Below are 288358 nucleotides of genomic sequence, written 5' to 3' on the forward strand. Positions count from 1 at the left end.
AAGAAATGGAAAAACATTCCATGCTCATGGATTCGAAGAATAAATATTGTTAAAACGTTAATACTACCCAAAACAATCTACACATTCAATGCAATTCCAATCAAAACTGCACTGGCATTCTTCTCAAAACTAGAACAAACAATTCTAAAATTTGTATGGAACCACAAAAGACCCCAAATAGCCAAGGTAATACTGAAGAAAACCAAAGTGGGAGGCATCACAATCCCAGACTTTTAGCCTCTACTACAAAGCTATAATCATCAAGACAGCATGGTATTGGCACAAAAACAGACACATAGACCAATGGAATAGAAAAGAGACTCCAGAATTGGACCCACAAAAGTATGGCCAACTCATCTTTGACAAAGCAGGAAAGAATATCCAATGGAAAAAAGACAGTCTCTTTAACAAATGGTGCTGGGAGAACTGGACAGCAACATGCAGAAGGAGAATAAAACTAGACCACTTTCTTACACCATTCACAAAAATAAACTCAAAATGGATGAAGGACCTGAATGTGAGACAGGAAACCATCAAACCCTAGAGGAGAAAGCAGGAAAAAACCTCTCTGACCTCAGCCACAGCAATTTCTTACTCGATACATCTCCAAAGGCAAGGGAATTAAAAGCAAACATGAACTATTGGGACTTCATCAAGATAAAAAGCTTCTGCAATGCAAAGGAAACAATCAACAAAACTAAAAGGCAACTGACAGAATGGGAAAAGATATTTGCAAATGGCATATCGGATAAAGGGCTAGTATCCAAAATCTATGAAGAACTCACCAAACTTCACACCCGAAAAACAAATAATCTAGTGAAGAAATGGGCAGAAGACAAGAATAGACATTTTTCTAAAGAAGACATCCAGACGGCCAACAGGCACATGAAAAGATGCTCAATGTTATTCCTCATCAGGGAAATACAAATCAAAACCACACTGAGATACCACCTCGTGCCTGTCAGAGTGACTAAAATGAACAAATCAGGAGACTATTGATGCTGGAGAGGATGTGGGGAAATGGGAACCTTCTTGCACTGTTGGTGGGAATGCAAACTAATGCAGCCGCTCTGGAAGACAGTGTGAAAGTTCCTCAAAAAATTAAAAATAGATCTACCCTATGACCAGCAATAGCACTGCTAGGAATTTACCCAAGGGATACAGGAGTGGTGATGCGTAGGGGCCCTTGTACTGCAATGTTTATAGCAGCACTTTCAACAGTAGCCAAATTATGGAAAGAGCCTAAATGTCCATCAACTGATGAATGGATAAAGAAATTGTGGTTTATGTATACAATGGAATACTACTTGGCAATGACAAAGAATGAAATCTGGCCATTTGTAGCAACGGGGATGGAACTGGAGAGTATTATGGTAAGTGAAGTAAGTCAGGCAGAGAAAGAAAGGTATCGTATGTTTTCACTCCTACGTGGATCCTGAGAAACTTAACAGAAGTCCATGGGGGAGGTCAAGGGGGGAAAAACGTTACAGAGAGGGAAGGAGGCAAACCATAATAGACTCTTACATACTGAGAACAAACTGAGGGTTGATGGGGGTTGGGGGAGAGGGGAAATGGGTGATGGGCATTGAGGAGGGCACCTGTTGGGATGAGCGCTGGATGTTGTATGGAAACCAATTTCACAATAAATTATATTTAATATAAAAAATAAAAAAAATTCTCCCTGTTCATGTTCAAAATAAAAAAAATAGTAAGTATAAGGAATACTTACTTAGTCATGGAAGGTCTTGGAACAGAGAAATGAATAAAGTGAGGAATAAGCCATATGGGTATCTCGGAGTAGAGTCTTCCAGGCAAAGGGAACACATACAAAGGCCCTTAGCAGATAGCACAGAGGGCAAAGTAGCTTGAAAGGAGTAATCAAGAGAGCAAGGGGTAGGCATGTCCAGGACGAAATTATGTAGAGTCTTGTAAACTATGGTAAAGGCTTAGGGTTTTCTCTTGAAGACAGAAAGTTTAGAGGATTTGGAGCAGAGTAATGAGATGATTTATTATTTTAAGGGGCTACTAGGTAGAAATTGGACTATATAAAAAATCTGGCTTCTTTCTGGAGAGGGAGGCAACAGAGGAAGCAGGGAGACCATTAGTGTACATATATAATACAAGAAATTATAGTGCTCTGGACCACTAAGCAGTGATTGGATAGTGAGAAGTGGCCAAATTCAGGACAGCAGAATCAAGAGGATTTCCTCAAGGTTTGGATGTGGTGTATAAGAGAAAAACAAGAGTCTCAAGTAAATCTAAAAATTTTTAACCTAAGTATTTGGGGAAATGGTATTACTATGTACTAATATTAAAAAAAAACAGAGAAGTTTTGGGGGGGAACAAATCATATTAAATCTAAAATTCCTATTAGATCTCAATGAAGAAGTCATACAGACAACTGAATATGTGAGTGTGGGATTCAGGAGAATGTTCTGGACTGGAGACATGTATTTGGGAACTATCAGCAGAGAAATGGAATTTAAAGCTATAGCACTGGATATAGAGTCTTGTAAGTGTGAATAGATACTAGAGAGTCAGTTTCTAGGACTGATTTGGGGGAATTCCAACATTACGGGTTGTGACAAGAGGAAGCAGCAAAGGGGAATGAGAAAAATGGCCAGTGAGATAATAGAAAATCAAGAGTGAAATATCCTGAATTAAAAAAAAAAAAAAAAGTGATACATTTTAAGAAGGATGTTTTGATTCACTGTGTTAAACCTTTGTAAGCAATGTAACAGTAAGAAATAATAACCATTGGGCTTGGTGATAAGGAGATTACTGGTGAGTCTAAAAAGGACAACTTTAATGGAGGGGTGATTATAAATGTCCAAAGTGGAACATATTTAAGAGGGAATGAGAAGAAATGAAAACTGTGAATACATATAACTCTTTCAAGGTGTTTTGCAGTTAAGTAGAAACAAACAAAAATTGGATGGTAGATGAAATGGGATAGGGAGTAAAAGGAAGGTGGGCTTAGTTTTGTTTTTTGTTTTTTTTTTTAAATGCAGGCTCTGCCCCTCCCCTGCTTGTGCTCTCTCTCTCAAAATAGATAAATAAACTTAAAAAAAAAATGGGGCACCTGGGTGGCTCAGTCAATTAAGCATCCTTTGGTCTCAGCTCAGGTCATGATCCTATGGTTTGTGGGTTCAAGCCCCATGCCGGGGTTGGCACTGACAGTGAGGACCCTGTTTGGGATTCTTTCTCTACCCCTTCCCTGCTTGTGCTCTCTTTCTCTCTTAAAATAAACTTAAAAAAATAAAATAAAATGCAAGCCACGTTTCCACACGTTTCTATGCTAATGGAATGATCCAAAAGAGAGGAAACAAGGGGATAATGAGAGGGACAAAATCTTTTAGGTGGTAAGAGGAAATGAACTGGCCTTGAAAAGGGAGCACAAGGGGCGCCTGGGTGGCTCAGTCAGTTGAGCGTCTGAATTTGGCTCAGGTCATGACCTCATGGTTCCTGAGTTCAAGCCCTGCATCAGGCTCTGTGCTGACAGTTCAAAGCCTGGAGCCTGTTTCAGATTCTGTGTCTTCCTCTCTCTCTGTTCTTCCCCTGCTTGTACTCTCTCTCTCTCTTAAAAATAAATCAGCATTAAAAAAAATTAAAAAATAAAAGAAATGGGAGCACAAATTGTTCATATAACAGAAGGGAAAGCAGAATATGTAGATGAAGCAGTAAGTAGATTGGCAGATTTAATAATGGGAATATAAGGCTCTCAATAAGTTGAGAATGAGGAGGAGAGAGATTTGGCGATCTTAAGAGAGAAAGAGCATGAAATATTATTCTATGAAAGTCAGAGTGTAGGGTGGATTGACAAGTGAAGTGTAGCAGGACTGATATGCAATATTGAGAGTCCACTTGAGGTTTGTTGTCAAATTTAAAATGAGACCAGTCAGTATGGTTGTGCATTTTGTTCCAGCTGCTGCTTCTTAGATATAGGTATATAGCAAAAGAAGAGATAATTTTAACTAAGGTCACAACTTTGTTAAAAGGGGACAGAAAGAAAAGCAATAGAGAACTAAAAGTTAAATCAAAAGAATGGTTATAATAATAAGGCCATGGAATTTGTGTCAGGTAAAGAGGGAAATGAGGACGAGAGAGTTGATGGACTAAAGATTGCCTTAGGTAGAGTATTGATAGTGGGGGAAGAAGAGTGGTAGGGGTAGAATTGTCTAGAAAGATAGGAGTTGGTGAGAGCAGGATGCTTGAAACTGAAAATCTGGTGCAGGTACTGGCAAAGACAAGGTATGATGTGACTAGAATAGTGGATAAGGGAAAGGTCGCTTAAGATCAAGAATTTAAGGGGGCCGGGGGCACCTGGGTGGCTCAGTCAATTGGGTGTCCAACTCTTGGCTTCAGCTCAGGTCATGATTTCACAGTTCATGAGTTCGAGCCCTGTGTCAGGCTCCACGCTGACAGGGCAGGGCCTGCTTAGAATTCTCTCTCTCCCCCTCTCTGCCCCTCTCCTGTTCACTCTATCCATATAAATAAACTTTAAAAATATAAAAAAAAATAATAATAATTCAAGGAGGCTGGATGGATTATCAATATGGATGTTGGTGTCACCAGAGTTGATGACAGAAGTAGTAACAGAGGAAAAAGTAACAGGTATTAAACACTTCAATAGTCATGCAACATGACTATATTGTATTTTATGTGACCACAAAAAGAGGAACAGGATCAATAAAGTTTTACAGCACATACATCAAAGAAGCTGGGGCAGGGGAGGGTTTCTGTTAAAGACAAAGAAGGAAAATGGCCTGAAACCGTAATGAGGAACAAAAGAGGCATATTATATCATCTCTAGGTCCGACAATGTGGGATATGGGAGAAAAAAGAACCACCATTTAAGAAGTCATATTCTGGTTATAGCAAAGTTAAGAAAAGTTCACAGAAGACTGAGAATATAAGATTTTGCTAATGACATACCTTGAGTTCAAGAGGGTACAATGTAATGTTTGGATAACTGGAGATGAGTGAGAGATAGTGTCAGAATTAGGGGATGTATAGAACTGTATAGAGATAAGAGTCTTGGGAGGCTTAGTCTTCTCGTAGTAAGATCAACAGCACTGTAGCAATGATAGTATTTGTGCTGTGGGATCTCCCATTACAGTTGTCCTCAAACTTTTTTGCTCAACCCATCTCACATGTTTTTAAAGCAAAATCTAAAAATTTTCATTGTAAGTCTAAATATTTGTGAATAATGCAACTTCTAAGAATACACTGAAATATAAAACTATGTTACATCACACTTTCAATTTAGATAGGATTTATTTTTTTTTAAGATTTTATTTTATTTTATTTATTTATTTTTTAAAGATTTTATTTTAAAGTAATCTCTAAGGGGCCAAGATGGTAGAACAGCACAGAAGTTTTTTTGCATCTCTCATCCCTGAAATGCAGCCAGATCAACACTAAACCATCTTGTACACGTAGGAAACTGATTTGAGGATTAACACAACAATTGTACAACCTAAACCACAGAACTCGGCAAGCACACTGCAGCATGGAGAGGTGATCTCGGGGAGAGAGAAGCCGCAGAGGTCAGGGAGCTGTTTTTGCTTGTGGAGAAAAGACGGAGACAGGGGAGAGTACAGGAAAAGCACCCCCCACCCTGAAAGCACCTGGAGAGTAACTGGAAGAGTGAAACAGCCACAAGGGACTGAACAAAAAAAGGAAGAAAGCAGAAAGAAGAAGGTTTAAATTCCATTAAGACTCTATAAACAGGGGGAGCACAGAGTCTGAACTCTGCAGCTCAATACCTGGCAGTGGTCTGGTGGGAAGGGCAAATCCCCAGGAACAGAGAGCAAGGTCCAAGGGCTCCTCGGGCCACATAAAGAGTGGCAGTTCCCCTCTGGGAGAACATCTGGTAGATGCTGTAGGCAAAGGTCCCAGGGGACCCTGGAGAACAAGCACATCTGCTGGTGTTGGAAGAAGGATGTTAAGGGGGAAGTCCGGTACCAAATGTATGTTGTGATTTGCCATAATCCCTGAAACGCTGCTGCTACATAATCACATGAACTTTTTCTGGGGCAAGCTGGCACCCAGCCACAGTCTCTGGGCATTGGCAGCAGCATAATCTCACGAATGAAACTCGGGGCAGGCCTGCACCCAGTCATTGCTCAGTAAGACCCTCCCCCAGGGGGTCTGAGAGGGAGGTCAAAGCTGCAGTCCCTCAGAAGTGAGGGGGGGTTGAGAAATACAGCCCCACTTATGATAAAACTTAGGAGGAGGTGCCTCCTGGCAGCCTGATGGCATGGTCACGGACACTGTAGAAGCGAGGAATGTATGGAAACTGGAGGCAAAGGAAGGATGCTTGATTACCGGTAGGGGAGAGCACAGAGTTCTGATACTAGAGACTGGGTAGCTGGGTGATGCCATTTTCAGCCCTCCCATGCATGCACATACATGCCTACATCTTCCATAACAATCCACCCCAGTAAGCTAAGCAGCACCATCTGGTAGAGAACAGAGCCATTACACTAAGTCCCGCCCAACTAGGCCAACCTCGTTCTTGAAGAACACAAGTCTCTCCTTCTGCTTAGTTTACAGACTATTAAGTGCTTCATAGTTTGACTTCTAGGGGAAACAGGATGTAATTTCAATCGTATTTCATTATATTTATGGTCCATCTATTCAATTTTTTTTCTTTTTTTCTTATTCTTTAACACAGAAAGAGAAAAAATTTACTTTTAATTTCCGTTTTTATTTAAAAGATTTTTCTTAAATTTTTTCTACTATATTTTTTATTTTTTTGTAAATTTTTTACATTCTATTTTACTTTCATCACTTCATTTTATTCTAGTTTACTGTTTTCCTTTTTTAAAATTTTCAAACATTTTCCATTTTCCTTTTCTTTCCCTTTTTTCTCTGTCAAGCTTCTTTCACAACCAGACCAAATCACACCTAGGATCTAGCATCATTTATTTGATTTTTTTGTGCTGTTTTTTATTAATTTTTTTTTTACTTTATTAATTCCTTTTTTCCCTTCAAAATGACAAAATGAAGGAATTCACCCCAAAAGGAAGAACAGAAAGAAATGACAGCCAGGGACTAAATCAACACAGATACAAGCAAGATGTCTGAACCAGAATTTAGAATCATGATAATAAGAATACTAGCTGGTGTTGAAAATAGCATAGAATCCCATTCTGTGGAGTTAAAACAAGTCAAAGTCAGGATGAAATAAAAATGCTATAACTGAGCTGCATTTTTAAATTTTTTTTTAACGTTTATTTATTTTTGAGACAGAGAGAGACAGAGCATGAGCGGGGGAGGGTCAGAGAGAGAGGGAGACACAGAATCGGAAGCAGGCTCCAGGCTCTGAGCTGTCAGCACAGAGCCCGATGCGGGGCTCGAACTCACGGACTGTGAGATCGTGACCTGAGCTGAAGTTGGACGCTTAACCGACCAAGCCACCCAGGCGCCCCAGAGCTGCATTTTTAAATGGATGCCATGGTGGCAAGGATGGAGGAAGTAGAGGAGCAAGTCAGTGATATAGAGGACAAACTTATAGAGAATAATGAACAGAACAAAGGAGGGAGACTAAGGCAAAATAGCATGATATAAGAATTAGAGAACTCAGTGACTCATTAAAAAGGAGTAACGTCAAAATCACAGGGGTTCCAGAAGATGGAGAGAGAGAGAGAAAGGGGTAAAAGGGTTATGTGAGCACATGATAGCAGAAAATTTTCCTAACCTGGGGAAACACAAGACATTAAAATCCAGGAAGCAAAGAGAATTCCCATTAGATCCAACAAAAACTGACCATCAACAAGGCATATCATAGTCAAATTCACAAAATACTCAGGCAAGGAAAGAATAATGAAAGCAGCAAGGGAAACAAAGTCCTTAACCTACAAGGAAGACAGATCAGGTTCAGAGCAGACCTATCCACAGAACCTTAGCAGGCAGAAAGGAGTGGCAGGATATATTCAATGCGCTGATTCGGAAAAAATATGCAGCCAAGAATTCTTTACCCACTAAGGCTGTCATTCAGAATAGAAGGAGAGATTAAAAGTTTCCCAGACCAAAAACAAAGGAGTTCATGACCACTAAACCAGCCCTGCAAGAAATTTTAAGGGGGACTCTCTGAGGGGAGAAGAGATGAAACAAAACAAAACAAAAAAACCAAAAGCCCAAAAGCAACAAAAACTAGAAAGACCAGAGAACACCACCAGAAACTCCCAACTCTACAGACAACATAATGGTAATGAATTCATATCTTTTAGTCCCCACTCTAAACGTCAATGGACTAAATGCTCCAATCAAAAGACACAGGGTAACAGAATGGATAAGAAAACAAGATCCATCTATATGCTGTTTACAAAAGACCCACTTTAGACCTAAAGACACCTTCAGATTGAAAGTAAGGAGATGGAAAACCACCTATCATGCTAATGGTCATCAAAAGAAAGCTGGAGTAGCCATACTTATATCAGACAATCTACATTTTAAAATAGACTGTAACAGAGAGATGAAGAAAGGCATTATATCACAATTAAGGGGTCTATCCACCAAGAAGGTCTAACAATTGTAAACATTTATGCTCCAAACATGAAAGCACCCAAATATATAAATAAATTAATTACAAACATAAAGAAACTCATTGATAGTAATACCATAATAGTAGGGAACTTTAACACCTTACTTACAGCAATGGACAGATCATCTAAACAGAAAATCAATAAGGAAACAATGGCTTTGAATGACATACTGCACTGGATGGACTTAACAGATACATTCAGAACATTTCATCCTAAAGCAGCAGAATACACATCTTCTTGAGTTCACATGGAACATTCTCCAGAATAGATGACATACTGGGTCACAAATCAGCTCTCAACAAATACAAAAATTTCAAGATCATACTGTGCTTATTTTCAGACCACAACACTACAAAACTCAAAATCGAAAATCGACCACAAGAAAAAATTTGGAAAGATAACAAATACTTGGACACTAAAGAACATCCTACTAAAGAATGAAGGGCTAACCAAGAAGTTAAAGAGGAAATTAAAAAGTACATGGAAGCCAATGAAAATGATAACACCACAGCCTAAAAACTCTGGGACGCAGCAAAGGCGGTCATAAGAGGAAAGTATATAGCAATCCATGCCTTCCTAAAGAAGAAAGAAAGGTCTCAGATACACAACCTAAACTTACACTTTAAGGAGGTATAAGAACAGCAAATAAAACCCAAAACCAGCAGCGGACAGGAAATAGTAAAGATTACAGCAGAAATCAATGCTATTCAAACAAACAAAAAACCCAGTACAACAGATCAGTGAAACCAGGAACTAGTTCTTTGAAAGAATTAACAAAATTGATAAACCCCTAGCCAGTCTGATCAAAAGAAAAAAGAAAGGACCCAAATAAATAAAATCAAGAATGAAAGAAGAGAGATCATAACCAACACAGCAGAAATACAAACAATATTAAGAGAATATTATGAGCAATTATATGCCAATATTTTGGGTAATCTGGAAGAAATGGACAAATTCCTGGAAACATATAAACTCCCAAAACTGAAACAGGAAGAAATAGAAAATTTGAACAGACCCATAACCAGTAAAGAAGTCAAATTAGTAATAAAAAATCTCCCAAAAAACAAGAGTCCAGGGCCAGATGGCTTTCCAGGGGAATTCTACCAAACATTTAAAGGAGAGTTGGCATCTATTCTCTTGAAGCTGTTCCACAAAGAAATGGAAGGAAAATTTCCAAACTCTTTCTAGGAAGCCAGCATTACCTTGATTCCAAAACAAGACAAAGACCCCACTAAAAAAGAGAACAATAGACCAATTTCCCTGATTAACATGGATGCAAAAATCCTCAACCAGATAGTAGCCAACAGGATCCAACAATACATTAAAAGAATTATTCACCACGATTAATGGGTTTATACCTGAGATGCAGGGCTGGTTCAATATCCATAAAACAATCAATTTGATACATCACATCAATAGAAGAAAGGACAAGAACCACATGATCCTCTCAATAGATGCAGAGAAAGCATTTGAGAAAATACAGCACCCTTTCTTGATAAAAATCCTCAAGAAAGTAGGTATAGGATCATACCTTAAGATCATAAAAGCCATATATGAAAGACCCACCTCTAATATCATCCTCAATGGGGAAAAACTGAGAGCTTTCCCCCTAAGGTCAGGAACATGACAGGGATGTCCACTATCACCACTGTTATTCAACGTAGTACTTGAAGTCTTAGCCTCGGCAATCAGACAACACAAAGGAATAAAAGGTATCCAAATCAGCCAGGAGGAAGTCAAACTTTTCACTCTTCACAGATGACATGATACTCTATATGGAAAACCCAAAAGATTCCACCAAAACCCTGCTAGATTGATCCATGAATTCAGGAAAGTTGCAGGATATAAAATCAATACACAGAAATCGGTTGCATTCCTACACACCAACAATGAAGCAACAATGAAGAAAGAGAAATCAAGGAATCGATCCCATTTACAATTGTACCAAAAACCATAAAATACCTAGGAATAAACTTAACCAAAGAGGTGAAAAATTTATACTAAAAACTATAGAAAGTTTATGAAAGAAACTGAAGACACAAAAGAATGGAAAAATATTCCACGCTCCTGGATAAGAAGAACAAACATTGTTAAAATGTTGATACTACCAAAAGCAATCTACATATTCAACATGATCCCTATGAAAGTAATACGAACATTCTTCACAGAGCTAAAACAAACAATCCTGAAATTTGTATGGAACCAGAAAACACCCCGAATAGCCAAAGAAATCTTGAAAAAGAAAACCAAAGCAGGAGGCATCACAATCCCGTACTTCAAGTGATGTTACAAAGCTGTAATCATCATGACAGTATGGTACTGGCACAAAAACAGACACTCAGATCAATGGAACAGAATCCAGAATCTAGAAATAGAACCACAAATGTACACTGAATCTTTCTCCTTGAACTTGGATTTCCATTCCACTTCATTCAGAGAATTTATCCTAATATAACATAGTGTGATGGCCTAAAGTGTTTTAATGATCATTCTATATTACTTTACAACAGGAAAAATTCTCAAATATTCAGATGCTATAATTCTTTTCTTTAAAAAAAAAATTAATGTTTATTTTTTTGAAGGCGAGAGAGACAGAGTGTGAGGCAGGGAAGGGCAGACACAGATTCTGAAATGGGCTCCAGGCATGGGGCTTGAACTCACAAACCGCAAGATCATGACCTGAGCCAAAGTTGGACACTTAACCAACTAAGCCACCCAGGCACCTCTAATACCTTTCTCTTTTAATAGCTGTTAATAGTACCCAAGAATCAGGAAAACAACAACAACAAATAAACAAAAAAATAAGAAATGAACTCAGTGTTCATCCCCAAAGGGAATAAGTAAACCGTTGAAGATGATACAACTGATAATAGAGCAAAGTTAAAACTTAACACTTGGATTCTCTTACTTTCAACCCACTGCACTTTTCACTAGAGCACCCTGCCTCTACACTAAATAATAATGAAACATGAAACTGTTAATGAGAGAGCTTAGGAGCTCAAGCTCTTGAAGAATGAGGGTAAAAACACAAATGTACATTGGCCTTCAGTTTTCCTACCTTAATTTCTTTAACTTCATTTGAAAGAGTTTGAGGTGTACTTGGAAGAGAACGATTTGAAGCATTTCTTTTTGATTTCTGAGGTATTGTTATATGAAATCTTGGAGTTGCAAGCACGATTTTACATGTATCATTCATGGAACCCAGAAGATCGGTCTCTCTGGGCACTGAGTTCTCATTTCCTTCCTTAATTTCCTGTTGTGAAGTCCTTTTTGTTGCCACTTTACTATCAGAAACCATTAACTGATCATCATTTTTAACAGGAACACAGTTAGTATTTAGAGTCTCAACAGTAGTATTTTGGGATTTTTCAATGATAGAATCAACACCTTCTAAAACAAAGGTGTCCTTTTTAGACTTAGTGGTTACAAATGTATTCTCCTTTGAGTGAAGAATTTGTTTATCCAACTGAGTTCTAGGTAATGTCTTGTTTGAGAATCCTGCAGCTGAAACATTTTCATGTTCTTGGTTCAGAAATGGAATCTCTGCAAAAAAAATACAAAGCCAAACAAAATTTAGAGAAGAATCAAATGAAATTAAAAGAGAGAAATAGAATAATATAAAACCATTTATATATGAAAGAAGTCTTCAGGTTAGGAATGCTCCACCCTTCTGCCCAGTGTTTCTTTGAAATGGATTGCCTACGCCGGAGAATAATTATCCAGAACATTTAACTATACATTGAACAAAACAAAAAGCACTTTACCATAAGTTAAATTATGCAGAGGTGCTTTCTTTTCCTGCTGACATTGAATCTTTTGCTTTATCGGAAGGAAAGTACTATTTGATGATTCTAGAGGAACTTCTTGCACTGAGGTTGAGTTTTTTTTTTTTAAAGAAAGAGGAAATTGAATTATATTAGTCATTGAGAAGAAAAAAAGCCTTCTTAAAGTCTTAAAGAGTTACATTCAATAATGATCAGATCAATATAGTACACTTCTGTAACATAGGAGTTCCATTTCTCATTCTGTTTTTTCATGCCTTCATCACATTCTATCTACATTACACCAAGAAAGAACTTTTTCTAAACTCTACATGTTATAACTTGCCAGCTCTAGACAAAAGTATATTACTGGACTTAGAAGCTTAGAGATCTGGAATACAATTCTGGTGCTGCAACAAATCAGATAGGTATATCTTAAGATTATATATGAAGTACCATCCAGTCTTGAATATTCTGATTCTGCTTCTGGTTGCTGTAAATTTCTCAAATGTTGAAAGAACGGCCGAAGAGTTGTGGCTTATATGTTAAAAGTTGAAATGTTGTGACTCAATAGCAGACACAACCATAATTTATACCCCTCTGACATCTCTTTAGTAAGCCTTCAAAGGCAAAAATCTGGTAGGCTTATCAACTAGACAAGTACGGACTAATTGTATTGCTTACATTTTATTCTACTTTGCATCCTAGATGGTTTAAGTTTTATTTCTTGATGGTTGAGTTTCTTTTACATAAAGAGGAGAAGGTAACAGACTTAAAACTGGAGGAAAAAATCAATTATTTTATTTTATATGTTTAATTTCAAATATTATGATTGAAAAAAATTGGTGGTGACTTTGCTTAAGTATGTAGCTTTAGTCTTAGAAATCTTAATATGAAGACTTTTATCATAATGATGTGTGTCATAAAAGGATAAGTTTCTATTTCTTTAGCTCATTCTATTAGAAATGGCAAGGCAATGTAGTAAAGACAAACAGGTAATTCAATCAGATATAACAGGCTATAGAATCTGGGTCATTTATTTTAGAGTACAAAGTTCATGTAGACTATTTAAAAAGTCTCTGAAATTACATACGAAATTTGTGTTTGTATATACGTGCATTTTCTGGGGAAAGAGTCATCAGATTCTCAAAGCAATGAGTTGTTTCTTCCTCTCTAGTTCCACTTGACAAATAAAATATGTTTTAATGTGCATTATTTCATTTGCTACTCCCTTTTCTCCAAGACTGTATGAATCAGATTTTGTGTATTCCCCTACCTCTATCTTAAGCTCCCTTAGAAAACTCTTTTTGTGTTAAAATATAACACTGTCTTTGAAATACAACAGTATATCCACAATCTATTGTGCAGTAAAGAGCATGGGCTTTCAAATACACACCTGTATTAATTCTTAGCCCATCGCTTATCATATGTCATACACAGAGCAGACATAACCTTTTTGTAAGCCCCATTTCCTAGACTATTAAATGAGCATCTACCCATAGTGTCTGCTGAAAGGATTATGAGATAAATCCATATAAAACATATTTATCAATTACTGTAACTCATTAAAAATCTCAACTTCAAATGTCTCAGATTCTGACCACTTCCTATCTTCCCAGATTATTCTCTCAAATCCAACGACTATCCTAACAACACCCTACACTTCTTTATACTTCCTCATTTCCTTCAGGTCCTCTTTATATAACTAACTTAAATTTCATGGTGCCCTTACATACCACCTTTGTCCTCTTCATCCTATCTGATAAAATTACAATCCTGATAAAATCCAACTCTCTGCCTGCTCCTGAGCAGCATCTGTGCAGCTAAATAGGGCTGGAGGAAAACTCATAACCATATTTATTGCTCTCATTTAAATTCATGCTCACAAGTTTCAAGCAGGTCCTTAATGTTACCCAAGAAATCAAATTTAGGCCTAGACTCTTCCATTCTCCTGCATTATTCAAACCTCCACCTCCTCAAACTTTAATGCCTGCTTCCCATGCTTACTCTCAGCTGATGACTTTACTGTGTACTTCAGATTATTTCTCCATACAACACTGCCTATCTTCTTGTTTGATTTATGGTCTGTTTATGTTTCTTGCTAAGGCCAAAATCTCCACTTTTAGATTCAGTTCCCTTTCAACTACTCAAGGGTATCATACTACCAATTTTAGTTTTTCCTTCCCTACTGGATCATTTCCAATAGCATACAAAAATGTTCTTTCATCATACATTAAAAACAATATTTTAAAACCATATTGCCCATATTTCTCTGCTGTCTTCTAAGAGTTATCTATATTCACCACTGTCAATTTCTCTCCCTCACATTCTCTCTTGAACCCTCTTGAATCATGTTTTTGCTCCTATCACTTCACCAAACTCCCCTTATTAAAGCCACCAATGACCCTCATGTTGCTAAATCCAGCATTCAAATCTCAGCCTTTATCTTACTTCACTCATTAGCAGCATTAGATACAGCCAAAGACTCCTTCCTTCAAGCATTTTGTTCCTTTGGCTTCCAAAGTATCACTCTTGGTTTTTCTTCTTCCTCATCTTCTTCTCGTGGTCTTCACTACTATCTTTTATTTGAAATTCCAAATTTTGGGGTGCTCCAGGATTCATCACTGAATGTTTCTCTTTTTACACTTACTCCTTGATGATCTCCTTTAATCTCTTTAAATACCATTTAGGTGCTAATAATTCCCAAGTGTATTTTTCTCACCTGAACCACTTCTCTAAATTCCAACGAATTTTTTCAGAAGTGTTAATTCACATCTACACTTCAATTTTTAATAGATATAGCAAAATTAACATACCAAAAATGTAATTACAGAGCCCCCTGCCCTGTCTATTCCATTTCAGTTAAACCACTCTATCCTTCCAGTTACTCGGGCAAAAAACAAACAAACAAACAAAAAAACAAAAAGCCAAAAAACCAAAAAACAACCCAGAACCAACCAAACAACATAAAACACCCTACAGCCACCCTTTATATCTTTTATGTTCCACATCCTATGAGCTCTTCCTTCAAAATACACCCAGAATCCAAGCACGTATTATTTTCACTGCTACCACCTAAACCAAACTAACACCATCTCTCACCTAGATTACTACAGTAACTATTTCAAATCGACAGTGAGTGATATTTTTAAAATGAATCAGATCTTGTCACTTATCAGCTTGGAACCCTCCACTGATTTCTTACTTTGCTCACCTAATAGCCCAAACTCTTACATTCATCTATAACACTTTACATTATCTGACCCTTAATTAGCCCCCCTTCCCCACCTCTATGCACTCACTCTATGATTTACTAATCTCATAACTGGTCCTTGAATTTGAGGAATGCTCCTATTTCAGGGCATTTGTACCAGCTGTTACTTTGTCTGGATCATCCTTCCCAATTCCTCCAAGATATCCATCTGTATCTATCTATCACCTACTTCAATGTTTTGGTTCAAATGTCATCTTCTCATTGAACCATACCCTGATCACCACATGGAAAATTACAACCTACTCCAACTGTCCCCATCATCCTTGCTCTGCTTTTCTTTCCATAGCACTTCTCTTCTATTGTACCATAAAAACTACTAATTTAAATTTGTCTCTCCCACAACCTGAATGTGAATGTGTTAGGGCTGGGATTTTTGTCCACTTTGTTCACTCTTATATCTTGAGTACCCACAACAGTATAAGACATAATAAAAATAACACATTATAGCTTTTCAACCAACACATAATAAAACTAACCTCTTGGTGAAATGTTATCTGATTGGAGTGATATGTTGTTTTCCTTTTCTTCACAGACGCAGGTATTCTGCAATACTCTTTTCTCATCTCCTTTGGGAGTGAAAATTTTCTTTTCACTTTTCACTGGTTCCAACAAACTACTGTTGCCTGACGCTTGTTCTTGCTTGTCACGCAGTACTTTTTCTTTCATTCTTTGAAATATTTTTCCTGGTGATTCATAGTTTGCTTTATTTTTTAATCTATCCTTGTTGGGCTTTATAACACTGATATCAAGAGAGCTGTTAGAGGAGGTAGTCTCTGCTAGCATGGTAGAATGAAATATTTTTTTATTATTAAAATTTGTCATTTCTAGGAAATGAGTTTTTTCATGGTCATTCAATTTTAAAGAGGGGTTCTGATATTTTGCCAAATCTTTTACAGGAGTAAGTGTGCCTGCAGGAATGCTGTCAAAAAAGACTGCATGCATAGGCATATTTCTTCTTTGAGAAGATGTCTCTGAAGACAAATGAATTCCTGGATGTTTCAAAGGTGTTGCAATCATCTTGATAAACAGTAGCAATAAGTTTTCTCTAACAGATAATTCACTTAACCACAGTTTTCAGGATAGGAGACTTTCAGCAGGGGCCCAGAGGAACCTGTAGTTCAATGTGAAATCAACCTTTATCATGCTTTGATGCAAAAAAGATTATTTGCTTTCCATAATTATATTATACTAAGGCTTAAGTGGTTCATAACAACACTGGATAATCTATAGCTCACAAATCTAAGGTTTTATATTTTTGTTAAAGACTCATTTTATTATTATTTTAGATGAGCAGTTTGGTCTTTAAATTTACTTCTCTAAAAAAAGCAGCATTCATCAAATCATCTACTTAAGAACACTAAGAACTGAATATTGAGTACCTGGTTTTTAAAGATACTTGAACCTCAAGTCCTGGAGATTCCAATCTAATATTTACATCAAAAAGCATTAAATTACATCTGCATATGGTACTATATTAGACTATAAAGGATTAAATTTCACAAACATAACTTTTCCCTTTAGGCACTTAAATTTAAGGCAGCAACTATGATGATATGTCTTAATGAAAGCTGAAAAATTCATTCAATTTTTTAGTTAAATCATCCCGTCTTGATTTTGTTATGCTGCAGAACATTTTAACTATGAGGTTTTAGTTGAAATACCCTCAAATCAAAAGTAAATTATACTCATTATTTTTAAAAGTTAATTCTATTTACAATTTTTAGAGGCAATCATGTACTTGAGCATACATGGTCTTAGACTTGTTTTAGCTTGCTTTTATAAACACATTTTATTTCCCACACCTAGAAATTAAGATTCTAGGTGATGAACCATACACTTGCATTCTGTAATACTTAGTAAATAAAACATTTCCACGCAAGGTGCTTGGAACTTACTAATTTCACCTTACTGCATCTCCTATTGCTGAATTTACAACTATTCTAACCAGTCTTTGACATCATATAAACATAAAAAGCCTACCACAGAAAATATTAATGTAGTCATATCAAAGACTCAAATATCTTTACTTAAGTAACTTCTGTGAGAAATATGCAAGATAAAAATTCATATACAAATAGCATTTTATCCAATAGTTTTTAAGAGAAAAAAGAAATAATCCTCAATAACAAGAACTGACAAAGCAGGCTATCTTGGGTCTAGCCCTGTCACACAAAAATCACTGAACTCTTTCACAAAATGTTAATCCAGTAAATATGTACTAATGCATAGATTTATGTGTTTGGCAATGTGTGAGTGATAAGAATCCTGTTCTGGGAGTTAAAATACTCACTAGCAGTTCACTTTAAACTCTCAAAATCGAAAGTGCATAAATTGAGCCAAGTGCACAAAAAAAAAAAAAAAAAGGCAAAGTATGTGCAGGTTTATAAAATCTCAATTCTTCACAACCTAAGGAAATGCTCAACAGAATTACAAAATACAAATAAATTAGTGGAACTGAAAATAGGACCAATCTGTAGTAGACGTACACATTAGTTTTTTCATCTAAAGGCAGATAACTACGGTCCTACTGAAAGGCTTAAAGAACCAGCATATAACTCCTCTTGCATGTTGCCCAACCTCTTCCCTCCCAATTCAAGCATGTTATAGCATGGAGATGAGCAGTCAAGATTCTGAAAAACCTCAAATTCCACCCCCGTCTCCAAAAAAGACACAGAAGATTCCTAGGAGCCCCTATTTCCCATTATGTTATAAACAGCAACTCAGCAGAAGTCCAAAGAGTTGGCAACAGTTGTCTGTGGTTTCAGTGTGGCTGGTAAAAGAGAGGATGTGGAGGGAAAAAAATTACCTAGAATTTTCTGACCTATAGCTTTGCAGAACAGATACAGAAGAAAACAAGAAATCACTTGTTAGAGGCCAAACACTCAAAGCCCCATTCTCCTCCTGGTTAAAAAAGAGCAAAACAGAGAAAACAGATTATGATGCTCAGACTCTGATAGAAGAGACACATGCTAGAGGATGCGGATTCAAGTGACAGGCATTCCTAGGTTGAGGAAAACAGTATCCTGAAGGCCAAACATACTTGACCTAACAAAAGATTGCTAGCAAGAAACTGTTAGTTCCTTTTTGGACTAGAGAAGGGAAGGTGAACTCTAAAACGTTATGCTTGTGCTTCACTAAGTGCTTAAAACTATTTGAAAAATCTGATCTTTGTCATTTACTCTGAATGTTGGCAAATGCTGATGTACGAATTAAAATTTGTTATTTATTAAAATAAAGACAAGCATGGAAAATCATTAAATGAAAAATCTAGCTATGAGCACTTACAGCATATGTAAATATATAAGTAAGGCTAAACAACTGTTATTATCATGGATATGAATGATTCTGAATGTAACTGTTACTCTTTTTCCCAAAATTACATGAAAAGCTTTTCTAGGAATTTACTGTCATGGTAGCAGCAGTAATTGAATTATTACTATAATGGAAAGAGTCAAAAATCCCAAAGAACACCAACCAAAACTGGGAGGTGGAGGTGGGAAAAATGAAACTAATTTTAAGTTAACTGGCAAATGATAACACTTGGGGTGGAGGTGGGGGGACCCAGCACTTGACATATAATATAAATAACATTCAAAGAGACCAATGAATCAATTTTAAAAATGATCAACACAGAAAATGGCCAAAAGGCACGAAAGGCAATTACTAAAGAATACAAAAGGCCACCTAGGGAGTCAAATGACACTTCATTTCACTAATAAGTGAAACTAAACAAACTAAACAGTGGAAGTTCTTAAGTTTAGCAGATTGGTAAAGATTAATTTCAAAATACAGGTGTGCATGCTGTTGTTCAAGAAATTGCACTTCTAAATTTTTTCCTTACAGAAACTACTACATAAGAATTCAAATATATGTAAGTAGCAATAACAGTGGATATTTACTGCATATATGTCAGACACTACATAACCTTACAGCAAATAATCTTAAGAGTTCTGAAGATGAGGAAACTAAGGCACAGGTGCCCAAGGTTCCACTGACAACGATTCAGAGCAGGACCTAAGTCTGACTGCCAAGCCCAAGTTCTTAAACAAGCACTATACAGGGATATTCACTGACTTACCGGAGAAATTATAAATAATCTAGATCTTCACCACTATGGGATGAAATTCTGCTACATCCATACAACCGAATTCTGTATATTCAATAAAAAGATATATGCCTGTATATGTACTGACAAAGAATATAGTTAGGATATATTAAAAAGGAAGCAGAACAGGACGTACAATTGCATTTCAGTAAACACACACGAGCAAAAAGCATAGGGGGAAATATCTGGAATCATACCAAATTGTAAACAGTGTTTAACTTTGAAGAGGAGGATGAAGGGCCCTCCATTTTCTAAATAATTTTATTAATATCCACATGTGTTTGCAACCAATGTGAAATTTAACCAGAAAAAAACATGAGCTCGATGGATCAACGGTTTCTATAGCACTGTGGATCTTGGGGTCCCAGGGCAGTGACGCACACAAATCATTCTAACGTAAAGCTTTTTTTCTTGCTAGAAGTGATTTTAGAACAAAGGCCTACAGCGTTCACTTACAAAACGAATCTGAACGAATAGTGGTCTACTCTCTTGATAACTGCAGTAGACACGCAACAAATATGTACACAACGGATGAGTGAGTAGTCGTGAAACTCCTACCAAAGCTAAAAACTTACAGAAGTCTACGCGGACCGAGAATGTTGATGGGCTGGGACCCTCAGCGCCAGAGGCGGACCGATGGCAGGGGGCGAGGGAAGCAGAGCAAGGAGTTCATACCTTGGGTGAAGAGCCTGATAGAGCTAGAAGGCGGCAGTCCGGGCTTGGCTTCGCACGGGGGTGGGCCGGGCGCCCCAGGGCTCGCGCCTCTGGCCCAAGTCGGCTCCAGCCCCCCGTAGCCCGGCCACAGGTGACCCTCACTTCCTCAGCGAGGCTCTCTGACACAAGTTTCGGAATTCAAATTTGAAGAGCCCGCCCTCCAGCCAGCCCTGATTGGCGCGCTCCGGAATGGCGTCACCGTGCGACTCAAGAAAACTGGCGGGGGGAGGGGGGGCGGCCCGTACCGCGTGCGCAGTGCTGTTTCCACAACAGGTGGGTAACCCCAAGCTGCCACGAGAACCGAGACCACCGCTCTAGTCTTCCGCAGAATTCTTTTCGTTTACAGAGGGCGCGCGCCACCAGCGCGTTCCGCCGCTCCTCCCGTTATGCTCTGCGACAGGAAGGCTTACGTCAGACGTCGGCTGCGTTCTTCGGCGCTACTGCGGTTTTTTAAGTTTGGCCTTTCTCGGCCACTCTTCTACCCTACTGGTTTGGTAGCCCGTGGTGTATCGTCGCTGTTGCTTACCTGTGTGAAGGAGCAGCTTGCCGAGTTCGTCGGAGAGCTTTTAGCCCTCCCTGGCTGCCAGATATTTGAGAACGAGAAAGAACGTTTTGTTCTTGAGAGGATAATATACTGAATGCAAAGTTAAACTTGCCATGGGATGTTTAGTCTGAACTATTTCCCCAAGAAGTGTGATGTTTTTTGAACCTCATCTTATCGAATCCTAAAAGTTTTAATCTTGACGACTGAGGTTGCAAAGCAGTTTGTGACAGTGTCACTTAGACTGAGCCTGCCTTAGATTGATTGCACCCAGTGATTCTGTACTCTTAACGACCGCGGAGTGTTGTGCATCTTCCGCCTCAGCGCCCTGGCGAGAAGCATTCGCTGGCTGGAAGCATCGTACGGGGCTCCTTGTTTCAGTGTTGGGGGCGGAGAAGTAGGAGCCAGAGGAGTGACGAATGTTTTCAGTCCTAAACCCCTTCCAGCTCCGATTCTGCATCTTCTCTCCATTAACTCCGCCCGCTCCCCAACAAGTCAGAACGGGACAGGAGAGTTTATGCCTCATCCAAGAAAATTCCTTAGCGTCCTAGAACCATATATCGCATTTCTCCGTTAACACGGGACTGAAATGGTTATAAAGGATTGATTTTTTAAAGTGACTTTCGCAATCCCTTCGTCTGAATCTTGTAACCACTAAGTCTTGTACACACAATATTCAGAATACGAAATAAAAATTTAAAACGTGCAAATGAATGCAAGTAAGGAGAAGAAACCAGTTTCGGCGAGGAGAGGAAAGCAAATCTACATAGATAAAATGAAGTTTCTGTCTGTGCAGCATAATGAGAAAATGGCTGGACATGAATTTGTACCAGATTTCTGGGAAAAGCTACACTTAAGATACCTGTTAAATGACATGTATGAAAGTGTATGAAATGCATTTTGTGTGACAGAGAGACTTTGAGGGGATAGGCATTCATATTCCAAAGCATCAGAAATAGAAGTATAAAAGGTTTTTATGCCTGATATGGAGATGGCCATGTCTCACACATTCAGCCAGAATAGGAACCTTGAAATATTAAGAGTAGACTCTCAGAAATATACACTTTCATTTTTTTAATTAGTCATTTTTCTTTTGAGGAGTAGCTAGTGCCTACCAGACTCCAGGGTGAACAGCAACAGGGATTTATGTAAGCATGACTAATGATTTTACAAACAAAACTGGAGAAAACAGTTTGTGGATAACAAAGTGTGATGACAAGGCATACAGGCCAAGGGACAATGTTCATCTGTCCACTGGGACATCAACATACTGCCCTGGTTGGGCCCTCCTTAAGTTTCTGTCAAGAGGGGAGAGCTTCTCCAAGTCACAGCCAGCCACCTGGGACAATCTGTCCAGGCTTAAGTCTGTTATTCATGGAAACAAATGCAGACCCACTTAGGGTCCAAGGGACAGACACAGGAGGAAGGGAATCAAAACCACACACTGTGTGGGAGCTGCTGCCAAAACATCTGGGTCTGCTTAGCCTGAAAGAATATTCCCAGGACCATGGTAAGTTCCAGCAGGGAACAATCAGTACAATTAACCATATGGCATTTTGGGGATAATTAGAAAAAAGATGCTCTTTCTTTAAGGCTGAATATTCTCAACCAGGGGTGATTTTGCATACCCCCGAGGTGGGGGGGGGGGGGACATTTGGCAATGTCTGGAGACATGTAAATCATAAATGTCACAACTGAGAGGAGTGCTACTGGCATCTAGTGAGTAGAGGACAGGAATGCTACTAAACATCCTACGATGTGCAGGACAGCCCCTCCACTACAAAGAATTATCTAGTTTAAAATGTTGATAGTGCCAAGGGTTGAGAAATCCTATACTTGTAAGATATAGCCCTATCCTACACTTGTAAGAAGTTTAGACTCTTCTCACTCGCTCAGCTGTGTTCCCTTTTGTAAGGTGCAACTGTAGAATCACTACTGCTATGTCGGGGCCTGGAGGAGAGATGAGGATGCAGTCAAAAGAGAGGTTATCCAGGCTGTGCGAGGGGAGGACCCTTCAGTGGAAAAAACTTCCAGAGATTGCTATGTGATAGAGTCAATATTACAAACATATCATTAAAAAATTGTAATAAGTGCTGTCGAGATATATCAGGACAGATCCTGCAAGAAGCTGATGGTACGATGGATTTAGGAATACATGAGATTTATTGGGAGATAATACCTGTGAAGGTTTAAGGGAGAGGGAGAAGGATTGGGCCTGATAAATCTTCAGACTTTGATGCAGATGTGACATTTGTGAAAGAAAAAGGGAGAAGGAAGCAGAATTGGACAGAGGGAGCCTAAGCTTGCGATGCATATTTGACAAAGTATTGGCTAACCCAATAGGGAGACTTGGGGTAACCCATCAGAGGTGTCTTGAAATGGGCAGATCCTGGAATCCATTATTGTGGAGGCTGCCTGGGAAAAAGATGGCCTTGACTCAAAGGCTTAATAATCATTTTTTTAGGGGTACCTGGCTGGCTCAGTTGGTAAAGCTTGCCACTCTTGAGCTCAGGGTTGTGAATGCAAGCCACTTTGGGTGTAGTGATTACTCTAAAATCTTAAAAAAAAATTTGATTAATTTTTTTGGATTGAGATATAATTGATATATAGCATTATATTAGTGTCAGATGTACAACATAATGATTTGATATATGTATATATTGCAAAATGATCACAATATGTCTGGTTAACATCCATCAGTACACAGTTGCATTTTTTTCTTGTCATGAGAAATTTTAAGATCTACTCTATTACCAACTTTCAAATATAGAATAAGTATTATTAACTACAGTCACCATGATGTACATTCCATCCTTAGGACTTATTTATCTTATAACTGGAAGTTTGTACCTTTTGACCACCTTTGCCCATTTTACACATCCCCACCCCTGCCTCTGGTAACTACCAATCTGTTCTCCATACCTATGAGTTTGTTTTTATTTTGTTTTGTTTTTAAATTTCATGTTAAAATAAAATCATATAGTTTTTGTGTTTCTTTGCCTGGCTTATTTTACTTAGCATAATGCCCTCAAGGTCCATCCATGTTGCTGCAAATGACAGGATTTTCCTCTTTTCATTTGGTTAATTGTCCAACTTCAGGTCATATACCTACCACATCTTCTTATTTTGTTTTGTTTTTAAATTTCATATTAAAATAAAATCATAAAGTTTTTGTCTTTCTCTGCCTGGCCATTTTTACTTACCATAATGCCCTCAAGGTCCATCCATGTTGTTGCAAATGGCAGGATTTTCTTCTTTTATGGCTGAATATTATCATATATATTATTTATATATTATATATATATTATTTATATATAATATAACATATATGTGTATATATATTACATATATATGCCACATCTTTTATCCATTCATTCGTCAGTGGACACTTAGGTTGTTACCATCTTGGCTATTGTTAATAATGCTGCAGTGAACATGGGAGTGCATATATCTTTTTGAGATAGTGATTTCATTTCCTTCAGATATATACCCAGTGGTACAATTGCTGGATCATATAGTAGTTCTATTTTAATTTTTGGAGCAATCTCTGTATTATTATTATTTTTTTTAGTGACTGCACCAGTTTACAATCTCAACAGCAGTACACAAATATTCCCCTTTCTTCACACCCTTGCCAACACTTGTTATCTCTTGTCTTTAAACAATTTTTTAAGTTTATTTGAGAGAGAGAGAGAGAGAGCGTGCGTGCGCACGCACAACTGGGGGAGAGGCAGAGAGAGAGAGGAGAGAGAGAATACCAAGCAGGCTCCGCACTGTCAATGCTGAGGCTGATGCAGGGCTCGAACTCACAAACCATGAGATCATGACTTGAACCAAGATCAAGAGTTGGATGCCTAACTGTCTGAACCACCCAGGTTCCCCTCTTGTCTTTTTGATGATAGCCATTCTGACAGGTGTGAGGTGATATCGCATTGTGGTTTTGATTTGCATTTCCTTGAGGATTAGTGATGTTAAATCTCTTTTCATGTACCTGTTGGCCATTTCTATGTCTTTTTGGAAAAAATGTCTATTCAGTCCCTTTGCCCATTTTTAAATCAGATTATGGGGTTTTGCTTTGCTTTTGAGTTGTGTGAATTCTTCATATATTTTGGATATTAATCCTTTATGAGGTTTATGATTCACAAATATTTTCTCCCGTTCTGTAGGTTGCTTTTTCGTTTCATGGATGGCTTTCTTTGCTGTGCAGAAGCTTTTTAGTTTGATGTAGTCTCACTTGTTTATTTTTGCTTTTGTTGCCTTTGCTTGTGGTGTCAAAGTTTCTAACTATTTCTTGAAATATTCTTTCTTCACCATTCTTTCTTCTCTCCTTCAGGGCCTCCCATAATGAATATGTGGATGTACTTGATGGTTCCTGTAGATATCTTAGGTTCTGTTTATTTTTCTTCATTCTTTTTTCTTTATGTTCTTCAAACTGGATACTTTCAATTGGCCTATGTTCAGATTCACCCATTCTTTCTTCTGCCTGCATAAATCTGCTATTGAAAACCTCTAGTGAATTTTTCATTTCAGTTGTTATGCTTTTCAACTTCACAACTTATTTTTGGTTCCTTTTCATAATTTCTGTCTCTTTACTGATATTTTCTGTTTGTCGAGAGGTTATTCTGCTGGTTTCCTTTCACTCTTTGTCTATGGTTTTCTTAAGCAATTTGAACAGTTGACTTAAAATTTTTGTCTAGTAAGTCCAATGTCTGTGTCTCCTCAGGGATAATTTCTGTTAATTTCTCTTGTGAATGGGCCATAATTTCTTGTTTCTTTACATGCTTTGTCATTTTTTTGTTAGAAACTCGACATTTGAATATTAAAATGTACTATCTCTGGGGGTGCCTAGGTGGCTCAGTTGGTTAATTTGTCCGACTTAGGCTCAGGTCATGATCTCACAGTTTGTAAGTTTGAGCCCTGAATCAGGCTCCATGCTGACAGTGTAAAGGCTGCTTTAGATTTTCTCTCTCTCCCTCTCTCTTTCTGCCCCTCCCTTGTGCATGCTCTCTCTCTCTCTCTAAATATAAATAAATAAACTTTAAAAAATGTGCTAACTCTGGTAACAGATTCTTTTCCCTCATCAGGATTTGTTTTTGTTTCTGTAGCTGTTTGCTTTGGGCTGTAGCCGTTTGCTTGAGATTTTTTTGGACACTATTTTTGTAAAGTTCATATTCTTTGTTATGTGTGATATCTGAAGTATCTGTTTCTTTAGCTTGTGTTTGTCTAGTGTTTGACAGAGATTTCCATGATCACCAGGAACTAGAATAGAATGAAAAATAAGTGTTAAATAAAATAAAATAAAATTTCATCAGAGGTGAAAGCTCAAGGTCTTCTCAGGTCATTTCTGCACATGCATTCTGCCCTAGGACTGTATGTGTCTTTCTAAATTACCCAGTATATGCAGGCATTTTTGAATGTTCCAATTTTCCAAAGAAACTCTTTTCCCAGCTTTTCCTTCCATTCTTTCAGTGCACCTACTATTTGCCTCAACAGTAATCTTTTGCTCCAGGCAATGGTATGTTGTTCATTTTTTCTGACAATTTTTTGAGGAATGTGTGGCCATTTTTCTGTGCTGACTGACTTCCAACTTAAGCAAATCAAAAGCAGGCCCCTTGCATCATTTTTTCAAGTAGCACCCAGACAGGTGGGAACAGACAAACACAATTCTTTGAGAATGAAGTCTGTTCTGCTCTCTCTGGAGCAAGAGACTGGGGTCCCATTCTTGGAATGTGGGATTCTGTCTTCAAGACTGCTACCTAGCCAGGAAGGAGAATTTAGGAATGGCAATTAAAAATGCTTCTCATAAAATTTTGGTACTACTTTTAAGTTGCCTCCTTTTTAATTTGACATTTTCTTGGTTGCTATAAACTTTTGACTATTTTCCAGAGTACTGACAAAGCTGATTCTAACAATTTGATTGTTTGATGTAAAAAAAAAAAAAAAAAAATGGACTCTTGGAATTACCTGTTTTGCCATTTTTGCTTGATCAGGCTTTTTGAGTAAAGAAAATTGTCTTCTAATAAAGATGAAGAATGTCTTCTTCTACCAGATCCATTTGTTCCTCACATTTTAAAGGAATGAAATACAGAGGCATCTGTTTCTGTTCCACATGATTTGTTTACCTTAGGGAGATAAAGTTTTTTCTTCTCTCAGGAGATGAGGGTGTAGCAGTGTTGCAGTTGTTATATAAGCTCTCAGATTCATAATTTCAGGGATATTAAGAACCCTGTTTGTATAGGTGCAGAAATAACCATCTGGCTGTTATCACATCACTTCATACAGGGAAAATGGATCTTGGGACACTAATGTGGTTATTGCTCTAAGTAGTAATAGTAAGTCCTAATCTAGAAATCTCACGTTTGCTATTAAGACAAGAAAATAAATACAGGATTAAAACCTTATATACCACTAAAATAATTTCATATCCCACAGCAGTAGAAAACCATACTGCAGGTCGTTTTATTATGTTAATGGATCAAGATAGCCTTCCATGAGGCAATATTATTTAAGCTGACACCTAAAGAATGTTAGGAGTTAACTAGGAGAAGGAGGGGAAAAATTCCTGGCAGAAGGATCATCTAGGATGATGACACTGAGACGGAAAGAATGTAATGGTTTGTTTAAAGACTTAAAGGATAAAAGCTCCAGAAGAGTGGTGGTGGATAAAGTTAAAGAGGGAGTTAAGAGTCTGATCATTTTTGGGGCGCCTGGGTGGCGCAGTCGGTTAAGCGTCCGACTTCAGCCAGGTCACGATCTCGCGGTCCGTGAGTTCGAGCCCCGCGTCAGGCTCTGGGCTGATGGCTCGGAGCCTGGAGCCTGTTTCCGATTCTGTGTCTCCCTCTCTCTCTGCCCCTCCCCCGTTCATGCTCTGTCTCTCTCTGTCCCAAAAATAAATAAAAAACGTTGAAAAAAAAATTAAAAAAAAAAAAAAAAAAAAAAAAAAGAGTCTGATCATTTTGAAGGAGCCTGTTAAGAACTCTAAGGGAAAAGTGAAGACACTGAATGTTTTTTTTTTTTTTTTCCAACGTTTTTTATTTATTTTTGGAACAGAGAGAGACAGGGCATGAACGGGGGAGGGGCAGAGAGAGAGGGAGACACAGAATCGGAAACAGGCTCCAGGCTCCGAGCCATCAGCACAGAGCCTGACGCGGGGCTCGAACTCACGGACCGCGAGATCGTGACCTGGCTGAAGTCGGACGCTTAACCGACTGCACCACCCAGGCGCCCCCTGAATGGTTTTAAGTAAGAGAATGACAAGGTCAGATTGTTTTAAAGAGATCCCCTTGGCTGCAATGTGAAGATGATCATTTTCTAATGCAGGAAATAAAAAACTAAACAAATATTGATGCAGATAGAAGAAGCATGACTCAATGAAGTCTTCTGGCAAATAACAGAAAAGAGATCAACTTTAAAAAGATAGGATGGCTCAGGTATATTCTGCCCATAAGTGGGGACAAATTAGATATTTTAATCACCTTATTTTCTTTTTCTACAACTTATTGAAACCTTAAACTGCTATTTTAGTTTACTGTTAGCTTTTCATTTAAAAGTAACTAGAGATTTATAGGACGTTGCAAAGGTAGCCAGAGAGTCCCTGAGTACCCTTTGTCTATTTTCCTCCAGTGGTTACATCTTATATAATTATAAGCATAGTACAATACCCAAATGGAAATTTGACAGTGATATAGATGCATATAGCTTTATGTCAATTTATCCTATCTGTAGATTTGTGTAACAACCACTACAATCAAGAAAAAACTGAAGGGGAACCAGGGTGACTCAGTTGGTTGAGCTTCTTCTGCCTTTTGATTTCAGCTCAGGTCATGATCTCACAGGTTGTGAGATCATGCCCCACATCAGGCTCTGCACTGTCAGCCTAGAGCCTGCCTGGGACTCTCTCTCTCTCCCTCTCTCTCTGCTCCTCCCCTACTGTTGTGCTTGCTCTACCTCTCCCTCTCTCTCTCTCTCTCTCTCAAAATAAATAAATAAACATTAAAAAAAAGAAAACTATTTCATTACCAGGAAGATCACCCTCATTCTAATCTGTATAGTTACACCCATACCTGCCCCCACCACCTCCCTGCCCAACAATTCCAAACCCTGACACCACTGATATGTTTTCTGTTTCAGTAATTTTGTCATTTCAAGAGTGTATATAAACAGACTCATTATAGAACATGTTCTGAGGTTTTGAGATCGACTCTTTTTTCCCACCCAACATAATGCCTTGAGATCTATTCAAGCTGTATCAATAGTTTGTTCATTTTTATTTTTATATATATACCTACAGTTTGTTTACCTATTCATATATTTATGGAGATTTTAGTTATTTCCAGTTTTTTGGCATTACAAAGAAACTGTTATAAACAATCATTTACATATTTTGAGGGATTTATTTTCATTTTTCTGGGACAAATCCCCACGAGTGTAATATCTAGATCATATGGTAAGTGTGAGTGTATGTTTAGTTTTTTTAAGAAACTGCAAATTATTTTCCAGAGTGGCTGTAGCATTTTACAGTTCCACCAGCAATGTATGAGTGATTGAGTTTCTAAACATTCTTACTAGCATTTGGATTTTAGAATGACACTTTGGCTCTATATGGAGAACTGATTAGAATGGTATGACATTGTAGAAGGGAAAAACCATTTCAGAAGATTTTGTAGCAGTCAAGGTAAGACATGATAAGAGCCTAAACCCAAACTTTGACAGTGAGGATGGACAGATAGAAGAGAGATTAAAGGAGTGCAGTTGACAGAATTAAATGGCCAGTTTTATGTGGGACCTGGGAGATGTAAAGTTTTGTTTTGTTTTATTTTATTTTATTTTATTTTATTTTATTTTATTTTATTTATTTTATTTTATTTTATTTTATTTTATTTTATTTTATTTTATTTTATTTTATTTTGAGAGACAGAGCATAAGCAGGGGAGGGGTGGAGAGACCGGGAGATACAGAATCCAAAGCGGGCTCCAGGCTCTGAGCTGTCAGCACAGTGCCCTATGCGGGGCTCAAACTCATGACCTGAGCCGAAGTCAGACGCTTAACTGACTGAGCCACCCAGGCACCCAAGGAGATGGAAAATTTTAAAACAAAACTTTCTTATTTCTGGTTTGGCAATTTGATGGATAATGGCACCATTTATAGAAGTAAATAGTATCAGAAAAAGTATTGGTCTCGGGCTCAAAAGATATGTTTGGTTTTGGACATAGTGATTTTGAAGTTCCTGTGTAGCATCCATGTGGGATTGGCCAGTAGGCAGCTCGTTATATACATCTGAAAATAGCATACTCATTAAGAGAATGGATTTTGGATTCAGAGAAACCTTGATAGCAATCCCAGTTCTTTCTTTTACTCTTTATTCATCCTCTGGCAAGTTACTTTACCTCCATTTTCTCATTTATGAGACATAATTGTTGTGACAATTAAATAGGGTAATATGTATAAAACAGATAGGGGCTGGCATATATTAAGTACTCAGTAAATGGTAGTTGCTATTATTATTATAGATTCACAATTTGAATAATGTTCTCTCTATTGTCAAATGCTGCCCCAAAGACAAATGTGATAAGGGCTAGCTAAAGTACAGTCTTTGGATTTAGCAACAACGAGCCCTTGGGGGACCACACGTCTTCAGTAGGGCAGAAACTCAGTTACAGTAGGTTAGGGAACATTTGGGTGGAAATGCATGGAGATAGTCACAGAGACTCCTTCCCTCTTCTGTACTCAAGAAATGTCTAAAGAAAGGAAAGAGAGAGCAAGAAGAACTTCTAGGGCTAAAGAAATGTTTTCCCCCCAAGGTTGGAAAGACTTGACTTTGACTTAAGTAGGATTTTTTTTCTTAGGGCAAATGCTGATGAATTATTAAGCTGATACAAATGGAGGGACATTTCTTTTAGAATAAGTAGCTGTAAGGAAGGATGGAGTGGTTGGTAGAGATGCATGAGGATTTTTAGGTAAGGAATAACCTTAAAGTTGAAATCTTCTCATGGTTTATATTTTTGGCTATGATATAAGAGAGAGATCATGTGTTAAGGGTGAGTTAGGAGTATTGAAATATTTAATCTTCACTATAATTCCTCTGTGAGAAGAGTGATTACATTTTGGAATAGCATTAATAGAAGACATGAAGGTTGACTTGGGAGAGAAACAGAATGATTGTTGGAGCATATTGAACATCAGGCTAAAGCTGGAATCAAGATTTGCTGTAGCACCAATTTGTAGGACTGGCAATTTTTGTTTCTGATAAATTTTATAAGAATAAAAGAAGCTACATAAAGCTACCTAGAAGCTGCACTGAAGCCAACCTGAAGTCAAAGATTTGAGATGGAGCCAGTTTACAAAAGAGTCTCAAATTATTAGGAAATAAACAGGAAATGGTTTGATTTTCCAAATCTCTGTTTCCAATTGTGGTCTGTCAAATACCTGTTTCTCTAAATAGTTACCACCCTGAAAATATCTTGACCTAATTCTGCCACCTGAAGATCCCTGTCACTCAAAAGCACAATATTCTCCTTCCCCTCCAGGAGGTGGGAATGCCTAAAATTTCACTGTAGTCCTGCTGCCTCCATCTCCTCCCTGTGCTGAGATGATTCCTAGGAACTAAGTTGGGAATGAAGGAATGAGATGCTAAGACAGATTTGGTTTCTTTTTTGCTAACTCATCTGAATCCACAGTGAGTGACCGCACTGCAGTGTTTGCAGTGGCATTTATTAAGGGCCAAGATGGCATGATGCCCAGATGTAATATTTAGCCTGGGGGTACCTGAGACTCTTCAAAGATCAACTGGAGTGAAGCCTGGAGTCCTGCTTGGTGATGCATAGACTGGTTATTGTCTTCATTCTTGTTTCTGACTGTTATGCCAATTGACCTAACTTCTTGACCAGCTTTTAAAACTTATAGTTCATCTTCAAGGCTCAGACCCACTATCTCATAGCCCCTAAGGTCCAATGTAAACAGACATCTGACTCTTGAGTCCCTTCAGTTGTCTGCTCATCACACACTATCTTCTTGGCTCCTAAACCATACTGGCACCTATATAATTTGTTTTAGAATGTTCTCAATGGTTGTTTTCAGCCATATTTGCCAGCAAGTAGCTCTTCTTTGCTAAAAAACAAAATCTACAGATGGCATAAGTGATGGCTTCGTTGCATTGGAGGAGGTTCTGACTAAGGCTCTCCTGTAGTTTAACTCTGACTCCACCTTGTGGTTAAATAGGTGACTGCACTGGGAACCTTTTATTCTGGTCTTGCCTACTGCCTACTGCTCTCTTAAATTGGTTAAAAGCAATTTAGCTTAGCTTTTTTTCTGTGGATCTAGATCTGGTTTACACTGACTAGATGAGTTCAGTGAGTTGAAGGAAAGCTCTTTCCCTGTGCCTCAAGGAAGATTTCACCTTGATTTCCCATAGGTATTCCAAATCAACATCTTCAGAATAGAACTTTGCATTATGCAGCCTACTGTCTCCCTTATACACCCCCTCCTTGCCCTCACCCCCTTCTCTTCAGTGAATGCCACTCTGAAACTCTCTTCTCCTCTGCTCTTTATCTCAGTGAAAGACAGTTCATCCACTGCTAAAAATTAGAGGCTTAAGAGCAATTCTGATTCTTTTTCTTTTCTCCCCTTCATTCCTTTATTCTGCCTCAAAATTCCAAATGACATCTCATTTTCAGTCTCTTTCCTCCGTTCTTCTGCTACTGTCCAAGTTATGACAAGTACTCTTTGAGTTGGCGTTTGGCTACTTCTGAGCCTCCTCTCCACTCTTCACCTCACACATCTAGTAACACTTATTGTTCCTGGAATACAGGGAGCTGTTCCCTTTTGTTTAGGAACAAACACCTGTAGATCTTTCTCTCCAGCTTGTTCCGGTTCCCTAGAGGCATGCTACAAAACTTCCACAAGTATGTATCTGTTTGGGCCTGAAGGAAGCAGTTGAATCACACTGAAGAGATAATGGAAGGGCACCTAGAGGAGAATTTAATGAGGGGAATATTTACAAACAGGGTCCTTCAAGGATGGTAAAATACCTAAAGACTAAAAACAGTTGGAAGCCTTTATCTCTTGTAGGCCTAAAGATGCAAGGGGAAAGGACTGTGTTACTGGAACCTGGAAAGATCTGTAACTGTATATGGGAGTACACTGAACAGTTACTGTGTTTGAAAGCAGAGGAACATAGCTACTGTCAAAAGTGTGTGGTGGTTGTTGGGGGCTGAGGTAGGATACAGAGTCCAACCCCCCTCTCCTTCTACCCTTTGTTATTCTGCTGGTGTCTCACTGGCTGATTTCAAATGATAGCAAAGGCAAAGGAATCCTGGGTGATGTAGTCCATGGAGGTATCCTCCCAGAGTAGGGCAGAGAATGGTGGAGAGCTAAACAAAGAACAGTCAGCACAGAACATAAACTTGTCTGCTAGTGTTCCATGAGGGGAACATGGGGAGAGGGCTGGGATGTCACCTTTCAGTATGAAGACTTTCAATTAGTCTGTTTTCAGATGGCAACTTAACCCTCAGCTTTAAATAGGTGTCCCCAAATCTAGGCTGAAGAAAAAGGTCATGGAAACTTTTTTTTCTTTTTAATGTAGACTCTCAACCATTTCTCCTATTTTCACCTCAGTTCCACACTCTGCCTTCAGATATACCTGGAGCATAATTACAATTCCTGAAATTTTCTGGCATTTGTGATATAAATCATCTTGTTTCTTGCTGGTTTCCTTACCCCTGCAGGTTAAGGTCTCTGATATATCTTGTCCACTGGGTCAGTTTTCACTGAAACATTTCACTAAAGACGTTAGCTTTACTATTTCTGGTATTTACTATTTCAGAAAGATCAGGAAAATACTAGAGAAATATCAATAGACTTCACAAGGTCATTTGATAAGGACTTCTTAAATTTTAGAACTTGGGATGATATATGTATTTCTGAAATGACTGGCTGAACGATGCCCACTAGTGGTTGCTTTGATGGTTCTATCTGCCCCAAACTGTGAGACTTAACATTAAAAAAAATTTCCCCAGTTTTATTGAGAAATAATTGGCATAACATCACTGTATAAATTTAATGTGTACAACATGATGATTTGATTTACATGTGTTGTAAAAATGATTACACGATAGGTTCAGCTAATATCCATCATCTCATATAGATACAGTAAAAAGAAAACAAAAAGAAAAAATTTTTTCCTTGTGATGAGAACTCTTAGAATTAACTCTCAGCAATTTTTCAACATATCATACAGCAATGTAAATATAGTCACTATGTTGTTCATTACATCCCTGATACTTACTTATTTTAGTTATTTATTAAAAAATTTTTTTAATGTTTATTTATTTTGGAGAGAGAGAGAGAGAGAGAGCGCGAGCATGTGGGGGAGGGGCAGAGAGAGAGGGAGACACAGAATCTGAAGCAGGATCCAGGCTCTGAGCTGTCAACACAGAGCCTGATGTGGGGCTTGAACCCATGAACTGCAAGATCATGACCTAAGCCAAAGTCAGATATTTAACTGACTGAGCCACCCAGGTGTCCCAACGTACTCATTTTATAACTGGAAGTTTGTACCTTTTGACCATCTTCCTCCAATTCCCTCTTCCCCCAACTCCACCTGTAGTAACCACAAGTCTGATCTCTTTTTTATGAGTTTAAGCGTTTCTTTGTTTTATATTCCACTTATTAGTAAGATTGTACAGTTTTGTCTTTCTCTGTCTGACTTATTTCACTTAGCGTAATACCTTCAAGGTTCATCCATATTGTTGCCAATGGTAGGATTTCAGTCATAAAAATGAGGAAATCCTACCATTGGCAACTATATATATATATATATATATATATATATATATATATATGTATATATATATATATCCCAACTTCATTATCCATTCATTATTCAACTGACACTTAAGTTTCCCCATGTCTTGGCTCTTGTAAATAATGCTGCTATGAACATGGGGGTGCAGATATCTTTCCAAGTTAGTGTTTTCATTTCTTTTGGATGTAGTCCCAACAGTGGAATTACTGGATCATGTAGTAGTTCTATTTTTAATTTTTTGAGGACCTTTCATACTGTTTTATATACTGGCTGTACCAATTTACAATCCTTGTAACAGTACACAAGTGTTCCCTTTTGTCCACATCCATGCCAGCATTTGTTATCTCTTGTCTTTTTGATGATGGCCGTGCTTACAGACACGAGGTGATATCTCATTATGGTTTAAATTTACACTTCCATAATGACTAGTGATGTTGAACATCTTTTCATGTACCTGTTAGCCTTTCATATACGTTTTTTGGAAAGTATCTATTTAGGTCCTTTGCCCATTTTTAATTGGGTTATTTGTGTTTTTTCTATTAAGTTGTATGAGTTTTTCTTAAAATATATTTTGCATATTAACCCCTTATCAGATGTATCATTGCAAATATTTTTTCCTGTTCTGTAGGTGGTCTTTTCACTTTGTTGAGGGTTTCTTTTGCTGTACAGAAAGAAGCTTTTTAGTTTGAGGTAGTCCCACTTGTTTATTTTGATTTGATTGCTTGTGTTTTAGGTCTCATATCCCCAAAATAATTACCAAAACATTTATCCAAAATATTTATCCAAAAAATAATTACCAAGACCCATGTCAAGGCTTTACTTCTTTGTTTTTTCTAGGAATTTTATGACTTAAGGTCTTCCATTTAAGTTTTTAATCCATTTGGAGTTAATTTTTGTGAGTGGTGTAAGATAGATGTCCAGTTTCATTCTTTTATGTCCAAATATCCAGTGAAACTAGCACAATTTATTGAAGAGATTGTCTTTTCTCCTTTGAGTATTCTTGGTTCCCTTGTCATAGTTGGCCAACATTTTAATTAAGGATTTTGATGAGGATGATAAAGAAAGGCAAATCAAATGTGCCACCATTGTAACTCTAGGGTAGAGAGCAAATGTATGGTAAAATCAGGATACAAAATATCTTCAAAAGGCTTGATGGGCTAAATAAACTCAATAGAATTTAATTGGGGAGTGAAAAAGGTCTTATTGGGGTGGAAATAAGTGGGTTCCTCAAAACCATAACCAACTACAGAAATGTAATGTAGAGAAGTGGCAAGGAAGTAACATGTGCATCCTAAATATTATGAAAATTTATAGCTTTATGGGGTTACCTTTTCTTTTAACAGTCAAGTACAATAAGTCCATACTCTTTCTTATGTAACTTTGGGAAATCCAAGGATTTAGGCATGGCAGGGAGATGGTGGTTGTGGAGTTTATGTTCTCTCAGTGTCTCTTGGAGAGACCATCTTCATGCTCTTAACTACTACTTTTCACTCATTTTTTTTTCCTAGTGAATTCTCAGTCTTTTCTGTTTCTTTTTCTCTCTTTCTCACTTTCAGGAGAGGGAAGGGATAAAAAATCCTGACTGAGATACCATGTTCTCTACATTCTTTCTGGTCTCTGACGTGGAGTAGCTGGTTAGTTTTGCTCATTGGACTGGTGACTACTGAGATAAGATTCATTCTATCTGCCTTTCAGGGTGCTAATGTATGCTGCTGGAGTGCATGGTCTTACATACTTTAAGGTGTCTTGAAGTATCCCCACACCATGGCCTCTCTTTTCTTCCCAAGGATCTCAGACTTGCATATCCCTTCACTGGAGGCATATGTGGGTCTAGTGCATAAAAGGACTACACATAGGGAACCAGGTTGCTGCCTCCATCTTATCCATCCACAGCTGCCTGAAGTTGCTACTGCTCTGTCCCTTTGCCATGTTGGAAGTGGTCACTGTGTGCAGAGCTTTTCCTTGGATATAGAGATAGAAATGTATCCCAATATAATTGTTTTGGGAATACAAGCATTTCATTTGATGAATGTTAAAACATTATTTTGATAAGGGATCCATAAGCCTCACCAGACTTCCAATGAGATATATTTGGAGATAGGACCGTTAAGGAAATAATTAAGGTTAGATGAGGTCATTAGAATGGGGCACTAATCCAAAAGAACTTGTGTCCATATAAGAAAGGGAAAAAACACCAGAGTCTTTTCTCTCCATGCACCGTAGAGGAACAACCATGTAAGGATGCAACAAGAAGGAGGCCATCTGCAAGCCAGGAAGACAGCTCTCCCCAGAAACCAAATTGGCCGGCATGTTGATCTAGGACATCTAGCCTCCAGAATTGTGAGAAAATTCTGTCATTTAAGTTACCCAGTCTGTGATATTTTGTTGTGGCAGCCTGAGCAGACTAAGGATTGGGAGGGAAGAGGAAGAGGAGAAACATTATAAAGGCGTGTGCAAAAAATGTGGGGGTGATGGATATATGTTTATTATTTTGATTCCATTCAATCTGTATACCAACTTGGGGAGAATTGCGTGTTAACAATATTGCTTCCAGTAGATGAACATCATGCATACCTACTTATTTAGATCCTCTTTAATTCTTAATTCTTTTTTTCAATATATGAAATTTATTGTCAAATTGGTTTCCATACAACACCCAGTGCTCATCCCAAAAGGAGCCCTCCTCAATACCCATCACCCACCCTCCCCTCCCTCCCACCCCCCATCAACCCTCAGTTTGTACTCAGTTTTTAAGAGTCTCTTATGCTTTGGCTCTCTCCCACTCTAACCTCTTTTTTTTTTTTTCCTTGCTGTTAAGTTTCTCAGGATCCATCTAAGAGTGAAAACATATAGTATCTGTCTTTCTCTGTATGGCTTATTTCACTTAGCATCACACTCTCCAGTTCCATCCACGTTGCTACAAAGGGCCAGATTTCATTCTTTCTTATTGCCACACAGTACTCCATTGTGTATATAAACCACAATTTCTTTATCCATTCATCAGTTGATGGACATTTAGGCTCTTTCCATAATTTGGCTATTGTTGAGAGTGCTGCTATAAACATTGGGGTACAAGTGCCCCTTAGCATCAGTACTCCTGTATCCCTTGGATAAATTCCTAGCAGTGCTATTGCTGTGTCATAGGGTAGGTCTATTTTTAATTTTTTGAGGAACCTTCACACTGTTTTCCAGAGCGGCTGCACCAGTTTGCATTCCCAGCAACAGTGCAAGAGGGTTCCCGTTTCTCCACATCCTCGCCAGCATCTATAGTCTCCTGATTTGTTCATTTTGGCCACTCTGACTGGCGTGAGGTGATATCTGAGTGTGGTTTTGATTTGTATTTCCCTGATGAGGAGCGATGTTGAACATCTTTTCATGTGCCTGTTGACCATCCAGATGTCTTCTTTAGAGAAGTGTCTATTCATGTTTTCTGCCCATTTCTTCACTGGGTTATTTGTTTTTCAGGTGTGGAGTTTGGTGAGCTCTTTATAGATTTTGGATACTAGCCCTTTGTCCGATATGTCATTTGCAAATATCTTTTCCCATTCCGTTGGTTGCCTTTTAGTTTTGTTGGTTGTTTCCTTTGCTGTGCAGAACCTTTGTATCTTCATAAGGTCCCAGTAGTTCATTTTTGCTTTTAATTCCCTTGCCTTTGAGGATGTGTCAAGTAAGAAATTGCTACGGCTGAGGTCAGAGAGGTCTTTTCCTGCTTTCTCCTCTAGGGTTTTGATGGTTTCGTGTCTCACATTCAGGTCCTTTATCCATTTTGGGTTTATTTTTGTGAATGGTGTGAGAAAGTGGTCTAGTTTCAATCTTCTGCATGTTGCTGTCCAGTTCTCCCAGCACCATTTGTTAAAGAGACTGTCTTTTTTCCATTGGATGTTCTTTCCTGCTTTGTCAAAGATGAGTTGGCCATACATTTGTGGGTCTAGTTCTGGGGTTTTTTTCTATTCCATTGGTCTATGTGTCTGTTTTTGTGCCAATACCATGCTGTCTTGATAATGACAGCTTTGTAGTAGAGGCTAAAGTCTGGGATTGTGATGCCTCCTGCTTTGGTCTTCTTCTTCAAAATTACTTTGGCCATTCGGGGCCTTTTGTGGTTCCATATGAATTTTAGGATTGCTTGTTCTAGTTTCTTTTTTTTTTTTTTTTTTTTTTTTTAATTTTTTTTCAACGTTTTTTTATTTATTTTTGGGACAGAGAGAGACAGAGCATGAACGGGGGAGGGGCAGAGAGAGAGGGAGACACAGAATCGGAAACAGGCTCCAGGCTCCGAGCTGTCAGCACAGAGCCTGACGCGGGGCTCGAACTCACGGACCGCGAGATCGTGACCTGGCTGAAGTCGGACGCTTAACCGACTGCGCCACCCAGGCGCCCCTGCTTGTTCTAGTTTCGAGAAGAATGCTGGTGCAATTTTGATTGGGATTGCATTGAATGTGTAGATAGCTCTGGGTAGTATTGACATTTTGACAATATTTATTCTTCCAATTCATGAGCAGGGAATGTCTTTCCATTTCTTTATATCTTCTTCAATTACCTTCATAAGCTTTCTATAGTTTTCAGCATACAGATCTTCTACATCTTTGGTTAGATTTATCGCTAGGTATTTTATGCTTCTTGGTGCAATTGTGAATGGGATCAGTTTCTTTATTTGTCTTTCTGTTGCTTCATTATTAGTGTATAAGAATGCAACTGATTTCTGTACATTGATTTTGTATCCTGCGACTTTGCTAAATTCATGTATGAGTTCTAGCAGACTTTTGGTGGAGTCTATCGGATTTTCCATGTATAATATCATGTCATCTGCAAAAAGCGAAAGCTTGACTTCATCTTTGCCAATTTTGATGCCTTTGATTTCCTTTTGTTGTCTGATTGCTGATGCTAGCACTTCCGACACTATGTTAAACAACAGCGGTGAGAGTGGACATCCCTGTCGTGTTCCTGATCTCAGGGAAAAAGCTCTCAGTTTTTCCCCATTGAGGATGATGTTAGCTGTGGGCTTTTCATAAATGGCTTTTATGATCTTTAAGTATGTTCCTTCTATCCCAACTTTCTCGAGGGTTTTTATTAAGAAAGGTTGTTGAATTTTGTCAAATGCCATTTCTGCATTGATTGACAGGATCATATGGTTCTTATCTTTTCTTTTATTAATGTGATGTGTCACATTGTTTGATTTGTGAATGTTGAACCAGCCCTGCATCCCAGGAATGAATCCCACTTGATCATGGTGAAGAATTTTTTTTATATGCTGTTGAATTCGATTTGCTAGTATCTTATTGAGAATTTTTGCATCCATATTCATCAGGGATATTGGCCTGTAGTTCTCTTTTTTTACTGGGTCTCTGTCTGGTTTAGGAATCAAAGTAATACTGGCTTCATAGAATGAGTCTGGAAGTTTTCCTTCCCTTTCTATTTTTTGGAATAGCTTGAGAAGGATAGGTATTATCTCTGCTTTAAACGTCTGGTAGAACTCCCCTGGGAAGCCATCTGGTCCTGGACTCTTATTTGTTGGGAGATTTTTGATGACTGATTCAATTTCTTCGCTGGTTACGGGCTTGTTCAAGCTTCTATTTCCTCCTGATTGAGTTTTCGAAGCATGTGGGTGTTTAGGAATTTGTCCATTTCTTCCAGGTTGTTCAGTTTGTTGGCATATAATTTTTCATAGTATTCCCTGATAATTGCTTGTATCTCTGAGGGATTGGTTGTAATAATTCCATTTTCATTCATGATTTTATCTATTTGGGTCATCTCCCTTTTCTTTTTGAGAAGCCTGGCTAGAGGTTTATCAATTTTGTTTATTTTTTCAAAAAACCAACTCTTGGTTTCGTTGGTCTGCCCTACAGTTTTTTTTAGATTCTATATTGTTTATTTCTGCTCTGATCTTTATTATTTCTCTTCTTCTGCTGGATTTAGGCTGTCTTTGCTGTTCTGCATCTATTTCCTTTAGGTGTGCTGTTAGATTTTGTATTTGGGATTTTTCTTGTTTCTTGAGATAAGCCTGGATTGCAATGTATTTTCCTCTCAGGACTGCCTTTGCTGCATCCCAAAACGTTTGGATTGTTGTATTTTCATTTTTGTTTGTTTCCATATATTTTTTAATTTCTTCTAATTGCCTGGTTGACCCACTCCTTCTTTAGTAGGGTGTTCTTTAACCTCCATGCTTTTGAGGTTTTCCAGACTTTTTCCTGTGGTTGATTTCAAGCTCCTTAGCATTGTGGTCTGAAAGTATGCATGGTATGATTTCACTTCTTGTACACATATGAAGGGCTGTTTTGTGATCCAGTATGTGATCTATCTTGGAGAATGTTCCATGTGCATTCGAGAAGAAAGTATATTCTGTTGCTTTGGGATGCAGAGTTCTAAATCTATCTGTCAAGTCCATCTGATCCAATGTGTCATTCAGGGCCCTTGTTTCTTTATTGACCATGTGTCTAGATGATCTATCCATTTCTGTAAGTGGAGTGTTAAAGTCCCCTGCAATTACCACATTCTTATCAATAAGGTTGCTTATGTTTGTGAGTAATTGTTTTATATATTTGGGGGCTCCTGTATTCGGCGCATAGACATTTATAATTGTTAGTTCTTCCTGAGGGATAGACCCTGTTATATAGACCCTATATATCCTGATGGATAGACCCTATTATATAATGCCCTTCTTCATCTCTTGTTACAGCCTTTAATTTAAAGTCTAGTTTGTCTGATATAAGTATGGCTACTCCAGCTTTCTTTTGACTTCCAGTGGCATGATAAATAGTTCTCCTTCCCCTCACTCTCAATCTAAAGGTGTCCTCAGGTCTAAAATGAGTCTCTTGTAGACAGCAAATAGATGGGTCTTGTTTTTTTATCCATTCTGATACCCTATGTCTTTTGGTTGGTGCATTTAGTCCATTTACATTCAGTGTTATTATAGAAAGATATGGGTTTAGAGTCATTATGATGTCCGTAGGTTTCATGCTTGTAGTGATGTCTCTGGTACTTTGTCTCACAGGATCCCCCTTAGGATCTCTTATAGGGCTGGTTCAGTGGTGTCGAATTCCTTCAGTTTTTGCTTGTTTGGGAAGACCTTTATCTCTCCTTCTATTCTAAATGACAGACTTGCTGGATAAAGGATTCTCAGGGAAAAATTTTTTCTGTTAATCACATTGAAGATCTCCTGCCATTCCTTTCTGGCCTGCCAAGTTTCAGTAGAGAGATCAGTCACGAGTCTTATAGGTCTCCCTTTATATGTTAGAGCATGTTTATCCCTAGCTGCTTTCAGAATTTTCTCTTTATCCTTGTATTTTGCCAGTTTCACTACAATATGTCGTGCAGAAGATTGATTCAAGTTATGTCTGAAGGAAGTTCTCTGTGCCTCTTGGATTTCAATGCCTTTTTCCTTCCCCAGATCAGGGAAGTTCTCAGCTATCATTTCTTCAAGTACACCTTCAGCACCTTTCCCTCTCTCTTCCTCCTCTGGAATACCAATTATGCGTAGATTATTTCTCTTTAGTGCATCACTTAGTTCTCTAATTTTCCCCTCATACTCCTGGATTTTTTTATCTCTCTTTTTCTCAGCTTCTTCTTTTTCCATAATTTTATCTTCTAGTTCACCTATTCTCTCCTCTGCCTCTTCAATCCGAGCCATAGTTGTCTCCATTTTATTTTGCAGATCATAAATATCATTTTTTAGCTCCTCCTGGCTGTTCCTTAGTCCCTTGATCTCTATAGCAATAGATTCTCTGCTGTCCTTTATACTGTTTTCAAGCCCAGCGATTAACTTTATGACTATTATTCTAAATTCACTTTCTGTTGTATTGTTTAAATCGTTTTTGATCAGTTGAGGGGAATTTTTCCATTTCGTAATTTTGGATAGTCCCTGTAGTTGTGCGGAACTGCGGGGCATTTCCCCTGTGCTGTCTTGAATAACTTGCATTGGTGGGTGGGGCCACAGTCAGACCTGATGTCTGCCCCCAGCCCACCGATGGGGCCACAGTCAGACTGGTGTGTGCCTTTTCTTCCCCTTCTCTTCCCACAGGGGCGGGATTCACTGTGGGTTGGCATGGCCTGTCTGGGCTACTTGCACACTGCCAGGCTTGTGGTGCTGGGGATATGGCGTATCAGCTGGGGTGGATCGGCAAGGTGCACAGGGGCGGGAGGGGCAGGCTCAGTTCGCTTTTCCTTCGGAGATCCGCTTCCGGAGGGGCCCTGCAGCACCGGGAGGGAGTCAGACCCGCTGGAGGGATGGATCCGCAGAAGCACAGCCTTCAGTGTTTGCACAGTGCAAGCAAGTTCCCTGGCAGGAACTGGTTCCCTTTGGGATTTTGGCTGGGGGATGGGTGAGGGAGATGGTGTTGGCAAGTGCCTTTGTTCCCCGCCAAGCTGAGCTCTGTCATCCGGGGCTCAGCAACTCTCCCTCCCATTGTCCTCCAGCCCTCCCGTTCTCTGAGCAGAGCTGTTAACTTATAACCTTCCAGATGTTAAGTCCCGCTTGCTGTCAGAACACACTCCGTACAGCCCCTCCACTTTTGCCAGCCAGACTCGGGGCCTCCTCTTGGCCGGCAGGCTGCCCCTCTGCCCCAGCTCCCTCCTGCCAGTCCGTGTAGCGTGCACCGCCTCTCCGCCCTTCCTACCCTCTTCCGTGGACCTCTCATCTATGCTTGCCTCCAATAATCCGTTCTGCTAGTCTTCTGGTGATTTTCTGGGTTATTTAGGCAGGTGTGGGTGGAATCTAAGTGATCCGCAGGACGCAGTGAGCTCACCGTCCTCCTATGCCGTCATCTTCCCAGAAGCCCCGCTTCTTTAATTCTTAATTCCTAATTAGGCCTGCGTGTCATTATATATGTGTTCTCTACTCCTACCAAAAGTAACCTGAAGAGAAGGTAGAAGATATAGTCTTCTTTCCAGAAAGAATCAGTGATCATGGACTTAATTTATTTGTGAAAAAGATATCAGGGTTTTGGTTGGCAGTTCATTTAGTTAATAATAAACGTGACTATCTGTAGGAGTTATTTGTTGATTGCCTCTCTAGCTTCCTTTCACCCTTCTTTTGGTAACAATATCTAGAATCTGGTCTTATTTCTAGAATTTAGTCTTTTCCCATTCTCAATACTATATAGTTCTAAATGGTACTTCACCTTTGGCCCTAGTGATAGAATAGGTGACCAAGGCTTTAATCAATCAGTATATTGTACTGCCTGATCAGTGTTTGGGTCAGGGTAGACAAATGATCTAGGTCACTCATAGTAAATCTTAGGAGATTTGTTACTAGGAATGTTACTGAATCCCAAGTTTGGCTGCCTGTTGATTGAAAAGACAAGACTCAAAAGGTGAGTGTTGATTGGAAAGGAATATGAGCTTTATTCAGGAGGCCAACCAACCACCTGAGGAGAAGATGTACTTTTGTTCAAAAGCCGACTCTGCAGTTTCTGTCTAGCCAAGAAGATTTTAAAAGGACTGGGGGTCATTAATCAGTGAGAGAGTGCAGTGGCCTATAACATTTCCTGATTCTGTGTAGATTTAGTGGTGCCTATTTACAGTTTTCAGTGCTTGAAGATTGTGGAAGAGGTCTAATTTCTGTTCTGTGATGTGTGAGGTCTTTCTATTCATCTTCTAGAAAGGAATGTAAGATTTATAGACATACAAGAAAGGTTAGCAAATCAATCATATGAACTTAAAGACACCTATTTAAGATCACCATGCTAGTTATGAAGATCAAGGTGGCCTCAGGAAAGTACAATTTCTTGTTTCTCATGGACTTAAATCAGAGATGATGTGAGCAGTTTCTGTGGTTATCTTGACACCATATGTGAAGAGTTTTGCCTGAGAAAAGAATAAATACAGAACAAGCAGAGCCAAGATATGGAGAGAGCAGAGCTAGGCTGTGGATCAAGGTACATTTCAACCCAGCAATAGCCCTTGGCGTCTTAATTACATGAACGAATTTTCCCTTTATTCCTTAAGCCAGTTTGAATCAACTTTTGTCACTTGTCTTAACTCATGTGTAACTAAAAAAGTGTATGTAATATATGACAGCATTACCATAAGTATTTGGAATAAATGCAGTGATTAATATTCCTGCCCTGTTCTGGACCCAATATATCAGTCCTGGAGTGTTATGTTTGTTACAGGATGTCATTCTCAAAGAAAGAGGTGGAGGAAGAAGAGGAGGAGGAAAAAAAGGAGAAGAGAAAGAAGTATAATTGTGAATGGCCAAAGTGAAAAGATGCTCAATCTTTCTTCTAGTTAGATATCCAAAAATAAAAACAGCAATGAGACAGCACATTTGACAACTATATTGGTAAAGATTAAACTGTGATTATACTCAGTCCTGGTGAGGGCACTTGCCCACACAGTTGCTAGAAATAGAAATGTTTACAACTTTCTAGATGGAAATTTGACAAAAGCTATCAAAGTTTTAAATGTATGTATTCTTTTAGCCAACAATTTTGCTTTTAGAAGTTTATTCAAAATAATTAACTGCATAAGTATCTGAAAATATATGTACAAGGATAAGTGAAATATTATTTATACGAATGAAATGAAAAATTATCTAAATATTTTCTATAGGTAATTGGTTAAATAAGAAATGGTACCTTAACTGAGGGCTCATGGAGGGTGGGAGGGAGGGGAGTGTGGGTGATGGGTATTGAAGAGGGCATCTTTTGGGATGAGCACTAGGTGTTGTATGGAAACCAATTTGACAATAAATTTCGTATATTTAAAAAAAAAGAGGGGCGCCTGGGTGGCTCAGTCGGTTAAGTGTCCGACTTCGGCTCAGGTCACGATCTTGCGGTCCGTGAGTTCGAGCCCTGCGTTGGGCTCTGGGCTGATGGCTCAGAGCCTGGAGCCTGCTTCCGATTCTGTGTCTCCCTCTCTCTCTGCCCCTCCCCTGTTCATGATCTGTCTCTCTCTCTGTCTCAAAAATAATAAAATAAACATTAAAAAAAAAAAAAGAAATGGTACCTTATACAAATTAATGCTTAAAACTTATGAGAGAGCCTTTAAAACTGATGAGAGATGTATAGGTTTTGCCACAGAAATGCCATGATTTTTTTTAAAAGATTTAAAAAATTTTTAGAGTAATCTCTACACTTGAATTGGGGCCTGAACTTACAACCCTGAGATCAAGAATTGCATGCTTCACCAACTGAGCCAGCCAGGTGCCCCTGCCATGATTAAAAAATATATTTATTTATTTATTTATTTATTTTGAGAGGGAGAGAGAGAGAGAGAGAGCACGCGCACAAGTGTGAGCAGGGGAGGCCAGAGAGAGGGAGAGAGAGAATCCTAAGAAGGCTCCATGCTCAGCATGGAGCCTGATGTGGGGCTAGATTTCAGGAACTGAGATCATGACCTGAGCTGAAATCAAGAGTCAGGTGTTTAACTGACTGAGCCACCCAGGCACCCCGCCATGATTATTTTTAAGTTAAGATGCAAAACAAGTTAAATAATAGTAATTACACTATAATCCCACTTATTTGAACATATTTTTGATGCATTTAAAAAATTTGAAAAGATATTCTTTGAATTAGCCAGTAACTCCTAGGGTTCCAAATTCAACTCAAATTAGTTTATACAGAAAAGGAGATTTGTTGAAGGGACTGAGTAGTTCACACTAAAAGAAATTACGTGGCACCTGGGTGGCTCAGTTAGTTAAGTGACTGACTCTTGATTTCAGCTCAGGCCATGGTCTCTTTGTTGTGGATCAAGCCTGGTGTAGGGCTCCTTACTGGTTATGGTACAGATACAGATACGCATTGTATAATTCTAAAACAAGAATGGGAGAAAAGATTTCTCTCTTTTAGCTTCCCAGTATGAAAATCTCAGGGCAGGATTTTGATTAGCCTTGTATTATATGCCCACATTTTTGACCAATTAGTGTTACAATGAGGGTTAGAGTCTACAATTTGCCAGCTTGTTGTCATGGTTGAGGACTGCTTCCATAAGCACGAATATGGCCCCTGAGGTATAGCTGTGGACTGGAAAAGCCATCCCAGCTGTGTCTATTTTATACATTAAAATATTAACTGTGGTTGTTTTGAAGAGGTGGGATTAGGAGTGAGGCTTTTACATTACATTTTATATACACCTCTATTAAAAATTATTTATAGTGAGAATATATTTCTTTCATGTGGAGTAAAACAAAGTTATTCCAATTTTGAAACAAAAAGATAAATGATAAGAACTTAGTATTGAACTCTAGTTTCAACTATAGTATTGAAAAGAAGACTCAGGGGAACATGATAGTTCTGTTTAAATATTTATTGGCTACCTTGTAAAAAAGTATTTGTATAGTCCCAAGGCTATGATGCATGGCCCTATGAGTTAGAAAGAGGGGATGGAGGCCATGAAGAGGTGTTGGCTACACATAAGAATTTTCAAAGTTAGAATTTTCTAAGAATGGATTGCATTGCCTCAAGAAATACTAAGTTCTAACATAGGTTCAAATATAGGCTAGATGATCACTTGGAAAAGGTAATACCATGGAGATAAATTATTAGAAGTGTATGTGAACCAAGTAACCTTGAGTTCCTTTTCTCAAGGGTAAATCTGTTTTTTAGGTTCATTTTGTTCATGCTCGATAAAAATAGTTTTGGCTTTTTTGGGCCATAAAATCTCCTTCACCTAAAATATACATGAAATTAAGAGAAAAACATTCTTGTTTTAAACTTAGTATTTTACTCTTCCTTTTTACATGTCTAAGCACCAAGTAAGGAGGAGATTTTAGAAGATGGCATAATAGGAGGACCCGAGGTTTGTCTTGTCCCTTGAACACAACTAGATAACTATCAAATCCTAATGAATATCCAAGAAATAGACGCGAGGACTGATAGAACAAACTGCGCAACCACAGGGAGAGAAGAGGCCACATTGAGGAAGGTAGGAGGCATGGAGACATGGTTTGGGGGAGAAATGGATTTTGGGTGCAGCAGAGGGGAGGAAACCCTGGTCTCAGAGAAAGGTGAGAGAGAGCAGAGTGCACAGAGATATGTGCAAGGAGAATACTCTCCCAAAGCCATTGGCTGGAAAAACAAGAGTGGCTGATTTTGTGAGTTTTTGTAACCAGCAGGGCTCGAACACTGGAGTTTTACATGTTTGTGGGTTTGGCTGTGATAGAGCCCTGAGGGTGCTGCCCTACTCCTAAAGAGAAGGCACACAAGCAACCCGGCATAGAATGCGTGACCTGAGGATCACCTAAGGCACAGTAGTAGAGACTGTTGGCTCTTCTTGGAGCACATCTGTGAGAGATGGTATTCACAGAGATGCTTCTCCAGGGACAAAAGAGCCACTGGGTTCCATTTCCCACTCCCCCCCCCCAACCCTTGGCATAGGTACAGAGACATCTGCTGAGGGTGGCTAACCTGGACACCATCTGTTTAGCCTGCTTGCTCCAGATACCACACCCCTGTACTCTGGTGCGACTGCCCTTGGTCAAACCTGCATCTGTCTCAGTGCAGTGAGACTTTCCCCCAGAAGACCAGAACAGGTCCCCACCATACCAGGTCCCTAAAGTTTGGAGTTTTAAAAGTCAGCAGGCTTGGCTGGAATAGAAGCCAATGTACACTGTGCTGCTCCAGGCAGGCAAGCAACCTTGAGACAGACAGCATGAAAACAGTGATCTGAAAATGTCTGGGATGCACAAGAGGAAATTATCTGCTCTTTTGGGAGTGCTTCTGAGAGTGGCAAGCACGGACCCCCCTCTCTGGGGACAAAGGAGCTGGCTAGTGCCATTTCCCTCCCCTGCCCCTAAGCATAAACCAACTTCAGTAAACAGCACAGTGCAAACACTGGCTGCTTAACCTGCTTCCCCAAGTCCCACCCTCCTGTGTTCTGCTGGTACTGGTTTTCTTGGGTAAGTGTGCCTAAGGACAAGCTCAGTGGGCCCCTTCCCCAGAAGACCAGCAGAACTCCCTGCACACACAGCATTTACTGACCAGAGAGTTCTGTAAGGCTTCAGTTCCAGTGGAAGTAGCATCAGGTCTCATTTAACAAGCAGACCAGAGCACACCTAATTAAAACTCATCACACTCTGGTCAAGGTCCAAACACTGCCCATTGCAGGCAAGGAGAGCCTCTACAGATAACTGACCTGAAGGATGAATCAGTCAAAACACAGCAGCAGAGTACATACAACACACACCAGAGACACTTCCTGAAACGCCATACCATGGACACTGTTATGACCTTTCCTTCATAAAGCCATTACTCTCAGGAGCAGGAAACAACAGGCTTTTCTAACACATGGAAGAAGACAGAGACTTAGGTAAAATGCCAAGACAGAGGAATTCATCCCAAAAGAAAGAACAAGAAAAGGTCACAGCCAGAGATCTAATTGAAATAGACATAAGTAATATGCCTGATGGAGAATTTAAAGTAATAATCATAAGGATACTTGCTGGACTTAAGAAAAGCATGGAAGACATCAGGGAGAACCTTACTGCAGAAATAAGAGTTAAAAACAACCTGTCAGAACTGAAGAATATAATAACTGAGATTTGAAACAGACTGGATGTAATGACCTTAAGGATGAAGGAACCAGAGTAATGAATAAATGATATAGAAGATAGAATAATGAAAAATAATGAAGCTGAACAAAAGAGAGAATTATGGGTCACAAGAATAGACTTAGGGAACTCAGAGACGCCATCAAATGTAATAACATTCACATCATAGGGAGTACCAGAAGATGAGAGAGAAAAAAGGGAAGAAGGTTTATTTGAGGATATAAAAGCTGAAAAATTCCCTAATCTGGGAAAGGAAACAGACATCCAAATCCAGGACACACAGAAAACTCCTATCAAAATCAACAAAGCAAGCCAACACCAAGACATATTGTAGTTAAATTTGCAAAATATAGTGATAAAGAAAAAATCCTAAAAGCAGTAGTACAAGAGAAGTCCCTAATTTACAAGGGAAGACCCATAAGGATAGCTACAGATCTCACCAGAGAAACTTGGCAGGCCAGAAGGGAGTGGCATGATATATTCAACGTGCTAAATGGGAAAAATCTGCAGCCAAGAATACTCTATCCAGCAAGGTTATCATTCAGAATAGAAAGAGAGATAAAGAATTTCCCAGACAAACAAAAACTAAGGGGGTTTGTGACCATTAAACCAGCCCTGCAAGAAATATTAAAGGGGACACTTTGAGTGGGAAAGAAAGACCAGAAAGGAACAAAGAAAGTGACAAAGACTAGAAAGGAACAGAAAAAATCTTCATAAACAATGACAAAACAAGTAATAAAATGGCACTAAACACATATCTATCAATGACTATTCTGAATGTAAATGGACTAAATGCTCCAATCAAAAGACATAGAGTGTCAGAATGCATAAAAAAAAAACAAGAGTCCTCTATATGCTGCCTACAAAATACTAATTTTAGACCTAAAGTCACCTTCAGATTGAAAGTAAGGGGATGGAGAAACATTTACCAGGCAAATGGAAGTCAAAAGGAAGCCAGAGTAGCAATACTTATATGAGACAAACTCAATTTTAAATCAAAGATTGTAATAAGGTATGGAAAAAGACATTATATCATCATAAAGGAGTCTATCCAACAAGATCTAACATTGGTTAATATTTATGTCCCCAAACATGGAAACACCCAAATATATGAAACAATTAATAACAAACATAAAGGAACTCATTGATAATAATACAATAATAGTAGGGGACTTTATTTTTATTTATTTATTTATTTTGAGAGGAGAGAGAGTGCATGTGCTTGCAAGTGGGTAAGGGGCAGAGAGAGAGAGAGAGAGAGAGAGAGAGAGAGAGAGAATCCCAAGCAGGCTCTGTGCTGTCAGAGGTGGTATATTATATATATGCTCAGCCATGAAAAATAATGAAATCTTGCCATTTGCAGCAATGTGGATGGAACTAGAAAGCATTATGGAAAGCAAAATAAGTCAGTCAGAGAAAGACAAAAACCAAGTAATTTTACTCATGTGGAATTTAATAAACAAAACAAATGAACATATTGGGGAATAAAGAAAGATAAGCCAGGAAACGGACTCTTAACTACAGAGAACAAACAGGGTTAATGGAGCGGAGTTGGGTGGGGGGATGGATTAAATAGGTGATGGGTTCTGAGGAGGGCACTGGGTGTTGTATATAAGTGATGAATCACTAAATTCTACATGTGAAGCTAATATTACACTGTATGTTAACTAACTGGAATTTAAATAAACATTTGAATAAAGAAAAAAAAAGAGTGGGGATTTTAGATTAGACTGTGACATTTTCTAGATCTAGCCAGTTATTAGTTAAACTAAGGTATCTTCTCTTCAGAGTTAATAAGTACATATGCAGTCTCAATATCTACCTAAATAAAGTCATTCATTTCCAATAAAACAAAACAAAACAAAATAAAACAAACTTAAAACAATAAATACTAAATAAGCAAACTTTCAGTCAACTCTTTATAAAGTCATCATCAATATATTCTTGAGAGCTATTTTTTGTGGTCTACCAGTCTTTCTAATTAGAGAAAGTGGATTTCACAGTCTGAATCCTTGAATCAGGGAATTAGAACTCCAGATTTTTTTCAGAGCAGCAATACACCCAACTAAAGGATTATATTTTCCAATCTTATTTTCAGGTAGATGTGACCAACTGACTGAGTTCAATGGTAGTGTTGTGTGGGACTTCTGGGAAGGTTCTTACTGGGAGTGGGTTTGGTTGGAAGAGGATTAATTTGCCTTTTCTGCTATTTTGGAATGTGAATGTGTTAGCTAGAGCTCAGCAGTCATCCTGGTTCATGAGGCAACTTTGAACATGAAAACTATTCACAGAAAACGGAGGAGATAGAATGATTCAGGGTCCTTGATGCTTTTCGTGGAGCCACCCTATCACCTCTGTATTCTTAGAGAAGAGAACAAGATTTTTTTTTTTTGCTTTACGCTTTTTTTTAATGACTATTTATTGCAGCCCAACTGCAGTTCCTGATACGATGAATATTTCTTAGTCATACTTGTGCTCTCCTTTGAAACCAATGATTATATTGAGAGTAGGATAATTTGTAGAGTAAAAGAATGAGAGTGTAGCACAAAGAGATCCTGTTTCCTCGTAATTGCTTAACATGCTTTTAAGGAGTAATCTTAGGCATGAGGAAGAGGATAACTACCATAACAAGAGCTAGTATGTATTGTGTATTTACTTATTCAAGACACTGTTGAAAGCACTGCACATGAATTGACTCCTTTAATCTTCACAACCTTCCATGAGGCAGTTACTCACCCATTTTATAGATGAAGAAATCAATGCACAGAGAAGTTAAATATACTTGCCTGAGGACACACAGTTGGCAGAGCTGGTCATCCATCTCCAGGGCTCATGCTATACTTTCTGCAAACAGGGATCTTATAGGGAGCCTTCTGAGAGCAAGTAATAGTATAATGCACTTGTCCTAAGACCTAAATCCAACAGATACTTCATACATGGAAAATTAGTGATAGTTTGAGTTGCTAATATGTCAACAAAAGCATGGTACAGGATATACAATTTCTGTGATATGATGAGTAAAACAATTCAAATGTGTGATGTAGCTTAAATGGCAGTGACTTTACATTTTTGTGCCATTTTTTTTGTATATGAAAGAAAATGCCCATTATTTTATATAATGTATATTCTTAATTATGTTTATTTGACTTATTTTTCTATCAAATAGCGATTTCACTTTTCCTTTGTTCTTTTGTTTCAGTTGACATGTTTGTATGTGGGCAAAATGATTTTTAGCAAATGATTTTTTTTTTTTAAAGAGAACTGATTTTATTTTAAATTCATACTATTATTTTTGTAGTACTTAGATATATCTATCTCTGGTTAATATATGTCCCATGTGAGTTGGATTTCGTTAGCATCCTAAAATATTTAATTCGTCTTTCCAAAAACTGTTATAACTACTTTTTCATAAAGTATTATGGCTCACAACAAAGTATCTAGTTAAAACCTGATATTCAAAGTAATTGAAGGAATTCAGAGATAAGTTTTGGCGCCTTGTTCCTTGAATGAAGCAGAGTAGGTAGGGCAATTCTGATAGTTAACTAAAATGATATAAAGATATTAGAATGCTCCATTAGAGACAGCTTATTTCTGCTCCGATGAGAGGTGGCTACTCAGTCTTGAGACATGTGCTTCATGGACTCTTGGAGATGACACTCCTTAGGGATGACCCTAGAAGACTCTTAGAGGAACAGGACATGGGTTGTTTTATACTTGCTATTAGTCATCAGTAGGTAAAATACCTGAGTGCTGATTATTTTCTGTTTCCCCCACTCCTCTTCCCCAGATTTATTTTCCACCCTTCTCTGCCCTACTTTTTGCTACTGGAGGTGGATCCTGATAAACTGCATTATGTAGACTCTTGTCCTCTGGCTTCCAATAAAGTAACAGCAAGAGGTTATCGGCAGTGGGAGGCACGAGCAAGAGGTTGTAGGGTGTGAGGAGGGAGAGAGAACAGATGAAGGTGTTTCTTCCTTCTCTCTGTTCCTGCCTTATAGCTGTGTTCTGGCTGTGGTTGAATGCTACACACTATAGGCTTCCATTTTCCTAACTCCTCGGTCACTCCAGCTCCAGCTTGTCCTTTAGGCCTAGAAGTGGTAACAGTCCCATAGTGCTCAACATTGCTGTTGCGTATCTTAACTCTTTTCATACATCTGTGGATAGTCTCTTTATTAAAATATCTGCAAACCTCAGCTGAGTGTCTTCTGTTTCCTACTGAGACCTATACTTTGGGAGCTGACTAAGGCAGGTTAGTATACCCTTTTGTAGTGACAGAAATAGTCACCTGCATTATAAAAGAAGATTCCTGAGGCACCTGGGTGCTTAGTCGGCTAAGCGTCCCTCTTGATTTAGGCTCAGGTCATGGTCTCATGGTTCATGAGTTCAAGCCCTGCACTGGGCTCTGTGCTGACAGTGCTGAGCCTACTTGGGATTCTCTCTCTCCCTCTCTTTCTCTGCCCCTTCCCTACTCATGTGCACTCTCTTACTCTCTCAAAATAAATAAACTTAAAAAAAAACCAGAAAAGATTCCTGACAGATGATGTGAAGTATCCAAGTTTTTTTCTTTGGAAGTCTTTGCAAAATAAGAGGAATCTTTTCTTTGGAACAGTTTATGTCTGTTTAATAGATGAGATTAGAATATCAATAACTATCATACTTTTGCGTACCCAAATGGTTGTTCAACAGTTGCACTCAGCCATTTCAGAGCTATTGTGCAGTTTAAAAATATACAAAAATGTCTTTTGCTGTTTCAGTTTTTAAAGCGTCTTCTCCCCACTCCTTTTTGCAAATCTGAGTCAGTTAAAAAAAAGTCTTATAGAGGTATTTTCTTAGGTTTTATGATTATCTAAACTTGGGGGGGTGAACATAGAACAAATGTAAAATTTATTTCAGCTGGGTTCTGAGGATTTTCTTCTGCAGATGTTTTTTTATTCCTTTGGAAAATAGAAGCCAAGGCTATCCTAATGTCCAAGGTTCAAATAGTGAGTATGCTTTGGTTCCGAGTGTATTATAAATATAAAGATAATTTCATTCATATCCACATAATCCAGAGATGAATGTACTGATGTATTAAACTGGTAGTGGAACCAATAGAAGTTTTCTGTCATATTTCTGCCTCTGTCTTAGGAGAAAATATGCAATAAAAGATAACCCCTCTGTTCCTCATGAAATAGTCCTGAAAATCACCACCCTCTCTCTCTCTGGCCCAGTCCTGAATTAGGTGATGAGCAATAAAAAGCTCAAAACTCTTATCACAGTCTGAGGTTACTGTAGTGAACCTTGCATCTATTCTATTAAGATGACTTCTCCAGAGCTAAACTTACTTTTCTGATTCTCCTAAGGATGGGAAGGATGGGAACAAGCACAGTAAGCCATGTCCTTTCATATGTCACATCCAAAGGAACAAATGCCAAGAACATAAGCATTTGCTAACTTGGGGGCAGTAGTTTTTGGCTCTCTTCTAGTTTTACTTTTGCCCACTGTTACTGAACTGAGCCTGGTGGGAGTATGGGTAGGGGAGGAGACATGGAAGTTTACCAGAGGAAGAGGAATCAAAGAGAGTCTGAAGGGGTTCATGGAGGAGGGAGGGAGAGGAGCAACTTTGGAATTGAGCATTATGCATTAGTTCATCTCAACAAAACAGTGTCTCATTAAACATGATCCAATATCTATGATTCTCAGTTGAGTTTTACTTTTTGGACCAATATACCCTAAATATATAGGGCATGGTAGAATAAGAACCTGGAGGAACTCCATCCATGTATTTGTATTATTGCAGTCTTGTAGAATATGCCATTCCCGTGATTACAGAAGTCATTGGGAGCTGTTTCCTGGTTTGGTGTTACATGAAGCATAAAACCAAGAACCTTTAGATTATCTAATGAATGGGTGATATTTCTGGATATCAACCCATCTTTGTGTTCTATGATGTAGTACCTTAGAATCTAGTGTCTAAGCCGGCATCATTTGGGGTTCCTGATGTTTAAGTCTTGAGGCTTCTAAGACCAACATTATCTTCTATCTCTAAATGATTCGTAGTGCTCCCTACCCATGAATGGTAGACTGTGATTTTGATCCATCATGACTTACAGAGTGTATTTAATCTCATGAAATCATATTTTCTGCCTGCTTCCTTTTCTTTGTTACAATAAAGTGGTTTCTAGGGTGCAGGTGTTGTAGTGAAGCTTATATACCTCCTGTAAGACCCATAGACTGAGATTTAATGACTTTACTAGTGTGGTAGGCAGGGACATACACCAAGCACATTTGTGGCAGTATTAGTTTTCTATGGCTGCTGTAACAAATTATTGATTTAAAGCCACACGGATTTGTTTGTTTGTTTGTTTTTTTTTTTACACAGTTCTGAAGGTCAGAAGTCCAAAATCAGTGTCACTGGACTAAAGGCAAGCTATAGGCAGAGGTAGTTCATTCTGGGAGCTCTGAGCTCTGAAGGGAGAATCTGTTGCCCTACCTTATTCAGTTTCTAGTGGTCATTTGTATTTCTTGGCTTGTGCCCCCTCCCCCATCTTCAAAGTGTATAACTATAATTTTTGCTTCCATCATTATGTTGCCTTCTCCTTTAACTCTGACTACTCCTGCATCTGTTTTCAAAGAACCACCATGATTACACCACCTCTTCAGCGGCTCCCTTCTTCCTCCTCCCAATAGTCTAAGATATTCTCTGTTCTCAAGACCCTTAACTTAATCACATATGCAAAGTCCCTTTTACCGTATAGGGTAACATTCACAGGTTCCATTAGAACATGGATACATTTGGAACCATTATTCAGCCCACCACAGCTGTTAAGTCTCTTTCTAGTGTCTGCCTTTGATGCAGAGAACCACTTTCCCTGAAGTCACATCCTGTCTGCTCAGCTTGTATCGGGTGACTGAGTGAAACAGCAGTTTAAATGCCTGGCCATTTTGGCCCAGCCTAGGATAGTTTGATAGGCAATACTAGCTTCAGGGCTCCATGCCAAATTGATTGAGGCTTTATTGGATGTTTGTTATAGTTTAATTTCTGTCTTTCCTCAGTCCTGTTTTCTCCTCTTTCCTTTCATTGGTGTTGATCATTAATCAACATCTTGTACCTCAAACTCTGATCCATCTGCTTGTAGAGAACTTCAGTTGCTGGCTGTTGGACTGGGAGTAGGCTAAAAAGAAAACATTGATAAGGTGGGATTTTAGAGTTGGATTACTCACTTCCTGGCAGCCAATGAAGAACCTAAATAGTTCCTGACAATAGTGGTGGTTCATTGTTAAGCTTTTACCCTTAGCGAACTGGGAGGGTAAACTGGTATATGGGAATATACTAATGGGTGAATATATTAGGTATTGGAGATTTATGGAGGAAAAGTCCATATATGCATATATACAGATAACAAAATTGGATGGCTGTTACTAAGTATGTGACCTGATACCTGTTTTTGTAAATAGAATTTAATTGTAATACAGCTATGCTGACTTATTTATATTTTGTCTATGGCTACTTTTGCACTACAACGGCAGAGCTGAATAGTAGCCGCAGAGATAGTATGACCCACAGACTCATACACAGAATTATTTACAACTTTGCCTTTTACAGAAAAAGTTTGTCAGCTCCCAGTTGGATGCTGGAGTGGTAGTACCTATCACATCTCCATTTAATTTACCTGGCATCTGCAGAATCCAGCATATCTTAAAGAATGACTGTAGACTAACACAGCCTCATCTAATCACTGTGGATTAGTTTGGCCTTAGGTATGTGGTGAGTGGCCACTGAGTTGGAAAATGCTTTCTTTTTTATTTCAGGTAGAAAAGAGAATAAGAAACAGTTAATAGTCATATGAAATGGATAATGATATGTATTTATAGGCTTGTCCCAGGGCTGTTTTAAGTCTCCTACCTTCTGTCAAAATATAATCTGAGTAGATATGGACCATCTTGTCATTCTGCACTATATTACTTTAATGACATTATATTGATTGAGTTGGATTTGCAAGAGATAGCTAGCACAGTGGAGGCATTGGTAAGATATGTACTCTAGAGTGTAGGAGACAAATCCTATGAAGATTCAAGTGCCTACCACATCCATAAATATTATAGAGGCCTATTGATCAGTGATGTGCCTGGATATATCTTTCAAAGTAAAATACAAATTACTGCATCATATATCTCTTATTAAAAAGGAAGCACAATACCTGGTGAGCCCTTGAGTTCTGAAGGCAGCATAATTCCATTCCTAGGGATACTTCCCTGGGTCATAAGTAAGAGGCTGCCAATTTTAAATGGGATCTAGAGTAGAAAAGAGCTCAGTGACAGGTTCAAGCTGTGGTGTAGGTAGCTTTGCCATTTGGGCCATACAGTTTGGCAGAACCTATTATGTTAAAGGTGTTGGTGAGAAAACATGTTACATGGAGATTATCACAAGCCCCAGTGGGAAAAGCCTAATGGAAGCCCCTTAAGTTCTGAAGCAAGGCCATGATTTTCAGTGGAGAATTATATGCCTTTTCATGTGCCTCTATTTCCTGGTGGAGACACAATGCCTGGCCATGGAGCATCTAGTGGCCATCTATTTAGAAATTTCTATGATGGGCTGAATCCTGTCAGACTCCCCAAGTAATAAGGTCAGATAGGATCAGCAACAGTACACTGCAAGATGGAAGTGGTACATTTGGGAGTAAGTACAAGCATTACCAGATGGTACAAACAAGCTTCATGAGCAAATATCACAGACCCTCATGGCGGAGTTATATCAGTGCCGTTCCCTCAGCTCATGCCTCTGATTATGTATGGATATTCTGTATGGTATTCTGTATGGACTATCTGAAGGGTAAAAAGAAAACACAACCTTAATTTATGGATGAGTCAGCTTAGTATGTAGATGAAAGTCAAAAATAGCCCTACTCAATGGTAGCCTTAAAAGACAGAAGGTCCTGGAAATCATTGTCTACTATATCCTTTGCACACAGGCTTTTATCCTATCTTACTGGCACATTTTTTTCCTGTTACTCATAGTTCCTGTGTCATTATATTTTAAAGCCATTAACCTTTCAAATAATTTTATGGTATCTACTTACTTGCCTCTTTTAAGAATTATCACCCATAACTTTGTCAGGTTCCCTCATTTTCAAAGAAAAGGAACCTTATTCAACATGCAGATTGGTTACCCTTTGACCCAAGAACTGTACATCAATGCCAAAACTCATGGCCCTACCAGTGTAATTTGTTTCTTGAAATATGAGTTAGTTTCTTAAGACTTAGCTACTTTAGGGTTTTATCTCTATGGTGATTACAGGAGTAAAATTAAACTCAAATCAAGAAGTGCTTATAAAACATGGTAATCTATTAAGGGAAAAGAAAATGTGTTTAGGTAGTTTTTTAATAGTAAAAGGAAATGGTTTCTTGAAAGACAGAATAGGTTGGAATTTTGTGATCAGACTTTGATCCAAAAAAAAAAAAATAAATGCAGAGAAAAAGAAAGGAGAGTAATTATAGAGAAACTGGACATTAAAATCAGATAGAAAACAGATAGAAATCTGAGAGCATGAACCTACTTATAGTTGTGGCCCTTCTGCATGGGCACTGTGGAAGAAATTCTGAAATTTCCTTAAATGAGTGTGTGTCTTTTGTACTGTTGATTATTCTCTGGAATTTTCTTTCAGGCTTCATTTGAAAATACTGTTACAAAGCATAAGAGACTCTTAAAAACTGAGAACAAACTGAGGGTTGATGGGGGTGGGATGGCGGGGAGGGTGGGTGATGGATATTGAGGAGGGCATCTTTTGGGATGAGCACTGGGTGTTGTATGGAAACCAACTTGACAATAAATTTCATATTAAAAAACAAAACAAAACAAAAATGAAAATACTGTTACACATATATTATCTGGTAAAACAGATCCTGTTTGATCAGAGGTTAATTCAAGGCTGCTGCTGCTGAAGATGATGATGATGATTTTGCTCTACTGCAGAGCTTTTTCTCCCTATAAATGTGTACGAAAAATTATGTGAAGGAAGTTTCTCACAAAAGATATTACAAAATGAATAATTCACTTGATTCTAAAAACTTGCCAAAATGCAGAAGCAGTGCTGGAATTTAACGGGTTTCCACTAGATGGCAAGCATCCTCTTTCAATTTCTCCATGGCATCAAGCTAAAAAATTGCAGCTATTTCAAACTTACATGTTTTCATGAGACAGCTGCACTTGTATCAAAAAATGATAAAGGCCTGATTCTCAAGCTTAGTCAGATTTAGAATCAAGTTATTCAAACTGAAACTGAAAATATATTATGGTGTTCAAAAGTTTTATCCAGAGAATATATATTCATTCGTTCATGTGACAAACACTGTGTACCTCTTATGTGTTTTCCATACTTTGTTTCACTTACTCCCCTCCCAACAATGATATCAGATGCTTTAATTAGTCCATTTTTTGGGACTGAAATGGCATTTTATCTAAGAATGAAAAGTTGGTTTAATGTCAGCAAACTCAAACAATATAATACACAACATTAAGAGAATAAAAGAGACTAATGATACAATCATCTTAATAGATGCAGCAAAAGCATTTGATGAAATTCAACACTCCTTCGCATAAAAATTCTCATAAAACTAGGAATAGAAGACCACGTCTTTAAACTGATAAAATAGATCTATATAAAACTTACAGCAATATCATAGTAATGATGAAACATGAAAATCTTTTCCCCTAAGATTGGAAAAATGGCAAGGATGTCCACTTGCACCACATCAATTCAACATACATATGAAGTGCTCAGGACAAGGCCTGGCACATAGGTGTTCATTCAGTAAATGTTACTAGCTTCTGGGTCACACGAGGTACATGTTCAGCTTCGATAGATATTGCCAGATAGTTTCCCAAAGAGGTTGGTGAGGACCCTTTTTAAAATGATAATCTTTTTGTATTTTTTAAAATTAAAAGAAAATATAAAAAATAGTCCTTTTATAATAACCATTGTTAATGTTTTTGTACATTATCTTTCAGTCTTTTTATTGCATGTTTATTAATTAGCTAAGATTGTGCCTTTTTTCCAGCTTTGTGTCTCGCTTTTTAAACTTAATATTAAAAGAAACATTTTCCCATGCTTCAGAAAATGTAAAGGCTTCTACATATGTGATTTTAATAAATCAGGAAGCTTACTTTGTTCTTATTTACAAATTCTGAAAAAATATTTTTTGTCAAATAATTCCAATAATTATATTACTTAACATAATATCCTCTAGGTTCATCCATGTTGTCACAAATAACATGGTTTCCCTTTTTTATGACTCAATAATATTCCAGTGTATACATACACACATTTTCTTTATCCATTAATCCAGTGACGGACATGTAGGTTGTTTCCACATCTTGGCTATTGTGAACAATGCTTTCCCAAAGTGCTAGGATTTGAATGCCATAATACAAATTGATTCATTTTTTTCCATTAATGGTCTGTGGATTTCTTTAAATGAGGTCCATGTTAGAGTCCATAGATATCAGGGTTCTGCAAAACTGCCTAGGATCCAAGTTTCCAGGATCTATTAGTCTTACTTTAGAGATTGGGAAATGGAAGCTTTGAGAGATTAAATAATATATTAGCTGAAGATAAACTGTCTAGGTTCAAGCCTAGATAGTTTGATCCATAGCCTATTCTCCTAACCATTACTTTTTAAGTGTTTTTTCAAAAACATAGTAAATTAAAGTATTTAGCACAGTGTTTGACACATAGTTGTGTTTAAAATATTAGTTATTATTTTCTTGTCTCTTGTAGACATTCTAGCATGACCTTTGTGAAAGACTGTGTAAAGAAATAAGAATGATTGCAAAACACTATACTAGAGCAAATAATGTCTGGACAATGTTACCTATTTAAGTATGTACAAGATGAAAAGAAATGACATAAAACTGTATAAATTTACTGTAGAGAAAGACAGAGATATATCTATATCTGTCTGTCTATCTATCTATCTATCTATCTATATGTATCAGATGAGGAAATTGTCTGAAATAAATCATAACTTCATTAACAGAAACTGTTTCCTTATAAATGCTTCTTGCTGTAGAAGAATTTTATATGAATACAAATTCAATAAAATGAAAGTTTAAACAGAAGAATATAAAACAACAGAATGAAATAAAAAGGCAAGTGCATAGGGAAACTCACTGAGATAACATTTTAAATCTAATAAATGTGTTAAAAGAGTAAGGAACAGAAATGATAAAATTCATGTTAATGTAACAGAAGAAAGGCATAAGATTACAGTGAATGGAAAGCAGGTGGAGATGAAAGCAATTAAGAAGAGGAAGACAGACATGGATGAATGACAAAGATAACTGGTATCTCTGAAGTAGACAACAGATGGTGAAAAAAGTATTCAGAGATACAGTAATAGAAAATTTCTTTAATCAGGAAGTGTACACATCTAACAGGAAAATCTGATATTGAATATCAACATTGAGACATGTCCTGGTTGTTATTGAGCCTCAAGGACTAAAAAAAGAAAGAATTCTTTTTTTAAATTGTTTTTAAAGTTTACAGATTTATTTTGAGAGAGAGCGAGGGTGAGGGAGGGGCAGAGAGAGAGAGAGATGGAGAGAGAGAATCCCAAGCAGATTCTGTGCTGTCAGCACAGAACTCAATGCGGGGCTTCAACTCACGAACCGTGAGATCATGACCTGAGCTGAGATCAAGAGTCAGACACTTAAAGCAACTGAGCCATGCAGAAGCCCCAGGAAAGAGCTCTTTAGATATCAAGCAGTAAGAGCAAGTTACTTACAAAGGGGAAAATTCAAGCTGGTGTCAGACTGTTGCAGAAACACTTAATGCTAAAAGATACAGATATGCCTACCACATTCTTTGACAAAGGAATATTTGTCTAAATATTCAAAATATTATGTCCACACATGTTATCATTCAAATATGAAGGATTCAGAGAATGACTATTGAAGATCTTAAAAAGAAAAAGAAAGAAATCAGCACCAGGTCTCATCAAATGGAGTCCAGCTAATCAAGAAATTACTAAAAAATAGAGAATCCAGGAATGGAGACACACATCTAGTGCTCTCTAGTGTACTAGGTACTGGGGTTAAAAGATGAGTAAGGAGGGGTGCCTGGGTGGCTTAGGCGGTTGGGCGTCCGACTGCAGCTCAGGTCATGATCTTGTGGTTCATGGGTTCAAGCCCCGCATCTGGTTCTGTGCTGACAGCTCAGAGCCTGGAGCCTGCTTTGTGGATCCTGTCTCCCTCTCTCTCTGCCCCTGCCCAGCTCATACTCTCTCTCTCTCTCTCAAAAATAAATAAAACATTAAAAAAATTAAAAAAAAGATGAGTAAGGAATTTCTGTTCTTAAGGAACTTAGCTTAGTGGAAGGGAAAGAGATGTCAATAAATTTTTTTGTGTTTTATTTATTTATTTTGAGAAAGAGAGAGAGAGAAAAAAAAAAAAATCCCAAGCAGGCTTCATGCTATCAGCACAGAGCCTGATGTAGGAATTGAACTCATGAACTGAAAGATGACCTGAGGCAGAATCAAGAGTTGACTGCTTAACTGACTGAGCCACCCAGGTACCCTGAGATGTCAATAAATTTGAATAGAGCATATTAAGTGCTACTACATTGGTAGAACAGAGGGAAGACTAATTCTACTGAAACCTGAGACTTGAAGGATATGTACCCAGGAGATAAGGGGAAAGCACCAGAGAGGACCATTTTAGGAAGAAGGAACAAAGGTCAAAGACTTGAATGCTTGAGTTGGCAGTGTGAGATGGCTGTATGGTGGGGCATGTGGAAGTAGCAGGATGTGAGCCTGGAAAGTCATAAGCAGCTCATGAAAGGATCTGTGTATTTGTTAAGGGGGTTGGACCACTGAAGGATTCAATCTGGAAAATAATTTTTTGTTTGCATTAAAAAATCACTCTGGTAAAAATATAGGGAGGAATTAAAGATGTTTGTTTAAAAATCCTGGAGTGATCACTTGCGTGAAGTTGTTTAGGAGCAGTTTTGCCCAGAGATGAGGACACAGGGTTCTCTCCATAACACCTCCGTGGGGCAGGGTGGGGCAGAGAGACAAAGGGGAGGATTTAATAAGATCTACGTCATGACTCTCTGTAACTGTCATTTTCACAACAATCTGCACAAAAATTCAATTTCCTATTTCAAATACAACCTCACATTTGGTATTATAATTTTCTTCTTGCCTTTGTCTTTGATGTTCTTTCATTTCAGTATAGCTACTTCATTTGATCTTACTTAGTAGCATCCTTTGCACCTTTACAAGCAGTAAGCATACTGAATGTGTTATCATATCCACCAGATTTGTTTTCCCTGCTTAAGTACAATTTTCCTGTAACTTTCATTCTTGCCACCACAATCAGTTATTTATTCATTATTTGACAAGTTCATACAAATTTTTATTCCAGTTAATTTAAAAGGAATGCGGGACTCAACAATATATGTATTATTCACGTGCTTTAGTTATTTAAATGGGAGTACAGGGTCCTGACTGTGGAAGATCAAAGCTAGAAGAGAGTTTTAAAGTCTACATTTCTCAAATTTCAGCGTGCATAGGTATCACCTGGGGATCTCTTTAAAGTGAAGATTATAAATTGGAAGTAAGGGGTGGGGCCAGAGATTCTGCATTTTTAAAAAGCTCATAGCTGAGGCCAATGTTACTGATCTATAAACCACACTTTGAGTCAGAAGGTACTAGGGTACAAGTAAAAATACCCATATATCTGATTCCTGTAATTGTGTAATAAATATTTATAACTGGAAAATTTTCTATTTGACCATATCTTGTAGATGGGCCATGAATCCGTTGGGAAGTTCAGGAAATGCTACGGATAGAGAATGCCATTTAAATAAAAAATGGACCATTTCCTTCTGAGTACTTGTTTGCTTTATATGTAAAGTTAATTCTACTGAATAAATCATGTTTTTTATCTCACAACGTCTTGAGGTGATGTCACTTTGACAGCTGGGGCTCTCTTTTTGGACGTTAGACCTCATTACCAATTAAGCCTATGTAGTAACATACTTTTCCAAGGTAAAGAAAAAGCACTATTTTTATTGAGCAATAGTCATCTCAGTGTATTGTAAAAATAAAGCCTGATAGTATGTGATTTCATTGATATAAGCTCATTTAGAAGAAAAAAATCACTTGAATTGTGTAGTAATATTTTAAGCTCAGATTTAATTTGTATTCATTTCCAATAGCAGTCTGCATTAACTATAAAAATTTCTAAAGCAAAAGAAGGGAGAAAAATTAGAATTAATTATTGGCAAACATTTTATTACTCAAGGGAGTAGCTATGACTGTTTAAAAATAGCTTTAGAGTTGTGTTTGGAACCTGTTTTCTGACATGCTTTAATTTAGCATAATGTTAGCACAGTTTTCTTATCTCTGGTAAAAGGGTTTGTTTTGGCTGTAAAGGAGTCACTCCTGGTTTTCTTTTCCTCCATGCATCTCACACACAGCCTGTGAGTAATAGAAATGAAATTGTGTGGTAGACTACTCACCTGGCTCATAAATGTGTTATTTTTCCTTTGCCATTTGTGCCTTTTGTCACACTGAAAAAGGTATCAGAAAAGGGCAGAGAGAAAATAGTTTCTCCTAAAAGTGTCACACAGCCCCCTCTCTCTTGACATGTATTAAGATTCAGACAACAGGAAACACTCGCTTTATGGCGCAAAGGAGTGTTATGTTGGCCTTACAAGGTTTTTGCTTTTTTTTTTTTTTTTGTTTCTGAACATCTGCAACTCCCTCAGGATTGTGCTGCACACTAAAAATAAAACAAGTATAGCTTGTGATTCACCTCGTTTTCACTGAGTCAGGGCTGTAGATTCTAGGGAAGATTCAGTGACATAAGAGAGTTATAAAAATGGAAGTAAAATTGCTGAATCCAAAATGAATTTAGAAGATGATCATAGTAACTTATGTATGCCAAAAATCAAGCCTAATATCTGGATGTTCTGACTTTCTTCAGATTTTACATAAGGAAATCATTTTAATATTGTATTGTTACAGCCCTCATGATTACCTGGAACCCTTAGAGTTTCTTTATGTGGAGCTGCTCACCACAGATATTAGTATGAGAGATAATATGCATTAGAGTTTATGTTTAAAAGAAATCAGCTGATCATATCTCCCTCAGATCAGTCTCACTCAAGGCAATACTTTTAATAAATTCTCAGCACAATTCAACTACTATTGTGAAGAGAAGGAATTAAAAACCTAGGCAAGGATGCTATTAGCTAGTGTAGGCTTATGAATAGACAGACAACTACAATAGAACTCTCCTGGCAGAACTTTTTCTCCCACAACTCTTAAGTTTCATGGTTAGAAATTAATTTCTATTGGCCTTGCAGGTTTTGGTCTTTTAAAGGTTTCATACTAAAATATAAACATGCTTGTAAGGCATAGTACATGAAAAACACAGAAATTGGATTTTTAACTTGTTTGAAGGCTGTGCTCAAATAGTGCCTAAAATAGATCTCTAGTAATGGGTCTTTTGAAATGTTGGGGTCAACATTTAAAAATCATTTTATTAAAATGACATACTCATTAACCTGGGAAATGATGAAGCTGGGAGACATAGCTTATATGTCAAATGATTGAATTAAAATATAAGTGATCCTAATTAGCTGGAATGGGAGATCAAAAGTTAAATCTAAGAAAATGAAATTTCCTAAAACTGAATACAAAGTGCTTCACTTAGGTGGGGGGAAAAAGACAACCAAAAACCCCGTGCAAACTTTAGTACATGTGAAAACATCTTAAGGATATCGTTGACTGTAAAGTTAAAATAAGTTGACAGTGTGATATAGTTGCCAGGGAAAAAGAAAAAAGCAGTAATCCAGTCATTGGTCCTATCACAGGGAAATAACACCTTCCCTTCCCTGTAAAATACATTTGGTAGATTGTGTTTAGTTCTGGGTATCATATTTTGAAAATGACTTTGACCAACTAGAGTGTATCCAGAGAAGAGTGAGCTGAAGCCACATCATATAAGGTATAGTTGAGAGAATGTATACAATGGAGGAGAGAATAATTCCTGCCCATTGGAGCTCATATTTTGACAGAAGAGATAGATATGTAGACAAATAATTCACAACACAACGTGGTAAGTGCTTTGGCAGTAAATGACAGGCAGTTCACTAAGGATTGACATGTGGTCAGTGAGTTTACAAACATGTAACAAGCAATTCAGATAACTCAAATTGGCAATAAGAAAACCATGATTATGCCATACCAATTTATTGTCAGCTAAAGCATGTACTCAGGAAAGTCTATTCTTGGGTCAATCTATGGGAAATACATCCTAAGAGGAGCTTCCTTAACAATATTCTATGAAAAACACCTGGGGATTTTATTTGCTGCCAAGCTCAATTGTGAGTTCAGTATCCAAAAAAGCCTATGCTATTTTTTAAAATATAATAATGAATATATAGTATGAAGAATAATGAGAATAATTTAAGTAGCATAAGAGTGTTTCTGGTAAAGTACCATTATTTAAAATTAAAAAAAAAATTATTTATTTATTTTGAGAGAGAGAGCATGAGCAAGTGGGGGAGGGGCTTGAGAGAGGGAGAGAGAATCCCAAGCAGGCTGGGTGCAGAGCTCAATGTGGGGCTTGATGTGGGGTTGGAACCCACCAATAATGAGATCATGACCTGAACTGAAACCAAGAGTCAGAAGCTTAACTGACTGAGCCATCCAGGTGCCCCTAAAGTATCATGATTTAAAGGGAATGTTGACAGTATAAGCCAGATCATTTTCCAGATATGAAGTACAAAAGAAGGAACTGAGTTTTTTTTTTTAAGCTGGCAAAAGATGATTTATGACAAGCCTAATCAAATATTTTAATGCTACTTAATGTCATTTGGAAGAATGATTAGAGTTATGCAGTTATAGCTCCAGAGAATTAACTAAGAACAAATCAGAGAAGTTAAAGAGAGGGAAGTTTTGGCTCAGCCCCAGTACCTGACAATTGCATAGGACTGACTTTTGATGTAATAAACTCCCTGTGTATAATGGCAGTGATGATCTAACTTATCACCAACCACTCTCTGTATCCATGTCTTTTGTCATGTAACTTAGCAGAGCCTCCCACTATGAGCAGTTTGAGCTGTTCTACCCCTTAACGCTGGGCTGAACCATGTGACTTGTTTGGTCAATGGGATGTTAGCAGATGTGATACAAGCGGAGGATTGATGTAGGCTTGCACGATGGGGTTTGTTTTCTCCTATATCTTTGTGGGGACCATAGGAACATGCTTGGCCTAGATTTTTGGAGAATGAGATGCACATGAGTCATCTTGGTCTTTCCAGTTGAGGCGTTTATAAATCAGCTGAAGGCCAGCTGGCCCCCAGACATACAAGTTGAATACAACTAAGTCCGGAACTGCCCAGGCAAGCCCACTTTAAATTGCTGATCCATTTGTTTATTATAAATTGAAAAAAATGGTTATAGTTTTAAGTCACTGTGTTTTTAGGTGGTTTGTTATGCAGATTATTGTGCCAATAGGTAGCTGACACATTCTCTGTTGGTTAGTCATGTTCAAGAAGGAGATGATTGGCTATCAGTCAAGACTGTTATAGAAAAAAATACTTGGGTGAATACTTAGACTAGAAGAGTTCAAAGATGGTTTCCTTCTCATGGAATACAATGGTAATATTAACATAATAATTTTTTTAATTAAAAAATTTTCTTATTTGAGAGAGAGAGTGCATGCGCACATGTGCAAGCAGGAGAAGGGCAGAGAGATAGGGACACAGAGGGAGAGAATCCCAAGCAGGGTCCATGCACAGCATAGAGCCTGGTGTGGGGCTCAATCCCATGACCTTGGGATCATGACCTAAGCTGACACCAAGAGTTGGTCCTTCAACCAACTGAGCCACTGAGGTGCCCCCATAATTAATAGTTAATGAGCAATTACTATCTGCCAGGCATTGTTTTACACATGTTAGTATTTACTCCTATGAGGTAGTTACTAAAGAAACAAGCAAAGATAATGCAAATAGTAAGTGGTGGATCTAGGATTGAACCTAGGCATCTGGTTCTGGATATCACACCCTTTACCAGCACGATGTGCTCACACTGGTGCATGAGCCATTCCTAAAGCCCATTGGAAAGTGGGCATAGCTCCATATATTCATTAAGAGTAGGAAAAATAATCACTTCTCTAAATGCATTTTTTTTTGATATAGAGAATTTTTAAAACATGAATTATATTAGATAGCATTTAAAAGGATTTTTTTCCTGGTAAAATCATTGGCAATTACTGCTTTCAACAGTCTTCCAACTTTAAGATTCCGTGATTCTTAGACACAATCTATTCTAGTTTTAATATACAAGGGTTTTCTTTTCTTCAAAATAATAATCTAGTGAAAAGCATTACATGCAAATTTTCTTAGAGCACTCAGTTTATACTAAGTAGTTCATAGGACCATTTATGAAGAAAATATAAATTTGCAGGTGATAGTAGAAATGTTCTGCTTATCTACCAAAAAAAAAAGATGTATTACAACATAAAAAAATTAAAAACAAAATGCTCATTAGTCAAACTATGAGTGATAGCATTGTATTTTAATAAAACCCCTTTATTTCAACTGATTATGCAAGTAGAATTAGCAGTAACTTTCAGTTGGTAAGTTAAACATGCTGTGTCAGTGTTTGGTTATGTAGATATTTGGGGAAGATGGCTTAATCTTTCATGTCTTGCTGGATGCTATAATTAACTATACTACTTTCATGGCAACAAAATCTGTATTTTGATACATTATCTGCAGCAGAAGATAAATATTGAATAGGATTCAATGGGAACTGTTGAAACACATCTTTTGTAAACCTAATGAACTTATATGAGTTTAGCAGATGAGCTCTGTTTTTAAAGTTGTTTTAAAAATTATATTCTCTTCTGCATTGCTTGCTTTTCTAACATCAAGGCAGTATGGTACTGGCACAAAAATAGACACATAGATCAATGGAACAGAATAGAAAACCTGGAAATGAACCCACAAATGTATGGTCAATTAGTCTTTGACAAAGCGGGAAAGAATATCCATGGAAAAAAGTCTTTGAAACAAATGGTGTTGGGAAAACTGGACAGCAGCATGCAAAAGAATGAAACTGGACCACTTTCTTACACCATACACAAAAATAAATTCAAAATGGATGAAAGATCTAAATGTGAGACAGGAAACCATTAAAATCATACCTATTTTTAAACTAAGGAACTTGGCAGCAGGGTGGTAGGATCTTTTTTGAATGTTTGTTTCTTGAAAAAAATCACCACTATTAAAAAACTACTTTAATGCAAGTGATCTCCAGCTTTCTTCACACTTTTCAAAAAGGAATAAACATATTTTTTTAATATGTAAAAATATTTGACCTAATGTTTATACATATGTATTTATGTAAAAAATAAACATTATTTTAAATAATGTCAGTCAGTTGAACCTTCTTGGCAGTGCTGCATTGGCAGTTTGAATTGGGATATTCTGGACCAAAGCTATTTTAGTAATTTTCTCTAGATCTGTTCACAGTCTTTCTTTCACACATGTGAATGGATTTTCTTATTCACACGAAAGCAAACTAAGTGAAAAGCAAAAAAATTTCATCAGCAGGAAAATGAATTATATGACAACAAATACATAGCTATACTAGGGATAGAAACATGGCTATTTCCCCATTCTGGGCTCATAGTAGAGAGCAATAATTGATAATTCTTTTCTGCTGAGTCCAAACTCAGATTGATTGTGAAATTATGTAAGAAGTTGTTATAACAAATATATTAAAAATCCGCCCCTCTTTTATTAAGCAAATATAATCTTTCCTTGGTTTGAAGCGATGCTTCATTGACTATTCTTAACACAATGCTCCAAGTAACTGCTGCCAATTGGTTGCAGCTATAGATAAGTTCAAAATCTGTTTATTATTCTGGAGTTATACTGAATTTAGAAATGTCCAGATGATTAATCAGAGTCTTAATGTAATAAAAGTAAAATATCTACTGATCATTCTCTAGGGACCAAGCACTGGGTTCAGTGTTACACCTGCATTGTCTCCTAATTCTCACAGGAGCCCTATGATGGTGGTATTATCATTATTTCCATTTTACAGATGAGAAAACTGAGACTTAAAGGGATTAAGTAATTTGCTCCCAGTCATAGAACTAATAAGTTGGTGGCCAATATTTAGATCTGCTCCCTCTGACTTTCTGACTTCACAGCTCAGACTCTTAACCATTATTTGGTATCAGTTCTTTTCATCTAAGTTTTGGTGGTGTGTAACAATACTGTTTTAGGCTACCTGCATACTGTGCTGATTACACTTTTATGCAGAGCTGGCTTGTTTTCTGGAAGTGGGGTGGAGAACTTGTTGCTCTCTTTGTGAAGGAAAGAAATGAGCCAGAAAGCACATTATGGGATTAATTTCTTATAGCATAGTGTTAGGAATTTGGAACATCTTGATTTTGAAATTATGGAAGACGTTGTCCTGGTATATTAAAAAATACCCCACCCCTTTTATTTTATTTTATTTTATTTTTTATTTTTTTTATTATTTTTTATTTTTTTAATATATGAAATTTACTGTCAGATTGGTTTCCATACAACACCCAGTGCTCATCCCAAAAGGTGCCCTCCTCAATACCCATCACCCACCCTGCCCTCCCTCCCACCCCCATCAACCCTGTTTGTTCTCAGTTTTTAACAGTCTCTTATGCTTTGGCTCTCTCCCACTCTGACCTCTTTTTTTTTTTTTTCCTTCCCCTCCCCCATGGGTTTCTGTTACGTTTCTCAGGATCCACATAAGAGTGAAACCATATTACCCCACCCCTTTTAAATTAAACAAGTATGTTTCCTTGTTTTGAAGTGATGCTTCATTGGTTATGAAAGGTGGCTTAGTCAGAATTAAACATGACCCTTTAACATGGGTTGAGAAATGAAACCAAAACCTTAAATAGTGCCCTGAAGTGCTATTATAGAACTGGCAGTGTATGCAGGCCTGGAAAATATTAATTCATAAAGAATAATAGATGTTAATGCTCTGCTTAGCATTTCAATGTCACAATTAAAAATTCTACAGGAGAGTTAATTGAATATTTTATGCTTCTAGAAAGGGCCTTGATCTTCAGAATTGCATACTAATTCTCAAATTTCTTTTGTATAATGCAGAATCCCTTTAAGGAATTAAAAATTCATTTATATTTCAGATGAGGACATTATATATTTACCAATTTTTTTATAAAGGAAATATCTAGAATTAATATATTAACTAAAAATTTTGTAAGTCAGACTTTTGAAGCTTAAGCTATGCACACAAATTATCATAATTCTCCCATGTAATGGAGCTCCCTTTATATGAGCAATAATTATTATTTCTAATTGTAATGTCATTGAGTTGTCAGATGAGGATGCAAAACATTACATGCCCCAATTTTCACTTATTAATAATCTTATTTGGCCCTTTCCCTTTTCCACTTTGTGAGTTTTGAGCTTTTCAGCCTAGTCTTTATTTTTCTCTTGATGCTAATTAATGAAATTCTGGTACTAGCAATAAAACTGTGGGGACTTCTAACTGCTGATGAAAATCTCAGCAAGATAAGAAGGATAAAGTATTCCCTCTTCCTTTATATTTGCAGAAACACACACACACAATTTTATTTTTTGTCATAAAAACATCCTTGAAAATTTTGTTTCTAGCAAAGGGTCTTGTAAGATGCTTGGATTTTATACATCGTTGCTATGTTCTGGGAAAGAAACCTGTAACCCCTAAAAACTCTACGATGCTGTTGCTCATCTTACATGATAATTTGTTGTTCTGAAAGTAATATTTAGAGCAACATTTCTGTGTTCTGAAAGGTAAAAATATTCAAAAGTTGAAAACCTTAAAAAGGTTAAGTCAGAAGGGAATTATTGTTACTTCTTTTATTTTTCATATGCCAAGAGGGAAAAGATGAAAGCTGTTGGATTCCTTATTTGAACAAAATTTTTGAAAGTCTAATCTATTTGACTAGAACTGTTTGTTAAATTTATGATTGTGTCTTACTGAAAGGAGAGCTTGAAAGGCTCTTAAGAAATTTTTGTAATGTATGCCACGCCATGCCGGACTTTCCTTATTTGAAGAAGTGGGACGGATGCTTAGTAAAACATCAGCCCAGCTCAGTTCAGGTAGGAAGACAAATGGCTGTGGCACTGAGTCAGTCAGGCACAAGTCAGGGCTCAGGCTCCCCATGCAGAGGGGCTCCAGGTTGTTGCTTCATTGCTGGCCAAGTAGGCTTTGCATGCGACACAGCCTTGAGAAGAGCTGGACAATTGGAGTATTCGCCTTTGGAATTAGGGCTTCCTTTTCTCTCTTCTGTTCCTAAATTAGGATGAATTTATATTAGTTTGACCTTGACCTTAAGAGGTAGGAAGCCTCTTAAGGAATTTTGAATTTTCCCATCTTCTCATGAAATGCCCCCTCTTGCTTTGATGTATAGCTTCTTTCTCTAACTTTTCCCCTAAGCCACTGGGAAAGCAGAATATAAAGCATAAAAATCAGCCTGTCTCTAGACCACTGAGGACCTTCCCTAAGGGAGAAATTGATAAGCAATTCCCCTTTCCTTCTATTGTTTTTCATTTTCTCCCTGGAACGAACCAGGAAAGAAAGTGAGTGGCTGTTTTCTTTTCTTTTCTGTTTTTTTTTTTTGAGACTTTTAATAAGGTATGGATAGGTTAGAATCTTATTTTACCTAAGCCTGATGAGAGTAACTTTCTCAGCTGAGCCTTCTAAATCAGAGAAACTAGCATGCACATCATTATGGCATGTGCTGTTCTAGAAATGCTAAGCAATTTTCAGTATGTGTAAATCTCAGTCTCAGTTCACTTATGGTAACATTGTGTTATTGAATGATAGATTGAGGTCAGAAAGAAAGAGTGGTATCTCAGACCATTAAGTTGTACCTTTTCATACCAACTTAGGTTGTCAGTTTTTATTTTCTTATGAGGAATACTATCTATAAGAACCAGACACTACAGTTGTTGAAGTCCTTGTTGCATCTGTAATGCATTTACTGAATCCCTTGTAGTGAACAATAATGAGATTGATCAAGACAGTTATGTGGTGTTTTCAGCCATTTTAAAATGAAATGTTGATGGACATACATTCAGCCCTATTTGTAGTATTACATTTGGTTGTGAATATGGAACTTCAAAACAACCTACCCCAGTTAGGAGCACAGTCAACATGAAATCCAATGTATGAAATTTCAACTTTATGCATTGCTACAAATATTCACTTTAACAAAAAGGTTTACCACAGATTAAGTATTGTGTTTCTAATTCATTTGAAATGATTAAAATAGAAGATTCATTTTGAATGCACAATAAAAGCTTTTCAAACAATAGCAGTACTTCTGTCTGTTAAAAACTAAACAGTATTACAGGATGAATAATCAGGAATATGGTAAAAATATTCTAAGAAAGAAATACGGTAAGGAATAAAATATGAGGCCTCTGTTAATTACAATGAACCTATCTGAGGTCTCTGGTAGTTTTCTATCTGATGTCCCCTTTTGGATTTGATTATTTTGAATTTGGATGTGGATTAGGGTGTGTGTGTGTGTGTGTGTGTGTGTGTGTGTGTTACTAAACTCTATAGTTTGATTATTTTGAATTTGGGTGTGGATTAGGGTGTGTGTGTGTTTGTGTGTGTGTGTGTGTGTGTGTGTGTTACTAAACTCTATAGTTCAGAGATCTAGTTCTAAAAAAAACTAAATAAGAACCACAAAAGCAAGCAAGCAAACAAAAATCAAAGCAAGCAAACAAACAAAAAACCTTTCCCAAAATGAAACAACTGAACCCTTTGTTGATATTACCTATTAAGTCAGGGCAAGAGGTGATTCAGAGTTGTTCTTTCTGCAACACTATGTGGATATGAGTGGTCCTAATTAGGAACTTTTAGTTCTGAGTTATATTTGTAGCTTATTGCTTTGTGGAAGAAAGAAAGGGAAGAATAAGGAGACTGTTAAGACAAGATATCAAATAAAAATTATTGTCCATTTTCCAGGGGCCTGAACCACAAGGTCTCTAAAGCTCTACCACTATTACTAATTTTGTGGTAGTTGTGGCAGATACAGGCTCGCACGTTAGAGATGTTTACTAAACTCTTTTTAGATACAATGCTATATCTATCAAAGTGATTTTTTACTTTCAATAGCTTAATATCTCTTCTTTTAAAAAAGTTTTTACTTAAATTCCAGTTAGTTAACAACAGTGTAATATTAGTTTCAGGTGTACAATATAGTGATTCAACACTTTCATACTTCCCTTGATGAATAGCTTAATATCTTTTCCATCACTTTCTTGGACATGAGACTGAGAAAGACTGAGTTGCTGGAGAAGCTGTTTCTTTTCAGATTTACACTAATTTTCCTAGCAAACACACCCATGTAAGTGGGTGAACGTCCTGGGAGGACCTTAACTTGGGTTCTTTGGTTACCCTGTATTTATGTTAAAAAATTTTTTTTAAGTTTATTTATTTTTGACAGAGACAGAGTGAGAGCATGAGCTGGGGAGGGGCAGAGAGAGAGGGAGACACAGAATCCGAAGAGGGCTCCAGGCTCCAAGCTGTCAGCACAGAGCGCGACGCGGGGCTTGAACTCACGGACCGCGAGATCATGACCTGGGCCGAAGTCGGACGCTTAACCGACTGAGCCACCCAGGCGACCCCCCTGTATTTGTGTTTTATATGTATAATAAGCATGACAAAATTTCCTGATTTTGACCCTAAATTTTAGCATAATATGTTTGATTCAGATACAGAAATTGTTTGCTCTGAGAGAATGGAGACAAGTAGAGTGTTTGCTTTGTTCTAGACAGTTATCACTGCTGCTTTGGATGACTATGGAACATGATAATTAGTAGCAGTTAGAGACTGATGACCAGAGCAAATAGAGGCCTTTTCAATATTGTATATGGATTGAGATGATATACCACCCTACAAATTAAAGAAAAAAATTTTTTTAAGGTTTTTAACTCATCCCTTTTGAATAAGCCTCACGCATCTTGAGTCAATAGAGAAGCAGTGTGATAGATGGAAGGATCAGATGATGGACTCTGTTTGAATCTTGACTTTGTTTTTACCCTTCCAAGCCTCCATGACTTATTTGAAAAATGAAGATGAATAATATTGTCTACAGCATCTAAATGTAGTCTGGATTAAGTGTTATAATGTATATGTAAGTGCTTTTGTAAAATTGCTAAGAGCTATGACAATGGCATTTAATAGTACTCCCACCCAGCCTCTACTCCCTCATGCATTTCTTTCTCCTATTTATGTCAGTTCCAGGTAGTGTAATGACCATATTTGGGGATAAAGAGGTGAGACTAGAGTGAAATTGATTTATTCTGCTCTGTGGGAAGTTCTGTATGCTTCCTTTAGACTTTCCATTTCTTTTAGATTTAGAGTTTGTGCAGATGAAAAATGTGTGGATGAGAAAATGATTTTCTTTATGAACATATTGTTCGAACAGCTTTTTATACACAGCCCGGCAGTGTAGCAAACAACCAATTTTATGAATTTGTCAGTTAACACATATAGCATATAGCACATAATGCACATCATCTAAAAAAAGAAGATAAAGAGAGATGATAAAAATAATGAGCAGTAATGGTGATGAAGGCAACTGCTCCACCTGGGCCTGGATTCATATTCAGGGCAGTTTTGGCATCAGTGGGGCTGAGCTTTCCAGGGATACATAGGCAGGAAACAGCAGGATAGGAAGAAACAAGGAAGCCATTTCACACATGGAATGTTCTATGTTTCTTGTCAGCTGTCCTATTGGCCACCTGACTGCAGACATCTACTCAATGCTTACAGACAGCTTATCATGACTTGCAGTTCGATTCTTTAGGGCATTCTCCTCCACACCCTCTGAGGTAATTGCCCATGCTACATGTGTTCTATCAGATGAAGTCTCTTAAACAAACTTTATTATGGACAGGTCCATATAAAATATTTCCCATTTTAACAATAAATACCACTTTACACTTACATATTTTGTACATAGACACATAAACTCTTCAGCACCCATAGGCATATATACCTTTATTTATAGACCTTGGGAAATGACAACCATTATATACTAAATACTGGGGGAGAATGAACTCAACATGTAAGTTTGGAGTCCTCTCCAGATCCTTCTATGAGAGGAGATAAGTTGAACTATCATATTAATAATCGACACTGTTCTGATATTATAAGGAGATCTGGCAGATCAGGTGACCTTTACTCTCCCCTCATCTGCTGAAAATTATGTCAATATAGCATTGTATAGCTAGGTGTCAATATGGTGTATTTCCTGGTTCGACTCATTCCCTGTTAATAGATTAGGCCAGTGTTTCACAACTATTTTGACTTGTGACCCTGACTAAGAAAGCATTTTATATCATGAGCCAGTACATGTGAACCTAAATAAAATATATAACATAATTTTGAAAAATGGATTTCATGATCTTTTTTTTTTTTTGGAAATAGTTGCAAAGCATAGTTTGAAAGCTTCACTAATTGAAAACCAGTTAGCTGAGGTATGGAGGCTAATTTTCTAATGATCAGTTATGGCTCCCTCTGAAAACAAGGCTAAGGTGGGAATGGTAAAGACTGATTTCCTTCATTTATTCCCTTATACATTTAAGATCTGTGAGGCTGGTCTTGAGGGATAAAGGAGTCTCATCATGACCTATTTGAAAGATCAAAAAGTAAGTAAAGCCATTGAACCAGATAGGTTTAGAAACCTCTTAGGAAAAAGCAAGCTTTCTTTCCTGACATGACACCTGCTCCTCCTCCTTCTCTTCCCCTCTCCATGTTACATGGATGTAGGCAATATGATGACAGAAGGGAGAATTTGAAGCTAGAAAGGTTACTGTAATGTGGGGACTTAGAAAATTTTCATGAAATCTTCTGTGTCAGGCTGAGACCATATCTTTGATCTCTGTAGTTGCCAATAAAATCTTACATTCTGCCAATCAAATTATCTCTGATTTAATTATGTTACCCCAGGACCTTTGGAGTTATTGATACTGGGAAGTGTTGTGTGCAGCAAGAGATGGGTTGCTGTAGCCTCAGTAAAGTAGATGATTTGTCCCTTCTATCTCTAAACTTCTATGGCCTTACTGTTTATTTCAGATACTTTAGTTTTTTGCTATATGCTGTTTGATACAGTCTCTAATTATTTCATGATTATGAATTGTGTTTCTTCTAGGGAATTTCTTGATAACACTATTTATTTATTTATTTATTTATTTATTTATTTATTTATTATTTATTTGCTTATTTATTTATATCCTTTGCATAGCTCTAGGTAGGTACTATACTGCCCAAATGCTTCTTATTAGTTCATTTAGTCAAAGGGAAAGAAGGAGTCCTAGGCACTGCTGTTCCACTTTTAAACTAGGCTCTTGTCTTTGCTCTATGACTGTGAGCAAAATATTTTGGACCTTACAGTATATTATTTCTTCTTTTTATCTTTTACAAACCTACTACTTCATGTTCTCCCAAATCTCCACTCCTGATTCCTCGTGTTTTTTTTCCCTCAAATCTTCCCTCAGATCTTTTATTTAGACTTTAGTATAAACAACCGATCCTAAGTTACAGAGTTATCCCCAGAGGCATTTATACTTTTTTAAACTAAGGGAAGAATTTTAGTTATCTGGCAGGAATAGTAGCTAAGATTTATTAAGGATTTACTATGTTTCATGTGCTACTCACCGCTGCATGTAGATTAATTCATTTAATTTTTACAGTAGCACTATCAGGTAGGTGCTATTATTATATTTGCCTTATAGATCAGGAACTAAATCGCAAAGAAGTTAGGAATTTCCTGAAATAAGTAGGCCTATAAATGGTGGAGCTGGGAGTTGAAACTGGGTGATCTGTTTTCAGCACTCTCATGCTGCCAACCACAACATTATGCTGCCTATATCCTTTCTGAGTTATTTCTTTGGAAAATTGATTATTCTAGGTCCATGTAGTCATATATTGACTAAAAAAATACCAGGCAGGCTCTGCTTTCAACTCAAGACAAGCCATTTCACTACATTAAAATCTATGGTAGGCTCTGCTTTTTTTTTTTTTTTTAATTTTTTTTTTCAACGTTTTTTACTTATTTTTGGGACAGAGAGAGACAGAGCATGAACGGGGGAGGGGCAGAGAGAGAGGGAGACACAGAATCGGAAACAGGCTCCAGGCTCCGAGCCATCAGCCCAGAGCCCGACACGGGGCTCGAACTCACAGACCGCGAGATCGTGACCTGGCTGAAGTCAGACACTTAACGGACTGCACCACCCAGGCGCCCCAAGGTAGGCTCTCCTTTTGCTCTATGCCTTCTTCTAGCTGGGAGTTGGGACTTTGCGAGCTTTGCCAGAATTTATCTTTAGAAACAATTTGATTATAAGGAAAGCAATTAAGACATAGTCTTCCTAGTGAAAGTCCTGTTTTTTAATTTAAAAAAAATTATTTGTTTTTTGAGAGAGAGAGGGCGCAAGTGATCTAGGGGCAGAGAGAGAAGAGAATCCCAGGAGGGGCAGAGACAGAGAGAGAGAGAGAGACAGAGACAGAGACAGACAGAGAGAGAGAGAGAGAGAGAGAGAGAGAGAAGCGGGGTTCACCAGAAGCAGGGCGGGTGCTCACAGGGCTGGTGCTCACTCTAAGTGGAGCTTGAGCTTACCCAATGTGGGACTCAAACTCACCAACAGTGAAATCATGACCTGAGCCTAAGTCAGACACTTAATGACTAAGCCACCCAGGCTCCCCCTAGTGAAAGCTTTAATTAATTGGTGTACTAATTATTTAGTCATTGTTTTTTTTTTTTTTTTTAATGTTTATTTTTGAGAGAGAGACAGAGTGTGAGTGGGGGAGGAGCAGAGAGAGAGAGAGAGAGAGAGAGAGAGAGAGAGACAGAATCCGAAGCAGGTTCCAGGCTCTGAGCTGTCAGCACAGAGCCCGATGCGGGGCTTGAACCCACCAACCTTGAGATCATGACCTGAGCTAAAGTCGGACGCTTACCAACTGAGCCACCCAGGCGCCCCATAGCCATTGTATTTCAGTTGCAATTGACGCTCTATTGCCCCAGCATTGCAACTTTATCAGGGTATTGAGAATATTATCTTGGGCACAAAATTTAAGGAGGCTAGCCTTGCTCTTGCAGTCGATAAGAGAGTGCCTTCTTAAATTTTGTGCCTGGGCACCTCACTTGCTTTACCCTAGTCCCTGCCCTGAAAACTACTACTAATGTCTCATTAGTCTTTTCACAAAATGCACTTTTTATGTAGTTTTTAATCACATTGTTGAACAACTGTGTATTTTTCTCTGTTCATTTGACATTACAACATAAGCATTCTCTCATGTTATTAATAATCTTTTAATGAATATCTTTAATAGCTCTCTTAGAATCTATCATGTAAATATTTGTATAATAATCATTTTAAGCACTATCACACACATCATCTCATTTCAATTCTCATAATCTTATGAGGTTAGTGGACAGATGTTATTAATTTTTACAGATAGAAAAACTGAAGTTTTGATAGGCTAAACATCTTGCTTGGGATCATAAAATTACTGCATAGCAAAATCAACTTTTAATAACTGCTAATTGTTATTGCTATTAATAATGATAACGACCAGTAGTATTCATTGAGGGTCTGCTAGAGTGTCAGAGATGAATTCTTATTTCTTCTTAAGGACTATGCTTTTCATTATACCATTTTGATTAATTAAATCAGGACATGTTGGAATCTTGTGGCATAGACTTTTCTTTATAGGAATTCAGAGGAAAGGAATGTGCAGGGAGGACTTTCTGAAGGTCAGACTTGAATTAAACCTGAAATGATGAATGGGAATTGGGAGGAAAAGAGGAAGAGACAGTAGGGAAGAAGTGAGAAAAGAACAGAGTAGAGGCATGAGTGGAGACAAGTGTGGGAGGGATGGGAGGAACGGGAAGTCCATCGTAGACAAAGGAACCTTCACAAGCAAAAACATGGAAGAATAAATATATTGTAAGAAACTGCAAAGCCCGACTACTTTAGTGTGATTGATGCCTGTTAGGAAGTGAGGCCAAGTTAGATTATTGAGGTTGTTTTTATGGCCCTTATAACTGGAATGATCTTTTAGAAAATTTACTTGCACATGTTTTTCATATCTTTCTGTAGCTGTGGTGGAAACTGAGAGCAACTCCTTCTGTTGAATTTAATTTCTCTTTTGAGTTTTCAGTTTACTCAAAGATATACATTTGCCCTTTCCTCATTCTCTGTATTTAGAAATTATCACCCTGAAACAGACCAGGATTCTTATAGAGTAGGGTGAAATCCCTCAGTAATTCTCTTGATCACACGTGTAGTACTATTCCTTGGGGGAAAAAATCTCATTTCAATCCCAGCTAGAAGTCAGCTTATTCATTAAATCCTCAGGATTGAGACCCTTTGTATAATTTTAACAAGAAAATATATCGTAAGAAACTCATGCCTTGACAAAGGGACAAATCAGACAGACCTCTTCCATCTTTTACTTTCATAAAATTCTTTCCACAGGGACAGACTGCCATGTAAAGTTTTATTTCTAGGATGCCTTTTGTGTTTAACATTTCAAAAAAATCACTCGTGAATAGTCAAATAAAAAACTTGATAAATAGGAAATACTTGCTGCGTATACTGTGTGCTCAGAGTAGACTATTGTGTGTAATTTTTAAATGGTATATATGGCTGAACTCTTCACTTGTTTGCTATTCTTTTTTCAATTCTGTTTTTTTTTAAATCATCTTAAATCAATGTAACTATATGCTTATTTAAAATTACATAGTAGATGGCCTCCACAAATAGATAATTAAATGTATCAAATAGGGTTCTTTGGGCTGCAAGTAACAGAAGCCTTGACTTAACCTAAACAGTAAGGTCATTTATTGTCTCAAATAAAAGGAAATTCAGAAGTAGAGTAGGCGATAAATGTAACTGCGTTAGTGATACACTAATGGCATTGGGACCTAGGCTCTTTTTTCCCCCCATTATGCTGTCAGTAGTACTGGGTTTCAAACCAAGGCTAGTTGCCTTGTGATTTTTCACTGGCTGCCGTCTTGTCTGCATGGTTGCATGTTTTCTTATTCATTTCCAGCTATAGAAAGACACCAGTTTTTTGTTTGTTTGTTTGTTTGTTTTTGCCACTGCCTTAGAAGGAAAGCATAATACTTCTAAAAGCTCACATTTCTCTTCTCATGTCTAATTGATAATAATTGTGCCACATACTCATTCCTGAACCAATCACTGGCAAATTTGCACTTAAATAAATTTCTGAAGCCACAATTTATATGACTCAGTGGAAGAATGGGAGAGTAACTATCGGGTATCTGTTATAAGCATCACCACAATGACTTTATTAACTGGTTCTGGGTTATTCCCTATACTTTATGACTTACATTATAATCTTTCATATTGTATTATTATTATACAAAGCACAATATAGTACAAAGCATCTGCTACAGAGAGTTTTATTAGATATAAAATGTCTTTCTTTCATGTTTTGAATGGTTACAATAGCCTGCTTGAATAAATTTCATATATTGGAATCCAAAAGTTAAAATGCTTCTCTCCCACACTGCTCTCCTAAGTCAGAAAGAATTCCTGAGGGAGGGAACAGAGGACTAATCCTCGATTCTTGAATATAGTGCCAAAATTCCATAGAACAGAGGTTGAATCAAGCAATAGGGATAAAATACAAAATAAAATGTGGTAAGCATGAAGCTGGCAGCAACTACAGATTATTCTCTTCCAGAATCTTCCATGGTATCTACTATAAACCTCTTTTTATTGTGAATAGTCTTGAGTCTGTTTTGAGGAGAGATATAGGCTTAAGTGTGCATGTGTTCATACATGTGTATTGGGAGACAGAGAGAATCTGTTCCTTTACCATAGGATTTCTATAGAAAAGGATAGCCAGTTGGTTATTCAGAATGCCAGTCCTAAGCCCATCTACACTGAGTAATAGAAAAGCATATTCTAATAACTTGACAAGAAAACCAATGCTAAGATATTTGTTGCTGAATGTTATAATTTCTCTTATCTTTAGCTTCTGTCAGTAACTTAGGGCTTTGGCTGTTTCAAAATTTTGCTATATAAGTTATTGTGTGAAAGAAGAAACAGACTTGGGACTGATACTGTGTTCCTCAATTGGAATGGGTTCATTTGTTTATTCAATGCACATTTATTTAAATACTTTAATGGGCCAGGCACTATGCTAGGTGCTGAGGATATACTGGTGAACAAAACAGACTTCTCTCTTCCTTCATGATTCTTATAATCTAGTAGAGTATGGTTGGAAGATAGGAGATGGATTTGCTGGTGATGTAGATTGCTGAACACAAAGAATGGAAGGAACCTCATAGTTATTTGGGTCCATACTTTAATGTGATAGAATAAGAGACAAAAGTCTAGACAAGTTTAATTATATGGCTGGGGCCAAATCAAGTCAATGGCAGATCCAGGAATAGAACTAATGTCTCAGCTCACTTAACACCCAGGATCCTTTTTGGTGAAACTATATTTTTTTCATGCTGGTGAAGTGTTGGACCACGAATGTAACACAATGCCTCTGAGAGTCACAGACTGTTCCATTTTACTCTTGGATCTCTACTTCACCCCTAAATCAAGTCTTGATTGTAAGGTAGATACTCCTTGGACATTACTTCATTTTTAAACTCCAAAAAGGTACATTTGCATCACATTATCCTACAAAAACAAACATTTAGAATGCAAAGTAGCCATGAGATGATGATTATTTTTTAAATAAATGAGCTAGTTTAATAGATAAGGCATACCCCCCAACAGTACAGATGATACATCTTTGTAATCATTCTGCATTGTTTCAGTTGGCTGTGAGAGAACTGCCAAAGAAGCTGGAAGAATTAGGTTCCATGAATTATTCATTGGATTCAGTTTAACACTCTCATTATTTATAGTGCTTCAGGTTTGTCTGACTATTTGCCTTAATAAGGATGGGAATAATGACTTGGCAGTGTATCTGTTTGCATTAGTATGTGTTATTGTTTGCTGAAATAAAGCCCAAGGTATTTTCAGAAATACACCTCTTTAAAAATAGTCATGGCTAAGAAATACTGCATTTCATACCTTGGGGCCTAAAAACTTTTATTTGTATGAAATATTTTATCCCTTAATGAATATGATTAATACAAGGAGCTGCATTCATATTTAGGATATCATTGCTTATTGTTCAGTTAATGCATGGTGGGATCGTATAAATCTTTCTACGCCTGGTTTATTTTGGAATTAAAAAAAAAGTATCTAAAGAGGCAAACTAGAACTAGTTGATTGAAGTTGGTATGTATACTACAGCTCTGCTCTTTGGAATCCAATGATAAGTATTTATTTTAGAGGGGAAAGTTTGCTTTGTAGATTAGACCATAGCAATTATTTCCCCAATTATTTATTAGATTAAGTTTATGTATATGTTGTGTTCAAAGTGTAAAACATACCTGATAGGTAAATTATTCCCCCCACCTCAGGTTTTTATTTAAATTCATTTAATTGACATACAGTGTAATATTAGTTTCAGGTGTAGAATCTAATGCTTCATCACTTACATACAACTCAGCAAATGTGATGAACCAATTCTGAAGAATGCAGTTTATTACACAGAAGCATGGAGGGAGGTAATTTTTGTTTTTGAGACAGTTCTATTAGACTCCATTGATAATTGCCTATTAAAGGAATAAGAGAGACGAGAAGAGAAGGGAAAGGTATTTAGATGGAAAAGCAAGAAATAATAAATCATTAATAATGCCCAGAAAATATTTCTAATAATTTCCTATACTATTAGATTGATTGAATTTTTAAAACAGCTAGCTACCTAGCTAAGTCTCTACAGTGGGTGGAGGATTAGTTTGAATTTCCTTGGCCATACGGTTTTCCATCTTTTTGTAACGTAAAGCACTGTGCTTCTCTTCAGTAGGACTTGCCATCTTTAATCCTCAAGCTGTGATTAGACCACAGTACAGGCAACTTTGTCTTAATTTGAAGTATGATCCAAAGTCTGCTTTGTGAGACTTTGCCAACAGGTACTCCTGTAGCTCACCTCTACTTTGTAGAAAATTCACAGATTGGTTACATAAAAAATTCATGATCTCTGACATCAACTGGGCTCTCAATGCTACCGAAATATCCTTCTGTATTTTCCTGGTCACCTCTTTCCTATACTCCACAGTAGCTATGTAAAATTTCTTTTTAACATTTTAAAAATATATTGTTTTTATTTTTTTGAAGATTTTATTGAAATTCTAGTTAGTTAACATGCAGTGTGATGTTAGTTTTAGGTGTACAATATAGTGATTCAACATTTCCATACAACACCCGATGCTCATCACAAGTGCCCTCCTTAATCTCCATCCTATTCATTTTTTAAAAACGTTTATTTATTTGAGAGAGAGAGAGAGAGAGAGAGAGAGAGAGAGAGAGAGAGGAACAGGAGATCCCAAGCGGGTTCCACGCTGACAGCAGTGAGCCTGATATGTGGCTCAAACTCACAAACCATGAGATCATGACCTGAGCCAAAGTCAGATGCTCAGCTGAATGAGCCACTGTTCCCCCCTTCAGACGTGAAACTTCTCCCACCTCTTTCATCACTCATAACAGATGACTCCACTTTCTACTGACAGAGAAAACAAGACTATCAAATGCAAACTTCGTTACTCCCTGCCACTGACCAACAGCTTTGACCTCAAACCATCATCTTTTTATTTTCCTCCTGTGAAATGAATGACACACTTTTTTGATCTGAAGTTGATCATCTCACTTAGAGAACACTCTTTTTCTACCTCCCCAGACACCTTGCGTATCAATTATTTCCTTCTTTTGTACTTTTAACTTCTCCCTTTTAACACTATAACCTTTTGTATTAGTTATCTATTGCTGCATAACAGTTTACCATCTTAAAACAACACATGTTTATTATCTCACAATTTTTGTAGATCAGGAATGTGGGAGATTTTGGCTCAGAGTCTCTCATGAGGTTGCAGTCAAGATGTCAGCCTCAGGGGACAGTCATCTGAATGCTTGATTGGGGTTGGAAAATCTGTTTCAAGATGGCTCACTTACATGGCTATTGGCAGGGAGCCTCAGTTTCTTGCTAGCTGTGAGCGGAATGAGTGTTCTGTGCCACATGGACCTCTCCATAGGGCTGCTTGAGTGTCTTCACAAGATGACAGCTGGCTTCCTCCAGAGCTAGTGATTCAAGAGAGCAAGGCAGAAGTCACAATGTCTTTTATCATTTACCTCAAGAATCACACACCATTATTTTTACACTTTCCCATTCCTTGCACAGATCTGTACTATTCAATGTGGTAGGGGGTAGGCAGGACGCTACATGAATACCAGGAGGCAGGGATTATTAAGGTTGTCTCTGTGGCTGGCTGCCATAGTTTCTCATAGACTTTGAAACATATTTAATGTTCGCCTATCTTAAAAACAAACAAATGCAAACAACTAACCAAACAACTAACCAAAGAAACAGTTACACCAAATAATCTTGTAGTGTACAACCTCTTCTAAATTTTGCCTTATTTTTCTCCTTTTTTTTCTTTTCTTTACATTTGAAATTCTTGAAACTGTTGTCTATATTCTTTGCTACTGTTCTCTCCCTTGCATTCATTTCTCAATCTTTTGCCATATAGACTCCTTTCATTTCACTAAACTACTTCTGTCAAGGTCCTGACTTCATCGTTCTGAGTGCAATGGATATTTTTCAGCTTTTTATTTTTACTTGACCTATCAGTAATATTTGACACCATTGACCTGGTGTCACACTCAACTCCTTTCTGAAAAATCTCTCCTTCTCTAGTTGCTCTGATACATCACCTTCTCTCTTGCTTCTTCTTATCTCCTTTGACCAATATTTACCATTCTTTAGGTAATCCTCAAAGTATTGTCATTCATCTTTTCTCACTGTATACATTCTTTTGGGTACTATTCAGCACTATCGTGACTTTAAGAATTAGTTATGTGTTGCTGACTCCCTGAATCTACATTTCCAGACCACAATTCTCTCTGAACTCAAACCCAACAGACACTTTATCTCTGCTTGTGTATCATACAGTTGTCTTACACTAAAACTATCTCAAAACCCAACTTAATATTTTACTTCCAAACTTTCTACTCCTGTTATGTTTCCAAGCTCTGGGAATGACACTGTATCCACTAGGTGGCAAATTTAGGAAGCCCAGCACCATTCTCACTTCCTTCCTCTCTCTTACCTCTAACATTTCATCAACTTGCAAGTTATGGTGATTCTCATTTTTAAGATATTTCTTGGATTTGTACATTTATCTCCATTCCCTCTGCCATTTCCATTATTTAGTCCTCTGTCACTTCCTCTTTGGATTACCTCTTTGGGGCTTAAAAAGTTTTATTCCACTCTTGCCCTCTTTTAATCCACTTTCCACATTCTCTTTCAAAATGCAAATCTGATTGTTATTCCTCTGCTTAAAACTATTTTGTTCAGTTTATCTGTCTGTAAATGTCACATTTTAACGTTTATGGTTTTATAATATGTTTTCATATTTATAACATCATTTTTTCCTTTTGAACAACTTTAGCTATTCTTAGATCTGTCAAAATGGATATTTCTGTGGAAATAAACCAGTGTACCAAATATTCAATCCATCTTTTCATTACCACCTCTCAGGAGAAATATATCCATAGGGACAATACCAGAAAAAGCAATATTATTTTTTTCTAGCCTAAGCTTTGACTCAAAACCTAGTGGAATCCTTAGTGCTGGTGAGTTAGGTTATTTTTGAGTACTTCTTTTTCTTTTAAAGTTTATTTATTTTGAAGGAGAGAGAGTGAGAGAGGGAGAGGGGCAGAGAGAAAATCTCAAGCAGGCTCCACTGTCAATGAAGAACCTAATGTGGGTCTCAAACTCTTGAGCCATGAGATCATGACCTGAGCCAAAATCAAGAGTCAGACACTCAACCTACTGAGCCACCTCCACCACCAGGTACTCCTTCCTTTTTTATTTTTAAGTTTATTCACTTATTCTGATAGGGAGAGAGAGAATCCCAAGCAGGCTCTGTGCTGTCAGCACAGAGCCCAACATGGGCTCAATCTCACAAACTGTGAAATCTTGACCTGAGCTGAAATCAAGAGTCAGATGAATAACTGACTGAACCACCCAGACACCCCTGAATACTTCTTTATCTTAGAATAGGCAGACCAAAGTACATGTCTTTTCCCTCAGGCTTATTCTGGTTTCCCAGTTGGCTTTTTAAGAGGGTAGAAGGCAATGAGATATGGGTGAGGAGATTACTTCTTTCCAAGGAAGTGAAACACCTGGGCCCCACTTCATATCTCCAGCATCACTGAAGTTAGACATTCCCAAAAGACAATGCTGTAACCCAAAGATCATTTTGGAATTTGACCAGTCCATGGAAAGCTTCTTCCATCTTAGGGATGCAGTGAGTAGGGCCTCTTTAATTTTCTAAACTTGATAGTGTTTTGTGTGTTTTACTACTTTTCTTTGAAGAAACTAGCTTTGGATCTGAGCAAACATCAAATTAAAAAAATACATTTCTCTGTGGGACTTCATATAGAGTACACTGATTATTGAAGAAGACAATATCATTAACAATATGTATACTGGAAATTCAGGAGTGATTTCTTATGTCTATTTCCAGCTTTTTATAAAAGCCAGAGGCTTAATACGAAGAGCAACTCAGTGGAGGTGATTCCAGGACCACTGCTTTATATAACTCTATTCAAATAGACTATAAAGTATATGCAAGGGGAGTTGGGGGAAGAGTGTGCTTTTCACACAGAATTCTAAGTACATAGTGCCCCTGGAGTTTTCAGATGTAGTGGCTTCAGGTGAACCTTTGAGGGACTAAAATGGTATGTCCAAATATGTCGACTTTTTAGTGGTTCAACTTGATTCTTCTTTTTATACTTTTAGTGTAATATGAAGCTATTTTCCTCTTAGACTTTTTTTAAAGATAGTTCAGAGCATGTAAAGGAAAAGGCATATTGCTTTTTCCTAGGGCAATTTGTCTTAAATTCTCTTGGCTAAGATTCTACAGAAAGAGGAGAACAGACAATTTGAGGTTGTAGTTTCTGACAATGGCATTGAATGCTTGCACTTCCTGTTAAGCCACTGCATAGCATGAAAACAGATAAGAAGGTGACATAGATAACATCCTATATTGAGAGTTCAGGAGCCTAATCAGTGTCCTGGTTTCAACATTAAAGACTGGGCCACTTTCATAATCATTCATTATTTCATTCAACAAATATTTATTCATTAATATTATATGTACTATAAAGAACACAACAAATATTGTCCTGATGAAGTTATGAATTTAGTATGGGGTAGAGACAAGAAAATGGGCAATTGATAAAGTGTAACAAATACAGTCCTGTTGAGGATCCTTTTTCAGATTGCAGACTGCTGACTTCTCATTATATCCTCACATGGTGGAAAGAAGAGAGGGAAAGCAAGCACCCTCATAACCCTTTTAAGGGCATAAATCTCATTCATGAGGGCTCCACTCTGATGAGCTCACCTAATCCTAATTACCTCCCAATGGTCCCAACTTCTAATATCATCACACTGGGGAGTAGGGCTCCAATATGGGGGGGCGGGGCACAAGTGTTCAGTCCATAATAAATGCTATGCAAGATAAAATGGAGGAGGTTCCTAGACCTAGATTTGGAGCCCTGGTAGCACAGAAGACTACCTAGAAGAAGTGGTATTCAAGCTGAGATGTGAAGGATGTATTGGAATTAGTAAATCAAAGAGGATATAGATGAATGCTCCTAGAGCAATAGTGGAGAGATATTGAACTCAACTCCACTGAAACAAAAGGCAGAAGGTTTTTTTAATGTATTGAGGTGACGTAGTGGAAAAATACTGGAGAACATAGGGGTAGGAGTTGGTCAGTGTGATTAGGCCATCTGCCTTTACTAATTGGCACTTATAGAAGTTAGGCTCCTACCCTCACAGAGAAACTAGGAGTTAGAAGTACTGTCTTTCTCCATGATTACATTTCAAAAGGATAGCTCTTAAATCCTTGAGAAAGACATTCCTTGGCTATAAGACTAGCAAGAGGCTGGGAGATAATTTACCCTCTAAGAGGGGCAGAGAAAGAATTATAATTTGAAATTTTCTAAAATAAATGCTCTATGAAAAAGTGAGGTCAGGGGGCTAACTTCAGGAAGAAACCCAAGTTTTCGTCAAGCTGAAGGGAATGTCAGGACTGTCTTGGTCACACTAAGAATAAAATTAGATATTAACTGTTGCTAATTTTGAGACTAACTTTTTAATCTTTACAGAGCTGGATTTGCTGGATTTGTGTAACAAATTATTTCTATTGCAAGAAAGAGTATTTTAAATTTTTAAATAGTCAGCTTAGGTGTAATTTCTTTTTATTTTTGTGGTAATATGAAAGTGTCTTCTATTTTAGGAGTTATTGTTTTTAGGCTTTATGGAAAGTTTTTAGCCTTTCAGGTTAATCTTCCCTATCACTGCTGAGGTAATTTTTCTAAATAAGAAATTTGATGTCACAAATTTTCTTATGATCCTTTCTCTTCAATTTTAGGATAAAATGAAAACTCTGCAGAGTGAAATATGCAAAGTCTCTCTCTCTCTCTTTAACAATAAGTCCTACTTGCTTTTCCAGACTTTACTTTCCTCCTTTCAGTTTCTTCAGCCCTTTAATTTTCAAAGATTTATGAAGTTTTTTTTTTTTCAGCCTAAATTGTCCTTGTCTCCTTTTTTAAGGTCACTCTTTCTTTTCTTTCAACTGGCATGACTGAAATCTGTCTTGGCATCTATCAAGTTGTATGAATTTTCTTTCTCCTTCCCTAGACTCTGAGCTCCTTGAAGGCAGGGACTATAATTTTCATCTTTTTCCCCAAGTTGAGTGCCTGACAAGTGTTTAATACAAACTTTGTTGTACAAATGAATAAATGAAGGTGGGCAGTTAATTCCTTTGTGACCATGACAATTAGCTGTTGGATGACTTATTGAGTTATTGCTAATGGAATAAAGGAATTTTTCTGCTAACTATTTACTAGTAATTTCATAACTTTGTTCTTCCTGTTCATCTAAAAAGAGAAGGCATAAAAGCACTTAAACACCCATAGTTAAATTAACACACTAATCATTGTTTTTCTGGAGAGAGCATCTGGTTTTAAATGGGTTAAGGAAGAAAATATATTGGCAAATCAGGATCTCTACTTTTAGTTAAGGAGTGAATATGAGGTATAATTCCTGAATTTTTTAATAGATAAGCAGCTCTGTGGATAGAAAAACTTTAGAAAGATTGGAGAGTGTCCAATTCCAATGAAGTAATGTTCCGTCTGTTTAATTAAAAAAACAGATGGATTATCTGGCCTGCTGATGGCTAGAAGTTTGGTGAAGATGATACTTATTTTTACTCAGAAGGAAATGGAAGAGGAAACTCTTATTGAATAGGTTTTGTGTTTTTATCAGTCTCCTTATAGTCTGTTCTCAGCATTTTTAAAAGCTGAAAATAGGAATCAGAGAGGGTAGGCCACCTAAAAGATGGTAAAAATCTGCCACATTGCTTAGATGGCATAAAATCAAGTGTCCCATTTCAGAGCTCACTTCCAATTATATCTTATTTTATTTGTGTGTTTTCTTGTGTTTTGTATATTGACATTACTTCAGGACAACTTATCCATCAACAATTGATCCATCATGATCGATTGTGTTCATGGCATTGAGGAGCCAATTTTTCTGGAATTGTTGCTGCGTAAGTAAAAATTACTGTTGTTCTCTAAGGCCTTTACAGAATTCTTGCAGATTTCAGTAAGCATGCTATTTATTTATGAATTAAACAAGTACATATTAATGTATAGTTTCTGTTCACATTGAACTTATAGTATAGAAGATAGACTTTAGTCAAATAATCTTATAAATGAATTTAAAATTGCAATCATGATCGATGCCACAAAAGATATATGCATTAATGTCCTGAAGGCACACATCTGAAGGATGGAAAGAAATTAATTAGGCAAATGTGAAAATGGTGATAGAAGTGGTGGAAAGTACTGGAAGAGTGTTCAAAGCTGCAGGAGCATTATGTGCAAAGGGCCAGTGGTGGAGAGCATATATAAAGTTAAAATTACTGGAAGAAGGCCGTTGTGGCTGGAGGACAGCAATGGCTCCATGTAAGGTGAGGGTGGGGGCCATGATGGAGATGATGCCTAGACCTGACCCTGCAGAGGATTGAAGACCATGTTAATGATAATCAGTTTTTATCTTAAGAGAAATGGGAAGTCACTACAATATTATAAGTAGGAAGTTTGACACAGTAGGATCTGCATTATGAGATCACTGTGGCTGCCAATAGAGAATGCAAGGGAAAGAGTCATCCCTAGTTAGGAGATGGTAGGAATTTGTACTAAGGTGGAGCGGGCTGCCCCATACAGTTGTATGGAAAATGCACTGCACAAAAGCTCTGTGCTCCACTTGCCCATAGATTTTTATCTACTCACAGGGAGTGACAGTTGGTGATAGATGAGAAATGTGGATTACGAGACATGGAAAGGTCAACAATGACTCCTGAGTTATTGACTAAGCTACTGGATAGATGGTGATGTCATTCAGGAAATATGCTTGGATTTATGACTGAGAATATTTTTCTATAGATTGATGTATAAGGCTTTATGCCATCTTTAACCAAATAAACTCTCTAGCCCTATCACTTGGCATTTATCTGGATTACAGTACAGCCTAGCCATAGTAAGGACACCGAGTTCCTGAAAGTACTTCCATGCTCCCATGCCTTTGCTAACGCTATTTTCCCTGGCTAGACTTGAATATCTTTTCCCTATTATTCTGACTGGAAAACCACTAAAAACTTAAAAACAACTTAAAACCACTTAAAAACTTTAGGTTCTAACCAAAGAAGACCTAATCTGTAGCTTCTTACCTATTCCTTCTGCCCAAAGAAGAATGAATGTACCTCCTTAGTTTCACCCAGAACATTTGTACATGCTTCTAATGCTACTTAACCAATTACCATTTGATGTCTTCCATTGAATTGTGGACACCTTGAGAGTAACTGCCTTTTCTTTCTTTGTAAAGATTAGTTTTCTTCTTGTTTTTGATCACATGGCTTAAAAAGTCAAAAGTAAACCAAGGCTTGTTTCAAAAAGGAGCAGACTCCCCTGTCTTGCTTTCCAGCCACTTTCATAGGCAACCATTTTCAACAATTTATACATTGTCTTTTGATCATTTATTGCCATATAAGCAATATGCTATTCTTAATTTTTTAGTTTGAGGCATTATCTATTGACTCCCTCCTATGAAAAATGGTAGCTTTTTATTTTTGCAGTGTTGGTTCTTATCTCTCCTCTTCCATTCTTGATTTTATATTTGGGTCCTTTCCTTTTTCTTTTTGATCATTATGGCTAGGGGTTTATCAGTTTTGTTAATTCTTTCAAAGAACCAGCTCCTGGTTTCATTGATCTGTTCTACTGTGCGTGTGTCTGTGTGTGTGTGTGTGTGTGTGTGTGTGTGTGTTTGGTTTCAATATCATTAATTTCTACTCTAATCTTTATTATTTCATGTCTTCTGCTAGTTTTGGGTTTTATTTGCTGTTATTTTTCCAGCTCTTCTAAGGTGTAAGGTTAAGTTGTGTATCTGAGATCATTCTTCCTTCTTTGGGAAGGCCTGGATTGCTATATACTTCCCTCTTATGACTGCCTTTGCTGCTTCCCAGAGATTTTGGGCTGCGGTGTTATCATTTTCATTGGCTTCCATGTACTTTTTAATTTCCTCTTTAACTTCTTGGTTAACCCATTCATTCTTTAGAGGGATGTTCTTTGATCTCCAATTATTCATGGTTTTTCCAAATTTTTTCTTGTGGTTGATTTCAAGTTTCATAGTGTTGTAGTCTGAAAATATGCATAGTATGATCTAGATCTTTTTGTACTTGCTAAGGGCTGATTTGTGACCCAGTATGTGATCTATTCTGGAGGATGTTCCATGTGCACTGGGGAAGATGTGTATTCTGCTGCTTTAGGATGAAATGTTCTGAATATATCTGTTAAGTCCATCTGGTCCAGTGTGTCATTCAAAGCCGTCGTTTCCTTGTTGATTTTCTGCTCACATGATCATCTTTCCATTGCTGTAAGTGGTATGATGAAGTCCCCTACTATTATGGTATTATTATCAATGAGTTTCTTTATGTTTGTGATTAATTGATTTATATATTTGTGTGCTTTCACACTGGGGACATAAATGTTTACAATTGTTAGATCATCTTGGTAGATAGATTATGATATCTAATTATTATCCTTAATTAATGATATAATGCCCTTCATCTCTCTGTTACAGTCTATTTTAAAATTTAGATTGTCTGATATAAGTATGGCTACTCCAGCTTTCTTTTGGCGACCATTAGCATGATAGATGGTTCTCCATCCCCTTACATTCAATTTGAAGGTGACTTTAGATCTCAAATGGGTCTCTTGTAAACAGCATATAGACGTATCTTGTTTTCTTATCCATTCTGATACCCTATGTCTTTTGATTGGAGAATTTAGTCCATTGACATTTAGTGAGTACTGAAAGATATGAATTTACTATTATTGTGTTTCTTGTAGAGTTAGAGTTTCTGGTGGTCTCTGGTCCTTTCTAGTCTTTGTTGCTTTTGGTCTTTTTGTTGTTGTTGTTGTTGTTTCATCTTTTCTCCCCTCAGAGAGTCCCCCTTAAAATATTTTGCAGGGCTGGTTTTGTGGTCATGAACTCATTTAGTTTTTGTTTGGGAAACTCTTTACCTCTCTCCTTCTATTCTGAATGTCAGCATTGCTGGATAAACAATTCTTGGCTGCATATTTTTCTGATTCAGCACATTGAATATATTCTGCTTCTCCTTTCTGGCCTGCCAAGTTTCTGTGGACAGGTCTGCTGTGAACCTGATCTGTCCTCCCCTATAGGTTAAGGACTTTTTCCCCTTGCTGCTTTCATAATTCTTTCACTGTCTTTTTGTGAATTTGACTATGATATGCCTTGTTGATGGTCGGTTTTTGTTGAATCTGATGGGAGTTCTCTGTGCTTCTTGGATTTTCATGTCTGTGTCTTTCCCCAAGTTAGGAAAGTTTTCTACCCTGATTTGCTCACATAAACCTTCTACCCTTTTTTCTCTCTCTTCATCTTCTGGGACTCCTATGATTCAGATGTTATTCCTTTTTAATGAGTCACAGAGTTCTCTAATTTTTATATTGTGCTGTTTTGCCTTAGTTTCTCTCTTGCTGCTCTGCTTCATCCATCCTTGCCACTGTGGCATCCATTAAAAATTGCATCTCAGTTATAGCATTTTTAATTTCATCCTGACTAGATTTTACTTCTTTTATCTCCACAGAAAGGGGTTCTATGCTATTTTCAAAACAAGCTAGTATTCTTATCATTATGATTCTAAATTCTAGTTCAGACATCTTGCTTATATATGTGTTGATTAAATCCCTGGCTATCATATCTTCCTATTCTTTCTTTTGGGGTGAATTCCTTCATTTCATCATTTTGGAGGAAAAAAATATTAATAAAATAAAAAGTTAAAATTAAAAAATTAAAAACAACACAAAAAATCAAATAAAGGAAGCTAGATCCTGTGTTTTATCTGGATGTTGAAAGAAGCTTGATAGAACAGAGAAAAAGGGAAAGAAAAAAAAAAAAGAAAAAAAGGTAAGAAAATGTTAAAAAATTAAAAAGTGTATACAATAAAATAGAATAAGATGAAATGAAGAGAGTAAAATAGAATAAAAAAGATTTACAAAAATATAATAAAAAATTAAACATTTAAAATAAAAACAGAAAATAAAATTAAATTTTTTCTCTTTCTATATCCAAGAATAAGAAAAGAAAAAGAAAAAACATGACTAGGTGGACCAGCGAACAGAATTAAATCTGAATGAAATTACATCCAGTTTCCCTTAGAAGTCAAACTCTGAAGCACTTTATAGTCCATACACTAAGTAGGTGGAGAGTTGTGGTTGTCCTCTAGGACTTGGTTGGCACAGTTGGACAGGGCTTAGTGTAATGGCCCTGTTCTACACCAGGTGGCATTGCTTAGCTTAATGGCATGGATTGTTGTGGCATGTGTATGCATGTATGTGCATGAGCAGGAGAGGTGAAAATGGCATCACCCAGCTTTCCAGTCTCTAGCACCAGAGCTCCGTGCTCTCACTGACCAGCAATCAAGCACCCCTCTTTTGTCTCTGGCATCCATCCACTCCCCACTTCTATGCTGTCTGCGACCAAGCCGTCAGCCTGCCAGGCAGCACCTCCATCCAGAATTTTATCTCAGATGGGGCTATGTTTCCAAACCCCTCACTTTTGAGGCCCTGTGGCTTAGACCCACTTTGACCCTATGGGGGAGGGTCTTGCTGAGCAGTGACTGGGTGCTGGCTTGCCCCCAGGAACATTCCTGCAATTGCACTGCTGCAGAGGCTTGGAGATTGTGGCTGGGTGCCTGCTTGCCACAGAAAAAGTTTGTGTGATCATGTAGCAGCAGTGGTTCAGGGATTATGGTAAATCACAACACACAACCAGCACCAGGTTTCATCATACCCTAGCAACTTTATTCCAAAGCCAGCAAACGTGGCTGTAATCTGGGGTCCGCTGGGACCTTTGCCTGAGTGGAGGCCATATGGTCTCCACCAAATGCCCTCCTAGCAGGGGAGCCACTTCTCCCTGGGTAGCCCATGGACTCCTTAAACTTTGCTTCCTGCTTCTGGGGATTTGCTCTTCCCACCAGAGCACTGCCAGGTATCGAGCTACGGAATTTCCAACTCTGCTTTCCCCTGTTTATAGAGTCCTAAAGGCATTGAAACCCTCTCCTTTTTCCTTTGTCCCTTTCTTGTTTAGTCACTTGTGGGTGTTTCCACTCTTTCTCTTTCTCTCCAGCTACTTCTGGGGGAGTGCTTTTCCGGCACTCTCCCCCATTCCTCTGTCCTCTCTCCACAAAAACAGCTCCCTACCCTCCACAGCTTCTGTCTCTCTCTCAGTTCACCTCTCTGTGCCGTGTACCTGCCAAGGTCTGTAGCTCAAGTCATACAGATTGTTGTGTTAATCCTCAGATCAATTCTCTAGGTGTACAAAATGGTTTGGTGCTGATCTAGCTGCATTTCAGGGATGAGAAAAGCAGAGCACTTCCATGCTGCTCTGCCATCTTGGTCCCTCCTCCAAAAGATGATAGCTTAAAGATTTTTTTAATGTTTATTTTTGAGAGAGAGAGTATGAGCAGGGGAGGGTCAGAGAGATAGAGGGAGGAATAGAATCTGAAGCAGGCTCCAGGTTCTGAGCTGTCAGCACAGAGCCCAATGCATAGATTGAACCCACAGACCATGAGATCATGACCATGATTTGGTTGCTTAGCCAACTGAGCCACCCAGGCTCCCCAAGATGATAGCTTTTTAAATGAAGGATTTAGTGTTTTTTTTTTTTTTTTCACACCCCACCTTAAGCACACACATTCCCTAGTATGTATGTATACTAGTGTGTCCCTTCTTGTCCCTTATCCTGTCAATAGAGCTATATTGCAATTTTGGTTAGTTAAAAGTTTGGTGTTTACATTGCTGTTACTTTGTGTATGCTGTTAAAAGCTGAACCATACAGTAGACATGTATATACAACTTTTTGCTTTCCTTGAGGTTATAATTTTCATTTTTTGCTTTGTTTTGTTTTCTACATACTTTTTAATTTGTCTCCTCTCAATATGCTCAAACATATCAGGTAGTCCATTAATTTCATCTTCTTAAGAAGATGAATAAAAAGGGTTGAAAATGTATTCTACCTTCATATCTAACTGATAGTTTGGCTGTTAATAGAATTCTAGCAAATAATTTTAGGAAATAATAAATAAGTTTTAGGAAATAATTTGAAAGTATTTTGTTACCGACCTTTAACATCAGTGTGACACTTGACAAATTTGACTCTAATCTGATTCTTGATTTTTTTTTTTTGTATAAAACTTCTACTCTTGGGAGCCTCATAAAAGATGAGCCTGCAATAGTCAGAGACGCTCTTGTATTACATTTCAATATACAGAGAGGCATGGTGACATTCTGGAGAGGGTGTGAATTAGACAAACTTCGTTCAAATCCTGGCCCTGTCCATTACTGACTGAACCACAGAAATAAGTCCCTTCGTGTCCCTGAGCCTAAGTTTCCTAAGCTGAAGATAGAGGGCATGATACCACCATTTGGGGTTGAGTGAGGATCAGAAAATGAGACCTATAGTAGATATCTTACCAATTATCATCAGTATTATTCTTTGTGGATTATCACAAAAAAGATGACCAGTATCTATTCCTCAAAACATTATTTTGCTGAATTTTGAGTGTCAGCACAGAGATAAATCATGAACTTTCAACCAGGAAGGATTTTGTCTTTGTTTTCTAGCAGATTTTTTGCTTTTATAAATTTGAGTGTTTCTCAAAAGTCCTTAGAGTTAAAATTTAAATATCTTGATTTTTTTTTCCTATTTGTAAAAGTAAACCATGCTCATTGCAAAATACCTAACCATTATGGAAGCAAAAGGAATTAGGAACTCAGCTGTTAATTTATTGACTTACTCCTACTTAGGGTTGATACATAAGAAGAGAGAAGATGACCTGGAAGGTAAACAGCTGCATATGCCTATCATGAATAGGACTTCTATTTCATGTCCTATGGATTAAAATTCTAGTATATTGAACTCTTGGTTAATACATTGCATAAAAACATGAGAGGATATATTTGGATAGAGCCAAATTACTTTGAGGAGGAAGGTACTGAGCTGCATATAAAAGGAGAAAGAGGGAAGATGGCGGCGTAGAAGGACGCGGGGCTCACAGCGCGTCCTGCCGATCACTTAGATTCCACCTACACCTGCCTAAAGAACCCAGAAAACCGCCAGAGGATTAGCAGAAGGGAGTCTCTGGAGTCAAGAGCAGACCAGAGGCCCACGGAAGAGGGTAGGAAGGGCGGCGAGGCGGTGCGCGCTCCACGGACTGGCGGGAGGGAGCCGGGGCGGAGGGGCGGCTCGCCGGCCAAGCAGAGCCCCCGAGTCTGGCTGGCAAAAGCGGAGGGGCCGGACGGACTGTGTTCCGACAGCAAGCGCGACTTAGCGTCTGGGAGGTCAGAAGTTAACAGCTCTGCTCGGAAAGCGGGAAGGCTGGAGGACAAAGGGAGGGAGAGCTGCTGAGCCCCCGGACGGCAGAGCTCAGCTTGGCGGGGAACAAAGGCGCTCACCAGCGCCATCTCCCCCGCCCATCCCCCAGCCAAAATCCCAAAGGGAACCAGTTCCTGCCAGGGAACTTGCTCGCTCCTCGCAAACACCCAACTCTGTGCTTCTGCGGAGCCAAACCTCCGGCAGCGGATCTGACTCCCTCCCGCTGCCACAGGGCTCCTCCTGAAGTGGATCACCTAAGGAGAAGCGAGCTAAGCCTGCCCCTCCAGCCCCCGTGCACCTTGCCTACCCACCCCAGCTAATACGCCAGATCCCCAGCAACACAAGCCTGGCAGTGTGCAAGTAGCCCAGACGGGACACGCCACCCCACAGTGAATCCCGCCCCTAGGAGAGGGGAAGAGAAGGCACACACCAGTCTGACTGTGGCCCCAGCAGTGGGCTGGGGGCAGACATCGGGTCGGACTGCGGCCCCGCCCACTAACTCCAGTTATACACCACAGCACAGGGGAAGTGCACTGCAGGTCCTCACCACTCCAGGGACTCTCCAAAATGACCAAACGGAAGAATTCCCCTCAGAAGAATCTCCAGGAAATAACAACAGCTAATGAACTGATCAAAAAGGATTTAAATAATATAACAGAAAGTGAATTTAGAATAATAGTCATAAAATTAATCGCTGGGCTTGAAAACAGTATACAGGACAGCAGAGAATCTCTTGCCACAAAGATCGAGGGACTAAGGAACAGTCACGAGGAGTTGAAAAACGCTTTAAACGAATTGCAAAACAAAATGGAATCCACGATGGCTCGGCTTGAAGAGGCAGAGGAGAGAATAGGTGAACTAGAAGATAAAGTTATGGAGAAAGAGGAAGCTGAAAGAAAGAGAGATAAAAAAATCCAGGAGTATGAGGGGAAAATTAGAGAACTAAGTGATACACTAAAAAAAAATAATATACGCATAATTGGTATCCCAGAGGAGGAAGAGAGAGGGAAGGGTGCTGAAGGGGTACTTGAACAAATTATAGCTGAGAACTTCCCTGAACTGGGGAAGGAAAAAGGCATTGAAATCCAAGAGGCACAGAGAACTCCCTTCAGACGTAACTTGAATCGATCTTCTGCACGACATATCATAGTGAAACTGGCAAAATACAAGGATAAAGAGAAAATTCTGAAAGCAGCAAGGGATAAACGTGCCCTCACATATAAAGGGAGACCTATAAGACTCGTGACTGATCTCTCCTTTGAAACTTGGCAGGCCAGAAAGGCTTGGCACGATATCTACAGTGTGCTAAACAGAAAAAATATGCAGCCGAGAATCCTTTATCCAGCAAGTCTGTCATTTAGAATAGAAGGAGAGATAAAGGTCTTCCCAAACAAACAAAAACTGAAGGAATTTGTCACCACGAAACCAGCCCTACAAGAGATCCTAAGGGGGATCCTGTGAGACAAAGTACCAGAGACATCACTACAAGCATAAAACATACAGACATCACAATGACTCTAAACCCATATCTTTCTATAATAACACTGAATGTAAATGGATTAAATGCGCCAACTAAAAGACATAGGGTATCAGAATGGATAAAAAAACAAGACCCATCTATTTGCTGTCTACAAGAGACTCATTTTAGATCTGAGGACACCTTTAGATTGAGAGTGAGGGGATGGAGAACTATTTATCATGCTCCTGGAAGCCAAAAGAAAGCTGGAGTAGCCATACTTATATCAGACAAACTAGACTTTAAATTAAAGGCTGTAACAAGAGATGAAGAAGGGCATTATATAATAATCACAGGGTCTATCCACCAGGAAGAGCTAACTATTATAAATGTCTATGCGCCAAATACCCGAGCCCCCAGATATATAAAACAATTACTCATAAACATAAGCAACCTTATTGATAAGAATGTGGTCATTGCAGGGGACTTTAACACCCCACTTACAGAAGTGGATAGATCATCTAGACACACAGTCAATAAAGAAACAAGGGCCCTGAATGATACATTGGATCAGATGGACTTGACAGATATATTTAGAACTCTGCATCCCAAAGCAACAGAATATACTTTCTTCTCGAGTGCACATGGAACATTCTCCAAGATAGATCATATACTGGGTCACAAAACAGCCCTTCATAAGTTTACAAGAATTGAAATTATACCATGCATACTTTCAGACCACAATGCTATGAAGCTTGAAATCAACCACAGGAAAAAGTCTGGAAAACCTCCAAAAGCATGGAGGTTAAAGAACACCCTACTAACGAATGAGTGGGTCAACCAGGCAATTAGAGAAGAAATTAAAACATATATGGAAACAAACGAAAATGAAAATACAACAATCCAAACGCTTTGGGATGCAGCGAAGGCAGTCCTGAGAGGAAAATACATTGCAATCCAGGCCTATCTCAAGAAACAAGAAAAATCCCAAATACAAAATCTAACAGCACACCTAAAGGAAATAGAAGCAGAACAGCAAAGGCAGCCTAAACCCAGCAGAAGAAGAGAAATAATAAAGATCAGAGCAGAAATAAACAATATAGAATCTAAAAAAACTGTAGAGCAGATCAACGAAACCAAGAGTTGGTTTTTTGAAAAAATAAACAAAATTGACAAACCTCTAGCCAGGCTTCTCAAAAAGAAAAGGGAGATGACCCAAATAGATAAAATCATGAATGAAAATGGAATGATTACAACCAATCCCTCAGAGATACAAACAATTATCAGGGAATACTATGAAAAATTATATGCCAGCAAATTGGACAACCTGGAAGAAATGGACAAATTTCTAAACACCCACACTCTTCCAAAACTCAATCAGGAGGAAATAGAAAGCTTGAACAGACCCATAACCAGCGAAGAAATTGAATCGGTTATCAAAAATCTCCCAACAAATAAGAGTCCAGGACCAGATGGCTTCCCAGGGGAGTTCTACCAGACATTTAAAGCAGAGATAATACCTATCCTTCTCAAGCTATTCCAAGAAATAGAAAGGGAAGGAAAACTTCCAGACTCATTCTATGAAGCCAGTATTACTTTGATTCCTAAACCAGACAGAGTCCCAGTAAAAAAAGAGAACTACAGGCCAATATCCCTGATGAATATGGATGCAAAAATTCTTAATAAGATACTAGCAAATCGAATTCAACAGCATATAAAAAGAATTATTCACCATGATCAAGTGGGATTCATTCCTGGGATGCAGGGCTGGGTCAACATTTGCAAATCGATCAACGTGATACATCACATTAACAAAAAAAAAGAGAAGAACCATATGATCCTGTCAATCGATGCAGAAAAGGCCTTTGACAAAATCCAGCACCCTTTCTTAATAAAAACCCTTGAGAAAGTCGGGATAGAAGGAACATACTTAAAGATCATAAAGGCCATTTATGAAAAGCCCACAGCTAACATCATCCTCAATGGGGAAAAACTGAGAGCTTTTTCCCTGAGATCAGGAACACGACAGGGATGCCCACTGTCACCGCTGCTGTTTAATATAGTGCTGGAAGTTCTAGCATTAGCAATCAGACAACAAAAGGAAATCAAAGGCATCAAAATTGGCAAAGATGAAGTCAAGCTTTCGCTTTTTGCAGATGACATGATATTATACATGGAAAATCCGATAGACTCCACCAAAAGTCTGCTAGAACTGATACATGAATTCAGCAAAGTTGCAGGATACAAAATCAATGTGCAGAAATCAGTTGCATTCTTATACACTAACAATGAAGCAACAGAAAGACAAATGAAGAAACTGATCCCATTCACAATTGCACCAAGAAGCATAAAATACCTAGGAATAAATCTAACCAAAGATGTAAAAGATCTGTATGCTGAAAACTATAGAAAGCTTATGCAGGTAATTGAAGAAGATATAAAGAAATGGAAAGACATTCCCTGCTCATGGATTGGAAGAATAAATATTGTCAAAATGTCAATACTACCCAAAGCTATCTACACATTCAATGCAATCCCAATCAAAATTGCACCAGCATTCTTCTCGAAACTAGAACAAGCAATCCTAAAATTCATATGGAACCACAAAAGGCCCCGAATAGCCAAAGTAATTTTGAAGAAGAAGACCAAAGCAGGAGGCATCACAATCCCAGACTTTAGCCTCTACTACAAAGCTGTCATCATCAAGACAGCATGGTATTGGCATAAAAACAGACACATAGACCAATGGAATAGAATAGAAACCCCAGAACTAGACCCACAAACGTATGGCCAACTCATCTTTGACAAAGCAGGAAAGAACATCCAATGGAAAAAAGACAGTCTCTTTAACAAATGGTGCTGGGAGAACTGGACAGCAACATGCAGAAGGTTGAAACTAGACCACTTTCTCACACCATTCACAAAAAGAAACTCAAAATGGATAAAGGACCTGAATGTGAGACAGGAAACCATCAAAACCTTAGAGGAGAAAGCAGGAAAAGACCTCTCTGACCTCAGCCGTAGCAATCTCTTACTCGGCACATCCCCAAAGGCAAGGGAATTAAAAGCAAAAGTGAATTACTGGGACCTTATGAAGATAAAAAGCTTCTGCACAGCAAAGGAAACAACCAACAAAACTAAAAGGCAACCAACGGAATGGGAAAAGATATTTGCAAATGACACATCGGACAAAGGGCTAGTATCCAAAATCTATAAAGAGCTCATCAAACTCCACACCCGAAAAACAAATAACCCAGTGAAGAAATGGGCAGAAAACATGAATAGACACTTCTCTAAAGAAGACATCCGGATGGCCAACAGGCACATGAAAAGATGTTCAACGTCGCTCCTTATCAGGGAAATACAAATCAAAACCACACTCAGATACCACCTCACGCCAGTCAGAGTGGCCAAAATGAAGAAATCAGGAGACTATAGATGCTGGAGAGGATGTGGAGAAACAGGAACCCTCTTGCACTGTTGGTGGGAATGCAAATTGGTGCAGCCGCTCTGGAAAGCAGTGTGGAGGTTCCTCAGAAAATTAAAAATAGACCTACCCTATGACCCAGCAATAGCACTGCTAGGAATTTATCCAAGGGATACAGGAGTACTGATGCATAGGGGCACCTGTACCCCAATGTTTATAGCAGCACTCTCAACAATAGCCAAATTATGGAAAGAGCCTAAATGTCCATCAACTGATGAATGGATAAAGAAATTGTGGTTTATATACACAATGGAATACTACGTGGCAATGAGAAAAAATGAAATATGGCCTTTTGTAGCAACATGGATGGAACTGGAGAGTGTGATGCTAAGTGAAATAAGCCATACAGAGAAAGACAGATACCATATGGTTTCACTCTTATGTGGATCCTGAGAAACGTAACAGAAACCCATGGGGGAGGGGAAGGAAAAAAAAAAAAAAAAAAAAAAAAAGAGGTTAGAGTGGGAGAGAGCCAAAGCATAAGAGACTGTTAAAAACTGAGAACAAACTGAGGGTTGATGGGGGGTGGGAGGGAGGGCAGGGTGGGAGGGAGGGCAGGGTGGGTGATGGGTATTGAGGAGGGCACCTTTTGGGATGAGCACTGGGTGTTGTATGGAAACCAATTTGACAGTAAATTTCATATATTAAAAAATAAAAAAAAAAATAAAAGGAGAAAGAAAAATACTTAGATAAACTAATGAGAACAGTGGCTAATGATGATACCATATATGACTTGGAGCAAAGAGTGAAGGAGTTCTTCATAAGATGATATACCACTTAGGAAGAGGTCAGTAATGCTGCTTATGCCCTCAAATTTCTCCTTAGTGTTATACTAAGTAACCAAGAAAGTGAGCTTAGGAAACATTGGTGGTTTGAAGCTCAGGACTGAAATGTAGTCAGGCAACAGCATATGCTATTCAGAATAGACAAGTTAGAAGTGGAGGAAGAATATTGCTGTGAGCAATTACAAATATGCCCATGAGAAAACCCATGGAGAGAAAAGAAAGAGAAAAGAAACAATATTATAGTGGAATTTCACTATTGGTCACATTGTAAGTTTGTATGATCAGATCACAAGAACTTCCATGAGGGCAAGCTTTGGTGGAGATGGGCATTTTAAGCTATCTAGAACATTCTAAACCTCTAATTTGGCATGTTCTTGACCTGTTTTACTGATAATTTCGTCTAACTAGTTAAAAGATCTGCTGCTTGGAACTTAATTCTGACCAGAAAGAGAAATATTCTGGTTATGAAAAAGGGAGCATATTTATCAGGCAACATGGCAGTCACTTTTTATAGAGTATATTTTTTCACTTAGTAAATTATGAAGTAAGTATTAGAATACTAGCCTCATTTTTCAAAGGGTGAAATTTGGGCTCAGAGAAGTTATATAAGCCATCTCCCTGGTTGAGTAATGAACAAAATATGGGATTACAATCCAGGCTTTGTGACTCTAAGCCTCTTGTCTGTGACTCCATGACTGCATACTCCATGACAACCAGTGAGAAGAAGACTGGGCATAATAAACAGCCTAGATTTTAGGAAGGCAGATTTTACAAAGTTGAGAAGAAAAAAATAGGCATAATTATATGGCATGAGTCCCTGAAAGAGAAATGAGCTAAAGGTTTAGAATATTATCAAAGAGGCCATTCTTGCCACATGATTACAAATGAGGGAGAAGAGGAAGAAGGACCCAAAGAAATCAGCATGAGCACACTGAGGATTCCTAACGAGCTCAGATGTTAAAAGCCATGACCAAAGATAGAAAGAAGAGCACATGACAGAGGATGAAGTGAGACTGTCATAGACTTTTAAGAATAGAATCAGAAGTTGAGTCTTATAAAAAGTATGATGCAGTTAACAAAATTAAAAAAAATTTAGAGTATAAGAAAGTTAAAAAAGTATATGTTCAGCTTAGGACTGATGGAAAAGCCACTGGGTGAAAAAAGGAAGAAATGAATCAAATCCAATTTTGCTTCTATCTTCTCTGTGGAAAAAAAATCTTAAAATTGATAAGGATAAAACAAAGATTTGAAGGAGGCATATAAGGCTATAAAAGTGAAGAGATTTTAAGAGGACATCTACTGTCTTCAAATGAATAGAGTCTCCAAAATAACCTCTGAGGAGATAAAGAACCGAACTGCTCCTGGTGTCTTGGTATCTTGATTCACTAGTGCCTGTTATAACATGGAGCCAGGAGGACTGATTTGAAAGTGAAAGTGGAGGTACCACTCAGTAGAAACAGTCAGATGGATTGGGTTTTGAGCCAAGGTTGGATAGTTGATAGATTTAGTCAGACGCATCAAGCAAAAGACAACAACAAAAAATGTAAGAGGAAGAGAGGCTAGGAAAGACATTTGACCCAGCAGTGGTGACAATCATGGGTGCATAGTATCAGTCTTGTAAATAACTGCACCAGTGACAAGTTTGTTTTCGTGAACTCGCAGGCAGGATGGTGAATGGAAAAACAAGGTTACCTTGAAGAGAGTTAGTAGACACTGAGATATACTGAAAATTACCTAGAAAGAGACCTGGAAAACACCTAAAGTTGTCAAGCCTCAGAGAGATTGGAACATTGGAGCTAATGTGGGGCTGATTCAAACAATTCTCTAGGATTGAAGGGCTGATCCTTCTCGACCAAGTGGCAACTATTAAAAGTGTGCTCACAACTTTGAGCACAGTTTAAAAATCTATTTGAAATTTACCATTTTATAATGTTTATTATTAGAATAAATAATGCCATAAGCAAAATCTCTTTAAAGCATACATTTCAAGTCTCAAAGATCTTAAACTGAGATTTTCTATAGCTAAATGTAAGCAATTTTCCTCCGAAGTCCATATTAAAAAGAGAATATTTGTCAAAAATAATTAAGTGATACTGTTAAATGAAAACATTTGAAGTGATGTCTTGTTTTTCCCTGTTTTAGAGATTCCTGTGATATGGATTCCTAGATTGTCATAATGAATTTAATGTATAGCAATATCAAATTATACTTTAATTTCTTTAGATGTTTCTTATCCATACAATAAGAGGCATAGACTTGATGAATTCTCTTTCTGTCTCTCTGTGTCTATTTCTCTGTCTCTTTCTTCAGCCATCACATTCTGTAGTTTTCTTGGTAGCCCAGAAATCAAGGCATTTTATCAAAACAAATGAAATAAATGTAAATCAAATAGGCAAAGGAAGTCTATTTACCCGGGGACATCTTAAAGTCACTTGCTGGCAGTTGACAGCCCCCAGGTGAGATTGCAAGACTAAAAGAAATGTCACGTCACAAAGGAAGAAACCAGTGCCCATGGGTTAGACAAAGAGTGAGGTTCAAAGAGAAGAGGTCACAAATGTGTCTGGAGATTAATGGGTCCAATTTATCTCAGCTTTTACTAAGTTCAAGGTCTTACTATTTATTTCTTTCCTTTTATGAGCTACTGATTTTTTTCCTTTGTCGGCTAATTGCAATATATGCTATATTAGTTCTTAGCTCTCCAGCTCATAAGGTTAAATTACTATGTTGCTCCTTAAGCCCTGAAGTCTCCATTTCCTTTTCTTTCTTCATTTTTGAAACATTTCATTCTAGCATCCTGGAAATGGTTCCAAGAGCATCTTGTCACCATCATTCAATACTAAATTTTCTTGAAACAATAACAACAATAACAATTCCAACTTATCTCCAGGGGAATACAAGAGAACACCCAAATACAATATGCCTGGTATCAAGAACTATGAAGTTGTCTAGGATTTCACCCTGTCTGCAACCTCACAAGTTAGCCTGCATGATTTCACCAGTGCTGGCAGAAGACACAGGATTTCTGAGTTAGATACAAAGGACATTGTTACTCAGCACAGCTGTCAGCATGAGCTTCATGTTCCCCTCAGTTCCCGGTAATCCCCAAGTCCTACAGGGTTATACATAGCAGGCCCAGGTAGATGCCTCACAGACAGTGGTTTGCATCGGAGCTGAGTTCCTGCACAATGAATAAAGATAATAATGAAAGGCAAAATAAGACAAACATTGGCTTTCAAGTTTGTTTAATGTCTTTTCCCAGTTTTTTTCCCATTTGTACTCCATATTTGAATTTATTTTCTTTAGAAAATATATGTGTCTTATATATATGCATAATTTTAAACTAATATCATATCCTCAATTTTATATTCTGTGGTCATTGCATGGTCATCGGTGGAAAAGCAGAAAATAATATTAAAGGATTAATTTCCATAAAAGAGTCAAGTATAACAATGTTCTTATTCCATTTTAAGTTTGGAGCAAAGGGCAAAAAAGTTCTAGCAGTAAAGAAGTTTGCTTTCTCATTTCTGTGACATCTTTTATTTTTAGTTTATATTAAAATATTTTAAAAAATTTAAGTTTATTTATTTATTTTGAGAGAGAAAGCGAGTGAGGGAAGGGCAGAGAGAGAAAGAGAGAGAGAAAGGATCTCAAGCAGGCTCTGCTCTGTCAGCACAGAGCCCAGGGCAGGGCTTGAAAGCACAAACCATGGGATCATGACCTGAGCTGAAACCAAGAGTTGGATGCTTAACCAACTGAGCCACCCAGGTGCCCCTATATTAAAAGCTTTTAATGCTAAAATGTTCCAAGTGGAAAACCTTTGTAAGCCTCTTCAACAAATCACTGTGTATTAGAGAAGGGCTATGGAGGTGATGGTGTTGCACTCAGAAGTCACGGCCTCATGCCAATGTTCCAAAATGATAAAACAGAATAAAAACATATAGTTCAAAAGTCTTAGTTTCTGGGAAGAACATTTTGATACCCCTGTTTCTACTGTTTCTAGGCATATTACTGTCAAATTATACCCTCTCTTATCTCTTTCTACTGGGTATAATTCAGGCCCAGTAAAAATTTTTCCATGAATTAGAGATGTTTGTAATTTAAAACACACGTGTTTATGCCAAATATTTAGTTTAATTTTCTTAAGACCATTGCAATTCAGTATACAAGGGAATGTGGACCGCCCTGGAAATGATTAAATGTAGAGGCTTTCACTGTCCTTCACACCTAGACCAAATATGTAACTGATCCATTTGATCAGGCTGTATACACCACATCTACCTATTCCAAGCAGAATTTCAAAAGTTTGTTTTTAATTTTATGAAAGGGAATATATATTTATACATATACATAAAATATACACATATATTCCCAACGAAACAAATTCTGGAACCTCTGGACACATGTACACCAACTGGTTTTCAGTATGATTTCAGAGATTTGAGAAAGGTTTAGTGCCTTCATTGTAATATAGAGTTACTCATAGATAAAACATTAACTCGGAAACTTTGTTTATGCTTAGCCACCTCTTCAGAAAAGGCCAGTAAAATAGCTTAGCTTTAGTTGTGCTCCCTCCACCATTCGAAACTTTTGGCATTTATTCAGTGCACCTCTGGGGTCTCTGTATCTCTAATGCTTACAGAAATTTCTCCCACTTGTCTCTGAGGGAAGTGTTACTTTGAAGAAGATCAGGAAATTTCCCTTGCCATGACTAGCCTCCCTCTTCTCCTATTCCTCCTTGATTCCTCCTTGGACACAGAACTTGGGAATCAGCCTTCAAGTATTCAGCCTTAAGTTCCTGACTTGCTTTCTAACAGGAGTGACATCACTTTTTCCTGGCATGGTGATTAAACAACCCTGGGCCCCTGGCCAGCTGTGTACTTGGAAGCCCTTGGGGACCTCATCTGGAGCTCTGCTCCAATCATCCCAGTGCCTGTACTGTTCTTAGTCACCCTCTCCCATGAGCAGAAAGAGGAAGGGAAGCTCCTTTTCATTTTGTCCTTCCTGGTCTCCTTGGGGTTTGGCACAGTTCCTCCTTCAGCAGGTAGTTGTTGCTTTTTCAGTCCTGCTGTCAAATTGGTGTGGGTCAAGATGCACAGGGATTATCTGTCCCAGCTTCATTTCTTCCTACATTCATTCGAATTCTCCAGATATCCTGGCTCATACCATGGCCGAACCTTTAGAAGGACTGATTCTCTGTCTTGCAAGCCTCTATGTTTTTTGCTAGCACCATGGGCAAGCTTTGCAAAAGGAACTTTGTGCCTTGGATACCTGGATGCCTGGCCTTTCTTCTTTCCTTGCCCTGAGGAAAACTCTTCCAGTTTCTTCATTTGAACTTCTTCCCCATGAGTTCCCTTGGGAACCTGAGAAGATTCTCCCTTCCATCTCCGCACCCCCTTACCTCTACTGATTTTTCAAATTGATCAGATACATACAAGCCTGTATTTAGCATCATCTTTTTGGGAAACTCCATCCCAGAGAATATGCCAAGCACTGTTCCAGTCCTTTGCCATCCTCTTCAGTGCTGGTCAGTGAGCTGTGGTTGGTATCACAGAGAGTGACTCACCCACTTATCCTCCCTAGAGGGGATTGGAGGATGGAAGGAGAGGCTGAACAATCCAAGCATTTACCTGCCCAGACGCAGAATCTTTACACAGATGTAAGCCAGTCAGCAGTCATCTTCCCCTGGGCCAGGATTCCAGGTACTTGGTGCTTTCTTTTCTTTCTTTCTTTCTTTCTTTCTTTCTTTCTTTCTTTCTTTCTTTCTTTCTTTCTATGCAGTAATGCCAACAGGGGGACTAAGAAAGACAATCTTGGCTCTAGTTACATGATTTACTACTCAACTTTGGCTTGTCCAGAGTTAGAAGAAGAAGGGTCATCAGTAGAATTTATAGATCCTATGTGAGAATAGAAAAAGTCTCCTTTTTCCTAGGCTGATGCTGGCCTTCTGCAGCTCTGTACTCAGCCTGGCAAGTGGACTTCAGCTCCCACATAGGCACTTGGCTACACATGCCTGGGCAGGGCCCAATTTAAGCTATAAGAATGTAGAGACTCAGTTAATTTTGTGTCACATTATTACAGTAATGACATGATGTAATGTAGTGGTGAGTTTATTTTAGAGGCAGAATTTATTTTAATAGTTTTACAAATGACTCCAGTCTCATATTTATGGAATCATTAAACATCTGAAGTAATCACCTAAATTTTTCAGTTGTACCTCATTGATTTTTATGAAGGAGATGATATGCTTTAGTATATTCACAAATTTGGGATTCATGAGGGCTCAGACACATCTTTGGGTATAACAAAAGCCTATATTTTCAAACCATTTGGATAACTCTATATTCTTTTTCCTTCATTCCAAGGCTACTTTACACAACATAGGTTGGGTCTATTTTAATATTACTTTATTTTAAACATTACGTATCTTCTTTTTCTATCTGAAATATTTTGAGAGACCTAATTTGTATGTATAGGAGGTTAAACCATTAGGTAAGCAAGATCATGAAAATTAAATGTGCAGTCATAAAACAAAATTGTTAATATAGTGGACACTTACATGATTAAGTGATATTATGACTTATTTTATACAAATATGAAAAACAACATGCTATTCCTTACATCAGATAATTGTTCAGTGAGGAAAATAAATCATAAGGTGTTAAGGTACATGACTTCTGAACATTGTTGGGAAAATTTCCAAACATATTGGCTATCTAACATAAAGCTAAACTGTTTATTGAAGAAATCTGTTGATATACTTGACGATCTGTTTCAAGGAATTAAGTGTATACTGAAAACAACAACAACCAAAAAGAAAGCAATTATCCTGAAGGTCATTTGGCCTCTTTAAACAATATACATGGTAATAATTGAATAATTAAGGAATTTAATGCAGGTGAGTTGTAAACTAATTTAGCTATGAGCACTAACATCTTGTACCACAACTATGGGAAATGCTTTTTAAATTAAGCACTTTTTGATAGCTCCAACTGCCTTTGTAATTCATTATTCTTCACTCTCTTCATTTTTTTAATCTTTAAAAGCAGACTGCATGCTGAGATGCCATAAAACTTCATTTTTAATTAGTCTATAATGGTAAGGGTCACATTTCAATATCTGCAGTATAAAAGCAGTGTACTTCAGGAGCCTGGGTTTAATGTTTTACCAGCATAGCATGGGGTAGCAGTTAATGTTTTTATTTTAAATAAAGGATAAGAATTAACTTTTTAAAAAAGTGCTATATTCTTGGCTATGAATATATACTAATTGATGAGGTGAGAGAGAGTGCTTCATTGTAATTAAGAGCTGGAGATGAAGCCAGCTCAAATTAGTTTTTTGAATAGTTCAGGTATATGCATAGCTGTGATCAATAATGAACAAAAATATGATGGGAGGCATTATTCTTGTTCTGGCCGCTGTGTCTCAGCTGCCACTGTATTCTTAACAATGGAAGGTATTATTAGCAGGAGGGCACATGGCACGGGCAAGGGGAGGGGCAAAGGTTGTGACATAACAACTTCACTCTAAGTGTTGAAGGAGGGTGTGAGAAGCATCTAGGTGCAATGGTACAAAAAGGCAAAGCAACAAAAGAGAAATAGTCTGGGAAGGGTAGCAGCCTAGGGCGTATGTTTACCATTTCATTATTTATTTACCCAGACATATGCAGGATTGCTATTTGCTAGGAGAAGTATTAGTAATAGGAATTTCTTTCAGTGATTCAAAGGTGAATAAATCTTTTCTTTTTGCTGAGCTATAGTGGTTAGCACTCTGATATGCACGGGGCTGATGAACTACCCTCTTCTCATCTATTTACTTTATGGAAGATATAAGGCTTTTAAAAATCAACTTAAGGTCTAACATCAGAGATGAGCAATTCTGGAAGATTTTTCTTTTCTTTTTAGCTTTTTGGGATGTAATCAAGTCTATCTTAAGAACTCATCAAGCCTTAAAAGGTAAATATTTACAAGCAGAAATAATTCTGACAAGTATCAACATTACTCAAAGTAAGAAGTGTTTATAGATCCCTGGAAAGAACTGAGAACCTGAGTGTCAAGAGACATGGAGAGTTCTGGGCGTGCCTCTGGCTGGCTGATGACTCTGGGCAAGTTGTACAGTACCTCTAACTTAAAGTTGTTTTTTTTTTTTTTTTTTTTTTGTTTGTTTGTTTTTTGCTTTTTTACCTGAAAAATAAGGAGGTTGGCTATGTTCCTGGATTTAAAAGTATTCTGTGGAGCTCCAGGATTCTCAGAGGTGCCTCACTGTCCACTTTGGAGGCTGCATGTCAGGGCTGCTAGGTGAATGCCCTCTGCTGAGCTTTCTGCTAACCCAGATTTTCAGCTCTTATCAGTTGTATGTATTAAATGTGGCTAAAAATATTTGAAAAACACTGAGTTAAGGTTAAAAATAAAATAAATTCAAAATTCCTGAAATGGTATTTCCCTGGAGATAAAGCACTTTGTCTCTTAATCTTTTTACTATCTAGCACATGCCAGGCACTCCGTATATATTTATTATATGAACACAGTAACTGTAATGTACAAGTGGGAAGGAAATGCAAAAACAAAAGGTATCATATTTTTATTTGATAAACCTGGGTGTCAATTCTCTGTAGCTTTTGATAACCAGTAGTGAAGAGCAATGTGGACTGTTTGATGTGCAACAGATAATTTTATTGGATTTGTGTACATAATGAGAAATTCATTCTAAGAACACAAGCTGTATTATTATAAAGTCTAGGAAACCTAGACAGAAAAACTGGAAAGTTTGGAACATACTAGAAAAGTAACTCAGTTTAATTAGAAAACACAATCTAAAGAATGAAGCTAGTTTGCAGTTTCTTTCAAATAGGATTGAATACTCTTTTCCTTTATGCAGTTTATAAATACACAAAACATTTTCTTTGCATGAAAATATATATTTTATGATTTCTTCTAAACAGAGAGAAGGTTTACAATTTAGCTTCTCCAATAAATAATGTTTTGTTTGTGTGTTGCAAAAACAAAAAAGAAGCAAGAATAACTCTAGCAGATGCTTAAAGGTTTAAGATTAAAAACATAGGAAAATGTGATTCATGGCTGTTGTTATATGGACCTGAATGAATACTCCCAAATCACAGCTAGAAAAATTTTAGAGCAAGCTGACTTAACTTAGGGTAATCTCTAACTGGAATGGAATAGATGAACAAGAAAAAAATATAGTTGACAGGACTCCACTAAAGAAAACAACATTTAAGTGAATAATGAGATATTCTACTGCCTAGAGGAATTACCCAGCCTATGGTAAGGTGAAGTCAACTTCAATTGGCAAGAGGTTTGTTTTAAAAGTGAAATAAGAAAAAAGTCTTGGCTTACAAATGATATGGGAAGATATGTTATCAACAGGGGAAAATTTAGAAAATGCAGCCAACTTATTTCTGCAACACAACTGAAAGGAGGAAGAAAGAAAGCAATATAATGTACTCTGGTTAAGCAGTTACTTTGCTTTATCCTTACTAACAGGGCTTATCAAGATGGTTCTGGAAATTGAATGAATGTAAAAATGAATCATGACAGACATTGGTGAAATACCTTATTTCTGTTTCTCTTGGTTCATTGTTTCTTGCTTGATTTTCATGGGGAGTTTAGAGTCATTTTCATTCTTTAGATAGGTAGGTCCTGACTTCCCTAGTCATGAGTTTGGATAAATAATTACAGGAGGAAGGAGGAGGTAAAGTTTCTGCTTCTTCTTTCTCTCTCAATCTCAATCTCTTTCTCTCCCTTCAGCATATCAACATATCAGTGTCAATGAATCATGAATGGACTCTCTGGTTTTAAGCTTGATTCTTAAATTACCAGTCTGACTATGATGTGATGATGCTTATTGCTATATTTGAGACAGCCACACTTTGTGCAGCTTTAATGAGCTCATGTCTAAGATGGTCTTATATCATATTAACAGGGTAAAAAAATAATAGTTTGAGTTCCTCCCAAACAACTCTAATCTTGACAATTCTTTATTTTTATTACCTTTAACAGTTATTAGAAGGAGAATATTGTTTTTCTGACTTGATTGGATTACTTAACTCTGTTCCAATGAATAATAATACAGTATCATTCATGAATTTTTATTTTTTGCCCTATTTCAGGGCATAGATAGATCTGCTTGATATCTAGCATTATATCCCAGAAAAAAAGGAGAATTGATGAAACTAATAACCAAACTCCATAATCTAGACATGTTGCTTATGCTTTAGTTCTTGTTCTAAAGACTAAGAAGGTGAGTTGGAGTTGACTTTAGCACCAGAGCCAAATTCACAAGGAACTTATTAAGATGGCATAGTGGTCAAGTTAACTATTGAAGGAAAACGCCCAGTATAGGAAGTACCAATAGTTATTAGCAAATCCTGTTCAGAATTCAGTGTTTTCTTCTTCCAGTAAACTGATCTGTCATGGCAAATATCATGGTTGTAATTTCAGGGTTAGGCTTATCAAAACCTATTTAAATTGTAAAGTACTTTATTTTCAATATTATTAGTGTTTTACAAGGTTACTGACATTCTTATCATTTATGAAAGTCCCAGACTGCTGCAGAGACATATATGGATATTTGAGGACCTAGGTGAAACTGTGAGGGACACAGGGAAACAATCCAGTATTTTCAGTAGCAGAGAAGAGAGACCTGTTTGAAAAGCCACTGGTTTTTGACTGCTGGTAGCTTCCACAGCAATGTCATGAGAGGGATTTTGTGGGACTGAGGAGGACAAGGTTATGGCAGTTATTCATATTATGGATTTTCAGGCACTTAGTCATAGACGTAAATAATTTTATAGATAGGAAATTACTGCCTGATGGGATAAATATAAATCAAGACATAGAGTATAAGTGATAAACCTTGATTTGTCAGCGACTGTCCTCGCTTATGCCTGATGTCGTGGCTTCATTATAATAAGATCCTCCACAATGATACCCAATGATCCCTGCTTGCCAGTGTTCACACTCTACCACATTACACCAGGGTTGGTCTGTTTGACCAGTAGAATAAAGCAAAAGTGATTATATGTCGTTTCTGAGATTACATTATAAAAGGCACTGTGATTCAAACTCTCTTTTCTCTCTTTCTCTCTCTCTCTTTCTGGTCATTCAGAAAGCCTGGTACCTTGCCAGGAGCAGCCTTCATGGAAAGGCCTTGGAGAAGCCTGATACCTTGCTGGGAACAGCCTTCATGGAAAGGCTTATGTGAGGAACTGATCCATCCCAGTCAAGCCTTCAGATCACTATAGTCTGGGCCTATATCTTGACTGCAACTTCATAAGAAACTCTGACATAGAACCACCCAGTTAGACCTCTCTTGAATTTATGACCCTGGGAAAGTGGGTGAGATAACGAGTATTTGTTATGCTGCTAAATTTGGGGATAATTTGTTATGCAGCAAAATATAGTAAATAGAGTACCCCCTCTACTTCCAAAAGTGTTTTTATTTGGATGAAAAATTATAAAGTCACATTACATAAAGCTGATATGTTAACACAAGTCTAATTCATGAATTTATTAGGGATTTTTATTTTCTATTGACAACTGGAGATTTCACTATGACATTAATATGCAGATACTTATGAAGGTTATTAGAATAAAAAAATTTGTTAGTGCCAGAAGTCTAAATCTGTAGATTCAGAATCATGAAAGAACAGTATAGCAGAATAGACTGGAATATTAGATTTGGAATCAAATTTTCCTGGATTTGAATTCTGACTGTATAATTTACTGGCTTTGAAAACTTATTTAACTTTTCTCTGCCTCAGCTTTACATTAAAAAAAATGAGGATAGTGGGGTGCCTCGGTGGCTCAGTCAGTTAAGTGACCGACTCTTGATTTTTGATCAGGCCAGGTCATGATTTCATGGTTTCATGGGTTTGAACCCTGCATTGGGCTCTGTGAGGACCGTGAATGGAGTCGGCTTGGAATTCTCCCTCTCTCTCAGCCCCTTCCCTGCTTGCACTCTCTCTGTCTCTCTCAAAATAAATAAACTTAAAAAATGATGATAGTAATAGTACCTCTCATAAGATTTTATTTTGAGGGATTAAATATGTGTAAAAATCTTACAATGATGGTTGGCACATATAACTATTCAATAAGTTACATATTATTTTTGCAATAAGGAATTAAGTTGATGTTTTTCCTCTGTTTTATTTATGCCCCAAAAGATGTTCCCTTTCCAATAGTGTTCTTTATGATACATTTCTTAAATAGTTGTATGTTCTTACTGTGTGCTACAGGCATTAAATAGAAATATGTTATCCTTTAAGAACTTACAAAGTAGTTGAGAAATTTTCCATATGCCTTCAAACATATTATTTATGTTATATAATGTATCATTAAATGTGCATATATGTTACAAATAGATTATATATGTGTATATTAGCTACAAAAATTATTCAACTCAAGGACTAGATGATAAGGTACAGGTTGTATACAACAGAAAATGAGAATGAATTAAAAAAAGAAAAACTGAGACGGAGAACCAGAATGGGATACCTTTATGGATATGGTAAAGTCCTTTGAAAGAAATGTAGGAACTGGAAGATCTCAGTGAAGGGGGGCTTCAAACTTGATGAGGTGTCTATCTTATTGATTTTATTAATCTTGTTGACTACCATATCCCTAGCCTCTCAGATGTGCCTGGCAAGTGGTGACTATTCAGCAAATATTTGTCAAATGAATTTGAGAAAAACTATTAAAGAGTAGAAAAACTCTTAAAACAGTAAAGAGCAATGAGAATTGGCACAGTTGGAAAGGACAGCAAAGGACTGGCTGCTGGCTAATTTGGTGGGAAGAATTTAAGAGAGGAAGACATGTTTTGGTGACATGGGTTTGAAGCTTAGTTACAGTCAATGTAGGAGTCTTCAATATCGTGGTGATGGTTTAAGCCATGATGAGACAGGTGATCTCTCCATGAAAGTGAATTTGGACAGAAATTCTCCATCAAAGAGGTGCAAAGGTGCTGAGGTCTGCATGGGTGTGGGGTAGAGAGTGCGGTGTACAGGCATATAAGTGAGGGGAAAGAGAAGTTAGAAGAGCCAGTTTAAGAACCATTAGAGGAGGTTAGAGGTCTGTGGAAGATAGTGTTAGAAAAGAGATGATGGCCAACAATAGCAAATACTGCAGAGAGATTTCTGTTTGAGAGTTAAAAATGGATCTTAGATGCCAGTTTCAGACTCTAGAAGGAAGATTTTAAGGAACTCGGGGACACTGAAGAAATGAAGATGGCATTTATAATCAACAATTTGAAGAGTTTGTGAAATGAACAAAATAAATAGAATCATAGTTAGAAAAAAGCAGCAGAGCCAGTCTTAAAAATTGAGACTCTGAGTGTTGGAAAATGAAAAAAAAAAAAAAAAAAAAGAACTGTTAAAAGACATTTGTTGAATACTATATAAATATACTGCCAGACTTTATTATGAAGATTGTCCCTTACATTTTGTATTGTATGGGGATTATATTGCCTGTAATTTGCTTTAAAATATTTCAGTACAAACAGTGTGAGGTACATGGTGTATTTAAGTTAATTTTCTGTTATAGCTAAGGGGCTGTTAGTGAACATTAGAGGGGCCCTAATCAGAATTTACATTCCAGGGGTTGTTGGTTACTCTCTGAAGTAACTTAATGAGGAATATACACTCCAAAGGTTGCTATAGCAAACAACTCAAATATCACCATCTAAGTAAGTACCAAAATGTCCATTAGTTAACAAAAGGGATCTTAGAAATAATTATCCCCTGCTGAAATGAGTGGTGCTCAGGAAATGCTGAGGACTAGAACTGTACATTCATTGCATCTCTTGAGAAAAACAAGGGGTAAAAATTTGGGAAGAAAATAACTTATAAAAAATAGTGCTGGCAGTGACCTAGATCTGGAGTTCCAAGAACTCCAAGAACTCTACAGAGTTGGCTGGGTTGCTTTCAGGATATTATTGTGTCCACGTAATTTAAAAAAAATTTTTTCATGTTTATTTATTTTTGAGAGAGAGAGAGAGAGAGAGAGAGAGAGAGAGCGAGCAGGGGAGGAGCAGAAAGAGAGGGAGACACAGAATCTGAAGCAGGCTCCAGACTCTGAGCTGTCAATCTGAGCTGAAGTCGGACACTTAACCGACTGAGCCACTCAGGCCCTCCTTATTGTGTCCACTTGGAATTGAACCTTTTAAGTATTGAGGTCATCAAGATGCCTTACAGGACAGGGAGGTATGAACTTTACCAAGCTTACAAAATAATCTTATATAACTATTTGAGTCATGATGGCTAATGAGTGTTTTTATATATAGCAGAATTTGTTTTGAAGCTCACTTTCACTGTAACATGCTACCTGGAAGTCAGGTTGTGGAGGAGTAATCATAGCACTTACCCCTATCTATAGTGTGGTACGACCAGGGGATATACATGTACAGACAAATAAGGCTGGTGTAGCTGTTAAGAATAAGGCAAAAAAGAAATTTTCCTAATTTCTGGCATTTTCTAAAAGTTTGCTAGTTTGCTTTGTAGTTTCCATATTAATCCTATTTATTGCCCATGTCTCTTCTCAATTATGTGGTAGAGTGCTTTAATGACCCCCATTCTTTACCTCTCTTTGTTAACCACACCATTTGCCAGGTAAGTTTACCACTCCTTCCATATTTTCCTTTCTATTGAATCTGTGATTGGACATATTGCTTGCTTCTGTTGATGGAACACTAGAAATCATGATATAAGCAAAACTTGAAAAAGTGCTTATGTGATTTCTGCTGTTCTCTAGTAATTCTGCTACCAGCACAAGAAAGACATGGAACATGTCCAGCCTAGCCTTCTAGTTTTAGGAGGAGGATGAGACACACTTGGAGTGGAGGTGCCCTAGTTAAGCTGCTCTAGATGAAGTCATCCTAGAGCGGGGTCCCTGGACAACTTCCAGTGCATGAATAATGCACAGTAGGTACATGGGTGAGTCCATTTGAGTTAAGCTGACCTCTAGCTGACTCACAGACATGTGAACTATAATAACAAATAACTTGTTTTAAGCCATTGAGTTATGTTGTGGTTTGTTACGCAGAAATAGCTAACTGATACAAGCATGATAATGTCCATTTATGTCCTTTACTAGCTAATAAAATATATAAATTAACTTTCCCTTATAGCATGTATTATATGGGAATTATTTTATTAACATAAGCTATTTTGTTATGTAGGTTTTTGCACAAAAGGGGAGACATTTATTTAGTTATTTTCTTCAAAATGATACTTCTTTACAAGAGAGATAATCCAATGAATAAACCTCTCAAGGTCATCTACTCACAAGGCTCCACTTGTGAACATTTTCCCTTTATGTACAGGACAGAAATTCAGTCCCTAGAGGTTTAACTATAAAAATTTTCAGAGGTATAAGTTGTGCATTTTATTAACAAGGGCAGAAATAGAATGGATTTTTCAACTGTCATAGACCTTGTGCTAAAAAAACATGTTGCAGATTTTTACTGGGTACTGTACTGTTTTAACCTTCCTAGAATGATTAATGACCACCTATCAACACCTATAGATCATGTGTCTGTGTATTCATTTCTTATCCTAGTTAATTAATTTGTGTCTTTTTTATTGACATCAAAAATTTTTACATTACTAAGAGCTGAACTACCTCATCAATTAAGCTTAACATGGAAAAGAAATGTAAGGGGAAAAAAATCTAATGGCCAGCCAATGTATTCTCTGAGACAATTTTATTTTCTATGAATAAAGCCCTCCTTTGGTATTCTTTTTAAAGCTATCTTAAACACATATCAACCACATAAAATTAAACTCATTATTTCTCTCTGCAAGAAGAAAAAATAATTCAAATGATGAATTCCGTATCTATAATGAAATACGTAGACTTTAGAGAAGAGGTAATTTGTATTTAAATTACTTGACTCATCAAAATTATATATAATTTATAAGTGATTCACTAGCTAGAGTTATTTAAGTTTATTAAGGGGATGAGTTTGGTGGAATGAGGATTTTATTTCCTTGTAAAGTTTCCCTTTATCTTTGTGTTTCAATGTTGATAACTTCTGAAGGTTTCATATGATCATCTGATATATACATCATGCCAATTTTGTCCTAAGTTTGGCATACTTCCTTCTCTCTAAAGTTAGGGTATGTTTTTGGAGCAATCCTTTAAGGCAGTAGTATTAGTAGGGTAATGCTTTGGTCCCTGACTAGTTTTGGTTGCTTGTGATGATGTGACTTTATCCTAAAGCGAGGGGAAAATAAGTAAGTCCAAGGGTTAGAATTGCATATTGCTGACACACTTATGGAGAGCCTGGGGTCATGAGGCATGCCTCCTTTTCTGAGTGCTTGTGGACCTGAAATAAATTGGCTTGAGGGTAAATAAGACTGATAAGAAATCTGAGTAGTCCATCACAGTGCCATCACTGGCATCTGTTTGAAGATCATACAGGGGTTTGAAGAAAGGTTTTGGTTCTCATTCTCTCTATCCTGCAGAAACTGAGATACATCAGTACAACTTATGTGTCAGTTTTATAAGTTTTGTGGCAAGTGATTGTGATTGATCCTACTTTTGATTCCAAAGATGGAAATCAGTGTCCTATCCACTTTAGATAATAGCAGCACACCAAATTTTACATAATTTTCACTGGATATTGGAACTCGAACTTTATTATCTTTAAAAATATGCAGAGTTTTGACATTTCAAATGCATTCATATTCATTTCTTCTATTTCATATTTTCTAGTTATTAGCAGTTAAGAAATAAAGAGATTTTTAAATCATATGACTTAAATCTGAATTTGACAAAAATGAGTCATTAATGGGTTTTCTAAGAGCACAGTCACTTGTGGAAACAGGAAGAATCGAGTGTCATTGTTGATGGAAGAAAAATTATCTCTGTGATAAGATACGTATTTTGGGTAAGAAATTGATATCACTATTTAAATGAATAAGGACTCTCAACTGGAAATGTCTTTTATATTATGTGACATAATGCATAATTGCCTATTACAGTTGTTGATGTAGTTTGTGTATAGGTTATGATGTTCATTTGAAGAACATCCCACTTATAAGGTTTATACAATACAACGTATAAGAAACTTGGTGCCCCAGAGTTTTAAAAATCATTAATCATAGTGAATTAAGACAGTTAATCAAGCCTTTAGACACTGACTAAAGATTGTCCCTGAGGATTTCTACCTTGAAAACCTTTAGAAAATGATGGTTTTTGCTTTCTACTTGACTGCCTCAGTAAGCCAATTCATTTTCTTCAGGAGCAGCTCAAGGTCAATGATATGACTATGTCAGCTTTAAGTGATGTTCTCCCTCACACATGTAAGCTGGAGTTTCATTGTTATGACTGATGCTGAGAGTGGTACTGTCAAGAAGAACCCATCAAATTGTCTAGGGGGAGATTAAATAAAAGGAAGGACCAGTAATATTGCACATTTCAATTTGTATTCAAGTGAAAATATTTAATTGAATATTTATACCTCTAGATGCAATTACATTTTTTTTTACTGTAAATGGTATTACTCTATCATAAAAATATGCAAAGGAATTAGGCAAGGCCATGGTATATTACCCTGGGAAAAAAAATAAAAGAAAATATCTAATTGGGTTAATATCTCTAAATTTTATAATTTCTGTAATTAGTTTCAGATGGAATTTCTTAATCAGTTTTTTCTCCTTTGATTCTCTTGGGCTCTCCATGGTAGTAAATTATTTCAGTGCTGAGTCACGGAGATTGGATTCTTGAAGTCCTGGCAGAGGCAAATGTCTCATTAATGCTTATCTGAGAGACATCTGTGATGAGCTTGTATATCCCACCAATTTGCAGAGCTGATCTGAAGCTGAAGAGCAGTTCTGAAGTAAGGCAGACTGGGGACAAAGAATCCACCAGAATAAGGTGATCACATCTGTGTTTTCAGAAAATTACCTCATTACCCCCAAATTATATGTTGAATTTCTTAAGGCTTAACTATATAAACTCCTCCAATATATCATCCTCTACAATTTGAAAGTGAGTTGAAGCATTGAGTCAACTGTCAGGAGAATTCAAGCTCCTTAAATCCACTTTGCTTGGACATACTGGAACTTAGATAATCCTGAAATTTGTTCTAATTCTTTACTTAGTTTTGTAGAGACATTCTTGTCTCTGATGCAACAATGACACACACTTCTTTCCCAATATCTGTTTTTTTAAATAATTTTTTAAAGTTTATTTACTTATTTTGAGAGAGACAGAGACAGCACAAGCGGGGGAGGGGCAAAGAGAGAGGGAGAGAGAAACCCAAGCAGGCTCCATGCTGTCAGCTTAGAGCCCAATGTGGGCTGAGCTGACCTGAGTTGAAACTGAGCCAGATGCTCAAATGACTGAGCGACCCAGGCGCCCCCCCCCCTTTTTTTTTAAAAGGAAAAAAGAATGCCTTGAATTTGTGGCAAAAAATCATCTTGAAAAAAATTTTAAATAGACATTTTTTCGGGGCACCTGGGTGGCTCAGTTGGTTGAGCATTGGACTTTGGCTCAGGTCATGATCCTGCATTCATTGGTTGGAGCCCCGCATTGGGCTCTGTGCTGACAGCTCAGAGCCTGGATCCTGCTTCAGATTCTGTGTCTCCCTCTCTCTCTACCCCTCCCCTGCTCCCATCTGTCTCTCTCTGTCTCTCAAAAAATAAAATAAAACGTTAAAAAAAATTTTTTTAATGGCCAATTTTTTCCAGCAATGTATGTCAGGCCTAGAGTTTATTACCAGAATACATTCTATAGTGAATGGCAAAGTAATAAAGGGGAAAAAAAGATAGTAGGAAGTAGGTGACATTAAAATTAGTGATATGTTGCTTTCATGTCTCTTTTCTAAGAATTATGGTTAAAATTATGTCATTTTAAAAATGAGTTTTAAACATTAAGTTGAAAAATAAAAGCAAAGCATTGTTATAAAAACACCAAATGATACTGTTCTGAAGAATTAGAATTAACTATGAAGTACTTTTCAGCCATTAACTTGTATAATTTCCAAGGCATTTTTCTGTCTTTCTCACTATGCCTCACCATACCTTGGGCATAATACTAATGCTGAATTTTACTCATGTATCAGTGAGCAGGATAACAAGTGTTGAGAACTATTTTAAACAAATTAACAAACAGGTAATAGAATGGCACCTGGGTGACTCGGTCAGTTAAATGTCCAATTCTTGATTTTGGCTCAGGTCATGATCTCACAGTTTGTGGGTTTAAGCTCTGCATTGCTTGAGATTCTTTGTCTTCCTCTCTCTCTGCCCCTCCCCTACTCTCTTTCTCTCAAAATAAATAAATAAACTTTATTAATATTTTTTATCAACATAGTTTTTCAAAAATTAAAAAAAAATTATTTAAATCCAAGTTAGTTAATATATAGTGTAATAATGGTTTCAGGAGTAGAATTTACATACATCACTTACATATAACACCCAGTGCCCCTTCCAATAAGTGCCCTCCTTAATGCCCATCACTCATTTCACCCATCCTCCCACACGACGTCTCCAAAAACCCTCAGTTCTCTGTATTTAAGAGTCTTTTATGGTTTCCTTGCATATCTATTTTTATCTTATTTTTCCTTATCTTACCCTGTGTCCATCTGCTTAGTTTCTTAAATTCCACATATGAGTGAATGATATTTGTCTTTATTTGACTGACTTATTTCACTTAGCATAATACCTTCTGGTTTGATCCACTTATTGCAAGTGGCAAGATTTCATTCTTTTTGATTGCTGAGTAATATTCCATTATCTATATCTATCTATATCTCTCTATGTATGTATGTATGTGTGTATGTATGTATCTATCTATAATTATATACACCACCTCTTCTTTATCCATTCATCAGTCAATGGATATTTGGGTTCTTTCCATAATTTGGCTATTGTTGATAGTGCTGCTCTAAACATTGGAGTGCATGTGCCCCTTTGAATCATTATTTTGTATCCTTTTAATAAATACCTAGTAGTGCAATTGCTGGGTTGTAGGGTAGCTCTCTTTTTAGTTTTTTTGAGGATCCTCCATAATGTTTTCCAGAGTGGCTGCACCAGCTTACATTACCACCAACAGTGCAAAAATGTTCCCCTTTCTCCACATCCTTGCCAACATCTGTTGTTTCCTGAGTTGTTGATTTTAGCCATTGTGACAGGTGTGAGGTGATATCTCACTGTGGTTTTGATTTGTATTTCCTTGCTGATGAGTGGTGTTGAGCATCTTTTCATTTGTCTATTAGCCATTTGGATATCTTCTTTGGAAAAGTGTTCATGTCTTTTGCCTATTTCTTCACTGGATTATTTGTTTTGTGGGTGTTGAGTTTGATAAATTATTTATAGTTTTTGTATACTAACCCTTTATCTGATATGTCATTTGCAAATATTCAGTTTGGAGGAATTCATCCCAAAAGAAAGAACAGGAAGAAGTGACCACCAGGGATTTAATCAACAGATATAATTAAGATGTATGAACTAGATTTTAAAACCACGATTATAAGAATACTAGCTGGGGTTGAAAAAAGCATAGAAGACCCCATAGAATCCCTTTATCTGGAGATAAAATAACTAAAAACTAGTCAGGCTGAAATTAAAAATTCTATAACTGATATTCAATCTCGAATGAAAGTTGTGATGGCAAGGATGAATGAAGCAGAGGAGCAAATCAATGATACAGAAGAAAAATTATGGAAAATAATGAATCAGAAAAAAAAGAGGAAAACAAGGCAAGAGATCACGATACAAGACTTAGGGAACTCAGTGACTTATTAAAGAGGAATAACATTCGTATCATAGGAGTCCCAGAAGATGAAGAGAGAGAAAAAGGGGCAGAAGATTTATGTAAACATATTCTAGATGAAAACTTTCCTAATCTGGGGAAGGACACAGACATCAAAATCCAAGAAACACAAAGAACTTCCATTAGATTCAACAAAATCCATCACCAAGGCATATCATAGTCAAATTTATAAAATATACAGACAGGGAAAGAATTCTGAGAGCAGCAAGAGAAAAAAAATTGCTTAACCTACAAGGGAAGCCAGATCAGGTTCACAGGAGATCTGTCCACAGAAACTTGGCAGGCCAGAAAGAAGTGGCAGGATATATTCAACATATTGAATTGCAATAATATGCAGCCAAGAATTCTTTATCCAGCAAGGCTGTCATTCAAAATAGAAGGAGAGATAAAGAGTTTCTCAGACAAACAAAAACTAAAGGAGTTAATGACCACTAAATCAGTTCTACAAGAAATTGTAAGTGGGACTTTCTGAGTGGAGAAAAAACAAAACAAAACAAAACAAGACCAAAAGCAACAAAGACTAGAAGGGACCAGAGAAACACTAACTCTACAGGTAGCACAATGGCACTAAACTCGTATTTTTCAATAATAACTCCAAATGTAAATGGACTAAATGGTCCAATCAAAAGACATAGCATATCAGAATGGATTAAAACAAACAAACAAACAAACAAACAAACAAACAAACAAACAACCACCAAGACCCATCTATATGCTGCCTAGAAGAAGCTAATTTTAAATAGTTTTTAAAATATTTATTATTATTTTTGAAAGAAAGGATGCACATAAGTGGGGGAGGGGCAGAAAGAAAGAGGGGAACAGAGGATCCAAATTGGGTTCCATGCTGACATCAGAGAGCCCAATGAGGGCCTTGGACCCACATGAGATCGTGACCTGAGCTGAAGTCAGATGCTCAACCAACTGAGACACCCGGGCACTCCAAGATTCATTTTAGACCTTAAGATACATGCAGATTGAAAGGGGATGGAGAACCATCTATCATCCTACTGGCCATCAAAAGAAAGCCAGAGTAGCCATACTTATATCAGACAAACTAGATTTTATTTTATTTTTTTATTTTATTTTATTTTATTTTATTTTATTTTATTTTATTTTATTTTATTTTTTTTAATATATGAAATTTACTGTCAAATTGGTTTCCATACAACACCCAGTGCTCATCCCAAAAGGTGCCCTCCTCAATACCCATCACCCACCCTGCCCTCCCTCCCACCCCCCATCAACCCTCAGTTTGTTCTCACAAACTAGATTTTAAAATAAAGACTGTACCAAGAAAGGAAGAAGGGCATTATACCATAATTAAAAGTCCTATTCACCAACATCTAACAATCATAAATATTTATGCCCTCAACTTGGAAATGCCCAAATATATAAATCAATTAATCACAAACATAAACAAATGTATTGGTAATAATACCATTATTGTAGGGGATTTTAACACCCCACTTAGAGCAACGGACAAGTCATCTAAGCAGAAAATCAACAAGGAAACAATGGCTTTGAATGACACAATGGACTGGATGGACTTAACAGATATATTCAGAACATTTCATCTTAATCAACAGAATACACATTCCTCTCAAATGCACATGGAAAATTCTCCAAAATAGATCACATACTAGGTCACAAATCAGCCCTCAACAAGTATAAAAAGATCTAGATCATACTATGCATATTTTCAGACTACAACAGTATGAAACTTGAATCAACCACAAGAAAAAAATTTGGAAAAACCATGGATAATTGGAGATTCAAGAACATCCCTCTAAAGAATGAATGGATTAATGAAGAAATTAAAGAGGAAGTTAAAAAGTACATAGAAAGCCAATGGAAATGAAACATGACAGTCCAAAACCTTTGGGATTCAACAAAGGCATTTACAAGAGGGAAGTGTATAACATTCCAGGTTTTCCTAAAGAAGGAAGAAAGGTCTCAAATACACAACCTAACTTTACACCTAAAGGATCTGGATAAAGAACACCAAATAAAGCCCCAAACCAGCAGAAGAAGGGAAGTAATAAAGATCAGAGCAGAAATCAATGATATTGAAATAAATAAAAACAAAACAAAACAAAAAACGGTAGAACAGAGCAATGAAACTAGGAGCTGTTTCTTTGAAAGAATTAAAAAAAAAATTGATACCCCCGCTAGCCAGATTTATCAAAAATAAAAGAGAAAGGACCCAAATAAATAAAATCATGAATGAAAGAGAAAGATCATAACCCACACTACAGAAATACAAACAAAAGAGAACATAATGAGCAATTATATGTCAACAAATTGGGCAACCTGGAAGCACTGGATAAATTCCTAGAAACATATAAACTCCCAAAACTGAAACAGGAAGAAATATAAAATTTGAAAAGACCTATAACCATTAAGGAAATTGAATCAGTAATCAAAAAAGAAATAAGCTTAAAAAAGGTAAATATATAATGAAAGCTGATGTCCAATGAATAGCACAAATTAAAATGGCTAATAGGTTGATATTCTTCTTTTTAACTTTGAGATGTTAAAATTAATGTGTAGAGAAAGGAATAAAAAAATTTAATGTTTAGTTATCATCAGACAAGATCCAGAAGAAAAATAATTTAAAACAAGTAGTCATACAATCATGTGTTGAATTCTTTCTATTTTGAAAACTGAAGCAAGATAATTCATCTTACAAATTAGTAATATATTACAACAGTGGTAATTATGCTTATGCTGGTATAATTAAGTCATGGCATGATTGAGAGTCTGTCTGCCCTCCCAATTATAAATAAATATTTTAAGCCATTATCGTAGGATTCCATGCTGTTTTCAGGGATGAAATTTTCTTCATCAAATACAAGTCAAACCTTAAATTACATGAGCAAAATTTGCTATTTTCTGCAGGTTTCCTTGTAGTGATGTGTGGAAATTAAGACTAAGGTTCATAATCTTAATTTGCTTGTGTTAAGTGGAATGGAGAATAAAGCAATAAACATTTAAAATAATGATAAAAAAAAGAAAGCCTGGCAAGAAATAGCTTTTGGGACTAAAAGAGTTTACTATCAAGCTTTATTGTACTTCAGGTTAAGTTAGCTCTCCCAGCTTAGTTTTTGAAATTAGCTGTAAGGTAGAACTACAAATATAAACAAGAGCTTGTTCATAAAGGGTCTTGAAATCATGTGCTATAATACCCAATTTCTCCATATTGACCAAAATGAAATATCCTAACTGATCACTTAATTTATTTCTGTTCTAGGTGGCATCATTTGAATTCAATATGGAATTAATTTAATCTATTCCAAGCAACATTACAGACATAGCAAATCATCCATTTGACCTTATTGAATCATCAAGAAATATTTGCATGTCTGAGTTCATGACACTTTAATAGATAGTATTTCTTCTTTTAACTGTCATTTATTGGGTGCAAAATACCTGTATGCATATTGCTAGGTTCTGGGGGTAAAATGCAGAGCTCTGTTCTTATGAAGCTCATGGTTAGTGCAAGACTTGGGGAAACAGTCACTTGCTGTGTATGATATGTGCTGTGAGTGAGACAATATAAGGTGCTTTGAGAAAGGTGAAAAAGAAGAATATCATCTAAAACAAGAGGGATGGTGGGGAAGGAATCAGGGAAATACTGACCAATATGTGTTAAGTCCTTGCTAGATGGCAATTGACTCCTGGTTTCTTTTCATACATTTCCCTATTCAATGCTCACCAGAACTGGATGAAGTAGTGGTATTATCCTATTTTCTAAATGAGGAAACTGGAGTTTTAAGAGGCTAACTTGCCAAGGACAAACAACTAAGACACTGTTAAACTGAGGACTTAATTCTATATTTGCATGACTCTAAAGCCCGTAATCTCAGTGTCTACTCTGATGCATAACATATTACAAGAACTGTGCATTGTTTGAATTAATTAATTAATTCATTCATTCATTCAACAGGCATTTACCTACCCAGGCATTGTGCTAGGGCCTAGGGATACAAAGCAAATTCAGAAATGGTCTCTTTCCAGAAGGAGCTTTTGGTTTAATAGTTTGGATATGGCCATGTAAGCAGTACCATAAATAGACAGTTTATTATAGGTGCTTTATTAAAAGCATATATGAGATTCAGTAGGGGGATAAAGTTTTGGTGGGTGTGGGGAGTCAGTATTTGGTTAAGAAAAGATTAACTGGGAAGATGATACTATCTGAGTCCTGAAAAATGGATAAAGGAAAAAGAAAGAATGGACATTCCACAAAATAAAACAAGCTGAGAAAAGCTATGGAGATATAAGGTATACTGGGTTTGGAGGTACTATCCAGCAATTCTGTATGACCAAACTATAGGAAGTGGCATGAGTAACTTTGATGCAGTAGAGAAAAAAACTGTTTTGGGAATAGAACAAATAGGATTTGGTGATCGGTAAATGTGGGAAATATACAATAATACCAAGACTTGTCTTCGTTGGTTGGGTAGCTGGTATTGCAACTTCCAAGAGAGTAAATATGAAAGAAAAAACAGGGTTGAAATTGGGTTGGGGAGAAATAATAAGGATAGTAAGTTTAGTCTTACATATGTTGAGTCAGGCAGACATCTCTGTTTTACAATTCTGTGAGAATGACCCATTCTTAGACAAATTACATTTTAATACCATAGATACCATAGAGTGATTTGCTTTTGAAATATTAATTTTATTTTCCAAAGCTGAGACATATCTTTGTAAGTCAAGGACACACAAAACTCCCAAGTTGTCTCTGAAGAGGCAATTGCAATTTTAATCAATTATAATAGTACTTGCTCAAAGCTATTAAAAGGAAGAAGTTAAACAAAATGTCTGTAGGTTATTTAAAGTGATACTGGAAGAAACTGTCCAGTGAGTGACTTTAGCAGGAATGTTGGAGAGACTTTAAAACAATGCCTTAGAATGACCTCTTTTAAAAATGACAAAACCCTTGGGAAGATTATTTAGATATTAAATAAAGATATTTGTAACTGGATTATAACTAAGAATTACTTGAGAAAAAGGAATTACAAATCAGATAATTTTAAGGGAAACTTGCAGAATTGGTGAGACTATCAGATGTTCTTCCATGAAGATATCGGTGCATTTTGGATGGTTCCCAAACTGTGAAATGACCCAGAGGAAACAATTCTTTAGCAAACAGCTAATGCACAGGAACCTCAATATTAATATTTCTCTAGGACCTGAGATAATATTTTTCTATTTGCTCTTCCTGGAAGAACCTATTATGATTAAACTTCCACAATCCTACCTGAGGATTTTTTTTATTAAAAAAATGTTTTTAAATGTTTATTTATTTTTGAGAGAGAGAAACAGAGTGTGAGTGGGGGAGGAGCAGAGAGAGAGGGAGACACAGAATCCGAAGCAGGCTCCAGGTTCTGAGCTGGCAGCACAGAGCCTGATGCAGGGCTTAAACTCATGAACCGTGAGATCATGACCTGAGCTGAAGTTGGACTCTTACCGACTGAGCCACTCAGGCACCCCCTACCTGAGGTGGTTTCATTCAGGAGATTTCAATTGCTAAAAGGAATGGGGCTGTAAAATTCTTAATTTCCTGGTTAGGACATGCTAGCCTATTGGTTTTCTTGAAATCTTGCTCTACAGGGTAGCTTTTATTGGCATAGAAAGGCTAGTAAAGTATTCCTTGGGGTAGGAGTAGTGCCCAGGACTTAGGTTCTGTTTTTCCCGGTGACTTTGGTATCTCTAGCTGGGCTCAAACTCTCCCCATTTTGCTCCCATTTACACAAGTACCCTACAGAAAACACCATGTCCTTTACTTCTACAACACTGTACAACATGAACATGTCCAGCTCTACTCTCTTACAATAATTGTAACCTTCAAGTCTTTGTATTGCTTGTAGCAGAGGATAGGGGGAGAGGCAGCATATCCTGCCCACCTGCCTAAACTCCTTGGTTTCTGTTCCCCATCCAAGCCAGACCTGAGCACCATGTCCTGTCATCTTTGGCTGTCTCAGCTGGAACTGAGCTGCTATTGCTGTTTTTCTGTCTTGCCGTGGCCAGTAGTCACAGGACAGCCAGGGTTGTGCCTTTGTCAGTCAGCAGCCATCCTCCCATTTGCCACACAGGAAATCTGAAGATCATCCTTGAAAGCTTCCTTCCTCTATCTTCCTCTCTGCCTTACTCACATCCAATAATCACAAAATCCTTTAAATTCCACTTTGTTAATATCTGAGATTTGTCTAATATCCTCTAGCCTCATTATATTTAACTTCACTTTCTCTTTCCTGTATTCTGGAAATTGCCTTATACTGCTTGACATCTTGCTCTCTTGACTAAAATCCCTTCGATAGCTCCCCATTTACCCAAAAATAATGTAGAAGACCCTTATGATGTGACCACAGTTTATTTCTCCAGTCTTCTCCATTGCCACTCTCCATTTTACACTCCAGGATACAGGTGTAGTGTATTCCTTGCAGTTATTGAACAAGCTGGACACTCAGGTAGGTGCCCTTCTCATCTGTTATAATGGCACCATGGCTTGCTATTGAAGATATTTGTCACCTGCTATGGCATGGGTGCCAAGCAAACAAAACAGAGAATAGTTCATTCAGAGTGAATAATGGTTATAAGCAGCCAGTTAAGTATCTGTCCAGAGGAGCCCCCATTCTTATCCATATAGCACTTACTACAATAAATTGCTATCTTGCCTTTTAGAGTAGAAGCCTCTTATTTCTGTTGTCTTGTTTCTGTTGTATTTCTAGTTATGTTGTAGAAATTCCAATGTTTCCGATTAATTTAGTGAATGAATTTGGCAACTAAATTCCTGCTCAAGGATCTATTTTTTAAAAAGTTTATTTAGGGGCACCTGGGTGGCTCAGTCAGTTAAGTCACCAACTTCAGCTCAGGTCATGGTCTCACAGTCAGTGGGTTCGAGCCCCACATTAGGCTCTGTGCTGACAGCTCAGAGCCTGGAGCCTGCTTCGGATTCTGTGTCTCCCTCTCTCTCTGTTCCTCCCCCGCTCATTCTCTGTCTCTCAAAAATGAATAAATGTTAAAAAAATTTTTTAAAGTTTATTTAGAGAGAAAGAGAGAGAGAGAGAACACATGCTTCTAGCTAATGGGCTGTGAAGGGAAGTGATATGGATCACTCTTCAGTGATGACCATGGAAGCAGTGTGTTGGCATGAAGCAACTAGCCTGAAAGCAGCCTCGGTGGCTGAGCCACCATGAGGAGCCCAGCTGCACTACAGATCACTTGACTTACAGTGGACACACAGCCCCAGAGTGTTGAGCCATGAAAACTTTGGGGTTATATGTTAGGCTTAGCCTCTTCTGACTAATGTAGATACTGGCAGTTGGAACTACTACCACAATGGTTGTTTGCCATCAGATTGTGCTCCATGAAGTCCCTGGTGGACTATCTTTACCATGCATGCATGTTTTTTTGTTTTGTTTTGTTTTTTTAGTTTCTCACTTTCAAACATAAATGGACAGCAAAGAATCACTAGATATTTAAATAAATGTTCCTGTATTAAAGAGAGGGATCGTAACAAAGGAATACAAAAATATATCTCAGAGAAAACAGAAACAAAGCAGTGAGTAAAAGAACATTTAAAAGATAATGTGGTTTATATGAGTAGAGTAATGTGAGGAGGTATTTTTGTCCATGAAATAAAAACAGGTTGCTATTAAAAAAAGAGATCAAAAAGAAGCCTCTGGGAATAAAAATTAAAGTGCAATCATTGAAATTAAAGTTCAATAAAAAGGTTAGAAATAAAGTTAGAAAAACCTTCTAGAAAAAAATGGAAAACAGGAAAAAATAAGGATACAATCAGAGAGGTAGGTGAAGGACTGAGGTGTTCAAAAAGTGCAAAATAAAGTGTCAGTACTAATATCTAAACTTGCTTGAATAAGAACTATTCATATAAGTATATTCTTTAGAAATAAGGAATAGCAAGATAAAATAAGGAAATGTTTGGAAAAATTGCAGAGGATCACTAATTTTCTTGAGAATTTTTATTAGTCCTGTTTAACTTGTAAAACTATGAGCATGTGTTAATTGGATAAAAACATTTTTTAAAAATAAAAATATTCTTATTTCTCTTTTCCATGGTTTTCTCAACCATGGCACTATTGACACTTGGGACCAGATTATCCCTTGTTATGGGAGCTGTCCTGCACATAGTAGGATTTTCAGCAGCATCCCTGGTCTCTACTCGCCAGATGCCAGTAACACCTTTCTCTCCTTCCCCCAACCATGAAAATCAAATTGTCTTCAGACATTGTCAAATATCCCCTAGGAGATAAAGATGACCCCCGCTGAAAACCACTGCTCTACACCTATGCAACACTAATCTTAAAAACAGACAAAAGATAAAGGCACATAAGCTCTCCAAATGTTGATCAACAACATGTCAAAACATTTAGAGTTTACCCTGAATTGTACAGTTTGTTGAGCATACATGGGCTTTGAGATGTAAGTTCTCAGCATCTGTGCATTTAAATTTGTGATGTGTTGTGTTGTATAGGTAATGCTGTTTGCCTAAAATTAATATCCTAATACCTACTGTGTACCTTGACCTTTTTTTTTTAGTATATGTGCTGCTGAAGTGAGCACAACCTTGACCTTTTTTTAGCCACAGTGAACTGATTAGTAAGTCTAACATGGGAGGGATCAAGAACTGTCTTGGCTCCCTGCTGGACTGTGTGCATACCCCTTTTGTTCGGAAGTTGATAAATAATAATCCACTGTTCCAAAGGAGAGACCTAAGGAGGGGATGTAATTAAAAATAACAAGCTGTGTCCGCTGGTTACTGCAGTGCCAAGTTTGGCTTTGTGTGCCTGTGCTGTTTGGAGGAAAATCCTGTAGTTTTAACAGAACTCCTCTTGTGTCCATATTAATCAATGCTCCTGTGGTCAATCAGAAGTTTGACTGATACTTTCATGCTGATAGAGTAACTCTGCCAGCTAAGAATAGAATAATAACACAGAGGAGGGATAATAATAGACACTTGCAGTTCTAATGGTCACAACCTTCAGTCTAGAGAGCTTGTCAACCTTGATGAGGAGTCAGCAGACTGATTTCTTTTTAATTCGGACATATGACAGCCAGGATTTTGCTTCATACTTTGCATGATATAATGACCTGGTTGAGGAACCACATATCAAGTGGTGTGTTCACATCACATGAAATTGAATGTAATGTTTTCTCACAGTTTTCTTGGGCATATTTTCTCGGTCCACTTGCAGAGGCTCTCAGGAAGAAGGATTTTATAGCACAGCAAGGGAGAAAGAGCTCTTAAAAAGAGGTCTTCTTAATGATTAACTTATTGCTTTAGGTTTTTAACTTTATACTGATTTAGAATTGCTTTGTACTTGATTCTATTTCCCTTCTCTCTCTCACTCACACACAGCATCTTCCTGGGTCTCTGACTGACCTATCATTTCCCATGGAAGTACTGATGGATTCTGCCTTTTCCCTTAACAGCCAGACTCTTAGGCTTGATTTGCTCCAGGCATTTCAGTTAAAAAACAAAAAGAGAAATGTTTTTTTCCCTTCCTGCCTTTTACTTTCCTTGGGCCCGTGGTATCTCTGGGGTGCTGTGCAGCAGATGGAGAAGTGATGCCTGCTGTTTCAGCTTATGAGCAGCTTACCTTAGTGATTCAAACTGGAGATCAAAGAACTGCACAGGTTTGAAGACAGACACATCAAGATTCAGCTTTTTAGAGTTGCCAACTTTTCATAAATCTACACAAAGGCAGCCTAATCAAAGGCAATATATGCATCCTTTTTCATTAAAGAAGCAATAGAATGTAATTTTCAGGGGCATAAAGATTACCCATTTTCATGAGTGTAGCTTTGTGTTCAGAGGTTGAATTGCAAACTCATTCAAGAGTTTGACAAAGTAAGGGTACATGTAGTTAAATGAAAGCAAATAGTCAGGAAACAATATTTTTGAAACATATTATTCTTTCAGTTAACGTGAATGTATAAGGAGAAGAAATGACAATTTTGCCTGAATGTCAAATAAGCCAGCTTCTCAGGACTTTCAGAGTTTAGAAACCAAGATGACAAGAAAATGATTTAGAGGATTTGAGAAATCCATAGATAAATGGTTAATTGGTAACTATTCCTGTTGCTAGCTTCTTCTATTAGAAAAACTGTAGGTAGCATTCTATATCATCTTGGCTCTTCTGGACCGACCTGGCATGTAAGAGGTCTAATTGTTGAATGAACTAAAGGAACTTGGCACATTTCTATACAACGAAGCTATGGGAGTTGCTGAAAATGATATAATGATTGAAACTTTGAAGAGAAGCCCAACTTTTGTTGTGATGTATCTAATTCCTCAGGGAGTTAATGGGGTAGAGTAGGTATTCCCAGTGAGTCTTTTGCTGGATTAAATGTACTGCTCTGTACTTATGTTCCTGGCTATTATATTCAGCAAATGCTTATTGAGCATTTATTATATTCCAGGCAGCATGGCTGGGACTAAGAAAACAGAGACTGAAATATACAGTCTTTGGCCCCAAGGAACTCACATTCTAGTGGAGAGAAAAACAAGTAAACAGATGTTTGTGAATCTGTGGTAAGTGCTAAGATGGAGCCATACCTAACCCAATTGGAGAAGGAGTTGGGGGTCAGATAAAGGGCTTGGGAGAAGATGTGTTAGACGAATCTTGAAGGACCAGAGAGCCATAGTCTGCTGAGAAAGAGGGAAGCAGGCATTCCAGGAGTTTGGGCCCAGATTTTTTTTCTGCTTTGTGACTGTTTAGAATTTGGGTAGGCTTAAGAAGAGTCATGAGAAGAGTTTTTTTGTTTTGATTTTTAATGTTTATTTTTGAGAGAGAGAGAGAGAGAGTGTGTGTGTGGGATAGGTGCAGAGAGAGGGGACAGAGGATCCGAAGCAGCCTCCGCACGACAGCAGAGAACCCAATGTGGGGCTGGAACTCATGAACTGTGATATCAAGACCGTGAAATCATGATGAATAATGCTCAACCGATTGAGCCACCCAGGTGCAGCATGAGAAGAGTTTTTAATGGGTTTATGGGGGAGGAATCTCATCCTTGAAGGGGCTGCTCCAGATAATAGTAATAACATTTAGCTGTGACCTATGCTAGTAGTTTATATCCTTCTTAGAACTCCTCTTTTGTATTAAAGTCTAAGTTTTTTTTGTTTTTTGGTTTATTTCCTAAAAGAACAATTCTATAAGATCTCATTTTGTGGCAGAGAGGCAAAGTTGTGTTTTAAAAATGACAATAGTAATTTATTTGATGAAAGACTCAGATTAATGATTATTAGTCACCATTCAATCTGCATGTTGACTGCTGCTTGCTTGTCCCTAGGAAACGGGCTTTTAAACATAGATGAAAACTGGATCCAGGCACTGTTTCTAGTTGCTTTCCAATCACTGGGCAATAGGAAGCAATCCAGGACCTGGGTTAAAATATAAAAGATTCTGGAGTTTTGGATTGAATACCTTAATGGGCTAAACAGATTTCAAACAATTCATGGAAGAACCATGTTATAAGTAACTTGCCAGAACGCTATCTGTAACACTAACTTTTAGGAGCTTTTACCTCTAACCTTTTGTAATCAAAAGAATGCTAAGAATTACATTTTCAAGTGACAGGATCAGAATTTGTTTTGACTAAAGCTAGTGTAAATTTTTAATACCAAAATAAGAACATATGCATTATCAAGTGTTTCCCTCCATTATAGGTAGGGATTTACAAAACAACTTTGTCACAAAGCCTAGACAGATTATTTCTATCAAACCATAACACAAAATGCCATTAGATGTTAAAGGCTTGCCAATTAAGGATTTATCTATGCAACAGAGGCAGCAAATGACAAAAAATGTGCTATTTCCATCCCCTATAATCTGCAGAATTGGCTAGTAGCAGATCAGCTGTATGAAAGAAATTCCACATCTTTATGTGCAAATCACTCACTCAAACTTGGCTTCCTTAAGAACCCTTTTTCTTGTGTTGCTTTTTTGCATATTTACTAATTACAAGTCTAGGGATGTAGTGAGTCAGTTGGAGAAAGGCTCCTGCCCTCATTAGGAGGGAAAAATGCATAATAAAGCAGATAGACTCCCAGCAAAGAATTCTGGACTTCTGAGTGTTTATTATATTAGCTCAGAGAGAAAAACTGGACTGAGAAAAATCAAATGACAACTAAGAAACAGTGGCGTAAGTCTAAACCTCTAAGAAATCAGAGACTAGGGGCACTATTATTGTCCCACTAGTGCATAGATTTTTGCATTCTCTTCTAAGTTGAATACTCACTCCCATCTACATTAATTCAACTCGACTCTAGCCTACTGGGCCATAGCTGAGGTCTGACAAGTTGAGTATGGCCTCTGCAGTACTGGGAGACCCCAGAGCAAGGACAAGTACAGTAAATTCTGTGGAAGGGGAAACTGTGCTTTTATATAGGGCTGTGGCCCCCTGGTGCTGCCTTTGTATAGCTTTTTAGAAGGCTTCTCCTCTGGGTGAGGCAGAGTTTGGAGGGTGGAGTGCAAGCTGGATTTCAGCCCTTACTCATCTCAGCCAGGTGCTGCTTGAGTGGCTTGTGTTTTAACAGAGGCCTATGAAGAGAAGTCTTTGTAGTAGCCGCAGAAAGCCCATTCCCTCAGACTCTTAGGTTCAGAGTGTAAAACTCACATCTGCCTTTTCCTCTATTTTATCCTAGGCCTAGTACAAAGCCCAGGTCAGTAAATATTTGATGTAAAACTGCAACTGATTAGCTGACAAATAGGTGAGCCTCTGGGTTAGAGAAATTGTTACTTGGCTGTGTCTCCCCAATTACATTTAAAGAATGGGGATGCTTTAGTTGTGATAAGGCAGTTGGATTCTCTGTGTAGGTCTAGGCCTACAATTTTACTCATTGGCTGTTATGATAAAATGTCTCTCATTGATCTGTATGACTTGCTGCCCAACTGCTTCCTTCATCAGAAGAGGTTATATTAAGTACTTCAGTCTGTTCTTAATCGTTGTATAGTCAAACACTACAGAGACATGAATATGCATTAAAAGTTCAAAGAGATGACAAAGTGAAGAAATGGGGGAGGTAAGAAACGAAGAGAGGCAGAGGGGAAGAAATATCTGCAGACATAGCAAGTCAGAGGTAACTGGCTCAGTAATGACATTTTCTTTCTCATGTTGTTTTCTTTTCTATCCACAGGGGAATATCTTTTCTGAGCAGGCATAAAGCTTTCTCTTTCTATTTTCAGCAAAAATGTTCTCTGCTACCTCAGTACCTGGGTCATCAGAACAGACACTTGTCTGATGCAACAGGGCCCTCCTGTTTGGATAGATAACATTAACTACAAACATATGCTACCTGTGAAGAGTTTCCTAGATGTAGCCTAAAGCATCTTTCTTTTGAACATTTTTGCTTTGCATTCAAACTGGGTTCTGACACTGTGCCAAAAAATATCTTGCAATTCTTTTATTACCAGAAACCAGAGGTAGCATTCTTAGTTTGGAACCATATGTGTCCTTTTTCTTGCTTCTTGTTATCTGTTGTACTCACAGTTTCGACACCATGGGTGAATCAAATGCACAAGAAATTTCATCCCTAGCTTCCTCCTCCTCTACCACTGATTCAGAAACTACTCATTTTGCCATGGAGACAGAGATGAAACACTAGCAATGTTTTCAATTTCTTTCATGATCCATCTTTCTTTCTAAGAAATTCCTAACTATTGAGTTCTAAATTTGTGGTTCTCCTGTCAGCTATTTTCGTCTATGTGGAACTGGACAGGAGCTGCAATTGAGTAAATTTTATCATTTGCAATGTTTTTTTCCTAAGGGCCTAAGTTGGAGTCTTTCAGAATTTTATGTGACAGTGGTGGCAGTGGGGGGCAGGGGGATGGTGAGACAAAGAAGGCCAAGAAATGGTTTTAAATACATTTTACGCTCTGTATGATCTTCATGAAAATGGCATTTATTCAGCTTAATCTGGGAACAGATAGAATGTACTGCAAAGAACAGGGTACATGGAAAGCTGGTTTATTTTTCTTAGCCAAATATTTTCTCATTCTTGAATGTGACCTCAATTATAGAAGAGTTACAAATTAACGGTTCAGCTTATCATCATCTTCATTTCTTCGTGAGGGCTATAGAAAGGTGATGCTGAGAGTCCTTGGGTGAAAGAAATTATGCCCCAAAACACTTGAGAGGGTAAGTGGCACATAGCCTGGGAACCCTATTTACTAGACCAGGGAAGGAAGCCTTAAGTCCCATTTGGCCAATCAGCAATTTCTCTTCACAGCAGAGGGAATTCTAGCAAAGTGTACTTAGGCAAAGAAATAAAAATGGCTTGAGGTGAGGCTATTAAGTCTCCAGCTATAACATTTGAGATTTAATAATGACTCTTGGCTCTTTCCTGTAGGAAAGTACCATGCTGACCAGCTTACATCAGCACAGATGTTTGCCCTCATTAGCTTCAGGGGTGTCAGGACTGTGACTTGTAAATTTTCACCCTTCACCCTGATGTGAAAGGCCATGCACTCATTGTTACAGAGAGCATAAGAAAGCATTTATTTTCTAGAAGGTTTAAGTGGTTGGAATATTGGACTCAGTATTTTTCTCTTGAACTATGTCTGTTCTTTTGAATATGTAACTAGATACAAAAAAATAATGCGTAGAAGTTTGAATGAACTTTACCTGAGGTGAAAGTGGTAAAACTATGTATAGTTACCTTAGGAAAACAGTAATTAGAAGCTGAAACAAAATTGAGAGCAATAGCAAAAGGACCACTGTATTTTAAACATTTCTTTTATTATTTTTAATTAAAACATAAGTACAAAATCAACTTTATTCTCATTCATTAGGAGGGCACCTATATATATGGAAGGCTGGTTTAAAATAGACACAAAAATATTATTTTCCCTTGGGTGTGAGGACTCTCCTTTCAGATGAGGATGAACAATACATAACGGAAAATAAGTATTAAGAAACTGCTAAGATTCTGTCTTAGCTTTGTGTGTATAGTATAAAGATACTAGCAAAATTTTGTTCATGTTTTGATGTGTTCTCCATTTGGGAGACATGTAATTTTTTTTTTCTGTAAGATGCAAATCAACAATTATGCTTGATGAATTTTTTTCCCCTGAAGCAAGAAGTGTAACTTAGTATGAAAAATATACCTTAAAATGATAATCATAAACTCATGACAAGAAAATAATAATGTATGCTGATCCAGGATGTGTTGGGAACAGGATAGGAAGGGGGATATGTGTGGGAATAAGCTTGGGTAATGAGCAGTATACAAAACTAATAAAGCAACAGCAAATATGATTCTATGGTGCATAGTCCAATAACTGCAGGGCTGGAAAGCAGTGTGAAACATTGCCTAATGACGAAAACTTCATTAGGAGGCAAGCTTTGCTGATTACAAATTAAATGTTACCCCATTCTGCAAACTTAAGTTTAGGACCTGAGCCAAGACTCACAGCGATTTCCGTTGAACCTTGTTCTCCCTCCACTAGGCCAGTCTGCTTTTTGTGCTGAAAATATTCCCAGAGAGAAGTTTGGTACTGTGGCATTACATGCAAAGTATTGGACTGCAAATTGAAAAGATTGGCATCTGGTTTCAAATGTGTCACTGGTTAGATCTGTCAAACTGAACATATTAAAACTTTGCGTTTCAGTTTCCTCATCAGTAAAGTGATAGGTGTCCTTTCACTTTACAAAAAAATTCTATTATGATTGCCTATACTTCCCCAAATTCTTGTGACAGGAGGCAGCGGCACATCTAAGACTTTAGATGGAAATTTGCCTTGGGGTCTGGTCCTATGGACATGTGTCCAGCCCGCTACCTTCTTTATCTCTGATATTGTGAGTATTGGTGAGGAGATTCTGAGTCATAAGTTTGGACACTGAAGAAGATACAGAGTAACGTTAGTAATTTCAGGATTGAAATGAAATTGAAGAATAGAAATTGTACAAAATTAAAAGAAGTCAGCGGAAACCTATGGCAACATAGGTTCTTAGACTTGAACATGATGAAAATCAGACATGGTGCTGTTTCCAGGTATCAACCTGCTGCATATTCTTGAAGACAGCTCTCTGTTTCCTTCGTTGAAACTGGTGAAGATGTATGTGGTGCTCTCCTCTGGTTTCCCCTCAGTGCTCAGATTTTGTGGACAAGAGAGAGACCCAAACTTTAGGATTTTATTCAATGTCACCACCAGGTGGCACTAATAGTGTATTCTCTACATAAAACCTTTTTATTTTATTTTATTTTAATTAATTAGTTAATTAATTAATTTTTAATACCATGGAATACAATGGCAGTCTCTTTCCTTTTGCTGAATTTGCTTAGAGGCCACAGTAGTAGAACCTAGTTCTAGGACCTCTGGGCTATATATCATGAGTAAGTGATTTAATATTGATATAGCCAATGTTCTTGGAGCAAATGACTTTTATGGAGTCTTCCTAGAGAATGTGACCTAATGATGTATTGAGATCACTTCCCTTGTAACTGTAAAAATAACAACATAACTGGAAATTAAGACTGGTATGTGAGCAAGTTACTTTTTTTGTTCTTTCAGATGGATGAGTACTGTGGAAGTCCTTTTCTTGCCTGTAATATCTCCACAGGAAAGGAAGAAAATTTCTTAGGTTAATCTCTCAGGGAAAGTTTTTCTTGATATATAGTTGAGTTTTACTTTTACATGGGGTACAAGCACTTGACCAAAAGCCTTTTAAAATATTCTGGCTTGCATAATATTTGAAATATTCTTCCATGTTTTTTTTCTCACTGCATTCTTCCCTTTCTCTTCTGCTTATTCAAGCAAGCAGTCAATTTTGGGCTCATTGGCTCAGGAGAAGGATACTGTAGCAGGACGTGTTCTGAAAGTCTCTGAACTTTGTGTTTCAAAATTCTAAATCTCTTGGAAAGAGGATTTATGGGAATAGAACAATTCCTTGAGCAGAAGCTGAGAAGAGAACAAGTCTATAACTCACCTCAGATGAGAAATAACTTTCCTCAGGGTAGGAAAAGAGGAAAGGGAGAGAGGGACTACAGAACTGCTGGCTGCCAGTGTCGTCAGGGCAGCTGCCAAGACTCTAGGGAGGAGGTGACTGCCTTTCGTTTTGGGGCAGATGGAAACTTTCTGGCATCGTAAGATTTCTGTCCCACAGTTGTGCACTGGAAATGGCAGAGAGTCATAAAAATTAAAGGGGTTGTGACATCAGAGATAATGGATGCTTATCCATTGGGGTTGCAGACCACTCCATATTAGCCATCACACCCACAGTCACCAGTGCCTCGACACTTCATATAACTTGGAAAAGAGTAAGAGTAATTTTATTTTCTATTGGTCCATAGTGTAAGGATTTAGAATTAGAAATTATTGTAGAAAATGAGTATGTGTTTCTTATACATCTTAATATGTGTATTGGGTTTCATTCCTTCTCTGCTAGGCGGTCTTTTCTCTGTCTATCCATCCAGAATATCCTGAAATTTCGATCCATCCCAGTCTGGCTTACACACTACAACCTCCTTTAAATGCCTTTGCTCAGTGATCTTCAATTTGGAACTTTTATAGCACTTTTATAGCACTTACAGAACACTTCTCATCCTTCCTTGAATTGTGGTTATTTGAGAACATGGCATCATAGTTGCGATCATGGCTGAAATCGTCATGACATCGAATATACTATGTACTCAATTGGTATTTGCAAAATAAATCAGGGAGCGAGCACAAAAGTATAGGTATATTAACAGTAGTTTGAAGTAAAGCAGCAGATTCACAGGGAGCAATACCAGGCCAGAATCTCGTGCATTCATAAATTCTTCAGTGGATTGTTAGGACTTGGGATGTTTTCTTTTTATTTTTTCCCTCTCTTTTATGTTATAAACAAATACAAAGGCCACTGAAATTAAAGTCAGGGATAGTTACCATGACTTCATGCTCTGTTATCATTGAGAAATTATAGTTATGTAAGAATCGGTATGCTATCTGAAAGATAAGTAATTTTCTTTTCTTTAAAAAAACTTTTATCAGTTTTGTAAATGATGCAGAATTTCCTTGAAAAAATGTATATAGAAAAGTATAGCAATAAATGTAAAAATAATCTGAAAGCATATCACAATGGGAATAACTACTGCTAACATGTGTGGATCCTCATAGATATCTTTCTATTTATATATTCATGTTATCTATAACAAATTTTCATATATGAAACCATACTGGGGTGCCTGGGTGGTTCAGCAGTTTGAACGTCCATCTGACTCTTGATTTTGGCTCAGGTCATGATTCCAGGATCATGGGATCAAGCTCCATGTCAGGCTCTGTGCTAAGCATGGAGCCTACTTAAGATTCTCTTTCTCTCTCTCTCTCTCTCTCTTTCTTGCTTGCTCTTCCCCCCCCCCCCCGCCACTCATGCATACTTTCTCTCTAAAAAAATTTTAAAAAGACCCTATCATACATGGTTTTTCCACTCATCAGTATATGGCTTGTTTGTGTCAATAAATGAGTTTTTCCATAGTTTTGAATGGCTACATGGTATTCCATAACACATATTTACCCGGATTTTTTTTACTATTTACAACCCTTTTCATGGGTTGTATATAACTAGATTACATTGATGGATTCCAGCAGTTAGCTGATAAAGTCTTACCATGTGTGCACAAATATAGGCAACCTCAAATAGAAATGTGAATATATAAACTTTTAGGGATACAGATAAAATATTCCAAAATCTATTTGAAAAATATACACTGATTTAGTTACATACAAATTTGAAATAACTTCTTTTAAAATATTCCTTTTCCTAAATTTATAAAACTATTTTATTCAAGCTCTTCATGCAACTTTGACATCAGTGTTGTTGTCGTTTCTACAGATCTGTTTTGAGCCATTAATCATAGCTGTCTCACACACATGATCTTCCTTTTTCAAAACCAATGTTGTTTAATTTATAATACTTTTTGAATCGGTGTATACAGTAGTTGCTGGAAATTTTATCCCAACATAAAGGACCCATTTACTCTTGATTTCCATATGTAATCACTTACTGTATTGCTTTTTCTCATTGTTTTTTTAAAAAAGTTTATATTTTATTTCTTTTATTTTTCTTTACATTACAAAATGATCCCTACAATAAGTCTAGTTACTATCTGTCACTAGGCAAAGTTAACAATATTATTGACCATATTCCCTATGCTGTACATAGGGAATGACTTATTTATTTCATAACTGGAAGTTTGTACCTCTTAACCCCCTTCACCTATTTCACCTCCCCCCACCTCCAGCCCTCTCCTCTCTGGTAACCAACAGTTTGTTTCCTGTATTTGTGAGTCTGTTTCTGGTTTGTTTGTTCAATTGTTTTGGTTTTTTTAGATTCCACATATAAGTGCAATCATATGGTATTTATCTGATTTATTAGTGTAATACATTCTAGGTCCATGTATATTGTTGCAATTGGCAAGATTTCATTCTTTTTCATTGATGAGTAATATTCTATAGTGTGTGTGTGTGTGTGTGTGTGTGTGTGTATACCAAAACTTGTTTATACATTCATCTATCATTGGACATTTAGGTTATTTCCATGTCTTTGCTATTATAAATAATATTGCAATAAGCATGGGTAAACATGGGGTACAGATGTCTTTTTGAGATAGTGATTTCATTTCCTTTGGATCTACCAGCAGTAGAATTACTGTCCTATGCTAGTCCTATTTTTAATTTTTTGAGGAAGGTCCACATTGTTTTCCACAGTGGCTGCACCAATTTATATTCCCACTAACAGCACTCTAGTGTTCCCTCCTTTCCATATCCTCATTGACACTTGTTATTTTTGTGTCTTTTTGATAATACCCATTCTAACAGGTGTGAAGTGATATCTCATTGTGATTTTCATTTACATTTGCCTGGATTGAACACCTTTTCATGTACCTGTTGGCCATTTGTAGTTCTTCTATAGAAAAATGTCTACTTGGATGCTCTGCCCATTTTAAAATCAGATTGTTTGGGTATTTTTGGTTATTTAGTTGTATGAGTTCTTTATATATTTTGAATACTAACCCTTTATCAGATAGTTTATAAATATTTTCTTCCATTTGATAGATTGCCTTTTTATTTTGTTGATGGTTTCCTTTGCTGTGCAGAAGCTTTTTATGTGCAGAAGCAAGTTTGATGTCATCTCACTTGCTTATTTTTGCTTTTGTTGCCTTTACTTTTGATGTCAAATCCAAAAAAAAAATCATCACTTAGATTGATGTGAATAATATTACCACCTATGTTTTCTTCTAGAGGCTTTATGGTTTCAAGTCTTGTGTTCAAGTCTTTAATTCATTTTGAGTTAGTTTTTGTGTATGGTGTAAGAGTGGCAGTCTCATTATTTTGTATGTGGCTGTCCAGTTTTCCCAGGGCCATTTTTTTTTCCAGAAGTAAGTCCAAATTTATTATCTATGTCAGAACTATTTTTTGAAGAGACTGTCCTTTCCCCATTGTATATTCTTGGCTCCTTTGTTGTAAGTGATTGACCACATGTGTATGAGTTCATTTCTGGCCTCTGTATTCTATTCTATTGATCTATATGTTTGTTCTTATGCCAATATCATACTGTTTTGGTTACCATAGCTTTGTAGTATAATTTGAAATCAGGCATGAACCAATATTTTCTGAATGACTAATGCATGATATTATTTTAATTCAAAGTAAGAGATAGATCAATGGATTTTAATGTAACATAAAATTTTATTGATATGGTTTCAGATTCCATATTGCAATTAACCATTAAGAAACTTCCAGTTGTTGAGTTTGATGTAGTATTAAAGAATATTTATAATTATTTGAAAAACTATTAGAATATTCCTTCATTTTCCAATTATATACCTGTGTGAGGCTGGATTTTATTGATATGCTTTAAAAGACCATTTTACATTAGATTGAATATAGAAGCAAATATGAGAATTCAGCTTATCTTATAAAGCCAGACATTAAGGAGTTTTTCAAAAATCTAAAACAATGTCACTGCTTTCATCTATTTTTTTTTGTTTTCATAAAAATCTGTAATTACTTTGGATCTGTATGGGTAATTATTATTTTTAAATGACCTGATAAACATATAATTAAAATATTTGTTTTAAATTCTAAATTAATACATATTAAAAGATATAGTCCACATAAATGAAAGCTCTTTGGGATTCAATAATTGTTAAGAGTGAAAAAGGGTCTTAAGACCAAGCAGCATGATAACAGCTGAGATTGACAGACATAAAATTTGGTTAGGTGATCAGGAAATGACTGTTGGTGGAAGTGATATTTGAATTGAGAATTGAATGATGAGAAGAAAGTAGCTACGTGAAGAATGAGAAGAGCATTCCAGGCAAGGGGTGATAGTAGGGATAGTAGGGGTAGTAGGGATAGTAGCTAATGGAAAAGCTCTGAGACAGGAAAGAATTTTGAGTGTTTCCTGGGAGAAAGAAGCCAGGAGATCAGGTCAGAGAGGTGAGTAGGGATCAAGTTATTAGGGTTTCAGAGACCATGATAAAGAGACTGAAATTTATCCATGTATATAATGGATTCCATTTGGGAATTATAAGTAAGGTAGTGATAGATATGATCTGCCTTTTGCCTTTAAAAGATCACTTTTTATCTTGTATGAAATATAGACTGTAGGTGCTGAGAGTGGAGGAAAGAATGAAGTATTAGAAGGTAGTTGTATTAGTGTACGAGAGAGAAAAGGGGGGCATGCACTGTGTTTTAGCAGTGGAGATGCTAAGAAGTAGTGTCTTAGTCCATTTGTGTTACTATAGTGAATGCCATAAACTGAGTAGCTTATAAACAACAGAAATTTATTTCTAACAGTTCTGGAAGCTGTGAGTCTAAGATCAAGGCACGCAGAGATTTGGTGGCTAGTGAGGGAAGACCTGCTTCCTGATAGAGAGCCATTTTCTTTCTGTGTCCTCTCATGATAGGAGGGGTGAGGGATCTCTCTGGGTTCTCATTTATAAGGGCACAATACCATTCATGAATGTTCTGCTTTCATGAGTTAATCACCTCCCAAAGGTCCCATCTCCACATACCATCACATTGGGGATTAGGTTTCAACACATGGATTTTGGGGGGACACAAACATTGTCTATAATAAGTGGTAAGATTTAGATGATACTCTTTTGAAGGTAGAAATGACTAATAAATTAGATGTAGGATGCGAGGGAAAGTGATGGACCAGAGTTTGAGCAACTGGCTGGGAGTTAGAGACATTTACTGAAACCAGGAAGACTGGGAGACATACAGTGTTAGCAAAAAATGAGAGGCGGAATCAAGAGTTCTGTTTTGTACAAATAAGTACAAATCTTATAAGAAAAATACTATTATTTTCTACATTTTAAAAAGAAGACACAGTGGTCCTGTTATGAAACTTGTCGAAAGTTACTGCTGTGTAAGTGGTGGAAGCAGGATTTGACTCCATACAGTCCAATTCTGAAGCCTGCTGTCTCAGTCACTAAGATAAAAAAGGACCCTTGGATTTTAGGAGGATGAACCACTAGAGTTATCTTTTAAGCTTTAAGTGAGATCAGGCTTTTGTCCCTCATACTGTTATTCCTTCCCATGACTTTCCACTGGCACAAAGAAGAAAATGCGGTCTCTTGTCTATCTCCAACGTAATGAGGCACCATTCAGCCTCTTGTGATGCTCTAATACTCTGGCCTTCTTTGTGTTCCTGGTATAGGCCAAGTATCTTCCTGTGGTAGGGTCTTTGCAAGTGCCATTGCCTCAGCCTAAAAAGATTTTCCCCCAGCTGTTTTGCCTGGCTGGGTTTAGATCTCAGATCAAAGTCAGATCTTCAGAGAGAAGTTCCCTGACCATTCTTTTCTCGAGGAGCATCTCCTGGCACACACCACCTCAGCACCTTGTTTGTTTCCTCAGGAACCTATATAATATGAAATTATCTAGCTTACTTATATCTTTACTTTTATACTATCTGGCATTCACCACCAAAACCTCCATGAGAGCAGATTGACTGTTCTCTTTTCACCACTGCACCTTTAGGCCTAAGATAATGCATAGAACAGAATACACGGTTGACATACATTTGCGTGTTGAATGAATAGATGATGTACTTTATAATTGGTGAGTAAATAGAGATATTTATAGGGTACCAAAGAAATGCAGGGAGTGGTTATCTCTACTTATTTATCAACCTCAAACAACACCAACCCTGTTGAAATGAGGGGTTGCCTGAGAAATCTTCCAGTCCATTATTTTCTTCCCTACACAAACTGCTTGAAATTCTTTATTTTGATTTGTCACACCAACCATCTGCTCTTTTTCTTTTCTTTTTTTTCATGTGCTCTTAAAAGGCATACCTGTGGGAGAGTGGACCAAATAACTAGTCAATCACATTTTAGTGAGAATCAATTCAAACAGCTTCTTTTTAAGTAATATGAGCCCTTAATAGAATGGAAAAAATAAGAGTTAACTCTGGAATACAGTCACTGACATCCAGAGATTGGCACAGGCATCAGGGGCTGGAATGAAGGGAAGTAGAGAAGTGAGTGAAGGGTAAAAACAAAGACATGAAAAGACCCCAAAGGAAAAATGCTCTTTTTTCTCAGTTTTGTCCAGGAATGAATTTTGTAGTTGATGATATTTCTACCCATTCAGATGGGTTATAACTTAGTTCATGAGATGTCAAAGTCAGTTATTTAAACCATTCCACATGTATTCAACTATAAAGACAGTTTACTCTCAGAGATTTAAGTTATGCAATCTTTGTAGGAGAATCTTATGAATTATTGAAATGGTGAAACAAGAAGCAAGCAGTTACCTAATTTGCCCTTGATGATGAATGGCAGGGATTTAGAGATTAATCTCTTTCTTTGAGATTTATTTTCTGTTAAATGAAGATGTAGACACTGTCATTTGAGTTGGACTAGAGTGGAAAACATCTTTCCAAAGTTTATTAGCTTTCCAGCTGTGAATGTAATAAACTGCTTTTTGCAAATTAATGTTTGTTTTTGTTCTTACAGTTTTAGCAATTGTTTTTTATTCTGAGGGACAGAAGTGCAGGTGTTGACTTGGGAATAAAGTACTTCTGTTGTCCATGGTTTAAGGCATTAATTAATAATAGACAAAATTTTATATGAAGTGGCAAAAAATCACGACTATTTTGGGAACAGCTTTTATTAATAATGTTACTTATGCTATTTTTATGGTTACATAGCAGGAGAAAACCTTTTTCCTTAAATTCAGAGCAGTGGGCTTTGTTGTTTTGTTTTTGTTTGTTTTAGCTCTCTTCTCTTTGAATTGAACATGCAATGATATTAAATAAAGCATTTTCTTTAGTATTGACTGAAGGTAAATTTTTTTCACCTTCAGAATTTTTAAAAATCTTAATTGGATTATTGGAATCATTAAAAAATAATAGTTATTTAAATTATAGTAATAATCTTGGGCCACGTGGGTGGCTCAGTAGGTTGGGTGTCTTAGTTTTGGTTTTAGCTCAGGTCATGATCTTGTGGTTCGTTGAGTTCAAGCCCCGCCTCAGGTTCTGCTCTGCCGGTGTGGAGCCTGCTTGAGATTCTGTCTCTCCCTCTCTCCCTCTCTCTCTACCCCTCTCTGCTCATTCTCTCTCTCTCAAAATAAGTAAGTAAACATTAAAAAAATTAAAAAATTGTGGTAATAATCTTAAGTTATTTTATTTTATTTTTTAAAAAATATTTTATTTTTTAAGTAGTCCTACACCCAACATGGGGCTAAAACTCATGACTCTGGGGTCAAGGGTTGTATGCTCTACCAACTGAGCTAGCCAGGGCACCCCAGTAATCTGAAGATTTTCAAGTTTAGCCCCAAATTCTGTCTTACTACTGGCTGATGTAAACACAGAACACTCTTCTTCTCTTCTTTATTACATCTCTAGAACAAGGCTAGATAATAGATGTTCCATAAATATGTGATGAATAGATGTGGCTAAATGAAGATGGTTTAATGATACTTAAGTAGAGCTGTCTTAGTAATGTGCACTTTAACAGAATTATCACAGAGAAATGAAAATCAACCCTTTATGTCCTTTTGATTAGCTCTTTTCTCCAATGAGTCTGGAAGATGTTGTTAGTGTAATATCTAAAAATTAAGTGGGCACCTGGGTGGCTCAGTTGGTTGAGCACCTGACTTTTGATTTTGGCTCAGGTCGTGATCTCACGGCTTGTGAATTTGAGCCCTGTGTCAGGTTCTGTGCTGATGGTGTGGAGCCTGCTTGGGATTATCTCTCCCTCTCTCTCTCTCTGCCCCTTCCCTGCTTATGCTCTCTCTCTTTCTCAAAATAAGTAAATAAATCTTAAAAAAAATAAAAATTAAGCAATACTAAGTACCATGAAGAAACAGAAAGCTAAGTTTAATTAAGTCTTATCAGTAACAGTAAACCATATATTCCTAAAGTAGTTATGATGAAATCATCATCAGTGATCCAGGTTTCCAGATTACTGACAGATAATTGACCTATAACATTGTGTATATTTAAGGTAAACAATGTGTTGATTTTAACACTTACGTTTTGAAAAATAATTACCAACATAGCATTAGCTAATATCTTTATCGGGTCACATAATTACCATTTGTGTGTGTGTGTGTGTGTGTGTGTGTGTGTGTGTGTGTGTGTGTGTTAAAAAAATATTTAAGATCTACTTCCTTAGCAACTTTCAAGTATATCACACAGTTCTAATTAAATGGAATCATCATGCTATATGTTAGATCCCCAGAACTTATTCTTCTTATAGCTGGACCAATATCTCTCCATTTTCTCCAACCCTCAACTGTGATAACCACCATTCTACTCTCTGTTTCTATGAGTTTCACTTTTTTAGACTCCACATATAGGTGATATCATGTAGTGTTTGTCTTTCTCTGTCTGACTTATTTCACTTAGCATAATGCCCTCAAGATCCATCTGTGTTATTACAAATGGCAGGATTTCCTTCTTTCTTATGGCTGAGTGGTTGGGATTTTCATTACTAAGATAATAACCAGTATAAAAGCAGTTACTTTTCTATCAGTAGCAGAATTTAGTATATCAGCAATTTATCATTGCCACATTCTCTATGTTTGTATTCCTATCACACAGCCATACACTCAATACCATGTTTCTCCAGCTATTTTTTTGATTCCCAAACCAGGAAGCATGAAAGTAGAATGACTATTTCTAAATATAAAAGGAGTATCATGTTTTCAACTTTATTATGAGCAAGTGAGCCAATGTGTTGAAAACGGTGGCAGTAAATCAGGACCTTATGAGCTTAGATCCTGGTCTTTCTTACTAGCCAGAGGGGACTCAGAAATAGCTTATGTTATGCTTTTATGGTATTACTGACAGTGATAGACTCAGTCTATATGCTAAGCCAGTCTCTCCCTCTCTCATGTAGTTGACACCTAGAGATGTTTCTGAAGTCTGTTCCAGAGACATAGCAATATTTTCATGGGAGGTTAGTTGAATGGTAATAAATCATTGAGTCCCTCAAGCCAAATACACTCCTTTGGCTATAATCTATACAAAGGCCATGGCTAATATTTCATCCGGCTTTGTAGTCCTTTGTGGTTTCTCTATAGTTGTACTTCTAAAGACCCAAAGCATTTGGAGTCTTAGATCTTCAGAGACACATGATATACCTTAATATTTCCTTTGATTTGAAAGCAGAGAAATTTTTAAATGGAAGTTATTGAACAAGAGGACTATGGGACAGATAGGTGTCATCTCAGAAAATATAATAACGAACTTTGATCTTAAGAATAATGTACTAAGTGGGATAATAAAGCTTTCACTGAGTTCAGAGCATTGCCTTGTTAAAAGTAGCTTTCTTGCATTTTTGTACTTTTCTTAAAAAATAAAAGATGGCTTATGTAACTAAAATACATAAGCCTAAAATACATAAGGCTGAACATATTCAGCATGGTTTAATGTGAGTTATGAGAAAGCGTTCTACATTCTACATGATATGGACCTACATATAATTATTTTTCTGCATCCTTTTCCAATGAACAGGAAATTCTATGATTTATAGGTCTGGAGATTCTGTTTATATTTTTGAATTTAACAATATTAAAAGTGCTAATGATTAAAAAGCTGGTAAGAGAGTAGGGAGAATTGTACTGCATGCCTTGAATGTATGGTTTTATTTTCTTTCTTAAAATACTCTTCACCCCCAAGTTACATCTTCTGATTACAAAATTGATAAATGTTCAATAAAAAGAATTTGGGAATTATAGAAAACTAATAAGGAAAAAAAAATCACCCTTCAGAGATAACCACTCTTAGTTAACAGTTTGAAATTTATTTTCAGTTTAAAAGTTGCATATTTTAAAAACATAATTTGTAAATACATCTTAAGTGTATTTCAATCATTTTTTTTTTCATGTAGGAAACTGAGAATTACTGGGTCAGAAGTAATTAATATTGTAGAGATTCTTTAAATTTTTTTTTTTTACATTTATTTCTGAGAGACAGAGACAGAGCACAAGTGGGGGGAGGGCAGAGATAGAAGGAGACACAGAATCTGAAACAGGCTCCAGGCTCTGAGCTGTCAGCCCAGAGCCCATCGCGGGGCTCTAATCCACAAACTGTGAGATCATGACCTGAGCCGAAGTCGAATGCTCAACCGAATGAGTCACCCAGGAGCTCCTGTAGAGATTCTTAATAAGTATTTACGTTGTTCTCAGAAATTTGTTTTACTGGATAAGGATCAATTTTGGTCTTTGGTAAATTTTTAATGACTTTTTAAAATCATATTTAGCATCATGATTACATTTAAATAATTTAAAATTTACCCTAGGAACTCAATATCTTTGTGCCAAGATATGCAACTTAATTACCTAAGTCAATTCATGTATTGTAAGTAAGAGTCTAAAAGGCATGTGGACAGATTTCTTTGAAGTCCTGTTGCCAGCCTGTTTCATGTGTTTGGACATTTGTGGATATCTCCATTCTGAAGAGTCAAAGCCCTGAAAGTCTTTAAAGGGGTTTAATTGTATTAAAGGTATATTGTTGTATCTTGCATACACTTGAATGACTTTTAAAAATATCACATTTAGAATTTTGACCTTGTCGCTTTTACTCTACTTCCAGGTGAAACTCAAAAGTACGCATTTCCTCATTAGCTCAGTTTGGAAAAATGTCCTAGTGAGCTTAATAAATTTTGATAAATTGTTTTAAGCAATTCTTTGTAAATGATTAAATTTTATTAACTTGGTTAAGATCAGTAAAAAAAAAAATATGGTAAATTTGAATATAAGTGATGTGTATGCAAAATAGTTCTTAAAAACAACCAAAAAACCCCACCATTCCAAAAAACAAAAATTGAAAACCATAACAAACCCAAAGCTGAGAGCGAGCATCTGGACTGAAGGGGTTACTTGTCAGCATGTGACGAACACTTGCTTGAACCCATTTATTCTTTGGGTTATTGTTTAAGTGAACATGATTATAAATCATTGCTAGAGTAGCAACTCAATTTAGGGCATTGTTTTCTATTTTTTGTTTATCTGTATGTTAAGGTAGTTGGGGTAAAACTGTATTTCCACTGTTAGTTTATATTAGTAATTTCAATTTTGAAAGGAAGGGAGGGAGACTGAAGATCTTCACATCACTTAATGTTCAAAATGCCAGAGAAATTCTCATGTCACAATAACAGACCTCACTCCCGAACAGACAGCCTACTTATTCCAGCAAATGTTAATTAGGAGTGTTGTTTTAATGTCAATGATAATTGACATTTGGTTCAATGTCAATGATAACATCTTGCCTAAGAGTTGAAATTAAAGAATTACTTCGTGGGGATGCCTGGGTAGCCTCCTAGGATAAGCATCCGACTCTTGATTTCACTCAGGTCGTAATCTCAGGGTTCATGAGAGTGAGTCCTGAGTTGGGCTCTGCACTGACAGTGCAGAGCCTGCTTGGGATTCTGTCTCCTTCTCGCTCTGCCCCTCCCCTGCTCTCTCTCTCTCTCTCAAAATAAATAAATAAGCATTTTAAAAAGAGTTACTTTGTAGAGGGCCTTAAAATATTAAGATAACCTTTTTCTTTTCTGTATTTATTTTTTAAGTTTTTTTTTTTTTAAAGTTTATTTTGAGAGAGACAGAGACAACATGGATGAGAGAGAGGCAGAGACAGAGGGAGAGAGAAAGAATCCCAAGCAGGCTCTGTGCTGCTAGCATTAACCAGATATCAACCAGATATCAACCAGATATCAGGGGCCTGACTCTGTACAAATAAAGATTCCTTTATTATATACTCTTATAGAATCCTATTGTTTCTTCTTCATAGCCCATTATTTCAGTTGGTAATTAAATATATATTTAGTTACTGATTGAAAATTTCGAGTGAGCAAGAATATTTCTGCTTTGCTTGCTGTAACATTAGTGCAGGGCCTGGCGAGTGACAACAACAATAAAAGCTTACTGGGTTCCACTATGCAGCAGTCACTGTTCTAAGTACTTTATTAAGTCATTTAATTCTTGAACAGTCTATTGAAGTAGGTACTACAGCTCTTCCCATTTTACAGATAGGGAACTTGAAGCACACAGATGTTAAGTAACTTGAGTCATTATTATGTAGCCAGTAAGTAGCAAAGCTAGCATTGGAATCCGTTCAAGCAGATTCTAGCACTCACTAAATATTTATTGAATAGATGGAGTGAATGAGTTGGAAAAGCTCTCTTGGACTAAGATGAAAGCAGTAATGCAATACGGTGCCCTTAGCCCTATAGCTAGAATATTTATACATACTAAGTACAAAACGCATTATTAGGGGATGATATAGATGTATTTGAGTAAACTAAAAGAAAGGCAGCATCATGGAATCATTTATAAATGAAACACTTAATTCACTGAGGGCTCTATAAAGAAAACTGTTCAGATTCAATCCCCATCCTTTAAGTCTCCCAAAAGGTTACTGCCAAAACTATCAAAGGAAATGAAGTGTTCTGGTTCAGCAGGTGAGCAAGCTAGGTGACTCTCCTTCTGCTTCCCCTTTGGTGGTTTGTCATGCTTTATGAAACAAGTACCTTGTAGAACCATCTATAGCTTAATCTGTTGGGATATAATATTTTTGTAAAACAACTCAGATATCAAAAACCCTAGTTTTCCCTTTTGGGTTTTTGACTTACCCATTTTTTCATGCTTTCAAATATACTGTTCTCTAAGAAATGAATTTTAAAACTAGAGCATAGCCTGATAGCTTTTTCCCTATCGCTCACCTTGATATTTCTTGTTTCCTTAGCATGCTAAATTTCAATCTTCAATGCACAACAAAACCTGACCAACTCCCCAAACCCCCATTCTTAGTAAATATGTATAAGATCTTTTGTTTTCTTAGAAATGTTTAAAAATTAATATTAGGGCATAGTTGTCTCCCCCTTTAAATGTCTATATTTGTTTCTCATTTCAACCGGATTTTGTTTTAGTGGAAGTTGACTGATCTTATTAAGAACTTTAGCTACCATTGAAAATTTGTATTGGCAGGATTAATTGCAGAGAATTGCTTCCAGAGGTTTGCTATAATTTACAACTTGGAGTTACTTCTCTAATACTTTGCTGTTTGAAATAGAATCATTTGTGATTTTCCAAAGATGATAGCATAATGTTTCACAGGGTTCAAAAGTTTCATTTGAAATTTGGACTTTCATTTGTAATTTGAAAGATAGCCTGTAGTGTAAAATGACCAGTGAAAGGCATTAAAAATTACTATCTACTATTAGAGTAATGTCATGGTTGTTGGAAATCACCAGAATGGAAGTTAATCAGCAGTTGGTATTGTAATTTCATATATCCTTGTCTTAGAGTATTCAGAGTGACTTACTTTCAGCCAGAAGACTTGTGCTATACTTGGATAAGCTTAGGTGGAAAATAGCCAGTACGAGTAGTAGCACTGTGTAAAAGGAGATTTGTGACTTCCTTCTTGGTATAATTTGAATGATGCTAAAATTCATGGAGTCATAGAGTTTAGAAGAGTTCTGGGCATGGGGTGACTCTCATGAATGATCATGTCTGGGTGAGGTGTTGCACTGGCTTAGGTAGCCAAGTAATAGTTGATAGTGATAAAGGGTTAAAGGTATCGTCATGGAGGAGGTAGAGTCATACAAAGGATAAATAAGGCCTGCTTTATAATTTTGCATAGTGTTTGACTTGTCCATCTATTTTCATTAAGAACTAGGGTATGGACAGTGACATTCTAGATTCTACTGGGGACCAAAGCCAATCTCAGAAGGGACAGCTTTAAACCTTGAAAATGTTTATGAAGGCATTTCATGCTCTGAGTGACTTTCACACATTAGACACTATGTTGGATGAATGAATGAAATGGTGTGTAGAAAGAAGAGGCTAGGAGAGGAAGGTAAACATGGAATTACTTTGTTCTGGAAAGCAATGACTGTGATCTTTTTCTCTTATATATATCTACCCTGCCACATACTTTGAAAAATGACTACTTGGAATATTATTTAGCTTTAGGAAATAAGAATTTATTTGCTAATCAAATAATATTTATCAGTGATATATGGCAGTGATATTCTAGGTCCTGGGAAGATAGGGAGGTGGAAAGAGTCAGTCAAATAACATATACCAAGTGGTGATAAAGTCAGGGTGAAGACAATGATGAAGGTTTCTCACCATAGAATAGTTAGGTTAAGTCTCTCAGTAGGCTGATATTTGAGCAGAGACTTGGGTGAAGTTAAGAGGCTGGCTGAGTAGATACCTGGAAGAACATTCCAGGGGGAATAAAGAGGTAGATGTTGCAAATCATTTGGCTCCCATAGTGCTCCAGCATCTGTTTGCCACAAGCTGCCTTGAGCTCCAGGACCCCATGTAGTATATCCCATAATTCTGTCTCCTTGAGGAAGAACCAATATTTTACTTCTTTATTGCTCATCTGTTAACAATAGTCACTCCCTTTTATTGAGTGCTAATCAAGGTACCAGATACTGATTAATTTATTCCTCACAACATTCCTATTTTTTTAATTGTAAAGTTTCTTTAATATTTTTTTTGAGAGAGGGAGAGAGAGAGAGAGAGAGAGAGAGAGAGAGAGAGAGAGAGAATGAATATGAGCAGGGGAAGTGCAGAGAAAGAGGGAGAAAGAGAATCCCAAGCAGGCTCCACACTGTAGCATGGAGCCTGATACAGGACTCATATTCAAGAACTGTGAGATCATGACCTGAGCTGAAATCAAGAGTTGGACGCTTAACCGACTGAGTCACACAGGTGTCCCAACAACTCTGTTAAGGAGGCATTACTATCTCCATTTTACAGAAGAGAAAACCAAGAGTCTAAGAGGTCACATAATTTAACAACACATAAGAATCCCAGATTTCTGGGACTGAAAGGAGATTTTCTAATTCTGAAGCCCATTTTGCATTTATTTGGCTCATCTCAGAAAGAGCTAGTGTATCTATATGGAAAATCACGTTAATGGGTCAGTATTTTTAAACATTTTATTTTTAAGCTAATTGTAGGTTCACATGCAGTTGTAAAGAATGATACAGAGAGAGATCCTGTGTCCCTGTTACTCTAATTTCCCTAATAATAACATCCTGCAAAACTATAAGGCAATGGGAAAAAGGAGAATTGAGGCAAATCTTAAAGATTGTAGAAAACTATAGTATAATGTTGGTACTTGGCATTGACACAACCCATTGATTATTGTTCACATATCCCCAGTTTTACTTGTATTTGTGTGTGTGTGTGTGTGTGTGTGTGTGTGTGTGTGTGTATGTGTTTGTGTGTATTTAGTTCCACACAATTGTAGCACATGTATAGATTCATGTGTCCATCATCACGGATAAGATCTAGAACAGTTCCATCACCACAAATATCCCTTGTGTTGTTCTTTTACAACTGCATCCATTCCCCCTTCCCCAATTCCTTCATTCTTAACCCCTGGCAATCATTAATCTGTTCTCCATTTCTATAATTTTGTGATTTTGAAAATATTATATAAATGGAATAATATAGTATGTAACCTTTGGTTTTTCTTTTCACTTAGCATGATCATCTAAGAATTTATCCAAGTTGTTGTGTGAATTAATACTTCATTTCTTTTGACTGCTGAGTAGTATTCCATGGTATACATGTACCACAGTATGATTGACCATTCACTGAGTTAATATTTTATTGTTCTTAGGAAATATGTGTATTTTAATAAGGGCTACCTAAAGACAATATCTTAAGTCTAAGTAGAGACTTTAAAATTATATTTCATCAGCTATAAGCTAGATGATCCTCCTGGAAGATAATGGTCTTGGGTCACTCTTTGATTATAGCATGTAAGTGGAGGATGGCGGGAAACCTACTTTTCCATTTTATGCTTGATCTCACTGACAGTATTACAAATGATGCTGCAGTGTACATTCTGTAACTGGATGAGATACATTGCTTTGCAGGAGAAAAAACTTTTCCATCTCATGCATCCTGTCTCAAATTTATAAGAAGGGAAAAAGGGTTGCCATGTAAACAAGCATGTTCTTGTTCTTTTCAGAGAGGGAAAACAGGAATGAGAAATGATACATCTATCTTTTTAGAATTCCCTTATGGATAGACTCAAATGGTTTTGTTCCTGGCTGGTTACTCTCCACTCTAACCAAGCATCTCCACTGTCATCTTTTATAAATTTTAAGTGGGCCAGATTTGTGGATTACTTCCTACTGAACATATAGAAACATATACAAACTCTTTGCATGATGCAAATGGTTGTTTTTATTTTTTAAAAGTATATTTCGTACTTGTGTCTTCACTCCGACTTATTTTTCAGGTCTCAGTTGCTGGTCCTCTTACCGTGTTTTTGATTCTAACTGGTTACCCTACTTGATTTCCACCTACTTTACCTAAATAGAACTTAAGATCTGCATCTTTAAGCCTTACCTTAATTCTTTTTTGTTTCCTTTTTTTTCCCCCACTGCATCAAAAGCCCATTGATACTTATGCTCTGGCCAGCTGGGGTTTAAAGAGAAAATCTGTGTAATATTGTGTTGTATTTGAGGGAGGCCATATGAACCTTTGCTTTTAATCCTAATAGCCTAGATTGCTATGAAGAGGAGAGTAACACTTCTATTTCTATATTAATTCAGTTAGTACTTGTTGAGCATTTATGTTGTGTGAGACAGCATGCCAGGTGTTGTGATGGCCACAGAGGTGCATTGGCCTTCAAAGAATATGTCCCAATAACAACGGTAAGACGGGTCTATTATTGGAGAGCAAGATGCTGAGAGTTAATGAAAACCTGACAGGATGATGAAGATCTGTTGACCCTGCTTTTGTCATAATATCAACTTGACATTCGTGTCACCTCCTCCAGCTTATAGAACACACTCAGTTTTCATTGATATTCTTTTTTAATCTTCATATTTCTTGTCTATAGATTAAGTCAGTGAATCTCAGACATGTGGAGATAGAGTTCAAGAACAAATCCAGAACTTTATCAAGAGAATTTACATTCTCATTTATTATTATATTTTTGTAGTAAGAGCTTTAGGTTTTAAAACTTTACCTAAGTCTGTATGGTCTACCTTGTGACTGTGTGATGTGGAGGTGAAGAATTTAAGAGTCCATTTCAATAATTTTATTTTCCTTTAATATAATAATCCTCAAAAGAAATACTTCTTTCTCCTATGAAGGGCATGAATTAACTAACTCTCCTTCCATGGATATAATTTTGAATTATGTTGCTTGGAGGTTAAATCAGGAGAACTGCATATAAGTATATGAATGTTTAAATAATTATTGTTAATTTAAGCATCCTTAAGAGAGCTTTAGCTGCTCAAGTGAGCATTTGCTTAATTTAAATTGAATTAAAAATAATCTTTGGGAGAAACAGTTTCTAAAGTGCAACTTGAATTTCATGGAAATGGGAGGAATAAGATGTTGTGTTGCAAAGATCTAATATTACAAGGATGGTATTTTGAGCCTTCCTGATGCAGATATGCCTGAATATTAGATTGGTACAAAATTACATTGTCAAATGATGCTCCAGAGGGGCAGAAAAGTTTCTGCCAAAGGTTTCTTTCCTGCGGCCAGAGAGCTCTATGAAAGGTACATTTCTTGCTTTCAAATTTAGGAACATCTAGGAAATTACCTGAAGGATAATTTTATGTAGAGTATATTAAAATATTCCAATTTTGCTCACCTTCCAGGTGGCTGAGCAGAACTCATAGGAAAGAAGATTACATAAGGGCCTAATAAATGACGTGAAATAGGTTCCAAAGCAACCTCTTTGTTTTAGAAATGTATTTTTGGAGAATTGCATTAGTAAACCAATATATATGGTATGTTTCCTCAAGGGAATTACCTGGGCATGATTTGATTCCTAAAATCACTCTTTCTGGTTTGCCACCCTATTTTAACGGGAAAAGCACTACTAGAAGTGAGAGAAGAAAATGGTGAGAGGAACAGTCATGGGAAAGAGTTAGGGGAAATGAACATGATTGTTACAAATGTGTGTATGGTCTTTTGTACTGGCTCTCTACCATCATTATACCTTGGATACTGGTGTCAGAAAGAGCACAAGACTGTCCTGACTTCGATTACCATGAAGGTGGTCAGGCAGCTGAGGAAAAACAAGCAACTGAAAAATTCAGCTGAAGACCTTAAGAAAAGGCCCTAGGCAGTTTGCAAAAATTTGGGAAGCTTAATCGACTAGGGGGCATGGAATTGGGAGAGGGGTTCAAGTCAAATTTACTTAGATCTCCAGAGCTGGAGAACCTGCACAGAAGAACTAACATAACTGGCTTGGGACTGCTATAGAAAGTTCTGTTAGCAAGGTTAGCCTTTCTGATGACTGGATACTCAGATTTTCAGAATGTTCCCACCATTCCCTAACTGATCAGGGTCGTTTACTGTGCCAAAGTGTTTATGCAAACATTATGGCTTATGCTTAACACCTGCTTTCATTCTGAGAGTCTGGAATTTTGGTATGTGTTAGGCAGAGGTGCCCCCAATGAAAACCTTGGACAGTGAGTCTCTAATGAGATTCCCTGATAGGCAACATTTCATACACATCACACAATTTGGTGCTGGAAAAATTAAGTCATCCTATCTGACTACACAAGGAGAAGACTCTTGAAATCTTGAGCCTGTTTCCTCCAGAATTTGCTCATGTTTCTTTTCCCTTTATGGATTTTGCTTTGTATCTTTTCACTGTAATAGGTCATAACTATATGTACTGTGAGTTCTAGCAAATCACTGAATTTGGAGGGGGGTTTGGGGACCCCCAACACAGAACCCTAACTGGAACAGGTTTGTAGATGAAATGAAAATTGTAATATAGGTGTATAATACATTCTGGAATTTAAATCAGGGATGAGTTTGGAATAGCTAAAAAGCTATTATTTAAAATCTAATATTTAAACTCTTGACAACCTGGTCCAGGAATTTGTATGTACTAAGGTCCTTCTATGTAAGGCAAGTGGGGCCCAACTCCCAACATGAACTGAATCTGGTGAGTTTAATTTACTAGAAGAGTAGTGGACAACTTGTTAATGGAAAATCTCTAAATAGACGTATTGGTGGAAAACTCTTGTTCTAGCAGTGCAGATACAGATAAGGGGAGAAGGTCTCATTGTTGGCATTTTAAAGACTAACATTCACCATTCATAGTTAATATCGTAAGTGTTTCTTAGTTAAACATAAACAAAATTCCTTTCGCATTTCTTCTTTGCTAAATGTTATTCTTAAAGATGGTGCTTTTGTTGATAGCAAACTGTATTAAAAGCTAAAGCAAGATGTTCTTACATCCAAGGGAAGATGTTAACTGAAATCATAAATATCTGCAATTTAGTGTTAGCAGCTAGTCTGGCTTGTACAATCAGTGTTTAAGAGGGAAAAGTCCTCTATTTAGAGAAATACACTCCCTTATTTAAAAAAATCACAATAAACAACTTTCAGTCTTTTAAGGGACTGTCGAAAAAAAGTGTTCAACTGTTCTTTGACTTGCCTATTCTCTAAAGTAGGAAAATCTGCCTTTGAAACTAATAATGTGCAGTTTAGTTATATGGCCCTTATTGGTGTTTTGTCACTTAAGGCTTTATGAAAGCCCGGAGAGCCTACTACTGTGCAACAAGGTTAGCATAGAGAATATTGATTCCTTACATTAATGAACAAAACTGGAATTATACCCTGCCTTGTTACCCTGTTGTGGGACCTGAATTAGAGGAGAGAGCCTTGGAATCATGTGGTCTTGGTTCTGCCTCATTTTTACCATCCCCTGCTGATTACCATTTTCACATACTGGTAAAATAACTGGCATATTTCTCAAAAAGAGAGTGCAGTTGGAACTTTTATAGAATTAACTTGGACATTTTAAATTCTGTTATTTGGGAGGGAGATGAGGGTGTGAATTCACCCTGTAGGTGTAGATGGGGTCTTTAAATTAGGGCAACTTAGCATCAAATAGGATGATCATATAGCTTATTTAGCTGGCACTTTTGAGAATGAAAAGAGAACAATTAATACTTACACGGGGACATGTATACAGTGGGACTGTTCCTGGGACAACTGAGACATGTGGTCGTTCCAGCTTTGAACACTTACTTGGTTTTTCCTGTCCTGAGTATTAGGAAATTTATTAAATTGTGAAGTATTTTAGATGTTGTGGGAGAAAATACTCAGCAAACCTGTGTTTGTTGATACTAAAACATGGCCTCAGAATACTCTGACACTTCTCTCATTGAGAGGTGGGGTCTAAGACACCACCCTTTGAATCTGGGTGCGCTTGTCACTGCTTGACCAATAGAGAGTATGATGGAAGCAACATTGTGATTTCCATGGCTGGGTCAATAGATGATGTAGCTTGTTCCCTGGGACATTCCTCTTTGGAGCCCTAAACTGGCATGTAAGAAATCTGACCACCCTAAGGCTGTCCAGCTGTGAAGAAGGAAAGCCATATGGAGAGGGCACATGGAGTTAACTGGTCATCAGTCCTAATCTTCAGGTCATCCCAGCTTAGATAAATGTAAGTAAGTGAACCTTCAGGTTGATGGGCTGCAAGACAACAGTCAGGAAAGAATTCTTGAGATGTTTTCAGTGTAAAAAGGTGCTTCTATTATAGCACAGGGGCAGGACCCATGGCAGAAAGAGCTGCACTGGGATTGTGATGAGTAACTGATTGTATACTTTTTAGTTAGTGGGGGTTAGAGATAGGGTAAGTCTCTACGGAATTTGTGCATGTTAAAAGCAAGGTCTCCAGGACCTTGGAGGGCTAGCTGCTGTTAAGATAAGTTTCTTTACTACTGTCTAGTAAAACATTAGTCATGAGACCCTTCAGATGTATGTCAGTCGGCCATATGTTTGAAAGGTAATTGCTAACATATATCTTGGGGGGTGTTTATGGCTATCAGAGGAAAGTAGCATTTGCAAGAGCAGAGCTATAGTGGTAAAACATTAAAGGAAGTCCTTGAGGGAGCTGTAGGAGTGTTACAATCTTTGTGCTTCAAGAATCCTACCTGGAGACTATGAGCCACAGCAAAGTTTGGCCTTTGTTCCTTTTTCCCCCATCAAGGTGATTCCACCTTGTAGCCTTGTAGCCCACCAGGTCTTCCCAGCTGAGGCCAGTGTTGTTATGAAGCAGAGATGAGCCATTCCTGTATTACTCTTTTTAAATTTCAGATGCACCTAAAACATAAGAATAATAAAGTGGTTATGTTAGGCCACTGATTTTAGGATAATTTGTTATACGTAATTGTAATGGGAATGCTGTGCTTTCTATTTTTGCATTTATCTGTTTCAAGGTATTCCAGGACTTTCCTCAATACCCTTGGCTCTGAGCAGATATATCTCATTATTCTACAACACACTGTTGTTCCTCTCTGAGGTGGGTTCCTATGTCTTGCATCACCTTAGGCACATATTAGCTATCTTGAAGCACACCTGTTTTCTGGAAACTTGCTTTGTAGATTCCAATGCTTATTGACTTTCCTTTTTAAATCACAATATTATACACTATAATGTCAACCTTATGGCTTTAGTACATGCTGTTTGTACTTTTCACTTTTGTTTTGTATGTGCCTTGCCTTCTCAGGTAGGTGGTAATATAAGCTCCTTGAGGGCAAGTGCAAGCTGTGTGTTATTTTATCTTGTTGTGGCACAGTGCAGTGATAAACAAAGGGGGGGAAATATGTATTCTCCCGGTGCTCCCTGGGACCATTTTTCATTTTCAATATTTCCCTTTGATCTTAAAATGCAGGGATGCCCTGATGTATTTGAAAGCCATTATCAAGGATAATTCTGAACCATACAGAAAAAGTGAAGAGACTACTTTAGATGTGCTGTGCAAGATGAGTTAATGAGATGCTGGGAAACAAAAGCACATAATGAATGGCTTTATTTGTGGGATAAACAAGGCTTTCTGAGTGTGCCAATACAAAATCCTTTATGATTAGGTTGATTTAGGTTCTTTTAACACTTTTGATAATGTTTTACAGGCTAATAAAGCTTCTTCGGGGGAAAAGTAAAGTCTAAAGTTTTTCCCGTAAATTAGTTGATGCTTTTATTTTTTCCTAAATTGACGATTGTTTTTCAACAAGGAAAACTTTAAGGGAGGTTTCCTAATAATGGATAAGAGGAAATTCTCAAAGAATTAGAAAGATGTTAAAGAGATGCAGAAGAACATTTTTAGGTTAATTGCCTAGGAGGGTTTTCATGTTCCAAGATTAAGAAGACAGGGAAATCCTGATATAATGTGTCACTCCTGTAAGTGTCTTGTGGGCTGACAGTGATACTATTCTTATCCCCTCTCCCTGGGCTTTATTCAGTTCTGAAATCTTCAGTAGAAGATTGGGGTAAAAGTTTCCAAGTTCTTCATTTCATCTCTTGGGAGTGGCATAAAATAGCAAGGGAAGATTTGGTACTAGATTAGATAATTGAATATGGAGGAAATATGTGGAGCTGTAGAGAAACATTGTCAGAAGTAAAATTTTCAAATAAAGAAACAAAGACATCATTGCACAAAACTAATTAGTTTAAGAGCAGTCTTTTAGTTAGTTGTTTTAAGAAATAGAACAAGCCTCATTTCTGCGTTGTTAGGATTCCTGGGTGGCTCAGTTGGTTGTCTGACTTTGGCTCAGGTCATGATTTCACGGTGTATGAGTTGGAGCTCCACATCACGGAGCCTGCTTTGGATTCTCTGTTTCACTCTCTCTCTGCCCCTCCCCCACTCGTGCTCTCTTTCTCTCAAAAATTAATAAACATTAAAATAAAATAAAATAAAATAAAATAAAATAAAATAAAATAAAATAAAATAAAATAAAATAAAATTCAATGTTGTTATCGAGTTTTGGGTCAAAATGGATGGCCCTTCAATTTCTTCTTCTTAGGGTTGATTCTGTCTCAAAAATTGTCTTATCTCAAGTGTTTACATCAATGTAATATTTTTGATCCTATACTTTTTTTTTCACATCCAGACCATTTTGAAGGTATGATACAAGATTAGAGAATTTATAGTAATTAATCACTTTTCTTTTTAGGACTTTTTACTTCACCAATTCTATGGCTCCTAGCTAACCTTAGCTTTGAGCGCTAGGAGCAGTGGTTGACCCAGAAAGTTGCTTCTCTTTAGTCCCATTGCACAGCGAGATTTTTCAGGATCCATATGCCATAACCATTAGAGTAGGTTCAGGAACTAGTAATACCAGTTGATGATCTCAGAATCCTATTGCAAGTAGGTGATTTATAGGACACTGCAAAGAAATCAGTCAGTAGACACACCTCATGCCAAAGTGATAATGGATACATAGCTTAATTCACAAATTTAGAGATGTAGAAATAGACAGGTTGGCACAGTATGCCTTGTATCTCCTATATCTGATGCCTAGGTTGCACAAAGATAAAGTGACTTGGGTCTATTGAGTTTCTCTTTTATTAAACAACTTTTGGTTTATGAAAGAAACAGAGCTACAGCAATTTGTTTTTGAGGAACATATAAATCTCAGAAGTTTGTAGTTCCAAGTTGTCAGAGAAAGTGTAGAATGTGGAGCACAAATATCTATTCTACTTGCTAGGGTTAGTTGTGGTTATCCTCTGCTTTTTTATTGTCTTGGTAGCAGTGGGGACACAGAAAAGGGCAGGCAGCAGCATCTTTCCACATCATGAATGAAATTTTAGATTGCTCATATGTCATGAATTCTATGTGAAATGGGAGGTACACACAGAGGAAAGAGGATGAAGAGAAACTTAAATCTCAATTTCCTATGGGTCAGGAAATATTTGTGTCAAGGAAGAAAAACAATAAAATTTATAAATTAATTTTTTTTTACTTTTATAAAAAGTAGAAGTACTTTTTGCTTACTTTTTGTAAAAAAATCATCTTTTGTATGTCAGCTATATACTTCAGTAATAAAAAAATTATTTTTAATAGGGTTGATTAGGCATTGAGGGGTTGAATATAAGCAGAAACACAATTCACAGATTTGTTAATTATTTTCTCTGTTATGGACTGCAACTAGTTTGATCTTTAATAATAGTAAGTAAGCATATTAAGAAAGAAATGAACCTTGTTAACGGGAGCTGCTTACCTGTTATCCACTCTGAGCCCCAGAAACTCTCCTCATTCCCTATTTATAAAGTAAAATGTGGTCTTCATAGAGAAATTTTCTGATATAAATGATTAAAAAGTTCTTTATACTGCTACCACCAGAGAGAACTATTAGTATTTTTTCTATTCCTAATTTTGTGCATTATTGATGTAATACTGAATATATAAATATATTTTGCTTTTAATATAAACATTTTCTAGTTTTACTGAAAATTCTTCATGAACATGTTTAATGCTTGCATGATATTCTTTTGGCTCCTGATTTATTGTTTGCTACTAATGTTGAGTGGAATCAACTGTTCTGAGTATTAGCAAACAATAGGGTGAGCAGTCTAAACAGTAGTCAGCTGTAATAAATCCAACCCCAAGTCAGTTTACCCAGGACACCAGGAAAATGGGCTTTACCTTTTTCTGGCTAAAAGTTCCTTCTAATAATGATGCAGACAGGTATAATACATTTTATGAATGGATAAAACTTTGTTTATGTATGGAATATAAACAAGTCGGCTCTAAGGAACAAGGGGTCTGTAATATCTGAGATGTTCCCAAGCACCCAGGCACAGTGAAATCCTTGATATATAAAAACCCAATTCATTCTCTGTGTCATTTAGAATCTTTCACTTCAGTAATTTAGTGGGCCCTTCCCAGAACTTTTCCTAAGGTAGAGCTAACTAGAAGCTCTTCTGATCAGAAGCTGCACTTCCGATTAGTAATTATTTCATTTACATATGGGTTTTTCTCAAAACATACATAGTACCAGAAGGAGACCCTAATTTTAGGACAACAGAAAAAAGTGGACACTCAATTTGATTTTTGCTGACAGCTGTACTAGGTTACTTATTCCTACAGAGGTCTTGGGGGGACCTCACTTCTATATTTTTAATAATTTAAAATTTCTGCAGTGTCTTTATCCCTCTTTCGTCTAGGGATCTTTTATCTTTCATCTGATTTTCCACAAGATTGTACTTATCAGTATGCTCTGCTCTGAATTTACTGACCGATGACTTATTTTGTTCTAACAATACTTGGTTTTGTCCCTCCTCTGCTATTGATAGCTCTGGTCAATATCATCCAACATACTACTCAATGCATTCCAGGGTATGAAGACACAGTGATTTCCCAGCCATTCTATGATATGAATATTAAGCTTTGAAAACTAAGCTTTTATGTGTGTTAGTTCTTGGGATATACTCCCTGAAATAAAATTATTAGATAAAAGTTTATGAACATTTTAAAGCTCTTGTTATATATTTCCAAAGTGTTTTCTGGTATACTACCATATGATATACATATGAAGTAATTACTGACAGGGATGCCAGGATTGAAACTATACTTGTTAGGAAGGATCTATCTCACATATGTGTTTTTATGTATATTTATAATTACTTATATATGAGAGATTTTAAATTTGAAGCTTTATGATGAAATGAGAAAGATTAACTCCCGTCCCAACACTCAACTAAACGATAGTACATTTATTCTGTAGTTAATTTAAGCATACATTAAATCTAAAAATCATAAATCCCACAAATAGTATTCTAATATCCATTTCCAGTTGTTCTTTTCTGAGGAACCAGGAAGCATTCTTTGTTTATTATGCCAAGAAAACAGTTCCACCCGTTTAAGTTCTCACTAAATTTATCCAAGTACCAGAATACTCTATCACACATTCCATTCTATTTACTAACTGCCTTTTATTTGGAATTGGTCATTTTTGCTTAAGGACTTATTGATATATGCAGAAATTTCTTGTTTTTGTCATCTCTAAATACTCAAATATTCCCTAAAATCCCAAGTGTTTATTGACATATTATATGAAAACTTAATTTTGCTATTCTTTTTTGGGTTGCATGTTTACTTATTCCTTGGGAATTGCTTTTTCCTGCTCTCTCTTCCATTCATTCTCCATGTGCATACCAACTCAATGTTCACAGACTGAACAGTGCTCTCCAACTATGGTTTTAAATATCATTTATATACAGGTAACTGCCAAATTGCCAACTCCTGCCCAGATTTAACCCAACTTCAGAACTGTATAGCCAGCCACCTAATAGATACCTTCACTGAGATGTTGAATAGTGCCTAAAACTTTATGCACGCAAAACTACTTTTTAAAGTCTCTATCCTTCCTCATCACCCCAGTGATGCTCAAACTACTATCTACTATCAGTTTTTCATAGATCAGTCAATGGCAATTCTGTCCTTCTAGTTGCTCAGGCCAAAACTTGGAGTGATCACTGATTTTTCTCTTCCACATTCTACTTTTAATCCATTAGTAAATCCTGTTAGTCTATTTTTAAGATATAACCAAAATCCAATACTTCTCACCATGTTTATAGCTAACAAACCAGTGTGAAGCTCCATCATCTCTTGCCTGGATTATTACAATCACCCTCTAACAGGGTATCCCTACTTATATTTTTACTTCAGTATAATAGGTTCACTAGTGTCTCCCCCAAATTCATGTCCACTTGGAACCTCAGAATATGACCTTATTTGGAAATAGGATCTTTGCAGATGTAATTAATTAAGTTAAGAAGAAATCATACTGGATTAGGTTGGGCTCTAATCCAGTGACTACTGTCTTTATAAGAAGAAGAAAACAGAGACACAGACATATACCAACAGAGGGAGAAGGCCATGTGAAAATAGAGGCAAAGATCTGCATCTGCTGTTCAAGGAATGTCAGGGATTGCTGGTTACCACCATAAACTCTTAAGAGTCAAGGAAGTTTCCTCCCCTTGAGCTTGCATAGAGAGCTTGGCCCTACTAAAACCTTGATTTCAGATTTCTAGCCTCCAGAACTATGATTTTTAAATCACCCAGTTTATTATATTTTGTTATAACAGTGCTTGGAAATTAATGTACACGCTATGGTTCATTTTCAACAGAGAAGTCAGTTATCCTTCTATAATATAAGGTCAAGTCCTCTTTTGCTCAGACCCTTCAGTGACTTACCCTTTCACTCTGATTAAATACCCAAGTCCTTTCAAAGTCTACAAAACTCATCATTATCTGCATTCACCCATATCAACTCTCAGACCACATCTCCTTTGCTCCTCTTCACCTACACTTTACTATATCTTGATTATATCAGGCATGCTTGCACTCTAGAGCCTAGACTGCCTCGTGTAAGATGCTCTCCTCTGGATACCTAAAGAGCATTTCTTTCAACTCTTTACACAGAGTTCCTTCGTAATAAGGCTCACACTGATCTACCTTATTTAAAATTGTAATCAGCTCCCTGCTCTGACCCCACTCTTTACTTTTACCCTCCCCTATTTTTCTTCCATAGCAATATGATCTTCTAATATATCAGATTATTTATTTATTTTTAAATATTTTTTATCTATTTTCTTTCACCCCTCACATAAACATCATAAGGGTTGTGATGTTTGTTTGGCATGTAGGAAGTATTCAAACACTTTTGAATTAATTTATTCATTCAATAATATTTTGGTGCATACCATGTGTTACATAGTGATTTTTCCCTATTTTCATGTACTGCATTTTCTTCTGTGCTATATATAGTTATAGTTCATGGAAGGACATTTTAAACATTTTTAATAGCTACCTTACAGGGTTACTCTGAGTATTTTGTGAGTTGTTAGATGTAATATACCTAGAAAGATTCTGGCATGTATTAAGTGATCCATAAACGTTAGTTTTTAAATTTAAATATTTACTTATTTATTTAATTTTTTAAAAGATTTTTTTACATTTATTTATTTTTGAGAGACAGAGAGAGACAGAGTGCAAGTGGGGAAGGGACAGAGAGAGAAGGAGACACAGAATCTGAAACAGGCTCCAGGCTCCAAGCTGTCAGCACAGAGCCTGAGGTGGGGCTTGAACCCAGAGTAGTGAGATCATGACCTGAGTGGAAGTCAGTCGCTCAGCCGACTGAGCCACCCAGGTGCCCCTTATTTATTTAATTTTTATTTTAATTCCACTGTAGGTAATATACACTGGAATTTACAATAGTTATATTGGTCTCAGGTATACGATATAGTAATTCAACAATTCCATACATCACCTAGTACTCATCACTACAAGTGTAATTCTTAATCCCCATCACCTATTTCAACCATCCCCCCATACACCTACCCTCTGGTACACATCAGTTTGTTCTCTACAGTAGGAGTCTGTTTTAAGTCTCGTCTTGGTTTGTCTCACTCTCTTTTTTCTTCCTTTGTTCATTTTTTTTTGTTTCTTAAATTCCACATATGAGTGAAATCATATGGTATTTGTGAGATATATATATATATATATATATATATATATATATATATATATATATATATATACCACATCTTCTTATAGGAGATTAGTGGGACTGGGTTGGTGGGAGAATAAACACAATTAATGGATTTCTTTGATTTTCAATTAAGTGTATTATTAGATTTTGATACATTAAATTCCATATATGAGTGAAATCATATGGTATTTGTCTTTCTCTGGCTGAATTATTTTGCTTAGCATAATACACTTAAGTTCCATCCATGTCATTGCAAATGGCAAGATTTCATTCTTTTGGAGTAATATTCCACTGTATATATATTATATTATATACATATACACATATGTGTACACATACACACATATATATTATATAATATATATACACATATAGACATGTGTATACACACACACACACACACACAAAACACCTCTTCTTTATCCATTTATCAGTTGATGGACATTTGGGCTCTTTCTTTAATTTGACTATTGTTGATAGTGCTGCTATAAACATTGGGGTGCATGTGCCACTTTGAATCAGTATTTTCCTATCTTTTGGAAAATACCTAGTATTGCAATTGCTGGGTCATAAGGTAGTTCTATTTTTACTTTTTGAGGAACCTCCATACTGTTTTCCAGTGTGGCTATACCAACAGTGTAAGGGGTTCCCTTTCTCCACATCCTTACCAACATCTATTGTTTCCTGAGTTGTTCATTTTAGCCCTTCTGACAGGTGTGAGGTCATATCTCATTGTGGTTTTGATTTGTATTTCCTTGATGATGAGTGATGTTGAGCATTTTTTCATGTGTCTGTAAGCCATTTGCATGTTTTCTTTGGAGAAATGTCTATTCATGTCTTCTGCCATTTCTTAATTGTATTGTTTATCTTTTGGGTGTTGAATTTGATAAATTCTTTATAGATTTTGTATACTAGCCCTTTATCTAATAAGTAATTTGCAAATATCTTCTCTCATTCTGTAGGTTGCCTTTTAGTTTTTTTCATTGCTTTATTTGCTTCATTTCAGAAGCTTTTTATCTTGAGGAAGTCCCAATGGTTAATTTTTGCTTTTGTTTTGCTTGCCTCCAGAGACGTGTCTAGTAAGAAGTTGCTGCAGCCAAGGTCAAAGTTGTTGCCTGTGTTCTCTTCTAGGATTTTGATGGTTTCCTGTTTCACATTTAGGTCTTTCATCTATTTTGAGTTTATTTTTGGGTATATGCATAGGAAAGTGGTCCAGTTTCATTCTTCTATATGTTGTCATCCAGTTTTCCTAACACCATTTGCTGATGAGAATGTTTTTTTCCACTGGATATTTTTTCCTGCTTTGTTGAAGGTTAGTTGACAATAGAGTTGTGGGTCCACTCCTGGGTTCTGTATTCTGTTCCATTGACCTATGTGTCTGTTTTTGTGCCAGTACCATATTGTCTTGATGATTACAGCTTTATAATATAGATTAAAGTCCAGAATCATAATGCCTCCCACTTTGCTTTTCTTTTTCAACATTACTTTGGTTTTTTGGGTTCTTTTGGTTTGGTTCCATACAAATTTTAGAATTGTTTTTTCTAGCTCTGAAAGAGTTGGTGTTATTTTGACAGGGATTGCAGTGAATGTGCAGAGTGCTTTGGGTAATACAGACATTTGGACCATATTCGTGCTTCCATTCCATGAGCATGGAATGTTTTTCCATTTATTTGTGTCCTCTTCAATTTCTTTCACAAGTTTTCTATAGTTTTCAGAATACAGATCTTTGACTTTGGTTAGGTTTATTCCTATGTATCTTATGGGTTTTGATGCACTTGTAAATGGGATCGATTCTCTGATTTCTTTTTCTGCTGCTTCATCATTGGTGAATAGCAATGCAACAGATTTCTGTACATTGATTTTATATTCTGTGACTTTGCTGAATTAATGTATTGTTCTAGCAATTTTTTAGTGGAGTCTTTTGGGTTTTCTACATACAGTATCATGACATCTGCAAAGAGTGAAAGATTGACTTCTTCCTTCCTAATTTGGGTGCCTTTTATTTCATTTTGTTGCCTGATTGTTGAGGCTAAGACTTCCAGTACTAGGTTAAATAACAGTGGTGAGAGTGGACATCTTTGTCATGTTCCTGACCTTAGGGGAAAAATTGAGAGATCTCCCCATTGAGGATGATTTTAGCTCTGGGTCTTTCATATGTGGCCTTTATGATGTTGGGGTATGTTCCTTCTATCCCTACTTTCTTGAGGGTTTTTATCAAGAAAGGATGTTGTATTTTGTCAGATGCCTTTTCCACATCTATGACGGGATCATATGGTTATTACCCTTTCTTTTATTGATGTGGCGTATCACATTGATTGATTTGAGGATATTGAACTACCCCTGCAACCCAGCAATAAATCCCACTTGATTGTGGTGAATAATTCTTTTAATGTACTGTTGGATTTGATTTGCTAGTATCTTGTTGAGAAATTTTGCATCCATGTTCATCAGAGATATTGGTCTGTAGTTCTTTTAAGTGGGGTCTGTGTCTGGTTTTGGAATCAAGGTAATTCTGACCTCATAGAATGAGTTTGGAAGTTTTCCTTCCATTTCTATTTTTTGAAACAGTTTTAAAAGAATAGGCATTAACTCTTCTTTAAATATTGAATAGAATTCTCCAAGGAAGCTATCGGGCCCTGGACTCTTGTTTGGTGGGAGATTGTTGATTACTGATTAAAGTTCTTTGCTGGTTATGGGTCTGTTCAAATATTCTATTTCTTCCTGTTTCAGTTTTGGTAGTTTATGTATTTTTAGGAATTTATCCATTTCTTCCAGATTGCCCAATTTGTTGGCATATAAGTGGCTTATAATATTCTCAAAATTGTTTGTATTTCTGCAGTATTGGTGGTGATCTCTCCTTTTTCTTTAGTGATTTTATTTATTTGGGTCCTTTCTCTTCTCTTTTTGATAATCTGGTTAGGGGTTTACCAATTTTGTTAGTTCTTTCAAGGAACAAGCTCCTAGTTTCAGTGATCTCTTCTGTCTTTTAAAATTTCTATATTATTTATTTTTGCCCTAATATTTATTATTTCCCTTCTTCTGCTGGTTTTAAGCCTTGTTTGTTGTCTTTTTTTCCCAGCACCTTTAGGCATAATGTTAGGTTGTATATTTGAGACTTTTCTTTCTTCTTGAGGAAGATCTGTATTGCTATACACTTGTCTCTTATAACCTACTTTGCTGCATCCCAACGGGTTGAGACTGTCATGTTTTCATTTTTGTTTGCTTACATGCATTTTTTTAAACCTCCTTTAATTTCCTGGTTAGCCCATTCATTCTTTAGTAAGATGTTCTTTAATCTCCAAGTATTTGTGGTCTTTCCAATTTTTTTTCTTGTGGTTGACTTCAAGTTTCATGCCATTGCAGCCTGAAAATATGCATTGTATGATCTCAGTCTTTTTGTACTTATTGAGGGCTGTTGTGACCCAGTATGTGATCTATTCTGGAGAATGTTCCATGTGCACTTGAAAAGAATGTGTATTCTGCTGCTTTAGGATAAAATGTTCTGAATATATCCCTTAAGCCCGTGTGGTCACAGTGTGTCATTCAAAGCCATTGTTTCCTTGTTGGTTTTCTGCTTAGATGATCTGTTCATGGCTATAAGTGGAGTGTTGAAGTCCCCTACTATTATGGTATCTTTATCAATGAGTTTCTTTATGTTTGTGATTAATTGACTTACATATTTGTGTTCTTTCATGTTGGGGGCATAACTATTTACAATTGTTAGATCTTCTTGGTGGATAGACCCGTTAATTATGATATAAGGCCCTTCTTCATCTCTTGTTACAGTCTTTATTTTAAAATCTAGTTTGTCTGATATAAGTATGGCTATTCCAGCTTTCTTTTGATGACCATTAGCATGATAAATCATTCTCCATCCCCTTACTTTCAATCTGCAGGTATCTTTAAGTCTAAAATGAGTCTCTTGTAAGCAGCATGTTGATGGGTCTTGTTTTCTTATCCATTCTGATACCCTATGTCTTTTGATTGGAGCATTTAGTCCATTGACATTAACAGTGAGTACTGCAAGATATGAATTTAGTGCCATTGTGTTGCCTGTTGAGTTGGTGTTTCAGATCAGGAACATTTTGTTTACCTTCCTTCTTATTTCTACTTCATCTATCTGATACTTGCTCAACCTGTTAGGTGTTAGTCTAGAGATTTCAAGTTTCCTAAGAACACTTTTCTAATCAGTGCTAATTTCCCCCCTAACAACACTAGCTCCATCCAAATGAGATGTACCTCTTGTGTGCTTCTATGGCATCTTGCCTTTCATTCATCATAACATTTACCACAGTAAATTACTGTTGCCTGTTTATTTCTCAGGGTCTCAAGGGCTGGGCCAGTGTGTTGCACATCTCTATATTCTACTCCCTTAATGCTATGCTTGGTATACCTTAGGAAGCAGGCATATAAAGATTTGCTAGATGAAGGATCAAACTTTAAAAAAATTTCCCACTTTAAAACAAGAGAAAATGCTCTCAGCATATTGTTCAATCATGTCTAAAGACAAAATTCAAATCTTTTTAAAAAATTTTTTAAACATTTATTCATTTATGAGAGACAGAGAGCACAAGCAGGGTAGAGACAGAGAGAGAGAGGGAGACACAGAATTGAAGCAGGCTCCAGGCTGCGAGCTGTCAGCACAGAGCCCTACGCGGGGCTCGAACTCACAAGCTGTGAGATCGTGACCTGAGCCGAAGTCAGACGCCCAACCAACTAAGCCACCCAGGCGCCCTGACAAAATTCAAATCTTAATGTCAAATATATTCATAAAAATAACAAGATTAAAATATTAAAAATATTTTTTTCTTCAAAAGAAATTATTTATTAACTTTGGGTTGCTTCAGTGGATTTAATCATTGGGCATTTTAGGGACCAGTACTTGAGGCTGATATATCAAAGAACATATAAGGAGGAATATTGGCCTTAATTATTTAGAGTCTAGGTCATTTTCTTAGATTGAGGTAGAGAGGAAAATTTCTCTGGGGTTATTACAAACTGAGAGCTAGAAAGGATATTTGACACATGTATGGAACACAATGACTCCAGCACTCTCAGATTTACTTAGAAACTTGGGAAGAATAGAATTATCTGCAAAAATAATTATAAGTCTGTTAGTCATAAATCATAAGAGGAACAAGAGGAGGGAGAAAGGAAAAAAGAGGATGAGATAGACTTCAGATGGGGAAGAGGAGAAATTATTTTTGTAAGAAAGATTAAGAGATTAGATGTTAAGGTCCATAGATATGAAAGGATAAAGAAAACACAGGTACTCAACTCCTTTTAGTTAGAGGGTTATTTTAGTTATTCCTAGATAAAACAAATGATGTGAGGTGAGATCTCAAAGACAAAATTCAACAGACTGACTCAGAGTTTGCCTACAACCATGAAACAATTGAGAAATGCCTTATTAAAGTTGCAGACTGGGAGTCAATTTCAAGAGCTTTGAGGGAGTCTTCCTTGGATGACTGGAAAGGCTATACTAATGATTACAGAAAATTTAGATAAGCCTGAGGGAGCTAAGCTTCAAATTTTACTCCTAATCATCTTGAGAATTATTAAATGAGTTTCAAGGTGACCACAGTTATTTTAAGAAGGAAAACACATGCTTGGTAAGTTCCTTGATTAGAAATTTATAACGTTTTAACTCTATGAGAATATGCATTGATTAAGAGGTACATTAAAAATGAGTCAAACAGGACCAATACAGACAAATAAAGTCCTGGATTAAAGTTGGACTGATGGAAAACTGTTTCCTCTGTGGAATAGCATTTAACTCTGTTCAAGGAGTTGAAGAAAGGAAGAATTTATTTGGACAATAGATGTCTGTAGCGGACCTTGGACTTAATGACTGCATGTCTCTCACTGTGGAGAATGCTATAAGACATAATCTAGAGTTACAAAAAACAATTTGAAGGTAGAGAAGCAAAAGAAAAAAGAGACATGTTGAATCAGTAAAGAGAATTATTGTTATTACTTTGGGTGGTAGAAGAGGAACTGACACAGCCTAAAGATCATGCTGAAATGATCAAAACCCACTTGGCCTTTCTTAAAAGGACTAGGGGAGCTACAGTGGGATGTGGAAGGTTGGAAATGTGTTCCATTATTATGAGGAATAAGGTAGTAGAAAGAAGAGTTTCTACTTCTAGTGAATTGGTGCAGGTTATAATAGGTTGGGGAATTCTAAAACTGAAGTAATTAAAAACTTAGGGGACAAAAACATGCCAGATTACAGACACAACAAGTGTTATGGGGGTCATAAGATTTTAAAACATAGAACTATGAAGTGATTGTCTAGTGGGAACAAATGTGGGAACCAAGGTCCTTGGGGATCAAGGACCAAGTCCTGCTTGGGGTGAAGATTAATATGCTGAGGGAATTCTAGACTGGGAAGTAATAACACCTGCTTATTTAATATAGAAATTCTTCCAGGGATGCAAGACACAATGAAGATCAAGTGCTTAGGACTGTGGGAAATATAAGACATTTGTTTGGAGGAAGGTAGAATACGAGTGGTGGCTGCTGATGCTGCTAGGAAATTTGTAACTTATAAATTGTTTTCCATATTGGAGCCTACACTAAAGGATAAAATGGAGCCTTATGATAGGCTAAGAGGTGAATCCTAGAAGTACTGTCATTGCAAATTTCTACAAGTTTTTAAATTAAATACAGAAAAAAAATTATGAATAAAAGCCACCCTGACTTTCTAGAAGATAAACAGTAGACTCTGGGATCTACAGATTGGTGAGTTTAACATGGATTATCATTATGATAAAAAAATAAGTGAATAACTGGTTTGAACAAGTAGAAGGAATTGATGATTAGTCATTAGTTTTCTAAAGACAATTTATTTTATAAGTTTATTCATTTGTTGAGTCATTCATTCTCAATAAATGGTTGACTGAAATTGGTTGAATATCAGATTGTACCCAGGTGTAGGTATGGATGTCTTTGGAAGAGCAGAGCCCAAGGGAGACAAGTGGGAAAAACCAAAAATAGATAAAGTAGTGAATAAAAAAGATAATCACAGATTATGGAAGATGTTATAAAGAAAATAAGCTGAGAGGGGAGTAAGGTAATGCTCTGAGGGTATTAAGATTGGGTGGCTAGGAAAGGGCTTTCTGAAGAGAGAACTTTGAATTGAATTACGGAGAATGAGAAAGAACCAGCTGTGCAAAGACCAGTGGAAGAGGGAAAAGCATTATCAAAGACTCACAGAAAGGAATTAGTGTGAATAATTGAGTAACATAAGGCAGATCAATGTGTCTGAAGTACAGTGAGAAAAGGAATAAGAAAGGAGTCAAGTAAACCTTGAAAGGAAGAGAGAAATCAAGGCACATAGTGCCTTGTGGGTCAAGATGGGGAATTCAAATTTATTCTTTATTTTATTTTATGTTTATATCTTATTTTTTAGGGAGAGCAATCAGGGGAGAGAGGCAGAGGGAGAGAGAGAGAAAATCATAAAGGGGCCCCATACTCAGCATCGACACTAACATGGGGCTTGATCGCATGATGCTGGGATCATGACCTGAGCTGCAATCAAGAGTTGGATGCTCAACCAACTGACCCATCCAAGCACCCTGAAAAATTTATTCTAAGAGCAGTGGGAAGTTATGAACATTTCATGTAGGAGAGTGATCTGATATAATTTATGTTTTAAGTGACTACTTTGTGGAGAATATTTCCAAGATGGGCGGGGGAAAAATGAAGGCAGGAAAACAAGATGGGAGCTTCTTATAGAGGCTTAGGCAATAAATGATGGTGGTTTAGACTAAGATCATGACAGTGGACAGGAAGTGATGGCTTAAAAATATATGTTGGAGATGGAACAAAGAAGTTGAGCTGATTGATTGGATACAGGAAATAAATGAAAGGAATCAAGGGCAGCTCTTAGACTTTTGGCCAGAGGAACTGAGTGAATAATGATTTTCTGTGACACGGGAGGATTAGGTTTGTTGGAAGTAGGAGGTAGGAGTAGGAGGTAGGAGGTAGGACTCAAGAGTTGGAAAATTAAAAAAAAAAAGTTGGACAATGTAATTTAGAGAAATCTATTAGATATCTAATTAGAGTGGACAGTTGTCTATAAGAATCTGAAACTCAGTGTGAACTTCAGAACTAAAGTGGTATATTTGGGAGCTGGGAACATATAAGATTTATTTAAGGGCATGGGAATCAACAAGAGCACCAGCCCAAGATGAAATCCAGTTTTTGGTGGTTGGGTGAGAAGGACATTGAAAAGCCATGGCAGAGAGGGAGGAGGCAAATCAGGAAAGGTGGAGGAATAAAAACTAAGAGAGAGGTATTTCTCAAGAAGGTATGATCAAATTTCAAGTGATGCTAAGATGATGAATATGAAGACAGGGAAAAAATAATTCTACTATCACTTCCATTTAGTCTGTGGACTTCTTGCTATTCAAGGACTTGTCCTACAATAATCTCTTTATTTGAATTATGAACTTCTATCTCTTTCAGAAGCATGAGCCTTAATATCACTCATCTAAAAAAATTCCTTGAATGCTTGTTCTTCTCAACCACTTCCCATTATCATTGATTCTCTTCATAGAACATTTTGTTAGAAATTGCAAATTGGTCCTTCAACCCCACCATTCTATTGAAATGGCTTTTATTATTATCTCAAATGACTTCCACTTTGCCATATTGAATAAAGAATTCTCTGTCTTCATTTAAAATGAAAGTCCCAGCAACATTTGACATACTTTACCAGAACATTTATATTTGTTTCCTTAAAACCATGTTCTGTAAGTTTTCCTTCTACCTCATTGGTTTCTACTCTTTATTATGTTCTTCTGGCTTCTCTTTGTCCCAGTTTCTATAATTAGCATGCTTAAGGGCTAGATCTTGGGCCCTTGGCTTATATACCACCTGTAATGCTACCTAAATATGTATCGTTAGCCTCAACTTTTCCACTGAGGCTTACAATTAATTCTCCATGACACTTAAACCTACATTTCCAACTGCTATCTCAAAATTATCATGTCTAGGACAGAACTTTTGATCTCCTATTCTTCCAAATCTGCATGAAATATGTTCTCTGGTCTTCCCCATTTAAATTAAAATCTCTATTTCATTCATATTTTTTATTATGGCCAAATTTTTTGAGTATTTTCAATTCATCAATAAATCATGTTGGCTTTTCTTCAAAATATTTTCTGAAGCTCATCATTTAAAAATGTATTGCTTTTTTTCATGCTTTCTTAGTACCTATACCCTAAAAGAAGACCCTCCTGTTTTTTTTTTCCATTTCTGTTCTTGCCTCCTTTTTCTCCATTTCTTACAGAGTCGCAATATTGTTCTTCTAAAAGGGAGATTCAGATTATATAACTCTCTCTTACAGTGTTGTCTTGTCTTTTTTTTATATCCAGCATTTCCTTTTATTTCTTATGATTTTCATCTTTCTGTTTATATTGCACTTCTGTTCTTGCATGCTATTTACTTTATTCATCATAGCCCTTAATGTATTAGTCATAGTTGTTTTAAGTTCCTACTCTAATAATTACAGCATCCTTGCCATGTCTGGTTCTGATGCTTTCTTTGTCTGTTCAAATTGTGCTTTTTGCTTTTTTTTTTTTTTTTTGATAGGCCTTTGCCCTACCAAGAATAATTGACATACAACATTGTATTAGTTTCAGATGTACAGCATAATCATTTGATATTTGTATACATTACAAAATGGCCAGTACCATATTGCTTTGTAGTATAATTTTAAATCTGGGAGCATGATACTTCCAACTTTGTTCTTTTTTCTCAAGATTACTTTGGCTATTAGTGTTCTTTTGTGGTTCCACACAAATTTTAGTATTCTTCGTTTTAGGTCTGTAAAAAAATGCCACTGGTATTTTGGTGGGTATTGCATTGACTCTGTAGCTTGCTTTGGGTAATATGAACGTTTTAACAATACCAGTTTTTCAATCCATGAGCATGGAATATCTTTCCATTTGTTTTTATTATCTTCAGTTTCTTTCATTGGTGTTTTATAGTTTTCAGAGTACAGGTCTTTCACCTCCTTGGGTAAGTTTGTTCCTAGGTATTTTATTCTTTCTGGTGCAGTTGTAAATGGAATTGTTTTCTTAATTCTTCTTTTACTATTTTGCTATTAATGTATAGAAATGCAACAGATTTCTGCAAAAAGAATGAAATCCTGCCATTTGCAATTATGTGGATGGAACTAGAGAGTATTATGCTAAATGAAGTTAGTCAGAGAAAGACAAATATCATATGACTTCACTCATACAAGGACTTTAAGATATAAAACAGATGAACATAAGGGAAGGGAAGCAAAAATAATATAAAAACAGGGAGGGGACAAAACATAAGAGACTCCTAAATATGAAGAACAAACAGAGGGTTACTGGAGGGGTTGTGGGGGGGGGATGGGCTAAATGGGTAAGGTGCATTAAGAAATATACTCCTGAAATCATTGTTGCCCCATATGCTAACTAACTTGGATGTAAATTAAAAAAATAAATAAAAACAAAAAGAAGAAATGCAACAGATTTCTGTATATTTCTGTATGTTTTGTATCTTGCAACTTTACTAAATTCACTTATTACTTCTAATAGATTTTTGGTGGAGGCTTTAGGGTTTCTATGTATACTATCATGTCATCTGCAAATAGTGACAGTTTTACTTCTTCCTTTTCAATTTGGATGCCTTTTATTTCTTTTTCTTGCTCAATTGCTGTGGCTAGGGCTTCCAATACTATATTGAATAAAAGTGTCAAGCATGGGCATTTTTATCTTATTCTTGATCTTAGGGAAAAATCAGCTTTTCACTGTTGAGTATGATGTTACTTGTGGGTTTGTCATATGCAGCCATTATTACATTTAGGTATGTTCCCTTTATACCTACTTTGTTGAGAGTCTTTATTATAAATGGATGTTCAATTTTGTCAAATGTTTTTTCTGCATCTGTTAGATGATCAAATGATATTTACCCTTCATTTTGTTAATATGGTATATCACATTGATTGATTTGCAGATGTTGAATCATCCTTGAAATTCTGGAATGTATTCCACTTAATCATGGTGTATGATCCTTTTAAGGTATTGTTGAATTCAGTTTGCTAATATTTTGTTGAGGATATTTTGCTTCTATGTTTGTCAAGGTTATTGACCTGTAATTTTCTTTGTTGCGGTATCTTTATTTGGTTTTGGTATCATAATAATGCTGGCCTCATAGAATGAGTTTGGGAACATTCTTTCCTCTTCAGTTTTTTGTCATGTCCTTTTGAGAAGGATAGGGATTAACTCTTCTTTAAATGTGTGGTAGAATTCATCTGTGAAACTGTCTGGTTCTGAACTTTGGTTTTTTGGGAGTTTTTTGATTACTGATTCTACTTCTCTACTAGAAATTGGTCTGTTTAGATTTTATATTTCTTCCTCATTCAGTCTTGGTAGGTTGCATGTATCTAGGAGCTTACCCATTTCTGTAAGGCAGTCCCCCTCTCTTTTTTTTTCTTGATGAGTCCAGCTCTAGGTTTATCAATTTTGTTTATTTTTTCAAGAACTACCAGGTCTTAGATTGATTGATCTTTTTATTTTATTACTTAAAAAATTTTTTAGTCTCATTAACTTTCACTCTGATCTTTATTATTTCCTTCCTTTTACTAGCTTAGGACTTTGTTCTAGTTCCTTCAGGTGTAAAGTTAGATTGTTTATTTGATTCTGCTTGTTTCTTGAAAAAAAAAGAAAAAAAAAGAAAATATAGTGAGCTTGCTTCTTCTCAGGCAGCATATGTAAGACTGAGTCAAACCAGTCAGGAGTTGAACTGAAATTGGGTTTTATTTTTGCTGTGATTACCTTTAATGCAGAACATGCTTTGAATTCTTTTTTTTTTTTTATATATTTTTTCAATATATGAAATTTATTGTCAAATTGGTTTCCATACAACACCCAGTGCTCATCCCAAAAGGTGCCCTCCTCAATACCCATCACCCACCCTCCCCTCCCTCCCACCCCCCCATTAACCCTCAGTTTGTTCTCAGTTTTTAAGAGTCTCTTATGCTTTGGCTCTCTCCCACTCTAACCTCTTTTTTTTTTTCCTTCCCCTCCCCCATGGGTTTCTGTTAAGTTTCTCAGGATCCACATAAGAGTGAAAACATATGGTATCTGTCTTTCTCTGTATGGCTTATTTCACTTAGCATCACACTCTCCAGTTCCATCCACGTTGCTACAAAGGGCCATATTTCATTCTTTCTCATTGCCACGTAGTACTCCATTGTGTATATAAACCACAATTTCTTTTTTTTTTTTTTTTTTTGTTTATTTTTTTTTTATTTTTTAATATATGAAATTTACTGTCAAATTGGTTTCCATACAACACCCAGTGCTCATCCCAAAAGGTGCCCTCCTCAATACCCATCACCCACCCTGCCCTCCCTCCCACCCCCCATCAACCCTCAGTTTGTTCTCAGTTTTTAACAGTCTCTAATGCTTTGGCTCTCTCCCACTCTAACCTCTTTTTTTTTTTTTTTTTTTCCTTCCCCTCCCCCATGGGTTTCTGTTATGTTTCTCAGGATCCACATAAGAGTGAAACCATATGGTATCTGTCTTTCTCTGTATGGCTTATTTCACTTAGCATCACACTCTCCAGTTCCATCCATGTTGCTACAAAAGGCCATATTTCATTTTTTCTCATTGCCACGTAGTATTCCATTGTGTATATAAACCACAATTTCTTTATCCATTCATCAGTTGATGGACATTTAGGCTCTTTCCATAATTTGGCTATTGTTGAGAGTGCCGCTATAAACATTGGGGTACAGGTGCCCCTATGCATCAGTACTCCTGTATCCCTTGGATAAATTCCTAGCAGTGCTATTGCTGGGTCATAGGGTAGGTCTATTTTTAATTTTCTGAGGAACCTCCACACTGCTTTCCAGAGCGGATGCACCAATTTGCATTCCCACCAACAGTGCAAGAGGGTTCCTGTTTCTCCACATCCTCTCCAGCATCTATAGTCTCCTGATTTCTTCATTTTGGCCACTCTGACTGGCGTGAGGTGGTATCTGAGTGTGGTTTTGATTTGTATTTCCCTGATAAGGAGCCACGTTGAACATCTTTTCGTGTGCCTGTTGGCCATCCGGATGTCTTCTTTAGAGAAGTGTCTATTCATGTTTTCTGCCCATTTCTTCACTGGGTTATTTGTTTTTCGGGTGTGGAGTTTGATGAGCTCTTTATAGATTTTGGATACTAGCCCTTTGTCCGATGTGTCATTTGCAAATATCTTTTCCCATTCCGTTGGTTGCCTTTTAGTTTTGTTGGTTGTTTCCTTTGCTGTACAGAAGCTTTTTATCTTCATAAGGTCCCAGTAATTCACTTTTGCTTTTAATTCCCTTGCCTTTGGGGATGTGCCGAGTAAGAGATTGCTACGGCTGAGGTCAGAGAGGTCTTTTCCTGCTTTCTCCTCTAAGGTTTTGATGGTTTCCTGTCTCACATTCAGGTCCTTTATCCATTTTGAGTTTCTTTTTGTGAATGGTGTGAGAAAGTGGTCTAGTTTCAACCTTCTGCATGTTGCTGTCCAGTTCTCCCAGCACCATTTGTTAAAGAGACTGTCTTTTTTCCATTGGATGTTCTTTCCTGCTTTGTCAAAGATGAGTTGGCCATACGTTTGTGGGTCTAGTTCTGGGGTTTCTATTCTATTCCATTGGTCTATGTGTCTGTTTTTATGCCAATACCATGCTGTCTTGATGATGACAGCTGTGTAGTAGAGGCTAAAGTCTGGGATTGTGATGCCTCCTGCTTTGGTCTTCTTCTTCAAAATTGCTTTGGCTATTCGGGGCCTTTTGTGGTTCCATATGAATTTTAGGATTGCTTGTTCTAGTTTCGAGAAGAATGCTGGTGCAATTTTGATTGGGATTGCATTGAATGTGTAGATAGCTTTGGGTAGTATTGACATTTTGACAATATTTATTCTTCCAATCCATGAGCAGGGAATGTCTTTCCATTTCTTTATATCTTCTTCAATTACCTGCATAAGCTTTCTATAGTTTTCAGCATACAGATCTTTTACATCTTTGGTTAGATTTATTCCTAGGTATTTTATGCTTCTTGGTGCAATTGTGAATAGGATCAGTTTCTTCATTTGTCTTTCTGTTGCTTCATTGTTAGTGTATAAGAATGCAACTGATTTCTGCACATTGATTTTGTATCCTGCAACTTTGCTGAATTCATGTATCAGTTCTAGCAGACTTTTGGTGGAGTCTATCGGATTTTCCATGTATAATATCATGTCATCTGCAAAAAGCGAAAGCTTGACTTCATCTTTGCCAATTTTGATGCCTTTGATTTCCTTTTGTTGTCTGATTGCTGATGCTAGAACTTCCAGCACTATATTAAACAGCAGCGGTGACAGTGGGCATCCCTGTCGTGTTCCTGATCTCAGGGAAAAAGCTCTGTTTTTCCCCGTTGAGGATGATGTTAGCTGTGGGCTTTTCATAAATGGCCTTTATGATCTTTAAGTATGTTCTTTCTATCCCGACTTTCTCAAGGGTTTTTATTAAGAAAGGGTGCTGGATTTTGTCAAAGGCCTTTTCTGCATCGATTGACAGGATCATATGGTTCTTCTCTTTTTTTTTGTTAATGTGATGTATCACGTTGATCGATTTGCGAATGTTGAACCAGCCCTGCATCCCAGGAATGAATCCCACTTGATCATGGTGAATAATTCTTTTTATATGCTGTTGAATTCGATTTGCTAGTATCTTATTAAGAATTTTTGCATCCATATTCATCAGGGATATTGGCCTGTAGTTCTCTTTTTTTACTGGGTCTCTGTCTGGTTTAGGAATCAAAGTAATACTGGCTTCATAGAATGAGTCTGGAAGTTTTCCTTCCCTTTCTATTTCTTGGAATAGCTTGAGAAGGATAGGTATTATCTCTGCTTTAAATGTCTGGTAGAACTCCCCTGGGAAGCCATCTGGTCCTGGACTCTTATTTGTTGGGAGATTTTTGATAACCGATTCAATTTCTTCGCTGGTTATGGGTCTGTTCAAGCTTTCTATTTCCTCCTGATTGAGTTTTGGAAGAGTGTGGGTGTTTAGAAATTTGTCCATTTCTTCCAGGTTGTCCAATTTGCTGGCATATAATTTTTCATAGTATTCCCTGATAATTGTTTGTATCTCTGAGGGATTGGTTGTAATCATTCCATTTTCATTCATGATTTTATCTATTTGGGTCATCTCCCTTTTCTTTTTGAGAAGCCTGGCTAGAGGTTTGTCAATTTTGTTTATTTTTTCAAAAAACCAACTCTTGGTTTCGTTGATCTGCTCTACAGTTTTTTTAGATTCTATATTGTTTATTTCTGCTCTGATCTTTATTATTTCTCTTCTTCTGCTGGGTTTAGGCTGCCTTTGCTGTTCTGCTTCTATTTCCTTTAGGTATGCTGTTAGATTTTGTATTTGGGATTTTTCTTGTTTCTTGAGATAGGCCTGGATTGCAATGTATTTTCCTCTCAGGACTGCCTTCGCTGCATCCCAAAGCGTTTGGATTGTTGTATTTTCATTTTCGTTTGTTTCCATATATGTTTTAATTTCTTCTCTAATTGCCTGGTTGACCCACTCATTCGTTAGTAGGGTGTTCTTTAACCTCCATGCTTTTGGAGGTTTTCCAGACTTTTTCCTGTGGTTGATTTCAAGCTTCATAGCATTGTGGTCTGAAAGTATGCATGGTATAATTTCAATTCTTGTAAACTTATGAAGGGCTGTTTTGTGACCCAGTATATGATCTATCTTGGAGAATGTTCCATGTGCACTCGAGAAGAAAGTATATTCTGTTGCTTTGGGATGCAGAGTTCTAAATATATCTGTCAAGTCCATCTGATCCAATGTATCATTCAGGGCCCTTGTTTCTTTATTGACTGTGTGTCTAGATGATCTATCCATTTCTGTAAGTGGGGTGTTAAAGTCCCCTGCAATGACCACATTCTTATCAATAAGGTTGCTTATGTTTATGAGTAATTGTTTTATATATCTGGGGGCTCGGGTATTTGGCGCATAGACATTTATAATAGTTAGCTCTTCCTGGTGGATAGACCCTGTGATTATTATATAATGCCCTTCTTCATCTCTTGTTACAGCCTTTAATTTAAAGTCTAGTTTGTCTGATATAAGTATGGCTACTCCAGCTTTCTTTTGGCTTCCAGGAGCATGATAAATAGTTCTCCATCCCCTCACTCTCAATCTAAAGGTGTCCTCAGATCTAAAATGAGTCTCTTGTAGACAGCAAATAGATGGGTCTTGTTTTTTTATCCATTCTGATACCCTATGTCTTTTAGTTGGCGCATTTAATCCATTTACATTCAGTGTTATTATAGAAAGATATGGGTTTAGAGTCATTGTGATGTCTGTATGTTTTATGCTTGTAGTGATGTCTCTGGTACTTTGTCTCACAGGATCCCCCTTAGGCTCTCTTGTAGGGCTGGTTTCGTGGTGACAAATTCCTTCAGTTTTTGTTTGTTTGGGAAGACCTTTATCTCTCCTTCTATTCTAAATGACAGACTTGCTGGATAAAGGATTCTCGGCTGCATATTTTTTCTGTTTAGCACACTGTAGATATCGTGCCAAGCCTTTCTGGCCTGCCAAGTTTCAAAGGAGAGATCAGTCACGAGTCTTATAGGTCTCCCTTTATATGTGAGGGCACGTTTATCCCTTGCTGCTTTCAGAATTTTCTCCTTATCCTTGTATTTTGCCAGTTTCACCATGATATGTCGTGCAGAAGATCGATTCAAGTTACGTCTGAAGGGAGTTCTCTGTGCCTCTTGGATTTCAATGCCTTTTTCCTTCCCCAGTTCAGGGAAGTTCTCAGCTATAATTTGTTCAAGTACCCCTTCAGCACCCTTCCCTCTCTCTTCCTCCTCTGGGATACCAATTATGCGTATATTATTTTTTTTTAGTGTATCACTTAGTTCTCTAATTTTTCCCTCATACTCCTGGATTTTTTTATCTCTCTTTCTTTCAGCTTCCTCTTTCTCCATAACTTTATCTTCTAGTTCACCTATTCTCTCCTCTGCCTCTTCAAGCCGAGCCATTGTGGATTCCATTTTGTTTTGCAATTCGTTTAAAGCGTTTTTCAACTCCTCGTGACTGTTCCTTAGTCCCTCGATCTTTGTGGCAAGAGATTCTCTGCTGTCCTGTATACTGTTTTCAAGCCCAGCGATTAATTTTATGACTATTATTCTAAATTCACTTTCTGTTATATTATTTAAATCCTTTTTGATCAGTTCATTAGCTGTTGTTATTTCCTGGAGATTCTTCTGAGGGGAATTCTTCCGTTTGGTCATTTTGGAGAGTCCCTGGCGTGGTGAGGACCTGCAGTGCACTTCCCCTGTGCTGTGGTGTATAACTGGAGTTAGTGGGCGGGGCCGCAGTCCGACCCGATGTCTGCCCCCAGCCCACTGCTGGGGCCACAGTCAGACTGGTGTGTGCCTTCTCTTCCCCTCTCCTAGGGGCGGGATTCACTGTGGGGTGGCGTGTCCCGTCTGGGCTACTTGCACACTGCCAGGCTTGTGTTGCTGGGGATCTGGCGTATTAGCTGGGGTGGGTAGGCAAGGTGCACGGGGGCTGGAGGGGCAGGCTTAGCTCGCTTCTCCTTAGGTGATCCACTTCAGGAGGAGCCCTGTGGCAGCGGGAGGGAGTCAGATCCGCTGCCGGAGGTTTGGCTCCGCAGAAGCACAGAGTTGGGTGTTTGCGCGGAGCGAGCAAGTTCCCTGGCAGGAACTGGTTCCCTTTGGGATTTTGGCTGGGGGATGGGCGGGGGAGATGGCGCTGGCGCCTTTGTTCCCCGCCAAGCTGAGCTCTGCCGTCCGGGGGCTCAGCAGCTCTCCCTCCCTTTGTCCTCCAGCCTTCCTGCTTTCCGAGCAGAGCTGTTAACTTCTGACCTCCCAGGCGCTAAGTCGCGCTTGCTGTCGGAACACAGTCTGTCCGGCCCCTCCGCTTTTGCCAGCCAGACTCGGGGGCTCCGCTTGGCCGGCGAGCCGCCCCTCCACCCCGGCTCCCTCCCGCCAGTCCGTGGAGCGCGCACCGCCTCACCGCCCTTCCTACCCTCTTCCGTGGGCCTCTCGTCTGCGCTTGACTCCGGAGACTCCCTTCTGCTAATCCTCTGGCGGTTTTCTGGGTTCTTTAGGCAGGTGTAGGTGGAATCTAAGTGATCGGCAGGACGCGCTGTGAGCCCCGCGTCCTCCTACGCCGCCATCTTCCGGAAAAAATCTTTATTTTTTAATATATGAAATTTACTGTCAAATTGGTTTCCATACAACACCCAGTGCTCATCCCAAAAGGTGCCCTCCTCAATACCCATCACCCACCCTGTCCTCCCTCCCACCCTGCCCTCCCTCCCACCCCCCATCAACCCTCAGTTTGTTCTCAGTTTTTTAACAGTCTCTAATGCTTTGGCTCTCTCCCACTCTAACCTCTTTTTTTTTTTTTTTTTTTTTTTTTTTTTCCTTCCCCTCCCCCATGGGTTTCTGTTATTAAACCACAATTTCTTTATCCATTCATCAGTTGATGGACATTTAGGCTCTTTCCATAATTTGGCTATTGTTGAGAGTGCTGCTATAAACATTGGGGTACAAATGCCCCTATGCATCAGTACTCCTGTATCCCTTGGATAAATTCCTAGCAGTGCTATTGCTGGGTCATAGGGTAGGTCTATTTTTAATTTTTTGAGGAACCTCCACACTGTTTTCCAGAATGGCTGCACCAGTTTGCATTCCCACCAACAGTGCAAGAGGGTTCCCGTTTCTCCACATCCTCGCCAGCATCTATAGTCTCCTGATTTGTTCATTTTGGCCACTCTGACTGGCATGAGGTGATATCTGAGTGTGGTTTTGATTTGTATTTCCCTGATAAGGAGCGACGTTGAACATCTTTTCATGTGCCTGTTGACCATCCAGATGTCTTCTTTAGAGAAGTGTCTATTCATGTTTTCTGCCCATTTCTTCACTGGGTTATTTGTTTTTCGGGTGTGGAGTTTGGTGAGCTCTTTGTAGATTTTGGATACTAGCCCTTTGTCCGATATGTCATTTGCAAATATCTTTTCCCATTCCATTGGTTGCCTTTTAGTTTTGTTGGTTGTTTCCTTTGCTGTGCAGAAGCTTTTTATCTTCATAAGGTCCCAGTAGTTCACTTTTGCTTTTAATTCCTTTGCCTTTGGGGATGTGTCGAGTAAGAGATTGCTACGGCTGAGGTCAGAGAAGTCTTTTCCTGCTTTCTCCTCTAGGGTTTTGATGGTTTCCTGTCTCACATTCAGGTCCTTTATCCATTTTGAGTTTCTTTTTGTGAATGGTGTGAGAAAGTGGTCTAGTTTCAACCTTCTGCATGTTGCTGTCCAGTTCTCCCAGCACCATTTGTTAAAGAGACTGTCTTTTTTCCATTGGATATTCTTTCCTGCTTTGTCAAAGATGAGTTGGCCATACGTTTGTGGGTCTAGTTCTGGGGTTTCTATTCTATTCCATTGGTCTATGTGTCTGTTTTTGTGCCAATACCATGCTGTCTTGATGATTACAGCTTTGTAGTAGAGGCTAAAGTCTGGGATTGTGATGCCTCCTGCTTTGGGCTTCTTCAAAATTACTTTGGCTATTCGGGCCTTCTGTGGTTCCATATGAATTTTAGGATTGCTTGTTCTAGTTTCGAGAAGAATGCTGGTGCAATTTTGATTGGGATTGCATTGAATGTGTAGATAGCTTTGGGTAGTATTGACATTTTGACAATATTTATTCTTCCAATCCATGAGCAGGGAATGTCTTTCCATTTCTTTATATCTTCTTCAATTACCTGCATAAGCTTTCTATAGTTTTCAGCATACAGATCTTTTACATCTTTGGTTAGATTTATTCCTAGGTATTTTATGCTTCTTGGTGCAATTGTGAATGGGGTCAGTTTCTTTATTTGTCTTTCTGTTGCTTCATTGTTAGTGTATAAGAATGCAACTGATTTCTGCACATTGATTTTGTATCCTGCAACTTTGCTGAATTCATGTATCAGTTCTAGCAGACTTTTGGTGGAGTCTATCGGATTTTCCATGTATAGTATCATGTCATCTGCAAAAAGCGAAAGCTTGACTTCATCTTTGCCAATTTGGATGCCTTTGATTTCCTTTTGTTGTCTGATTGCTGATCTAGAACTTCCAGCACTATGTTAAACAACAGCGGTGAGAGTGGGCATCCCTGTCGTGTTCCTGATCTCAGGGAAAAAGCTCTCAGTTTTTCCCCATTGAGGATGATGTTAGCTGTGGGCTTTTCATATATGGCTTTTATGATGTTTAAGTATGTTCCTTCTATCCCAACTTTCTCGAGGGTTTTTATTAAGAAAGGGTGCTAAATTTTGTCAAAGGCCTTTTCTGCATCGATTGACAGGATCATATGGTTCTTATCTTTTCTTCTATTAATGTGATGTATCACGTTGATTGATTTGCGAATGTTGAACCAGCCCTGCATCCCAGGAATGAATCCCACTTGATCATGGTGAATAATTTTTTTTATATGCTGTTGAATTCGATTTGCTAGTATCTTATTGAGAATTTTTGGATCCATATTCATCAGGGATATTGGCCTGTAGTTCTCTTTTTTTACTGGGTCTCTGTCTGGTTTAGGAATCAAAGTAATACTGGCTTCATAGAATGAGTCTGGAAGTTTTCCTTCCCTTTCTATTTCTTGGAATAGCTTGAGAAGGATAGGTATTATCTCTGCTATGCTTTGAATTCTAAAAATACCTTGTACCAAAAGTACAAGGGAATGGGATTGAGCCTTAAGGGGGTGAGATTCTTCTTAGCACTCCTGCACTTCCTTCAAGCTCTGCCTTATATATATGGCAGGACTTAGTTAAGAGAAAGTGTCCTTTTCCTTACTCAGTGCAGTGTTTTCAACCTTTTTTAAAAACAATTTTATTTACTATGGAGTCTTTTAAGAAACTTTTTTTCCTTTTCTGTCTTATGAAATTTTAATACCAGAGATATATCTGTTTATATATTGTGGCCCTTTGGAAGGTCAATGAATTAATATTTTAGATTTTTTTTTCTTTAGTTTCAAATAGTGTATGTTGCCCCTTTGAGGAATGCGTTCACTTTGTTGAGAATGTATGGCTCAGTGGTATATGACCTTTAATACTATTAGTTTAAGATCATGGGTTTAGGACTGTTTCTTATTCCTTCCCCCAACATAATTTTTTTCTTCTATTTTTTTCCCAGCAGCAATGAGCCTTTATCTGTGCTCCAAAGACAATAAACTTTGTGTCCCTTATCGCAGAGGATTAAGGCTTTTGAGAGTAGAGTTGGGGCAGACACAGCTGTTCCCCCTTTCCCCTCCCCCCCCCCCCCCCCCCCCCCCCCCCCCGCTTTCATCATCACTAGGTGATTTCCAACTGCATATCTGCACCAGTCAGGGAATTTGGTCTGCTTTCTTGCATAGTTCCTATGCAATGGAATTTTGAAGAAAGTGCCTATGTGAAGGTGTAAATTCTCCTTCTTTGTGTAGGTCATAGAGATTCTATAGTCTCACACTAACCCACACTTAGCCTTCAGAAGTTGTTAAAATTTCATCTGACTTCTTCTTACCTTATTTCTATGGTGATCGCCTTCTTTTTCCATAGTTGAAGTAAGTCTGTGTGTTTCCTCTCAGATTTGGACTACTTGGTTGATCTATGACTTCAGTTTGATGGGTTCAAAAAAGGTGATTTTTAAAAAATTTTATCTGGACTTTTCTCATTGTTAACCTTGAAGTAATATTCTTTTCAGCTAGGCAGAAATGGAATTTGATGCTTAACTTTAAAGGTCTTTTATGATAAAAATTTGAAACTGAAGAAAGCCTATAGTTCATTATCTCCATTTTGATTTCCTTTTTAGTCCAGCATTTGTTTAGCAGGATTGAAATTATTTTTAAGTAGATATTATTTGGTGGGGGGCATGAGGAGCACTTAGCTTTCCCACTTGTTAAATTCTTATACTAAGATTATGCTTTTTAGAATTTGTTGAATTCTCCTCTGTGGCTTTAAAAGTAATATTTAAGAGCTCTGTTGGTGATTTGCCTCTCTGGTTCTAACTTTCCATTTTGGAAACATGTCCTATAAAGATTCATCTGCCTCATTTTCGTATTCATTTATTGAGCACTTGTGCTATGCCACACACTATCCCAGCTATTAGGAATTCAAAAGATGATTCTTGGTATTTTAGAATGGTGACTCAGTACAGAAGGTAGTAAAAAAAATAATTAAAATGCAGCATGTAATTACTTTAGAGGAATCTTGGGAACAGCACCTAGGAAAATTTTGGAAACAGTACTTGAGAAAAGTACCTACCACTGTCCGGGTTAGGTGTAACTTTCCAGAAAGATTTTATAAGCAGAGGTCTAAAGGATGAAGATTTAGCTAAGTGAAAGATAGGGGATGAATAGGGAGAATAGTGTTTTGAGTTAGAGAGAAAAGTATGCATAAAATTCCAGAATAGAGTGCAATGAGTTCAGGGGATTGATGACAACTCAGTATTACTAGAATATAGAATGTGGGGTGGGAAAGTGATGAGAGATAAATAAGAGAAAGAGTGACAACATGATGCTGATGGGCTTTATAAATCACAACTTATTTGATATTTGATAATTATATTTGCATGTATTAAAAGTGACTATTGATAAGTAAGTAGATTGGATCAGGGCAAGGTTAGAGTTAGGATATCAGTTAGGAGACTGTTGCAGTAATCCAATCAAGAGATGGTAGTGTTGTGAATGAAAAGAGAAGAGTGGAATGGAAAACATTAGATGAATTAGGAAGGCAGTTTGAGTTTTATAGTAACTGTGTTTGGGTGATAAAAGAGAACAAGGTAATAAAGGTGATCTCCCAGCTTCTGGATTGTGGAAGAATTGTGATGAGAGTGGTATGAGTCACTGAGATAGGAGTAAGCTGTAGCTGCAGTAGGTTTTTGAGGTGATGACTCATTTGGGTCACTGAGTGTGAGATACCAATGGCCCAGTGAAGTGCAGAAGTCCTGTAGATAGATGGATATATAGGTCTAAGTTTGAGAGCTAGATTTGTAGATACGGTAAGGATAAGTACAAAAATAGTGTTGAAGCTATAGAAGAGAATATTGAACATGTGTTTGAGGACATTCAAGAGAGATGCAGAAGCTAAGCAACCCATAAAGCAGATGGATACTGATAGACAGCAGAGGGGCAACACGGAGGGTGAAAAGTCATCTGAACTGGGAAGACAATATCTTAAGACAGTGTAATCAACATACAGACATGTACATTGGATTGATCTTGGTAGGAATAAATTTAATAGCGGAGTGGGGAGAGTACCAGCTTGTTGTGGGTTGATGAGTAGTGGGAAATAAGGAAGTAGAGATGGTGAATATAGAGAATATTTGGAGAAGTTTAGCTATGAATAAAAGGAAAAGATTGATTTATCACAATGGTTAAACGTACAGGAACCAATATCATTAATACCTGGATTTGAATGTAGGCTCTCCTAGTGGTTTTATGAAGTTGAGTAAACCAGTTAATCTCTTGAAGACCCAGTTTTCCTCAACACTCAAATAGGGATAATAATATAACTACTGAATAGGATGAATTAAGAATCATATGAAACATATCATATCTTTAATTATTATAAATATACTTAACATAAAGTAGGGTTTTTAACCTCTATTTTTTAAACATTTCTATTGTCTTTCTATATGCCAGGCACTGTTTTACATGATTAATAATATTAATTCACCAAGTGTCAGCTATTATTATTGTGAAAGAAGACTGTTTTATTTTGTGTCTTCTGAGAAGGAGATGCTAAGATGGGATCAGACACAAAAGAGATTTATTAGAGGAAACATCTTGAGGAGAAATGGAAAGGGAGCCAGAGAGCATGGAGAGAGTCTTCAGGTCAGCATGCACATTTGACTGCTGTGCAGAAGAGAGGAAAAAAAAAGAAAGCTTGGTAGGGAGACTCTTACACTGCAGCTCAGTTCTTAGAAGGTTTTGACTAGGTTGATAGGGAGTCTTCATGCCAAAGTTGCATGTCAGAGGAGGGCCACATCTCATGGGGATGGATTAGTATCCATGCATTTTTATCCTTGGTGTGCTCAGTCATCTGCTGGGCACAGGTCTCGGAAGGGCAGTCTAGGCACAAACATGGTGGTGGATTCAGAGCCTAGGAACTAGGGATATCAGTCAGTTATGCTTCTCACAGCAGGAGATCTAGGTGGCATATTTTCATGGCAGCCAGAAAAGCTGAGGATTATTTTTTAAGGGTATACATTTAAATAGTATTAATATGCATGACTATGTAATTTTTTTCCCAGCAGATTTTAACTAGCTGAGTCTGAACATGGAGGTATATAGCTGGAATGATTGATTCAGAGTTGCAAGTTTTTTTCAGGAAGTACATTGGATAAGGGGCAAGGTGAAGGGAAAAAACACAGTAGTCTAAAATATTCGCTTATTTTAATCAATATTTTACCATATTTGACCAGATAAGAGGCTTTGACATGAACTTTTACATGGTTCAACCTGTTAGATAATATTAGAGACTATCACCTTTGGCAGGGCTTAATGTTAGTTGTTTTGTAAAACTTTTATTTAGTCAAAAAACTCTGGTTTATGGTTGAAACAGTTTAAAGTCAATGTAATAGGCCATCCATATTCTCTTGCCAAATCATGCTACAATGATCTAGGACACACACTTGTGTGTTGACTGACAAAGCCTAGGCCGCAATATAAGGCTGGACAGTAATCCCGACTTTGACGTCATTAGCTATATGCTTTTACTTTCATTCAGCCTAGGATTCTGTTACATGTTCTATTTCTTTCTTTCTTTTTTTAAGTTTACTTATTTATTTTGAGAGAGAGGGAGCGCATGGATGAGCGTGCGATTGGGGGAGGGGCAGAGAGAGAGGGAGAGAGAGAACTCATCTCAAGAACTGTGAGATCATGACCTGAGCCGAAATCAAGAGTCAGATGCTTAACTGAGTCACCCAAGCGCCCCTCTATTTCCTTTTTAAAAATTTCTTCTCCTCTTCTTTTTCCTGTTTTTCTCTCTCTTGTCTTCATCCTCTTTCCATTCCTTCTCCTATCCTTTGTGGCTTTGCTGAAGGACTTATTTTTACATAAATGAAATGGTTACCACCTGCCAGGGGGCAATCACTCTTTTTTCCTAATTAGTTAAATCGATATATACAACATCACTTTGTTTGTTTTTAGCTGCTCTCATTTAAATTGTGTTGCTTCTTATGCATGGGGACTTTGGGGAAGTATTTCTGAGTCCATGGTTGTACAAGTGGTTTAGGATACTCAGGAAAAATAGGATGCTACTATATCAGATGTTAGTTTAATGCTTTCACTTTTATTTTGGGAAGATAGGAAGTGTTTTCACTGGCAGTTTGTCTAAGGTACAAAAAGATACCACAAATCTATTTCACCTTTTGGAAACTAAGAAATGTGGCAGTCTCTTTTGTATTAAGCAGATTTCCCCACTATTAATCATGATGAATAGTATTAAGTTGAATAAGAACTTGACTTTTCCTGGAAAGTCTTTTAAATGCAGTCTCTGTGGACACCAATACCATGATTCTATCCACTCTTCTTCATCCCCTAATCTTCTTACCTTGATATAATACCCAACTATCCTCTTCAAAAAGATATTTTCCCAGTGAACTGCATAGCAAAGTTGAGGGATTTATTTATTTGTTTGGTTGTTTGTTTGCCAGGAAGTTTTCTCCATTTGTCAGGCCTGTACATATCTTTATCATAAGCTCTTTACATTGTGAAGTAGAATGCTCAAGCAGATGAGTTTGAAAAGCTGCTTGCTTCAGACTATGTGCCTTTAGATCTCTTTAACAGCCTGACATGAACTGCTGTCACTGGGCATTAAGGCAGCTACAATATTGCCTGTCATTAATAGTCTCTGCTACTCTGCTGTCATAATTGCTGACCTTAGCTTGGCCCTCTGCTGTGAGTTAGAATTTCTGTTAAGAGGGAATATTAATGAAACAAAGTTAAATTTCTCAGCAGTATGCAACTGGAATTAAAGACAGTCTCCATTTCAGTTTTTAAAAGAGAATGGCTTTGAATCTACACACATTGCTATTATGACTTCAAAATGACAAGCAAGATGCATGAAATAATTATACTTAGAAGCCTGTCTTTTTGAGAATGTTGGGGTAGACATTTTGTTCACTTTATAGAGTTCCTGGAAAAGTTAAAACATTTATTCTGAAGGACTGATATAGATAAATATAAATGATATAAAATAAAGGATATATATAAGACACCAGCTGAAGAATTACTTAATGACAGGTATAAGAGGGAGAAATGTTCTCTTTCATTACCATGTACTTTGCCTATTTTAAATAAAAAAAACTGGGATAGGACATTATTTCTTTAGAAATGTACAAATATATAGAATATAGAGCATATTCTATTTTGTTTCTGAATGTGGGTGTTTTTCAATGTTTTACTCTACTTCCAAAAGATACTGTGTACATATATTGAGTGTTCATTTATATATTGTATTTTTGTTTATTTATTTATTTGAGAGAGAGCTTGGGAGGGGCAGGGAGAGGGGAGAGAGAATCCTAAGTAGGCTCCACCCTGTCAGCACAGAGCCTGATGTGGGGCTCAATCTCATGAACTGACCTGAGCTGAAATCAAGAATTGGACAGCTAACTGACTGAGCTACCCAAGCGCCCCTCATTTATATTTTTATAGTGGAAATGAAATAAAAGTTGAATTATGCATCAGGCCAATCATGGAAATGACTATAAGGTTGTTAGAAATATGTCTGGCTTTGGGGACTTGGTAGTTGTGATGTGTTTGAAGTGCTCTATAACCCTTTTTAGGGGTCATACATAATTTTAGAAGTTAAAAACTTATACTTTAAATCATCTCTTATTGTACTGTTATGTGGGATACCTGATACTATGTAATCCATAATCATAGAACCTAGGAACTGGAGGAAATCTTTTCAATTGTATATTCTAATCACTTCATTTTTTAAAATGGGAACTTTATTTTGAAATTATATCCAATGTTTGGTCATTTATTTCATTGCAAATAATTATTGCTTCGAATAAATGTTTTGCTTTCGAGATTATTTTCTTAGACTAATTTTCTCTGCTCTTGTCTTACCTAGCTTTGAAGACCATTACTAGTTCACTTATCTTCTTGTGAAGAATATTGACTAGGGTAGTAAAGGTTAATAGCAAGAGGAATTATGTAATTCATCTGGCATTTCGAGTTTCATTTAATACCTCAACATGATTCTATTACATCTGAACATTACTATGGAACCGAATATTCACAAAGCCTTCAGAAATGGCATTAAGACTCACTATAAAGATATACATATATATTTAAAATGAGTGATGTTATTAGTCCAGTTCAAATGATGGAAAGATGATAAGATTGACTCATTAGGTGCACTTAAAGAATTTGTACATGATGACACAGATGATACCTATTTCTCAAATAGCGTACCAGTTTTCACCTAGTAGAGATGTTGCCCCAAGAAGTTATAATCTTAAGACACTCATAAGCCTGGGTTTGGCCCAAGGATCCAAAAGCTGTCATTCTTACTGTGTTGCCTACCTTCAGTCGTTTCAAAGTGGAAAATTTTTTGCAAGCTAAATAAAGCAATAGGCTTGAATGTGAGATAGTGGGGACAGTGGACTCTAAGTGAAGGAAATCTGGCTAGAAAATTTTATTTGACTATCCACCATCAACCATTCTCTCAGAAGTCTACCAGGATAAGGTTTTAGAAATAGTCATCTAGGCTAGGACATGATCAGTTTGGTATCTGTGTTTACTTCTCTGGCAAGAAAACTTGCCTTTCCAATCCCAGTTAAAAGGATTGTGGTTTCAGAAGAAATACAAAATAAAAATTAATATTATAAGACAAAAAATGAAAAGACATGTCAAGCTATTTAATTATCAGGGCAGCTCAAATAATTTGGCAATCATCTTGTAAATGTAGAAGTATTTTTCCTCCCCCTCAATCTGGCAGCTATAAAGGGAGCCAAGGAGAAAATTAAAGAAACTTTAGCAAGGTTAGTTAAAGTCTGACCTCCCTGCTCAGACTATGTGCAATCCCCTTAGTAATTGCATTATCATTTGGCCTTCTTTTCTGGGTAGACTGTTGGAGTAGCTGTAGTTCAGTTCGGAATACATATAAAAACAAAGTCAATGTTTAAACTATTGTTAAGATGATAGTAAAGTTAGGTAGTTCTACTAAAGCCTAAAAGGAAAAATGACATTTCATTTTGGTTTCAAACTATGAGCATTTTTGATATAAACTGTGCTCTGGGAAAAATGCACATTAATCACTAACAAGATTATTTCAAGGTTAAAATTTTGGAGTGTTCAGACAGAAGCCGGGCTGAAGTTTATTTTTAAATTGTCAATGAAAATTGGAATAAACAAGCAAATTTATAATATAACATTTTAGGAAAATTAATGAGCACAGTAAGATGACAAGATTGTTTCCAAATATTTTGATATATAGTAATATATAAATACTTTATAGGATTGGAAATCAGTTTCAACTTTTTGTTGGAATACATCCTGCTGTGGTAACATATTAGTACTGGAAATTAGTAAGCTTTCAATTACTTAGCATAAAATACAAAATGACCTTCATTAATTTCCATTGTTCTTCTCCTCATTCTGAATTAGGAAGTTGTGGTAAGGTATGTGATTACTCTTGAGACACTTTGCAAATTTTAAATGAACAAATAGCTTATAGTAATATTGTGTTGGTAACAGAGAAATAGATAGGATATATATAAGAATATCTTAAACATAAGTAGAGGAGGCATAATGTGACCCAAAGGTGTCAAAATGCACTCTAGCTGCCAATATGAATGAATGTGGGTTAAAATGGGTTAAAATTTTGGGTTAAATGCAAAAGCCCTCTGATAATTCCAAGCATGTTAAACTACTCTTAGCTAATGGCCTTAGCTAGAATGACTATATCAATTCTGTTTACTCTCAACCTGCCATCTAAGTTGGGGAGCCATTCAGAGAATAAGAAGGGCACTAAATCTCTGGGGAAGAAGGAGGAGGAGGAAAGGAATACTGATCCAGAGTGGACATTGCAGGTAAAGTTTGCTTACTTTGCATGTTAGCTGAGTGTGTATGTATTGATTATATGGGTATAAAGTGGTAGAAAGTGAGATAAAATTATGCTATCCTACCTTTAAAACCTATGCTATGTTAGATTGTTGCCATGGTGAATATTTTTCCTCTAAGTGACTGCTTAATACTAACTTTAGGTCATGAAATAATTTTGAAATTATGATAAAGTGGCAAAACACTCCCTGCCTTTGATAGAAAGTTACCGTGGCTCAGGGGCAACCAGCATCAAATGTAAACAGTCAAAGTTGTGCCATTTGATTTTTATTCTAAGACCTACAGCTTGACTTGAACTAAACCCATTATTTTTGTTTGTAACCTAGCAAAGAAGCAGAAGAATTTGGATCCAGCCAATGAAGTCATTATATGTGAATGAATTATGTTATCTAATAAAGCTTTTGCACATAGAGAAATATTTAATGGAAACATTGACTTAAGCCATAACAAGTGAAATAAGGAGTTGAGAAAATTATCTGCAATAATTCAGACTTAGAGTAACTTTCATCTAAACTTTGAGATAATAGAGAAAAAATTATTTGGAATTTTTCTTTTGTGCAGATTATTGTATAATTGCCTTTTCTACTGTGTGTGAATCTGGAAACCACCCATTCATCCATTTTCTATTCTACAAATGTTCATTGAACACCTACTCTGGCTAAGAACTGGAAATGTGAGGCTAGATGAACAATACCAACCATCCAAAACTTATTGTATTGTGGAACTGTTAGCCTTTTAATAACTGGTTTTGTTACTTTGTAAAATATAAGCATAACATGTATATACCTAAGCAGCTTTAAGGCCTACTCTTGAGATATCAGCCATCAATAATAGAACCAGGGGCGCCTGGGTAGCACTTCACCAAGCTTCTGACTCTTGATTTTGGCTCAGGTCATGATCTCACGGTTCATGAGATTGACATCAGGCTCTGCACTGACAGTGTGTAGCCTACTTGGGATTCTCTCTCTGCCCTTCCTCTGCTCACATGCTCTCTCTCTCACTCAATCTTTCTCAAAATAAATAAACTTAAAAAAAAAAGAATAGAACCAGACCAATGGATAGTTTTAAAAACAATTTAAAATATTCACCTAAATCTCTTAAAGCATGCCAAGGTGAGATTGCAGTAGTAAAGCCCAGCTTAGTTTCCCACTCCCTACCATTTCTCAGCAAGTAGGCTCTGTTCCCTACATCTCTAAGCTTCTTCACTGCAAATACCCTAAACTTCTCTCTAGGCCTTTATTTCTCCCTTCCACATCTCTGTATTCTATTCCCTAGTAACTCTGCCTTTACAGACCTTATCAATTTTCCCTTACTCACTTCCCTGACTCTGTACAACAAAGACCACAGCATCGAGCTAGGACACACACACACACACACACACACACACACACACACAGAGTTGTTTTTTTTTTTTTTTTTTTGTGACATAAAACTTATGGAGGAGTATTTGAGTTAGATATTTAGGTTATCCAAAAATCTCAGAAAAGTATATTCACAAATCTGAAAATGTCAATTTTTTAATTGTTTCAGCCACTTAATATGAGTTGAATATGGTAATTTTATATCTCTTTGCCTTGGATCTTTGTAATTGTGGTCTGAAGAAGCACACATAGGCTAAACCATTTGCAGTTGTAGTGCAGCCAAATAGACTATGATATATGTGCTGTGTTTTTCTGGAAACACATTTAAATAGATATCTTCTTCCCACACTGACACCACAATCTGGTGTATGTTAATGTCCTTTAATCTCTTAAAACCAAAATGTTTTTAAAGACCTCAACTATTTATATTTGGAAAAACTGCTGCTTTGTGCAGTAGCTTGAGTATGTCTCATAAAAATTTTATCTCTAGTGCTAGCTATGTCTATAAGATGTTATGGTGGCATTGAAATCATAATTGTTCTATTGATATCATAATTGCTCTGAAGGACTATTACAGTGTAAATATGCAAGTGCTCCTGACAAGCTACACTGCTAAATGAAGCCACCAAAAACAAGCTAAATGTAACAGTGCAGATATAACAAGCCTGTTGAAGAACTGGTGTTAGAGACAAACCCTTCCTTCTTAGCCAAATGGGTAGGGACTGAGGAAGCAACTTGTTTGTATAAGTTTTAAGAATTAAAGTAAAAACCACAAACCTGGAAAAGGCCTAAGTAGTCATTTAGCTTATCTCTTTTGCTTTTGAGAAGAGAAGATAAAGGGAGCATAAGGATTTATTTTGAGGTATCAGAGCTAGTGGCATAATCAGAACTAGAGTTTAAGGCCTGACTTCTGTTCAGGATTTCCTTCGCTATGTAGTTACCATTCAGTAACACTATAACTCCAGGCAAATATACCTGTTTTTAATACATGTTGTCTCTCCATTTTGGGGAAGGTGTTGTTCCTGTCCCATTATGAGATCTTGATTACCGTCTGTGCTGTTCTTAAGATGAGCTGGAGTGTTAACTAACTCAAATGAGCAGAACATTCTTTGCACATAAATGAGAAGATTTGGTGGGGGGTGGAGGAGGAAGGAAATGCTCTTTGAAACAGGATGGAATATCCCCCTCCCCAGAGGGTAATTAGGTGATTGTCTGGTGGCAGGTTCTTTCTGTCCATTGCAGGGTAGAGAACAAGAAAGGTTGAGGCAGAGGATTGGTAAGGACAACAGTGGCCTACTAGCCTGGACACTTGATTAAATGTGGTAATTTGGGGGTGGCTTGCTTGATGGTCCTAGATCATCTTTGCACTGAAAGAGCTAAAGAGTTTTAAATGTTAGATTTCATTATACACACCCACACACGCATACACATACACATATATATGTATGTATATGTATATGTGTATGTATATGTATATGTATATGTATATGTATATGTATATGTATATGTATATATATGGCATGAGTTCATCTGAAACTCAGTGTTCTGATTCAGCCTTCATTGTTTACAGTTCCTTTCCATAAAATTAAGGATGAGGAAGCAACTTCAGGAGAAGGAATGACATCTTAATTTAACAATTTTTTTAATTAGTGATTTAAATTAGTGATTCTTTAGATAGATGCTAAACAGCCATTAACAATTATTTTAAAAGCTACAGTTATGTGAGTGCCTGGGTGGCTCAGTCAGTTAAGTATCCAACTCTTGATTTCAGCTTGGGTCATGATCTCACAGTTTGTCATTTCAAGCCCTGCATTGAGATAGGTGCTGTCAGCACAGAGCCTGCTTAGGATTCTCTATCTCTCCCTCTCTCTCTGCCCCTCTCCTGCTCGTGTGCTCTCTGTCTCTTTCAAAAATAAATAAACATTTAAAAAAAGCTTTAAAAAAGTTACAGTTATCCCTTGTGGGAGAAAGCTAGTGGGCCTTGAGAGGGTAAAATGCAGGACAGTGACTTAGTGGAAGAACACAGATGGCATTTCTTAACAAAGTGACACTTGAGCTAAACTCAAATTAAAGAATGAGTAGGATGTAACAAGGCACAGAAAAGAGGAAGAACTCTCTAGCAAAGGGCAAAGACCTCAAGATTAGAAAGATCACAGTATGTTTAAGAAACTGAGAAAAAGTTATAGCTGGAAACCAGAGAGCAGAATGAGAGTGGCCCAAAAAGAGACACATGGGAGGTGGGGGGAGGTTAGCAGATGATGCTTAATAATCAAATATTCAACAAACTATATATATAAAAGTATATATATTTGATATAGGTTGATTTTTAAAAAAAAAAACAGTTAAGTGGGATGACATTTTAAATGAAAAGTTTTATACTTCTAAATATTTTTACTGGAGAGAGATAGTAAGAGAATTTTAAGGAAGAATATATTAGTGTGTGAAGTTAATGACAAGCTCAATACATTAGTTAATTAGTTGTGTTTTTTTAAATGAGTATATTTCAAATTCAGGGAAGATCAATTATTCTATTTAGAAGTAAACGTAACACACTCCTAGGTTATAATGGAATACGTTAAATAATGAAATAGATTGATTTTAGTTACCACTATCATTTTTCCAAGCTGAGAGATACTTTTCTTTTCTAATCATTCATTATGATTGGATTAACTTTGTTTTTTATTCAGCACTTTCCTTCCTCTTGGTTGATTATATTCTGAAAGATTGCAATTTTTAAGGGTGAAAATAATTAGAAAACTTATTTAACACTTAATTGGTTGATTCGTTCCTTGAACTTCATGCTAGTTTGCTGTTAGCTCTGACTGAGGGAAATATGCTAGTTCTAGCTACCCGAGTGATGGCAGGGAATGGGCTTATTTATTTGGAGATCAAGCAGCATTACGAATAAAACTTGTGACTGAAACTGTTAATTTTGTGATGAAAAGTTAGCTAGTCTGGCTATATTGTAAGTACATGTAATTACAAATGCATTTTGTTTGCACACTTAGTAATACCAAATAAAAATTCCTGTATTGATCAACCTTAACCAGTGATAACATGGTTACCTTTAAGTGGGTTTGATGTGGAATTTTCTTTCAGTGATGATAGTGATGTGGTAAAATGTACCATGTACCAGTGTAGGAATCAAATGGAATATTTGCTATTTTTATACTTCCTGTAGCAGTTTATTATTCAGGTATATGTATGTTCCAACCTCTTTCAGGATGGCATCACACCTCAAGTTGGAGTGGAGGTGCAGATGGACTTTGCATCAAACGTTGATCAAAGGTCAGATGTTGTTCTGGGTGCTAGGCACAGTCGGAGGCTTACCAAGACAGGCATGATCTTTATGTTCATGGAACTTCTAGTCTAGATGGAGAGACCTACATTTCAAACTAGTCATTTAACATACAGTCTGACAGTCTTACTAGAGCACATAGTAAGGGAGCTAGCCTTGTTTTGAGTAGTCCTGAGGAGATGAAGGTACTCAGGAAAACTTTCTTCTGAGTAAATTACATTGAAGCAGAAAGCTGAAGGTAATTACAAATGAAGTTTGGGCTGAGTGGGTGGAAGAGCCCTCAACTGAGGAAAAGCCTTGAGGTGTATGGAGGGAGCTGGCATCAATTCAGGCATTTAAAAAAAATGTAATTTTTATTTTGCTTATTTTTTTTTAAATTTTACTTTACTTTTAAAATATCTATTTTTGGGAGAGCGCAAGCGGGGAGGGGCGGTGTGTGTGGGGGAGACAGAGGATCCAAAGTGGGCTCTGCTCTGATGGTGACAGTCTGACAGCAGTGAGCCCGATGTGGAGCTTGAACTCAAGAACCATGAGATCATGACCTGAGCCAAACTCTCAACTGACTGAGCCACCCAAGTACTCCTTATTACTTTTTATTTTATTTTATTTTATTTTTTTATTACTTTTTATTTTAAAAGTATAGTTGATATATAATATTATAGTAGTTTCAGGTGTACAACAGTGATTTGACAATTGTATACATTACAAAATGCTCATTGCTATAAGAGTAGTTACCATCAGTTACTGTACAGTTATGACAAAATTATTGACTATATTTCCTATGTAGTACTTTTCATCATTCTGACTAGTTTATTTAAAACTGCAAGTTTGTACCTCTTAATATCCTTCACCTAGTTCACCTATCCTCCCACCTGGACTCCCCTCTGGCAATCCCTAGTTTGTTCTCTGTATTTATGAGTGTTTCTCTTTTGTTGTTTGTTCATTTGCTTTGTTTTTCAGATTCTACATGTAAGTGAAATTATATGGTATTTGTCTTTGTCTCATTTATTTCACTTAGCATAATACCCTAAAGGTCCATCCATGTTGTTGAAAATGGAAAGATTTCGTTCTTTTTTTTTTTTTGTGCTCGGGTAATAGTCCAATGTGTTTATGTACCACAATTTCTTTATCTATTAATCCATTGATGGATGCTTAGGTTGCTTTCATATCTTGGCTATTGTGAATAATACTGCACTAAACATAGGGGTGTGTATATCTTTTAGAATTAGTATTTTCATTTTGTTTGGTGATAATTATTGATAACAATTAATAATAACTACTGGCAGAGGCCAGTAAGTGAGAGACTCACCAAAAGGAAATACTACCTACTCTGCTACTCTACCTGAAGAGATTCTTTCTGTTGTGTTAAATTTGTTGATAGATTTTTAAAATTTAGGATGGACTGTTCTTACTTAAAGATGGCAAAAAATAACTAAGAAACCATTGTTGTTTACTGCTTTTTCTTCTCCTTTGCCAAACATTGAAGATCATGAGAATTTTCTTGTTTCCAAAGAATTATGAGCTGTTGCACAAGAGTGAAATGTAAAAAGCTTTCCAGGAAAAGATGAAAATAGAAGTAATCACACATATGGGAGTGGGGATTATCTACTTTTTTTTTTTTTTTTTTTTTTAGCTAAAGCCAGTGAAGATATCACAATATATTAACCAGGATTTTAAAAGAATGCCACTTTTAGGTATAGATTCCAGTTAGCTCACAGACTTAAGTCTGACAGAAAAAAATACTTTAATTCAATATTTAATGGAAGGCCTTTGTCAGCCATTTACTCAGGCGTATGTTGAATATTCACGTTGGCAGTCTCACTGGGCTTTGGTCTTAGCCCAGCTTTAACTAAGGTTAGTTCGACAATTTAGTCCAATGGTTAGTTAGCCATTTAAATATCAGCATCCAATTAATCAAAGTGTGATGACATATGCCTTCCTGGGGCAGAAAAAAAGTTCAAGATGACTAAATATGGAAGGACAGTGACAGCGTCTTTGAAAGTGATGTTAGATCTGTGTGGATTGTGGAATCGGACAGCATTTGGAATTGTTGACCACTTTGAACTTAATAGCTATCCTAATTTCCACCTCTGATGAAATTTTGTTTCTTATGAGTAGTCTACATACTCAAAGTTATGTCTCACCAGTGATAGGAAAGGAAGACAAATTCATTCTACTGACAACCATCTACTGCAGCACTGTCCAATAGAAATGTAATGAGAACAACAAATAAAATTTAAAAATTTCTGGCAGCCACATTACAAAAATAAACAGAAAGCTAATAGACTAATTTTAATGGCATATTTTATTTAACCCATTATATCCAAAATATTACAATTTCAACATATAACCAATGTAAGATTATTAGCGAGATATCATACATTCTTTTTTTAATACTAAGACTTCAATGTTTAATGTATATTTTACACTCACAGCACATTTCAATTCTGAGTATTAAACACATTTATCAAGTGTTTAATAGCCACATATACTAATTTTCACTATTGAAACAAGGATTTTAGAGTTGTTTCTTCTTGTATATAATTTGTTTTCACATGGTTAAAATTGTCTTTTTTGTTTTGTTTTCTATGTATTATTGACCATTAATTTTTTGTTGTCTATTGATAATTTTTTAGACACTCATACACATCAAATAATGTACAAATTTCTTTTTCTTTTTCCTTCCAGACTTCCACCTCCTAGTCTTTTGTCCTGCTGCTATAGTCTGAATCAGTTGTTCCCTAGGCTTTGGTGCATAGCTGAAATTTGGTGCTTCCCTTTGTCATTTTTTGTTCTGGATCCACTATTTCTTGCATGCCACACTTTTCTTCTTCTCGGTTCACTCCCTTGTTTTGTTGGCCCTTATCCTTCAGTAGCTTCTTAGCAAAAATGGAAAAGGCATGAAAGATAATGTTTTTATTTTCACTTGTATTTAAATTTGCATGTTATATTATGAAGAAAATTTGGGGATTTTATGGGTGTAGTTAGTGTAGTTTGTATGTGAAATGGTAGCAATCACTTGTTGAATACCTACTTTCTCTCAGGAGGTCATAAAAACAGTACAAGTCTGCAATTTGTATATTGTTTATTACTCTAACCCCATGGTAGAGGATAAATTGTGCATTTTAGAAATTGTGGCAGAGAATGGGCTATAGCCAAAACTCAAGTGAGAGAGTGTAAGGCAGCAAGGTTGAAGAGAGGGTTATGGATGGTGTTATAAAGGAGTAGACCTTAAATGGGTTTGTAACCAATTAATTCAGCAGTCAAGTAAGGGAATGTGCACATGTACATGTGCTCTAATTGAATGCATACCTGTGTTTGTGCAACATGTACCACCCTTCCCTCTCCGTCTTTATATGAGTGATAAATACTGTAATCTACCTTAAGGGGCAGTGATGAGGATTAAGTGAGATAGTGTATGTATAATGCACTTAGATGAGTGCCTGGCATGTAGTAAGCACAAAATAAACTTTAGTTATCAAATTGAGTTACCTCTTGAACCCCAAAGTGCTTGGGGAGGCAAAAAGATTGAGTCCCTACTATCTGCTCAGGTGCAGTGTGAGCCTGGTAGGATGGGCCACAGAGAAGAGAGATATCCCTTGTGTAGCTTAGAGACAGGACAGAAACTTAATAGTGATTAGATGAGAGGCTGGTTATGCTGCTAATGTTTCCTTTCCTGTGGAAAATGTAGTTAAGGGGCTCCTTAGAACATTTTAAGAAGTAAAAAAAAATTAGACCATGCCTTGCTAACTTCAGAGACTTATATTCAGTGAATCAGGGAATGTGTGTCTTTGTTCAAGATTAACGTATAAAGGAGACTTATCCCCATCCTTATTTTTGGTTTTCCTTTAGGATTGAAAGATAAAGTATTGATCTCACAAGGGGTTGTGATTTCTTTGAACTTAGACTTAGGCAAAATGAGGAGAGGTGAGATTTGTTGACCACTGCATCTTGTCCCTGTTCATTCCTTCATCTTTCTCACTTTCTTTTTCAAAAATTTCAAAATATTTTAAAACAAAACAAACCATGATGCACTATTTGTATCTTCTTATTTCTTGCCCCTACTCTTTCTTCCTCTCTCAAGCGTTCCTCTTCTTGCTCCTTTTACCCGTACTGCCTTCTTAGATCTCTATACTTTCTCTCCATCTTAATCTGTCCTTTTTTCTACAAATCTTGCCCATCTTTTTATGTATTGAGGAAAGAAAAGAGAAAGATTGGTTTGGGCTGCCAGAAGGGAAAGAGATGAAAAGAGGAAAGTGTAACAAAAAGTTACAGGTGGTGCTAAAAGACAGGAGCAATGAACATATCTGGCTTCATTCTTTGTGTCCTCACATTCTCATTTAGCTGGGAGTTCCCCAGACTTAAAAACGTTTAATCTTCTATTTATTTGAGTGATGTATGTATGTATATTAACTATTTCCAAATGGATTTTATATTCTGATTCTCCCTCATCCTGCCCACTCCCCTCCTTCAGTAAGAGAAGGAGGCAGAGGAAAGAAGAGATGGGAGATAAAATTACCTAAAGAGCCTCTTCCTTTTTGTCTTTATTTTGTAATTTAATATCTATTTTTTTAAATTTTGCCTGTTGATTGTTGTTGTGCTCCCAGGGGCCAGCTATGCTCTGCCACAGGGCCAGTTGCCTTTTATGCTGACTAGCTCTCCTCAATCAGCAGGAGTTCTGTCCATCCAGGACCCTGTGGTGCCACACTCCATCCAGCTTGGCACTGAGTTTGGCACTGAAGCTCTATTTCATGTTGCTGTGACCAAATGCCTGTTGCCCTCCAGAGCTGCAGGTTCCTATTTTTCTTCATTGAACCTTCTTGTGATACGAATTCTGAGTTCTGCTGAAAATGTGAGACTAGTCCATGGAGTATGCGTATTCATGTATTATAGAGGAAAGCCAAAGGTAGCTTGGCTTCCTTTCCCCTGCTTGTTGCTCTGTATTTGAGCAATGGCATCCAGAGGGTCTTGAGCTACCACTACTATCTCAGAAGAGTAGTTCATAAAAGGCTTCCTTGACACGGCTTATAGTCCAGTCACACAAGGGCTCTCTGAGCATCAGCTTTCTCCTGCTATTCTTTGTATTTGCTTACTGCTCCATCTACCAGCAATGCCTTCTGGGCCTGGTTTAAGTGTCAACACCCAACCTACATGTCTTTCCTGACACTGTGCTCTGTCAGTTAGATGTGATTTCTGTTGCAAAGAACCATGTACATTCCTTTGTCAAGAGTCTTTGCACAATTTCTTTTACATGCTGAGCTATCTGGTTATCGTACTTTAAGTAATTTAAGAGAGGCCCCACATTCATTTTGAATTATCAGCACTTTTTACATTGCTTGGCATATTGTAGGTAATCAACACAATCTCATCACATTGCATGAACATGTTCCTTTCATGGAGAGACTAATAGGGGAAATTATGAGCCAAGTGATATAGGTTCTAAAAGGAGGCAGAGAGCTATGCATGGGCCATGCATTAGTATCTCCAAATGGTATCATCTAAGGCAGTTGTTTCCAGGGTCTCTTCCTAAGGCCAGATAATTTTTCTTTAAAGACATTATTTTGTACATATCCCCAAATAGATAACCTGAGAGATTATTTTTTACATGACTAGTATAAGAAGCAACACAATAGATTTTCTATGAATAAGCACTTCAATCTTCTGTTTCTAATTTTTAAAATTTCATCCTTAAAATATCAATTTTGAGTTAGATGGTTTTGGCTTCCATTTTTATGAGATAATTTATTTTATCAAAATTTCAACCTTTATTTTCCATCATTTTCTCTCCTTATTTTAGCTTGCTTGCAGAGTTGTGGGTGAAGAAGGTCCATGTAGAGAGGTCATCTGTTCTATCCCCTTGCCCCAGGTAAGACAGCTGTGTCAGCAAGATAGTTGGCTAGAATCTTATAAAGGGACACAATGAAAGCTTGGCAATCTGTTTGTCAGTCTGTATTTTGAAGGAAATGGCTAGTTTAGAAATCCTGATAGTAAAAGTCAGTGCAAACCCCTTGTTGCTTTTCCTCCATTATGCACTGCACAGAAATGATTTCAACCCTAATGACCTCAATTGGCGCAAGGAAGAAGTATAGTAATTTCTTGTGCACATGTCCTAAAATGTGCACACATTCTTATTACTATTCCTCTGTGAAATATGATACCTTTTCCTGTTCTTTTCAAGTAGGCAAGGAAAACAGGAATAAATAAACCTATGGATTCTCTGTCTCTAGCATGTGTTACATAGATTTATGAAACGTATGATTGATTAGAAAGAGCTACTAATCAGATAAGTATTACTTTGAGAAAAAAGTCGACCAAGAAGGAAAAATGACTTCTACCAATATAGCATGTTAATGAAAACCAAGATCTGAAATATCCATTTACCCACTTTCTAATTTTCATCTTATCTGTAGTTTGAACTTGGATAAGATTCACCTTTACAATGTTAAACTGTTTGCTTTTTGCATCTTTAAAACAGATTTATCAAATACACAAGTTAGTAACATTTCTGTTAATTGCCTCTGAACATACTGAAAAACTGCTGTGTGTGTAAAATTGTTACATAAGTAGGATTGAAACCCTGCAGAGCAGATTGTGAATTTTGCAATTGCATTTTTAGAGCCAACTCAGTCTAGCCTATAACTATTTTCTTGGCTTGAATTCATATAATGGATAATGGGTGTTTTCTATGAGGTAAGCAGATTGAAATGAATATTGAAGTTTGTATTTCTTTGCTTGAGAAGGCTGACTTATTTTAGTTAGGTCCAAACCACAGCAGTCTTTACAAACAAAAATAATCTAACATTTGCAAAAAAGTATATTTCAAGCCTATCATCATAACAATGGAATGGGGGTTGAGAACAGCTCCCTGAAGAAGTGGTTCTTAGAGTTATGACATAAATTTCTCTCATAGAGAAAAGTAGCACAATTGCTTTCTCATCTTCTTTCCCTTCTCTACCCTATCTTCTGCCTTTTATTTCCCTTCATCCTGTGAAATTCAACAACTGTAAAGAAAAAAAAGTAAAGAATGACATTAAACTCTATTTTTCTTATTTTACATTAAATACCTAAGTAACTATATATATGAATTCCAATGTGTATACCATTTTGCATTCCATTAATATCTAATGGCGTTATCTTTATAAATATACTTTCAACACATTGACATATTTAAAATGTTTATTTTTAAAAAATAAAAATAGAGCAGGTTTAGTTTCACAGCAAATTGAGCAGAAAGTATAGAGTTCCCATATATGCCTTGCTTCCACACACTTAACCACTTCCTTTGCCATTAATATCTCACAGGAGAGTGGTACATTTGTTACAACTGATGAGCCAGCATCAACACATCATTGTTACCCAAAGTCTGTAGCTTACATTAGGGTTCATTCTTGGTTTTGTACATTCTGTAAGTTTTGACAAATGTTTTATGAAATGTATCCATCATTGTAGTATCATATAGAAGTTTTATTGCTCTAAACATCCCCTATGCTCCATATTCCTAATCTTGGGTATATGGATCACTTTCAACATTTTTTTTTTAATTTTTGTTTTTTAACATTTTATTTATTTTTGAGACAGAGAGAGACAGAGCATGAATGGGGGAGGGGCAGAGAGAGAGGGAGACACAGAATTGGAAGCAGGCTCCAGGCTCTGAGCCATCAGCCCAGAGCCTGACGCGGGGCTCGAACTCACGGACCGTGAGATCATGACCTGAGCCGAAGTCGGATGCTTAACTGACTGAGCCACCCAGGCGCCCCTCAACATTTTTGAATTATAAATAACACTCATTGGAGAAATTGACTTTTTCTTTGCTTTTGGATCATATCTTTAAGGTACATCGTACAAAGAATTGGGTTAGAGTATACTAGACAGTTTATAGTTCTTGCTTCCCTTCATCCAATAAGAATCTTCTTAACACCATCTATGCCCAGATGCTAGGGTTACAGTAATAAATAAATAATAAACAAACAAATAAGTAAAGTAAAATTCCTGCTTTCAAGTTTGAGTATATGGGATGAGGGTGACAGAGTAGATGTGTTAACTAGAAAATAAATATATAATGCAAAATGCAAAGTGTCATAACTGAGATATGAAAAGTGTTTGTTGGTTCTCAATGACATGTGTGATAGCAGAGTAAAAGAAAGTGAAAAAAAAAGCTTTAAGAGGGAAGGATTTTTTCAGGTGGGTTTTGAAGGCTAGCTATGAGTGTCTAGGCAGAGAAATGGGAAAAGGGTTTTCCAGGATGAGGGAATCATATGCGCAAAGCAAAGATCCAGTAGCACTAGCTACATTTTGGGAATGGTAAGGCTGCAGTAAGTGTCTGTATAGGTTGTGGGGATAGTGAAAATTATGGAAATTGTGGGGAATGAGACTGGATTCTTAAACTGGCCAGACTCTGGGATGTCCTGTGTCCCCAAAGGAGCTCAAGCTTTACCTTTTCGATAATAGACTGTCAACAGTCTATTATCCAAGTTCTGGCTTACCAGAACTTCCCCTGATAATCTGGGGGTTAATAGACAAGTGGCATAAATGATAACAGCAAATATTATGCAGCCCAGTGGTTTCAAACTTTTGTGTGATTCTGCATCACTTGGAAAACTAATAAAGGCTAGGGAGGACTAGACTTGTTGAAGTAGGATGGAGCTTAGACCTCTGGATTTTTGCCAAGTTTTCCACCTGTTTCTGATAAATGCCAAAGTTTGAGAACCACTGGTAACATATACAACAGCCATTGTGTGGCTCACTTTCAGTAGCATTACAAGAACCATCCTTTCACATGAAATTATAATAAGAACACAATTCAAATATTCAATAAAGTCTTTAAAATACCACCAAAGTAGAATGCCCTTTATAACTTCTTGGATCTTGATCTTCCCATCTCTCTTGTTATGAGCATATATTTTTGGTATCATAGCAGACCTGAATTTAGGGTCCCAGCCACCTCTACTACTTGCTACCGGAGTGATCACAGGCAAATGATGCTTTGATTAATTCATTGTCTGTGAAACACAGAAATGATAATAATGCACAACTAACAAAGACTGTTGTGAGATATGAAAATGTCCAGCATAATGGCTGGCAAGGATAGGCTCTTAATTAGTAGAAAGTTGTTAAGAGACTGCAATCTGCAGCTGAAGTTCTTGGGCTGGAATACAGATTCTACCACTTTCTGGCTATGTAATCTTGGGAAAATTTTTTTTAATTTAATTTTTTAAAATTTACATTCAAATGAGTTAGCATATAGTGCAAAAATGATTTCAGGAGTAGATTCCTTAATTCTCCTTACCCATTTAGCCCATAGCTCCTCCCACAACCCTCCAGTAACCCTCTCGTTTGTTCTCCATATTTAAGAGTCTCTTATGTTTTGTCCCCCCTCCCTGTTTTTATATTATTTTTGCTTCCCTTCCCTTACATTCATCTGTTCTGTGTCTTAAAGTCCTGATATGAGTGAAGTCATATGATATTTGTCTTTCTCTGACTAATTTCACGTAGCAATAATGCCCTCTAGTTCCATCCATGTAGTTGCAAATGGCAAGACTTCATTATTTTTGATTGCCGAATAATACTCCATTGTATATAAATATACCACATCTTCTTTATCCATTCATACATGGATGGACATTTGGGCTCTTTCCATACTTTGGCTATTGTTGATAGTGCTGCTATAAATACTGGGGTGCATGTGTCCCTTCAAAACAGCATACCTGGATCCCTTGGATAAATACCTAGTAGTGCAATTGCTGGGTCGTAGGGTAGTTCTATTTTAAATTTTTTGAGGAACCTCCATACTGTTTTCCAGAGTGGCTGGATCAGCTTGCATTCCCACCAGCAATGCAAAAGAGATCCTCTTTCTCCACATCGTCGCCAATGTCTGTCATTGCCTGAGTTGTTAATGTTAGCCATTCTGACAGGTGTAAGGTGGTATCTCATTATGGTTTTGATTTGTATTTCCCTGATGATGAGTGATGTTGAGCATTTTTTCATGTGTCGGTTGGCCATCTAGATGTCTTTTTAGGAGAAGTGTCTATTCATGTCTTTTGCCCATTTCTTCACTGGGTTATTTGTTTTTTGGGTGTTGAGTTTGATAAGGTCTTTATAGATTTTGGATACTAACCCTTTATATGATATGTTGTTTGCAAATATCATCTCCCATTCTGTCAGTTGCCTTTTAGTTTTGCTGATTGTTTCCTTTGCTATGCATGAGCTTTTTATTTTGATGAGGTCCCAATAGTTCATTTTTGCTTTGGATTCCCTTGCCTCCAGAGATGCATTGAGTAAGAAGTTGCTGTGGCCAAGATCAAAGAGATTTTTACCTGCTTTCTCCTCGAGGATTTTGATGGCTTCCTGTCTTACGTTTAGGTCTTTCATCCATTTTGAGTTTATTTTGTGTATGGTGTAAGAAAGTGGTCCAGTTCATTCTTCTGCATGTCGCTGTCCAGTTTTCCCAGCACCACTTGCTGAAGAGACTGTCTTTATTCCATTGGATATTCTTTCCTGCTTTGTCAAAGATTAGTTGGCCATACATTTGTGGGTCCATTTCTGGGTTCTCTACTCTGTTCCATTGATCTGAGTGTCTGTTTTTGTGCCAGTACCATACCGTCTTGATGATTACAGCTTTGTAGTATAGCTTGAATTTGGGATTATGATGCTTCCCACTTTGGTTTTCTTTTTCAAGATTGCTTTGGCTATTTGGGGTCTTTTCTGATTCCATACACATTTTAGGATTGTTTGTTCTAGCTCTGTGGAGAATGCTGGTGTTATTTTGATAGGGATTCCATTGAATATGTTGATTGCTTTGGGTAGTATCGACATTTTAACAATATTTGTTCTTCCTATCCAGGAACATGGAATATTTCTCCATTTTTTTGTGTCTTCTTCAATTTCTTTCATAAGCTTTCTATAGTTTTCAGTGTATAGATTTTTCACCTCTTTGGTTGGATTTATTCCTAGGTATTTTATGGGTTTTGGTGCAATTGTAAAAGGGATCGATTCCTTGATTTCTCTTTCGGTTGCTTCATTGTTTGTATATGGGAATGCAACCAATTTCTGTGCATTGATTTTATATCCTGCAACTTTGCTGAATTCATGGTACAGTTCTAGCAGTTTTTTGGTGGAATCTTTAGGGTTTTCCATATAGAGTATCATGTCATTTGTCAAGAGTGAAAGTTTGACCTCCTCCTGGCTGATTTAGATGCCTTTTATTTCTTTGTGTTGTCTGATTGCCGAGGCCAAGACTTCCAATACTATGTTGAATACCAGTGGCTAGAGTGGACATCCCTGTCATGTTCCTGACCTTAGGGGGAAAACTCTCAGTTTTTCCCCATTGAGGATGATATTAGTGTTGGGTCTTTTGTACATGGCTTTTATGATCCCAAGTTATGATCCTTCTATCCCTACTTTCTTGAGGGTTTTTATCAAGAAAGGGTGCTGTTTTGTCAAATGCTTTCTCTGCATCTATTGAGAGGATCATATGGTTCTTGTCCTGTCTTTTATTGATGTGATGAATCACATTAATTGTTTTGCAGATATTGAACCAGCCCTGCATCACAGGTATAAATACCACTTGGTCGTGGTGAATAATTTTGTTAATGTATTGTTGGATCCGGTTGGCTAATATCTTGTTTGAGGATTTTGGCATCCATGTTCATCAGGGAAATTGGTCTATAGTTCTCCTTTTTAGTGGAGTCTCTGTCTGGTTTTGGATCAAGGTAATGCTGGCTTCTGAGAAAGAGTTTGGAAGTTTTCCTTCCATTTCTATTTTTTGGAACAGTTTCAAGAGAATAGGTGTTAACTCTTCCTTAAATGTTTGGTAGAATTCCCCTAGAAAGCCATCTGGCCCTGGACTCTTGTTTTTTGGGGGATTTTTGATTACTAATTTGATTTCCCTACTGGTTATTGGTCTGTTCAAATTTTCTATTTCTTCCTGTTTCAGTTTTGGTAGTGTACCTGTTTCTAGGAATTTGTCCATTTCTTCCAGATTGCCCATTTTATTGGCATATAATTGCTCATAATATTCTCTTATTATTGTTTTTATTTCTGCTGTGTCGGTTGTGATCTCTTCTCTTTCATTCTTGGTTTTATTTATTTGGGTCTTTTCCTTTTCCTTTTGATCAAACTGGCTAGTGGTTTATCAATTTTGTTGATTCTTTCAAAGAACCGGCTTCTGGTTTCATTGATCTGTTCTACTGGGTTTTTTTGTTTGTTTGTTTTTGTTTTTTTTATGTTTCGATAGCATTAATTTCAGCTCTAATCTTTATTATTTGCTTTCTTCTTCTGGTTTTGGGTCTTGTTTTCTGTTATTTTCTAGCTCTTTAAGGTGTAATGTTAGGTTGTGTATCTGAGATCTTTCTTTCTCTTTTAGGAAGGCCTGGTTTGCTATATATTTTCCTCTTATGACTGCCTTTGTTGCATCCCAGAGGTTTTGGGCTGTGGTGTTATCATTTCCATTAGCTTCCATGAACTTTTAAATTTCCTCTTTAACTTTTTGGTTACCCCATTCATTCTTTTGTAGGATGTTCTTTGGTCTCCAAGTATTTGTTACCTTTCCAAATTTTTTCTTGTGGTTGATTTTGAGTTTCATCGTGTTGTGGTCTGAAAATATGCACGGTATGATCTAGATCTTTGTACTTGTTGACGGCTGATTTGTGTCCCAGTATGTGGTCTATTGTGGAGAACGTTCCATGTGCACTGGAGAAGAATGTATAATTCTGCTGGTTTAGGATGAAATGTTCTGAACATATCTGTTACGTTCATCTGGTCCAGTGTGTCATTCAGAGCCATTGTTTCCTTGTTGAATTTTTGATTAGACGATCTGTCCATTGCTGTGAGTGAGGTGTTGAAGTCCCCTAGTATTATGGTCTTACTTTCAATGAGTTTCTTTATGTTTGTGATTAATTGATTTATGTATTTGGGTGCTCCCACATCTGGCACATAAATGTTTACAATTGTTAGATCTTCTTGGCAGATAGACCCCTTAATTATGGTATGAAGCCCTTCTTCATCTCTTGATACAGTCTTTATTTTAAGTATGGCTACTCTGGCTTTCTTTTGTTGACCATTAGCATGATAGATGGTTCTCCATCCCCTTATTTTGAATCTGAAAGTGTTTTTAGGTCTAAAGTGGGTTTCTTATAAACTGCATAAGGATGGATCTTGTTTTCTTATCCATTCTGTTACCCTATGTCTTTTGATTGGAGCATTTAGTCCATTGACCTTTAGAGTGAGGACTGAAAGATATGAATTAATTGCCATTATGTTGTCTGTAGAATTAGAGTTCCTGGTAGTGTTATCTGGTACTTTCTAGTCTTGTTGCCTTTAGTATTCATTTATTTGTTTGTTTATTTATTTATTTATTTATTTATTTATTTATTTATTTATTTTAATGTTTTTTCCCCTCAGTGAGTCCCCCCTTAAAATTTCTTGCAGGGCTGGTTTAGTGGTCACAAACTCCTTTACTTTTTGTTTGTCTCAGAAACTTTTTATCTCTCCTTCTATTTTGAATGACAGGCTTGCTGGATAGAGAATTCTTGGCTGCATATTTTTCCAAATCATCACATTGAACATATCCTACCACTCCTTTCTGGCCTGCCAAATTTCTGTGGATAGGTCTGCTGCAATCCTGATCTGTCTTCCCTTGTAGGTTAAGGACTTTTTTCCCCCTTGCTGCTTTCATGATTCTCTCCTTGTCTGAGTATTTGTGAATTTGACTATGATATGCCTTGTTGATGGTCAGTTTTTGTTGATTCTAATGGGAGTCCTCTGTGCTTCCTGGATTTTTTGTCTGTGTCTTTTCCAGGTTAGGAAAGTTTTCTGCTATGATTTGCCCACATAACCCTTCTACTCCTATTTCTTTCTCTTCTTCTTCTGGGATCCTGTGTTTCTGACATTGTTCCTTTTTAATTAGCCACTGATTTCTCTAATTCTTAAATCATGCTCTTTTGCCTTAATCTTTTCTTACTTTGCTTCATTATTCTCCATAAGTTTGTCCTCTATATCACTGATTCTCTGTTCTGCCTCATCCATCCTTGCTACTGTGGCATCCATTCGTGATTGCAGCTCAGTTATAGTATTTTTTATTTCATCCTGACTAGCTTTTACTTCTTTTATCTCCACAGAAAGGGATTCTAGTCTATTTTTGACTCCAGCTAGTGTTCTTATTGTGATTCTAAATTCTGGTTCAGACATCTTGCTTGTACCTGTGTTGGTTAAGTCCCTGGCTGTCATTTCTTTCTGTACTTTCTTTTGGGGTGAATTTCTTCGCTTTGTCATTTTGAAGGGAGAAAAGGGATTAATGAGGTGAAAAAATTAAACTGAAAATAATTTTAAAATAAAAAAAATTTAAAATTAAAAAATTAAAAATAAACAAAGAATATCGGATAAATGATGCTAGATCCTAGGTGTGTTTTGGTCTGGGTGTTGAAAGGGGCTTGACAGAGTAGAGAAAAATGGGAAACTAAAAAAAAAAGAAAGGAAATAGTTCGAAAATTTGAAAAAATGAATACACTGAAGTAGACTAAAATGAAATGTTGGAAGTTAAATAGAATTTGAAAAAATATACATGAAGTAAAAAATATAGTAGAAAAAAATTAAAGAAAAATATTTTTAATAAAAATCGAAAATAAAACGAATTTTTTCCCTTTCTGTATTCAAGAAAAAGAAAAGAAATGAAAGAGAGAAAAAAGATGAAAGAAAAAAAAAGAAAGAAAATTGATTAGATGGACTGGCCAACAGACTGAAATACATCTAAAATTACTTCGTTTTCCCATAGAAGTCAAACTATGAAGTGCTATAGTCCATAAACTAAGCAGACAGAGAGACTTGTGTTCCTGAAGAGCGAGGTTGGCCCAATTGGGTGGGGCTTAGTGTAATGGGCCCATTCTCCACTAGATGGCGCTGCTTAGCTTCCTGGCTTGGATTGTTGTGGTGTCTGCAGGTGCGTAGGCACATGCACGGGGGCGGTGAATATGGCGTCACCCAGCTACCCAGTCTCTAGTATGGGAACTCTGATCTCCCAGATCAGCAATCCTGCACCCGTCCTTTGTCTTTGTCTTCCACCCACTCCCTGCTTTTACACTATGACCAAGTCCCAGGCAGCACCTCCCTCCTGAGTTTTGTCTCAGATGCGGCTGTTTTTCCTGACCACTTACTTCTGATGGACTATGGCTTTGACCCATTCTGCCCCTCTGCAGGAGGGTCTCACGAGCAATGGACAGGTGCCTGCTGCACCCAGGAACGTTTGTGGGACTGTGCTGCTGCCGATGCCCAGAGACTGTAGCCAGGTGCCAGCCCTCTCCAGAAAAAGTTCACGAGATATTGTAGCAGCAGTGTTTCAGGAATATGGAAAATCACAACACTAACCTGGCACCAGGCTTCATCCTTAGGACCTTGTTCCAGCACCAGCAAATGCGGTTGTTCTTCCAGGTCCACTGGGGTCTTGCCTTTGGGGGACCCACACAGCCTTTACCAGGTGTCCTCCCAGCAGGGCAACTGCCTCTCCTGGTCTGAAGAATCCTGGACTCCACTCTGCTCCTGGGGCTTCAACCTCCCTACTAGAGCACTGCCAGGGATTGAGCTGCAGAGTTTCAGACTGCGCTCCCCCTGTTTATAGTCTTAATGGAATTTAAACCCTCTCCTTTCTCCTTTCTCCCTTTTTGCTCAGTCCCTGCAGCTGTTTCCCCTTTTTCCACTTTCTCTCCAGCTGCTTTTGGGGGCAGGGTGCTTTTCCCATATTCTGCCCCCCATCTCCGTCCTGTCTCTGCATGCAAAAGTGGCTCCCTGCCCTCAGCGGCTTCTCTCTCCCCCAGTTCACCTTTCCATGCTGTGTACCTGATAAATTCTGTGGTTCAGGTTGTGCAGATTGTTGTGTTAATCCTCAGATAAGTTTTCTAGATGTGCAGGATGGTTTAGTGTTGGTCTGGCTGTATTTCCTGGTCTTGAGACACACAAAACTTCCATGCTGTTCTGGCATCTTGGCTCCTCCCCCTTGGGAAAGCTTTTTAATCATTTCTTTTTTTAAAATTTTTAAAAGTTTATTTATTTATGAGAGATAGAGATAGCATGAGTGGGGGAGGGGCACAGAGAGAGGGAGACACAGAACCCGAAGCAGGCTCCAGGCTCTGAGCTGTCAACACAGAAGCCAGACGTGGGGCCTGATCTCACAAACCATGAGATCATGACCTGAGGCAAAGTCAGATGCTTAACTGACTGAGCCACTCAGGTGTCCCTTTTTAAAATCATTTCTATGCCTCAGTTTCCTGTTACTATAAGTGGGTGCAATGAATCCTATGATTGGAGATAATAATAGAATCTATTTTGTGGAGTTTGTAAAGGTACATGGTAAGAGCTGATGTGACAGGTTTTTCTTTATAAATAACAGTCTCAATCTTTTGGATTGAGAAATTGAAATTATTTCATTTTTTTCTTCAACTACTTTTACTCTTTTTTAAAGTAAAAATTTAATTGATTGCTACCTGCATCCTTTACTGATCAAAGTGTAATGTTAAGTTTTACTTTTACCTTCTTTCTAGAACATATATACACTTTGGAGTATGTTGGCTTTATTTATCTCTCCTTCATCTATGTGCTGTTATTGAATTTTAATTTCTATCTGTATTTTAACCCCATGAAACATAATTGTTATCCAGTGAATATTTATTTATATTTATCCATGTATTTATATGTTTCATTCTCATTCATTCTCTCTTGCATCTCTTTCCTTTCATCTGGGATAATTTTTCTTCTGTTTGGAGAACACTCTTTAGTATTTCTTTTAGTATATCTTTTCTGGGAAGAAGTCTCTCTGTTTCTGCCTTTCTGAAAATGGCATTTTTTTTTACTTTCATTTCTAAATAGTATTTTCACTAGGTGAAGAATTTTAAAGTGGCAACTATTTTATTTTCTTTCCTTTTTAAATTAACTTATTAATCAATTAAAAATTTAAAAGTTTTTAATTCCAGTTTATGTACAATGTTATATTAGTCTCAAATGTACAATATAATGATTCAACAATCCCACACATTACCCAGTGCTCATCAAAACAAGTGCACGGTTTAATCCTCATCACCTATTTAACCCGTCCCGTAACCGCCTCCCCTCTGGTAGCCATCAGTTTGTTCTGTTAGTTTGTTTCTTGATTTCTCTCTCTCTCTGTCTCTTTCTCTCTCTCTCTCTTTTTCTCCTTTGCTCATTTGTTTTGCTTCTTAAATTCTACATATGAGTGAAATCATATGGTATTTTTTTTCTTTCTCTGACACTTATTTTGCTTAGCATTTTACTCTCTAGTTCCATCCATGTTGTTGCAAATGGTGACATTTCATTCTTTTTTATGGCTGAATAATATTCCATTATATTTATACATACTACCTCTTCTTTAGCCATTCATCATTCAATGAATACTTGGGCTGCTTCCATATCTTGGCTATTGTAAGTAATGCTGCTATGAGCATATAAAAATAATGCTGCTGGCACTCCTGGTGACTCGGTCAGTTAAGGGTGTGACTCTTGGTTTCAGCTCAGGTCATGATCTCACAGTTCGTCTGTTTGAGCCCTTCATGGAGCTCTGAGCTGGCAGTGTGGAGCCTGCTTAGGATTCTCTCTCCCTCTCTCTCTCTCTGCCCCTTCCCCGCTTGTGCTCTCTCAATTAGTATGTGTGCTCTCTCAGTTATCTTCTCTCGTTTAGTAGGTTGCCTTTTCATTTTGTTGATTGTTTCCTTCACTGTGCAGAAGCTTTTTATTTTAATGTGTCCTGGTAGTCTATTTTTGCTTTTATTTCCCTTGCTCCAAGAGACATATATAGAAAAAAGTTCCTAAAGCCAATGTCAGAGACCCTATGTTTGTGTTCTCTTTTAGGACGCTTATGGTTTCAGGTATCATATTTAGGTCTTTAATCCATTTTGAGATTATTTTTGTGTATGGTTTTTAAAAAAAATTTTTTTAACGTTTATTTAGTTTTGAGACAGAGAGAGACAGAGCATGAACGGGGGAGGGTCAGAGAGAGGGAGACATAGAATCTGAAACAGGCTCCAGGCTCTGAGCTGTCAGCACAGAGCCTGACGCAGGGCTCGAACTCACAGACCATGAGATCATGACCTGAGCCGAAGTCGGCCGCTCAACTGACTGAGCCACTCAGGCGCCCCATTTGTGTATGATTTAAGACAGTGGCCCAGTTTCATTCTTTTGCAAGTTGCTGTCCAATTTTCCCAAAACCGTTGTTGAAGAGGCTGTTCTTTTTCCTTTGGATATTCTTTTCTGCTTTGTCAAAGATTAATTGACCATATGATTGATTTTTGTTTCTGTTTTCGTGCTAGTACCATACTGTTTTGATTACTACAGCTTTGTAATACAAATTGAAGTTTGGAATTGTGATGTCTTCAGGTTTGCTTTCTTATTCAAGATTGCTTTGGCTAATCAGGTTCTTTGTGGTTTTATACAAATTTTAGAATTGTTTGTTCTAGTTCTATGAAAAATGCTATTGGTATTTTGATAGAGATTGCATTAAATGTATAGATTGCTTTGGGTAGTATAGACAGTTTAACAATATTTGTTCTTCCAATCCATAAGCATGGAATGCCTTTCCATTTCTTTGTGGCAACTATTTTCTTAGTATGTTGAAGGCACCTTCCATTGTCTTCTGACTTTCTGTTTTTTGTTTTTGTTTTTTGTTTTTTCTTTCCATTGAGCAGTTAGCATAAAGGCATTTGAAATTAATCTGTTTCTTTACTCTTGCTGCTTTTTAGACTTTTCCTTTCTTTGTTTTCCTGTTATTTTAGTATGATGCATCTAGTTGTGAATTTCTTTACTTTTTTTTACTGGTTGTGTTATATGGATTTTTATATCTGTGGTTTGATGTATTTTAATAGTTTTAGAAAATTCTTAGCCATTGCCTTTTCAAATATTGATTCTACTTAATTTTCTTTGTCCTTTCTCATGGTCCTATAATTAGTTATAATGAATATTATAACTTATCATGAATCTTCTCTCTTACCCTCTCTTCCATATTTTTCATGCTTTTCCTCTCTGCTTAATTATTGATATTCTGGACTATTTTCCTTTAAAAGAATATTATTTCACCAGTGTCTAATCTGTTTTCTAAATCCACCCACAAAGTTCTTAATTTCAGTTGTACTTTTAGTGTACAAATAGAAATCAAAAATAGAAATCAAAAATTTCTATTTGATTTTCTTCCAAAGTTATGCCATTTTTATGGTTTCTAGCTCTGTGTTTAAATTTTGAATCTGATTTTTTATTTCTTTAACAAGCATAATCATTTCAAATCTATACCTGAAAATTTTATCAACTGTAGTTTTAGTGGTTCATAAAAATGGTGTGTTAATTCTACTTATTTTTGCACATGCTGTCTTGATCTCATTTACCGGTTTAGTTTTTTATTGTTTTTCAGACACTATCTTGACAAAATTGTTTGTAAAAAAATGTAAGGTCTATGGTAATATTTTCTTTCAAAGAATACTCCATTTATGTCAAAGTGCAGTAATAGTTTGGATAGCCAGCAATTGTTTTTTGTGGGTCCATGCAAATGACTGAAAGCTGTACTGCAGTCTGTGTGAGGATATGTTACTTCTGATTCACTCTAATCCTTTTGGAGTTCCCAAACGAACTTGTGAGGGTCTTTGTTGGAGCACCAATCCTTCATGGATTTTGGCTTCCAACATGTAACTTCTAAAAGTACCACTTAACCTCTCCTCTGTCTCTCCTGGAATTGGTAAATACCTTCAGGGGTCAAGCAACCACAAATGATACGTTTACTTTTCTGGATATATCTGTCATAGATCTTGCCTATGTAATTCTTCACTATAATATTAGTTCTCATGTATTCAAGTAGATAATTTTAATATAGTATATATTTTTTCAGGCTTTTCTAATTGGTCTAGGTGGGAGAGTTTATCTGATTTGCCTATCATGGTGGCTGTGGAATTCCAATTTTCCTTTCTTTTCTTTTTTTGTGAAACATTTTTAATTGGAAAACAATTCATAAAGCAGTGTGGAAGATAAATTGGAGGAGGGGAGGTTATGTATGGCTACCACCAAATTGGTTCCAAAGTGGATGTGTTAGTTGACACTTTCACTGGTATTATATGAGAGTTCCAGTTTTTCCTTGATTATTTTTTTAGCCTTGTCCACCTGGCAAGGAATTCTTGAAAAATCTGTTTGCAAGAAAATGAATTATATCTTCCTTATAGGCGCTATGCATCTGATATGTGGATGGAAAGCAATGTTGACTGGTGGGATGGGGGGTAAGTAGCTTCTTTCTTTCTTTCTTTCTTTCTTTCTTTCTTTCTTTCTTTCTTTCTTTCTTTCTTTCTTTCTCCCCAGCCCTCTTTCTCTCTCTCTCCCTCCCTCCCTCTTCTTTTCTTTCTTTCTTTCTTTCTTTCTTTCTTTCTTTCTTTCTTCTTTTCTTTTTTTCTTTCTTTCTTTCTTTTTTTCTTTTTTTTCTTTCTTTGTTTCTTTCTTTCTTTCTCCCCAGCCCTCTTTCTCTCTCTCTCCCTCCCTCTTCTTTTCTTTCTTTCTTTCTTTCTTTCTTTCTTCTTTTTTCTTTCTTTCTTTCTTTCTTTCTTTCTTTCTTTCTTTTCTTTCTTTCTTTTTTTCTTTTCTTTCTTTCTTTCTTTTTTTCTTTTCTTTTCTTTCTTTCTTTCTTTCTTTCTTTCTTTCTTTCTTTCCTTCTTTCTTTCTTTCTTTCTCCCCAGCCCTCTTTCTCTCTCTCTCCCTCCCTCTTCTTTTCTTTCTTTCTTTCTTTCTTTCTTTCTTTCTTTCTTTCTTTCTTTCTTTCTTTCTCTGTTTCTTCCTGTCATGGAGGCTCCCTGTTCATTTTAGTAGTACCAGGATACTGCTCACTTTTCTGGCCCCATTGCTCCATCAAAATGTATCTTCAGTTAGAACTCCGTCTTCAGAATTTATTAGAACATCATCTTGGGGACAAATAAAATTAAGTGCAAATATTATGCTGTTCAATGATTACCTGATAGAATCCACATGGACCTTTCCTTTCCTAAGCCCCACACCCCCATGTCTCTGATCTTTGTACCATTTCTATGGTCTGCTGGGAAAACGTTGTTTGGAAGGTTCTTCCTGTTACCTATGTGTGGTTGTGGGTTTCTGGCAATGTTGGATTTCTCCACTAATTTGTTCTATTGTAATTTTCCAGGAATTCCTTATTGCTTCTGCTGGCATTTCCCTTGTTTTTTTTTTTTTTTCAAAAATTTTAAATAAAATATTTGTTAATATTATTTCATTTTAAGGGAGAGGTAATATTTGTGGACGTCATCAGCCATCTTGATCAGAAATCCCTTAAATTTCCAATATTATTATCATTGATATATTTCAAAATAACTATTTTTATAACTTCTGTTATTTGTACTATCACCAAGCAAATAATATACTTCTCCAAGAAGATCTAAAAAGAATAATTACTTGGTTTTACATTTCCAATCCCCTTTCTTTTCTTCATTGTTTTATCTCAATAGTCTGAAATCCATCTGAAATTCAGCGTCCAAATTTTATATTAGCAAGGCTGTGTCATCTAATAAAATAGTGTTTATCTTCATATTTCTTCATTTTCAAATCTGTTTATCTTCTAGAAATATTTATCTTGTAGCTTCTGTGGTTCCTTGTTTTGATCAATATATTTATAAGACTTTTGTTGACAAATTGTTCCAGGTTTTGAAATATTCTTTTGTTTTCCCTTTGGTTTGAAGGGATAGTGTCTTGGTTTATACTCTTTTGTGGTATCAACTGTGTCTCTTTTAAAGTTTTGTAAATTTTTCTTCAAACTTTTTTTTAACATCTGTAATCTTAAGACAAAGGAGAAATTCATTCTTATTGTCCCTAGTTTAAATATTATGGATTATTTTCTTTTTGGTGTATTGTTAGAGTCTTAGCACTGGCAATCAAGTATTCATGGTAGGCTGGCAAGGGCTTGGAGTTCAATGAAAACAGTTTTTTACAGGCATCATATCAGACATTGGGAACACAGTGGTAAATAATACAGACAGTAACTGTCTTTATAAAGCCTACTAATGGAGAAGGGAGAAAATCACATGAGTGATAGTAATTAAGTATGATTAGCCCTATGACGAGGCAATTACAAGGATTTATCAGAATATACAGTAGCATTTCCTATCTTAATCTAGAGGAGAGAAAATCTCCTAGGGACATTGTAATATTCCTACCAGGACTGTGATTTACACATAAGCTGTATTGTCTGAAACTAATACATTAATTATAGATTGAATCTTCTGTTTGTGTTTTCTATTTTATCAGGTACTTTTTATAGTTCTTATTTGTATATTTTAGTTCTGTGCTTCTTAAACTAATATAACCACCATAGGGATATCAAGACATAGGACACATGTGACTTGTTTTCCCAGTTTTTGTTGTAGAATACAAAATTTACATGAATTTATTTTAAGAGAAAGAATATGATTTCAAAGAGAGTTCTTCCTTGGGAAAGGCTTGGGGAATACATTCACTGTCCTCTGTCATTATTTCAAAAGAAAAATCTGAAAAGCACTAATTTGAATATTCTGTATTGTTCCATACTATGAGTTGTCTTCTTATTTATCTTTCATATAATTTATTCCACTCTACTTAAATCTACTCTTTCCCTTAATTTTGAATGAATTCTCCCTTCTTCATTTTTAAGTATTTTAAATTAAATGTCAAACTTCAGTGACTCCTCCTCTCAAGTCAGTTGTATGATGTTTAAGGTGGAGGCTGTTGACATTAACTCTTAGGTGTTTTTGTGGCTCAGTCTGATTCTTGTTAAGAATGAAGTATAGTCACTAGTGTGATGAGAACTGGCTATTACAGGATCCTAATGACTTGTTTTTCTAGCAACTATATGGTAAGTACTAAGTTCTCTTGTTCAGTAATTTCAAATATCAACCTTGAATTGTGTCCTTGGAGTCAAGGCTGGTTTTAGAGTTCCTTGTTCGGTATTAGGTTTTCCATTTCTGTTTCTATCTCAAGATAGCCTGGGAGTATTGCCCAGGTCTGGATTTCTGAGTCCATTTGCCTTAGAGCCATAGGAGTCTTCCATCACAGAACATTGGGCACTCCAGATTGGAGGACTAACCCAGTTTTTTTTACTTTAATTTTTAAATGAAGCTAACCTAGGTTTTTTGGGGGGTGGTAGTGGTGCGCATCAAGACCTTGAGAGCCTTGAGACTCAGAGACAACTTGTGCTCTTGATGTAATGGTCAGAAAAAAGTTTAGTTTAGATGTTGAGAAAGACTAGCGAATCATACAAACATAATCCTTTAAAAGGAAACTTAGAGATGAACCAAAGTGTGTCTAACACAAGGATGTGTTATAGGTGAAGACAATTCTAGGCTAAGCAAGTGTGATAGACTTGCTCAAAGATGAGGGACTTAGTCAAAGAAACTAAGTTGATTACAGACTTAAAAGTAGGCTCCTAGTCTTAGGATGATTTTTGCAACTTTAACATTTTTTGCATTTTTTGTACATTTAACACTGTATTTTGTACATTATTTCTGCCCAGAATCTCAGTGGCAAGCATGTCAGAACATTCTGGTAACTGGTTTCTTGGCACCACCACATTCAGCCATTAAAATTTAATTCCACTTCTCTACCCTTTGTAGCAGACTTTTTCTACACTTTCTCTCATGTTCCCTGGAGCTTCTGCAGAAAGTTAAAAACATTTTAAAACTTAAATGGAGACATAGACAAGAAAGAGGTGAGCACCTATGAATGCTTAAATCTATTCTTATATTTTATTAAAAGCTCTTTTCAATATTGTTAATAGGCAAGTTTAATTTTTATGATCAAGTTGTTAATATTACTTAGGCTTTTTAAACGTAGAATTCTGTAAAAAAATTCTATATATTTCATGATTCATTTTATTCTAGTTATACTATAATTTGTGGATTTAAAATTTTTCTTTCATAAATGGTGACTATGAGTGATTTTGTAGAAATTATTCTCTTAAACTTCTTTCTAGACTAAAAACAAAACAAAAAAACCTGATATCACTATAAATCATCACTCTTTTGGTATGATTTACTTTATTTGAAAAGAACTGCTCATAAATGCTTTTATATGCTGTATTTGTTCTTATACAAGTAGATGCTTTTCCGTATAATATTCTCTCTGTCTATAATGTCCTTCTTCCCCTTCTCTCTTGATTGACCTGCTTGTTTGCTTACTTATACGTAAAGATTCAATTGAAGAGTAGCTCCCTCCATGGTAGTCCTCCTCAGTAACTTAACGCAGTATTAAAAATAGTTCTTTTCTCTGTGCTCCTTCACTACTGTGTACGTGTACCTTTTCTTATAGCTAGAGAAAACTTGATTGCTCTAAAAATTAGCAACAACAACAAAACGATAGCTGTATGTCTGTGATCATTTATAGTCTCCATTATGTATTATTAGGTAATCTCCTATGTAGAAAAAACATGTGCTTGTCAAAATCTATAGGGAAAAATGTAAAAATTCATTGAAAAACTGCTCCAGAATCAAATTCCTGGAGTGTTAATACATTCATTGCACTATAATAAGCGTCAGTCTCTTTTTTCCTTTTTGACTAAACTTTTTAGAGAAGGGACTGTGTCTCTTTTAATTTTGTATTTTCCTTACTTAAAAATGTGTTTTGCCTATAGAGGGACTCAATTGCTCTTTATGGAATGAATGGGTGAGCAACTAGGAATGTGGTAAATAATGTACAGTCTTAATGCCTGCTCAGTATGTTGCATATTTTTTCCATTTGCCCCTCCAGATCCATTATCTGCCCTAACCACTCTGCTGCCTTGACTTTTAAGGCTTATGTTAATGGGCTCCCATGTCCTCTGGATCTCAGTTGTGTTTAGCCAATGAGGATTATTGGAAGGAGATTGGAGGGAGAGATGGTTTATTTCTCAGGCACTCTTTTTGTCAGGTCACTTTGGGTTAGTCGTGTGCCTTACTGAAGATCTCTGCTCCTCTCAAGGGGGTTTCTTTACAGGACCCTTTGCTTCTTGATTTTGGTAACTGCTCCTTTCTCTTATCCCTTTGGGCAACTCTTCTAAGTACTATCTCTTGTGGCCCCTCTACACCCATTTATATCTTTGTAATTCATCTCTTCATAAATAAATTGTCTTGAATTACCCTAATTTGAGTGTTCCATTTGTTTCCTCTTGGGACTCTAACTGGCAAACTCATAAACCATTCTCCCTTTTCCTTGGATGAAAATTCCTCTTTTCCTCTCAAGAGCACCCTTTCTCCATGTGTAGCTTAAGGGGCTGATGCCACCCAGGACTCAGATTTGGTGGAGTATCTGTCCCTCTAGCTTAAGTTATTGATTTATGTAGGGGTTCAGTGCCAGAAGCATTTCTCCTCTTGCTATTTTTTTCTAATACTACTGGGAAGGAGGCAGTCTTTCCTGAAATTATGGTAAACTGGGGTTCTATAGGAGCTGTCTTTGTCTTCACCTGAAGAGTCTTTATAAAAATGAAGGCAATGTACGTGGCATTATTAACAGTCACAAATTATGGTTGTGTGTTAGGAACTGGGGGAGGTAAAATGACTATATTTGAAGGATGTGATGTTCTAATTTATGACCAAAGCATCTAGAGAACAGAGGTCATTTTATTACTGTACATGTCTACATACCTGTTAGTTTGTGGTTGTCAAAATTTAAATATTAATGATTCTAATTCTAGGTGAGTATAAGAAATTCATCTGCCTGATATTAAGAAGCTTATCTAAAAGTTTTTCAAAACATTGTAGGATAGAACTTTTTTTAAAAAATCATTTTTCTTATATATTTTGAGTATCCGGTAAATGTCTTATTTTCCTACTTGAAAAATATTTGTAAACTTAGTCTTTTTATTCCTCCATAGACCAATGTTTTCCAAATAAAGATTACTGGGTTTACCTTTAGTTTGAAGGAATATATCAGATTGATTTCACTTGTGATCTAAGTTTTATTTTTCACTTAAATCTCCAGGGCAGGAAATCTACCAGTTGCACTAACTCTTCTCTTAGTGAGACTTCTGAATGAAGCTGAGAGCAAATTGCCAAAGGCAAATAGAATATATTATTGAAAAATGCCTTGTTTCTGGCTGCATCTCAAAATAATTCAAACATGATAATTTCCTCAAGCAGGATTTTAAGGTACATAATGTATCCAAGAGACATATATCCTAAGGCGTCAGCCAGTTAGGTGGGTCTTAGAATTCAAAAGTCATGGTTGCATTTTTATTCAAATGAGTCTGAACATTCAAACAAACTATACTTCTATTTCTGAAGACGATGAAGATGAAAAAAACAAAAACAATGTGTTCGTTTTTAAGGGGTTGGGATGAAGGGATGCTTTTTGGTCTATTTAAAAACGAATAAGAGAGTTACAAATCTCTACATATAAGTGTCAATTTTTTTCAGGAATCTTTGAATTCTTTCAAATAACACAGATGAGATTCTTTTCCCTAAAGATTTATTCTTTGGACCTCAATTGTCAGTTTTTCTAAAAGGAAAATACTACAGAAACAATATGTTTCAGGCCAGGATAAAGAAGCACATAGCTGGGGCGCCTGGGTGGCTCAGTCGGTTAAGCGTCCGACTTCAGCTCAGGTCATGATCTCGCAGTTCGTGAGTTCAAGCCCCGCGTCGGGCTCTGTGCTGAGAGCTCAGAGCCTGGAGCCTGTTTCAGATTCTTGTCTCCTTGTCTCTCTCTGACCCTTCCCCATTCATGCTCTGTCTCTCTCTGTCTCAAAAATAAAAATAAACGTTAAAAAAAAAGAAGCACATAGCTTCTAATTTGATTGTTGAAATCCAGAAACTTCTGCTAACAAGTCTGAATCTTGATTGTTCAAATTTCCTGAGTCTCAGAGGTACCCTTATAACCTCCCTTCAAAATATCACCTTCTTATTTAGTAGATTTTTTACCACTTTTTTTTTGTTATTTGTTTTGTTTTGTTTTGTTTTCTGGACTAGCCTGAGTCGATTCTGTTGCTTGCAGCTAAAATATTTTAACCAGGAATTTTAGAGGCCAAACTTCCGAAATCAAGGTGTTGATTCCAAAATCAAGGTGTTGATTCCAAAATCAAGGTGTTGGCAAGGTTGGCTCCTTCTCAAGTCTCTGTGGGAGAATATATTCCTAGCTTCTGGTGACTGCTGGCAATTCTTTGTACTTCTTGGCTAGTAGCTTCATTCTCTTTTCTAGTCTTCATGTGATCTTTCCTTCTGTGTCTCTGTGTCTTCTTCATTTCTGTCTCTTATAAAGACCCTTGTCATTGGATTTAGGGCCCACTCAATATCCAGATTGAGATTCTTGAGATTCTTAATTAAATCTGCAAAGACACTGCTTTAAAATAAGGTCATATTAAGGGGTACTGGGTATTAGGACATATCTTTTTGGGACTGCTGTTCAACCCATTAGATCCATCAGTAGTCTATGAGATGGGTGACAATGTTATCTCCATTTCACACATGAGTAAGCAAAGGCTGAAATTATACAGCCAGCACAGTGAAAAAACAGGACACCAACCAAAACCCCATTCTAAGGCCAGTGCTCTTTCTTCTATGTCATAGCCTCTCTTGACAATACTATTTTTGCTTCCATAATCATTTCATCTTTTAAATAGAAAATAATACATGTTTTAATGTTGTTAATAGACTTGAAAAAGTTGTATATTTTATCAGAATCATGTTTAGTTTGCTTCATATGAAATGATTCTTGTTAACAAGCTATTCCCAACAAAATTCCTCAGCTTTTCAGAAAGCTAAGGAAATTAAGAGAGAAACCAAATATATTTTTCCTCATCATCCTCAGCCATTATTTTTTTTATTCATTATTTTAATCTTCTATTTATATTGCTCTCCTTCTGCTTAGTCTCATCCAACTTCCAGATCCCTGGGGCTCAGCTACTGATGAGCACTCTTGAAGAAGCCCAGGGAAGGCATCCTGGCTTTGTCTGCAATCCTCTTTTCCTGGCACTCTGTGTAAATAATCAAGGATGCACCTGTCCCATTACAGACATGGGAATGGGGCCATGATGCATGTTTGGGTTTTGGTTTTTAAAAGCATCTATTTTGTAGACTGGTCCTGTTGAGGTCAGACCACAGAGCACAAGATAACATGTGAATAAACTTGCTGCAAGGTATGACACATGGCAGTAATTTGCCTGAGTGACTAAGAAGCCTTGTCTTTCTTTCCATGCTTTTCTAAAATTTGGAACATTCTACCATATCACAAAACTCAAATATCCAATTCACATTGAGTCAGTTATGGAAATTCAGAATACATATCAAGGATGCAACGAATTGATTTTCTAAACCAATTCTTGATTTAAAAAATAGTTTATATTCCTGTATCATTGAATGCTTCCCTTTTATTAATCTTATTTTATTGTTTAAACAGGTTAAAAAGTAAACAATATTCAGGTAAAAAGACTAATCTAAAAAATTGAGCATCTAAATTTTTTTTCAACTTAAAAGCCTACTCCCATATACATTCTACCTTCATGAAAATAATTCTTACTTGAAGACAGTTCCACATTTTCCAAGAAGTCCTAAATCCCAGGTTTTGATGTGCTTCTCTTCTCAAATTTGGTTAGCAATTAGCTTGTACTCTACACTTTAATTTTTTATTATTTAGCATATACATTATAGTTTTGAGTGCTTATTTCATATCTTGTCACCAGACTGCAACTTCCAGCAACTGGTACTTGCCTTGTAGCTACAAGTATTAGCCAAACCTACCAAATATTGAGCTATGACTGATGCAAAGTACAAACTACAATTATTTTAACCCTGGAGCTGATAGCAACATGTTTCCTACTGCATTACATGATACTTAACATTATTGCAGGTGTGCTGTGTACCAGGCACTGTTCCAAATGTCTTCTATGTATGTACATAGGTTTATGGAAAATCTGAAGACTAAATGGTTTGTTGGGAAGTCACAGCAGCATTGTCATTGTTTTGAGGAATACAATTTTCATCAAAGTTTTGGTTCATATCTCTTTCTGGAGGATATTATTGCTATTATGCAAAGTCAAGATCAACTAGACTTTCATCTTCACTTTCCTCTTCCACTCGGTCCCTTTTCAATGTTTTCCAGAATTCACATTTTTTCAGGGCCCATTCAAATCAGATTTGATAGATGAGGCTGTTGATTAATTTTGTCAACAAGTGAAGAAGAGTTTGAGTGATTACACTCTTTTATTAAATTTTTTGCACTAACATTCTTGGCAGCTGATTCAAAAGCATTAAAATTGCCAATATTGTAGGGGGACTTATGAGTGAAAGAAGTACCAGCTATAGGTTCTTTAGTTTGGCTTTTCCCTAGTGAGCTTTTGCAGGAAGAGCAGCAAACATATTTAGGAACTAAGCCTTTTATACCACTTGGACCTGCCTTGTTCTTAACTGACTGTAACTAAAATTTTCTGCTCCTGGGAATCCAAATATCTGCCAGTGTTTTATAATATCTTCCTCAATGACGAGCATTCTTAGTACTCTAGATATAGGTTTTAGAGGCTATTCTAAGAAAGAAGCTCAGGAGACTTTTTTGGTTGGGTATTTGTGTATTTGGGAATGCAGTCCCTTTATAACTATAGCTAAAGATGTTCTGATTTAGTTCTTTCTCATATTCAGGAGGTAAAGATACAAGATCTTTAGCCTCAACTTGTTTGCATTCTCTCTTGTCTCCCATTGGGGACATCCCCACCCTTGATTTCATCATCAGGGATGTTATTTTTGTGAAGTCTTTCTCCCCCTGCCCCCCAATGGAAAGTACTGCTGTAAGAAGAGGAACTTCTACCATAGTATCTGTCATGGGCTGAATGTTTATGTCCCCCCAAAATCATAAGTTAAAGCTCTAACCCCCGATGTCATGGTATTTGGAGATGGGCCTTTGGGAGATTATTAGGTTTAGCTGAGGCCATAAAAGTTGGGTCCTTATGATGCGATGGTGCCCTTAGAAGAGACCAAAGAGCTTGTTCTCTTCTCGCTATGTCAGAACACAGCACAAAGATGTCTTGTCTTCTGTAAGGCAAGAATAGATCTATTTTTTTAATGTTTATTTATTTATTTTGAGAGAGAGAGAGAGAGACAGAGAGAGAGAGAGAGAGAGCATGATCAGGGGAGAGGCAGAGATAGAGGGAAGAGAGAATCTCCAGCAGGCTCCACGGACACCCCAGAGCCTGACGTGGGGCTCCATTTCATGACCCTGAGATCATGACCTGAGCCAAAATCAAGAGTCAGATGCCTAGCTGACTGAGCCACCCAGGCGCCCTCACCTCCTCACTGCTCACCTACTTTTTTTTTAATGTGGAAAAGAGAGCTCTCACCAGGAACCTGACCATACTGGTACCTTGATCTTGGACTTCCCGGCCTTCAGAACTGTGAGAAATAAATGTCTTAAGCCACCCAGTCTATGGAGTTATGTTATAGCATTTTGAACAGACTAAGACAGTATATTCCTTATGTTTTCAATACCATTTATTCCTTATGTACACCATCCAATTTTTCCTACAGTGTTACCTCCATTAGGATGCCCAGAATTTTGTCATCATGATTTACATCTTGACAACTTTCTGTCCATGAAAAGTTTTCATAATTTTCAAAATTCAGTTATGATTTTTGATGGTAGAGATGAAAAATTAAAAGTCATTCTGTGCCATTTTGGGTGAAGTCTCTGATTGAGTAAACACAGTTTTCAACATCTCATGGCAAGTTCAAAATCCAACAGGACTGCACAGAAATGTGTTAGAATTTTTCTCTGAAATTGTTGGGTTTTCCAGTTTGTTTTTAGACTTTGTTTCCTTTGAAATAATGTCCAAGCTTTTTTTTTTAAAAGGTACTTAACATATGGCTAGTTGACATAGTTATTTCAAGTCAGCTACCTATACTTCTACTGAAAATTTTTATATGGTGATCTTCAGAATTAGTCACTTTCTTTGCTTTTAAAATTATAAAGTATTCTGAATCTTGTTTCTATGTTATTCCATGTACTTGTAGAGTCGACATTCTTTCCAGATGAAATAGGTTTCAGGAACTAAAAAGCAAAACCAAAAGAAAATTTCACACCTGAAGGAAAAACATTTTGAATCATCATGGAGACATGTAGCTATCTTGGCACTACCATACTCTGAGACGGCAACACCTCAAATAAATTTATACTTTTAATGTCCTCATTTAGAGAAGTTGTCCCGCTATTATACAGAATGAGCTAACATCAGAAATTCCTATAACTTTTAATAAAGGTAAAAAATATCTATTAGGAAACTTCAGCCATATTTAAACAGTAATTTGAAACTGTTTAAACTACTCTGTACACAGATCAAAATTATCTTACAGTTCTGGCTGAATAATATCAATGACAGGGAAGGAAGAAAAATTCCACCAGCTTGAATTCCTTGCCATTCATATAACCTGTTTGAACCTAAATATGGAAGAAATGTCTGAATCTTTAAAAAATATTAAAATTTTACTCTTTTGTTTTGTAAAAATCATATCAAAAATATCCACAATTTAGTTTTCGAAAATTAATTTTCCACTGTTATTTTAATAAATTTTAGGGTTAAAATTATTCAAAATGATTATATTCTAAAAATGCCCACCTCAAATATCTGGAACCTTTTATATAAAACCTAAATGATGTTCTTTGTATATGAATGGAATCTGAGTAATTCCTTTCTACAAGGGATGTCCTGGCCCAAGGGTGCTGCTATGCTCCATCCTAGGAAATGGTCTTCAGTGCTGCTCTTCCCTTCCTACAACTGGCCTCAGTCCCCAGATGGCTCTAACTTGATTCACAGTGTTCTGGGCCCAGTTTCACGAGAGGCTCTAGAGTTTGGTTTTGGACACATTGAATTTGAGCTGACTACAGTCTATCCAACTGAAAATGTCCAGAAGACTGTGCCAGACTAGGTCCTCTGACAAACAGTCACCAAGATAGAATTTGAAATATAAGAGATTAGGAAAATACCTGTGAGAAATAAATAGGGGGGCATCAGGAGTCCACAAAGAGTCTGTAGATGCAGGCATGTGTGCAGGCACATGCAAAAGAGAGGGGGAAAGGAGGAGGGTTGGATAGGAGTTGCTTCAGACTACTGTGAAATTCAGAGCAAGTTTTGGCCAGGCCAGTGGGAGTAGAGCAGAGACTATCCCTCAGGGTACTGTATTCCCAGTTCCAGTGTGCCTTCTATGTTTGGTCATTGACAGGGAACAGCCAGCAAGACAAGGCCTCAGTGTGGGTGTGAATGCTGATCCTGAAGGTAGAGGTTGTCTTGAGATCAAATATAATCGGGAGAATGGAAGCCTGGGAGTTGGCAGGAATCTTAGGGAAGGTCTTGAAAGTGGGATTTGAGCAAATCTTATTGAATTGCAGGAGGCTTGACTCCAGCTGACTTCTGACTTAAGGCAAAGTTAGAGATTTAATTTTTTGAGATACCCCTCATAGAGATAATGAATAGTAGAGGAACTCTTGGAGGGAAAATACCAGAGGAAAAAAAGTCTGTACTTTAATAATTATTCCAGATAGAAGAAAGAAATGGTAGATTTAGTAATGATAGTGAAAGACTTTAATGATAGCTACGAACCAATACCATCTGTAGCGATAGTCTACTGATTTCCCACCCACATCCAAATTTCTGTTTCTTACTTACAACCCCTAATTTTTATTGCATGCATAAAATATTGTATTTCATATTCTCCCTGTGTAGCAAGGCTTGACTCAGTTCTTGGCAAGGAGATATGTGTAGAAGAAGTTGGATGGAAGTTGTTGACAGAATGAGAAGGTGCTTTAAAAGCATACAGGCAGCTGGGATGAGTCCTTTTTGTTTACCCTTTCCTCTTTTCTGTCTTCATGAAGTTGGAAATACTGTGATGGCTGAAGCTTCAGCAGTCATTTTGGACTATTAAATGCCCTTGAGGGTGGGCAATAATTGCTAGGATGTTGGAACAAAAAATAGTAAGAGTCCTGGGTTTCTTATCTCCAGACTTCTTTTATGTGAAAGAAAAATAAATGATTTTTTTCTTACTTAAGCCACAGCTAATTTTGGTTTTCTCTTTATGGCAATATAACTGCCATGTAATAATGGCACTCACTATTTATTGAGCCCTATTATATCTCAGGAATGGTGCTAAGAACTTTATATTATTAGCCCAATTATTATTTTTAAAAAAAATTTTTTTAAACGTTTATTTATTTTTGAGACAGAGAGAGACAGAGCATGAACGGGGGAGGGTCAGAGAGAGAGGGAGACACAGAATCTGAAACAGGCTCCAGGCTCTGAGCTGTCAGCACAGAGCCCGACCGCGGGGCTCGAACTCCCGGACCGCGAGATCATGACCTGAGCCGAAGCCGGAGGCCCAACCGACTGAGCCACCCAGGCGCCCCAGTTATTAGCCCAATTAATCGTCACAGTAATCCTGTGACATAGGTGCTTTTATTTTCAATGATTTAACCGATGAGGAAAATGAAACAGAGAAGGGTCATGTAAATTGCCCAAGATCACCTAGCTAGTGTGTAGTTTCAAACTTATTTGTTTGATTTTAAAGCGTGTGTATTATCTACTCCAACATGCTGTCAGTTGGGGATACAACTTAATTGAGGTTCTGAGAGTCTTATTTGAAGCTACCGTGTTTCTCTAAACTTAACACTTTATCATCGACCAACTGTACTTCTTGGCCTGTCTTCTTTCATACGTGGTTTTGACAAATCCCCGTCCCACCTAAGACCTTATTCCACTGCAGCTATGCTATAGCCCAGCATGATGTTTAAATCCTGCCAGAATCCGCTTTGTACAGTTCTCTATGATAGCAATCCCGAGGCAGGGCGAGAGCTGTGCTCTCAGAGGGTATTTCTTTGTTCAAAATCGAAAGGAGGTAGCAGCTGGCCTAAAATTATGACTGGCAACTGGTCTCAGACTTATTATGGTTGCCCTGATGCTTTCTCAGATTCACTGAAATGTTTTTCCTCTGAGAACAAAGCTTCCAGAAACTCAAAACACCTGTATTAACTGGTGACCTAAAAGGAGCACTTACCTGCTAACTTCCTGGCTGATTTTCAAGTAGGTTGGCAGAGCCTTCCTGCTGTTACTAGGCTTCTATAAAGAATTAATTATTCTGGATAGCTAGGCCTATTTCAACAGAAACTGCCTCATTTTAAAAGTCTGTCTTTTGAAATTTTCTAATAACCATTAAGAGCCCATTAGCAAAATTGTCAGGAAAATAAGAAAGACTAGTAAAGGCATTATCCCTATCATCCCTACTGAAGACACAGCAGCATATATTAGTTTATATGGATGTTTTTGTTTTATAATTATTCTAGATGACGGAGATGAAAGAGCTTAAAACCTTTTTATTTATGTGTGTGATTGAGAGTGGAGTATGAGAGAGTAGGGATGAATGGAAAGGATCATTTAAATATTTTATTCAAAATTACATGAATAGATACCATTTACTGAATGCCTGTTAGGTGTCAGATGCCACAGGAGGTACTTTACTTCTCTCATTTAATGCAATCTTTTCACCAGTCCCTATGAGGTATAGCACAGTTTGTAAATATAATGATGTTCAGAGATATTGATTGAATTGCCCAAGGTCACACAGTGGGAATTTACATAGAGATCTGTCTGTCTCCACAGTACATGTTTTTTTCCATTTTATTATTCTATGACAAAAAGCATTCAGTGTTACGGGATATTTTAAACAGAGATTCACTTTCTAGAACTTCAGCAATGCTGAAAACTTCAGTGCCACTGGTAAACAGCTTTGGATCACTGATTATGGTCTAGTTTGAAGTTTTTAGATCCTACCTTCTTTTCTTTCCTGCAGCTACCCTTTGACTATGGTATGTATACTAGAAGAAAGAATGAAGTTAATTAATTCTGTTCAGTATTAACTGCCTTGGCAAAAGTTTTGATGAAGAAGGAAATGGAAATTACTGATGAGAATGAACTTTGTTTATTATTTTTCAGTTTCATTTAATGGTACATTACCATTCTTCATTCCCATGATCTCTTGAATTGACTTTAGGTTTTTAAAAAAATCTCAAAATTGCTCTCATTTAGCAAGTGAATACAGTATTGCTATTACAAATAAGAAAACTAAATTATATTTGCTTATAATAGTTTATAATTACCCTAATAGTCACATAAAGAAAATATGTAAATCCTTAAAGCAACCAGTTTCATTTGTTACTTTGAGGAAGGTCAACACCCACAAAATAGTAGTTCTGTGAGAGCTTAGTGTGGTAGGGTCTCAGTTGAGTGGTGTATTGGTGCACTTGATAGACTACCTGGCTATGTATACAGTTGATGCTTAAAATCTTTAGCAGTAGCTGTAAGATTTTATGACCATTAGTAGTAACCAACATCATTCAATGTACCATAAAGTTTCTGCTTAAAGGAAATTTATCATTTGCTAAGTTTTACATGAAGGCAGTGCAACATTGACTATTTTAGTAGCCAATGAAATACATAATAAATACTCTTTATCAGCTATCCTCTATGGAAATTTTGAATCCCAAATGAATATTATTATTTAATTTCCATTTTGTGTGTATTTCTAGCTAATGAAGTTTGGAGAAAGTAATCATGAAGTTATTGAGTTTTTCTCTCTTTACATTAGAATAAGTCAAATATTTTTCAGATTCCTTTATGGGTTGGATATTGACTACAAGTTATCACTGACTTAGGAAATTATGCAATAAATTGATTGTTCAATGTGTGTAGAATACTTGCTTCTTTGGAAACATAAAAAGAGAAAATATATAGATATTTACAAAGTGTTTGACAAATTTAAATAATCTTCCTATTAACTTGGTGCTGATAATATTTATGGGTGAATGTATAGGAAAAGGAGAGTTTATCTACAGACCTAGACTCTGGCTTGTCTGTTTCCATCCTGTCTAATAGCTTTCCTAGAGAGGAGGGATAACCAGGAATCATGTACTTCCATTACAAAAGGCAAATTTGTTTGAGGGTGTAATTTTGCCTGGATTTGGTTTGTTTTAGGATTGCTTGCCTGGGTGTCTTGGTTGTGCAAGTTTAGGGAACATTTCCAGTCCCTGTTCTAGGAGTAGGTTGCAGCGAATTCTTCAGGGAACCCATCAAGATGCTTTTCCTTGTAATCCCAGGTTTGAGAAGGATGGTCCTGGGGCAGAAGGAGGATTAATTTGCATTAGGAACTTTCCTCATTCCTTCCCAGGATTTAGAACGGGAGACTACCAGGGTAGCTTCAGTCAAGTTCCAGTGACAAGGACAGGAAATAAAATGAAGCAATACGATGGCCTTGAGCACATAGAGTCCTAGTCAGGCAGGCCTAACACAAAGGACTAAATGTCAGTGAAAGATGACTGTTTTTCATCTTGAGTGTGTGTGTGTGTGTGTGTGTGTGTGTGTGTCCAAAACCAGTTACTCTAGCATGGTGGTTCTCAAACTTTGACAGGCATGAGAATCTCCTGGAGGGATGGTAAACACAGATATTTGGGGCCCACATCCAGAATTTCAATAACCCTAGGTGATGTGTGAGAGTTTTTATTTTCAACCAGTTCCTGGGTGATACTGCTGCTATTGGTTCAAGGACTGCACTTTGAAATTCATTGCCCCCACCACACAGGTAAGCTGTATGTAAGGGGTTCCTGTGAACCCAGAGGGCTGTGACTATGTGGGGAATTATGGGGCTTTGGCAAGAATCCAGCCCAGAAAGGGCAATGCTGGAACAGTGCATAGCTTCTTTTGTCCTTGTCCTGATATCTTTTGTAGGTGTTTTATGAGGCAGTGAAAAGCAATGGTGGTGAGCTTGTACCTTTTAATCTCCTGCTACCTAAAATATGGAAGCAGGACTGACTAGCCATACTATTCTGAATCTTTATTCTTGGAATTTTTGAATACTCTTGTTGCCCAACTTATAATATATGTTTTAGATGATGCACTTGCTTTTGTTTCTATTATCTTAGTTTATAAAGGTGAACTTAGGGAATATATCTGTATATTTTCATTAGTACTAAAATCTTTTTACTTTATTATTCACCTATACAAAACAATATTTCCATACTATTTCTAAACCATAGTAATTGTAAAACTTATTGACTAGAAAATGAAGATGTTCTGAGAAGTTGAAGGTTTTTCACCTAACCCCTGCTCCATCCTGAAATGGACTTTATTTGCATTGTGCATCTGGGAGATGGCAAGAAGTTTAATGTTTCAAGTTTCCAAAAAGTAATGTTAAGTAAGCAGTCAATAGAGAAGGGGCAATGAGGCAAAGCAGAGTGCCCCCAGATGCTAACTTGCTATTTGTTTTTTTCTTTTCATTTTTCCGCTTTTTAATTAAAGAAAAAAGTCTTGTGGGCATGGAGTGAGGGTGAGTGTACATGCCAGGGCTGGGAAGGCTGGTAGCAGGAGCAGATCAGGCATTCTACCCACTCATTTATCCTTTATGTATGTCATAGCTGGTACCATATGTTTAGAGCCAATCAATTTATACATTTGGAAATTCTTTCCTTGGTTTATACGTTTAGCTAAATAAAAATGTAAGGTAATGTTTATTTAATTGACTACAAATTGCTACATTCAGACTTCAACCTTTTTTTCCCTTCCTCTTTATTTGCTGAACCAGTTTACTCTTCCCATTATTTTCTCTTATTTGGCTTTGTTTTATAGTAAGATGTTCACTCAGGTAACAGGATGGTACCTTTATATATATATTTTTGTCCACCTATACCTATCTACTATCTACACCTGAATTAGAGAGAGTAAACTCAGAAAACTCTAGAAAACTGATTTCTTCTCTTTAACTTTCACATGGCTTTAATTTTATCCACTTACTCTTAGTTTCTGTGGACTTCATCTCATGACAGGACAACTTGGAAACATTTTTAGCATAGTTTTATTCACTGGTAAAACATAGTATGATCAATAGTGTAGACAATATAAAAAAGTGTTGGTTTAGCATTTAGTAAATTGACTTCGTTTTAGTAACTACAAGCAAAAGTTTTACACAACTACATAATTTTATTTTATTTATAATTTTTATAATGTTTATTTATGTTTGGCGGGGGGAGGGGCAGAGAGAGAGAGGGAGACACAGAATCCAAAGCAGGCTCCAGACTCTGAGCTGTTTGCACAGAACCCGACATGGGGCTTGAACTCACAAACCGCAAGATCATAACCTGAGCCATGTTTCACCTACTGAGCCATCCAGGCACCCTCAAAACTACATAATTTTAACAACTTGTTGGAATGGAAATCTTTGAAAATGATGATCTTATCAAAGTCTTTATAAGATTACAGAAACTTTACAAAAGGGGATGACATATTAAAGTATCAACAAAGATTTTGTCCTAACATGTTTCTAAAAACCTTTATAGGCTTCAGATCTGCCCATATTCATATTCTGAAGGGAACAGAATCAGGCAAGGATCTATTCTAGTGACTCTTTATTTGGGTTAAACTACCACAAAGGAAGAATACTTTTGTGGATCTGTGAAATGTTAATTTTTCCAATTAATGCATTTTATGAAAGACCAGAGAGTTTAAAAAGAGGAAAACAATTGATTTGAGTTTCTGAGTTAGGTTAGTTCACACTAGCTGTGGTCTTTGGAAATTTAGAAAAAATTAGTTTATAATTCTTACGAGACAACATCGAGATACTACTACTCAGATTTTTCACTAATTTCTCCTGTAACTCAAGTTTACACTGACAAGAAGTCCTGGGTAGCTATACAGCCCTGTAGGGCCATCCCTTCCATATTTCATATCCCTTCCTGATATTGTGGGATTGCTTGTCTGTGCCTGGTAGGAAGTGTTTCAAGCTGGACCTCCAGATGGAAAACTCCAACAGGGTTTAATTATACAGGTAAACTGATTTGCTTGGTCATGCACCTGGAAAATCTAAGATGAAGAATAACTTAAAAGTGAATTAAATGTAGGACAGGTGCATTATCATTTCCCACCACTTTACAAACATAGAGAACAGTCTCTTAGCTCCTTTACATCACTGAATAAGGTCAGAAAATCATTTGAATTGAAGCCCTAAAAAGGCCTTTCTGCAGGAAAAGGTGATCACACACAATGGGTAAATTCTGCTCCTATTTATGCTAATTTATTTTATAATCTTAGACTTCTTCTGGGAAAATACAGTTCAAAGAACAGAAGAAATATAGAGGAAGAGGTAAGTAATTGCAGCTAAAGAAGAAGGGATAAGGCAACTTTTGTTGAGGCCATGACATCAACGCTGGGTCTTGAAGAATAAGTTCTTCAGTAGAGAAAATGTTTCAGGCAGAGGGCACAGCTTGCACAAAGGCAGAAATCAACATGGTAATGTAGTGATTGGTATGTATGTATGTGCACACATGTGTACCTAGGGAATAACAGGTGGAGCTGGAAAGGTAGGCAGGGAATGGAATAAGAAAGGACTTTTGTATGTGCAGGGCAACTGTGGACACTGATCTAGTCCTATGATTACAGACAGTGCTCCAACAGCAATTTCAGGTACCTGGTGGTGTCAGTAAAGAGGGCTTTGGGACTCATCTTCATTTCAGCCAGGGTCAATTTACATGTTTTATAAATTTGAGTTCTACCTGGTCTCTATATTAAACAAAGCATTCTACAGCTTTCATATTCACCCTAGACAGTTATATCTTTCTTGCCATTTTTGGCATATAGCCTTTAAAACTATAGGCAGTTATATTACCTAGTCTATGAATTGCACGGAGCATAATATTTCTTTATTTTACTTACTTTACTCTCTTCTTTTCTCATGAAGATAATTTGTGATTTAATAATGAAAATTATGTCATGTGGAGCACTAGATCTTTTGAACTATTTTCCCTTTTAGGGTTATATGACTTAGAACTTTGCATTTTTCTCTGAACTTTCAAATTCTTGTCTTACTATATTTTAGACTTCTATAAAGCCATCTAACTCAACTTTTTTTTTTTTTTTTTTTTTTGCTGGGTATTGTAAGGCTCCTGAATCCCAAGATTCCTATTACTTTGCTTCCCTAATGAATTCTTTTTTGGTCTTAAGTCCTAAACTGTTTCTTTGACCTTCTTTTTTGTGTCCAAATTATGAAGACCCATCATATGCTTTGTTTGAACTAAATGACAGACAAGACCTAATTGAGGTCCTCATTATGACCGTGTCTATTTTGTGACCTGTCTTAGTAGCACATTCTAGAACTGACTCAGGAATGTTGCAATATCATAATACCTTTCATTTCTTTCCTCCCACAAATTTCTACCAAAATTTTTATTCCAGTGCTGAATGAAGAAGAGGGTTTATAACCCAACAAAGCCTGGTGACAAAATATTTAGTGATTAAAGGGTTGCCTTGTCCAATGCCTTCCATGCTATAATAGTGCTTTTCTTATTTCAGTACTTTTTTTAACTACGGTTATAGAGATGAGATATTGACTTCCTTATTTTGAGGGATAAGAGAATGTTATTTTATTAGAGGTGGAATTGAAACATGGTTACTTTACCTGCGGAATTTATAGTGTATATTTCCCCTGGATTATAGGCAGTCAAAAGGTGATCTGTTAAAACTTTTTAAGATTATAGATAGTTTGACTGGAAGTAAATTAATGTGTTTTTCTGGTAAGTGGTATATAGAACCCAGAATCTGAGTACCTGAAGCTTGGAAAAGGAAGGAAAAATACAGGCAAAAAGAAGACTAAAAGTCTGTGTTGTGCATACCAGAAATCAAATGTAAATTTAGAACAAACTTACATAATAAAAAATCTCTTTTAAAAAATAGTTATAAAACAAATGATGTTTTCTCAAATCCCTTATTTTGTGATATTTCAATCTAATAAATCTACATTGAAACTTCTAAAAAGATTAAGTTTGCTTGGACAAGATCATAAACACTCTTCAGGCTAGCATAGGAAAGAGATTCCATCTACTTCCCAGGTTTTGTTTATATCTCTTAAATCATATTCCAGGGACCTTTGAACACTAGAATTTCTCTAGTTCAACCTTTCTATGTTTTTTTATACTTTACCAGAACCTTCTTTGCTCACTAAGGAGAATGGATGGAAACTTTCCATAAGAGGTGAGCCCTGTAATGTTTGTCATCAGGTGAAAGCATGGCAAAGCTTTCTGATGAGAATAAAGAAAAATACATGAACAAAAACACAACTGCTGCTTGTACTTTTCCTGCAGATGGCACTGGTGTTACTTAGATAAAAAGACATTTTTGTGCTCAGCAGCTTTTAGTTCATTGTGCACACTGGAAAGGCTCATATGTACTAGGAAATAAGTAGATGTCTTGCAGTAAGTAGTCACTTATCTGTGCATGATTGAACCCCAGCATGGTTCAACCAGTCTTTTTGGAGGTCTGCTTTTCAATTAATGCATTCACATGGGCAATAAAATCTGATGAGGTGCTCTTTTTGACCAGGGGAGAGGCCTACTACAAAAAGCACATTACAGACTGAAGGCCCATCCTCCCAGTTGCATCTACATGAAAAATCCAGCCCTGTCTGAAAATGCATAAATGTCACAGGAGTATAGAGGGAGGTAATATGATTGTTTTTAAGTAAAAACTCCTAGGAGATTTATTCTGATAGTGTTAAAAAGGACTTCAACAAAAACTTATTGAATACTTATTTGAGGCAATGCATAGTGCCAGATTATTATGGACAGTTCAAGGACTAAAAACAAAACCCAAACATAATAAGCATCTTCTCAGATGTCTCAAGCTAATTGCAAGAATAGATATATGCATAAATATGTGAGATATAAGTGTCTAAGTCCATTAAGACTATAATAATAAAATACCACTGATGGGTAGCTTACAAACAACAAAAATTTATTTCTCATAGTTTGGAGGCTGAACGTTTGAGGTCATGTTGTGATTATGGTGGGGTGAAGGCTTTCTTCTAGGTCACAGACTTCTCATTGTATCCTCTCATGGTGGCAAGGTCTCAGGGTCTCTCTCAGGAGCATCTTTTATAAGGCACAAATTTTAGTCTTGAGGGCTCCACTCTCATGACTTAAGCATGCCCCAAAGACCCCACTTCTAATACCTTCATCTTTAAGGGTTAGGATTTCAACATGTAAACTTTGGAAGGACACAAACTTTCAGGCCATAGCATACAAATTAGTTTCATAAATGATAAACAGATTACCAATAGGAATAGGGAAGGAAGGAGTAAAGAAGGAATGTTGAAGTGGGCTTGAGAGGGAGAGTGAAAGGAGGGCCAGTCTTCAGCTGAATATGAAGTGGGAGGAGACAAAATAGAATTTCCAATAAGAGAATTGTAAAAACACGGTGGTCAGCAAAGCAGTGTATAGAGAATGGTTGTTCTCTTTAGATTTAATGATTTATTCAGGGACTGATATATTTTGTGTTTTCTGTTAGGTGCTCTGAAACCTGACTGTATTTCACTTTTGTCTCAGTTCAAGCTTCTGTAACAAATATACCATAGAGTGGGTAAGAATAAGTATTTATATCTCATAGTTCTGGAGGCTAGGAAGTCCAAGATCAAAGTACTGACAGATCCAGTGTCTGGTGAGAACCTACCTGCTGGTTTGCAGATGGCCATCTTCTCATTGTATCCTTATATGGTGGAGATCAGAGAGAGAAGAAGCAAGTTCTTTTATGTCTCTTCTTATGAGGACACTACTTCTATTGATGAGAGCTTCACCTCATGACCTAATTATCTCTCCAAAGGCCTACCTCTAAATACTATCACATTGGGGATTAGGCTTCACTGAATTCTGGGGGAACACATTCAGTCCATAGAGACATTTCAATTCTGTGCTCTTGGGTTATTTAAACTCTTGTGCCTTTGTTTCCTCATCATTAAAATGAGGTAAGAGTATTTACCTCAAAGGGTTTCTGAGGGGATTAAATGAGCAAACATATGTATAGTACCTGGCCATAGTAATAAATATTACTGTAATCATAAAATAATTAGATGTTATTATGCACATTTGTGTTTTATGCTAATCAGTATATAAGGAGAATTCTAATTCTATCAGAAGACTAAGAATTAGGTATCCCTACAATTTTACTTATAAGAAAATTTAGGCTTAGAAAAATTAACTACTTGCTAAAGATAATACAGGCTATGTTATTTATTTATTTATTTATTTATTTATTTATTTATTTATCTTTTTTAAGTCTTCCTTTAAAAAAAGTTTATTTATTTATTTTTGGCAGAGAGAATTAGTTAGAGAAAGAGCACATGAGCAGGGGAGGAGCAGAGAGAGAGAGGGAGAGAGAGAATCCCAAGCAGGCTCCAGGCTATCTGTGTAGAGCCTGACGCAGGTTCTCAATCCCATGAATGATGAGATCATGACCTGAGCTGAAATCAAGAGCCAAATTATTGACTGAGCCACCCAGGCACCCCTAAGCTACATTTTTTAAATTGAAGTATAACTGACAGTTTAAAATTGTATGTTTAAGGTGTAAAATTTGATGATTTAATATACATATGCATTGTGAAATAATCACCATAATCAAACGAATGAATATATCCATTGATACAACCTGCATTTGCACCAAGGCTAAACTCACCCATTTTTCTTCTTCACCATTGACTTCTTAATAATTAAGTTTATTGTAATCAGTCTCTGTTGTGAGTGGGTGGCAAGAAGCTACAGTAGGATGTAAAAATGGTAGGGGCCCAGAGTGGAAGGCTTCTAATGCTTGGCCAAGCATTTAAAATACTACATGTCTAACATCCATTCCTTTATCAGTTGGTGTTCTGGTCTAAAGTAATGATATGAGGCTGGTCTTATCCAGGGAGATAGTCAAGAGATGTGAACACAGGAGAATATTTAACTTTTAGATAAATACTGAGGAAAAAAATTAATCTGAGTAGTTAGGGGAGAACCAGGAGATATTTTGGGTGTCATGGATTCAGTTGGTAGGAAAGTTTCATGAAAGAACAAAGTGTTGACTGGTTGTAAGCAGTTAAACAAGCAAAAGACTCAAAATGATTGGACTTCCTGGTTAGATGAACATCTGTAACAACTAGCAGAATAGATTCAGTCCAGTGTGGGAGTTTCTAATTTATGGGTGAAGTAAAGGGAGATTGAGAACAATAAGTGGGGACAAGTATAGATTAGCCTGGCTAGAACAAAGCTTGGAGATACTACTTTGTATCGGAGAGGTATTTGTAACTTAAGGAAGAGACTTTAGTACCCAAGGGGAAGCATTATCACTGAGGATTTTCTTTTAGTATAGAGAAGAGAGAACAGTAGTAGTTCAGGGGACTAAAGTAGCAAAAGAGATGAAAAAGGGACAGCTGAAGAAGGAGAAGAGCAAATAATGGGATATTTTTGGATAAGCCTAGACATAATGGTCACGAGGGTATCAGAGGAGTGATCAGTAATGTCAGGTGCAGAAGAGGAATCAACTAAGGTTTCAGTGGAGAAGTGAGAACAGAGGCTGTGTGGAGAAACTTCTGTTGAAGAGCTCGAGGTGCTTGGTTATGAAAAAAAGAGATGAGAGGAAGCCCCAGAGGTGGTGGCTTTTTTGTTTGTTTTTATTTTTTTATTGTTAAAGATAGGCCTGTATTTATGTTTTTGAGGAAGATGCCAATAAAGCTGAAGCCAGAGAAAGAGATTAAATGATAAAGTAAAGCCAGAGAGATGATAGTAGAGAATCAGGGAAGGATTTAGTCATTCAGTGCAATGAAGATTGGAAAAGAGAAGAGTTACGTGGATATAAGTTTGTGAATGAAGGTGGAATATTGAAGGAGCTTCTTTTTGCCTCACAGAGGAAATAGAGTGGACAGGGGCTACTACATACATTCGAATTCTCATATATGACATGTAAAACCTTTGACTAATTCCCTAGTTTTCATTTTCTGCTCCTCTGGATGCAACACAACACCATCTAGAACTCTTACCATGCTATTCATATACTGTACTTTTGCATGTGATGCTCCCTCTATAAGAAAGTTCTTTCTTAAGATACCTCTGCTGTTGAAGCAGAGTTTAATGTCTCTCCTGTGTCTTGAACTATAGAGCTCTCCCAAACAGACTTTATTAGATTGACAGCACCTTAGAAACAGGGACCATTTTTCATTTACCTTATTATAAGTTACTAGTTCCTGGCACATAGTAGTTGCTTGATAAATATTTGTTGAATTTATTTATTTTCCAAAACAACGCTTTTGTGTGCTTTAAAAGTTCTTTTAGCAATTAGAGATTATTCCAATTTTTGTTTTCTTTCTCTTTCTTTCTTTCTTTCTTTCTTTCTTTCTTCTTTCTTTCTTTCTTTCCTTCTTTCTTTCTGAGAGAGAGAGAGAGAGAGAGAGAGAGAGAGAGAGAGAGAGAGCGCGCGCAGGGGAGGGCCATAAGGAGAAGGAGGGAGAGAATCCCAAGCAGGCTCCGTGTCTAGTGAGGAGCCTGATACAGGGCTCAATCCCACTACTGTGATATCATGACCTGAGCCGAAATCAAGAGTTGGATGTTCAGCTGACTGAGCCACCCAGGTGACCCTGTACTTTCAATTTATAATGCTAAATTAGAGGCAGATTTGATTTTAAAATTGGTGGAAATGCTAACTTATTGGCTAAATCACTCTTAAGTACACACTGTCTTTGATTCATGTGTAGCTGGCTATCTTTGTGTGGATCAGGGAACACTAACCAGTGCTAAATCTCTCAAGGGCAGAGTGTTTGTTTTAATTTCTGAATCTACAACATACAGTTGCCACAACCATGATTAATAGATGCCTAACAAACAACTAGTAGATTTTATTAAATAAGTAGACTTACGTACTATTTATGGGTACAGTGTCATTTTGGGGAAGTTATTTTACATCCCTGTGTCTTAGTTATTTGTCTCTCTGTGAAGTGGTCCCATCTATTAACTTCTTTTCAACAATTATAGTTCAGAATTGATCAGATTACATTTGATTAGTAATTTTTTACTTATAGAAGAAAAGCACTATATAAATAGTTATTCAATCAGGGGAAATGTTCTTAATCATGTGCTGGCCTTTCTAGTGGAAGACTATACATAGATAATATCTGCAACAATCATCTTTTTATGCAGTCCTTTAATAAATAATATAACGTTACTTTTGTTTTTATTTAAATTAACATGAATATATTGCCTCTGTTCCTTAAATGATCAGTTCTCTCTTATTTATATTACTTCATATTTCCATCTCCCTTCTTCCATGGTTTGCTATACTTCTCATCTCAGTTCAGGATTTTACTTCCTGATCTATGTATTTCCGTCTTCAGCTCATAGAGTTTCTCACCACCTGGAGTGCAAACACTGTCAACATGTATTGATGGCTTTCATATTATATGTTGACAGTGCTACTACTCAGGAGTGGGGATGTGGTCAAAAAGGCAGATATGACTGTTCATCTTTTCCAGAGAATATTGCTGTGATAAGAAACATTCACAGGAGGCTTTCTGTTTTTATTCTCAAGGTAACTTTGGTATGTACACCTTACTTTTTATTTCTCAAACCTATAATATTGCTAAATTTCTGTAGGCTTTGCTTGACATCATATCCTAGTGTTTTGCTTCTGTGAGTTTTACTTAGCAGGCATGCAAAGAAATAGTGGTGTTGACATTCTCTATCTTATTTAGAATATTTTATCCAGGGCCCAATGTACTGTGTAATTTAATTTGAAATAATAAATTGAATACAAATGGAAATGGTGTGCTGTCTTCCAAAACACATTTCCTAGAGCCCTTTTCTTGAGATTGCTGTGGCTATCAAAGGACACCATTACAGAAACATAACCTTATGTACCGTTCCATGTTTGAATGTGCATTGGGAGGGCAAAACCCAAGATAAAAAGCAGTCACATTGTATTTTAAGTTTCAACAATTAAAAAAATCATGTGTCTATAATGTGATTTTCTATAAAGATTTATCCCATGATGTTTCCCATAAATTGATTTCTTAATTAATATATACAAATATAATTAGTTTTGTTCAGACTATAGATATCATGAGCAAAGAAAAATGGATTAAATTGGGTAAAAATGAATAAAGTAGGAAAAAGTAGCATAGAATTAGAGGGGAATAAAGGGGAATCCATTTACAACCTTTGGTTGGAATGGTTATAAGACAAGACACAAAATGTAGAATATCTAGTAGAAGTAATAAGTGTAATCATATCAAAGTTTTAAAACTTTTATTTAAATTAGACACTATAAAGTCAAGACAAGCAGTACTGAAAACATGTTTACAACCTCTTTATTTATTTGCTTTCTTATTCATTCTTCCAATAAACATTTATTGACTACACGGTATGTTCCAGGTACTGTTTTGGGCCCTAGGTACTGTTTTTGCCCTCTAGCAGTGAACCAAACAGATAAACACCTCTGCCATCACAGAGTTTATAGTGGATCAGTATTCAGAATATACGAAGAAAGAACTCTTTCAAACAACACAGCATAACATAACATAACATAACTCAAAACAAACGCACAACAGGGAAATGAGCAGAGGAGATGAGTAGGGAATTCAAAGGTAAAGTATAAAGGGTCTATGAACATTGCACCTCATAAATTTTAATTCGTTTTACAAATTAAAACAATGAGATAGCAAATGTTCCTCAGAAAATTGGGAACAGGTAGGTAAGAAAGATTGAAAATCCAGTGGTAGTGATGGTGTGGGGTACTGGGTAGTTTCAAGCACTTTGGTGCTCAGGTAAGTCAGGAGTCCTTTCAGGAAGCAATCTGGTAAAATCTTCCACCCCGCAACTCCCCTCCTAGTTGTATATCTGTTACAGATTGAATGTTTGTGTGTCTACAAAATTCATATGTTGAAGCTCTTACTCCCAGTGTGATGATATTTGGAAATGGGGACTTATGGAGAAAATTAGGGTTAGATGAAGTCATGTAATTGGGTCCTTTTAAGGAGAGACATGAGGGAGCTTACTCTCTCTCTTTGCTATGTGAGGTCACAGCAAGAAGGCTGCTCTCTGCAACCATGAAGAAACCTCAGCAAAACCTCACCATGATGGCACTTTGATCTCAGACATCCAGCCTCCAGAACTGTGGCAAAATATTTTTTTTTATTTAAGTCAGACTATGGTATTTGGTATTTTGTCTATGGTATTTTGTTATGGCAGTCTGAGCTGACTAATACAATATCCTAGAAAAAAAATGATGTATAGTCATGTTCATTGGGTTTTGTAGCATTTTTCTTCAATGACAAAAAAGGAAAGATAGACAACTAGAAAACAATGAGAAAAAAGGCAATAAATACATACCTATAAAATTACTTTAAATGTAAATGGATTGAATACTCTAATCAAAAGACATATGGTGGCTGAATGGATCAAAAACAAGACTCATCTCTGTACTGCCTACAAGAGACTCATGCAGACTGAAAGTAAAGGAATGAAAAAAGGTATTTCATGCAACTGGAAACAAAAAAAATATTGGTGTAGCAAAATTCATATGACACAAAATAGACTTTAAGGTTTTTTTAAGTTTTTTAAATTTATTTTTGAGAAAGAGACAGAGCATGAGTGGGGGAGGGGCAGAGAGAGAGGGAAACAGAATCCAAACCAGGCTCCAGGCTCTGAGTTGCTTAACTGACTGAGCCACGCTGGTGCTCTTAGACAAAATAGACTTTGAAACAAAAAGACTGTGTAGGCACCTGGGTGGCTCAGTCAGCTAAGTGTCGGACTTCGGCTCAGGTCATGATCTCATGGTTCATGAGTTCAAGCCATGCATTGGGCTCTCCACTGACAGTGCGGAGCCTGCTTGGGATTCTCTTTCTTTCTCTCTCTGCCTGTCCCCCACTTTCTCTCTCTCTCTCTCTCTCTCTCCCTGTCAAAATAAATAAATAAACTTAAAAAAATAAAACAAACACTGTAACAAAAGACAAATAAATGTATTACATAATGATAAAAGGTATTACATAATGATTACAAAATGATTCTTTCAAGAAACAGATACAACACTCATTAATGCACCCAACACGGGAGAATATAAAGCAAATATTGACAGACATGAAGGGAGAAATTAACAGTAATATAAAAAATGGAGGATAGGTAAAGGAAGATGAATAGATGGAGCACAAAGAATTTTTATGACAGTGAAAATACTCTATATGATGCTAAAATGGTGGATACATGCCTTTGTATATTTGTCCAAACCCATAGAATGTACAACATGAGATTAAATCTAATGTAAACTATGGACTTTGGGCGCCAATAATGTGTCAATGTAGATTCATCAGTTGTAACACCTGTACCTCTCTGGTGCAGAATGTTGATAATGAGAGACACTATGCATATGTGGGGGCAGTATGTGGGATATCTCTGTATCTTCTGCTCAATATTGCTATGAAGTTAAAACTGCTCCAAAAATTAAGTCTTTAGAAAAAAATCAGGAGACAATAAAACAAAACAAACAAAACAAAATGGACATAACCCAAATATCCATAGTGGGTGGATTCTTAAAGCATGACAAATTCATACTTGACCTGTTACAGCAGATCTCTACTAACAATATGAAAATATCTTTAAGAAAATAGGTAAGAAAAAAAGTTAATATTATTGGGGTATAATCCTATTTGTGTAAAATGAATATAAATACACAAATGAAAGCCATATATATATGAAAGCCATATATACATATATATGTATTTTTATATGTACACATGTCAATATGTACAAAGAATTATGCTAACAGTGATTGATTGTCCATCTGGAAAGAAAAGGTAAATTGGATAGAAATCCAAGGAACCTTTACCATCACTTAAGTTACTTGAAATTCCACGCAAGGATGAATTATTTTAATAATTTTATTAAAGTTATTTTAATACATTACATTATTTAATAAGATAATTTTGATAAAGTTATTTTAAATAAATACAATTGCATAAAATTTTTTAAAAAGTCAATGAGAAATTAAGAAAATTGGAAACTGAGAGGATTATGGGAACTGAGTTCTCCAAAGTGTAAGAACATAATGTTTAGTCAGGTTTGTCTGATGAACAGGTTGTATATTGAAGAAGTGAGAAAAAAAAACACTAAACAACTGAAATGAAAGTGTCTGTGTATGGTTTTAAAGTTGGACTACATTGTGTGGATTACATTTTAAGCAGAAGTATGAGGTTATTGAACCTATATTTTATGAAGTTTTACCTGTTGTACAAGATGGATTGGAAAAACTAGAGACAAGAGGCTTAAGGGGTGTGTGTGTGTATGTGTGTGTGTGTGTGTGTGTGTGTGTGTGTGTGTGGACAATTACTGTATTGCATCTCAAAACAAAGTTAGAAATACACTACTAATGGTCAGAGAATAGAAATAAGTGGACACACTTATACATTAATGTGTTTACATAATTTCTCCATTTTAGCTACTGCTAACTTTTTTATATACTTAAGGAAACTTGAACATACCAAGTTAGCAAAATTTTTTTATCTGGTTTTCAAGAACATTTGTTCTGCTTTTTAAAAATTTCTTTGACTTCAGTTTCTTATGAAACCATGAACCTTACATCAGGCCAAAAAGATAGATGATACCTACTTTAGCATCGATCTCAAGATATATTTTTGACTTTTTTAACTAAAAAAAAAAGATATTGAAAAAGCTATCAGTCACCACTGTCTTTCCTCTACTGGTGATAGAGATGGAGTCAATCAACCTGAGCATTTGCCCAGGTCAGCAGACTAGAAGGGACTTTTGACATGTGAAAAAATTTCATGATATAGCTCTGTCTCCAGATTGCATCCTAATTTTAACTGTGGACTCTCATTGTTTTTAAGAAGGAAACTTTTTTATCTCAGGAAAACGGTCTACCTTTTTCTATACTGTTTTTCATCACCAAGGCTTTTTAAAGTTATGTATCTCATAATTTAACCCAAAACCACATTTCCCAGGTGCATTCTCACCTCCTACAGCATGATTTTATATTAATTAATTAATTAATTAATTAATTAATATTTATTTGAGTATAGGTGACTCACGATGTTACATTATTTTTAGGTGTGTAACATAGTTATTCAATGTCTCTATGTTATGCTATTGCTATGCTCATCACAAGGGTAGCTACCATCTGCCACCATACACCACTATTACGGTATCATTGACTATATTCCCTGTGTTGTACCTTTTATTCTCATGACTTGTTAATTCCATAATTGGAAGCCTGTATCTCCCACTCCCCTTCACCCATTTTGCCCACCCGCCAACTCCCTCCCCTCTGGTAGCCATCAGTGTGTTCTCTGTACTTATAGGTCTGATTCTGCTTTTTGTTTGTTATTTAACTTGTTTTGTTTTCTTAGATTCTGCATATAAGTGAAATTATGTGGTATTTGTCTTTCTCTGTTTCACTTATCTCACTTAGCATTATACCCTGTAGGTCCATCCGTGTTGTTGCAAATGGCAAGATCTCATTCTTTTTTTATGGCCAAATAATATTCCATTGTGTATATATACCACATCTTCTTTATCCATTCATCTATTAATGGATATGAGGGTTGCTTCCATCTCATGGCTATTGTAAATAAAGCTGCAATAAATATATAGGTGCATATATCTTTTCAAATTAATATTTTCATTTTCTTTGGATAAATACCCAGTAGTTGAATTATTGGATCATATGGTATTTCTATTTTGAATTTTTTGAGGAACCTACATACTCATCCACGGTACCAGCTTACATTCCCACCAACAGTGGACAAGAGTTCCTTTTTCTTCACATCCATGCTAACGCTTTTTGTTTCTTTTCTTTTTAATTTTAGCCATGCTAACTGTTGTGAGATGATATCTCATTATAGTTTTGATTTGCATTTTCTCTGATGATTAGTGATGTTGAGAATCTTTTAATATGTCTGTTGGCCACCTATATGTCTTATTTGGAGAAATGTTTGTTCATGTCTTCTGACCATTTTTAATTGGATTATTGGGTTAATTGGATTATTGGATTTAATTGGATTATTGGATTAATCTGTCAAAGATTTCTGCATGAGTTCAAAATAAAAGTAGACTCTGAATTCATTTGAAGAGAGGTCAAGGAAGGCATCATAAAGAGATGACATTCAGATAATCAAGGTAGAAGTGCAGCAAAAAAGGAGAAAAGGCTATTCCAAGCAGTGTTCATTAATAGTTCATTTTTGCTTTGGTTTCCCTTGCCTCCAGAGGTGTGTTGAGTAAGTTACTATGACCAAGATCAAAGAGGTTTTTGCCTGCTAATTCCTCTAGGATTTCGATGGCTTCCTGTCTTACGTTTAGGTCTTTCATCCATTTTGAGTTTATTTTTGTGTATGGTGTAAGAAAGTGGTCCAGTTCATTCTTCTGCATGTCACTGTCCAGTTTTCCCAGCACCACTTGCTGAAGAGACTGTCTTTATTCCATTGGATATTCTTTCCTGCTTTGTCAAAGATTAGTTGGCCATACATTTGTGGGTCCATTTCTGGGTTCTCTACTCTGTTCCATTGATCTGAGTGTCTGTTTTTGTGCCAGTACCATACCATCTTGATGATTACAGCTTTGTAGTATAGCTTGAATTTGGGATTATGATGCTTCCCACTTTGGTTTTCTTTTTCAAGATTGCTTTGGCTATTTGGGGTCTTTTCTGGTTCCATATACATTTTAGGATTGTTTGTTCTAGCTCTGTGAAGAATGCGGGTGTTATTTTGATAGGGATTCCATTGAATATGTTGATTGCTTTAGGTAGTATTGACATTTTAACAATATTTGTTCTTTCTGTCCAGGAACATGGAATATTTCTCCATTTTTTTTTGTGTCTTCTTCAATTTCTTTCATAAGCTTCCTATAGTTTTCAGTGTATAGATTTTTCACCTCTTTGGTTGGATTTATTCCTAGGTATTTTATGGGTTTTGGTGCAATTGTAAAAGGGATCGATTCCTTGATTTCTCTTTCGGTTGCTTCATTGTTTGTATATGGGAATGCAACCAATTTCTGTGCATTGATTTTATATCCTGCAACTTTGCTGAATTCATGGTACAGTTCTAGCAGTTTTTTGGTGGAATCTTTAGGGTTTTCCATATAGAGTATCATGTCATTTGTCAAGAGTGAAAGTTTGACCTCCTCCTGGCTGATTTAGATGCCTTTTATTTCTTTGTGTTGTCTGATTGCTGAGGCCAAGACTTCCAATACTATGTTGAATACCAGTGGCTAGAGTGGACATCCCTGTCATGTTCCTGACCTTAGGGGGAAAACTCTCAGTTTTTCCCCATTGAGGATGATATTAGTGTTGGGTCTTTTGTACATGGCTTTTATGATCCCAAGTTATGATCCTTCTATCCCTACTTTATTAAGGGTTTTTATCAATAAAGGATGCTGTATTTTGTCAAATGCTTTCTTTGCATCTATTGAGAGGATCATGTGGTTCTTGTCTTTTCTTTTATTGATGTGATGAATCACATTGATTGTTTTGCAGATATTGAACCAGCCCTGCATCCCGGGTATAAATCCCACTTGGTCGTGGTGAGTATTTTTTTAAATGTATTGTTGGATCTAGTTGGGTAGTATCTTGTTGAGGATTTTAGTATCCATGTTCATCAGGGAAATTGGTTTGTACTTCTTTTCAGTGAGGTCTCTGTCAGGTTGTGGTATCAAGGTAATGCTGGCTTCCTAGAAAGAGTTTGTAAGTTTTCCTTACATTTCTATTTTTTTGGAGCAGCTTCAAGAGAATAGGTGTTAACACTTCCTTAAATGTTTGGTAGAATTCCCCTGGAAAGCCATCTGGCCCTGGACTCTTGTTTTTTGGGGGATTTTTGATTACTAATTTGATTTCCCTACTGGTTATGGGTCTGTTCAAATTTTCTATTTCTTCCTGTTTCAGTTTTGGTAGTTTACCTGTTTCTAGGAATTTGTCCATTTCTTCCAGATTGCCCATTTTATTGACATATAATTGCTCATAATATCCTCTTATTATTGTTTTTATTTCTGCTGTGTCTTTTGTGATCTCTCCTCTTTCATTCTTGGTTTTATTTATTTGGGTCCTTTCCTTTTCCTTTTGATCAAACTGGCTAGAGGTTTATCAATTTTGTTGATTCTTTCAAAGAACCAGCTTCTGGTTTCATTGATCTGTTCCACTGTTTTTGTTTTTTGTTTTTTGTTTTGATAATATTAATTTCAGCTTCCTTATTATTTGCTGTCTTCTTCTGGTTTGGGGTTTTGTTTGCAGTTATTTTTCCAGCTCTTTAAGGTGTAATGTTAGGTTGTGTATCTGAGATCTTTCTTCCTTTTTTAGGAAGGCCTGGTTTGCTATATATTTTCCTTTTATGACTGCCTTTGTTGCATCCCAGAGGTTTGGGGCTGTGGTGTTACCATTTTCATTGGCTTCCATGAACTTTTAAATTTCCTCTTTAACTTCTTGGTTATACCATTCATTCTTTAGCAGGATGTTCTTTAGTCTCTTAAGTATTTGTTACCTTTCCAAATTTTTTCTTGTGGTTGATTTCGAGTTTCATAGTGTTGTGGTCTGAAAATATGCACGGTATGATCTAGATCTTTTTGTACTTGTTGAGGGTTGATTTGTGTCCCAGTATGTGGTCTACTGTGGAGAATGTTCCATGTGCACTGGAAAACAATGTATAATTCTGCTGGTTTAGCATGAAATGTTCTGAACATATCTGTTAAGTCCATCTGGTCCAGTGTGTCATTCAAAGCCATTGTTTCTTGTTGATTTTTTGATTAGATGATCTGTCCATTGCTGTGAGTGAGATGTTGAAGTCCCCTACTATTATGGTCTTACTCTCAATGAGTTTATGTTTGTGATTAATTGATTTATGTATTTGGTGCCCTCACATTTGGCACATAAATGTTTGCAATTGTTAGGTCTTCTTGGTGGATAAACCCCTTAATTATGATATAATGCCCTTCTTCGTCTCTTGATACAGTTTGTATTTTAAAGTATAGATTGTCTGATACACGTATGGCTACTCTGCTTTCTTTTATTGTCCATAGCATGATAGATGGTTCTCTATCCCCTTGCTTTGAATCGGAAGGTGTTTTTAGGTTTAAAGTGGGTCTCTTGTAAACAGCATCTAGATGGTCTTGTTTTCTTATCCATTCTGGTACCCTATGTCTTTTGATTGGAGCATTTAGTCCATTGACCTTTAGAGTGAGGACTGAAAGATATGAATTCATTGCCATTATGTTGTCTGTAGAGCTGGAGTTTCTGGTGGTGTTCTCTGGTCCTTTCTAGTCTTTATTGCTTTTGTGTGTGTGTTTTTTTTCCATCTTTTGTCCCATCAGAGAGTCTCCCTTAAAATTTTTTGCAGGGCTGGTTTAGTGGTCACAAACTGCTTTAATTTTTGTTTGGGAAATGTTTTATGTCTCCTATTTTGAATGACAGTCTTCCTGGATAAAGAATTCTTGGCTGCATATTTTTCCAAATCAGCACATTGAATATATCCTGCTACTCCTTTCTGTCCTGCCAAGTTTCTGTGGATAAGTCTGCTGCAAACCTGGTCTGTCTTCCCTTGTAGGTTAAGGACTTTTTTCCCTTGCTGCTTTCATGATTCTTTCTTTGCCTGAGTATTTTGTGAATTTGACTATGATATGCCTTGTTGATCATCAGTTTTTGTTGACTGTAATGGGAGTCTTCTGTGCTTCCTGTATTTTGATATCTATGTCTTTCACCAGGTTAGGAACGTTTTCTGCTATGATTTGCTCAAATAACCCTTCTACCCATATTTCTCTCTCTTCATCTTCTTGGACCCCTATGATTCTGATGTTGTTCCCTTTTTAATGAGTCACTGATTTCTCTAATTCTTAAATTGTGCTCTTTTGCCTTAGTCTCCCTCTTTTTTTGTGCCTCATTATTCTCCATAAGTTTGTCCTCTGTACTGATGGTTTTCTACTCTGCCTCATCCATCTTGGCTGCCATGGCATCCATTCGAGATTGCAGTTCAGTTATAGCATTTTTTATTTCATCCTCACTAGCTTTTACTTCTTTTATCTCTGCAGAAAGGGATTCTCATCTATTTTTGACTCCAGCTAGTATTCTTATTATCATGATTCTGAATTCTGGTGCAAACATCTTGCTTGTATCTCTGTTGATTACGTCCCTGGATGTCATTTCTTCCTGTCCATCTTTTGGGGTGAATTCCTTCATTTTGTCATTTTAAAGGAAGAAAAGGAATTAATAAGTTAAAAAAATATTAACATTACAAAATTAAAAACAACACACAAAAAAGCAAATAAATGTTGCTGGATCCTAGGTGTGTTCTGTTCTGGTGGTTGAAAGCAACTTGATAGAGTAGAGGGAAAAGGGAAAGATAAGAAAAGAAAAAAGGAAAAAAAAGGAAAATGTTTGAAAATTTGAAAAAATGAACACAATGAAGTAGAATATAATGAAATGATGGAAGTGAAAAATGGAATTTGAAAATTTTACAGAAAAGTAAAATATATTAGAAAAATTAAAGAAAAATAATTTTAATAGAAATGGTAAATAAAAATCTTTTCTCTTTCTGTATTCAAGAATAAGAAAAGAAAAAAAATTGAATAGATGGACCAGCAAACAGAGTGAAGTATGATTGAAATTACATCAGTTTCCCCTAGATTTTGAACTATGAAGAACTTTATAGTCTGTAAACTAAGCAGGCGGAGAGAGTTGTGTTGTTCCTGAAGAGTGAGGTTCGTCCAGTTGGGTGGGGCTTAGTGTAATGCCTCCTTTCTCCACCAGATGGTGCTGCTTAGCTTACTGGGGTGGATTGTTGTGATGCCTGTATGTGTTTATGCACATGAGCAGGAGTGGTGAAAATGGCATCAGCCCACTACCCATTCTCTAATATTGGAACTCTGTGCTCTCCCTACCGGTAATTATGTACCTGTCCTTTGTCTCTGCCTTCCATCCACTGCCTGCTTTTGCACTGTCAGGTTGCCAGGTGGCACCTCCCTCCTGAGTTTTATCTTAGATGCAGTTGTGTTTCCCAGCCCCTCACTTCTGAGGGACTGCAGCTTACCCGTTCAGACCTTCTGGAGGAGGGTTTCAGTGAGCAATGCCTGGGTGCTGGCCCACCCCCAGGAATGTTTGGCAGACTGCACTTCTGCTGATGCCTAGAGACTACAGCTGGGTTCCAGCCCGTCCCAGAAAAAGTTCACACAATCATGTAGCAGCAGTGTTTCAGGGATTTTGGAAGATCACAACACACATCTGGCACCAGGCTTCCCCCTTAAAGTCCTTGTTCCAGCAGTAGCAAATGTGGTTGTTCTCTGGGGTCCATGGGACCTTTGCCTGTGGGGAGGCCACATAGCCTGTGCCAAATGTCCTCCCAACAGGTGAACCATCTCTCCCTGTGTGGCCCAAGGACCCTGAGGACCTCATTCTCTGCTCCTGGAGATTCGCCCTTCCCACGAGAGCAGTGGCAGGTATTGAGCTGCAGATTTTCAGACTTTGCATTCCCCCTGTTTATAGTCTTAATGGAATTTAAACCCTCTCCTTTCTTCTTTCTCCCTTTTTTTTCAGTCTCTTGTGTACTCTTCCTTTTCCCTCCAGCTACTTTTGGGAAGGGGTGGGGGTGCTTTCTGCACTCTCCCCCCATCTCTGTCCTCTCTCAGCAAGCAAAAACAGCTTCCTGCCCTCTGTGGCTTTCTCCCCTAGTTCACCTCTCTGCACCATGCACCTGCTGAGTTCTGTGGTTCAGGTTGTGCAGATTGTTGTGTTAATCCTCGAATCAGTTTTCTAGGTGTGCAGGATGGTTTGGTGTTGGTCTGGCTGTATTTCAGGGAGGAGAGATGTAATAAAAATTTCCATGCTGTTCCTCCATCTTGGCTTCTCCCCCAAGACACATTTTAAGTAATAGCAAAGGAATGGCCTATTATATAGAAAGAAAAAAGCACAGTTTTTCCAGAATTTCTTTTGCTAACATTAGTGATGTATAGTCATTAGTGTTAGCTAAAGATTTGATTCAAATCATATAATTGGGAAGGAACAAAATATAATTAAATTGTTCAATGGTAAGTGGATGTAGTCACCTATATAGAATTAAACTAAATTTATCATTTAATTTAGGAAAGGACCCTGAAAGGGCCAAAAAGGTAAAGCTAGCTGACTGCATGTTTTTCAGTACATTCTCAACTCTTAGAAATTTAAATGAATTAAGAACAGACACCAACTCCAATACATTTGTAAAACCACTGCTTCTGTGATAATTTAGGGTTAATGTCAACAACACAGGATCCAAACAAACCTAGTGTGACACAATGATTGCCTTAGCCAGGGTTTTCAAACTTGGTGATAAATTCAAAATCTGTATAAATTTAAAACAAATCGGTATGAATTTGTTAGCATCAGGTGGAAATAAGTACATTGCTGCCTTATATGTCCCAATTTTTTATCTTAAACAAAAGGCATGCTGTAATCTTTTGTTCCATAGGAAGTAAAGTATAAATTAAGAAGGTCCCTATTTAGACCTTATGATGTCCTTGAACTATGTGCATAGAAGCTCAATTGATGCTAAAATTACAATGACCTGTTATGTGGCAACTGTCTTTCTCTTCTTTTTTATTTTATTTTATTTTATTCTATTTTATTTTATTTTATTTTCTTCTTTCCCTTTCCCTTTCTTTCTTTCTTTCTTTCTTTCTTTCTTTCCTTATTTCTTTTGAGTGAAACCATTGGTAAGATTGATGTATTAATCTTCTCTTCCTTTATTACAAAGTACATGTGTGTTATAAAGGAAATCTCAAATTGGAAAATATTTTTTTTTCAAAATGGAAAAGTGAGGAAATAGTACTTTTTTCTCTGAATTTCATATTTAAAGATGATTGTAGATTGAGTGGCCTCATTCAAGCTGATTCTCTACTTTGAAGTCTGATTCTTCCACTTACTAACTGTATGACCTGAACAGGTTAACAGCTCTGTGGTTCAGTTTACTCAACTAGAAAATGGGTATGAAACTCTCCTCCCTCTAGACCTGATATGAAGATTAAATATGATAATGAATAGGGGATGGGTAGGTGCTCAGCTCATGGAGGCTCCCCACTGCCCTGCTTATAGAAGGTCACATATAAATTGTTTTGGTTGTAACATCTGGTTACTATCAAAGTATGCATTCTGCTGAGAAATATATTTGTTTGTCCACAATACATTAAAGATGATTATAGGTATGAATCTTAGACTTTGTCTGAATATTAAAATGCTATTTTATATTCATATTGGTTATTCATTAGAAACCCAGAATTCTGATGTTTCTGCCTTCCTTGAAGCAGTTGTAGTTTATCAAGAGATTTTTAAAGAGGTAACAGCAGGGCAGGGTGGCCTGCTCATGAAGAGATTCTTATCTGACACATGACTTATGAAAATACCTTCTTTACTCCCCACATCAAGCTTTAGATTCTTGCTGTGCATAGATAACTTGGTCTAATTGCCAATCTACAGGATAAAGCACAATCTTGCTGTTGCCCTCTTGACAAAGATGGTTTTGAAATCAAACCAAAGAGATTTCAAAATGCCCAGGATAACAATGCCAAGAACTAGGATTAGGGTATTTTTTTTCTTGAAATTTATTTATTTTTTTCCTTTGCAGCTGAGTTGGGGATCTGTAGTTTACAGGTTGCCATGGAAACAAGTCATTTGTGTGAGTTCCCATGGCAAGAGTGCCATCCTGTGAATGGTGAAAGTCAAGGTGGCACCAGGCTCATCTATGCTGGGAATAGTTCAGCTCTAAAACAACCAAAATCTTAGTAAGCATGGTTATAGCAAAGAGGGCACTGTTTCAATGAGCTAAAAAACAATTGCCTAATACATTTTCTACCAACTGGAATGTGCCTGCTTAGACAGAATAAGTTCTCTAGTGCAGGTATGTCATGGTGCATATTTACATTTTGACCAGGACAAATTGATTCCTTTTCTCAAATAATGAATGCAATATTAATGAGAATACTGACTTGATAGATTAGCATTAATTGGTTTTCATTCAGTCAGAAGTCACCTGTGCAATTTTTAAAGCACTCAGGAAATAAATCTCTTTGTAATATGCTGGTTTAGAAACCACTATTTTTTTTTAGTTTAGTTATTTAGTTTAGTTGAACTGTCCACAGAAAACCTTACACTAACGGGAGGTTAATGTGTTAAAAACTATTTTCATCATTCTGTGGGTTGTTTTTTATACTTTACAAAGAATAGCTATGTTTTAGGGTTTTTTAAAAATGTTTATTGATTTTTGAGGCATAGAGAGAGAGAGAGAGAGAGAGAGAGCGCGCGCATGAGTGGGGGAGGGGCAGAGAGAGAGAGAGACACACACACAGAATCCGAAGCAGGCTCCAGGCTCAGAACTGTCATCACAGAGCCCAATGCGGGTCTCGAACCACAAACCATGAGATAATGACCTGAGCTGAAGTCGGACGCTTAATGAACTGAGGCACCCAGGTGCACCTATTTATGTTTTAGTTTTTAATGTATTTCTCTGATCCTCAATCTGCTCACCCATTTCTTACCTCTTTCACTTGTTAAAATAGATAGCAGACAGTAGAATGGAGGTTATAAATATAGAAATCACCAAAAGGTATGCTTTCTGAGGTGAGGATGTGCAATTTCAGAGCTCAAGACATCAGAGAAGTCATATTTATGTTTTATCAATATTTTTATCATGTTTTGATATACTTTGCACTTAGCTTCCTCTGACATGACTAATAAAATAGATTTATTTTAATGACCAAGAGGTTCTCATTAAAGAAACACAAAAAGAAATTTCTTGTTGTTTTGGCTATTTCAAAAAAAATTTTTTTTAACTTACTATTGATATGTATGGTTGGGAATTCCCATTCCAATTCTGTTATCATAATTCAGGTCTCAACTGATCACCTTTCCCAGGATTTACAAATCCAGATAGTTATTTTCTACTATACTCTGACTACTTTGGATAACTATACTTATATGCCTTATCTTTTATTTTCATAAGTACAGCTTCTTTTAATTCACCACCTACCACTGTAGATGTAGTATGTGTGTATGTCTATCAACATCTTATTATCTTTCAAACATTACATATGCATAGACAACACTATTTCTTCCTTGTTTCTAGCTGCCTTGATCACAGAATTTCACTTGAAGTTTACAGAATTTGCCATAAGTAGTTATCATAAACAAGTGCTAAAATAAAAAAGGTAGAATCACTAACCCTCAAAGATAACATCCCAAATCCCCCATAATAACATGAAAAAAAAAACCCCTCCATTGTCCAATTCCCCCCACCACTTGGTATGTGTAGAAAAAGTGTCATGATAAACAATTTTTAGGCTTTGTCAGATTTAGTTTGCCAAATGTATATACACAAAACCAGAGAGTGACTGGATAGAATCCCAGCAAAGCAAGATAGAAAAAACCCAAAACAAAAATGGAGAATGGAAAGAGGGGTAAAGGTGAGAACTCAAGGGGAAATGCTAAAATGAAACCAGAGGGAGGTATTGCAGAGGGAGAGAGAAACATTATAGAGTAAAAAAAGAAGTAAAAGAAAATTGAACAGATTGCAGACAGAATCATTCTAGAACTGAACATATCTGAAGTGTCAGGCAATACATCTCTAAAAATGTATTTTGGAGTGCAGTTATTTCTTTTTAATAGTAGGCTATTCTCAAGTGTTATGAAAGACACATGGGATTCAGTGTCAATTGTACTCTTGGTATTCACTCTTTCTGTATGGACTCAATGGAAACCACACAGCTAAAAAAAAGAGGTAGAAGGCAGTTTTCATAAAAGGGGAAAAAAGAAACAAGTTATTGGCATTACTGGAAAAAGCATTTTAGGAATACTATTTTAATTGCTCATGCATCTGTGCTGTGAAATATAGGCAGCTTTGATGACATTGTTGCCAAACATTGATTTGAAATCAAATGTCTTGCATACTTCTATTATAATTTTTAAAAAGCAAAAGAATTGTATATCATGACCTAGTGATATTTATTGCAGATATGCTAGGATGGTTCAACATTTGAAAATTAATCAGCATAAGTCATCATATAAATTGACACAGTGAAAAAATTTGACAACATCCAATAGCCATTCATGATAAAAAAAACACTCAGCAAACTAAAAATTAAGGGTAAAATTTTCAATTTTGTTAAAAAAATCTATACAAGATCTGCCTAAAACATACTTATTAGTGAGAGACTGGATGCCTTCAAGATCAGGAATAAGGCAAGGATGTCTTCTCTCACCACTCCTATTCAACATCTTATTGGAAGTCTTACCTAGTGCAATATGATAAGAAAAAGAAATTAAAGTGATACATATTGGAAAGGAATAAATATAACCATCTTTATTCAAGGATGATATGATTGTCTATGGGAGAAAATCCCAAACAAAAAAAGCTCCTTGAACTAATAAGTAAGTACTGGAAGATAGCGATATGCAAGTTTACTATTATTACTTTGGAAAAAAAATACCCTTACCTCATAGAACAATTATGAGTAAGAAAAATAAAACATTTTATTTTACTTTCATTTATTCTTTTCCTGATGCTTTCCCTTTTTTAGAAAATGTAGATCTGAGTTTCTGACTTAAACATTTTTCTTTTCTCTGAAGAACTTTTAACATTATTTTGGACAGATATGCTGGTTGTGAATTCCATAAGTTTTTATTTCTTTCTTACGTTTGAGTTGAGTTCAAATTGTTCTTTTACCTGCCTTTTAGTAGACCTTGTAATTTTTGTTGAAATCTGGACATAATATATTGGATAATAAGAACTGAAGTAAATAGGCCATTTGTGTGAGGTTTTATCTTAATGTAACAGCAGTTGGACTGTGTTCAATATGTTTTGTAGCTGTTGGTGTCAGAAGTTTTAAATTCCTCCAGCATCCTTGATCTTAGTCTTTTAGTGGGCTTATGTCCTTGAGGTTACCTTCTCAGGTGTTTTTTCTTTTTTTAACATTCATTTTCTCTCCCACTTAGGTGAGACAGAAAGCCTAGAGAGGGCTGGAGATGGGTATTGCCTTTGTGCCTATGTGAGATAAGACTCTAGTAATGTTTCACTGGGAAGTAGGCCTTTGTTATGGTATATTTTGAAATAGATATTCTCCCCCTTCTCCTATCAAAGACATTAGGTAATTTTTCTTGGCTTCTCACTGTGAGAACCTGGTGGTATTCCTAGAGATAAAATGCATAAAAATATGGTGGCAGGATACAAGGTTATTATATACAAGTCAATTTTAATAGCACCAAAAATGTACTTAGGTGTGTATCTAACAAAATATGTATGGGATGTATTTACAGAAAACTATAAAACTGATGAAAGAAAATTTAAATGGAGGGAATCTTAAGTTCATGGATTACAAGTCTTAATATTGTCAAGATGTCAATTCTTTTCAACTTGAACTACAGATTCAAAGTTAGTATACATACATGTATACATTTTTGTGCTTCTTCAGCTGGAAGAGCCTAGAGACAATGAAAACTAATAGCAATGAACACACCTAGCCTCCAGATCCTGGTTTCTAATACCTTTGTACAATATAAGAAACCAAGGCTTCTTGGACAAATGGCTGATTATAGTACTGGGGCAGGATATATATAAGATGAACACAGAGGATCTTATAATGTGGAAAAGAAGAAATGCTACTTATCCCCAAACAAGAAACAACCTCACAGTGATGGAGTGTGTCAAAAGTAGAAAGGAGTCAACTGTAAGAGCTCCCAGTTACCAAAGCTGGAACAATTTGAGCAACACAATAACATAGATTATATTACAAAGTATAAAATAAATATCAATGAGTTTATACTGGTGTAAATAGAATAACTAAATAAATGGTGAAGAATAGTACAATCTCTCATGCAAGAGAACTCCAAATAACTTATGTAGATACTTCACCCTTTGGGAGATGGAACAGAAATTCTCATTCATTAAGCATGCACTTTAAATAGTGACTTCTTTCCAAGGAATATAGAAAGGGTGAAAAATATTAACTTCCTAGTGGAATAACCTAGCAACTATTACCACACTGAGGTGATCAAGGTTAACATCAACAGTGATAAGTCACGTTGATTGTATGTACATTTGATATGATTTGATGACAGTGGCACTTTCCTTTGTTTTCTTCTTCACAAAACCCATAACCCCATTTTAATCATGGGAAAAAATATCAGACAAATCCCAGGTGAGAGATATTCTATACAATTTCTAACCAGCATTCCTGAAAATTGTCAAGGTTATCAAAAACAAGGAAAATCTGAAAGACTGTTCCAGCCAAGAGCATCCTATGGAGATGTGACAACTGAATGTAATGTAGGGATCCTGAATGGGATCCAGAACAGGGAAAGGTCATTAGGTAAAAACTAAGGAAATCATGAACTATTGGAACTTCATCCCAAAGTTCCAACTTTTCCAGGGGCTGCCTGAATGACTGACTTTTGCTTTGCATGTTTTGGAGTGCTGATAGGATGTAACATACTTTAGATACGTGAGGGCCACTAAGAACTAAGATAGTGATTTGCACTAGTAGGAAAGTTTGAGTCCCTTAAGAATACTTAAGAATAAACTTAACTAAGGAGGTGAAAGATGCACACTGAAAAAACTACCCACATTGGTGAAAGAAATCAGAGAAGACACAAATAAATATTTGTGTTCATGGATTGGAAGACTTATTATTGTTAAAATGTCCATACCACTCAAAGTGATCTACATATTTAGTGAAATCCATGTTAAAGTCCCAACTTCTTGTGGACATATAGAAAACAATCCTAAAATTCATATGGAACCACAAAGGACCCCAAATAGCCAAAACAATCATGAGAAAGAACAAAGATGGAGGCATCACGTTTCCTGATTTTGAGATATATTACAAAGTTACAGACATATAGACCAATAGAGTAGAATCTAGAACCCAGAATCTAGAACCCAGAAACTAACTCATGCATATATTGTCAACTGATCTTTGATAAGTATTCTTGTGCCAAGAATACACAATGGAGAAAAGATAGTCTCTTCAACAGAAAGTGTTGGGAAAACTAGCTACCCACATATAAAATATTAAAATTCATTATTTATCTTATACCATACATAAAAATTAACTCAAAATGGATTAAAAACTTAAATGTAAGATATATCTGGAGGAAAACTTGACATCCACATGCCAAAGGATGAAGAGTGGACCACTATCTTATACCACACACTAAAATCAACTCAAAATGTATTAAAAGACTTGAATGTAAGATCCAGAACTGTAAATCTCTTTTAAGAAAACATAAGGGAAAAGCTCACAGCATTGTTCTTGGCAGTGACTTTTTGGATTTGACCCCAAAAGCAAAGGCAACAAAAGCAAAAATAAACAAGTGGAATTACATCAAACTAAAAAACTTCTGCAAAACAAAAAAACAAAACAAACAAAAAACACCAACCTCCCCCTCAAAACCAACCAACCAACCAAACCACCAACAAAACACCAACTATCAACAAAATAAAACGGCAACCTACAGAATGGGAGAAAATGCTTGGAGTTAATATCCAAAATATATAAAGAATTCATACAGTTCAATAGCAAAAATAACAACAAAACAAAACAAAACAAAACAAAACAAAACAAAACAAAACAAAACAAAAAAACTCCAAATAATCTGATTACAAAATGGGCAGAGGAACTCAATATTTTTTTTCCAAAGGAGACATACAAATGGCCAACCGGTACACGAAGAGATGCACTATATCACTGATCCTCAGGAAAATGCAAATCAAAACCACAATGAGACATCACCTCACACTGTTAGATGGCTGTCATAAAAAAGACAAGAGGCAACAAATGTTGGTGAGGATGTGGAGAAAGGGGCACTCTTTGCATTCTTGATGGCAATATAAATTGGTGCAGCTACTATGGAAAATAGTTTGAAGGTTCATCAAAAATTGAAAATAGAACTATCATATGATCCAGCAATTCCACTGCTAGATATATATCTGAAGGAACTGAAATCAATATCTTGGACAAATAATCTGTATTCTTTTGTTCATTGCAGCATTATTTGGAAGAGCCAACACATGGAAATAATCTAAGTGTCCATTGGCAGATGAATGGATAAAGAAAATATAGTGTACACACACACACACACACACACACACACACACACTGAAATATTATTGAACCATAAGAAAGGAGATCCTGCCATTTGTGGCAACATAGATGACCTTGAGAGCATTTGGCAAGTGAAATAACTTAGAGAAAGACAAATACTCTTATATGTGAAATCTGAAAAAAACCTTGTACTTGCACAGAGAACAGATTGGTAGTTGACAGAGGCATGGGGATTGGGTGGGGGAAAAGAGTGAAGGTAGTCAAAAGGTACAGACTTCCAATTATAAGGTAAATAAGTTCTGGGATGTAATGTACAGAGTAGTGACTATAGCTAACAATACTGTATTGTATGTTTAAAGGTGGCTAAGAAAGTAGAACTTAACAATTCATATCACATAAAAAATTATAGCTATGTGAGATGATTGATGTTAACTAAACTTAGTATGATGATCATTTTGAGATTAATACATATACATACAAAGAATTATATGCTTTTTACTATAGTTAGCCAAAGTATAATTTTATGTAACAGAGAGATTCTGATATTGATTTCTACATCATTAGAGAACTGATAAAATTTTATTTAGGTGTGATCAAGACAATTAGTTTTGCTGTCCCAGGCCTGAATTCTCTTGGTGTGGACTATAATTTCTGGTAATTCTTGTCTGATTGTACACTGAGCTTCTTGGAAAAGATGATCGCATCTTGAGATAATAGTAGCAATTATATAGCATTCGTCATGGGACCAGCATATTCCAAGTGTTTTAAGGTGTTTGTTAACTGACTTAATGCTCACAACATCCCTGTTGGGTGGCTGTTGACATTTCCATTCAACAAGGGAGGGAAATTATTTTCACATTCTATAAGGGGCAGAGTAGGGACTATGAACTTAATTGCTAACTATAGGGTTCTCCATAAAGATGTGACTTTGGGTTATTAGAGTCCATATTACTAAATTACTACATTTTTGGTTTGTATATGAAAGTGCTCAATTCGCAGATTTTAAATAAATAATTATGTTGAAAAGAAAGCTTTGTTTCCTACAAAATATTCAAAAGAATGCTGCCTGTCTGCTTCACATACCATTTCAAAGGACTCTACCAACTTCTGCTTGTCACTGTCATTTTGTTGTCTGACCTCAGCTTTCAGTGTTTCTCAACATTCTGGCCTCTGTGTGTCCTGCCCCAGGTGCTATGATGAAAAGGAATTCTAACCTGTTTCCTGTGATTGGTGGAATATCTTCTTGATTGAGATCCAAGGGGAAAACTGATTCTCACATCACCCCCAACCCATACCAATAGGCATCAGTGCTGCTTATTTGTGTCCCTGATACAGTTTGAACTTAAAACTTTTGACATACCTAATGAAAAGCATTTGAACACAGATTTCTAAGGTACCAAATGTTAATAAGAACCATCAAATACCTAATAATGGTTTCTTTGCTTGATCAAAGATCTCCACAGGAAGGAGATTGGCAATTCAGTAGGTGACACTTTTCCCACTGAGCCAGAACTAAAGCAAAACCCCAGGAATTCAACCCATCCTGGGAACACTGAGAAATGGGACAAAGGAAGTATTTATTTATGGTATTAAAAATATATTTTTTGAAGTGCTCAGGTGTGCTGGTTAAAATCCAGTTTCGATAATTACATTCTTTTCACAGAAATTCCACCTACAATTATAACTGCCAACTCCAATTTTACCAACAGTTTGAATTCTAAGTAGTCTCTTTTTGACACACATTGTTTTCGAGTTCCATTTTGCAATGACTGGCCGATTGTCCCCACCATCCTGCCTATAGCTAACTGGGATGAAGTAGCACAAGAAAGTATTTTGGGGTATAATTAAGTGATTTTAATGAATGGCACTATATTAAAGTGATGTAGTATTTATTAAAATACAATCTGATTATGTAAATTCTCACAGATTTTGGAATTCTTCTGATGATGAATAACTTTTGGCTTTTTCATTTGTGATAACCTGCAAACCTAGAACTTGCTGTACTATATTTTTGTCCCTAAAAAGTAGTTATATTTTATGATTCTTCTTTTAAATACACAAATCTATCAGCTGCCTGATGCAAACATATTCATGCTGTTGTTATTCATTCCATGTAGGATGACATAATGTACTTCAAAGATAAAACACTTTACATGGAAAAGACAGAGTACTTCACTAGACATATATCAAATCCCTTCCTTGAACTGAGAAATATATGAAAGTTTATTTTTGTTTTCAAAGCGCTTATGATTTTTAAATTGAAGGAACCAAAAATACCAGGCATTTTTCTTAAACTTAATATTCAGAAGAAATAAGTTTTATCTTAAGGTAAAAGTTTTGAGAAATAATCTCATTACTTTCTGTTTCCTCTGTTCTTCCATCCTTTGGCATCCCATGCTTATCCCCAAATTTCAGAGAAACACATTCTTAGTTTCTTGTTCTTTCTTCCCACCAGTCTCTCTTGCATTAGTGTTTCATGTTTTCCTTTCCTTACCTTGCAGACTCCTCTAAAGTTGAGTGTATGTAATGAATTTCAACTTTCCATTAATGCCTATATAATGCATAATAATAACTATTCAGGTAAACCAAACAGTCTTTCTGAAACACTGAGAACTTTAAAAGGGACAAAGTGTTAGTCATTCAATGAATAATTTTTGTGCACTAATTTTTTTTTTTTTTTTAATTTTTTTTTTCAACGTTTTTTATTTATTTTTGGGACAGAGAGAGACAGAGCATGAACGGGGGAGGGGCAGAGAGAGAGGGAGACACAGAATCGGAAACAGGCTCCAGGCTCCGAGCCATCAGCCCAGAGCCTGACGCGGGGCTCGAACTCACGGACCGCGAGATCGTGACCTGGCTGAAGTCGGGCACTTAACCGACTGCGCCACCCAGGCGCCCATTGTGCACTAATTTTAAGACAGATATTTAGAAATGTTAGATACAATGATTGTTACTTTATTTATTATTTATTCGTAATTTTTTTTTTTACTTTACTTGTTAGTTTACCAAGCCAAAAGCCTCTGACAAAGCTCAAGCCTTCACAGCACACCTAGAGTAAAGCCTGGCTTTGTATCTGCTCCTTCTATTTTCTGTCCTGAGTTTCAGTCATCTAACACCAACTTCTTGAAATGTATCATTGTAGTCAATAACATCAACAGTACATGAGCCTCCCCAGTAGTCTGGTATCTCTTTCAAAGCATGTGTCAACCCTATTGCCAGTCTCCAGTGCCAACTTGTATTCTAACTGTAGTAAGAAAGTAAAATTAAATCCTTGTCAGTACTCCTTTTCACATAGTGAGGGAGTAGACACAAGCATTTATTATGAAAAAACGTTACTCATCTGTATGATGTAATTCACAGGGTATTATTAGATTTTCCTATCTCAAGGTAAAGGCAACAGACAAGAACATTGAAACAGTTGTAGGGACCAAGGGCAGGCTGCCCCAAGATGGCCACTTTCCCATGAAGATTATTCTGAACTAAAGGAAAGTCAGACCCTATGACCCTCAAGAGAAACTTTTGCCCCTCCATTAACAACATAGAAGAATCTAAATTGGGGTCTTTCCCAGAATGAGGATTGATTGTTAACAGAGATACATTTTACCTGAGTAACCCATCTATATGCAAGGCAAACATTTAATTGCCAAATATCTGCTCTTTTTATTGCCCTGTGAAGTACATTACTCTCCTCAGAAATCCCAGATTCCTTTCCCCTCTTCTCCTTAGTTCAAGGTGACCTATATACCTCATTTTTCCCGACTGTCTTTGGAATTTACATATCTCAGTGGATTTCCTACACATAAGCTATTAAATTTAATTTTCTCTTGTTAATATGTCTCATGTCAATCTCATTCTTAGTCCAGCTAGAATGACCCTTGAAAGGGACAGAAATTCTTGCCCCTGGACACTGTGAAACTTGAATAAACAAAATTCGTATTTAAAAAATAGGAGGCTGTAACTAAAGTTGTCTTAAATCAACAAGACAATTACATACCTGTTTGATAAGATGTGCCCTTGAACATCTGAAAGAACTGTTTAATACTTATGACTGATAAGGACTCCCTTCTTGATCAAACTTTAATGAGGTCCTTTGAGCCCTCTTCTTGATTATGCCCTATCCTTGGCTGGCTGAGCCCAGTTTTAATAAAGAATACTATTGAGCCCACTTTTAGAAAAAAATCCTGCTAAGCCAGTTTAGCAAGCATCCCCTACCCTTGATATCCAGTCATGATCCTCTTCCCCACTGTTGATATCTAATCAAATTCCTCTTAGTAATTCTCTGTTTAATGACTCCCTCACCATGCCTGTTGGTTGTAAATCCCAGCTGCCCTGTTATATTCAGAGTTGAGTTCAATGTTTCTCTCCTATTGCAATAGTCTGGAAAAAAATCTTCCTCACCTGTTTAACTGCACTCAGTGCAATTTTTCTTTGACAGAATCAAAGGGTGAACTGATCCAAATATCTTCAATCCTAGTCTAGCACAACATGAGGCACCCACCACCTTTATAGATCGGTTTTGAATGGTAAACTTTCAAAAATGCATATATATATTGTAAGAGGAGCATATATATATATATATATATATATATATATATATATATATATATATTAACATCTATTGGCCTTCAATAGGATATTTAAGGGGTGGGACACATGGCAGGTAAATTTTAATCAGGAAGGAGGATTCTGCTAAACTATTATAGGATGAAGAATTTATCTGACAAGAGTAGGTGTCTATGTAAGACCACAGTAGGGGATCCCAGGCAATTTGACTTTGTGGTGGAAGAGAGCTCACACGTGAGTTACAGGTGCCAAAAGGAAAGAAAGAAGGAAGGCCATAATATGGGAAATATTTGGACACTGGAAATGGCAAAGATATAATTGAAGTGGATTTTGCTGTTCCTCAGGTTTGTATACTCTCACTACAGAATAAGCTCTAGCCAACACCTTAGATGGCATTAGAAAGAATAAAGTCACAAATAGAGGTTCCCCTCATAATGTACTGAGTTTTATAAATGAAGGAAAACTTCAGTTCTTTCAATCCTGACCCAGGGATCTTAGCTTAAATTGTTGCTTGTCTCCCTTAGGAAATATAGAGGCAGGATAAAACCATGCTATATTGTCAAATACTGAAATTTTTTAAAAAAATAGGTAAATAAGTGAAGGTTTATTTTTTTGTAATTTATAAAACATTTAAACATGCTCATTCTTTGCATACTATTATTTGCCAGTAGGCTATGCCATTTAGATTGATTTTCAAGGATCAGTGTGTTTATTTGCATTGAGCCACATATATTCCTTCCCCTCATTACTTTTAAGGACAAGAGTGTGCATTGCAAGCAGGTAACTGGTTTTCTGAGGGCAACCTTTGACATAGAAGAAAAGTAAAAGTAATTGACTTGTGAAGGCATTGAACCGAAGACCTTGACCAAGGTCTGATCTGTAACAAAATAAAAGCATTGAGAAAGACAGCTATTTCAATTATGCTCATTATAGACCATGGCTTCGAACACAGTCTATAGAACCCACACCATTCTCTAAAGATTATAATATCTCTCCAAATTCACACTATGAACACTGAAAATGCTAGTCCTCAAAGCCTTAGAAATATGTTTCTTTTCCTATCTAAGGAATGATTATTCTCATTCTATTAAGAACTTGATGATTTCATTAATTTTACTATAGTAGATGATTCCTGGAAAGGATGTGACCAGTGTTGTGTTGTGTTGACCAGTGAATTTTTTCCCACATATTTACAAACACACATTACTATGATACTTGGTTTAAATAAAAATAATGATTTCAACAGATCATTTTGTCTGTTTAGATGTGGCTAACACTAACCTACTCAGAATACTAGGGATAAAAAAACCTGACAAGAATGGTGCTAAATCCTTGTATAGGGATGCAAGTATGTAAAAATAATAGTGAGAAAAAGGTGAGCATTACCCCCATATTCTAGCAGAATATTTGCTCTGGCAGAAACAGAACTGATCTTTATGTATTGAATTTTATCTTAGATTATACAAGTGTGTACATCAAAATCAAAAGTTGCTTTCATGGCTCCTCCCATTAAATTTAGGGTGTATTGTCCAAGTGCATTAAACTGGCCAGATCTTGCCAATTCCATCAAAGAATCGGATGAGAGTCCAACCATTTGAAAGTAATTAAAACTGAAACAGTAAACACCAAAGCTCTTCTACTCCTACAGCCAAATGCTACTTTTCTGAATGTAAAGTGGGTATAAAGGACAATTGTGTTACATAGGGAAGTATGAATAGAGTCAGGAAGTCACTGCTTAGGCTCCTGCCCAGCAAGCAGTTTAGAGGTCACCCAATCAGAAATCACTCAGGAAGTCTTTTCATCTCTGCAGGCATATGCTTAATCATAAAAACTAAGACTGACACTGAAAAAGGCTAAAAGTTCACTGTTTTCAGAACAAATGCCTTTGCGTGAACACAATTATCATGTGAACCTTCCCACTTTATGGCAAGAATGTTTTTGCCCATATGTAATATAGTTAACAACTATTGGGCACACACCTAATGCAGCCTGATTCTCTAATGGACAAATTCTCCTTCATTGCTCCCACAACTTCGACGGTTCAACTTAAACAGGAATTGTCTTGGAGGATTGCCATCTTGCTCAAGTTGCCAGAGCCATGAAACTGCTTTAACAGATTTGCAAGAAGCGTATTGATCTGCTCAGATTCATCTTCTGAAACATGCACAGCTTCTGTCTTCTCTGCCATCTTTCCTCCAATATGTCTTTGTTTCATTTTCCCGGGGGTTTCCCTTTTCCAAAAATATTCACTGTAAAAATGACCTTCAATAAATCCATTTTAGCACTTTTCCATCAGTACAAAAAAAAAAAAATCATTCTTCATAGCTCTAAAAACCAAGGTTGAATCTTCATTAAAAGAGCCAAGCACTTTAAAGCATGGCCACCTTACCTTGTTCTCTTGTTTATATGTTGTCTTTGTGGTTTAAAAACATTTATCCCTTTCATTTATTTTACTTCCTTAAAATTAAAATGTCCATCGAAAAAAATAATACAAAATAATTTTGGCTCTTAACCACCACCTTCTAGTTTCTTCATTATGCCATCTCTTTCCTGAGTGAATATATTAGTATACCCTATTTGGCCAAGATCATACCAAATTTAGTACTTAGAAATGCCACCTAAAACATCACAATAATAATGTTGACGGGTTTTTTAAAAGTTTGATACAGGATAAGACTTTTGTCTTTCCCATATTAAGATAAATTCAAGATGAAGCTTCTGAAGTTTTCCTAACTTTTGATGTTATGGCATTGTTTTAAAATATTGCTACAGCCACAAAATAATGCTTTTAAAATGGTATTTTATAATAATTTGATAATATTCTGGATGAATATAGTCCAATGACTTGCAACTACAGAAAAGATACAGATGAGCCATCTCAAATACACACACACACACACACACACACACACACACACATGCATACAAGCATACAGATATCATATACATTTATTTTGTATGCATTCATAATAGGTAAAAATCTAGAAAATGGTAAATAAGCCCCACATGCATATAATAACACATATGCATTCTATTTATACTGCTCACTCAAAAAGCATGTTTGGGGTGCCTGAGTGTCTCAGTTGGTTAAGCGTCTGACTTGGACTCAGGTCATGATCTCACAGTTCGTGCGTTCAAACCCTGCATTGGGTTCTGTGCTGATGGCCTAGAGCCTGGAGTCTGCTTAGAATTCTGTGTCTCCCTCTCTCTCTGTCCTTCCCCCACCCATGTTATGTCTCTCTCTGTCTTTCTTAAATAAATATTTAAAAAAATTGCAAAAGCACATTTTTCTCCTTAACTATTGCTTATATTCTTCAAGAGAAAAAAAAATGAAATTTAATCTAAATGTCAAAATTCTCTAGAAAAAGGATCCTGTGCACTGCTGGTGGAAATATAAATTGGTGAAGCCACGTTAGAAAATAGTATGGAGGTTTCTCAAAAATTAAAAATAGAACTACATGGTCCAGCAATTCCACTGCTGATTATTTATCCAAAGGAAATGAAATCACTATCTTGAACTATCGTGTCCCTATGTTCCCTGAAGTAGCCAGGAAATGGAAACAACCTAAATGTGTATTAATGGGTAAATGGATAAAGAAAATGTGGTGTATATATACACACACACACACACACATATATATATACATATATATATATGTGTATATATATGTGTATATATATATATATGTATATATATATATATATATGCACAATGGAGTATTATTCAGTCATAAAAAAGAAGCAGATCTTGGGGCTCCTGGGTGGCTCAGTCAGTTAAGCATCCGACTTTGTCTCAGGTCATGATCTCGTGGTTTGTGAGTTTGAGCCCTTCATTGGGCTCTGTGCTGACAGCTCAGAGCCTGGAGCCTGCTTTGGATTCTGTGTCCCTCTCTCTCTGCCCCTCCCCCACTTGTGCTCTATCTCTGTCTGTCTCTCAAAAAGTGAATAAATGTAAAAAAAATTAAAAAAAAGAAAGAAGCAGATCCTGCCATTTGTGTCAACATGAATGGACCTTGAGGGCATTATGCTAAGTGAAATAAGTCAGACAGAAAAATACTGAATGATCTCACTTATATGTAGAATCTAAAAAAACAAAACAAAACAAAAACTCAACTGGGGCACCTAGGTGGCTCAGACAATCAAGTGTCCAACTAAGTGTCCAACTCTTGATTTTGGCTCAAGTCTTGATCTCACAGTTGATGGGATCTAGCCCCACGTTGGGCTCTGTCACTGCAGAGTCTGCTTGGGATTCTCTCTTTCCCTCTCTCTCTGTCTCTTCCTTACTTGCACTATCTCTCCCAAAATAAGTAAAGAAACTTAAAAAAAAATCTGAACTTTCAGAAACAGAGAACAGATTGGGAATTGATGGAGGTGTAGTGGGAAATGTGTGAAGGTGGTCAAAAGGCACAAACTTCCAATCATAAGATGAATAAGTTCCAAAGAAAGGTAATGTACATCATGGTGACTATAGCTGACAATACTGTATTGTATATCTGGAAGTGGCTAAGAGAGTAGATCTTAAAAGTCCTCATTGCGAGAAAAATAATGTGTTAAAATTTGTGAAAAAAAGAATACTTTGATTAATCCATATTCTGGGGTTAACAATTGTTAGGCTGTTGATTGCACAGACTTTTCCTAGCCATCCTTCTTAATTGGAGAATCTGAGACACTAACAATTAGACACTGTTGATAGAAACAAAACAAAAACAAACAAAAAAATAAGAAAACCTCTACAATATGCCTAAAGTGCCATTCTTTCCTTAAAAATTCCACAATAACCTATCACCACCCATCCCAGATAATTGAATGTATTTTCTACTTTGAACTGTCAAAGCAGTGTGAATCTCAACCGTTTCATCTGTCATCCATCCATTTATTCACCCATCTGTCTTACTCATTGAATCCATAAGTATTTTCTAATGCATTGCTGGAACTATGTTAGGCATTTAGGAAAACATGTACAGTCCTTGCTATAAAGGAGTTTGTGGTCTATCACTGGGGATGGACAGTAATTCCACAAAAACCTAAAACATTTGTAATTACAGATTTGGATATTATTTTTTTCCTCTGCTAGGATATGAGGACATTAAGAGCAAGTACTGTGCTTTCTTCATCTCTTTATCCTCTTATAATATCTAAAATATTCTTTGCACCAAATAGCTATTCAGTTAAATATTAAAAATTTGCAAGGTGGGGCGCCTGGGTGGCTCAGTCAGTTAAGCATCCGACTTTGGCTCAGGGCATGATCTCACAGCACATGAGTTTGAGCCCTGCGTTGGGCTCTGTGCTGACAGCTCAGAGCCTGGAGCCTGCTTCAGATTCTGTGTCTTCCTCTCTTTCTGCCCCTCCCCCACTCATACTCTGACTCTCTCTCAAAATAAGTAAACATAATATAAAAATTAAAAGAAAAATTTACAAGGCTCTGTAATTCCAATATAATTGTTTTTAATTTTTAAAATTAATTTATTAGAGAGAGAGAGAGAGAGAGAGAGCACAAGCGAGTGGGGGAGGGGCAGAGAGAGCGGAAGAGGCAGAATCCTAACATTGTCAGCATGGAGCCTGACGCAGGTTTTGAGCTCAGGAACCTTGAGAGCATGACCTGAGTCAAAATCAAGAGGTGGATGCTTAACCAACTAAGCCACCGAGGCGCCTCTCCTACATAGTTTTAATGACAACTTGTTTTGTTCTTGTTCTTCCAGGACAATTGTTCTTTTTGAGATTTCTAGTTGTTAGGAGAAATTATTAGGTACAAATGACTTGGCATTTCTGTTGATGACTATGGAAGTTGAAAACACACACACAAAATAAACCTCACTATAGTTAAAGTTTCAAACAGTTATGTTTTCTGTAGAGATTTGTAAAAAAATAATTGTGTCATTGAAGGATACAAGTATATATAGGAACATTTCCCTTAAATATATAACTTGGTGATGAAATTTCCACAAAGCAAGTATCTGGAATGAGCAATCCCTGTACAAATAAAAAATCCTATGATAATTTTGATCCTAGTTGGCAAAACTCACTCTATACAATGACTATCACATTGCCTTGTACAGATAATATTTTGTAAGAATGCTAAATATTTTAATGCAATCTACCTGGATTTCTTATAGGTAAATGAGCTATACTAATTTTCATGCTTACACTATTAAGTAAAGTGAAAATGTGCTTCTCATAGCAAGTGCTTTCCTACAAATACGTACCAGCTGAACACTAAATCTGTCCTGGAATCTTTTGCCCTCTTGGCATTCTGTTGCTCCTGTTTTGTCAACTCCGGTGAATGAGTTTGCCTCAGTCTTTTTTTCTGTTCTTAAAGCTTCTGACTATTGTTAGACACACTATAATTTTATATGGGGTGTTCCCTGTGCTGAGAAATTGTTTCTTCTCCTGTTGACCTGCTATTTTGTTACTGGAAGTGGTAGTTTTGGTTTGAAATCTGTGTCAGTTCACAACTCTAACCTTTACTAATTTATTTCGTTTATATTTATTGAAAAGTGTGAATTCTAATTTTTAAATTTTATTTTTACTTAATTTTTCTTCTCAGTGTTAATGTTCCACTTGGCCTTTTTATTCCCTAATTACTCAGCAATGTTCTTTACTCAGTTCTAGTTCTTTTCAACTTTCTTCAGCATTCTACAGTTATGCCACTACAGGATCTGGATATATTAGAGTACAAAAGGGAGTGCTTCTCTTTTCTTTCCCTTGGTTTTCACCACATCTCACATAGCCTGGTTTTTCTGCTAAGAATTGTTCTGGTATTTTCGTAGCTGAGTTTTCTTCTGCCTTGCAAACTAAAATATTTATAAGACTTGTAACTTGCCTAACACATGTTGATGCTTAACAAGTATTTTTGACTTATTAAACACACTAAGTTTCACTCTGTTTTCTCTTTCTTCATATTCTGTTTCATTACTTCATTTATTTTTTTCTCTCTCTTTCTTCTCTATCTTTAAACAATTCTCTTTCTTTTGGCAGCTTGCCCAAGACCCATAAATAGGCTTAAGTCCCCTTCCTTGAATGTATAGATACAGAATAAATGTGTGTAGTTCAGTTTTCCAGTTGCAAAAAAATGGAAAGCAATTCTGCTTAATTTAAATATAAAAAAATATTTGCATGTGAGTATTCAGAAGTTCAACAGATCAAGAGGAATCATGGGAAGCTAGGATCTGGTTGAAAGAGATTCATTTACATATCCAAAAAAAAAAAGGAGTATAAAACATAAAACAAGTAATGTAAAATAACTTTTCTTCATGCATGCAAATACAATCTTGTTTCCTGCTCAGTACTCCACACTCTATAAACATGAAACTTCAGAAACTGGCTTATAATTATCCTCCCTTTAGTCCTGTTGTGAGTCTATCTTGATATTATGCAACTTATAGACTAAATTGTAAAGTTAGGTAGCCCAAATGAATTTTTTTTTTTTTGCATTTCCACAAGTTTATTTGGTTTTCTTGGCTTTAATTTTATACTAGGGTTAAGTCAATATATTTTTTCTATTTATCTGAAGAAATAGTAAAAAGTGTTTTTTTTAGTATGAAATTACTGTCAAATTGGTTTCCATACAACACCCAGTGCTCTTACCTACAGGTACCCTCCTCAATGCCCATCACCCACCCTCTATCCCTCCCTCTCCCCATTAACCCTCAGTTTATTCTCAGTTTTTAAGAGTCTCTTATGGTTTGGCTCTCTCCCTCTCTAACTTTTTTTTTCCTTCCCCTTCCCCATGTCTTCTGTTAAGTTTCTCAGGATCCACATAAGAGTGAAAACATATGGTATCTGTCTTTCTCTGTATGACTTATTTCACTTAGCATAACAATCTCCAGTTCCATCCATGTTGCTACAAAAGGCCATATTTCATTCTTTTTCATTGCCACATAGTATTCCATTGTGTATATAAACCACAATTTCTTTATCCATTCATCAGTTAATGGACATTTAGGCTCTTTCCATAATTTGGCTATTGTTGAAAGTGCTATTATAAACATTGGGGTACATGTACCCCTGTGCATCAGCACTCCCATATCCCTTGGGTAAATTCTTAGCAGTGCTATTGCTGGGTCATAGGGTAGGTCTACTTTTAATTTTTTGAGGAAACTTCACACTGTTTTCCAGAGTGCCTGTACCAGTTTGCATTCCCACCAGCAGTGCAAGAGGGTTCCCGTTTCTCCACATCCTCTCCAACATCTATAGTCTCCTGATTTGTTCATTTTAGCCACTCTGACTGGCATGAGGTGGTATCTCAGTGTGGTTTTGATTTATATTTCTCTGGTGAGGAGTGACGTTTAGCATCCTTTCATGTGTCTGTTGGCCATCTGGATGTCTTCTTTAGAGAAGTGTCTATTAAGGTGTGGGGTTTGGTGAGTTCTTTATAGATTTTGTATACTAGCCCTTTATCTGATATGTCATTTGCAAATATCTTTTCCCATTCCGTTGGTTGCCATTTAGTTTTGTTGGTTGTTTCCTTTGCAGTGCAGAAGCTTTTTATCTTGGTGAGGTTCCAATAGTTCATTTTTGCTTTTAATTTCCTTGCCTTGGAGATGTGTCAAGTAAGAAATTGCTGTGGCTGAGGTCAAAGAGGTTTTTTCCTGCTTTCTCCTCTAGGGTTTTGATGGTTTCCTGTCTCACATTCAGGTCCTTTATCCATTGTGAGTTTCTTTTTGTGAATGGTGTAAGAAAGTGGTCTAGTGTCATCCTTCTGCATTTTGCTGTCCAGTTCTCCCAGCACCATATGTTAAAGAGACTGTCCTTTTTCCATTGGATGTTCTTTCCTGCTTTGTCAAAGATTAGTTGGCCATACTTTTGTGGGTCCATTTCTCGGCTCTCTAATCTATTCCATTGGTCTATGTGTCTGTTTCTGTGCCAATACCATGCTGTCTTAATGATTACAGCTTTGTAGTAGAGGCTAAAGTCTGGGATTGTGATGCCTCCCGCTTTGGTCTTCTTCAAAATTACTTGGGCTATTCAGGGTCTTTTGTGGTTCCATACAAATTTTAGGATTGCTTGTTCTAGCTTCGAGAAGAATGCTGGTGGAATTTTAATTGGGATTGCATTGAATGTGTAAATAGCTTTGGGTAGTATTGACATTTTACCAATATTTATTCTTCCAATCCATGAGCACGGAATGTTTTTCCATCTCTTTCAATCTTCTTCAATTTCCTTCATAAGCTTTCTGTAGTTTTCAGCATACAGATCTTTTACATCTTTGGTTAGGTTTATTCCTAGGTATTTTATGCTTCTTGGTGCAATTATGAATGGGATCAGTTTCTTTATTTGTCTTTCTGTTGCTTCGTTATTAGTGTATAAGAATGCAACTGATTTCTGTACATTAATTTTGTATCCTGCAACTTTGCTGAATTCATGTATCAGTCCTAGTAGACTTTTGGTCGAGTCTATCAGGTTTTCCATGTATAATATGTCATCTGCAAAAAGTGAAAACTTGACTTCACCTTTGCCAATTTTGATAGCTTTGATTTCCTTTTGTTGTCTGATAGCTGATGCTAGAACTTCCGATACTATGTTAAACAACAGTGGTGAAAGTGGACATCCCTGTTATGTTCCTGACCTCAGGGGGATAACTCTCAGTTTTTCCTATTGAGGATGATATTACCTGTGGGTTTGTCATAAATGGCTTTTATGATCTTTAAGTATGTTCCTTCTATCCCAACTTTCTTGAGAGTTTTTATTAAAAAAAGATGCTCAATTTTGTGAATGCTTTTTCTGCATCAATTGACAGGATAATATGGTTCTTATCTTTTCTTTTATTAATGTGATGTGTCATATTGATTGATTTGAGAATGTTGAACCAGCCCTGCATCCCAGGGATGAATCCCACTTGATCATGGTGAATAATTCTTTTTATATGCTGTTGAATTCGATTTGCTAGTATCTTATTGAGAATTTTTGCATCCATATTCATCAGGGATATTGGCCTGTAGTTCTCTTTTTTTACTGGGTCTCTGTCTGGTTTAGAAATCAAAGTAATACTGGCTTCATAGAATGAGTCTGGCAGTTTTCCTTCCCTTTCTATTTTTTGGAATAGCTTGAGAAGGATAGATATTATCTCTCTTTAAATGTCTGGTAGAACTCCCCTGGGAAGCCATCTGGTCCTGGACTCTTATTTGTTGGGAGATTTTTGATGACTGATTCAATTTCTTCGCTGGTTATGGGTCTGTTCAAGCTTTCTATTTCCTCCTGATTGAGTTTTGGAAGAGTGTGGGTGTTTAGGAATTTGTCCATTTCTTCCAGGTTGTCCAGTTTGTTGGCATATAATTTTTCATAGTATTCCCTGATAATTGCTTGTATCTCTGAGGGATTGATGGTAATAATTCCATTTTCATTCATGATTTTATCTATTTGGGTCCTCTCCCTTTTCTTTTGGAGAGCCTGGCTAGAGGTTTGTCAATTTTGTTTATTTTTTCAAAAAACCAACTCTTGGTTTGGTTGATCTGCTCTACAGTTTTTTTAGATTCTATATTGTTTATTTCTGCTCTGATCTTTACCATTTCTCTTCTTCTGCTGGATTTAGGCTGCCTTTGCTGTTCTGCTTCTATTTCCTTTAGGTGTGCTGTTAGATTTTGTATTTGGGATTTTTCTTGTTTCTTGAGATAGGCCTGGATTGCAATGTATTTTCCTCTCAGGACTGCCTTCGCTGCATCCCAAAGCGTTTGGATTGTTGTATTTTCATTTTCGTTTGTTTCCATATATATTTTTTTTTGATCAAAAACCAAGGGACTTTATTTTTTTTATTATTATTTTTTTTAATATATGAATTTTATTGTCAAATTGGTTTCCATACAACACCCAGTGCTCATCCCAAAAGGTGCCCTCCTCAATACCCATCATCCACCCTCCCCTCCCTCCCACCCCCCATCAACCCTCAGTTTGTTCTTAGTTTTTAACAGTCTCTTATGCTTTGGTTCTCTCCCACTCTAATCTCTTTTTTTTTTTTTCTTCCCCTCCCCCATGGGTTTCTGTTAAGTTTCTCAGGATCCACATAAGAGTGAAGCCATATGGTATCTGTCTTTCTCTGTATGGCTTATTTCACTTAGCATCACACTCTCCAGTTCCATCCACGTTGCTACAAAAGGCCATATTTCATTTTTTCTCATTGCCACGTAGTATTCCATTGTGTATATAAACCACAATTTCTTTATCCATTCATCAGTTGATGGACATTTAGGCTCTTTCCATAATTTGGCTGTTGTTGAGAGTGCCGCTATAAACATTGGGGTACAAGTGCCCCTATGCATCAGTACTCCTGTATCCCTTGGATAGATTCCTAGCAGTGCTATTGCTGGGTCATAGGGTAGGTCTATTTTTAATTTTCTGAGGAACCTCCACACTGCTTTCCAGAGCGGATGCACCAATTTGCATTCCCACCAACAGTGCAAGAGGGTTCCCGTTTCTCCACATCCTCTCCAGCATCTATAGTCTCCTGATTTGTTCATTTTGGCCACTCTGACTGGCGTGAGGTGATATCTGAGTGTGGTTTTGATTTGTATTTCCCTGATAAGGAGCGACGTTGAACATCTTTTCATGTGCCTGTTGGCCATCCGGATGTCTTCTTTAGAGAAGTGTCTATTCATGTTTTCTGCCCATTTCTTCACTGGGTTATTTGTTTTTCGGGTGTGGAGTTTGGTGAGCTCTTTATAGATTTTGGATACTAGCCCTTTGTCCGATATGTCATTTGCAAATATCTTTTCCCATTCCGTTGGTTGCCTTTTAGTTTTGTTGGTTGTTTCCTTTGTTTTGCAGAAGATTTTTATCTTCATAAGGTCCCAGTAAGTCACTTTTGCTTTTAACTCCCTTGCCCTTGGGGATGTGTCGAGTAAGAGATTGCTACGGCTGAGGTCAGAGAGGTCTTTTCTTGCTTTCTCCTCTAGGGTTTTGATGGTTTCCTGTCTCACATTCAGGTCCTTGATCCATTGTGAGTTTCTTTTTGTGAATGGTGTGAGAAAGTGGTCTAGTTTCAACCTTCTGCATGTTGCTGTCCAGTTCTCCCAGCACCATTTGTTAAAGAGACTGTCTTTTTTCCATTGGATGTTCTTTCCTGCTTTGTCAAAGATGAGTTGGCCATACGTTTGTGGGTCTAGTTCTGGGGTTTCTATTCTATTCCATTGGTCTATGTGTCTGTTTTTGTGCCAATACCATGCTGTCTTGATGATGACAGCTTTGTAGTAGAGGCTAAAGTCTGGATTGTGATGCCTCCTGCTTTGGTCTTCTTCTTCAAAATTACTTTGGCTATTCGGGACCTTTTGTGGTTCCATATGAATTTTAGGATTGCTTGTTCTAGTTTGGAGAAGAATGCTGGTGCAATTTTGATTGGGATTGCATTGAATGTGTAGATAGCTTTGGGTAGTATTGACATTTTGACGATATTTATTCTTCCAATCCATGAGCAGGGAATGTCTTTCCATTTCTTTATATCTTCTTCAATTACCTTCATACGCTTTCTATAGTTTTCAGCATACAGATCTTTTACATCTTTGGTTAGATTTATTCCTAGGTATTTTATGCTTCTTGGTGCAATTGTGAATGGGATCAGTTTCTTTATTTGTCTTTCTGTTGCTTCATTGTTAGTGTATAAGAATGCAACTGATTTCTGTACATTGATTTTGTATCCTGCAACTTTGCTGAATTCATGTATCAGTTCTAGCAGACTTTTGGTGGAGTCTGTCGGATTTTCCATGTATAATATCATGTCATCTGCAAAAAGCGAAAGCTTGACTTCATCTTTGCCAATTTGGATGCCTTTGATTTCCTTTTGTTGTCTGATTGCTGATCTAGAACTTCCAGCACTATGTTAAACAACAGCGGTGAGAGTGGGCATCCCTGTCGTGTTCCTGATGTCAGGGAAAAAGCTCTCAGTTTTTCCCCACTGAGGATGATGTTAGCTGTGGGCTTTTCATAAATGGCTTTTATGATCTTTAAGTATGTTCCTTCTATCCCGACTTTCTCAAGGGTTTTTATTAAGAAAGGGTGCTGGATTTTGTCAAAGGCCTTTTCTGCATCGATTGACAGGATAATATGGTTCTTATCTTTTCTTTTATTAATGTGATGTGTCATATTGATTGATTTGAGAATGTTGAACCAGCCCTGCATCCCAGGGATGAATCCCACTTGATCATGGTGAATAATTCTTTTTATATGCCGTTGAATTCGATTTGCTAGTATCTTATTGAGAATTTTTGCATCCATATTCATCAGGGATATTGGCCTGTAGTTCTCTTTTTTTACTGGGTCTCTGTCTGGTTTAGGAATCAAAGTAATACTGGCTTCATAGAATGAGTCTGGAAGTTTTCCTTCCCTTTCTATTTCTTGGAATAGCTTGAGAAGGATAGGTATTATCTCTGCTTTAAACGTCTGGGAGAACTCCCCTGGGAAGCCATCTGGTCCTGGACTCTTATTTGTTGGGAGATTTTTGATAACCGATTC

At 36.9% G+C, this 288358-nt stretch overlaps 1 protein-coding gene across 6 annotated transcripts in view; it reads right to left on the bottom strand.

The window, feature by feature from the left end:
• Window positions 1-20617, bottom strand: part of MIS18BP1 (MIS18 binding protein 1) — a 58577-nt gene extending 37960 nt beyond the window's left edge. For 2 of the 6 annotated variants that reach the window (XM_042943069.1, XM_042943073.1), the window contains exons 1-4: window positions 20368-20613; window positions 16064-16698; window positions 12317-12421; window positions 11611-12095 (exon numbers count right to left, since the gene is read on the bottom strand). In XM_042943069.1, coding sequence (XP_042799003.1) covers window positions 11611-12095; window positions 12317-12421; window positions 16064-16604 — 1131 coding nt within the window. In that variant the 5' untranslated portion in view covers window positions 16605-16698; window positions 20368-20613. Of the gene's footprint in view, window positions 1-11610; window positions 12096-12316; window positions 12422-16063; window positions 16699-19665; window positions 19736-20267; window positions 20287-20367 lie in introns of those variants that run through there. The other 4 variants (XM_042943074.1, XM_042943071.1, XM_042943070.1 and 1 more) reach the window with 4 other exon arrangements.
• Window positions 20618-288358: the final 267741 nt, after the last annotated feature.

Source organism: Panthera leo, chromosome B3, assembly GCF_018350215.1.
Source record: "Panthera leo isolate Ple1 chromosome B3, P.leo_Ple1_pat1.1, whole genome shotgun sequence".
Classification (NCBI taxonomy): Eukaryota; Metazoa; Chordata; class Mammalia; order Carnivora; family Felidae; genus Panthera; species Panthera leo.